This window comes from Pagrus major, chromosome 1 (genome assembly GCF_040436345.1).
Source record: "Pagrus major chromosome 1, Pma_NU_1.0".
Taxonomy (NCBI): Eukaryota; Metazoa; Chordata; class Actinopteri; order Spariformes; family Sparidae; genus Pagrus; species Pagrus major.
Window position 1 is genome coordinate 29,079,596 of NC_133215.1, and position 288,358 is coordinate 29,367,953.

General features: G+C 40.7%; 5 protein-coding genes across 7 annotated transcripts; 3 read left to right on the forward strand and 2 right to left on the reverse strand.

The window, feature by feature from the left end:
- Positions 1–12,538: 12,538 nt before the first annotated feature.
- LOC140993476 (neuronal acetylcholine receptor subunit non-alpha-3) lies at positions 12,539–19,514 on the forward strand. The gene is made up of 7 exons (XM_073462928.1): positions 12,539–12,603; positions 14,498–14,542; positions 16,041–16,150; positions 16,288–16,801; positions 18,288–18,478; positions 18,929–19,142; positions 19,383–19,514. Exons 2-7 carry the CDS (start codon positions 14,516–14,518, stop codon positions 19,512–19,514), a joined length of 1,188 nt encoding a protein of 395 aa, XP_073319029.1. The 5' UTR covers positions 12,539–12,603; positions 14,498–14,515.
- A 9,919-nt stretch (positions 19,515–29,433) lies between these two features.
- Positions 29,434–78,880, forward strand: LOC141000574 (neuronal acetylcholine receptor subunit alpha-7-like). The gene is made up of 10 exons (XM_073471347.1): positions 29,434–29,578; positions 42,487–42,626; positions 52,594–52,638; positions 57,316–57,425; positions 65,799–65,878; positions 66,848–67,015; positions 74,756–74,950; positions 75,521–75,607; positions 77,675–77,784; positions 78,281–78,880. Exons 1-10 carry the CDS (start codon positions 29,434–29,436, stop codon positions 78,878–78,880), a joined length of 1,680 nt encoding a protein of 559 aa, XP_073327448.1.
- An 11,084-nt stretch (positions 78,881–89,964) lies between these two features.
- Positions 89,965–147,197, reverse strand: dnah6 (dynein, axonemal, heavy chain 6). Its single transcript, XM_073471467.1, has 85 exons — positions 147,093–147,197; positions 146,893–146,983; positions 146,169–146,245; positions 145,674–145,853; positions 145,480–145,576; positions 145,159–145,235; positions 144,826–144,984; positions 144,331–144,543; positions 144,050–144,184; positions 143,853–143,952; positions 143,695–143,761; positions 142,918–143,083; positions 142,690–142,791; positions 142,490–142,597; positions 142,219–142,308; positions 142,012–142,132; positions 141,597–141,748; positions 141,163–141,315; positions 140,767–141,024; positions 140,485–140,613; positions 140,212–140,325; positions 139,960–140,103; positions 139,668–139,823; positions 139,372–139,422; positions 138,133–138,225; positions 137,917–138,036; positions 137,420–137,600; positions 137,201–137,297; positions 136,694–136,907; positions 135,802–135,966; positions 135,496–135,606; positions 135,204–135,329; positions 134,891–135,046; positions 134,354–134,515; positions 132,270–132,407; positions 131,623–131,790; positions 131,380–131,528; positions 129,353–129,460; positions 129,017–129,143; positions 127,592–127,804; positions 127,292–127,513; positions 127,025–127,147; positions 125,466–125,648; positions 124,687–124,830; positions 122,739–122,960; positions 121,509–121,656; positions 121,157–121,314; positions 119,241–119,372; positions 118,849–119,020; positions 117,994–118,140; positions 117,509–117,582; positions 117,257–117,411; positions 116,099–116,330; positions 115,815–115,967; positions 114,680–114,820; positions 113,889–114,131; positions 113,485–113,652; positions 113,101–113,321; positions 111,423–111,567; positions 111,001–111,117; positions 110,509–110,632; positions 110,084–110,280; positions 109,547–109,750; positions 108,341–108,466; positions 107,925–108,089; positions 107,187–107,254; positions 106,827–107,007; positions 106,425–106,604; positions 106,016–106,249; positions 103,577–103,712; positions 103,155–103,321; positions 102,119–102,309; positions 101,769–101,929; positions 100,995–101,083; positions 98,840–98,986; positions 98,566–98,704; positions 94,703–94,822; positions 94,462–94,583; positions 93,949–94,078; positions 93,617–93,744; positions 92,731–92,916; positions 91,792–91,864; positions 91,459–91,610; positions 90,292–90,514; positions 89,965–90,068 (listed from the first exon to the last, which is right to left on the reverse strand). Exons 1-85 carry the CDS (start codon positions 147,195–147,197, stop codon positions 89,965–89,967), a joined length of 12,420 nt encoding a protein of 4,139 aa, XP_073327568.1.
- Positions 147,198–147,816: 619 nt separating this feature from the next.
- sclt1 (sodium channel and clathrin linker 1) lies at positions 147,817–161,563 on the reverse strand. The gene is made up of 22 exons (XM_073473719.1): positions 161,519–161,563; positions 161,043–161,091; positions 159,669–159,736; positions 159,391–159,443; positions 159,185–159,257; positions 158,766–158,821; positions 158,336–158,471; positions 157,607–157,729; positions 157,324–157,389; positions 156,576–156,646; positions 154,775–154,865; positions 154,468–154,559; positions 153,977–154,154; positions 153,711–153,809; positions 152,373–152,444; positions 152,173–152,247; positions 151,887–152,029; positions 151,523–151,715; positions 149,827–150,023; positions 149,075–149,153; positions 148,285–148,380; positions 147,817–148,129 (listed from the first exon to the last, which is right to left on the reverse strand). Exons 2-22 carry the CDS (start codon positions 161,074–161,076, stop codon positions 148,070–148,072), a joined length of 2,055 nt encoding a protein of 684 aa, XP_073329820.1. The 5' UTR covers positions 161,077–161,091; positions 161,519–161,563; the 3' UTR covers positions 147,817–148,069.
- A 60-nt stretch (positions 161,564–161,623) lies between these two features.
- Positions 161,624–166,474, forward strand: c1h4orf33 (chromosome 1 C4orf33 homolog). 3 transcript variants are annotated; one of them, XM_073478511.1, is made up of 6 exons: positions 161,624–161,967; positions 162,320–162,513; positions 163,961–164,021; positions 164,118–164,169; positions 164,252–164,451; positions 165,450–166,474. In XM_073478511.1, exons 2-6 carry the CDS (start codon positions 162,333–162,335, stop codon positions 165,544–165,546), a joined length of 591 nt encoding a protein of 196 aa, XP_073334612.1. In that variant the 5' UTR covers positions 161,624–161,967; positions 162,320–162,332; the 3' UTR covers positions 165,547–166,474. The 3 variants fall into 3 exon arrangements, with proteins under 3 accessions (XP_073334612.1, XP_073334603.1, XP_073334620.1); XM_073478502.1 differs by having other exon boundaries at positions 161,649–162,240; XM_073478519.1 differs by having other exon boundaries at positions 161,705–161,790; positions 165,450–165,642.
- The last annotated feature ends 121,884 nt before the right edge of the window (positions 166,475–288,358 follow it).

Here is a 288,358-nt window from a genome sequence, read left to right on the forward strand (position 1 = left end):
TTTATCTTTCTCAGGTATGATTTTGCACTGAAGTGTCTGTTTTGCTAAATATTTTTCCACATCTATCGCTCTCCAGCCAGGCACCTGATCCGTGCTGTTTGTGTGAATAGGTGTGTGTGTGTGTGCAAACATACGTGTCGCTCTTTACTCTGACTCTTTCCTTTAGCACCACAGAACTTTGTAAGCACTTTCTCTTGGGAGTCTGACAACAGTGCAGCGTTTACAGTATATGTCGAGAGCATGTTTTCACACTCTTGCACATGCCTGTTCCTGCAATCCCTACAGAGTCGAGAGAAACAGGTGATTTCTGTTCTGTCCTTCAGATCTTTTCATTCTCTATTAACCTGCATTAAAATACACAACATGTGCATGGATTTGTTTGGATCTGAACAATTCTCTTTGAAATCCACAACTCTTTCTTAATGCAGCTGCGGTCCTCTTCTCTCTGATGTCTGTCTCCCGCCTTTTCGCTCTTTCTCTCTCACTCTTGGTCTCTGTCGGAAGATTTAGCTTAATTCCCCTGAGCGCTGCTCCTTGCGAGAGACACTGGCCAGTCAGCCATACTGGATCACTGCAGGTGGGAAAGGCTTTGCACCAGCCATGTTATAATATATACATAAAGATGATGGTATGAAAAGGAGGGACAGTGGAGGAGGGAACGATAAAGATGTGACATTGGTACCTACACAGATGACAGCAGCTGAAGTCCCTGCTATCGGCTCTTGCAGCAGGGATTCGTAGCCTGAATCGTGTCAGCTTTCTCTAAATCTCCTCGTGTGAGATTTAGCTGCTTATATGCTTATACCTTAATGCATAGATTCATTCCTAGAGTTATCATGCTAATGCACCTTAACACTATGCCTTACCGGTATGTCTACATTAGATTCATTCTCCTGTACGGAAGCTCAACTCTACAGGGGTAGTCCAGCTATTTTGTATGTCACTTCCTCAAAAAAAGCAATGAGGGAGGCTCAGGTAGCTAGCTGGCTATCTTAACTTGACTGTATTTTTTGCAATTTGACATATTTCATTGTTGCATTCCCTCTCTCTGAAAAGTCCAGCAGTGGCTCTTCCCTTTGATCCAAATGAATCCCAAATGGCCTCTCTTCTCTTTGCTCTCTAGGGTTTAAATGAAGTTGGTCCTCATAAAGATAGATGTACAGGAACACATGTGTACACAGCCACAGGCAAATGCTCCTATTTTAGCTGTAGTTCACTTTTTCTTTCACTGTCTGCATTGAAAAGGTCACCGAGCACACTCTGGATCCTGACTGTTAAATGGTGTTGGGAACAACCGCAGTTTGAATCGAGCATGGAGGCATTGTTGTTACTTTGTTTTTCCTCTCTCTCTCTCTCTCTGGTGTGTGTGTGTTTGGGCAGTCAGGTGAAGGCGCCTTTATGTTCTTGCAATAAGCCTCGGCCTGTTAAGGATAGCTGAAATGTCCACCAGCATAAGATGTCGCATTAGGTCACCATGCGTCCACATTCGTTGACAAAAAGACACTTGTTCAATGCAAGAAATGATCAGGGAAAAAATACAATTACTCCTTTCCTCCTCAAAAGGACAGAAATTTGAGATTCTGTAAAATTGTTCACCCAGAAATTAAGATCCAAACAGTCCAAACAACAGATCTTGGGGCTTCTGGAGATTTGGATGATGCCAGACAACTTGTATGAAGCCATTTTATGTTTGTTTGTTTTCCTTGTTTTGGGTTTTTTTTTTACATTTAAAAACAAGTCCCCATTTACTTCAGCTGTTAAGCAGAATGCTGTTTTGCTGTGAAGCTACAAAAATGTTTTGTGGACTAACTAACTGAAAAACAAAACTTCCCCCGACTTTCCACAGGCATGGAAGGTGAGTACAATGACTGAATTTTCATTCTGGGGTAAACTTACTCTTTAAAACCTATTGTGAGGCAGAAGAAAGAAAGAAAGAAAGAAAGAAAGAAAGAAAGAAAGAAAGAAAGAAAGACCTCCTATCTTCTGCAGAACACTCTGCGGTTGAGACAATTCTCTCAAAAACATGGGGCTTTTCACATTTCTCTTATAATTAAAGCACAGATTGCTCTCCAGACTTCCCCTCAGCTCTGATGACCTTAATGTGAACTCATTTTCTTAATTAACATGGATTGAAAGTGGAATGAGACTAATTACTGAAGTAGTCTGCAATTTAAAGACCATCCAGAATCTCCATTTACCTCCAGCGCTGGATAACTAGCATAAGGCTTGCTGGAGCACTCTGGCTGTCAGTTTGTGTGCACTGACACAGAAGTGGCAGAGTTTGTTTGGGTGTTAGATAAGCGGGAAGGTTGTGCCTACTTGAAAGATGTGCGCGTGTGTGTATGTGTGTGTCTCCGTCCATGTGTGTTTGTGTGTGAGACAGATAGGCTGGGTTCCCCCGTGGGCAAGTCTTGGCAATCGCAGAGCAGTGATCAGGTGCCTGAGTAAGACAGCATTTAATGAGATACTCGAAGCCAACCGACAGCCAAGTGGCAGATTTTCAAGCACGTGACCTGCGTGTGTGCAGCAAATCAGGGTGTGTGCATGTCGATTATGAATGGACTGTCAAATCCCGTGCATTTGTTTGTTGTGTTTGCGCGTGGGTGCAGAATGATTCACCTTGCAGTTCTTCTTCCAGCTGCTGTTTGCTCCAAATTAATTACGAGACGTAGAGAGAGGGAGGGAGTCCATCTCCTTGTCGAGCTCGCCGTGACTTCTTTACGAGTCAACTAACTGCTTTTTTGATTGCTTGAATAAATGACACAAAGCAAATGAATCCAAGCTCTCTGCTCTGCTCCCTGTCAGATGGTCTGGCTTGTTTGGACGTCGGCCCCTCCATAAATCACTCCCATTCTTCACATTCTGTCTTTTACACAGTGACATAATGAATTTTATATCACATGTGAGGGAAATAAACACGCTGAGCCTGTTGTGAAGCCTGATTATATTCATGTAGCTCCTATTTTCTCTCCATATTAACTCCAAGCAGAGGTTAACTGAACTGGAGGAGATGCATATCAGAGTATGGAAACTCTCTGTGCGATCAATAACTAGATCGCCTCATCCGCTCGGCTTGTACAGCAGGTAATTAGATAGATAGTGCTACAGTAAGTGCTCATATTTGCCACTTTACCTTTTAGCAGTGAAAGGCGAGAGGTTTGGAATAACAACATACATAACATAGTAGCCCAAGCACCTCCAGTCTCCACTGGAATCAGGCTCTAATCGGGGTCCGGGATGCTCTCGTACATAATGGGCTCTAATCAGATTCAGTGTCAGGATGTGATGTGGCAGGGTGGATCGTTCAGTCATCTGGGATCTGTTTTCCCTCTGGTCTCTTTACATCATTCAGTTTTGCTTGAGTCATTCTCTGTGCTTACGGCCTCACCCATAGTCTCCTGTGACAGTAAAGAGATGATGGTATGGCGTGACGTGGCATGTATAAGTTTGTGTGTATCTGAATGAGAGAAGCATCAAATTGCCCTCCCCGTTGATTTACGATAATGTGCAGGCTCACCGCCTATAAAACAATGTGATGGGCTTCTGAGAAGAAACTTACAGGTCACTGCTTCCCGAAAGATGATCTTAAGCCGTTTATCATCGACTAAAGTGCTTCACGACATCTCCAAGTGTTACTCATAAAGTAAATTGCTCGGCCTTGTTGTTCCGCGCAATCCTTCGCTCCTTACTGCACGTGACCTTTGGTGGAGTAACTTGAGTTGAAGCCTTGATGAAGTCATGTTGATGATTGATGTCGGTAATGTTAAGGAGTGAAGAGTCAAGAGTTACCGTCTCTGATTTATAGAACAGGTTCACATTTTTCAAGGCTGTCTTAAGTGATACTCATATGCCAGTTTGTACACTGAAGGAGTTTTTGTCTGCTGTCTGCTTTGTTTGTCCACAAAGAGATTCCACTCTTTAAGTATGGGCAAGGTTGACAAAAATCCACAGTCCTCATTCTGTGCAAAAGTGTATTTCAAGTTTAAGCAAAAGCTTAAACAGTATAAGTTTATTATAAGTCAGCGTTAGACAAATAAAGTGGGTATCTTTAAAAGTCACCTCCTCTTTGTTTAAAGCTTAGCAAGTCCAGACTGTCTGTTCAAACACAAATAAAGAATACCACACTGTAACTTGAGAAGACACCAACCTCATTTGTGTAAATATTAGACTCAGAAATTAAGAACGGTGTGGACCCAATTCAATCTCCTTATGACCAGGAACTATTACAGCAAGTCATTTCTTTTTCATTGTACAAAAAGGTGTGTGAGTATTGCACTAAGATACACTTGAAAAAACGTAAACCTATTTTTAAATCAAACGTGTCAGTTGCAATCAAAACTTAAGAAAGTACCTCCTGCACACTGGACTCAGCTCTGTATTTAAGTACTTTGCCAGTGTTTCGCTCCATCAGGCTCATTCTCCCACTTGCAGAAACTGTTTTAACGCACAGTGTATGATATCTGCCACTAGGGGGCTCTCAATCAAAACAAAACAAAAGACTTAGAACTTACGATAACCTGGATGACTGAGAACCTTCATCAACAAAACAAAAGTAGCGTGGGATCATGGGGGTTGTTGTTTTCATTGTTAAAGCAAAATTATGTAATTTTTTTACTTTAAAATAAATGCTTCAAACAGGGTGAATGGTGTCTCTGTCACTTGTTTCTGCACTATGTAACTTCAGTGAGAGGGTAGGATCACAGCTTTACATACATGCTTACTCCAACATACAAGTTTTCAACATAACATTGTTATTACGTAATGAGTTTTATCTGACAAGTTGTTACAGACCTGGGATTTGTATTTACAGCAGTGGCATTGCACTCAGAAACTGTGGGGGGCGCCAAATCGCACAAAATGCCAATTTCTACATAAGAACACCATTGCTGATGAATATATCTATCTACGTGACTGAGGTAGAAATGTTAACGGACAATGTAATGTATTAAAGCTTTATTCACGTTACATTTAGTTACGTCCATGACTTCCTCCCTCACCCTCTGACGTATCTGATGTTTACTTGAACGTTATAGCACTGGGTGAAGAAATGAAACGCACCGTTACCTTGAACAAAAATATGGATTTCTCTGAGTTCAAGCATCGTTGGAAACATTTAGGATCATGTAAGTACACCACTCAACAAAATATATACTTTTAGATATTTTAAGGCAGAAATGTTACATATTGTATCTTTAACAGTAGCTGAACAAGTCTTCAATCTGTTGATCTTCAGTGGTTTACGAGTCATCCTACTATAGTTATGACGAAGTATAGTTCTCACCACCTCTGACCAATGACGCAAAGTCAGAAGTGCCACACACCTGAAACTTTGAACTGCCTTTTAACCTGGTGTATTACTCTTTTAAGAAATACCTAATAGTAGGCTATTAGTCCTTTCTTTGCTTTTGATTCATTTGCATCACCCGCATTAGAGCAGCATTCAGATTACTGTGAAATGTTTAAATATGAGGCATTGTTTCATATTGTTTGACACCAAAACTGAATATATGTATTAATCTGAGTTTGTATTTTGACCTTTATCAGACCTTTATTTGACCTCTATCTATCTATCTATCTATCTATCTATCTATCTATCTATCTATCTATCTATCTATCTGTTTGTTTGTGTATGTATTTATTTATTCCTCTCTGGATGGGGACCGCGTCTGTCCTCCCTTCATCTCCATCCTCTGACGGGCCAGCCCTCCTCCGTCCCGCCCTCAGCCCGGCTCCGCTCCGGCAGCGTCCATCTCTGCACCGGGACACACACACGGAAAGCGGCAGCAGGGAATCGGAACAGGCGACACAACGGGAGGAATCAAAAGAGGGACGAGAGAACTGAAGCTGCCGCTGCCTCACATCGTGTTATACAAAGCCACCAACACGCGTCCGTCCTTCATTATTTAGACTGGACACCACAGCGGTGACACTCCGGAGGTCCCACTCGGCTGCTGAAGTGATGCGCGGACAGTAAAATGAGCTGATCCTCGCTGTGGACACATCCAGTCGGTGTTGTTGAGGACCGGAGGGAGCATGAAGTTTGCGGTTGCGGTGTTGTGGTTCTCCCTGGCTCTCGGGAAGGCTACTATGCAAGGTAAGACTGAGAAAACACAATCTGTGTTTAAACTGTTGACGCTGTTGACCTGACAGGAAGCGTCCTATCTGTCCACTGAAACGACTCCAGGTCCAGGAACAGTTGCGCCCTGGAGAGGATTTGGGATCTCGTTGCGCGATTAAAGCGCAGCATCCCACCACGGTGCAGCCTCATCCATCTATAACACACTAATTGGTGCTTCTTAATGAGGAAGGAGCTTTACATATATATTGTGTAATTCATATATTAATGCGCTTCAACCCGTGGAGGAGGCAGCAGGACAACACGATGGGGTCAGGCGAGAGGAGCACGGTCATGATTTATTAAGGAACGGGAGCGCAGCGCCCCCTTGGGATTCCTGACCGAGAGTGAGTGAGTGAGACGCTACAGGAGGACAATGTGAGGGGGGACAATGAGGACATGGACATTAATGAGGAAAGAATTCCCTTACATAATAATACAACTGTAAATCCTTTGTCTCACAGGGTTTCTTATGACAAGTAAAGGATGAGATATTGTGTCAGCTAGAAAAGCAAACACTTACACCTACTGTGTGTGTGTGTGTGTGTGTGTGTGTGTGTGTGTGTGTGTGTGTGTGTTGATTCAGCTGACTGGAATGCATATACACCACTCTAATCTTAAAATGGAGTGGCTCTTGGCAGCACATGCTCTAAATCTTGCTTGCTGTAATTTATGCTGCATGTGTGCGTGTGTGTGTGTGTGTGTGTGCGCGCGCTAGTGTGAAAGAGTAAAAGGGAGAAGGAGAGAGATCAGATGAAAAGTTGACTAGAAATGATTAATCTGCCTTCAGTAGGGACGGGCAATATATCGATATCATATCGATATATTAGATTTTGGATATCGTTACATCGTGATGTGGTAGATATAATAGTCATCCCTTCAATATTGCCACAATATCCATATCGAGGTATTTGGTCAAGATTATTTTGGTATTTGATTTTGTCACCAGTCGCAGCATTTATGAAGTACTTTTGCAGAGATTAATATCATATATCAAGAAAGCCTAAAAATATCCTGATAGTATTCTAAGCTGTATCGCTCGGCCTTAGCCTTCAGCGACCAATTAGCTGTCCCAGTGTCAGTCCACAATAAAGCTCAAGAGGAATCACACTTTAAACCGACACTGAGCTTCCTGTAAAGAAGGTTTAATTAATGCCACCCAGTGGAAGCAGGTCTGCATGCTGCATCATGCTTGAATTTGTTCACCCAAATGACAAGAAAACACCATATTTTGTCACTTTTTTCTAGTGTAAAGCTGCACAATTAATCAAATATTTTATCGGAATATGAGCAATACCCAAATTTCAGAAGTTGCAATGTTTATGACAAAGGTAAATGTGTTAGCATTGTAAAGAAGTACTGTAGTGCTGCAGAGATGCCCTGGCCTACAAAACTGGCTCTCCAGATGTAAGTAGACATGTTTGCTTGGTCACATCATCATAATTTTATCATTTTTTTCCGTTAAAATGAAAATTGTGACGCTGAAATGACCATTCCCAGTAATTGTGAATCATTTTGCAGTTGCAATATCTCTCAAAATAATTGCAAAAGGTTTTCTTTTTGCCATATCATGCAGCCTTACTCTGGTGCCATGCAGATAACTTTGGTTTTATCTGTCCAGGTTTTCAGATCTGCTGCCACCTGAAAAGAAATGAACGGAATTTCATTTGTGGAGGTCAAAGCTTTCAAAATTTACCTTAAAAATTCAACTGCAACCAGATCTGTTACTCCAGATAATTCACATACCCTCGCTGACAACTGTTTCCACAAGTACTGTTACTTCAATGGAAATGAGTTCCAGTGAAAACAGCTCATAACACAACTCTAATATTGCACACGTGTGGTCACCTCTGGTCATGTGATGTTAAGTGTCTTTGGCATCCAGTGACTACGTGCAAACCAACATGTGTTGGCGTGCACGCTCACATACAGTAACCTCACGGGCATTATGACTAATGAAGTTAACCAAAGTGAAAAGTCTTGGCTACCCTAGAGGTACCTGTCTTGTTGCATCATGGGTAAACAAGCTGGTAAACCTTGCTTCCTTCTCTCTATATTCTGGACTGAAAATATTCCTCTTTACCAGAGACCTGGAAGCGCCTCATTATAAACCAGTGACAGCTGCGTGGAGAAAAGACAAAAAGTTAAACTATCTTTCATTTGCACTACAGTGTGTAAAGACAAAATTGGATTCCCCTCCGTTTCCCTATCATCCCTTCACCCCTCTCAGTGGTACATCCCGATGTGGTTCCATAGTGAACAGATGGCGGCAGTGACAAGGTGATCATACCACTGTGTCGCCCATGGGGTGTTTCAGATTGAGAAGGAGGCAGGGTGTTTGTTTGAACACTGGGTCACCCTGGTGTCTATATCAATCATCAGGAAAGTCTTACACACACACACACACACATGAACACACACACACACACAAACAGTGTATGCACACACTAATGCATCATAATTTCCCCACGGAGAGTCAACCCCACCCCCCCTGCCATCAGACAGTGCGTTCTAATCAATACTCTCCCCTTCACCTCTGCTCAATCAACCACACACGCGCGCAGACACACTCAGATTCAATCAGCCCCTGTCTGAGGGAGGACGTGGTCTCTTTGAGGAATCCATCCCTGCGGTGTTTGACTTGTTGGGCTCCTACGTTTTCTGTTGATGACGATCTTGAGACAGATTTGCTTCCTGCAGAGATGGTAGATGGGATTCAGCTGACTGAGTGTACCGACTCCCTGCTTCAAGCCTTTACAAACTGAGAGCTTTACGGGGGCTCTGATGCAATGGGAGGTAATCTGTCTGAGTGTGAACACGCCGCCTGCTTTGACTTCAGTTTTCAGCACGCCCAACAGGAAGCAGGTGGAGGCAGAAGACAGGAAATATACTTATTTGTGTCACACACCCTAAAGTAATTTAAAGCAATGTTAGCAGTTTCTCATGATAAAATGTAGACATTGTTGATTTTATACGTAGGAGAAACTATAAAACAAAAACCAGTGATGAATTAATCCGTTAACAAGCCGCTTATCCAAAGTCTGATACAGCTTACTCCTCTGTGCCATAGAGCGCCATTGTTTCTTAATGAACAACATTCATAATTCATTCATGTTTGAGTAACATTTGCTGAAAACTATAGTGCCCAGCTGTTTACTGAATTACTGATTCTCTTTTTTTCCTCGTTGAAACACACAGGCAGTGGAAAATATGGAAAGTATCGAGAGACGGACTAAGACATTGTTGCTCTTGGTCTCTTCATAGGATTTCAATCAGGAGAGACTTATAATGAGTGAACAAGTATTTATTGACATGTGCTCAATAAAGATGAGAAATGTGAATCGTCTTTGGTGATTGGACTCCTTCACAAAGTCTCGTATTTTAAGGGATAAATGGAGCTGTGCTTTGTTTAGGATACTCACCTGGTGGAGTCGAACAACTCAGATCTGGATGGATTTGAAGGAGATCAGGCTTCTGAGCTCAGACCTTGGGTGCTGGAGGTGAAAGGGGTGGAGGGTTGGGACGGTTTGCACTGAAATGACAATTTGCAGCAGAGAAGAGAACAGTTTTAAAGTTTGGCAGCAGCCAAGGAGAGAGCTTGAGAGGATCGTGGCATAAACTGGGTGGAGTAAACACCCGAAGTCAGCTGACTACGACAGAAACAGGCGAAGAGGGGGAACGACACAGCAGCTTTCTGCTGGAAAAACAAAAAATATGCCACACTGGACCTTGCATTGACGGGCAGGAGGTGGAGCGAGTGTTCAGCTTCAAGAACCTACTGTAGATGTACAGAATCCACCCCAGAAAAAAAATCTCCTCTAACTACAGAAGCACAATACACAACAGTAATTTGTGTAGCATGTCGGATTAGAGGGTTTGCACACTGTAGAACCTTGTGTAAAGTAGTTGAAATGGGAATTTTTTTTCTTCTCCCCTCTATCTGTTTTGCTGTCTGTTCTCATTCTCCTTGCCCCAGTTAACTTCTCCTTCTGCACCAACCTCTACCCTGCCCCCTCGCTCTGTCTCTCTCAGACACCGCGGGGAATTGCTCCGGGTCACTCTGTCTCACTCTTTCCTTATCAGCTCTCTCCATTCCTCTGCTCCATCCCTCTTGTTTGAGTGGCTGTTGATTCGAACTTCTCTTTCCTGTCTATCAGCCTCGGCCTCTTACGCGAGGCTAATATTGGCGGTGCCAAACACGGTCCTCTTATGCAGTCCAACGCTCGGAGCTCGGAGCTGATAGAGCCACTAAAGTACAGTGGGAGTCTCTGTTGTGCAGCTCAAGTACAAATACCACAAAATGCTCTGAGCGTCCAGCAAATGCTGCTGTCATCTGCATCTTTTAGACTGAGTTACAAAGTGTAACAGGGAAGAGGTTCAGTGTCTCGCTTGAGGACAATTCGAGGGGACATATAGCTCTTGGTGAGCACCCTGGCTGTCAGTACAATCAAGTATGCAAACTTTAAGTCTCATAACTGTCTGACTACAAGACTAAAACATTCATTCTTACTAAATACAGCATGTCCCTCTGTCCATTGAGCGATTGTGTACTTTCAACTGAACCAAACTGAATTACAAACCATAATGTGGGTTTTTTTTCTACAACCGTAAAACATCAGAGTGTGTTTACTGTAATTGTCTACCAAAGAGACCTGATATCTCCCCGCTGTCTGCACTTGAACCACGGCTGGTGAAGTGAAAGCCCTGTTCCTTCACTGCACTGTCTCCTGCTCAGTGTGAGCGTCACTCTTTAACTGACTATTATGTCTTGTGCCTGGCTGCACAAAGCGCTCTGAGCTCAGCTCGTCTCCCCTGGCAATTGTTCTGTCTGAGGTGATCATGTCAGCATGATCATTTTGCCAGCCTTGGGAGCTTAGATGCATTTGCTCGGCCATGACCAGCTGTCAGTCCATGGCTGATGGTGTGTGTGTGTGTGTGTGTGTGTGTGTGTGTGTGTGTGTGTCTGGCTCTTAGGCCTTGACTTAATTTTTCTTTCCACTTGCTGTTGAGACTCTTGAGAGGTGGCTCACTTTGTTCATGTATGACAGTGTCTTTGCATGGTCTCGCGAGAGGGTTTTACACATATGTCTGTGCATATGAAAGTGACATGCAACTATTTTATTCACATTTGAGTTTGTTTAAATCAAATAATTTACTTTATAAAATGTCTGAAAAAAATCCAGGCTATAGCAGCATGAATCCAGGCATGTTAATCAGTCAATCCACTCAAAAACCATTGGATGGATTGTCACCATTTTGTACAGATATTCACAACAGATGAACCCTCATGACCTTTTTGATCCTCATCAGCTGTATGCTGTGCTTAGTGCTAATTAACAAATGTTAGCATGCTAACACACTTAACTCAAATGTGGAACATGGTAAAGATGACACCCACTGAACATCATCATGCTGCAAGCCCCACAGTGTCCATACAGCCTGCATACGCTCTTGAGAGCAGCACGTTAGCAGAGCAGTATGGTGAGGCGGGGAGGCCATAATCATGTGAAACTGACATCTGAAGTCAGAAAAACCAGCAAGATAACTTCACAGATGAACGCCACTTTTATGATGTTTAAAGTGTAAATGTTCACTAGAAGTAAAAAGCTAATGGTAGGCTATAAAGGAACTATATTGTGGTTGCATGACTTCACCAACACCAAGCTTCCTACTACACTATACTATAAAAACTTTACTACAAACTGATCAACCACAAGTTGTAAAGTTAGAGTTAGAATAGTTTGCAACTAATGCAGCCTGTAAAGAATTTGTTTCATCGAAGAAAATGTGAAAATCTCTTAAGCTAGCTGTTAACCACAGACATTATTTAAGGCATCTCACTGGAACACATTAAATAAAAAACTATTGACTTTGAGATGAAGGAAAAGGAAGTGCAAAAATGCTGGAAAACCTATTTCCAGGTTGTATGACTCATTTTATTGTGTGTAGGCCACCTGTGTTTTTACAGCACTCACACAACAAATCCAACAACAATCACTGTTGTTACACACGTGCAAACATGACCCAAAGCCCTTAAAGCCTATTTTCTTCCATTTCACAACAGCTGTGTAGACAGCTGCATTGATTAAAGAGAAGAATATCTGTTCCAGCGGCTGCCAGATGACTGAAAAACAAGGCTGAAACGTCTTCTGTGTAGACACGCATCTCTTCCTTTATCAAAAATTAATGTATCGATTATCAAAATTGTTGACAAAATATATCAGCTTACTGATAATCAACTAACTTATTTCACATTCACAGCCGTGCTCTGATAAACACCTCCACACTTCCTCTGTCTTTTGTCTTCATCACGTCTTTCTTCTCTGGCTCCTTCAGCTCAAGAAGACTTTGTGTCGCTGGCCGAGATGGAGGATTCTTTGTTGAGGAACCTGTTCAGGGGTTACCAGAAGTGGGTGCGGCCCGTCCAGCACGCCAATGACACCATCACTGTACGCTTTGGACTCAAGATCTCACAGCTGGTTGACGTGGTGAGGAAACAACACGCAGACACACAAACACATAAGAGCCACTTAAACAAATTGGTCCCTCTGGGTTGTGTTTGTGAAACCTTGTGAAATTGCTCTTAGTAATTTTCTTTGTTTTCAACTCCAAGGTCACAGTTTGTGCTATTGTGGTTTCTCTTATTGTGTCAGATGGGAGGATCTCAGATTGATATAAAATGAGCATAAATAAGTACGTTATTCAACAGATTTTGATTGGAACAACTGCATCTCATTGGTATGCAGCTGGCGAGCTTACTCTGCATTTTTAGTTACATTGACAGAGGGAGAGCAGCTGAAGGAAAATCAATAGAATCAGTCTGGCCTTTTAAAGGTCAATCAGAAATGAGATGTTGCCCAAGCCCATAAATTCACCATTTAGAAACAAAATAAAATAAAGTACTGAGGACGTGACTTAGTATCCTCAATGTTAGCTCCGTCTCTCTCCTTGCCATACATTATGCATTATATTAATATGATACAGATGAATTTATTTTAAACTGTCTCTGCAGTTCCTGAGCGCCCTTGAGCAAACCAGACATAGAGGCTGAAATGCTTCCAGGAGACAAACCCAGCACACAGTCTTAAGCTATGTGTACCTGTTAAGGAAGCACTGTGCAGAAATTAAAATAGCTTTACGTAACATGGTTAATAAAATCCTGTTAGAGTCTTCTGAGGATCAGAGGGAGGAAAGAAAGGAAAGGAGGGGAGGACGTTAGACTCAACATCGCAGCGATGCATGAGGGAACAGAAAGAAGTCAATGAGGATTTTGTAGTGTTCAGAGTTGGCTCATTATCTGTTTAGGACGGGGCAGAAGGTCTTTATTTTTTGTTAGGAAGAAATATTAAAAGGTAAGCAGAGCAGAGGAACATATGTGCAAACACAGAGAGTCACAGATGGAAGTGGTTGGCTATTGAGGGAGTTCAACAGAGGAACTACAGCACAGAAGCTACGCTGAGGACAGGAGTGTGAGGATAAACAAGGAGGAAGGTAAGGAGCCGAGGGGATTTAAAGAGTTGAAGGCAGGAAGAGAAGAAAGGTGAAGGGAGAGGTCCAAAGTGGTCTTTCACAGCAGCAGAGGAAGTAATGAGGCCATCAGGCTGAGAGGAACCACATCACATTTATTATTTACGCGAGGACACACGCACACGGACAGACACACATACACAAGTTGCCTCCACAATTCCACAGAGGACCACATTTTGACTACATCAGCATTTGATGTTTGCACTTCTGAAATAACATTTAGAAGGGTGCCATCTTGTGGTGTTCTGAATAAAACACCTACTTCAGCTCAATTTCTGGTCCAAGAGGATGGGTGTACAATTAGGTTTGCCTCAGCGCTTCTCGAAAAGCTACAAACCACAAAATCCATTCCATAGATTTTCTGTTTTCTCTAGTTTCGCTTTCCGTTGAGGCTACTCCTGCACAGAAACTCTGGCTTCAACAAATTCATTACTGTCTTTCTCCTGCTCCTCCTCCTCCTCACACCTTCTTTCACCCACCCTCCATGCTTCCCCTCTTTTGTTTTCTGCAGTATACATCAGTACTCATTTTCAGCAAATGAGGCAGCACTATCTGTGTTAGTATTGCCAACAGTACCTTCTCTCGCTCATTAAATGGTAAAGACGTACCTCGAAACAAGGCACTTAACCCTCGAGATGTTCCACTGTGCTTTCTTAGTGGCGAGCAGCAGAAGCAATTAACCCACTTTGAAAAAAGATCTTCCTTTCTAACTAGGTTTAAGTACTTTCTTTCATCTCACTCAATTTTTTGTCTTGTGGTTTGCTCCTCACCACCTCATTATCCTCTCTTATTGTTCACAGTAAGTCCCACTAAGATGTATAAATAGTGAACAAAACCTCTTCTGTCTTCCTGCAGGATGAAAAGAACCAGCTGATGACTACAAATGTCTGGCTCTGGCAGGTAACACTTGATGCCTCTCTATACAAATACTGGATCTTTAAACTGTGAGGTGCTATTTTCATCTGTGAACTCTTCAAGTACTTAATGACCGCAATGGAGATCAGCTCATTTTAACACAGTTTGATTAATTGGCTGCAATTTGCTTCTGTAGCCTGAATGAAATGTTCAATGTCACGCATTGTGGTGTACTACTGTATTCAAGTGGCGCTTACAAATCTAATATGAGTATTTTCCAATATACACATATTTTATTAAGTGCAATATGAAGACGCTATACAGTATTATCTGTGGAAGCATTTATCTACTGAGAGTATGTTCAATGCTAGATGACTGCAGTACGGAAACACAGTGAACACCTTCCAAGCGTATTTTCTAGTGACTGTAAAATGTATCGTTGATCATTATGAATAACATGTTCGCTGAAGCAATATGTACAAGTACATACTATTACTATAAAGTACTATTTGCATTTGTTTGGCTTCCTCTTAATGTTTTCAGTTGTGCTCAGTGGCTACTTGCAGTATTGCAGCGAAAAATTCTCCTGCGGCCCAGAACAGTCAAAACTGTTGACAGTACATTTGAACTGCAAACAAGGTCACTTATGACTCATTCTATTATTCATTTTTGATCCATGAAGGTTTTATAGTTTGTTTTTTTTGTAAAACTTTCCTCAAGCTGAGAAGTGATTTTACAAGTCTCTGATGTCACAATGTAAAGTGTATTTAACGGTAAATCTAAGGGCTGAGTGGGAGAAACAACACTGTGTATATTCAGTGGGCCTCATAACCAGGAAGTAAACCTGGAAACTAGAAAACTTTTTTGGCATATGCACCAGGCGAGCAATTCTTATTGGACTGAATGGGGCCATCTTTTTGGGTTCACTTTCTAGTTCTATTATATCAATGCTATAAAACCTTATTTAATAATTCCCATGATTTATTATAAATGTATTAGATTATCGTTAATTTCACATGTTAGTCGAAGAAATTGAACATTTTAGATGAATAATGTTCTCTGGCAAAAATAAAGAAATTATTTTGCAGAAACTTAGTAAAAGTGAAGGCAACATCAAAATAAATACAGTTCAGTTCAGTTCAGTTCATTTTCTTGACCGCTTTATCCGTGAGGGTCGCGGAGATGTTACCGCTTTATCCCCCCCTTTCAGGGGGTTGCGGGGGTTACTGGGGCCAAATCCAGTTTTCATATGGGCGGAGGCCAAAATAAATACACATTCTGTGAAAATAAAGAATTTTACATATTAATCAATTAATCTTGAAGTTCAAAGGCGATTACATGGAATCAAAGACAGACAAAGTTGGGACCACTATACAGTGTTAAACCTAGTTTCCATTGCCTTTGTACAGTCAGCTGTCGGGTGCTGTCCATGGTGCTGAAATGCAGAAGATGCAGCTGAAGGCTTTCATATAGCGGTCTAAAATGTAGGCTTAATGTATCAGATTGTATAACTCATCATGCATTGTTATTTATTCATTTAAAGGAGTGGGTTGATGTGAAGCTGAAGTGGAACCCAGATGACTATGGAGGCATTACCTCCATCAGAGTGCCTTCAGAGACGATATGGCTGCCTGACATCGTCCTGTATGAGAAGTGAGTTATGCAGCACTCTGCACACATCAGCAGCACATTGTGAGGCACTGCTTGTTAACTCTGCTGCATATTTCACATCTTACACCCACTGGTCTGTATGACTTTTTCATCATCCTTTCTTTCTCATCTTCTCCCAGCGCGGACGGTCGTTTTGAGGGTTCCCTGATGACCAAAGCCATTGTGCGGTGGGATGGCACCATCACATGGACTCCACCTGCCAGCTACAAGTCCTCCTGCACCATGGATGTCACCTTCTTCCCCTTCGACCGACAGAACTGCTCCATGAAGTTCGGCTCCTGGACCTACGATGGAAACATGGTGGACCTGGTCCTGGTGGATCACTATGTGGACCGTAAGGACTTCTTCGATAACGGAGAGTGGGAGATCCTCAATGCCACAGGAGTAAAGGGAAGCAGGAGGGACGGGGTGTACTGGTACCCGTTTGTCACCTACTCCTTCATCCTCAAGAGACTGCCCTTGTTCTACACCCTGTTTCTCATCATCCCATGCCTCGGCCTCTCCTTTCTGACTGTGCTGGTGTTTTATTTGCCATCTGACGAAGGAGAGAAACTGTCACTTTCCACATCAGTGCTGGTGTCGCTCACTGTGTTCCTCCTGGTCATAGAAGAAATCATCCCTTCATCCTCAAAGGTGGGTTTCCTCAGGGGGTTTACATCAAACCCTATGTTCACTTTGAGCTTTCCACTGGGCTGTATTTTTACATCCATCCAGCTTTTTTTCTCTGAGTTCAGATATCCTAATTGTAATCTTAATTGCAGCATGTCCTAATTAACACAGATCACAGCCACAGCCCTCTCAATTACCTGCAGCTTAAACTGCATGTCAACTCAATTAACGAGCTATCGACTTCAGATACATCTCAGCCCAACACAGAACTCTACAGGAAAACAGAGCCTAAAAAGACACAAAAAGACAAAATACCTTCCCCTTTACTGTTCACTTTACTATTCCATTTTATCTTATACTTCCTATAAATTTATACTTTATGTAAAAGTATCAAATTATCTCGCAATTCAATGTAAAAACTCCTGAACAGGCAACAGAGACTAACAAAACTTCAAATCTAGTGCCAACACAAAGTGGTTCACAGTAAAATACCTCAACAAATATTTGATGGATGGCCTTGAAGTTTAGAATAGATATTTAGTTTCCCCAGAGGATAAAGTCTAATGACTTCGGTGATCCTCTGATTTTTCATCTAGTGCCACCAGATGGTCAAAGCCTTCACTCATTCAGAAAAATAGCTTGGCACAGAGATTTGTCATTCAGACACTCAAGGTGATTAACCATATTGTGTTTGGTGATCCTCTGACTTTTCCTGTAGTGTCACCATGAAGTTGAATGTTTTGTTTGCAAGTGAAATAACTTGACTATGATCGGATGGATCGCTGTGAAAGTTTTACTGCAGATATTTATTCAAGGTCTCCACAGGATAATTTCAAATCATTTCGGTAGTACCATAACTTTTCATTAAGTGAGGGGACTAACAGGCTAAACTAAGAATCTGGTGAATACCACCTGTACACATCAGCATGTAACAGCGTCATTCTCAGCATGTTATCAATAAGTTTCCTGGGAAGGTTACTGGAGAAACAATTATGTGTGATACTGCCAGTGCTCAGCGGAGCTAGCGTAAGTAACAAAGTATCATAATTTGATTACCATCCTGTTACCATGGAAAACACTTCCTAAGGGAATATGCACAATGGAAAATGCGCCCATAAATCAAGTTACCATGGAGGCTAGGAATAAGGTGTATAGTATGATGATGTTGGCCTATGCCAAAAAACAAACTGCTACAAAATCAATCCAGATTTGTAACATCATAATTATATAATATACATTAATACTTTTAAAGGGGCAGTGTCACAGGAGACATCATACTGGGCTGTACAGGCTGAGTACTGCTCATGAAGAGCAACCTGAACTTGTTGGAGTGCCCCTTTAAGAAGCAGATGTTGTGTTGTTTTATCTTTTTTGATGTGCTAAATCAACTCATCCTCCTCATAAATTCCCAATAAATGTTCTCATCGGTACATCCTGTGTAAGTAGCAAGTAGCAAACAATAGAGTGAGCTGTTGAGCAGACTCAGTCACCATTACATTTCTGTCTCCAGGTGATCCCACTGATCGGAGAATACCTGCTCTTCATCATGATCTTCGTCACTTTCTCCATCATCGTCACCGTCTTTGTCATTAACGTCCACCACCGTTCCTCTGCTACTTACCACCCCATGGCCCCCTGGGTAAAGAGCCTCTTCCTTCAGAGACTGCCCAGACTTCTGTGTATGAGGGGACACACTGACAGGTAATACAGGATCAACTATCGTTAAAGGAATGGTTCGACATTTTGGGGAAAATGCTTCTTTGCTTTCTTTGTGAGAGGTAGAGGAGAAGATTAGCTTAGCAATAAAAGAGCTAGCCAGCTAGCTAAGCAGTCGCCAGGCAATTAGCTGAGACCCCAGGAAGTTACTGATCCTGGCCAAGAAATAGTCTGATATATAACCCTTGTGAAATGTTGAATTGATGGCTTTACACTCGCTGTTTCCAGTCTTTATGCTAAGCTATGCTAACCGTCTCCTGGTGGTAGCTTCATATTTAATGTACAGCCATGAGAGTGATATCGATCTTCTTATGTAACTGCAAAAAAACAAATAAGAACATTTCCCAAAATGTAAAACTATTTCATAAAAAAATCTGCTAGCACACATTAGAAGACACATGTGAAATGTATAAAATGTATGTCCATTATCCTCAGATACCACTTTCCAGATATGGAGATGCGCAGCCCGGAGCTGAAGCCCCGCAGAGGTGCGGGGAGGAGGGGGGTTCCCGGCCACAGTGGCCAGCAGAGAGGCCCCCTCGCAGGGAAGGAGGACGAGAACCAAGCCTGGCTGGCCATGCTGGAGAAAGCCACAAATTCAGTCCGCTACATCAGCCGTCACATCAAAAAGGAGCACTTCATACGAGAGGTGTGGGGGTGGGCAGCCTGAGGGAAGGCGTGGGATCAAAGTCTTTGCATGCATGTGTATTACATTCTCTTTTAAACTTTGTCTTATATTCTCTGTAACTGCTTTAAAAATGACACAAAAAAGTTCTGGAGCTCTGAATGAGGGATGTTATCACATGTTATGTGACAGAAGTGCTCGAGGCTCACCTGTGCACCTTTCTCTTTTGTTCTGTCCCTGTCTATCCCTCTCTGTCTCACTCAGGTTGTTCAAGACTGGAAGTTCGTGGCTCAGGTGTTGGACAGGATTTTCCTGTGGGCCTTCCTCACAGTGTCAATACTGGGAACTGTCTTAATCTTCACCCCCGCTCTGCAGATGTACCTCAGCACACCTTGACGAACACACAGATACAAACTTGTGCATACCCTCCAACAGCTCAGTCTTGTTTTCCAGTATGTCTTCGACTATGATTTATTGATAACACTCAACAAAACATTCACACTGTATATTTCTACTGCAGAATCAAACTTTTACCTCCCTACAGTATGGTTTACACCTGCAGCCTGTAATGACTACTGGAAACTGTAATGTTCGAGATGCAACTTGTCATTCATGTGCATGCACAGCAGTGCAAAGGAGTGAGAGCAATAAGCAGGTTAAAGTAGCGCGTATGATTTGAATATCCATGTTTGTGTAACTTTAACTTTGTGATTATACATGCACACAACATGCACAATGAATAATGAGTTGTTTTGTGTGTCACATGCACCATGTTGTCGAGCCAGCTGTTCTCTACTGTCAGTGCTGTAATTATGACGATAAATAAAATAAATCTGATGTACGAAATACATTTTTCAATCCTGTTTTTTAGATTCTCTTGGAGACAAAAATGAGGAAACGACCCTGGGGCCCCGAGACTCTTAGAGAAGCAGAGGACTGCAGGTTGACAAATGGCAATTTGTTTGTGTTAATTTGATTAACTGCAAATTAGTTTGGTAATATCGCTTGCACCACAAAAGCATCAGAAAGTGAAGTAATAGGGACCTTAAAGGTGCAATATGTAAGAATAACAAAACAAATAGGGGCCAGCAAATCACCAGAGTAACCTCTAACTGCAGCTAACTACAGCTAGAGATGTGGACTGTGAGCTTAGTGACAAGAGGACTGTTGGTGTTACGCGGGCCAGGGCTAGCTGGTTAGCATGCTTACTTCAGTAGATATCTCTGCAACACAATGCATCGACATAATAACGTCAAAACCATAATTTCTTCACACTCTGTTGATAATTATAGCTAATTTCCGGATATTTTCAACTTAAATTCTTACACGTTGCACCTTGAAGGTGGTCATGGTCCCATTTTGTAGAGGATAGTGTTTGTGCATGGTGCATATTCCTGCTTAACTTCACTACTTGCTAATTACTAAGTAAGCACAATGAGATCACAGTCCCACAAAGACACTAGGAGAAACAGGGTCAATAGGGTCCTAATAGGGACCTAATTTTTGCAACCTCTGGGGTTCCTAAAGGGTTAATCCGGCCCTTTTCCTGAGAATAAGAGCTGTGAACTACAGCAGCCATTCCCACACTTCAGAATGACACGGACCATTTTGAAATCGAAAAATGGTTTGAGACCAACCCAAACTTTTAATTTGCACTGCTGGTTGAAGGTTAAGGTTGGTAGGTCGCAAACATATTAATGTGAAACGGACTTTAACACAACACCAGATTTAAAGTAAATCAGATAACCTTTTTACATGTACATATGTTATTTATAATATCTTTTGGCATATATTGAACATTAAAGAGGTTTTTTAATTTATTGTAAACTGTCATGACCCACCACAGGCCACAGTACCTTACTGAGCTACAGTACAGACCAGAGCAAAGCTGCCCAAAATGGGGCCCGCACACCTAAGTTGGCCCTATGGAAGGTTCAATTTGGCCCACGAAAAATAAATATATATAAAAATGTATTTAAAAAATACTATAATGATTATACAATTGTTTTTCTGGTGAGTTGAAAATCCTCTTTATTATATACATCCTTTATCATGAATTATTTTTCATAATCTGAGCATGGCAGACAGAGTGACACAGGAAGTCAGTCAATTAAGAGAACTTGGGACCTTTGTACCATTTTGCATCTGAATAATACAACACAATGATGTTTCCTTTTGGCCCGTTGCCCACCCTCAAGTTTCAGTTTCGGCCCTCCAAGGAAAAACGTTTGAGCACCCCTGGACAAGAGAAGACCATCTGCAGTGGACCAGTTAGGTTGTGTTTATGGCTGTAATGACACAGCATCACCACTAAATGGCAGCAAACATCATTTTTGCCACAAAGAATGCTGGTCCTGTTTCATTACTTGCTTCACAGAAATAGTGATGTGATTAAAAACTATATCGAATAAGATATATGAGCACACAAATAAAGAATTAACCAGATAGAGACTGATGATGTGTTAATATGCCATGGTATAGATATTTAGTCAGTTTGTGACTATCTTCTAACACTACTCATCTCCAATCACAGCATCAACCAGGATGAACAGCTGCGTGGGAGGCTACAACAGAGCAATGAAAACATACAGGAAAGGGGATCAGTGGAATTTAACCCTGTACAATGAGATTCAGTATGACGGATAATATCTCTATGAAGCTGATAATATCCGATGTTTGTTGATTTAAGGTCATAGAGCATTATACTGTACCATTACTGTGCCTTTATACTGTACTGATCAGCTATACTCAAGCTTCCCTGAGTTGCTAAAGGGCACATCCTCAGCAGTAAGTACAAGAGGAGACAGTGGTTCATTCAATCCCACGCACTTGTTTGCCCATCTGGCTGAGTTCACTCTCCGAACTTTCCGGTTATTAGCTGCTGTAACTTTCAGGCCTTCAGGCTTTTGTCACCCAGCAAATATTGTTACAAGTGGCTGTCCCCAGTGATATCATAGCGTTTTGCGCTTTGGCCTAGTTTTCGGAGACATGAGTTTGTTCTCTGACTTATTAAAAATGGCTGGCATGCTTAAGTGAAAGCCTCTCCCCTGTTTCCCCTGCACTTGAACAGTCTGACCTCAGCCCAGTCTTCTATTATTCACAGCTACAGATCTGACTCAGGCAGACAGGTGTGTGTGGTGTGTGTGTGTTTGTCCATATGTCTGTGCGTTCAGGTCAGACAGAATGAGAGTGCACAAGGAGGGTGTGTGACACTGACAGACAGTGACAGAGCATGGTGTGAACCCCTCAGGACGACGCATAAATAAACAAGCTTTTAGGTCTTTGGATGGAGAAAAATCTGTGACCGGATGTAAGACACCAAAAATATTTTGAAGGGAAATCCTCTTTCCACCAAAAACATATTTCATGTACTTGCGTTCTCTGTGGAAAATTCATAATTTAATACTGCTAGAGGAGCAAAAATGAAATCTATATTAAACTTAATAGAGCTGCTACCAAAAGCTCACATAAAACCACAACAAGAATCATGTTATTAAACTATATGAGAAATAGTATTCTAATAGCGAGTGCTGCACTTGTTCATCAAAAAGTGAAAACTCAGTCATTATCTACTCACCTTTTTCATGTCAATGGAAAGTCTGGTGAAGTTTGGAAGTCCAAAAAATACTGAAACATGAATAAATGACTGAAAAAAAAAAAACTAAAATGGCTTCATACAGCTCGTCCAACATAATCAAAGTCTCCATATCTAAGAAAACCCAAATTGATGAGGAAAGACGCTGTTTACACCCTTAACGTGTTGTGGAGCTTGTGCAGATGGGGTGCACGCTAACACATTTAGCTTAGCAGCTCAAGAGACGATTGCGGCTTAAAAAAATTGTGTAAAAAATGTTTTTTTCAAATCAATTTGGGATCTTCAGGCTTCCGGAGACTTGAATCGTGAGAGAAGAGCTGTATGGAGCAATTTTATATTTTTTGTCATATGTTTATTGACTTTTGAGAGTGAGTACATAATAACTAAATTTTAATTCTTGGGTGAACTTTTCCTTTAGGCCAAATATTAACATCACTGTGCTAACATGCTCACAATGGTAATACTAACATACTAATATTTAGCTGGTTCACTTTCTAAGTTGAGAGTGTTAGCAACATTGGCTTATTAGCACAGAACAAAAGGTGCAGCTGATGCAGGCTGATGGGAGTATCTTTTGTTTTTACAGGTCATAAACGAAAGCATCGGGGAAATTCAAAATGTAACTGCAGTCTTACAGTTCATCCTGAAAGGAACATGAATTACATATCATAATATTACATATAAACCTCATGGTGGTGCAAGAGGAAAGGATTCATCCTCTTGGGACCATGGATGTCTGTACAAACTGTTCTCACAATCCTTCTAGTAGTTGTTGAGATAATTCAGTCCAGACCACAGTGTTGGAACAACATTACTATCCCTAGAGCTGCTAGCATGGCTTATAATAAAACCAGCAAGTAGTTATTAGATGTAAAGTGAACTGCATATATACTGTACATCTGGGGGCCTGAGCCAGTTATACTCTGCATGGAGTCTACAGACATTATTTTTATATTCATAGAGATTCCAGCTCAGTTGTAGTATTTGCCTCATGCCACAGGGCAATCTGATCCATCTGAGTGAACATTCTTCACTAACCTCAATCCTGTACGGCCTGACCTGCATTCACGTGTCAGCTATAGTGATTTAAAGTCATGGCATTGCTTGACAGAGACACAGGCTTGAAATACACAATAAAACCTCATGCTGGAAAACATTCAGAGAGTCTATAGTTTTGCCTTTGTTTAGTATTGACTTGGAAAGAGCATACTTTATTTTCTGTGACACTAATGTACAGCTCCAGCGGCAATAAACAAGACAAGATTGAAACGGTGATCACGGGAGAACTGTGGAGAATTTCATGGTATATGGAAAGACTCAATTTTCTGCTTCACATCTGTTATCACTACTGTGAATTGAAGCTCATCTGGACTGAAAGACTGAAACACATTCTCCACAAGGTCAGTCTCACATACATTCTTAATGAAGCAAGTCCAGGCTGTACATCTTAGGAGAATTACAGGGTAGGGTCCTGCCTCTGTGGCTGCAAGCAGCTTGAGGGGAAAGCTGATCATGAATCCAATTACTGATGGAAGAACCAGGGACCAAAGCAATAAGATGGCAGTAACACACCTGTGTTATTCGTTATAACATCACATATACAAACTGTGTGTGCTTAGGTGTGTGTGTGTGTGGCCCTTGTCACTTCCTGACTACATGACTCAGACAGCCAGAAGCACCACAGCGCTGTGAAAAGGTCAGTGTAGGTGCTTCAAAACATGCTCTGTTACTCACCTCGGCTTCCACATCCGAAGGTGTGATCCTGCCTTTTAAAGAAAGACTATCCTGCCAACATGACCTTTACCTCTAACATCACCTGAGAAGACAGTCAACAGTGTGAATGTTGTGACACGTGTTTGTAGGCTAATGTCTCTTTGTTTTTTGCTGACTTAGGCCAGAGAAAGGAAAGTGAGGACATGTATAGAGAAGCCAGAGAGGCAAAAGAAGAGGTTTCTGAGGAGGCATTAGCTCTTATGGGACTGTTAAAGAGGTACACTGACTGTGATAATGGCTGTGGATTTGAATACAAGACTACAGTGCAGTGCACAAAAGCCTGTATAAATAAATGTAACTGTCCCGTATGACCCAAAAGTCATTCTGGTAATAGTCAGAGTCACCCATATGAATAGTACTTGAGTCAAAGTCTCAAAGGTACAATTAAGTTAAATGTACATATGTATGTACATAGTGTATACTCTGGGTCGACTGATTATCAGCCTGGCTAATAACAGTAACAATAGCAAAATACTTTTATTTGAAAATGTGTTACCTTGGCTCTGATGCAGCCTGTAAAATGTAAAGTAACTAAAGTTTAAATAAATGTAGAAGAGTAAAAAGTACAGTATTTGTCCAAAATGTAGTTGAGTGGAAGTATAAAGTAGCAGAAAATGGAGATACTCAAGTACAAGTACCTCAGAATTGTACTTAAGTACAGTACCTGAGTAAAAGTACTTCCATCACTGATCTATCTACAGTACAAATGGTAAAGGTCACATTAACATTTTCCGCAATTACCAATAAACTTACATTTAAATACGGACAAAGGTTAATTATAAAGTCAAAGGTGTCATAAAGACGGAATAATAAATAAAAAGAAAGGAGACATTAAAAAGTACTGTAAATCACTACCTTATAGCATAAAAACGGGCAAATGAGATGCAATGAAGTAGCAAATCAGTCCATGTGATATATTACATTTTAATTTTACAGTATATGCTGATCACATTTTTTATTAATGAACAGTAATAGTCACTTATGCTCTCACCATTCTCATCAGCCACATGTCAAGCTAAAGAATTTGTTCCTAGAGAAAAACTGATAAATGCAATGTAGGCTATGTTACCTGCCCAGCACTACACTGCAGATAGACAAAGATAGCAACAACATAGTAGAGCATTTAGCTGCTAAAGAGCAGGAATCATTTCCTCATCAGCATGTGCAGAGCGACTGTAAAAGGAAAGAGAACATTTAACTTAGATATACCGGGCCGGAGACACAACTCCAAATGAATTCTGACAGCGCTGCATGTCTGCTGAATGTAAATTAACAACTGTTTGCTAAGCCATTTACTATATCTACTTTAAAATGTAGCAGTCTGGCAATGTTATATTAAGAGCTTGCTGTACTTGTATGTAATTATTGTATGTAATCCTGAGGACTGAGGACTGCTGTAAGTAGAATTGTTTTTCACTTTTTCACTGTTTTTATTCTTAATTAAATGCTAATACTACGTTCCTGTAGTAGTGGAGGCTGCACTTTCAGGACTGCAGTTTCAGAACCCTGGTTTAATACTTTTTGTTATAGTTTTAAAGGTTTATTCCACCCAAATAATACTTTCTGACTCATTATTTATAATGCTAACGCAGCTGCAGCACACTGTCATAAGACTTAACTAACGTTTTGCAAACTTATTGTACACTTTGTCAAGCCGACGTTAACTTTCCTGTCCAGTTCAAGACAACAGATTTGTTAATAACGTCAAACAAGTAAAACTTTATTCACATTCTTTTGGCCTGTACCAACTCAGTACTGCTCTTTAGCTGCTAAATGCTCCACTACGTTCACCTGCCTGCAGCTGACTGTGTCTGTCTGCTGTTAGATGCTGAGCAGATAGTGTACAGTGGATTACAGGAGATTTGTTCGCTGCTGCCTGATGAAAACACACTACGATGTTGGTGAGAGCGAAACAAAGCAGTAGCAAAGGTGTGGGCGAGACCGCTAAACAATGAACTGAATCTCACTATAAAGCTCTTTAAAGCTGGAGATTCAGGTAATGATTCTTTTTTCACATTATCATTTGGTTTAAAATCAATTTGGGGGTTATTGCATTCAAGTTATTTCTCTTCCTCTACATGTATAGTATAGTACAGTGTGGGGAAGCGTGCTGAGACGTATGTAATGGCATAAACCTCAGAATAAATCACATGTCCAGCCCTATGCTTGATGATCATGCTTGTGATGTTTTTTATATGTTTATGATATTTATGGCCTGGGCTTGGGGCTACTATGCCACACAGTGTTGTGTGTGTTAAAGGGCAGAGGGGTCTCTTTGAGTAAGAGGAGAGAACACACACATACAGTACAGCCCTGCACTGTAAATAAACAGGTGGACACACAGAAAAGGGGCATAAAAACACACATCACACAAATACACATAGCACCACTCCAACCCCTGCAGGCCCAGCCAAGAGGACATTTATTTAATGTGAGCTGATGGCAGTCCAGATACATGTGCAACACTGTGTCCGGACTGAAGCCAGAGGGAGACAGAAAGACAAGGAGGGGAGGCGGTGAGAGGTGGGAGGTGGGGGTTTACACATCGAGGCTGAAGCGAATGGGAGAGCGATAGTGATAGATAGCGAGAGCTGGAGAGGCGCTGCAGGCACTCTCGTAATGGTCTGAGGACATCACTGCATCTAATGCTCACGGGCAGAGCTGCATGAGTACAGAACAGAGAGGTGGAAGAAAAGAAGCAGAGGGGGGAGAAGAGAGATGGAAGGCAGAGAGAGGACAAAAAGGAGGATCAACAGGGAATGAGTGGCAGATGGGTAGAGGGTACAAGAAAAGAGAGTCAATAAAGGGGTGACGAAGAGGAAGACTTAAAGGGTGAAGAACATTAAGGGTGATGTAAGGAAGACAGGGGGCAGCACACATGATCAGGAAACAGATCATCAGCATCACAACTTGAAGCATCTCCATGCAAGCTAATGAGGCCACACACTGACTCCTACACACACCTGCACACACACGATAATACTCCATCTCTTGTCATGGCGCAGTAAGGTGTGCTGCCCCGAAGATGTTTTCCTTCCCGCTGACAGCACCACACTGAAGCTCGGGCAGTCTCATTAGAGGTAATTATGTCATGCAATATGCTATAACAACTGGCCACATGCACCAAAATCCACCATGTTGGACGGCTGCCACGCTGATTAAAGAGGCATTCAGTGGTGCACGCTAACATGAACTTCATTCATCATCTGCGCTGCTGCGGCGCAGAAAAGCATGTTACTCAAAATAGCAATGTGTAATGCCCTTGTTATGAAATGTACAGTATACCAGCTAAGATCATGAGTGCAGATTTCCAAGGCGTTTAAAACTGAGCAGGAAAATGTACTGAGAATGAAGCAGCGTATGTACCAAATGAGAAAGTAAATGGGCCGCAAAAATGCAAAATCTTTAAGGCTTGGCCTCAATTTTAAAAGGGTAACTGGGCTGTTATCGCATAGGACACAATGATAATGAGCAGATGGGGCTGGGATCAGTGCCAATTAATCAACAGTTTCTTCGCCACATGCTGAGATTTATGAATTTCACAATCAAACTGTGGTGTATAACGTGCTCTCGTACCATGAGAGAGATGAGTCATGGGCGCCTGAGCAGGCTGGACGAACTATTCGCCTATGTTGAGTGAGCGTGCACTTTTTATTGAAATGAATGAGCCTCCATGTTGGGATACATGATCTATTCTCTAACACATCTGCAAACCTGCCTCACCTTTCATTTACTCCCATTTCTAATTGTCCTTAAAGGGGCAGCTCCCTTTGCCCATTTTTTTTTTCCAAGTGTTTTTTCTACTCTTGGCCTGTTTGGTAGTATACGCTGTCACCGGGAGCGCTGGAATCGGCAGCTTTACCTGTTCCGCCATTGCCGGTAAACACGATGATCCTGCTCTCTGCGCGTCCCGAGCAGGCAGGACCGTCCCTTTAAGGAATTCTCTCTCCTGATTGGATAAAGTGGGTAGGGATACCAGAAAATGTCTTTTCTCTTTTGAGCAGGAGGAGGGGAGACATGGGCTACTGACCAAACACTCTATGACAGTGAAAACTGTTGGAATACAGAGCTATTTAACACTTATTTTAATTAGAAAATAACAACAACAAATCGCCCACAGGCTTGAAGGTCTCATTTTTCACATCATGTTACAATCCACTCACATATGGCAAATAAAAACATGTAAATTGCGACAAATTAGAGCCCCTTTAAATACTCGAAACAATTCCTTACAGAAGTTTTATGTAGTCCTGTTTGTCCACTCCAAGTAATCATCGTATGGTTACTGTCAATTTGTTGTTTTATAAATTCATCCTGCTCCTACACCAACCTTCAAACATGTTTCTATTTGCTGGCAGATAATAAAAGTTAGAAGACATCCAGAGGAGAGAGTTGAGGATGACACAGGTGATGCCTTGTGGGTGTAAGAAAGAGAATGTCAGGTGTGATGAAGCCAAAGAACAATGAAAAGAGGGGGGGAGAAGGGGCATTACAAGGAAAAACATTACTTTCAAAAGAGGACAAGGTTGTTGACAGAGAGGAAGGAGGTGCAGAAGGATTATATTTGGGTGGTGCACTTGCACTGAATGTGTGCACTTTTCTATAAAATAAAAGTCTTTATTGTTGCTTGGTTGCGTTAGACTCTTCCTCCCCGCTTGTAGGAGGAAAGAGTACCAAGTGATTGGTTGGGAGGGAGATCATGTTCACTCCTGCAAAATAGCGCAGAACACCACCATAATCCTGATGATTAAGTGCGCTATTGAACATGCCCCAAACAAACCTGAGACCAATTGTAATCACACATTTACATGGGTGGAAGAAAAGTTTTCCAAAGTCAGGGGGAGGGGTCGTGTCGCCCTCTGTTGGAGATGCCTGTGTGCGTAAAGATCGCGCGTGTTCCTCTTTGCTTGAATCATCACCCATAAAGCAGATGAGGATGATGAGAGGATGAGTCCGAAGTGTCTGGAGGGGACACACGCTGACGAAGTTGACGACATTGGAGCAGGAGGAGAGGCCAGCGGACAGGTGGCTGTCATCACCGGTGCGCACGGAGACGACAGGAAACACGCAGAGGACAGGCTGGAGACGTTTGGTATAAAAACACAACTGAGCGCAGAGAGAGGGGGCATCCAAAGTGACTTTTGAGGCGACAGTCGAGTCAAACACAAGGAGACATCAAGGAGAAAGAGGAGAGAGTGTGTGTGTGTGTGTGAGAGAGAGAGAGAGAGAGAGAGAGAGAGAGAGAGAGAGAGAGAGAGCGCAGCAGCGGCAGCACCAGCAGTCTGACAAAGCCGCACTCCCTCCAACTTTGACATCCCCAGCGGGCTACAGAGGGAGTTCTGCTCCGCCGCTGACATGGAGCCTCGGAAGTGTACTGGATCTGTACTGATAGGAGTTTACCTGTTGGCGACGTTCTGCTGTCAAGGTGGGTCACTGATGGAGCTGTCAGTTTTGTTTTCTGTCCGTCAAAAGATGCAGGGACCCGAAGAAGAAGACGCTGCTCGGCACTTTTTATTTTATATTTCCGTCATTTGAGCGTCATTGAGAGAAACATTTGTCAGAGGGATGAGAGCTGCTGTTAAGGCACACTTCGGCTTAGTTCGGCTGTTGAGTGCGCATCTGGCGTGACAGAAACATCTGTGTCTAACTGTCAAAGGCGTGTTCAGGAGTTTATTAAGAAAAACGTTCATTAAGAATAACTTACAGGAGAGCTCAAATCGTTTGACTACATGTATAATAGTTTCTATATGTGTTATATTATGTGCTGATTCACAACTAAATGTGTCAGTGTGTGTTGCCGTGCGCACACGCCAGTGAGCCTTCTTTAATAGCCCGACAACATCTGGCTGAGAATAAGGAGGGCGTCCCGGCGGGGATGCTTGAAGCCCATTGGGGCCGCTCATCCCTTCAGTGTAATCTGCAGCTAAAGGATTGTAAGATGCGTGACTGCAGTGGACCAGAGCTAGTGGACCCTCAGAGGAGGTTAAACCTCTGTAATGTGTCTGAATCCCTGGTTTACCGATTCTGTTTTTTTTTTTTTTTTTGTTTTTTTTATATATATATATACATGTTATACTTATGCAATCATGTTGGAACCTTCTTCTTGCTCCGTCAGACTGATTGAAGTAGAGACATAGAGAAAAAGTGAGAAGATTCCGATAGAGAGACACATAACACAGCCCAGGAGATGTGAACCAACACTCTCTGAAATAGATGAATTAGAGTAAATGATGTTTAATGGCACAGAGCTTTTGATTCTTCATCTATGAGCTCCAACATGCTCACAGGTGAAGGTAAAAAGTGAAGAGCATCCTCATATATTCTCCCAACAGGTTGTAGAGACTTGTGTTGAGGAATAACACACACACACAGACTGGACACTAGGTTCAGTTCTACACTGTGATTACAAAGGTGGGTGCTCTGCGTGTGGTGTGATGGCTACGGTACAAGCTGTAGTTGTTCCCACCTGACAACATGGTGATGCCCCGCTGCCAAACAAAATTCAAGAGCACTTTCACACACACCAAAATGAAATCAGACATTCCTCATGAGATCCCTTATCATGTAAACATCTTTCAACCTTCCAAGTAAATGTCTTCCTCTTTTATCTCTCAGTGAAGGCTATCACTCTTGAGGAGTGATGTGGCGTCTCCACTACACACTGGTAACCAGGTCAGCATTGCAGGGAGGACTAGCTGACATTTCCCCTGATGTTCACATAATTAGCTGTTTGTGTTATTATGTCCACCAACTGTTCCAGACACAGTCCTTCTGATGTGTCAGATGTAGTCCAGACACAGCCTTGTCACTGCCCACTGATCAGGCTTGTCACAGATGTTTTCAACAGTGCTATTTGCTATTGAGAGTTCTGACCCTGAGACAAACTCTGAAATAGTTGGCTATGATACTCTTACTGTACAACAGCCTCAGTAAGATTGATTAAAGAACCTTTTAAATAAGCTTTGTGACATTTTGTATTGTCCTTAATCAAGCTCCATTAGCCAGTGTTAAAGATGTAATATGCAAGAATTCTGCAGAAGATGTCTAAAAATGACCATCGTTATATATTTTGTTGAGTTGTGTACTTACATTATCCCAACTGTTTCCAACGATGTTCAAACCCAGAGAAATCCACAAGTTTACTTAAGGTAATGATGCGATTCAGTTGGTCGCCTGTCACTACTTCTGGGATAGGGAAGTCTGCAAACAAGACTAAATTTAACGTGATTAAAAGTTTAACCCATGACCTCATCTGTGAACATTTGTGTCTGAGTCAGTTCAGATAGATTTTCATCAGCAATAGTGGTTGTTAAGTGGTGTATACAACACCTGAGAAGCAAGTTTGACTATGGCATCATTTGTGTTTATTTGCCCCAGACAGTCAGATTACTACATTAGCTGTAAACTAGTAAGCAACAGCACAAACCACATGTGTGTGTCTGTGTGTTTAAATTCAGGTCAGCTCTTACTGAATTCAGCACTCACCAGAGACTCTGCTTCTCTCTTCTTGCCCCCTCTCTTCTCTGTAATGTCATTCCTGTTGTAGAGTACATTTTACCCTCTAGCGTCATCAGGCAGTCAACATTACATAACATAAACACCCGACAATGGCAGTCACATCCGCGGACCGCTGCTGCAGTCAGGTTGATAAACGGGAGTTAATCCGAAGGGTAAAAAGTGATTTCTGAGCTCTGATTCCATCTATAGACTGCTCCGAACCAGAGCAGAGTCCGATGTGACTACGGGTGTTTATTCCCCCAGAAGGTCTGTCTCTACACACGACTATTTCCCCCAGAGCTATCCAGCCCTGAGCAGCTCATCATTGTTTTGGTTTCTGTTGGACTGCTACTTTACTGTTTTTGTTCAGTCTTGCCAATTGCATTCAGACGTAGCAGGCAGACTAAGTTAGCGTCCAGCTGATGATCATAATCAAACAGTTCGCAGCTAAACAGCCAAAACAGAGCTAAAGGGGGAAGTGAATGTTGGATTTACATTCACTAGGTGGGCAGAAAAATGTCTCCAAATGAATGATAATTCTACTCTGTGTCTGCTGGATGTGTCAGTAGGCAAGTGCATGCTAACAGGTTTGACATCACAACTTTAATACATGATAATGTGTGTTGTGTTTCCAGCCTGTCACACTGCCCACTAGTGGCTGTAAAATCTATTAATGCAGGTTTGAGGAAACAAGATAATAGAAATAATGCTGCACCTCAGCATAAAAATACAGCACATTTGTAAATGTGAAACAAATACAGAATGCAACCAGGAAACCTTGCATAATGCATGAGACTACTCTGCATTTAAGAAACATGTCTGTGTGTACTCTTGAGTCGCAGGAAAAAGCTCCTTGAAATGTATTTGCATAAGCTAACGAAGTGACCTTGTTTGATATTCCTGAGAAAAATACGTTGACCAGGTCAGATTCTGTTCTACTGTCTTTTTTGCTTTTCAGATTTTGGATATGTATTGATCTTGTACAGATACCTGTGGACCAGCTGCTTTAATGTGATTCGATTTTAAACTTGTCCAAGTCTCCTCGATGTTCAGAGCGCCTGAGGCTGATCAATATTTAATCTGTCTCTGTGGTGGGATAGTCCTTGTGAGTGTTGTCATGTTCTTGAGTTGAACTGTATTTAGTTTCTGGTAAATTCCTTCATCAGACGGCAGCAAAGAGTCTAACAGGTGCCTGCTGGTACTCTTCTATTGCTATGCGTTTCTCGAAGTGAGAAACTCATTTTCATCGCCTTCGCTCAAATGCTCATGGTGACAATGCTCCATCGCGCCTTTTGTTTATTGCTATTTATTGCTGTTCAATATGAATACTGTCTGTAAACTAAACTGCCTCGTGGGGACTTGAAAGACTCTTCTCTGGCACTGCTCTACTGTCCTCAAATGTCTCTCTTAGTGTGAAGTCAATATTGCCGTGGGCAACAAGCTGTTAGGGGTTTGCCTTCAGGCCCTTGAAAGCTCTTATATGGGTCACGATAAGATGGGAAAAGCCCAGGTTACGATTATGCTTAGGGATGTAAAAGTTTAGTGTCCTACAGCTGCTCTCTACTGTACTCCAACAATTTCATAAACATGGCCTGCAGTGAAGCTGTGACTGAGCCATGTTACATTTTATGACTTCAGATTATGCAAGATGTGTTTATGCCGTGGTCAGCCAAACAAGATAGTTCAGGTGTGGTCTCATTTAATGTTGCATGTCAGTTTCTGTTAATGCTCTAGAACTTAAAAGTAGTGTGTCCCCTCCGAGTTGCAGTGAAGCAGGAGTTGTTGGTGTTTGTGATATGAAGCTTGGTAACATTGGTAACATTGGTGTTTCCTTTCTGGGGGCTGCTGGTAGAGTGTTTCTTTCAATGGTGCTGTTGTTATTAGCATTTTTTCTGCTTAGCTTCCTCAGTATAGCCAGCTGGCTAACTTTGCTTTGAGACTCTGCGGCCGAGCCCAGCTTAGTTACGGGCATGAGGTGGGTAGACAATGACTCACCAGGCAGGAATGTGAGAGTTGATCGGACTGCTACCTTCCCAGGTGACAGAGGAAGGCTTTCTTTCTTGGCTGGGTGGGACAGTCAGAGGTAGCTGTCAGAGCAATCCCATTGTCCATATGGTTTCATATGCCAGTTTGGCGGACACAACCCAACCAATATGACTGAAAAATCAAACAAATTTCCTTTAGCTGGTTGGGAATGGTTGTGTTTCAGTAACTAGGCTTCTTTCAGCTCGCCTTAGCTTCAGCTGTTTGTCCATGTTGGATTAAAAGTGGGGTTAGGCAGAGTCAGGCACTGCTAGGATGGGGACGGTAGGAGCCACCACACTGAGCTTCACAAAACCTGACGTCACAGAGGCTACGTCCATGTTTTTGCACAGTCTATGTCTATTTTTGGAGACTGACTATGCCCTCTAGTCCACCATTTTGTGACTCACTAAATTAAACATGATTTGAGATTGCCATTACAAAATTGTATCATTATTCCCCAATTGCAGTCGGTCAAATAGATCCACCAATCAAAAAATGCGTGTTTTGAATTTCCCTGAATGGGAGATTTGAGTTGGATTCATACCTGGGAATACTGCATGTCAAACCTGTGGCAGGCTTTGTCTCAGTGATTTGTTACACCTGTGAGTGTCATTGTCTGTGACAGGAAAAATGAGCACACCATGGACACCAGGTCTGTAAAAATGATTTTGAAGGCAGCGAGTACTTTCAAGGGTGAACGACTCATAAAGTGAATTGCCTGTGTGTCTACGGCTGCGTCCTCCCAGCAATAAAAGAAACCCTTTTTATTTCTGTACATGATAACTGAGCTTTAATGATTGAGGATCGAATGAGGCCCCCAGTGGGCTCTGAAATGGAAATATGAGAGGTCAGTAATGCGATGAGGGAGATATATGGTAGCTATTTGAAATTGATAGATGCCTTCAGGCTACATCAGGGATCTGTCTGCATTGGTATGTTCAGTGTATCTATTGGGAGTGTGGCTCATGCAGCAAATCAGTGAGTGCTCGGTTTATTGCTGAAAATTGAAAAAAAAACAAGCAACAGTTACAATATGGGAGAAGCAAAAGAGGATAGAAGAGGAATACAACATGGAATGTGGGTAATAAACAAATATTGAGCTGAGCAATCACATTATTCAAACTGTATGAGAGTGATGCTGCAGCCAGTGGCCAAGAATTGCAATACTGTGTACAAGCAGTGATGATAGATATCAAGATCAAGATATCATGTTTTAAAACCGCACAAGCAGACATTTGCAACTGAAATGCACTGCAGACCCCATACATCCATCATCTATAGCCGATAACCTTTGGAGGGTGTGTGGGGGGGGGGCATCCCAGCTGACATTGAGCCAGAGGCGGGTTACACCCCGGGCAGGTTGCCAGTTCATCACAGGGCAGACACAGAGAAACAAACCATTCATGCTCAAATTCTTTCTGCAGATCCCAAATGATGCACTTGGTTGCCTTCCAGAGTTTGACATGCATTGCTGAATGTGGTTGAAAAATACAACTTCCTGTGTTGTCTGTGTTGCGTTTCAGTAGAGCTGCAAACATTAGTCGATAAGCGATAGACAGAAAATTAACCAATTGAGTCATTTTTCAGAAATAAATGTCAGACATTTCATTGTCTCTGTCCTACATTTTAGTAAACTGAATACTTTTGCTTTTTGTTGGATGGATAGAAGAATATGTTTGATCAGAACACCTAAAGCGCTGGGACATCATGATGGACATTTTTTCTGTTTTCTGACCCCACCACATGATTAATAAAAAAAATACTGTTAGATTATTTGATAATAACCTGCCAATCATTGCCTTCACTGAAACAGAATTCGAGCGAATTCAGTGACACTGAACACAACATCTGGTCTAATGTACGTTTCAGATGCAGATGTCTCCATGTAGGGTCAGAGAAAATGTTGTGACCACCTATTTAAACCATTTGCACTGATTAAAAAAAAAGCAGTGTCAGCCTTCATCTGCAGCGTTTCACCTCTTGCTCAACTGGAAATGTTCATTGTCATGTTTTTGTAATCGGGCTGTGAGCATTATGTTGATTTCCAGCACAGTCGTGCCTTTACAGCTGCCCTTGACAACCACAGCCTCTTGAACATCGTCCTTTAGAGCGATTAAGATAAAATAGAAGTTTATATGAGGAGTTTAATTCACACGTTACAGCATTACAAGAAAGAGTCTAAAGTGGAAGGAAACCTATAAAGAGCTACAGAATTTAAAATGAATAAATTAAACAAAATAACTAATTAGCCAAAGACGTTCCAGAGCTAAATATTTATACTCCAGTTGTACAACACCACAGGCCATACTGACCTGGTAAGAGTTAATGGCGACAAGGCAGAAGAGTGTTTTCTAAATCGACTGTGAGCATGCAGGAGTGGAGAATTTTGTTTATTGATCCATAAGATGCTGCTGCACACACACACACACACACACACACACACACACACTGCAAACACATCAAAAGACTCAAGGGAGAGACGGTGTGAGGGCAGGAGCGTGCAGACAGACTGCAGTAGCTGCCATCAGGCCCACACAACTTAATGAGACAGTAATCCGGTCTTCCTTAAAACCGTTGTGACCTCCTTTCACGTGGTAGGTCACACTGTCAGCCAAGTACAGTGCACTGGGGAGGTAAACTGATGCTGAACAAGAGACGAGCTACTTGCTCTTATCCCTCACAACAATCTTGTAACAGCACTTGTTCTTGCAGCCTTTCATGACAACAGAGGCTTTTTCTTTATGCGTTTCAATGAACCATTTAGTCATCTGTGCATCTGTCTGTCGCTCCATTCATGCGTATACTCATTCATATCTGTCATACAACAGAATTAAATGTATAAAACTAGCAAGGACAGGTGGGTGTATTTGTAAAGCACCAGCGAGGTGCTACAAAGTGCTTTACATAGACATAAAAGACTTTCATTTGTTTTGTCTGTCAATGACTGTAACAAAAACAGGGTTAGGAAATGTCTCTTCTTTGTAAAACCAGAAAGAAAACAAAAGATAAAAATGCTTTCTCCATTTCTACTTGCAGGCTTGTGCAGAAAAACTATTTATAACACTATTTGTAAAAAAAAAATGAATAAAAGAAAAATACAAAATAAATAGTATAGTACAATATAGTATTTTTTATCGGGGCACATAGGGCGAACCTTGGAGCCCGAAATTATTTGTACCTTTTTCAACACCTTTGATTAATAAGTTGTAGTCAGTTATGACAGATTGTGACAATTTGCCTCAGCTGCAGGACTTGTTTTCACAAAGTGAGGGGTTGGTCCCTGGATTTTCACTGTCATTTTTAAAACAGTCATTGTTTTTTTTTTAATCTTAGAGACATGTCATTTTACATGGCTTGACCTTTCAAAACAAAAACATGCTCAGTAAGTGTTTATTGATCCACATACAACTATGTTATTTAAAAAAAACATTGAGTTTAATATGAAATGCGAAAAACCCAAAAAATAAAAGGTGAATATTTACATAGGTCAAATAAAATACTAGTGATACTGATCCACAGATTTCCATCTTAACCAGATAAATATCAGTTCTATTTAATTTTCAGTCCAGACTAAACCTGCCATCAGTACGTATTCATAATAAAAACTAATTAATAATCTTTAATGATCCCCTCCAATGAAAATCAAGTTTTTTACCTTGTTAACCTGTCCAAATGGTGTTTTTTATATTATACAAGACATGTCATGAGCTAAATAACCAGTCAACAACATCGCTGAGCATTTCTGCTCTAGAACTGCAGTTTATCAATGACAGTCAAAAGAAAAACTTGCATACTTAATGAGGCAAAGTTGTAGATTTACATCCAAGCCATTTTAAAGGCACGTAGGTATTTTTTCCATAGAAAAAAACTCCAAATATGTTATTGTGAGGAATAGAGATGAATTTTCAGGGGTTTTAAAGTCTGTTTTCGCCTCTGATCACAACACTGATGGGTGTGGTCAGTTGTGTGCTCTGTTGCACCTGTAGCCATACCCGACAGTGATGTCATGGAGTACTGACACACCCTAAAGTGTGCTTCTACATCACTACAGCAACCACTGGAGGTTTAACAGATACATGTCTTTCACAGTTTGTTAAGCTAAATTTAGAAGTTTCAGAGTTTGATTTGCTGATGTCTGAGGCACTGACTGTCCGATCTTTCCACCTGAATTGTAAAGAAAGGACCTACCAGAATATGATTCTGTACATGCAAAGCAATGCAGTGGCATGACCTTGATAAGTCTGCAAACGGCGCATTAAAAGGAGACATACTGAGAGAGTAATGAGTAAGAAAGACATTACATAACTGGTAAACTGCTGACATGGAGCATCACATATGGGACACTGTGCAGCTCTCACAAACCTGTCCTGATGCAAACCAGCGCCCAGTCTAATAACTAGTTCAGTCTACAGGACCTACAGGACCTGTTAGCAGTTCAGTCTGTCTGAGGAGGAGCTTTTATGATGTGTGTCTCTCTGCCCTTTTGGGATTCACAGATAAAATGGAAGCACTGGTCACAGTGTCATTAAATTCACCCCCCGGTCACCGTCGTCTGCCTCCACCACCCCAACCATTACATTCTGTAACACCAACCTTGCTGATACCCAAAAAACAAGAAAATGAGAGAGCAGCTCTCTCCTGCCCCGCCGGACGAGACTGACAAGGCCAGCGAGGTCACAGAAAGTTTGCCTCATCGGTAAAAATAACTTTTCTGTTTACTACTGCATTTGCGCCCCATGTGCAAGGTCTGTGTCCTCACTGCAGCTGCCCAGAGTTCAAATCCGACCTGTGCCCCTTTGCTGCATGTCATTCCCCTCTCTCTCATCTTATTTCCTGTCACTGTCAAGCTGTCCTGTCAAATAAAGCCATGAAAGGCCAAAACAAAAAAAAAGAAAAGAAAAGAAACAGCTTGTGGCAGTTAGGGAGAGACTTGCTGCACATAATAACTGCTGATTATAGCAGCTAATAGCAACGGATATGCATTACGCCCTCCCCATGGAGCTAGCGGTCTGCTGACTGTACCCAGATTGGCAGCTCCCAGTGAACACAGGCAGGCTGGGATGGAACACAGCACAGCCTCTGAGAAGACGGAGGCCGGTTTGACAGTACTGGGTTTGGCTCGCTCTTTGGCTGAGGGGCTGTGTGCTTAGTGCAACTGAGTTATCAAGCTGCTGAGGAGCAGGCTTTAACCGCGTAGGGCTTTAAAAACAAGCAATATATTCTTAAAATCAATTCTAAAACTAACTGGTAACTAGTGAAGGTCAACAAGAATTTGGGGTTATGTGCTCACTTCTGCTAGAACAAGTTAAAATCTGAGCAGCAGCATTTTGAATTAACTGAAGCCTATGAATGTTTCCTTTACTGATACCAGAGAACAGTGCATTACAGTAGATGAGTCTTGAGGTTATGAACTTCATGGGACGTTTTAGTTAAACTTGGGGCTATTTATTCATCAAATGCAAAGCACTTTGAATTACCTCATTGTGAAAGGTGCAGACAAATTGACCTGTTTTGCCTTACTGGAGTAGGAATTACTGGTGGTGTGTGTGTTTCTCTGCTGGAATCCTGGAAACCAAATCATTCAGAAGTTATTGTACTCGACTGTACCGTCTTCTGTCTTATGGGCAGGAGGTAACGACTGTCACTACTTAAAAGACATGAAAAATGACTGTAGAAAACAGATGCATCAGTTGCAAACAATGGAAATACTCAGCTAGGAAATAGAGGGATTGACTTAACTAAATGTACTGTAGTATATGAGCCGCAGTATATCCCAGGTTGCCATCCATTCACAGTTATGTTCATTTATACAGTGGCTCGGTGACAGGGTTCCTCACTGTTGAGCTCAACTCTGTTCAGCTTGTTTTCACTCAGCTCGCTTCACTCCATCGACCCTCGACACTTTTGCTGGCTGCCACTCTCACCCATTACGCAGATTCCCCGTCACGCCAAGATTTAGGGGTGCCTCAGCCGACACTTGCCAACACCCTCACACCCAAACACACAGCGAGCCGTCTTTGTTTATTTTTGCCTCATTAGCTAATTAGTCATCCACTCAGTCACTGTGGGCGCGCTCGCGTCTTGGCTGTCACTCGGTAATTGCTGAAATATGTTGAGACAACATCTAATTTGGACAAGGGTCGCTGGGGAGACGCAGGCTGAGACCTTTTCAGTTCTGGCTGAGATGAGACACTGAAGGATGAGGGAATCTGGAGGTTTTGTAAATGTTGTGCTGGTGGCGACCTTGACATGAGACTAACAGCCACTGTGTTTGGAATTGTTATGTGATTATGGCGTCCAAATGATTCTGATGGACATGAAAATGAGACGATCTTGATGCACCCAATATTTCAAAAAATAAAATGTTCTCCTTTAAGTCCTCCTCTTTGACATTTATAAGCATCATATGTGCTTATAACATTATGGCTATAAACGCATGTGAGGACATTTTCATCAGTCTGTCCAGACCCCAACCTCCACTCGTAGGAGCCTACAGGAGAAGTAAAAGTTTTAATAAATACATTTATAAATACTGACATTTGCCTACAGCTACATTATAATGGGTTTATAATGCTGGATTGTATTGACATGATTGTAAATAAGATGGCGGGAGGTCTTTTCCCATATGGACGTGAAAAGGAGTATCTAAGGTTAAGTGTAAGGCGACAGGTGGTTACATCTTGAGACTTAAAGCTGCAGTTTGGACCACTGCCTCCATAGCTTGGATTGAAATATTGCAAACAGCACAGGACAATGTAGCATGCTGTCACAGACAGATTTGTAGTGTCAGTCAGTGCCATATTGGCAGGACATGATGTTGGTACCATCCAAAACTGTTAAATTACTGTTGGAAAATAAATCTGTGTTGTTATCAGGCAGCACTTGGGTTAGGGTTTGGTTGGCTGGAACTCAGTGGCCTCCCCCTAACCCACCCTCCTCTCTATTACTAGAGCCACTAGAGGGCTTCATCACTAGAATGTAAACAAGTTTAACAGCTGCAACAACTGACACTGTTTTTCTTGTCTCTGTTCAGTCTCTAATTATGAGGTAAGCTACATGTAGAGGAGTTAAACTGACTGCAAACAACAGCAAACAAATTCATTAAAATATTGTACAGAGCCATAGTTTTGTGTAACTTTTTTCCTGTGCATGTAATTCAAGGAGCAAATAAATAACTAAAATAAATTACGTTTATTACCGTACAATTTTCTCCTTCCTTTTATGAGATAGACTCTCCTGAGACTCTCCTATATGCATGGTGGTTAAGGAGACCAATATTTTTTTGATCTCATTTGAATTACACACAGCATAATTTTGAAAGTCTAGAAAGTAATATTTGGTTGTGAAAGTAGTAAAATACCATTTAGTTTTGTGTAAAACCGCCCAGTGAACTACACCATCTTGCATTATATATGTCACCAACACCAACACGGCCGTCACCTCGGGATAGAAAAAGTATTAAAAAAGATTCAAATCGCAACCAAGTCCATGTCTGGGCATGTTGACAGCTGCTGTTACAGGAAAGGAGAGTTAGTCAGTTTTGTGAGCTAGCTTACTGTATATACAGGACCGGCTTACAAGGTTTTGGTTATGGGTTTCGGGGAACATTAAACAAAACCACATCACTTATGTGACTGGTGGGTGTTTAGTCTTTCTAATGACATATTTTCACTTATACTTCATTAGTTTTGTGACAAACTACGACTTTCTCGAGTAGAAAAACTATTGACAAACATCATATATGTAATTCATGGCACAATTCAGACAGGATGAAAACATTATTTTTCTTTCTCCATGTTTTTCTCTGAAATAATGTTCCATGCTGGTCCACCGGAAGGGGAGGGACTTGGCCTCTCTACGCTAACACCTACCTTCATGACTCACTGGGTTTTCCTTTGCATCAGGGACTGAGCTATAATATCCATTCCTGTTAAAGATGGATGCCTCAATGTTCAATAACCCTCCTGATGAGGCCTAATGAACACAGGAGAGACAAAATGAAGGCACAGTCAACGCAATTATAAGTTCACTGAGTTAATGATGTGCTCATTACGTCCAGCATATTGTGACTTAATCAGGATTCCTTGAGGGATTTGGCGCGGTGTGAACAATGTTGGAAATAATTGCAATAATAACTTTGATTAGATTACAGACATTAATATGAGTGGGAGAATATTCTGAGTATGTTTTATTGAAGTAGTGGGTTGATGAGTCTTTGGAAGATGTAAAGAGTAAAATTTTAAAATGTCACCTCCTGCGTTATCTTCCTTTCTCACCTGTTCTTTCCTCTTCCCTTTTACTCCTCGAACTCTACTATCTATCATTATTTTACTTTTTCTCTGCTCTCTTACACCCCAAACGACTTCTATTGTTTCTCATTTTCCTCTCTTTCATCCTTCACTTTGTCTCACTGATGCCTTTCCTCTCCCTCTGTCCTTCCTTATTTGCTCAATTTCCTCGTCCATCCTCTTCCTCCAGGCTGTCATGGCGGTGTGTACCAGAGGAAGCTGTACCGCGACCTCATGGTAAACTACAATCGGCTGGAAAGACCCGTCCAAAACGACTCTGCACCCATCGTGGTGGAACTCGGCCTCACGCTGCTACAAATCATCGACGTGGTGAGTGTGCGAGCCTGTTTGTGTCTTGGCAATGTACGGTGTAGAGTCTGTTTGAAGGTAGAGAGAAAATGTGAGTGTGTTGTGAAATTTATTTTGGAAATCAACACAGAGCGCGAGAGAGAAAGTTATGCTGAATGCTCTTCGTCAAACTTTTTGCACTTGGGACTTTTTCCAGGGTTTTTTGTTTTGTTTATGTTTAAGGTATTCCATCTGCTTTATCGACAGTGACTGTGGTGCATACTAATTCATATACTTGCGCTTGTTGCACTTTATCTTCCTCTGAAAACTGTTATTCCAACCAGTGGAGCCCAGCCCCCAACCCAGTGAGAATATTCACCTTTGAAAGAGCAAGTTCTTTGTTTCACCCCCTCGATCCTTTTTCATTTGGTGGCACTACAGGCCTTTCTTTCCGTTCTTTCATCCAACAAGAAAATTCAGTCTCAGTGTTGAGATATGCTCTGTCATATATTTTCCCCTCTCCTTCTTAGCTGCTCCTCACTCTCCCTCCCCCTTAGACATTTTTTTTTCCCATTCTGATCACAACTACGGTTATTATGTGTCATCTTTAAAGTAATAGTTTAACATCTTGGGAAATGTGCTTATTTGCTTTCCTGCTGACAGTTAGATGAGAGCCTGAATACCACTTTCACATCAGCATTGTTTTTCTCAATTGCTATCTACAGTAAATGCCGTCTTGTTTTTTCTCAATAGACGTGATGTTGAGTTGTCCCTGGAACAACTCTCCTCACACACAATTTCAATGAAGCTCACACACAACGATACAAACATCTAAGTCCTGGATCCAATTCAAGCCGTCGAAGGTCAACATGATCTCAATCCCAACTCCTCAAATACGACTGCTTGGTCAGTGGCCTTAAACTACAACCTATGACTCTCTCCAAGGGCTCCGTGGTCAAGTTAGGCACAAAACTACTTGCAAAGTTCAGTTAGATTTTCAAAATAAAGCTTGCTGACACACAGTCACGTTGTCAAATGGTTGCAGTTTGGTTAGGTTTAGGCACAAAAAGTACTTGGTTAGGTTTCTGTAAACATCCTGCTTTGTGTTTAATAACATTCAATCAGGTGACTTAGTTAACTCATGTTACATAATTTATGCAAGTTGTATTACTTGTGCAACATTACTTAAAAACAAATCAATGTTGTCACTTGGTCACACATGGTTTGTGAACCCCAGTCCTCTAGGGGAAGTCCTGTGTACAACCCACCCAACCACCACCTGACTTGGACTTACAAGGCGAGAGGGAAGCTTCCAAAAATGATGCTATCGGGGTAACTAGCGTCAAACTTAGAAGCGTAGGGCTTCTGACCGGGCTGCTGTAATAGTGAGAAGTGAGAAAGGGCTGCAAAAACATAGGCAATGTGACCTGCAAGGATTAATTCAGAAATAGTTTACAGAAATAATTTGTAGCCTAATACTTAAAAATAAAAAGTAAAATCACACCACTGACTAACCAGATAAACTTTCAAGAGAAATTCAAAACACCAGTCTTGACAGAGATCGTTTTTGTTGTAAACCCCCATTTTCAAAAATACCTGTATACGTGTAGACAGAGCCTAAATGAGCACATGGTGCAGCCAGTGATAGGCTATATTTGTGTGGAGTGTTTTTCACAAAAAGTCCACATATGTACCACTCGCATGCTGCTCTCATGCCTGGTGTCGCCAGTTTCATTGATTACAGTGGAAGCGTTGTGTTGCAGCAGCTGCTCTGTGAATGCGCTGCCATACGTTAAGTGTTAACTGTAGCCAGCCTGTTAGACTCCGGGAAGTCACCCAGCCAAGAAATAATAGAGGCCATAAAACCACAACATGGCATTTTTACACTTTGTTGTTGTACATGTTAAAATGAGAATCAGTGAGCGAGAAGAAACTAGTCCTTTAAACACTATCTGTACACTCACAAAACTAAACACAACCAGCTATCACAGTTTTTTTTTTTTTGCTTTTTATTTTCATGTATGCCTATAACATCTGAAGTGGTTTCTCAAGAGAAGAGCTTTGCTCAAAAGATCAGTTTTTATGTGTGTGTCCTGTTTTAGATCCACAAACACACACACAGAAACACACATAAACACACATAAACACAAAGAGACCCCATTTAGATTAATGGGGCCACAATCCTTCCTTCACTCTTTTTCACGTCAAACTTCTAGCTCCTAAATTGACACTTCTGTGGTTTGGGCAGATTTTCTGTCACATCTCATTTGATGTATTATTCTTTGTGCTTCATCGTGTGTTTCCTCCTGCTCCCTAACGCATGCACCTTTCCTCTCTCAACCCACACATAACCCCGCTGCCTGTTCGCCCCACCACACAGCCGAAGCACTCATCCAAAAAACCCAAGCCGACACCCCGTCACATCCCTGAGCCAGCCCTGTCACAAGACGTGCATGCAGTCTTCTCATGATAACTACATGTTGGTAAGAGCTGTACGCTCTTATGTGTCTTATTCTATTATTAATATAGGCAACTTTTCTACAGCACATATAGTATGAGAAAACATTTGAATGTATTCTGAGAGCTTGCAAACAGCAGACTGGAGACGGTCGAGAGGCGAAGCAATCCCCTGAGAGAACATATGGTGCTTTGAACACAACGTGACGAGATGATTTAGTTTTTTTTTCTGAAGGACGTTTCAATATAATAATAATTTGGTGTTGATTGAAAATGTGCTTTGATTATCGTAGTAGTGTCATTTGTTGAAAAGTTATTGCATGTTTTCATATATATATATAATATGTGTGTGTGTGTGTGTGTGTGTGTTTGTGTATATGGTTGTTAACTACATTGTTAGTTTACTCAATACATTATGGATAAGCTGGCAAGATCGTGTAAATTAATGCTTACTGGGCAGTTGTAAATAATGTAAAGCAGGTTGTGTGTGTGTGTGTGTGTGTGTGTGTGTGTATGTGTGTGTAATGTGGCCTTTGATTCGTCCATCTGCTCCTGGGCAACTGTCTAACCAGGAAACTGGGGCAGGTCGATGTCCACAAACTGGGTTCATCACCATGAATAATGACAGATACACAGACAGACGGGCAGACGTGGACAGGACTGGTCACCATCCACTATGTAAAGGGACACCATGTTCCTTATGTTGCTTACAAAGAAACCAATACATTTCAGTACTTAGATACTGTACTTAAGTACAAATCTGAGGTATGTGTGCTGTACTTTAGTATTTATATTTCATGATACTTAATGTAACTACTCCTTTATAATTCAGAGGGGAAAATTGCAATTTTTGCTCCATTTATTTCACACCAACTACCAACTATGCGATTAGTGGATGACCCTCTGAACCTCCTGCTCATCAGCCACCCAATTACTTAGACACTTAGACACTTTCACTTAATCTAAGGTAGTATTGATGCTTTTACTTAAAGCAATAGTTCGACCTTTTAGGAAATACTTTTATTTGCTCTCACATGGAGAGGATTAAAGGAGAACAAGGATAAGAAAATGAAAATTTAGTCATTTTCTACTCACCCCCATGCTGATGGAAGGTTGGATGCAGCTTCGTAGTCCACAAAACATTTCTTCACAGGAGCTTCTCAGCAAAACAGTGTTGCAGCATTCTCCTAAACAACTGAAGTAGATGGGGACTTGTTTTAAAATGCAAAAAAACAACTGAAAAAAACACATAAAATGGCTCCACACAGCATATGTCCTGTGGGATCGAAGTCGAAGTCGAATTAATTTGAAAAGATGTCATTTAAACCCTCTTTTAAAGCTTAAATCTTCACTGTAGCTCTATGCTAGAAGAATTAGTGTGAACCTGATGTGGGTGGATGAGCAACAAGGGTGTAACTATTGTCTTTTCAAATTAATTTGGGATCTGGGCTTCGGGAGACCTGGATTACAACAGACAAGCTGTATTTTATGGTTTCTCCATCTATTCCAGTTGTTTAAAGTGAAACTCTCGCCAAAATGCAACCTAGCTTTTTTTGTGAACGTACCCGAGTCAAACCTTCGTGTAAAAGCATAATTACGACGAAAAAGCCACTTTTAAGATTTACCATAGTTTCGTTTTCGGGCCCAAATCATTTTCAATTGCGTGCTAGGGGCAGCTGTATGGTAGCATCAAAATCGCTATTTTTAAAACACTAAGAAGACTCGACACAACATGAAACTTTGCTCGTAGCATCACCAGGGTCTCTACACATGAACACGAGCATTGAGAACATTGTTTGTATACAGAGTTTACTAAAAAGAAGGTTTTTGAACAACTCACGCTAGCAGTAGCAGTAGCCGTCCTGCCAGTCGAGATGCGTAGATCCCCGAGTGTGGCGTAACATGGAGCTTTCCACCTTCACTTTCCTCCATGGTACGCCGCACTCGGGGATCGACTGGCAGGATGGACAAAAAAAAGCCTAGGTTGCATTTTGGCGAGAGTTACACTTTAAGAGAATGCTGCAATGCTGATTTGCTGTGAAGCTCCAGAAATGTTTTGTCGACTATGAGCTTTCCATCTGCATGGGGGTGAGTAGATAATGGGTGAGTTTCTTGCCAGTCAGTTGATTATATTTTGTGAAATTATAATGAAACATTTGTTCAATCAATCAATCAAAAAAAAAAAAATCATCCCCTTTGAAGGATAATTTCCAGTAACTTCCTGGACGCTAATTTAATGGCAATTGCTCAGAGCCATAAAATAGTTCTGCTAATTTTAAATTGAACTTTTTATGAATTCAACAAATGAGATATAATGTGTTAATTAGTGAGCTTTAGAGGTGCTTGTGGGTGGATTCCTTTACCTTTGGACAGACCAAGGCTGGCTCTTTCCCTGTTTCCAGTCGTTATGCTATGCTAAATTATCCAGCAGCTGGGCCTATTTCATAGATAATGGACAAATACAAGAGTGACGTCAATCTCATCGCAAGCCTGATTCAGAAAGGACTGTTACACTGCAGGGGAGCTGGGAATGACATTAATGAAATTTCAGGATTTGGTCTGTGGACATGGACCTTCCATAGGACCGCCTGTAGCTGACATTACAACAGCATATTTGATGAGCTCACAGTGTCTTGCTTAAACTTGTTTTCCCATTATCCTACGGGCTTCCAATTAGGCCTACATGTGGGTGTTACTGTGTTTCTGTCTATTGTATAAGCAAAATAATTGTTTTTCACACTAGGCTAAAAAATGTATCTATGTAATAGCACAGCGAGACACCTACATTGTAAGCCCATCCTCTTGCCGCTGTCTTTTTATATATGATTCTCCTCTCTGCCTTTAGTTCAGTCATGGTGCTCTTTTGCACGCCCCCTTCACCTCTCCGCCACAGCCCAGTCTTTGCACATTCAGCAGCTTGGTCATTTCATCAGCCTGTCGGTCTCGGCAGAGTCATCAGCCACCACCGTCACCACCAGTGTCTGGGTTTCATCTTGGTGATGCTCAGGGCAGATGTCCCTTGATTACAAAACTCTCCCTGTAGAGTCTCAGCACCAAGTACTTTCTAACAAGACTATCACATATCATCTGCTGTAATTATCATCATCTTTACTTCATCCACTTGTCTCTCCTGATTGAAATGAGGCTTAACTCACCACTAGAAAATGACTAAGCGAATTTCCCAAAATGTTGGCTCTAAGGATCTTAAAACTTCCTGAACCACTTCCAAGGTTATATTTTGTGCATTAAGAGTAAAAAAGACATCCAAATGAAAGAAACAGTCAACCTGAGTCTCTGTTGGCATGGTGATTATAATGTAACTTTCATAAGTGCTCCTGGTCAAGAGCCACTTGGTCAGAAACATTCTTCTTAATAAATGCTCCGCCACACAACATTGTTTTCCACTTGTGTTCACATTTGATTCTATCAACCCTGACACAGAAAGTTTATTCAGATTATATTTGAGAGACACTTCTCGTTGCGCCCCTGCTAAAGCAGGCTGTGTTGCATCCTTTGTGCACACACTACGTTGTGGTGGAGCAGAAATCTGAGCGTATCTGTTGAACCATTCAAACACAAAGGCATCTGGTTCATCTGTCATCTCAAAATGCCCCTTTAAAGCTCTATTTTTTCAGGAAACTGATGAAAATCCGAAGTGAAGCCAAGCGCAAGAAACACAATAGAGGATTTTGAGATACGCTTCATGATTTCTTTTCTTCACTGTTTGTTGATTCAGTATCTTTGAAACACTGATCCCCTGATCTGGATCGAATGAAATGATGTAGAAAGTTATCCTGTCGTTCCCCACTGGGGATAAACCTGGATAAATCCCACAGATGAAAAACCACCTCTGGAACAATATACATGGAGATTTACAGTAAAAGACCAATTCATATACTGTATATATATATATATATATATATATATATATATATATATATATATATATATATATATATATATATATATATATTTGTGTCCTTGACAATATGATGTCGGATGACTTGCAATAAAACACAGTTAAGGAGCTTTCAGTCAATGCAAGTGCCCATCACTCCCTTGCCAGTCTGTCTGCAACCAATCTGAGCAGATTTATGAGGAGATTAGTGTTTATAGTGGGTGTGACGGGGCTGATACTGCCCATAGCAGCTGAGTGAAATTCCACAAAACACCACAAAAGAGAGGTCAGGCAAATAATAGAGCGAAAACACAGCAACCTCAACGCCAAAGCCAAATCTCCACAGTTGCGAGCTTGATCACAAACACTTACACTGAAAGGACAGAGAAATGCTGCTTTGTGAGGAACACAATGGGTGGCTGTTCTATTTCAGCAGCGGAGAAAGGAGGCTGTTTATATGAGGGACGGATCAGAAAGGACAGGTGGAGATAAGATTGGAGAGCGAAGGGAGTTAGGGAGGAGGTGAGGAGGCGGGGACGAGACAAAGGAGCTGCGATTGTGTGAGAATCGATTTTCACTACAAGGAGAAGTAAGAGCAGCGAGTTTGCTTTGCTCGTCGTTCATGACAACAAGTTTAAGCACTTTTTGAAGTTCGTCATACAGTTGTATGTCTGTTGCATCACTGTCAATGTCAGAAAATCCTTTGTCAGAGGAGGATGGAGGGAAACCTGACAACTTTAAAGGTCATGAACACCCCAGCCTTTATAAGTTGATGAGCTAAGCTGATTTCAGCGATGGTGATCTGATATCAGGCTGGATTTCTCAGTCCTAAATCCAGCTTTTAATTATCTGGAGCAACAAGTCATTAAACTCACAAGTGGGTCCATCATTTGTTTATATTGTGCAAGCGAGCACACATCCTGCAGTTTCACGCTATTCCACTGGTCAACGGCTAGCAGCAATAATATGCTGACAATGCAAATGAAACCATTTGGGACATTTAGAGGGGAAGTTACTCTTCGGTGGAACAGATAACAGCTCACTGACATCTGCTTATTGATAAAAAGGTCAGAAACTAATGTTTTAATTTTAAGTAATGTTTTTATTGTTATCAGCTTATCTTGTACTTTTTTTGTGTAAAAAATCATAATCTGAAAAGTACTAGTTACTTTTCAGATTATGATTTTGCTGCTGTCAAATAAAGGTAATGGATATAAAAGTAGTGCAACAGAAGTAGAAAATTAGCATAAAATGGAAATAAAGTACAAAAAACTCAAAATAACGTAATTTCACAGGACTTGAGTGAATGTACTAAGTTACTTTCTATCTCTGGAGCTCACGGATACACACAAAGCTGGGACGCTGTGTAAAACAGAAATGAAACAGAATGTAATAGGTAATTCGTTTTGACATAATTGAAAACTGTACAAAGACAATATATATTAATGTTTCACTTCATCAAATTCGAGTGGGAAACAGGTTCACTGGTTACAGGTGAGAGCATCATGAAAGGTGCAGTTGTTCAGCACTAAGGACTGGATGAGGTTCTTTGTGAAGCACATTATTGTATAGAGGATGTAACTGCTGGGGCTCGGGAACACTTCATAAAGCTGTTGTTTGTAAACACAGTGTGTTTGCTAATGACTGCATTCTGTTTTCATTAACGCACAGCCTCCCGGCCTCTTTTTCGGAATCTGGTTTGTAGGTTCATCATGTTTAATGACCACTACTTTCTTCAGAGGCACAGACAGAGCAGCGCCCCTCTTACTACGCTTTGATGAACAGGGTTAATCAAATGTAGTACGTGGTACTGAGACATCACCCAGATCTTTTAGTCTTTGACAGATATAGGTTTGGTTGAATAACTATCACAATCGAAACACTAAAGAATTAAACACCAAGGTAATCAAATCAAGTCCATGCTTTTACAAAAATGAAACGATCCACATTTACACAGATTTATCAGACTGATAGTAAGATGGCTATTGAGTTTTCACTTTTGCATTGAAGTTTATATGCAAGCATATGAAGAAGATGGACTTAAAGCACACACACATCTCAGCATAATGCAATGCAGTCCAACAGAACCAGGAAACCTCTGTAGAATAATTCAATAACAACTGAACATTATAAATGCAGGGAAGGAAGGACTGAGTTAGTGCAGGTATGTTGAGTTAGTATTGAAATAGGTGCACCTAATAAGCTGTCAGACGGGTTTCCAGTCTCTGATCATGCAGCCTTTTGTTGTTGTTTGTTGCTGTTATAAATCACTTTAATGGACATTAACAAACAAAACTCTCCATGTGTGGTTTTAAAACTGAGGTAGCTGTGTAAAAATAAGATCATCAGACTATAATCCCTCACTCTGTTTAGGTGCGATATGGTTTTGCTCAAGAGAGGCTTATGCACTACAATCTCATTAAATGCTGAAAGCAGTGTACACTGTGATAACTTCAGGAACACCTTTTCTCTTCAAAAACCTTTCAAAAGACAAAACAAGGCAATTTTGTTAAGTTTTATCCCATTAACTACAAATCGTGCATACTGCTAAGCATTTTGAAAAAGCACCGATAGGGACTGTGAAACCAGCAACTCAGTTAAGGTCAAATCTAAACACTCCTCTGTGAACAAGTTTCATTTTCCAGCTTCCACTTCTAAAAATGTCCCTTGGAGAGGCAGGAGGAAACAAGTGAGAACAGTATGGAGCTGTGCGATAAGAAAGAATGTTATACAGTGGATTACGTCTGCTGGGATGAGAAATAGAGAGGAATTAAAGTGAGCAAATTGATTTCATGATTTCAAAACATTAAAGGAAAACTTTTCAAAGGGTTGAACCAGCGGCACAGTTTCAGTCATGGGTAGAAGATAAAGTGATAAATCTCATAAATGATTCTATGGAAGTATAAAATCTGTGAATAAACAGAGGACAGAAGACGCTGCTGTGACCGGCTAACACTGTCAAGCAGTTTACGCTTTCTTCAGGAGTGGGAGGGAGGTAATAAGTGAGCCACACAGCGTACCAGCGTGGAACAAGGAGACAAACTTGTCGCCGTCATGTAAGATTCTGCAAAACAGAAGTCCTCTAGTCTCTATTTATGACCTTGTTCTATCTTTTTCTCTCCGGTGTGCCATGAATTATCTCAGCGTCTGTTTGTTCTGCTTTCCTCTCTGTCAATCAAGATTCATCTCACTCTTTCCCTATTTTCTCTCTCTGACTATCTGACCATGAACTGACCCTTGCAAAACGAAACTGAAGAGCTGCATCATTTATGCACAGGGTCACTGTCTATTCCCTGCTCAAACTGCTGTTTACCCTTATTTTTCATTCGATTCCTTATTATCTATGATTTCATCCTTGATTAAAATGGCAAAACACGACTTCTGTTGCATTACAAGGATCCCATACAAGAGGGGAAAAAAAGCTGTAGTGCATCATTGTCATTCGGTGAGCATGCCGGCTCTGAGTCATCAGGGTTGCGATTTGACTTCATTGCTGATCCGTCTCATAATCTCATCTCATGTTTACCAGACATGCGGCGTTTATTTTTTTATTTCCTCGCACCCTGCGGAATAATTTCATTCACTATCTGTCTACAGTCGCATCTACTCGCTGCTGATTGCTCTCTCTCTCTCTCTCTTCCTGTTCCCCTCCAGGATGAAAAGAACCAAGTGTTGATCACAAACGCCTGGCTGCAGCTGGTATGTCTCCTCTCCAAGCACATTTTGTGTGATCACTGCATAATTGTCATTAAGTATATTTTTGGAAAGTGCGCGTGTTGTTCGTGTCCTATGGGCTCACATCTTCGGAGCCACAAAGTATGATTTGAGCTGCAACCAAAAACCTTTTGCGTTGAACAGAAAGAAGAAAGGAGTGTTTACATTTCAGTGACTGTTCTGGGCCTCATGTGACAGCAGGGAATATAAGCTTGAAGTTTATGCTCAACAGTAGTGTCAAATGGCTTCAATAGATTAAAAGGCAGTCACATTAGGTTGTGTCAAAAATATAGGGATATAATATGTATTGTCAGCATTAGGGTATGTAACAGGAGGATGAGGATAAAAATATCTTATTAAGCCAGCAACTCATGTTCTCAAAGACATTATCTCAAGACAATTCTCGGCCTAACTGGAGGCTGCACTGGATTTCTTATACGCATCTTTATGCCTGTAAGCTTTCCATTCTAGCCCAATGATTACGCCGCACATTAACAACTTGAAAGTGATTCATTTTTAAACAAATGGTCCTCATTTCAGGGTGGAGGGCACAGTGGGCTCATGTGCAACCATTGATTTTGCTGGCTGAGAGGCAACTGATGCTTCCCGATTTTAAAAGCAGCAGCTAGCTAGCTAATTAAGCTAACAATAGCGCCATGAGCTGATTGACATGTTTTAAGAACTCTTTTAAAGGTGTCTAATTTGCACTTGATGACCACTTAAATGATAATGTGCTAAAAGAGGCAAGGCTCCATGTTCAGGGAAGTCAGCATCCTCACCAGACTAAATAAATCTTCATTGTTCTGGTATTGCTGTATAGAGCTAGTTAGCGCTATAAGCAGGATAAAGAAAAATATGAGATGAGACTGTACTTTTGTTCTAACCTGACCCTGTCTGGCTGCTTAGCCAACAAAAAGTATGTTTTAATGAGGACTAACGAGGATGTTTTTGGCAAATGTAATGCTCTACATCTTTTTGACCTTGGCTGGTTTGGGTGGAGTTGTACATTTTGTGGACAGACGGACAAAGTTGCTAATGTTAGCCTCAACTCTGAAAGCATCAAGGACTTAAATGGCCGTAAATGGGGTTATTTTCTTTACATAATCTTTAAGCCCACACTTTAAAGGTCCTATATTATGCTAGTTCTCAGGCTCATACTCTTATTTTGTGTTTTTCTCATACTGTCCATTGCTCTAGCTCCTCTCTTAACACACCGTTTTAGTGCCTGTGCTTTTAAGAAAAGCCCGGTCTGCTCTGATAGGTCAGCTCTGTTAGGCCTGAGCAGGCACCACCCACAGGCATCAGCTGTGCTGTGTTGTTTTCGCAACAACTGTCACACTAAGCCCAAGGCTGAGGGCGGTGACTGTATGGTTGTGACATCACATTCTCAGTGAAGTGCTGATGGCTCGTTTAAAGGCAAAGTTTCTGAAAACGAGTATTTTGATACTTCCACAGTATTTACAGTGTATAGTACCTACACCTTCTCTATACTCATTAAGGACATGTAAATCTAACTTTCCACAATATGGGACCTTTAATACAGTAAGTTGATGATATGCTAACTCTTGGACTTTGAAGTAACTCTCAGTTACTACTGTAGATACTAAGCTAATTAGCCAAACATGCTAATAATTAAAACTTGTGTTAGAACAGATAAATACACTGTTTAATCCATTACCTAAACTGCTTTAGTGTTTTTGGTTTTGGAAAGGCTGAACATGCCAAATTCTTTAAATACACAGTGTTAACTCTTAATCCACGCACACCGCTCATATCCCATTATAGAAAGCTGAAACTGAGTCAGTGGTAGAGGGAATATGCATTACAATGCTCAGGAAACTGTTACATCGAGCCGGTCAGGTAGGTACAACAGCCTCATTATCACCAAAGCCTCAGTCAGAACAGCCCATTAAGGATTTCAGCATACACTTAGTCAGGTTGAGTTGGCTGCTGACTGGCTTACAAGGTATGAATGAATCAATTATTCAGGAAGCTACCTCTTTAATACTGGCATCCACTTTGGTGTAATGGCTTACGGGACTTTGCAGACGCAGCAGATTTTGAAGGAGACTTGAGAAGTAGGCTACATTAACTAGCTCACAGACAGTCAGACAGTGAACGGTCAGGTTCACCCCCCCACTGCAGCATGGAGGATTTTAGGATTACAGGTTTATCAGGCAATGAATGTCCCACATCTGAATGGATTGGATTTTATGTGAGAATAATCAGCTTGAGATTTCTAAGAGCTGGGTGTTACCTCTGTGTACCCCTCTACAGCCAGCTCTTACGGGTGATGAAAGACGACCTTTTAATGGGTCAGTTCGCCCTAATTTCCAAAAAAATGTTTCTGTGGAACCGTGTTGCCATGAATCGATAATCCACGCATCATAGTGTCAACATTTCTCACTGGAATTGTTTTCTACCAAAGAAAATATAACACCTGTTCACTGTGAGCTCTGTGGATTATCCAGAGTAAACAGGACTGGAGCTTCACAGCAAAACAGCATTACAGCATTCTCCTAAACAACTAAAATAGATGGGGGCTTGTTTTAAAACAGAAAAAAAGACTGAAAAAAAATGTAATGGATCCACACAGCTTGTCTACAGTAATCTAAGTCTCCAGAAGCTCCAAGATCCCAAATTGATTAGGATTATTTACACCCTTGACAGACTGTAGGACTTGTCACCCATTCCAGATAGGGTGCATGCTAGCTTAGCATCTACAGTGAAGATTTTGTCTGAAGAAGGGGGTAAATACTTTCTTTTCAAATCAATTTGGGATCTTGAGTCTTACAGAGACTTGGATTACACCTGAGGAGCTGTTTTAGAGCCATTTTCTATTTTTTTACGCTGTTTTTTTAATGTTTTGAATCAAGTCCCCATCAACAACAAGTGTTTAGGAGAATGCTGCAACACTGTCAGCATGGAAGCGAGCAGATAATGACAGAATTTACATTTTTTGGTGTATTTATCCTTTAAAATCAAAGACGGCCTAAATAAGAGTTATTATTATCATTTAAGAATTTACATGTTGTTACATGGAAAAATAGAAAAACCTATCACTATAACTATAAATAATGTATGCACATGATATATATGTATGTATGTACATATGTAAGTATATATAAGCATATTTGCATCCTACTCCCTAAAATGTATCATCCTCAGTCTTGCATTCACAGAATAATTTTCACACCCTCCTAATAAGAACCGAGTTGTCTCAAATTAGTGACGCTTTCTTAAATTTCTCTTATGTAACTCCAAAACCTATTCTTAGACAGCTGTTACCTTACGTTGCCTAGTGTCCTCCTCATCTGTTCCTGACAGACTACAAAGTTACCGAGCTGTAATTTGTTCTGTTGGCTGTTAGTTGTGCTTTCCCAGCCAGCGAACATGAAAAGAAGACTTTCAAGCACCAAACCGCCAAGGCCCACAGATGACAAGTGTAGTGATTAAGTCATTAGCTGCGTGAGTGGAGACATATGTCAGCAGGCCCTCTTTAGATGGATGGCATCTCTTAGTGGTGATGGTGTAAAAGACACTTTTATGCACAGTAACCCAACCCCAAAGGATGATTGTAGGTTGTAATCATTATTTAGATTGACAGAGGTACAAATGCACAAGTAGATTTGTCTGTGCACAGACACATACATCAGTTCTAAGAGCACATCCATGCAAACACAATACACATTGCATACTTTTTATGTGCACATATACACGCACACAGACACACACACATACATATATATAGGCACAAACAGATGTGCCCGGTGTACTGTGGCCACATTAGTAACGGGACTGTGTTTGCTCCATAGAGAATGTGCCCTGCAGCTACAACATCTGAGTGCCTACATCTATATGTGACTTCTATATATGTCTGTATACTACACACACATACACACACACATTGAAAAACACAACAGTAACAAACAAATCAATGTGCTTACATGCCACCTATTTGAATGACCATTCCACAGATCTAACATCTTCCAGCTACTTATTGTAAGCCGTGAAAAGAGGCACAGAGGCAGCACACAACACACACAGGCTCTCAGTTCTTTGAAACGCTTTGATGCCCTTTGCTGAATATGGACCAGTTCAAATGGGAGAGCAGGAGTCAGTGCCAACAACTGTTGCCTTGGCAAGGCTTCACTGCCAGGCTCCATTATCAGAGCTAGAGACAAAGCGTAAGAGACAACAGTAAAGATGCGATGTTTGACTCTTAATGGTTTGAGGTCGATCAAAGAGAGTTCTGACGCAGTTTGGTTTTGCATTGCTGTGTAACATATTGTTATGTTATATATTTTAGGAAAGAAGCTATGACGCACAGAGGATACATGTATTTTTGTGGCATTGTACCAACACCATTGAAGCTGTGAAATGCCTGAAACTGTCAGAGCTGTAAACATATGCTGTCCCTGCCACACACGATATAATCAACAACGAAGGTATCAAAGTGGCTCGCCTGGCTGAGATACAAACCAAAAACCGATTAGTGTAAAGAGCCTTAAATGTGGCATTCATCCCATTTTAGTTAAACCTCAGTCGTTTGTCCTCAACTGTTCTGCCATTTGCACACTTGTTTTGTCCTCATTTATATGTCTTCCCTCATCTATTGCATTATATATCAACTCCTTTCACTCTCGTTGTTGTTTGTTTCAGTATTGGACAGACATTTACCTGTCATGGAACCCAGAGAGCTACCCCGGGGTTCAGAACCTGCGCTTCCCTTCCAACCTGGTATGGGTACCAGATATCCTCCTCTACAACAGGTAGGGCATATAAACAATCCTTTGCTCTTTTCAGCGGCCAAGTCTCGTCTCATTTTATATCCTCTCTACGCCAATCGATGCGTTCTTTCACCAGCTACTTGTTGGTTGATTTTAAGATATATTATTCATTACATCTAGTTTTTCACTTTTCAACAATCCTGAGATTACCAGTTGTGGTATTGATAGTCTTTTTTCTCTTCAGTCCTCAGGCAAATAACCTGTCGACAGGCAGGAGCAATAAAAACACATTAAGGTCAAGGAATAAACCGTTTATAGCAATTGGTTATGCAGTTAGATCTGGCAAAAAAGAGGCTCTCCACTTTGGGTTTGCTCACAAAGAATCCAAGAGACAACACGGATTCTGCTGGAAGAAATAATGCAGCCCTACCAAACATAAATTAATGTCAAATCTTAGTTAAAGCTAGGTTTAGTAAGATATTGTAGAAGCATATATCCCGTCAACAATCAGTAAATCAAATTCTCTGACAAATAATATCTGTGGCAGTTCCATTACATTCAGCCCGGATGAAAAGAGTTGACAAGCTAACTGTCTGTCTGCATGCTAACACACTAGCTAATCAGCGGTGGGTATTAAAAATAGCTGTGTTCGTTGTTTACATTCATTATGATAGGTGTTTTCTTACATATGAGTGAGACATGATACAGTTGGATATGTTAGCAAAAAGCACACATCTACAGCAGCAAGACAAACTGTCACATCGGGTAGCCTTTTTGACTGAAGTACATTTTGCTTTGTGTTTGTAGGATTGTGGCCTTTAAGTGAACTGTTTTTTTTTAAGTGAGTTGTTTATTTATGCATTTATTAGACTTAAAATGCTAAGAGAGCTTGTGGATCGTAGCGATCTTTTGTGGTTGGGTACTTTCAAAATATAGTTTACTCTTCTGGTTTTCTGATGCCGCATAAATGAAGGCGTTAATGCCAATCAGCTACTGCAAGCACTACTTCCTGCTATGCTTCCTTAGTAATACAAAAAGGTTGCAAGCTAGTTCAGAGAGTTATATAAGATATTTTATAAAGTCATGTCAGTATTGGTATATTAATTTTAATGTAGTGTTTAATCTCTATTCCACAGACTGTGAGAATCCCTCCACTTTTGTCCTGACAGAGTGATTTATTATCTCACCGTACTGCACTTAAAATCACAGAGTAGTTCTACTCTTATAAAATAGAATGGTTATTTAATAAAGTACATTGACATAAAAGAAGGAATGATGAAAGGAAGCTATAATGATGAGACCTCACTTTTGCGTACATCAGTGCCTACTGGCCACTGCCATGAGCAGCACAGTGGTTAATTCGACATTGCTCTGGCTGTTTCATTCCATTTTGCATACTCTCTTCATTTTATCTATTTTTTCTTTTTTTTCCCTCTCTTAATACCAATTTGTTTTCTGTAATGCATGGACAGATATTCAAGATTGTCTGGGCTGTGTTTACCCAAAAACACAGTGGGAGAAAATATTCCCCAGATGAAATTTCACTCTTGGTTACAGCCTTGATTAATGAGATGATTGAGCAGATTCCCGCTGGGAGGACATAAACCATAAATCCCAGGGGTCTTTGCATCTGTTGCCTGCAATGGGCAGTGGGAATTAGACTGCTTATAACATGGTGCCTAGTGGTTGGGAATGTCAACAGATACACTACTGTGAAACACAAATAGTACGCCCAACTAGAGAAGAATAGACAGAATTTAATCTCATATATTACATTTGTGTAGTGTACCTTTATTCATCATCATAACATATAAAACTCTCATATCAAACTCCACAGGTCTTATTGGAAACAGTCATCTGGCTGACTTCATTTCTTTTCATAGCTTTGCCAAAGAATGGGACTTTCATGGTTCCAAAGAAAGAATCTCTCCTGTGAGCAGCTCATTGGTTTCTTTTATTCATAGGTCAGTCTAACTGAACCTCTTTTCTATTCAACCTGTGCAGCCATTTTGGCTTTTTTGCTTCTTGGATGGAGATGAGGCTCTTGTGGCTGCACAAAGAAATTAGGTTGCTATGTGTTTCTGAGATTGATATTCAAAATGTGGTCTAGACCTGCTCGGTTTTGGAGAATGGTCCTTGGAATCAATACAGACTTGATCATTTTCCAGTGCCCATTGTGTTTCATGCTTTTGTGAACATTAGATGAATACGTGTGGCACCAATTTGGTCCCCAAACACAAGCCAGTTTTAGACGTAAATTGCTGACAGCTGCCTACTCGGTAAACATCCAGAACATTTACCTTCTTGTTTAACAGCTGTGACATACTGAAAAATATACAGCCCATGTACGGTGCATACGTGCAATCACATGACTTCATCTAGCACATGCAAATGGTACAGGTCTTCAAAAGGACAATAGGAGGGAAGGACTGGCAAAATTGGAAATATAAAATATGTTTACGTACCTCTCACAGAAATTCTGTGTTTGGTCTTGAAGTTCTTTTGGCTCTGGAGGATTCCATTATTTATTTCCGGGCCTGCAACACCAAGATAAATTCGTACGTTAGATAAAACGCTGTATGTGGAGAAAAAAAAAACAGATGCTCTAAGTCTGTTATCTGGTTATTGCTATAGGAAGCATTTTATACACTTCCACAAGCAAACAAAGTGATGGAGGAGAATCCTTGCTTGAATGAGGAACCTCCCTTATACATACATAAATCATATTAATGTGTGAGGGAATACCACTTGAGGAAATAACAAAGCGGTGTTTGTCTGGTGAGTAAAACTGCTTTTTTTATAGCGCTGCTGACTATAAAAGATACCGTGGGGAGTTTGTGATTGTTGCCCATTATTTTACTGTCTTGCTCCAAGAGAGGGCATTTAACAGGGGACTAAGATGCTTTTAATGCATCAGTCGTTCTCAGGCCACCTTAGAATCACATGATCTTTTCCCTCACACACACACACACACACACACACCGAACACACTTAAAGAATCACACTTATAATGGGGGAAAGACAACGCGATACAAGGCAGAGGTGAGGTTGATTGATGGCGCTGGCTTTCCAGCTCTACCTTCAAGGTGATTGAGGATTCTTTTATGGCTCGAGCTGCATATGTGTGTGTGTGTGTGTGTGTGTGTGTGTGTGTGTGTGTGTGTGTGTCTACGTGTGCATGAGAGACGAAGAGGGAGAAGGGAGAGGTTTGGCTATCTAACAGGGATGATACAGAACATTAAGCAGCTTACGGTGGGGATCAGCGATCACTAACGATAACGACAATATAGTCCTGACACAGAACCAGATTGAAAGTGACATTCGGTATGCATACAGTGTAAATCAGGAGTAAAATCATTCATTTCTATTTTTATGCAGCAAGAAATGAGATTAAAATTTTGAGATTTTGAGATAAGATGAACTTTTACTGATCCCCATCTGGAAATTAGGTCATCGCATGAACAATACTCCAGCAGGGACAATAACAGAAAGTGTAAGAAATATAAAAATTGCATATAAAGAAAAAAAAATCAACCATGAAACAATGACAAGTCAAGCAGAACCCAGCAATTGTGAGCTTTTAAATATGGCCAAGTTGTATTGTCCTCTGAGACTGGGCTTCATAAAAGCATTGGCTCTTTTGATTTCACCCGAGGGATTACCAGGAAAACCTCTCTAAGAATCACCCTTTGAGAGATGTGATGTCGTTTAAATATGGTGATAACGACTTTGAAAGCATTCATACCGTTGTATTTGGTTGCTCACAAGAAAAGTGACAGAAATTGTTGTGACAAGAATGGAAAAAGAGAATTTGAGTGAGAAGTCCAAACTCTAGGTCCTTTCTCACGTCTGCACAGCTCTACGCTCTACACAGAAATTTAAGTAAATTGTCAGACACAGTCACTCTAATTCTAATGCCAGAGACACATGCTGCGGTGGGGGTTCAATGCTATTTGACCAGACAACCATCTGAATATGCAGGCACCTTAAAGCCAAGAGACAACAGACAATCACCACTCTCTGGATTTTGGCATATAATGAGACTTCAAACTCATGGATCTGTGAGTCAAACTCGACTTCCTGGATCGTATTTCATGTCTCCCTGGTACCTGAAGCAGCACATGCAGTGCTGTTTTTGATCTCGGGGTCTTGCTTTAAACAAAGTGCTTGTCAGATTGTCAGACACTATTTCAAACATGGAGTGCGTGGCTGCATTCAACATTTTTTGTAACTCTGAAACTGACAGTTTGACAAGCATAGCCACTTCATGCAGCAGTTTGGGTGGTGTGTGTGAAAGTCTTCATTCTTTGCACACCTACGTGCCTTACTTTTTGTGTACAACTCTCCGAGGAGAGACTTACTGAGAGAGCCATTGTCTGTGCTTATTCCCCTTTGTACATGCATCTTGTTCTGCTCGAAGAGTAAAACCACGTGAACATGTTTGTTTCAAGCGTACCTTGCCGTACCTGCCTTAACCTTTGGTTCAAGCTACCTTGCCTGGGGTCCCCTCCATGAGCAAAGTCTGGGAGGGAACCTTGCAGTTAAAGCATGTAAAGTTTAGTGTAGAGGCCTGGTGCTCTGTCTTTCATGAGGCAGGGGAAGTTGGGGTCCCTGGTGTGCTGACCTCTATCTACAAAAACTGTCTCTGGGGACATGAATTGTCTGCGCCCTGGTGGGAAAGAAGCAGCAGGTAGTGCAGGAGGTGGAGAGGTACCAAAGGTCACAGGCTTCTCGCTGAGTGCTTCAATGTTGGAGTTTTCTCCGAGAGAACAGGAGGGTTGACTCTTTGTGACTGGGTGTTTTGGAGAGGAAGGCTTTAACTGTTGTTTATGCTTAAGCAGCAAACAGCAGTACAAAGTACATTATCTGAACTTGGAGCCTTTGGACGGGGTTCAGAAGAAGATGCTGCCTGGGGACTTATCACCAGGCTTTTTTTGATCATAGGGTGGTTCATACAACAACACCTTAGGCCAGAGATCAATGACTGACTTTGATGTTATTGCATTCACAGAGAATGTGCATAGTTATGCATTTTCCTGTATCCGTGGGTTGCAGAGAGTCTGTTTCTTCAGGCCTCAGTAGGGTAGTCTCTCCAAGTTAGCCAAGGCTGTTTAGACATGGAGACTCTCTGACTGGTGGAGGATCTAAGAGTTAGACAGCTGTATGTTTTGTATGTCAGCACAGGAAGTCCTAATCCCATTCCAGATAAATAATATAGGAACCATTTGTGCCATCCCTGACATGATGACTTGAATATTTCACCATCTATAGACACTTGGGAAGCTGGGACGCCAAGGGACTTGGGACTGAGTTTTCTGCTTTCATTGTGTTTTCTATGTAAATAATGTAAGCCACCTTGCTGCTGAGCTGCTTTCTTTACATGTGCAGATGGTTTCACTTGTGAATCTAGACAGCACAATGTTGTCTTTCTTTACCTTAGCAGCATGTCTCGATGGTGACGCTTTATCATATACTGCAACAGTGTTTTCACAGGCATGAAGAGTCATTCGAGCCAGTGGACATTGAAGCAATATGTTCTATGAGAGGAAGGATTATTTTCAGAAAATGTTATTCCTCGATTGTTCCTAGGTTTAGCAGGTTATTTAGCAAGTAAATGGCAAGCCATTTTCTCAAATGTGTCTTTTGGTCTTTCAGTCAGTGGTTCACATCGAAGAAAAAAGTGATTAAATTGTGAAGGAATCCCATCGGGGGCAAAAGGACTCCATTGGGATTCAACACCCTCATCATGGCCTTATCTTTTCCACATGACATATGACCTTTTTGAAACATGTTCTACTTACCTACTGATGTGATTAAGATGTGATTCAGAGTAAGCACCAAGAAGTCTCCTGTAACACGAATGTCTACCTGTCCTATATGTTATGTATGGTTTGATATATCCATATTTCGGTAAGGTTCAGTTCTTAACAATTTATTCCTCATCCGGATATTTACTGAATCTTATTTTAAAACACCCTCTTTCATTATAAAAATGTCCTGCATTAGTAGTTTGATAGATGGTTTAAATAACCAGAAACTGAGGGTCAGTTTTTAAATGTTGATGCTACCCAGATAATGTGCCTGTTAGGTAGATGTATTCCAAACACCATTACAAGGCTAAATGCTAATTTAGCTCATTTATTCTTGTAGTGGATAAGAGCGATTGCTGCTGTTCCGATGTATTCTCACAGCCTCTTAGTTTTTCCACCCTCTGCTAAGTAAAACAAGTGATTAGATTTAGATTATTGATGGAGCAGTTATAAATCTGCATTGGGTAAAGCCTTGTCTTTTTAAATGCCTCCTGGGCTCAGTCCCAGTGCACTTTGCTCAAATTTATGTTCTACCTGTCCAACAAAAAGCCTTCAAGAGGAGTTTAGGCATGCTCCTCACTTTCTCCTGCTGCTTCCAGTCTCATACTGTAAGTGGTAGAAATGTACTTATGTAGAATAAAAGATGATGGTATGAGTCAGGCTGTTCTGTATGGCTTTGGACTGGATTGTTCACAATGAGGTGCATTCAGTGTTTCTCATTCAGTGTTTCTATGGTGTTTCTATGGTGTCACAGCATACACAGATGAATGAATATTATAATAGTTATGAATACATAAATATTCTATGTTGCCATCAAATGAAGCTTTTTACTGTTTAATTACTCCTGTCAGGGAGATTATGTTTTTAGTCCCCTATGGTCTATTTGTTTGTTTTTGTCTGCCGTGCCAGCAGCACTGTAAAGCCTGATTTAAGGAAGGGTGCTAAATGCTTTGTATGTGTCACTTGACAGATATTAGTGTTTCCTTTCATGTCACACATAACCCAGTCGCCAGATTAATGTTCGCAATGTACGTTTTTTTTGCAAAACTACTGATATGTTAAACTGTACATTTTACATATTACAACTTTGTGTATTTTCACGTGTAAGTTTCAATTTCATGTTAAGTTCCGTGCTTATGCTCAGGTTAGGTTTAGGCGCAGGTATTTGTAGCCAAAACATGATCTTTTATTAACCCTAGCCAACTGGTTTTACACTTCATTAGGGTTAGGCAAAGATCATGCTTTGACGAAACAAGCTCAGCTGGAGGTGTCCTTAGGTCGTTAAAAACACCTAGCTTTGTTGCCACAAACACAGATGGAGATGTCCTGACTTCCCATCACAAATATACGGCTTTTGGCACCATAAAAGGGATGTCATGCTTACAAATGTTGAAACACTGTCTTGAACTGGAGTCACTGGCTTGCAACTGCACTAGCCTCCCCTCCTCAAGACATGAAAGTCAGGTCATAAACATGCAATGTCTATGTTATGTGACATGTTTTTCTGAAATGTCAATACGATATGTAGCCTATTATACATACATATGTGAACGCATCAGTGGTTTGCACGTTAACTAGCAACATTTTATCCTTGGGACTGGGCTGTTGTGCACCTGGAGGATTTTGTTATGTGGTGGAACTTTCATATTTTATTTTAGAGTGTAAGCACACTAATATTTGCTAATGAGCACTTAACACAAAGTACAGCTGAGGTTGCTAAAATGTCACAAGTTTTGACCTGATGATGACACCAGAGGAAACGTTAGAGATCAACAGAGTCATTAAGATTCCATGAGCACGACTCAGTTGAAATATTGTACAATTTATTTTTGCACAAAGCCCTAAAACCCCCCGATAGCATTTAGGACTGTCACTGTGTATTTTATTGCACATTCAGTTTAAAATGTCTAACCTGACATTTCATGTTTTTATAACATTAAAAGCAGAGGGCTGTGTAGCCTTGGCGGAGGGATGTGTTCAGTGAGTGCTTTTTAGTTAACAATACTACACAATTGAATGCATTTCTTGGGGTCTTTTAGAAATCTGTCCACTCTTGTTAAAGATTTTTAATATTTTATGTTGCTGACAAGCTTCTCTTTACTTTGTATTGATCAAAACAGAGTCCCCAACATTTGTTGTTACAGTCTAAGCATGACTGTTCCCTGTCCTTGGGTACCCTGTAAGAAAATTGTTGTCACGTTCCTGGAATGATTTTTATTCTTGTGTGAAATATGTATTTTTCTGATTATATAGTTTAATTTTTGAGCGTACCTAATCCCTGTCTGTTTGAAGGACGTCATGATGGCCGACAATCATGTTTGTTGAAGATGATCAGTAAAATTAAACACCGTCTGTCTGGATCGACACTAATCCCGCTGGTCTCTACCTCTCTGTCACCTTCACTCTCACTTTCTCTTTGTTGTCTGGGTTTCTCTTTGTACCTGACTTTACCTTTGTGCTCTGGACCAACTTCATAACCCCTGGTCCTTTTATTCACCTTTCTGGCTTTTTTCCTCTTCTAAAGATCAGTCCCCTTGTTTCGGGGGCTTCCCTCTTTAAATGCTCCATTGCTGTTCTTACGTTATCCACTCTTTTCCCCTTGCAGTGCTGATGAGAGGTTTGATGCTACCTTCCATACAAATGTGCTAGTAAATGCTTCAGGATCCTGCCAGTACATCCCACCAGGTAAGACATTCACTGTGTTACAAATACGTCACTTATAACTTAAATTCAATTTCATTTTGTCAACAAAGTCTTATTACTGCATAACCATTATAAATGGTTGTTCTGAATGTATCCTCACCATCTTTAGCATCTTGTCACAATAAAACTGTTGAGATCGTCATCATGGTCTTCAGAAAGATCATTAGCTTGATCACTGTCATCAACACCCAACTCGCTAACTAAAACTTCCACCTCACTCATGGTTTTGGTGATTTGCAGGTATAAAGACATCTTTGTGTCAAAGTATAAAAATAAAGAAAAAGTAAATTAATTGTTTTTCAGACACCATAGTTTCAATACTGTTTCAATTACATTACAATGTGGGATCTGCCACAGGTTGAAAACTATTGAAACAACAGTTGAATTTGACCTTTACATCTGAAAGCTGTTACTTGTCAGCCAAGAGCTTCTTCCCAGAAATCACCAAAGCATGCTGATTACTACAGCCTGCTTTAATAATGGAAATTCTGTTCATTTACTCGTCATTATTATGACTCTGTACTCTGTTTTCCTAAAAATGACATTTTTTAGTGACTGAAAACTAAAAATTTAAAAAAATAAGGCATTTTGGTTCATAATGTTACATTAAAGCAACATTATCTAGAAATTAGCACAGCCCCACAGTTTTTGAGTGCAACGACACTGTTGAAAACACAAATCCCAGGCCTCAGACGTAACTACAAACTAAACTCAAACAAAACTCATGACATCATAACAATGTTATGTCTTGAAAACCTTGTATCTCGAATTAAACATGTATGTGATGCTGTGATCCTTCCCTCTCACTGAAGCAAAATGAATCAGGGAAATTACTGACATGAAATAAGACCTTCCACCTCAACATGTTTTTGTGTAGCATTCTAGCATCAGATGGGCCATTAAAAACCTTGTTCAGTGCCAGAAGTAAGTCTCCCCAACACTTTTCTCCAGGCATCCTGAAGAGTACCTGCTACATTGATGTGCGGTGGTTCCCATTCGATGTGCAGAAGTGTGACCTGAAGTTTGGCTCCTGGACCCACAACGGCTGGCTGCTGGACCTCCAGATGATGGACGTGGACATCTCCACCTACATACCCAACGGGGAATGGGATCTTGTAGGTAAGAAGAACCAACAAACAAATACACATTCAGTGAGTAAAACAAAATACATGACATGACCCTCCTCCAGTTTCTGTCTGCTTATAAAAAAACAAACATATTTTCTTACATTGCTTTTCTCAAAATGTGTCTGTTTTCTGACTGATTTAGAACAAATGTATTACATGCTAAGTGGGGAGAGCTTTGTGCAACAGGTATATCACAGTAAATGCCACCACAGTGTTGTCAATCAGAGAATAATTTGATGATCATGTGGTACGGATGAATCAGAATTAGAATCTGGATCAACTTAATAACGGAGTGCAAAAATAAATACTGAGTGTGCACGGTGCCATAAGCGGGATAAAGACTCTGTGTGAGAGCTGAAGTGAAGATTGACTGAAATCTCTCCCAATATTTGAGAGATATATTTGAGCAGCACACTGTGAATTCCTTCAGGGACTCTGACAGACTGAGACAGACAGACTTTCAATATTAGCTCGGCCCTTCATGTCATATTTCAGGGAGTTAGACAGCCAGTCGGCATTATACAGCTCTGACAGCAGGTGTTTTAGCGATGTCGACTTTCTTGTAAGATGCAATTCTCACTGACATGTTTCTGTCCATCAGTCATCGTTATAGAGCTACAGATAGCCTGGAGCAGCATCCACACAGTTTCCTCTGGCTGATGAATTCTTCAACACACCAAACTTGCATATTTATTTGTTTTAAAGATATTTGTTTTCAGGTTGATAAAGCCCTTTAGATAGTTATTACCTGATAAGCCATATCGATTCAAGACTTGTGTGGGAATTATGAGACAAAAGGTTAATTAGCTGCTATGGTTTAGAGGAAATTACTCTGTTGATATGCATCACCTCGTATGATTGAGGTGGGCAGTTCTTTTTAGAGGGACTTTTGGTACAGATATCAAAAAGGGAGGCCCAAAATGTAAGATACACTGATTTATGCTAATGCTTAGCTTAGCTTAGCTTAGCATAAACACTGGAAACAGGGGGAAAGGTTAATGAATACAATATGTCTCATTCGTTAGATCCATACAAACAATAAATTGTGTATGGGGCTAGCCGCAGTAACTTCCTGTTTTTGCTGGTTGCCTGGCAACCGCATGATGATAACAATTTTACAGGTTCCTTGCGGTGTCCGAGAACCTATACAAGATGGAAAGGACATTACATTATCAAATTTTACATTGGTACCAGACTTTGGTGCCAGCTCTATTGTAGTCTATGAGAGATTCATGAACAAGCAGACTTAAACCCAACATATCTACGTCATATAACCTTTGATGAATAAAGAAGAAGAAGAAGAAGAAGAAATGCTTTTAAAAAATCAGCAATCAGTAATATCTAAGTATCTAAGTAACTCTGGTGAATTGGCAGAAAACTCCTCCATTTCTCCCCTCTCAGTTTAACAGGTTATCAATCTTAGTGATGGAGGCATTGGTTTAATTTAGCTTGTGCTTCATGTGTTTTCAATGTGCATTTTGTTTGATTTGTGTGTTCATTCAATGATTTATTAGCATGCTAGTTACTTTGATCGCATGCTAGATTTATAACGATTTGAAGCGTCTGATTGAGGTCAGTCACAGATTAACATGAATAAACTAGCTAAACTGTGATTATACAATAAACTAAACTGGCTTTAAGCCATTAGCTAAGTCACATAGGCCTAAAACAGTTTTTGATACGGTGACCAGGCGTTAGGTATTCGCCAAGTGTGATTTAGTCCCAACAGAGATCACTTCATTCATAATTACGATGCATTATTTCCTGCTGGTTTAGTTCTTTGTTGAAAGTTTTTCTTCAAGTTTCTGATTGCCATCAAGTGTAAATCTTTTGTTGTTTTATAGCTAAAGGTTAGTTTAAAGCATATTTAATAATCAGAGTTTAGGTTTGAATATGTGATATTCCCATAACATCAGCTATTATCAGCCCCATCAATCAATGAAAAGCTACGGAAGCCCTAAAGGGCCATGCATTCATACATTTTATTTCCTCTGTTTTCGCGTGATAACGAGTTAATTTCATTTGTTTTCTCGAGATCTCGAGTTATTATCTCGAAATAACAACTGCCGTTTTCCCGAGATAACGGGATAATTTTCTCGAGATCTCGAGATAACAAAACTTTGTTTTCTCGAGATAATGATATAATTAATTTGAGATCTTGAGAAAACAAAACAATAGTGTAGTATATTAAATCATTGCAGGAAACATCATTCAGTGTAGCAATGTCAGAGGAGCGGGAGCAAATCGATCACCGTCACATATCTTTTCAATTAAGGCCTGACACAGGCTGAAATAGCATTATGCCTTGCATTACAGATAATATACACATTAGTGTGCGTAATCTAAAAAGACGGTTAGCAAGGCTTCAGCTATATCAGCGGCACAATCTAAGTGAGCCTGATGTCGTCGTTAACTACATAGCTGACCAGCTACGAGGTCCCGGGCGTCTCCATAATCTCAGGCCTATCATATCACAGTCATTATCTCGAGATCTCGAATTAATTATCTCGTTATCTCGGGAAAACAAAGTTTCGTTATCTCGAGATCTCAAGAAAATTATCTCGTTATCTCGGGAAAACAAGGTTTCGTTATCTCGAGATCTCAAATTAATTATCTCGTTATCTCGGGAAAACAAAGTTTCGTTATCTCGAGATCTCAAGAAAATTATCTCGTTATCTCGGGAAAACAAAGTTTCGTTATCTCGAGATCTCAAGATCTCAAGAAAATTATCTCGTTATCTCGGGAAAACAAGGTTTCGTTATCTCGAGATCGCAAGAAAATTATCTCGTTATCTCGGGAAAACAAAGTTTCGTTATCTCGAGATCTCAAGAAAATTATCTTGTTATCTCGGGAAAACAAAGTTTCGTTATCTCGAGATCTCAAGAAAATTATCTCGTTATCCCGGGAAAACGGCAGTTGTTATTCCGAGATAATAACTCGAGATCTCGAGAAAACAAATTAAATTTACTTGTTATCTCAGGAAAACGGAGGAAATAAAATGTATGAATGCATGGCCCTTTAGGGCTTCCGTAAAAAGCAGCTTCTGGATTGCAGTTTTAATACTAATTTCAAGGGACACTTCACTTGCAACTTATTTTATTTACAATGATGAGCCTTTTTACTTGACTCAAGTTTAGCTATGTAACGAATATCTTTCACGCTTGGATACTATTTGGCAACAGCAAATAAACTAATGCGGCCAATTGGAAAAATCATTCATTAGCGTATTCTCTGAAGTGTGTTCTTTGGACAGAGTCAGGCTCGCGGTTTCACACTGTTTCCAGTCTTTATGCTAAGCTGAGCTAACCATCTCCTGGCTCAAGCTTAATATTTACCACACGGCATGAGATTTGCATCCATTTACGCATCTAACTATTGGCAAGAAAGCAAATAAGCATATTTGTGTGTCAAACTACACCATTACCATTACAGCTTTACAAATCCAGGATTTTCCTCCATTTTGGTGGCTCAGTTCATTCTTACTTGTGTCTGTTACATTGTGTCTTTCTCAGTTTGAGTTTCTCCAACTCTGTCTACACAACGTCCTTAGTTTTGTCTGTCTCTTCCTAAGAGACAAAGGTGAAGTGAAACGGTCAAGTTTAAGAAAAGATAATGAAGATAATAAAGCATACTGATTCTTTCTCTCAGTTTTTTTCTTTCTTTCCTTCTCCTCTCATTCCTTTTTCACTTTTTTTTCTCCCCTCTGACTATCCATGTGGAAATGAGGAACACACTTCATCTCTAGCCCAAGTTGGGGTGTTAATCAGAGGCCAACAGAATAATTCACATTCACATACACAAACACACTTTCAGAAGTGAGCTGTGAGTGGACCCAGCTGGCTGGGGGAATGGAGGAGGGGGCCATGGGTGTGTGTGGTGACAGCTGGCCCAGGGATGGTTCACTTAACTTGGGCACAGCCAGGCGGCAAGCCGGCCAAGAACACACACTGTCCTGGTGCCTCGGAACATACCCATGCCAGCGCGCACACACACACACACACACACACACACACACTCACGCGTGCGCGCACACACACACACACACACACACACACACACACACACACACACACACACACACACTCAAAGGATCTGGTGGATGCATCTGCAGGTCTGCAATCCATCAAATTAATAAATGGCTAACAAAGGCTATTTCTCTTCTGCCTCGAGGTGACAAAGTTTAAATGAAATGAAATTGAATCCGTGCAATTAATTTAAAGTGAGTTTCTGTTGGGATGAACAGTTTCCACGCACTCACACGCACACAAACACACACACACACACACACACAAACACCAAAATGAGTTGCATATTGTGAATATGTTACTGATTTTGCTGTAGCAGGATCTCATTCACACTGAACATTTAAAGGTATGAATGGTTGATACAGCTGTACAATGATGCTTGAGCCATAATCAAATTCAGGACACTTGTTACTCTCCCTCCCTCTCTCTCACACACACATCTACACACACAGACGGACAGAGTTCCCAGATTTTTAGATCCAGGGGAAAAGCGAACACTACCTGTAGTTCACTTTGAAATAATCGTGCATATGAAATCTGTCACACATCTGGCTGAACAATAGCTCTCATACACACAGATACACACCAGTTTGTTGGACTTATTTGACTCTGACTAGTCCAAGGTGATTGCTTCCTGTTGTTGATCTAATGTACAAGGCAGATTAGTTGCGTGAATGTGAGTATGCCAACCAGACAGATAAGACCACGGGATAAGCACCAGTGATTAATAACTGATTTCAGATTGTTTTTGGAGGTGTAGTGGGGTCATTTGAAGTTCATACAAAATTTCAAAGATTTTAATGTAGTGAAAGCCTGTACTGTAGCACAGAAGGTTTTTGTAGTAGTTTGATACGCGTACATATAGATATGGACTATTCCCCCTGCCTGACCAAGCTCATACATACAACACTGAGGTGTACAGTAAAAAAAGCTCATGTGCATTTGGGTATTTAAACAGAAATGGTTATATAACCAGTGTTTAGTCATTGCGTTGCTATTATTTGCCACAAATTTCTCTGCTTTTTCTGGAATTGCCTTTTTCTCATCTCTGGCAGCTATCCAAGGAAGGGGATCAGTTGAATTACCTCTCCTAAGTTCTCTTCCATTTTCTCTCAAGTCCTAAGTTTCCTTGTCCTAGAGGGCTTGGCTTTTGAGGCTCCAATCTACAAATTGAAAATGAAAAAGAAATCTGGGGGTGTGAAGTGGAGTGAGCATAAAACTCTGTATTCATCTCTGCTTGAAGTAAGCAGCCTGAGGCAACATTAAAGGAGCAGTGTGGATCTACTGGCAGAAACAGAATATCATATTAATAATTCTGTTGTCATTAGTGTTTAATCGTCTGAGCCGAAAACTGCTGTGTTTTCGTTACCTTGGAGTGAGTCTTTATATCCGCAGAGGGAGCGGGTCCTCTTCAAGCCCCCAGGAAGTGCATGAGGCTTTAAAGCCAATTCTCCATAAGCTTACATTGTGGAAGAAGTGGCAGTAAAATGGTGGATGAACTTTTTTTGAGCATCACAACCCCTGCTAAATGACTCATTTGACTATCATAATATGATCCATTCAACCCAATAAAATTTGGAAGGTCAAGAAGAGCTGCAAGATTTAATAAGTTTCTCCCCATTTATCTGAGCCACAGGCTAAACCGGATGTTAGCCGGCTTGGCTAACATCTCTGGTGCACAAAATACTGAAGTTCTGGTTGATTTTATACCGGCCTCAAGCACCACTGAGCAGCTTTCATAGGAATGAATGAGGCTCTGCCTCTGACACTATAACTAGTTCTCATTATACGTCCATGGTCCTCTTCCACAGAGACCACCATGTTGCACTGCCATGTTTCTATGGTTGCACAGAACGGACAAACCAAACACTGGCTTTAGAGGAAGCCTTTTCTTTTTCTTGCATTTTTACAGTAACAGCCAGCGTAGGAGAGGGTGAGCCAAGGGTTATTTCATTTGTTGAAATCTGCAACCTCATCGATAGTTAAATCTGCAGTGTTGCATTGAGGTTATGGTTCTGGCTGCATCGATCTTGATTCTTCTTTAAAAAACTTTTTGAGTCGGACAATTATACAAGAGTGTAATGCTGAATTGGTGGAGTACTTTTTTAAAACAATACTTACATCAATACTCGCAATCCTCATCTGAAGTATGCATTGGTTGCTGTATTTGTTCCAGCTGTCTCCACTGGCTGTAAAGAGATCCCTTCTGAAGGCTTTAGCAGACTGAGTTTCACAACAAATCAAGTGGGTATCTTCTAAAGGTACAGACCATTTAGTACCAAATTCCCTCTTTGTGCTCCCACGGACTGTGTTTCCTTGCTGAGTCACAGCAGAGTGACAGTAACACAAAGAGGGGACTTTATACTAAACCAAACCCCATCACTTACAGTGTAATTGCTTTAAGAAGGGAATGTCTTCACAGCAAATATGAACAAAAGGAACAAATACAGCCTACAATAACTTGTTCAATGTTTATATGGGCATGTCAGTATTGAACTAAGAGACTGGAAAAAATATGAACCTGCCTTTTCACCGCTGTATATTGGACTTTAATCCCTGCTCTGGTCTTATAATTTACTATGATCATCTCATTTTAATGCTCTAATGTTTTATCCCATTTTTTTTACTATATTAACACAACTTGTAAGTCACCTTGAGCTGCCGCTCAATTTGAGATATGCTCTATAGATAAATGGCCTTGCTTTGCATCAGGAACTGTTGCTGATGTTCAGCTGTAAAATCTATAATCACACTAGATGTGATATTGGACTTTTATGCATAAACTTGACCTGCCTCATCTGCGAATCACCTTGCTGGTTTCACTGAGAAGACGCCTCAGAGTTTAGGAGCAATTACCAGTTGGTCAGCGACTCCAAACACTTAACTCTGAACCTCTTTCTGTCTGTTAAGGTCACAAACCACATTAAGCTGTCCTTTATAGTGATTTTGGATCAGCTAAAATAAGTTGTTGTTGAAACAGTGTTGGGGAGATTATTGTTTTATATAAAAGATTACACTATGACATCATTGTATTATGTATGTACAGGATTCATTAAGGCAGGAGTCCATTTGCTGTTTTTCAGCAACAAGCTGCTTCCAACATGTTGAATATGTTTTATGGCAAAATCCTAATCTTCTGTGCTTGGTCTAGAATTTACCTTCAGACACAAGAGATGTGGATTTAGTGGCATACTTGAATGCTTTGGGATTGACTGATATTAAATCTGTAACATACTGCCCTGTATATGATGAACCGTGTTTTATGTAAATGGAACCAGTAAAAATGTTATTAAAATGATTGATAACTGATCCCCCCTGCCGAGCACGCTTACTTTACAGTGGCATCGACACTGAAGGCAGTAGTCACAGCTGCACATTAACAGCTTATTTTACAAGGTCTCATTCAGAATCAGAATCAGAAATCCTTTATTTGTCCCGCAAATGGGGAAATTCCTTAGTCACAGCAGCCAAAGGACAGTATCACACTTAAACAATAATAAAAAGTAAAAAATAAACAATATAATAGAGATAAGAAATAGAATTAACTCGTATATACATAGTATTTACAATATGAACTTGGTATTTACAATATGACATAGTATTTATTATAACTCAGGCAAGCAGAACTGAGGACTGGACCTTCATTTAATCCTTCCGTGTATTTGACCTCTAACTGACACCTTCTCACCTCTTAATTTCTCCCGCAGGTGTTCCGGCTAAGCGTAATGAGCTGTACTACGACTGCTGTAAAGAGCCCTACCCCGACGTGACGTTCACGGTCACCATGCGCCGCAGGACACTCTACTACGGCCTCAACCTGCTCATCCCCTGCGTGCTCATCTCTGGTCTGGCCCTGCTGGTCTTCCTGCTCCCCGCTGACTCCGGAGAGAAGATCTCACTGGGTACACGGCAGGACACACACATCAACACATCCCTGCGCACACACACTCCCCACACTCTCACACTAACACAGAGGGACAATGACTCATGATTATAATATACATGCAGACAAAAATGTATCTCTCTCCTCCGCCTTGGTGATCTCAGCCCACCAGGACCCCACGCCATTGCTAACTCATTTATTTGGCATTGCTCTATGCTAATTCTGACATTCTAGCTGTGAATTAGCATTTGTGTTGGATTTTATTCATTAGCAGATGAATAAAAGCTCCATTATAAACATAGAAAAGATAATCACCTGGACCTGAAAATGCCAGCTTGTTTCAAAATGCCATTCAGCGAGACAAGGTCAGAGTAAATATACAACAGCGAGTATTCCCTCGAGGGTGAGAAAAGAGAGCGAATAGTCGAAAATAAATCCACAGCTGTTTTTTCCACCTATTTTGAAGCGACCATCTGCATTTATCTTGAGTAGTCTCAAGTCACCATGTAAGAGAAAACTACACGGTGATGAAAGGATGTATCCTCTGTGTTCCTGCTCATCTCTCTGTCTACTGTCTTTCTCCATGCAGGCATCACAGTGCTGCTGTCGCTAACAGTGTTCATGTTACTGGTAGCAGAGATCATGCCTGCCACTTCAGACTCTGTTCCTTTGATCGGTAAGACAGTTTAATGCTCTAATTATCACTCATTTTGATTCACCTTCAAACACAAGCTTTTGACACCTAGATGTTCTGTTCAGCAAGATCATCTCCACAGATCAACACCACTTTTGTGATTTTAGGAGCGTAAATGAAACGCCAGAAGTAAAAAGCTAACGGTAGGCTATAGATGAACTAGCCTACACTGTGCGGTCGCATACATCTTGCTACACTGTAGCATACACACTTTAATATAAATTGATCATTCTGCAAGTTGTGAAGTTAGAGTTAGAATAGTTTGCAACTAAAGTCGGCCTAAGGAGTTGATGAGTGTCTGTGTTTAGCATGATGACGTTAAATGTCCCCGACAACTTCTGTAGGCTCATTTAGCCACCCCAGTCTTGTATAGATTAACCAAACAAGATTTAACGTGTTAACAAGTGAGCTTTAGAGGTGCCGGTTGGTGGTGGTTGTTTTTTTTTACCTTCACACAGAGGCAGGCTAGCTGTTTACTGCTGTTTTATGCTAAGCTAAACTCCTGGATCCAGCTTCATACTGAATAGATATCTGTGAAGGTGCGTTCAGACAGAAACGGAAACATCATCCACTAAATTTCATAGCTGACCAGGTTTTTGAAATCTGTATTGATTCTCCCAAAAACAGCTAATATATCTAATGTGCAGACTTTAGCGATAAGCTAGCTCGAAACAGACATAGTGTCTGTGGGAGTGTTTGTGTAGCCTAACTTATTTTAGTTCTTTATGTTATTTCCCTCCAGTCCATCTCCTTTTTCTTCCGTTTTCTTCTCGTCTCAGTAGCCTAGATTTATGAAGAATAAAAAAGCCCCGGGACAGGCACACATTTTTCAAGCTGTCACATTTTCATTTGCTTTGATACAATTGTTCCGCCAGGTACAAAAAAATCCCTCATTTTCTGTTCGAACACATCCAGACAGTGGTATTGATCTTCTAGCCTAACTTTTCGGCAAGAAAAGTTAATAGGCGCATTTTCCAAATTGTTGAACTATGCCTTTAAGATACTACATATATTGCAGAAGGGGAAAGGTTCTATGTTAAAACCCATCATTTAAAATGTTTTTCTTTTAAAAAGTTATACTTCACTTTTTTCTCCCCAACGTGCACCAGACTCTGACCTTCATTAGGAAGCTGTCAGCACATTGTGGACAGGCTACAAGGTGCTACAGTACGGTGAGGTATAGGTGGGAAAAAAAAGACTTACTGATGAGATATTCCCACCTCATATTCACACTGGAGGCAGTCTGCTGGAAAAGTTTCAGTCTTCACACAGACTCACTGATATGTTGTGGCTGAGACGGGAAGGGGCCGGGTGTGGGAGGCTGCTGATGCAGGATGTGAAGAATACCCTCTGTGTAGGAGACGAGCACAGTTGCATTGTGTGAGGTCACACTGATACAGACCAGAAGAGACGAGGCAGCCGGCCATGAGATGGGAGGGGAGGCTGCAGACAGAGATGCTGCTGGCTATCATTTGGCAGCTCAGTCATGTAAAACAAAGCCATTAGCAAACTCGCGTTTATTGGAGTACACATATTAACACATTGCAGCTGGAGCAGAACTGATAGACAAAATGAAATGCTCCTCACCTTTCACTCTGACAAGTTTACACATAGCTCCAATTATACTTTGACTTTCTTTCAGAGAGGTCGCTGACATCACGGCTGGATCAGAATAAAAAAATGACATCTTTCCATTCCAGAGGGGAATATATCTCATGTTTGTGTGTATTAGGGTGTGTTTTGACAGGGTAGGGTTGAATTTCAGTGCCTGCCAGCTGTGTATGTGTTTTATTTGGTCTGTAAAAAATGTTAGTCATCCTCCGACCAGCCCCTGTGGCGCTCTGACCTTAGGCTTGTTGACAGGCGTAGACTCTCCACTGACTAACCAGCCAACTGAATGACTTGGCAACATTTCTGCAAAGTCATCGTGCTTCTTCTTGTACTGCATGATGAGCATTTCATTCAAAGCTCACAAGTAACTTTCAGAAAACAGGCTGAGAATTTCGATACACTGTATGAATTGCTCTTTATCCCTATGTACTTTTTCAGCTCAGTACTTTGCAAGTACCATGATGATTGTGGGCCTGTCTGTGGTGGTGACCGTCCTCGTGCTGCAGTTCCACCACCATGACCCCCACGGTGGGAAGATGCCTAAATGGGTAGGTTAACATTTTGAAACCCAGTAACTATCACTACAACCTTAAAAACAGAGGTTAGCATTAGACAGTGCATTATTTTGAAATAACCACGTGACCTTTACATATTTGTACACTCAACTATAGATCATTTGTAAGAAAAGGCCGGAATTCTAAGGTAGTTCCAAAAGTAAGGAAGAGACTCCGAGTATTAATTCAAGGTCGGCATTTCTTACGTATTGCACCTTTGTGGTTTTATTTGATTTCAAGGTTGACAAAGCTTTTGATTAAATGTGAATCTAAACCCCACGCTTAGGTCAAAAACACAAAAGCAGCTTCAAGCCTTACAATATTTTCTGTAAGCCCATGGCACATTGTGTACCAAAATGAAGCACAGGAAAAAGTAAAAGTTATTTTTTCTTCATATTTCAGTCTCTCTGTATTTTCACTCTACCGTCCATATATTGATGTATAACTCACCATCGTCAATCTCTCCACCTTATCACATCTCTTCATCCAGGTCCGAGTCATCCTACTCAACTGGTGCGCCTGGTTTCTCCGCATGAAGAAACCCGGAGAGGAAAACAAAACAGCTGTGAGCTCCAGTACCCCTGCAAGCTACAAGTACTCCACCCACCCTCCTCCTCACCACACCAGCACCAACAGCATCCAGATGAGCACCATACCGGGGCAGGCGTCTACGCAGTCGACCACAACCAACGGGAGCATGAACCTGTACTTCGGCTACCACTCGATGGGCACAGACAACCCTGCTTTCCCACCGAGCACTGATTCAGGTGTGGTGGTGTGCGGCGGTGGCGGCAGTGGAGGCCACCCCAACGGCTCCTCCCAACACGAAATTCTCTCAGAACACACGCGGACTTTGCTGCTGGAGCAGGTTCCGGAAATTTCCCGGATCCTGGAGGAAGTGCAATACATCGCCAGGCGCTTCCGGGATCAGGACGAGGGAGAGGCGATCTGCAGCGAGTGGAAGTTTGCAGCGGCGGTGGTGGATCGGTTATGCCTGGTGGCCTTCTCGCTCTTCTCCATCATCTGCACCTTCACCATCCTCATGTCAGCCCCCAACTTCATCGAAGCTGTTTCCAAAGACTTCACATAAGGCCGATCTCTTCCCTCTCTGAGAGGTGATAGAGAGACAAAGCTAGTCCTGATAAGATTCGAACTGTGCCACACGAGCCTCCCTGCCACAACTATGTGAAGCCTCACAAGTTATTTGAAAAGCGTTGTTACATTTACGGTACATCAAACCAAACCTTTCCCTCTATCTTCACACATCTCTTACCAGTACATGGTTGTTTAGGGTTGATGTGATTTTTCCCTTTCAAAGTGGCTCTCCTAGATGACACCATACATACAATATGCCACGTAGGAGGTTGAGGCTACATGCGGTAGTTGATGATGTAGAAACTCACACTAATGCACTTTTCATCTGTATCCCTGCTGACATCCTTTCCCTGCCACCCCTTGGTCTTCACGTCTCATCAGAATATACCGTTAACACTCTTTCCCTTCCAGCTCTTTCATATCTGCCACTTTTGTCTGCTCTCTTTCACTTCCTGTCCCCACTGTAGCACTTCCCATCTTCGTCTTGATGTCTTCAGCAGTTACAGTCAATAGAGTTCAATTAACAGTTGTTGTCAAATAGTTCTTTTTTTTTCAGGCCTCTATTCTAGTAATGTTAGTTTTGTATTTTGTAAATAAAACTACATCTTACTTTATTAATGTGGTGAAGTTGAGATTAAATCTTTTTATTAAATTGGTGGAATTACTGAGAGCCACCGACATGTTAACTCACAGCACTGTACATTACACTTCTTGATTCATCTGCTGGTAATTGTCTAGATTACTCTTATTAGTTGTTTTTGTATATAAAATGACAGAAAATAATGAAAAATTAGTCCCTGGTGACGTATTCCCATTGCTTGTTTTATCCGAACATTTCAAAAATCAAAGATATTCAATTTGCTCTTGATCCTTACATTTAAGCAGCAGGAAAATGTGAATGTTTGTAAGACTATATTCACACAGTGGCCATTTTCTTCTGGCGTCACGCACAGGATGGGAAGCTTGAATGCTGGGGCGATGTTATGCTGCCGTGTTCTTGGTTGCAAGTTGTATGAAAATCTGACAAATTGTTGCCATTTCACAGATTCTTGATTGATCAACAACTGAAAAGAGGATGAATAGTAAAAATCTGGAGGGATTTCAGGCCTCATATCAAGGTAAAAGAACATATTTGATAACCCGTTAGCTAATATTAGCATTCGACCACTTCCTAGCTAACACCGTTGGATTACATCCACCGTGTTTCACTTCCAGGCTTAAATAAATGTGACCAAGATGTGCTTTGATTTTAGAATTTATTCACACCTTTTCTATTGTATCGTGACACCATCAAACAGTAATTAGCTATGAAGTGGTTGAAAGCTAACATTAGCCAATGTGTAACATTAACTAAGCAGTTATCAAATATCTTGAAATGTGGCCCAAAATCCTTCTGGATTATCATTTTTTTCAGTTCCTGATCAATCAGGAAGCTGTAAAATGATATCAATTTGTCAGATTCTCTATGTTTATAGGATTATCCTGAAGGAACTCAGCTGTACAACATTTGAACTTCCCACCCAGAGCGTGATGTTGGAGGAAAATGGTTGCTGTGTAAATACAGTCTATTAACTTCCTCTCCATCGACTATTCCATTTATCGACAGCTCATTTCAGCTCTACTCTGTTTCCTCGCCCTTCTTTTGTTGCCACCGATCTTCTCATTTCTTTCTTTCACAGCTTCAGGTTCAATACCCATAAATGTGAACAGAGACAGTTTCACCATTACCACTGAAAGTCATACTTTTATGGTGACTTCACTTTTGAAGACAGTTTAATAAGTACATGAAGTGATTTCAGAAGGCATATCCCAACTTTGCCTCCTCCCTTGTGTTAAAGAGTGTATTTAGTGTGGCGCACTCTTGCTACAGTATGTGTAAATCTCTCACAATGCATTTATCTTTTGAGAGTTATTCAATGTCATCAGACTAATGTGCTGGTTACACAATGTGTTGCTGTATTAAGAGAAAGACTCACAATGAAGATCACAGCAAGTAGTGACTGAAAGACAATATTTGTTTTTGTGAGGGATTGTCAAATTTATTCTGAAGGGACATCGCCCCAGTAGAGATGTATTTGGTACTTATCTTTTGTAGCGCAGAGAGCTTTGTGTTTTTACTCTCTAATACTCAGCGAAAGGCAAACACTTTCTTCTCTAATCTCTAGCAACAACATGCAACAGGGATTAGTGGGTGACCTTATGTAACAGATTTGTGTTAAACCTCGTCTCCTCTCAACACCCGAGCGTCCCCTCTGATCCCCTGCAACCTCGGTGGGGAGAAGGCGCATGTGAATTCCCCCTTTGACACACACAGCTGAGCTCGCAGACTCCTGCAACTTAGCACTCGGCCATTTTAAGTGGAATTTTAGGCGGAACCGAGAAAGAATGGAATCAACGATATCCGGCTCGCTGTGTGACTGCTGCAGAAATAGTCCCTGAAATGGAATTCATGCTGTTAGATTTAATCAACGGGCCGAGTACAGACAGATAGCAGCCACCAGCTGACAAGCTTCACTCTGTGACTCCAAGACTGTACAACATTTAAATGTCATATCCACGTGGACTAGCTGGAAAAGGTGATGTCAATCTTGGCTGAAATGCACATGCAGTACTCTTTCACTTTTATTCCAGTGTTTTTAGATTCAAAGGTACAAATATGTAAGAATTAGCCACCTGTCAAATGTATTGTCAAAACAAAAGTGTGACCACTAAATGCTGCTCACTGTGGCTGCCCCTCGCTATTTAGCTCAGTTAGCTGTGCAGCTCGTGGTTCGGACTGGCGGCACACGGACCAGGGGAGTGTAGTGTTTACACGGCTAGCACAAGAACTTTGGAACAGGATAGCTGGATAACTTCAGTAGATATCTCTGCTTCACAATACATATCTTACAAATAATCTTTACACTCTAACCAGGAATGTGATATTTATTTTTGTTTAAATATTGCAAATTGGTAAAGTGTTTTTATTCTAAAAATGTAATGTAACTGTTTTAGAGACACCATTGTTGTAACACTAAAGGAAGAATTCAACATTTTGGGTTTCTGGTCCAGAGTTAGACCAGAAGATTGAAACCACTCCTGTCTGCAAAGTAAAACAGAATCTACAGCAGGGAACAGTAATGAACAAAATGTTTTGTTTTTACACTTATGGATTACACAAAGGTTACATAAAGTGTTAATCTGTGATCTTTAGTTCAGTATAGCTACAGTCAGCTAGTTAGATTAGCACAAAGACTGGAAACAGAAGGAAACAATATGCAGATGGATACCAGTCTCATGCTTGAACGATAATTATGAAGCAGCAACTGTTAGCTCAGCCTAGCTTAGCATAAAATAAATCGAGTAAAGAACCAAAGGAATAATTAGTGAGATTTAGTGGATTTTGTTTCCTTTAGACAGAGCCAAGCCAGTTGTTACCCCCGATTCCAGTATTTATGCTAAGCTAAGCTAACTGGTTGCTAACCGTAGCTACATATTTTTAATGGACAAACATAAGAGTGGTGTCAATTTTCTCGTCTAACTTTCGGCAAGAAAGCTAATAATCATATTAACCAAAATGTTGTTCTGCTAATGTTGGTCCATATGTCATCCCACATTGTGTAGATTGTAATTTGAAAGGATTACTGCAGGTAAAGACTGAAAGGTGAACACTGATGATCAGAGAGAACCAAATGTTTGTTTTTTTATCCAAGGGAAACCGTGCTTGGTTTGTTTTTTTGCCTGACAAAGTTCATGTGGACAGAAGTGGGAAGAGGGTCTTAGCTGCTGTAAGCAGGATGTGTAACAGATCGAGGAATAATTTAAGACCATGATCACTGACTCATCTTGGAGAATATGAACAGTGGAGAGTCATGAGTCATTCCTCACATGAGACGGGGGAATGAGAAGTGTCATCAACATATAGTAACTTGGACTGACAACTGATGACAGCCAATTATGTAGATACTTTGTGAGATAACCTGACCCATTTCTATTGTTACTCACTCATGCTGATGTTTATGGCACAGAAAGAGTTCATAGTGTGTCGAATGAATGAATGACTGATGGGACCTCTCAGATGAGAATGTGCTGCAATTTTGAAAAGAGAGTTAGGTGTTCAGCGTGAAAGACATTCTGCATTTCACAGGTCAAAGCTGTACTGAAGCTAAAACCACATTACTGGTTTCCTAATAGCAGAGCAAATGTGAAATTCTGTTGACTGATATTGAGATGTACTTGTAAAATGAGGGTGTGACTGTTTGCTTTGCCATGCTATCACCAGCTTTCTTTTATTATCACCAGTGTTGTATATTCGTCAACTTGAGTGTCTTTTTCTTTGTGGTCTGTGCCTCTCTGCTCAGTATGACTCATTCTCCTTTGAAGGATGTACATAACGGCTCACTGTACATGACTATTTTGAGAAAAAAATAAAGGAGAAATGTGTTATTTACTGGCATTTGAGCGGCTGGCATGCTACCCTTTACTAAAAAATACACTTAAAAATGCTTTCACTCACCAAAGTTGTCAGACGAGCCTTGTTCCTTTCTTGAAGTGACTGGGTTAGAGGGTTGCTGATGTCAATTAACTGGAAGGACAGTATAAATCACAGTATGTTATTGCCATAATATTGTTTACATACAGTGTAGTAATAGGATATGTGATATTTCACAGCTTAGAAAATAAAGTAGTTTTACGTTTGGGAAATATTCTTGAGGCTTTGCCTTCTGTCCAACAGTCAGGATGAGAATATGGATCCCATTTTACATTTCTCTGTAGTAAAAACAGAGCTGGAGCAGCAGCTGGTTAGCTTAGCTTAGCACAAAGACTGGAAACAGCTAGCCTACTAGGTACCAAATGCACCTTTTGTTTAACATTCCCATGTGTTTAATACGTACAAAAACAAGAGTGTACCTCTAAAGTGATACTCAAAGAATATACTGGTGATTATAGATTCAGTTTTAGACAGAGCCCAGCTAGCTGCTCCCTGTTTCCAGTCTTAACTAAGCTAAGCTAACTGTCTTTTGGCTCCATATTCATACTGCATGGACAACCATGAATGCACCAGAGGCTAAAAATGAAATGTATCTTGAAGAAAATTATTCCAGAATCATAATGTATAATTTTACAGAACACTTATTCAATTTTTTAAAGCAAGCTAATGTAGCTATAAGGACTTTGGTGTGACGCATGAAAAGGGGCGTCCATATGCCCATGACTCTGACAATATTTTTTGTGCATTATAAACTCAACTCAAACACATTGTACCTTAGTGAGAAAGTTCAAGCTCCACCTGCAAGTCTCTTCAAATCAGTGTCTAGCGGTGTGAAGGACAGAGAGTAGACCTTATTCACGTGGCGGCCATTTTCCTCCAACATCACGCTCAGCGTTGGAGACTTGAACGCTGGGATAATGTAATGCTGCTGTGTTCCAGGCTGCAAGTCGCATGAACGTAAGTAATCTGACAAGCGAATGAAAAGATGATGGATAGTGAAAATCTGGAGGCACATTCAGCCATATTTAAAGGTAAAACAACATGTGATAACTCATTAGCTGTTATTAGCATTCAACAACCTCCTAGCTAACATTAACGTTTGATTACATCCTGTGTGTTTCACTTCCAGGTTGAGACAAATGTCTCCAAGATGTGTGTTGATATTTCTGAATAAATGTACACCTTTCCTAACTGTAACGCATCAAAACAGTATTGTATCAAACAGTAACATTAGCTAGAATGTGGTGAATGCGGCAGCATGACATTAAGAACTTCTTACCCCGATGTCAAAGGAAAATGGCTGCCGTGTGAATATGGTCCATGACAGCTGTATGCGAATCACGTTCATCACCAAGCATGATTGGCTGGAAAGAAGTCACATGTGACGTTGGTGCCATATGTTGCTATCCCGATCATGTCAGGACATGAGACAGCCTAGACTGAAACCATCTACTAATATAATCGTCAGGAAATGGTCACGTTATCGTACATTAAGGCAATTTTGGCAAAATTATCCTACAAATATGATCATTATTGCACATCTGCCAACGATCTTCTCGTATAACTGTCACTGAGAAAGCAAATATTTCCTAAAATGTCTACTATTCATAACTATTTCTTTAAATCTGAAATCTCCAGGAAAAGCTCCTAATGTAATAGTTTTCTGAACACTGACTAGTTCAGTGTAAGCTGACAGTGTGACAGAGATGTCACAACTGAGCCCAGCATCTGTTGATTTATGAAACCAGGCAGCTCTCAGTATTGATCGTTTTTATGTTATTTGCCTTTTTTTTGGAATTGACAAACAAGAACTGACACGTTTTCTATTTTTCAGCACTTTCTCAGTTATTGGGAACTATTCATGTGATTCTAGCTCAATATTTACATCTCACACACTAAATCCAAACGTTCAGGGGGTTCTGTCAAGGGGACAGTATTTATAAATGGTTTGTGAGTGTTGTCGCCTCATAATTTGCTTTTTCAGTCAAGTCACGTGGCATGTGGAGGTATAGTGGTGTTAAAAGTTTTCGGACAAGTTTTCAGACTTTCGTTTCAAGTCTCTCTGCAGCCAGAGCTGATAGGTTAACATGAGCTCAGATCAGTAAACATGTAAGAGTGAGTCTTCAGACAGTAAGGCTCAGCAACATTTCTCATTCCCCAGCAGGAAATAAATGATTGAGATAGACCAAGTCAGGAGGGATCCAATCTCCTTACAGTCTGCGATATTAGTTTGGACATTTGGCAGGACACAACACACACACCTGCACACACACACACACACACACACACACACACACACACGCACACACACACAAACCAAATGCTGCTCAGCAGAGTGACGACATGTTCAAATTGGTCAAATCTAATCTCAGGCTTCACTACATGCAGACAGACAGCTGTTGCTGGCTGGACCTGCACAACACTGCGTCACCCCACGCACACACACACCAACGCACAAACATTTTATTTGCCAGCCCTCCCTTCAGACTGTCCCACTGTTCCCTTTTCCTGGTCTTGAGAAGGAGCAGACCACGTGGGGTAAGTGGGGGGTTGAGTTATTCAGTCCTGGTGAATAATGTTTTCACTCTTCGGTGGCATTGTTGGTACCAGGTCAGCTGGAACAGATCTCTGTGGACTTTGTTCAGTTTCTGTAAAGACCACACACCTGCCCCTCCTGTGAGATCTATATGGCTGTTTGCTTTGTAGAATAATCGCCCGCACGCACACACACACCCTTCTGGTGTTCAGGTGGGGACTCGCCGATCACCTTACACTTGATATGCATGGATGAGGCTTCTTTACAGTCACAGCCTCAGATAGTGTTCATTCTGACCTTTAACTTCATTTTAAGTTTTATATAAGTGACTCTGTCCTGGTTTCCCCCTCATCCCCCTTCAAATCGCCTACTGGTTATTATCAATCCAGGGCATAGATGAGAAGATATATACCTCATGTTTGTATGCTAAATATTAAGGTAGGCCACAACCACCAACAGAGCTTATAATCTTAGCCTAGTTTAGCTTAACATAAATAGACTAGACCTTCTCTAAATTGAGAAACGGCGAGCTAGCTCTGTCTAAAAGTAACAAAATCTGCCTAATAGCACCACTTACACTCAGTAATTCACATTTTTTCTCAGTTTGTGTTATCCGTAGAAAAGAGGGAGTGTAAAAACAACAATACATGTATGTGTTTTACAGTGGATTACGATTGGCTACCTGTAAACTGGTTCTTTCAGCCTGTCCATATAGGTTGACAAATGAATCAGGTCATTACGACCCATTTTTACACTCGTTGGGCAGCGATCTTTAGCAGCTGTAGTAGTTATTAAAGCTTTAAGAGGGGAAGTGAGGAGAAGCAGTATAAAGAGCGAAAAACTCCATATAGGGAGGTTGTCAGGGATGGTGGACAGATTAAACAAGGACAGGACTTTAATTCAGGACACTGCTGTTCATGCCGCTGCTAAGCTGCAACGGTCATATTGTTTTGGGAACGGTGACAATCGACCTATTCAGTTGATTAGACATGACTGTGTTGGTTTCTAAGCGGCTGCAGCTGTATTAAAACGACACATTTTATGAGGGATATGTACTTTACTATTAAAGTTAAAAGTCTCATTTGCTTTATGCTAAGCTAAGTTAACCAGGTTCTGGCTGTAGCTTAATTTTAAGCGTATGAACACAAGAGTCAATTTTGTTATCTAACTCTCGGCAAGAAAATAAAATAAGTGTATTTCCCAAAATGTTGAAGTATTCCTTTAAATCTGTCAAAGCAGTCAGGGTACTATCTGAGTGGACGGCCAAAAACCTGAAAGTCACTGCTGCAACTTTTAATGAAATCAATCAGTTAAATAAGCCGTGTGACCTAGACAGTCTAGTTTGATAAACACGGAGTAATCACACATTTCCTGCTCAGCTCGAATGACTGTTGTCAACATCATTAAACCGAATTACAAATCACTCCAGTGAGAGTACAAGGCTGACCCACTGCCAATTGGTGCTTTTCATCATTACAAACATGTCGATTAATTGTCAAATAGACGTGGTAACAGCTGTCCTGATTGCCCTACAGCTGTTTTCATCAGCTGTGTACACATTCTTTATCATTTTTAATTTCTGCTCCTCCTTCTTTCTTTACCCCTTTAAATAAAACACCCCCGTTTTTCTTTGGACCCATCTGTTTTTGCGACATGAAGCATGTCCCCTTCCCTCTGACTTAATCCACGGGGATGAAAGTGTGTGTGTGTGGTGATAAAACATTGTTAATCTGGTTTCAGAGTGAGTGGGGCATGTAATCTTATTAACTCCTTCAATCCTTTTCCTCCCTCTTCATTCTGACTTTTATCCTAATAACGGTACAGTACATTCACAGTTATTCATAGTTCATAATCTTGGCTCATAAAAGGATTGATCGGGAGAAAGGAGGTTAATAAAGGAGGTTAGGAGGTCAGTGAATGTTGCTGTTGATCCAAGAGCTGCACAAAATCATGCATGTGTGAAGCAATTTGTGCACTCATTGTGTATGCACTAGTTGGAACGAACTGCACCAAATTAAAACTGGAATGAAAAATAGATCATTGTGCACTTTCCAAATGTAGGAAACACAGGAGGGACATTTTTCAGAGCAGAAACTGCCTTCCAGGTGCAGGAAGTAGTCTGATTTCACTATCCGTGATTAAATCTGTATGAAGGTGAGATTAATAAACAGAAAGGTTTGACATGTCCTGATGATTTGTACTTAAACGCCCCCATAAAGCCAGACAACTCATCACCATTTACAGCTTTAGGGAAGCCTTTGCATGCCATGTAATGCAATTGTCTGTGCTAAAGATCCCAACCTTTGCACAAAAATAGACGTTAGCCCAATAACCAAAGTGCATAGTGGTCTGCACAGTTGGGACAGTTGAAGGACAGAGGAGGGATCACAGAAATATGACAGATATTGGAAAAGTGAGAGTGATTGATGAACAGAGTGTAAAACTGAGGGCAAAGGGGAAATCAGGTAGAAGCTCGAATCATTTTTTCGTCCTCTTTCAGCTGATGGATGCAGTGAAAAAGCCTAATGATGTCTCTAACACATTTAACTAAATTATCAATGTTATAATATGAATAGTGTGCCTACCCATTACACTATGTTATGATTGACTCTATAAAGTGCCCAAAGAACTTGCTAAATTCTTATCATTATACAGAAATTGCTATCCATACATACAAAGTGCTTAAAGCTACTAGGTCCTCACAATGCAGACACCTCACGTTGTCTCAAGTTTCAAATTTAAAGAGTTTTAAGAATTTCTCCTTTATTATTTTTATTACAGACTCTAGACCATCTTTATTTACAGTGATGCATTTTCAGTTCATGAAATGGAGATTTTTAAAGATCATTCCTACTCTGCATCATTTCAAATAATGACTTCTTCTTAAATGAAATATTTTGACTTCTTATTTGTTAAATCTAGCAGAAATGAACATTGCAATTGTGTTTTGATAACAATTGGTTATTGTTTGATATCACTATTGATTTTTGATGACCGTTTCATTTCAGAATACAACAATTGAATGTAACAATGCTTAAAATCCAATTATAAACATACAGGTATTATGAGTATCTGATTAATTTAGTCTATGATACATTACCTAAATCAATACAATTATTTCAAGTATTTCAGCAGATTCTAACTGTTGATATGGCTTTATAAGTTATCTCTCTTCATCAAAGTGAGCATGAGCTACTGAGGTTTTTTTCTTTTCCTTTCTGTTCCAGGCTGATGTTAAATATAATGTTTATACGCCCTGTCCTGCTTGCCGTTAGCGGACCAGTAAGGTGTGGAGGAGGCAGGGTGTGTGGTGTGTGTTTGTGACAGAGACAGAGATTGAGTGTGTCTGCACATTGCCCCAGTGCTGCAGTGGGTGTACCTAATGTGTTTGAAGAGCCATATTTTATGTGTTAGCACTGCATGCCCTAAGTGACACAAATAGGCTGCTGATGTGTGTGGGGGCTGTGGCGGAAACATTTCATCATTCGATGATCATCACTCCTTCTCTTGTCTCAACTCATCGCTCTTAGCTATGCTGTTTTTTCCCTCGGTGAACCATTAACATCCATGTGTCTGGCCACCCATCTCTGTTCATCCATATACTGTAACTATTCTGTCGTCCATCCCTCCGTGTCTTCTCTCCCTGAGGCTACACGTGTACTGTAAATTTCAGTAAGCCCATTCTTCCAGTGACTTGCCGCTCAGCAGTATTGGAGCTGTCCAGTATGGGAGTCTAGTATATGGTGTTTACGGCAAAGAGACGGTGTGTCACATCTTCAAAGATCTGGATGTACTGCACTGCTGTCATCGAGTGTCAGCAGGATGAGACTTTGTTGCTACATAAACTTGATATTAACCTCAAGTGTCCAGAGGAAACAGATCAGTCAGCGTTAGTTTTGAAGTGTTTATTACACTGTATGTGAAGGAAGTGCACTTTCAGCATAAATCATGTATGTGAAAATCTTTATAAATAATTCCACAAAAGCTTCAACATTAACATTAACTTTAGGTGGTGCACAGAACTGTGCATTTTAGTTACAGTTAAAATTCATTTTTGTCCTTTAATAAAGACTTAATCATCCAACTGGCACAGGAGAGCGGAGCCTTTTGATATCCAGTAGTCGCTGGGTCGCTTGGAGGGGAGCATTACTGTCACAACAAAATTAGCTGAGTGACCTGGAGGGAGACAAAAATGAGGGGTGAGAGAAAAGTCCAGTCAGATCCACTATCCATTAGACTGGGCACCAAAAATACTTATCGAGGTGTACTTCCATGCTAAAGTGCCCTTGAGCAAAACAATAAATCCCTGCTTACTCGTGCAGTATAAATTTGCCTTCAAATATAAAAAAAGTGTGAACCAGTATGTAAGTGAGGGTCTTAGTATGAAACCAGTATGTACCGGTGGTGGACAGAGTCCCGGCTCTGGCTGATGTCTTGTACAGAGGAGCCTGGTAGAGGTCAGGCTCAGGCACGTAGTTCTGCATTGGCTCAAAGTGCACCACTGGCAGCATGGCGTTCATCACTCCAGGTAAAGCATCCTCAATCACCATCCTGTCATCGTCCCAGCGACAGGCATCCAGGAAGATACCGTGCACGAGCACGCCGTCCTCCGGCTCTGGTAACTGTTGTATCCACAAATGAGATGGAGATGGTGAAGATATATAGACTTATATATGTATGTTGCATAGTATGATTTAACATTCAACATTGCTTGACCTTCACTGCTCGCTTTGGAAGCTGGGTTACCAACAGAAACATAAAATGTATGTGTTTGTATAAGCTCTATGCACAAATTTGACCAAGGCTTTATTTCATTTTCATCAGCTGGGAGTTGTAGAAGGGTTGTCACAATGGTTTAATGATTTATGAGGTAATTCAGGAAAGAGGGGTCACATCACATGTGGACAGACTGGGTTTGATGTCCAATGCTAAAACATTATGAAACCTTTTAAGTTAAACATGCTTGTAAAAAAAACAAAAAATAAAAAGCTTCTTTCATCTGTTGCCGGGACATTGATGAGAAGATATATGCCACTCATATCAATGTTCAACAAAAATTTGAAGCTATTGCCAAAAGACAGTTAGCTTAGCTTAGCACACAGACTGGAAACAGTAGGAAACAGCTAGCCAGGCTCTGACCAAAGGTGACAAAATGCACCTTTTGTTTAATATTCCCATTTGTTTAATACGTACAAAAACAAGAGTGTAAATACAGACTTAAGTTAGTTTTAGTTTCTAGAAAAGAACACATACTAAATAACTGCGTAAAGACAGTGGTTAACTGACTTAATGACAGGTAGATAGATGGTTCTGTCCTGACACAAAATACTGACGCAAATACTTCCGACTATACAAAGTCTTTGTGGGCAACCATCAGGAAACAAGTTCGTAAAAAAACTTTAGTTGAGCAGACTATCTACTATTGTTAGAAGACACCATTACAGTGTTTGCTTGTTGTCTAGTCTTGTTTAATATTTCCCCCATAGACATATATGATGTCTGCTGTCTTGATGTTAGCTGCAACAATCATGGATGCATCCTGGGGCTGCCCATGTTTGACACATACCTCCTCGTCCATGTCCAGTTTAGTGTTGTTGGGCTGAGTGCGTAGAGCATCACAGACTGCTACTTGGTCTCTGTACATCGGCACCATGTTGAAGCGGAAGTCAAGCTCATCGATGGGCAAACTGTAGCGCCTGGCATGATTCTGAAGCACCCCTACAGGCCAGCAGGTAGAGGAGAACATGGGCAGTGTTGAGCAGTTAAAACTCACAGCACTTTTATGTTTACTCATAAGATTCATTAGAGTGTTCACCATACTGTAGCAGCTTTGAAATTTGTCTTGGTGCTACGGTTCATTAAAAAACATGGAAGATATTTTGGTGCTGCAGTGTTTTACCAGTGAGAAAGCCTTGAGGGAAGAAGAATCCTGAGATCCAGAAAGATTTGGGCTGACCACGTGTGATCCAATTCTAGCAAGACAGAGAGAAAAAGAGAGAGCGAGAGAGAGAAAGGGAGGGAGGTGTAATTAGATGTGTGTTTGAATAACTTTTTCATGCATTGTGTTCAGTGCATTACAGCATCTTTTTACTTATGGGACCTGAAAGTGACTCAGTGACTACGCTTGGACTGGGACAGTGAGGTAAACTCTCTTCTGAGGTAGTGAACATGTGCAGTCTGACTCAGTGACTATTCATCACTTTGTGTGTTAATGCAACTCTCGCCTGTTTGTCCCTTTTGTCTGTGTGTGTGTGTGTGTGTGTGTGTGTGTGTGTGTGTGTGTGTGTGTGTGTGTGTGAGAGAGACAGAGTGAGTTTAAGTGATTGTGCAACACACTTGTTCAGACCAGTCTTACGGAAGAGCAGCTTAAGTCAGGGGAGATGAACCAAGTGCTAGTGAGGGTGTACAGGGAGAGTGTAAGAGAGAGAAGTGGTCTGTGCCTCTGGGAAGAACACAGAAGGTTCATGTGTTATTAGTGTGTTTTGACTTGATGAGAAAAAACACACACACACACACACACACACACACACACACACACACACACAATCAAAAACACACAAAAATATAAGTGCATGTGCGCACACACACACACAAGCAAAGCAGTGTGCATAGTGAGATTTCTCTGTCGTGTACGTGAGAGTCAGTGATACAAAAAGAGACTTGAGCCAGAAGAAGGAAGTGAATCCAATTATCATATCTTTAGATTCATTTACATGCTTGTCCGTTATCTTTATGGAGTCAAAGTATTTTAGAACAAACTATAAACACAACTCAATGTTAGCAGTGCCTAAGATGCACATATGTGTGTATGTGTTTTTTTTTCCTTTTTCAGGCAAACCTGGAAAAAGGAGGTCCTCAGGGCCAGGTCTCTGACCCAGGAGGCCAGGGGTTTGAGGGAAGGGTAGGCAGAGTTTGACCAGTGGGTGGGAACGTGGTTGTTCAGCAGGCTCGTGTATATACAGTCCATCTCCTCTGACATCAACGCCAGACCTGCAATGGACTTCTGCAGAGTGATGAGAGACATCTGGGAAACAAACAAGTACCATACATCACAATGAGGTGGTGGAAAGGACAAAGAAAATCTCATTAATTGCTGTTTATTTCTGATATATACGATATATTGTATATTTTTTCATACGTAATTTTGAATGTGTTTTAATCTGGTAATTTAACAGTTTTAAACATTTTCATGCATCTAAGTAAAACACCTCTATTGGAGTTTAGAAATATCTATAGCTGACAGGATATAAACTTTGACCAAAGGTTTTTATAGTTAACTAAAAGTAAACATAAAACTAAAACTAGGTGCGAAAAAACAGTTAACTGACATGAAAAATAAAAAAGACAACTGATGAAAACAATATTGTAGTAAAACTAAAATAAAATAAAAATAGGCAGGAAATGTCTTCAGTTTTAGTCTTTGTCAATTTGGATGAATTTGTCAACACAACACGCATGAGCGTGCATTTGTGTATATGTTTAATGAGATGTCTGACCATGTGTGACAATGAGTCAATTGCCTTCACAAAGTGTTGTGTTTGCATTGTAATGTATCCAATCTGAACTTCTTAAATCAAGGCCTTGACAAATTTTCAAAAACACATACGGGAACTACTAAAAACTAAATTAAAACGCAACATATTTAAGAATTAAAAACTAAACTATTAAAAATACAAAACTATGATAACTCTGGTGTGATTATGGATGCTAGCAATGTGCATCACCCTGAGCACTTTCAGCAGGTTGTTGAATCGGTCTGTCTCTTGGCTCAACACAGTTTTCAGGGAGTTAAGGCGGCTGTTTTCATCTTGGACAAACAGAGTTTCCACTGCCTCATCCATGTCCAGATGTTCTGCACACACACGTACACGTACAGGTGGACAAGCAGGGAGGCATATCAGAAAGACGGGTAGGCAGATAGACAAGATGGACATGTGTGAACACTGTGTTAGATAATGATACACATTCTCTAGAATGACCGAAATGTATTTTTGTCTTTGCATGTTTACTTTGTTTGTTTAGGTTTGCATGTGTATATGTGTGTGTGTATGTGTACCAGGTAGCTTGGCTAGGATGGAATCAGCGAGCTCGCAGACTATGTCATCATTGCTTTTAGCTCCATGACGGGCTGATGAGCGAGGATTAACATCCAGTATGGTGCTGATTAGAGTCATGGTTTCTTGGCGCTGTGGAGGCAAACACATACACACATACACACACAATGTAGCATCTTTGTTTATTTACTGTTTATTTACTTTGCAGTTGCACTCTCACGCTCTATGAATAGAAAATGCTTTTATAACAGTCCATAAACTGTGTGAGCAGCTCCGGATAAAATTATGAAGAAGCCCGTAAATAATGACATTTACAAGATAAAATGAGCTATTGAACACACTACCCTTTTACAAAACAAATACATAAAAGGGAAAACAATTAATAAACAAATACGTTTAGAACACCTGCTCCTATGATTCTATCGTGAAAAGTCTGACAGGAAGACAAGAAAGAAAAATGGGGACATAGAGAGTTTTTGCAGATTTTTTTAGAGGACACTACAATTGTTCCTCACCTGGAAGGCCAGGTTGGCATTTTCATGCATGCCGAAGATCTCTGGACCATCTGTGATTGGAAGACTCTCAATATATTTCTCATATTGCTCGAGCTCATCTGTTTCTGGCGCACAGTAGATACCTTCAACACACAGGTGATAAAACCATTTATCCAAAGAAAATATAGAGTATATGAGCATGCACTGAGACAAATGGCCTTTTGCACACACTCACAAACACACAGCTTGAGATTGAAAATACCTGAGGAGGAGAAGGTGTAGCCAGGCTCCAGGGTTTGGGGAGAGAAGAAGCCTTTGAGGATTGTCCTGAGACAGCGTTGGTCCCAGATATCTGTCACTCTGCCTCCATATGTGATCTCACCTGGGGAGATGGACACAAAACCGCATGATGTTATCAGTGTGCATCTGTGTTTCTTCGTAACTGTCAAAAGTCCATTGAGAATCAGCACAATAAAACACTTAGCCTAAAGCAAACAGTATGAATAATACATTAAATGTTTACGACATTTGACTGTGAATGAATCAAGTAAACTTTCTCAGGAGGAAGCAACCTTGAGGAAATACTTGAGAGAACAGTTTGAAAAAAAAAAAAGAGAGTGAAGTACTTGATGTTTGGCACTTAAAGTTACAGTATATACAGTACTCCCTCCTCCTCAGCTGGGCAGGTCCACACTGCACCATGTCACTCTACTTGAACCACAGGCGTTCAAAAATGAGTTTCAAGAAAAAGAACAAACAAAACAAAAGAAGCAGAAGTAGAAAGCCAAACTCAGGTAGAAGTTAAATATCAATACAAACTTTGAAAATGTGCATCGGGCAGCTTTAAACACCCCATTACTTGTGCTTTCAAGATAACTGAAGGGGGTGACAAGAGTTATATAAGAAGGCTTCAAGTATGCTTCTTATGTGGAAAAACTGACATGAAATAGAAACCTGAGACACCGTCCGGTATTCAGAGAATTTCTTTGCCTGTAAGAGTCAATCTATAAAGACATAAAATGACATATGTAGCTACATCATTGAGCCTCGGAGCTTCACACAGACATCTGTCTTTGTCACATGTTGATGAGAAAGAGGAGAGTTGGGGGGATAAATAAGAAGAGCACTACAGAGGCACTGGACAGTCCCCATAGGAAATATTAAGTTGACAAAACAGACTAAAGGCAGGGTTTCCACACCTTTTTAAACATCAGATTCAAGGACTTTTAAAGGACTCTCCAGGCCCAATTTCCTCAAATTCAAGGACTAAACACAGCACAGTTTGTGACATGGAGAAGGACAGGAAGGTTAATTACTGTTTCAACACTGAAAAGATTTATAATGAGAACTGACAGGCTTTAGAGAGGCTCACAGACAATGATTACAAAGAGAGAGAGGCTTGGAATGTGTGAACACTTCTCAAATGTGCAGCTGTATTACAGTGGTGGCAGATAACTGTAGGACACACATGCAGACGGCGGGACATAGCCCATTATCTACTGTCTTAATTTATATTTTTGCACAAAATATATAAATTCAGAGCTTTTGAGCTTTATTTTTCCTCTCATATTCAGAAACCTTCAAGGATTTTAAGGATCATTGGAAACCCTTTATGAGTTAAAACACACAGCTACACAGTGTGGTAAAAGACATAAATAATAGTGGGATACCAGTCACACATTTTCATTTTGCAGTGTCAGGAGTGTCTCCAGTTCTTCAACATCTTATGTATCAATACACAGCACAGAGAAGCAATGACATGAAGACAGACAAGAGGAAAGGGAATTGTGAAAAGACAAGTACATGTGGAAGGTAAATATAACAGAGGAGCAAAAAGGAAGACGGAACTTAAATTATGTTTAACATTTACAAATCCAAACTTACTGTAAAGACACAGTTATGTAAGACACTAAGGAATGGAGGGAACAATCAGACAAATCTCTGCTGAAGCCTTTAGTAAGCTGCAGGCGTGGAAAAGCTGGCAGAGATTTTTTTTTTCTTCTTTCTTTTGCACCAGAAGAGAGGAACAGCTCCTTCTAAAATGAGGAAAAGCAATATCATGCTTGGTTTGAGCCCAAATTCTTTCCCTCAAAGAGTGTGCAGCTCTGGCACACAAGGACTGTTAGAATTAAGGATTAAACTAATAACACCGTAGTGTGATAACAACAATGAGAGACATCAATTTGATGGCGGAGTGGTGCGCTCTACTGAGACTGAACATAATCATCTGAAAGTGTAATTGAAAACCAGATTAGGGAAACAAATGAACTTTAGAGATATGATGAGTATTGTTAATGTAAGGGATCCCTCCCTCTCCTTCTGAGGAACTTTGAAGATGTCTATTATGGAATTGATATAATCAAATTCAATTCCTGTGTCCATATGTGTGCCCGGAGTGTATTATATAATAGAAAAGTTCAAATAAAAAATTATAACTCTTTTGGCTGTTAAGTTTACCCTCTTAAGTTTAACACTGCTATAGTATGGTGGTAAAAAAAAACAACTGTTATGTGAATTGTGGCATTTTCTAAACCATGGATGCCTGTAGAGGGGCCTGCGGGCCAAAGTTTGCCTGCCGTGAGGTTCATTTTAGCCTGCCAGATGTTTCTAGTGAAAAATAAAATACATATATAATTTAAATAGCTGTTTATGCTATTTTATTTTATGAATGTAAAAATACTTTTTAAAATTGTAAGTTGCTGAATTATTAATCATTCTTCCAAATATGAGTACTTCAGGTAGAGTGACACTTTCTGCAGGAAGTCAATTTAAGGGAACTTGGGATCCTTTTACCATTTTGCATCTTAACAGTACAATACAATAGGTGCTTGCTTTGGGCCTGTCGCCCACCAGTTATTTGTAATTTGTTTTGGGTCTCCCTATGGAAAATGTTCAGGCACCCCTGTTCTGCACAGTGCTGTGTTCCAATTTGAAGTTTTAAATGAAAATTAAATGGAAATTTAAATTTCTGTTTAAATGATTTATGCACAATTTCTGAGAATATGACAACTTCTTTTATTTTTTCAAAAACGTGCCATAGATATACACTCAGTGTCCACAGTATCCAGTTTATTAGGTACACTTAGCCAAAATAAATGCAGTCTAATACTGCAGACGTGCAATAAAGGTTATTAATTTGCCGCGCCAGCTGGCTTGTTATACAGAACCATCTGTGAAGTTGTCGTTGGAAACTGTTTGGAAAAGTGCAGGCACCTTCAAAAGACACTTGGCAGGTGATTGGCAAACTACAGGCTAACTTCCACCAGTCAGATCAATTAGTAGAGCGCTTGTATCTGCGGTTCAGACACAAGTGCATAGTTTGAAGCATGGTGGATTCCTGAGATCAGGTGAGCTTGCAAATCCAACTATCTTACAAGGTAAGAAGGTTATAATGTCAACATTATGGTCATTTTGGAGGCTGCAGTCTGTGGTGGTACTGAATTGTGTTATACTGCGAGGTGTTTCAAATAATCAGTCTAGCACCATTGATATAAATGAGATGGACACTCCCGTATACCATGATAAACGCTGGGCTAAATGGAAACCATTTTATACGACAGGACATCTTAGCCACAACATTTTGATTTCGTATCTGCTGTCTTTTATATGGAGAAAGAGCTTTGCTGTGCATGGGACCATCTGCTCTTTTATTGTTATTTCTATAAACACAAAGCAGAGAGGAAGACAGCAGCGAGTTCACTGAGTGAAAGTTAAACAAACACAGGATCACAGCTGCAGGACAGAATTAAATCATATTAAAGAAATGCCCTGCTTTCCCCATTCCCCACATGATGCTGAAAAAATGTGTTGTTGACGAAACAACAGTGTGCTGTCTGTGCCACACACTGGCAACACAACAAACATGCCAGCTTTAGTGACAGAAAGAGACGGTTTCAAACCACGCTTCATGCTTGTTTACAGCCAGACATTCTGAGGTTTCATGTAATGCTTTGTTGTGATGTTGTGTTTCAGAGCAAAATTAATGTGTATACAAATATAGAAAATGTGACTGGATGAGTAAACCTCACATTCACAGTGCCAAATATATCAACCTGTGCTGTACATGTTTGCCTGTACACATTTACAGTAGATAGACGTGTTAAGGCTGTGTGTAAGCTTCCCTACCAGTGGTGTAGATGAGGGCGTCCCAAGGGATGGTGCCATCTTTGCAGTAAAGGTTGAGGTTGAGCAGAGCACACTCCCTGTCGCTGTCGTTAAACTCATAGCAGATGTTCCAGCCCAGTGGACCAAACTTCTTCCGCTCCTAAAACACATGCAAAACAAGACATAAACAAAGATACACAAACACATTCAACAGCATCTAAGAGAGTGAAACATGCATAGGTACACAAAGCATTAATGATCAATGATATGTGATGTTTTAGAGACAGTGTGTAACCTGTATGATTGCATGGAAGAAACAGATTCCAAAGACCATCTTCCTCCAATTGCGCCCCAGAACGTGGTCCTCAAAGAAACTGCTGGATATTTCTGTGAAAGCTTGTCGCATGTTGGATCGCAGGCCTTTAGGAGGCTCATTAACCACCTGGCAAAACAACATAGAGGCACACAGGGCTCGATGGCTGTCACTTAGAAGACCACAGTGAGTTCTGATCAGACTGCCAAAAATCAGACTATTCCTCTTTGTTGTGCACGCAGTCAGTAAGCCTAGTTATGATACCTGTTGCTCTCATGGAAACCTGTGCATGATTCCCACTCATCAGGTCTGTTTTGTTGCTAATCCTAAATGCTGGAAAACCATGATCCTGCAGATCTAAAGTCAAATCAGACTATTTATCAATGATATTCAAGCAGCTAATCTTTTATAGCTAAGTGACAGGACAGTTAAGATTAGATATTTAATCAATAACATCAAACAATGCTTACTGGAGATAGACCTAAAAATAGAGTTTCTATCGTTATTTGTGAGAGAGAGAGAAGATTAGTTAAATCAGTAAGAAAACCCCAGTGCAGATGTGCGCACATCCATCTGTGAATATATCTTACACTGATATTTTTCTTCTCAAGAACACTGAGGAAGATTATTCCTAATGCCTGTTGGACCTAACATACCTAAGGAAGTATTCACAATGTATTTTTCTAACTACTGGGAGCTCAGACTAAACTATATGGTGTGTTCATACTGTTAAGAAATTGATCAAACTGCTACTGATAAAAATCAGGTGTCACAAGTAGTTCTGGTGTCAAGATAGTAAAAATTACAAAGCTGGCCGCAAGGCTGTCACCCTTGAGGCCAGCTTTGTAATTTTTCATTTATCATATAACAAAGTTTCCCAATACAAGATCTAAAAATTGTCTTTATGGTTTGAATTTTGCTGCATGTTTCCTATTAAATGGCTTCGACTCTTCTTCGACTGGCATCATGGCAAATTTTTTAAACTTCATCTTCAGTTACCGAAAAGCAATATTCTCAAATATGAAGTAATAAGATGGTAAAAGAGTCACACCATTAAATCTTTAACAAATGGCAAAGGACAAAGGCTGAATGAAAGCAGCAGCCGTTTTTAGCACTGTTTGTGAGTCGGCTTGGTCATTGTTCTCTAAACTATCTAGAAGTTTTCACAAAAACTAAAATGATTTGTGAAAGGTTGAGAATTGGGACTGACGTGAGTATATTCCTTATTGTTCTGATATGTTGCTATTATTTCAAGTTTTTCTGACACTCTGGTATTCTGCCAGATAATGTGCAGTATACACAGATCCCAAATATTTAAACATCCTGATTTGTGCCAACATCCACTATTAAAAATTTAAGAGAGCTCAGAGACTTTGGAGCAACAACGAGCAGCTGTTTGACGGTTGTTTAATACTGAATAGGCTCAGTGAGAGCTGAATATACAAGTTACGAGTGTGACTTATGTCAGTTTTCCTTACATTGCCCATCAAATTATAAACATTCAGTCCTCAAATACACTACATACTGTAGTTAAATCATTTTCTTTTCTAGGCTCATTTTACAACAACACAGCCTGACATTACTGACTACTGAAACACAGTTTACACTGATAGTGTGACATTTCCTTTTTAGGAGAAGGTAACAGTTCGGCCTTTTGTTCAGCTAATTACAAAGCACGCACAATGTCACACAACTTTCCAATAAAAGGAATGCAAATTCTCATCCATTTGGTCTTTTATCCAAAAGTTTATCTTTGCAATTAATGAGCTTTCTTTATCCTATCGCTACAATACAGAACAGTGTTGAAATGAATTATTAATAGCTGTTTGTACAGTGGGAAACTTATCAACTGTAAGTTTCCCACAAAAGTCTAAAAAGTTATAATGGGTATGTAAATGTAGAATATTTACTTTTCCAGGCATGTGAGTGTAAATACTCTTCATGAAAAAGAATGATGAGGAGCCATGTAAACCTGCAGAAGGTGTACTGGAGAAAATGCAGGTTTGTTCATGCTGAGAACATTTGTCGCCGGAGCAATCTTTGACATGCAATCTTCAAATGAAATGAACTGAACTAGTGAGATTATACAGTGGCACAGCATGTGTGTGTGTGTGTGGGGGGGGGGGGGTGTGTGTACCTTGACAGAGTTCTGGAGCACTGTAACAGGAAATACTTTGGTAGGCATGGAACTGAGAAACAAGCGGAAATTCTGGTGGATTGATGTGTCTGTACAGGAACATAGAGGAACATTACTCAGAGCCATAAACAAAAGAAGAAAAAAAAGTTAATGAATTTCTTTCGACTACTCAGAAAAACATACATTAAAGTATTTTTTCCACTGATACAAATGCTGTGAGAAAACGGGGAAACAACAGCACGAACATCATAACATCATTTAGTCATTTGTGTCCCCAGCAGCTTGGTTATGTCGTGCTGTGGGCACATAGCAGCATGCTTGATAGTGTCTTCTGTATTTTCTTAGTGAATTCCTTTTTTTTTTCAATTTGAGATCAGCTCTCACATTAGACCTGTGCAGCACAAGTCAAACAAGGTTAGCAGATCTTGAGTTAGCAAACTTTTGGAAGAACAACTTTCTTTCCCGCTAGAGATAGATTTTTTTATTTTCTTATCTAAAAATATAAAAACACAAAAAAATAACAAGTAGTTGAATACTAATACAATATTTAGTGAAGTTATGTTCCTGACAAATTACATATTTTTATTCTGTGGTGCATCATGTATGCAGCCATGCATGAAAATCCTACAACTGAAACAGAAAAACTCTTTCATTCTTATTTCCATGAGCAACAGTACAAAATGTAATCTAGAATGGGTCGTCTGAAATAGGTGTCATGATGCTGTGTCCTTGTGTGATCATGTGTGTAGTTACATGGAAGTGTTTAGGTAATACCTGGCTCAGTGAAGGTCTTGATGAGCTCCTCCATGGCTAACATCCAGGAGACAGCCAGATGACAGTTCTGCAGGAACACCCATTTGCCACTCTTCAGGGCTTCATGGATCATCTTCTCTGCTATCGGCCCCTGGCCTTGACCCAATGAGATGGACTCAACTCTGAGAGACAGGGGCAGATGGAAATACCCCAGTGGTTATGTGTGAACAAGTGTATATAGTGATCATTATGCCTCCTCTTCTCTCTCTACATCCAGACATGCTTGCCTGTTTTGCCACACATATTCACCTCTATTCTGTCACACAACCGCAACCTTATGTCACCTAGCCTTTCCGTCTATCTTGTTTTACCTGTCAAGACAACCTCTTTCTTTTGCAAAGCGCTGAAAGGCCCCCATAGGGTCAGATCCTGTGCTGAGAATGAAGATCAGTGGTGTGGACGGGGACATATCTTTATAGAGGTTCGGCAGGTCAACTGGAGGGTTTTCCACAAAATGCTTCCCCAGGTTGACAATCACAAACTCTGTTGCTGCCACCACCACCTGGACAAGTGAGGGAGCAAGTAAATCAAAGAATAACCGGACAAAGAGGACAAGTAGAAGTTAAAACAGTAGTAAAGAGAGAGCCATATGTGTATGAGAGGATGTGACAGATGAAAACAGAGACGGCATCAGTGCAAGAAAAGCAAATAAAAAATGGGTCAACATAAGATGTATATTTGACGTTATAACCAGGGAGACTGAGGACAACTGACATTATTGGGACATATACAGAATTAATATAAGATAGTTAAACAAGATGTTTTTGGACGGGACATCACTGACAAGACTGGAAGCTTTATTTTCTCGGATCCAGTTGCTGGGATGTCTGGTTTTTACCAAAGCCCTGAGAGGCAAGTGAGATTCTGGTGGAATATTGTGAATTTGATAAAAGAAAAAAAGGTACTAATTTCTGGCCTATTCAGGGTTTTATTGGACAGGACAGCTAGTAATGTGACAGGTAACAGAAATGTGAGAGAGGTGGAATGACACATTCAAACCCTGGGCTGCTGTGGCGAGGAAACAGCCTCTGTACATGGTACATGATTTTTTTTGTTTTCGTCAGGATCATTTTTCTAAGTGGTTGTTTTTTAATACGTATTTTAGCTAAGAGGCTGAAGAGCACCACTACCCACTTGGACAGAAGAACGTTTTGGCAGGGTCTTGCTTAGGGCTGCAGGCCAGCACAATTGTAAATTAGCCTAATCGGCCAAATCTTTACTGGGTTTAAAAATTGAAGATCGATGATTCCTCTCATTTTAGATAACCTCTGTGAACTTGTAGACCTGAAAACAAACAAACTCCAAATCCTTGATAAATATCTTTCTATAGACGTCATCAAGGCTCACCTTCTCTTCCATGAAACTCTTGATGAGGATAAGCTTCTGGAAGGACCCCAACTTCTCATTCCAGTAGCCTTTGATCTGCTGATTCGCCTCTTTGGATTCCCCGAGAGGTGGCAACTCTGACACATAGCCTTCCCAGTCCTTGGGATTAATAGATGCTTGAAAATGTCCTAAAGGAGAGGCGACTGTCATTTAATGCTACACCAATCTTCATAAGCAGTTTTACAAGACCATTGTTCAGTACTCCATATATGGATTTGTACACTAGAAGGTAGAAAATGATAGAAGAATGAATAGAGTATCTAAGCCTGACAGTGAAAAATGTTTTATAACTGGGTCAAATGTATATTCAGCAGAAACATGACGCACTATATATACTGATTCTTGCCAAATTAGTTAGAATAAAAACAGTAGGTTTAGGTCACCTAGTTTGATGTGGATATGCGTTCTGGTGATTTCCTTGGAGATGTCCTTGAAGCAGGGCAGTGTGTCCTCCAGCTCACAACACGTCTGCCAGTAAAAATCACTTAGCCATGGCACATCTGGCCGTTCTGCATAGTCCTGGGAGATGGAGAAATTAAAAAGGAGACAGTTAGGAGATGGTAAAAAGATGGAGGACAGACCTTGAGTAGAGAGACAGTAAAGCGAATGTCAATAAAACTGTGTAGAGAGGATGATTCAAAACATCAAAATAAGGACGGTAGACATAAGAGATAAGAGACGGTGATGGGCATGAAAATGCAAAAACAATTTGAAATGCATTCAAAATCAGCAAGAGAAGCGTAGATGATGGATGCATTGAAGGTGCGACGCAAAAGACAGGATACAGAAGCACAGAGGTGAAGGAGAGGAGAGGAAGGGCAGCATTAGCATGAGGATCACGGGGGCTGACAGGCAGCACCACCAGCCTAACTATTGCCATATAAATCAGAGCCAAATGGTGGGTGAACACAGGAATATACCCCTGGGTGCCGCCAACTGATCTGTATTGTGGTCTCAAAACCATCTGAACTTGTCAATAAAACCAGAGCTTAATCTCTAAGGACCTTTTATCCATTGCTCTGTACTATAGTTTTCCTTCTTTATTGGATGAACCATTGGTGCCTCAGTTGCACACCCATCTACACCTCTGGGGTTTGAGAAGGAAGATAACAATCATCATGAAATATATAGAGTGAAGGAGATAGAAAAGACAGAGAGAATTAAAATGTTCAAAGAAATCCAATCCAGAAAATTAAGAAAGTTGGACTATATTGAGGTAATTGGAGGCTGAGTTCAGTTGACCTCATTTAGCCTCTCTGAACGTGTCAGGACAGGCCTTGTATCTGACTTGAGGTACTCAGGCTTTTGCACTGATTGTTGAAGGCCTATTAGCATGCTACATACAGGTTGTATGGACAGCTGAGAAACAGAGATACTCTCATTTTCTTATCTCTCCTTCGCAGAAATATTTATTTTGTCAACCTCTCCACACTTTCTTTTGTCTCTCGCTCACTATGTGTGTTTCCATCAGTGTCAGTAGTTCCTCAGCTGGCCAAGAGAGAGAGAGAGAGCCTGATGACTACTTTGTGACAAAGGTTTTTTTTCTATCAACTCAATCCAAACACAAGAGGGGGAAAGAATGAAGACACTGCCTACAGGCCAACCTGGGGGGATTTTGGAAGGGGAAAATAAAATGACACCTTGTTTATCTGCTGTTAAGAGGATCCAGCCAACACACTGTAACTAATTTCTCTATTTTTGTCAAATTAAAAGAATAACGGGAAGCCAAAAAAGGTGGGTTTTTTCATTTAGAACTAATGACACAGTTAAAAATAGGCTGTTATCGCTCCATTCCTGCAGGCGATTAAGCCTCATACCTTACAATTTGTTCTGGCTTCAGTTATCCAATCACCTTACTGACAGTTGGCCCGCCTGGTACATTCAAATTCTGAATAGCTGAACTGACGTAGCTTTTCACAACGACTGTTGCACCAACTGCTGTATATGTAAATTCAACACAGTGGGGAAGTTACACTATAACCAAGTAAAAATGGATGTCATTAATACAGCGTGTAGAGCTAAGATTAACATTAAATGAGTTGTTTCCTGTTTATTTATTATGTTTCTCTGTCATCTGTTATTGCCTGTCTTCACCTGTTTTATTAGTTGACAGTTGAACTGTCACAGATGAACTGACAACAAGAGGGGCAGTACACATGGACTAAATACACAAGGACCAATTAACTAATGAAACACAGGATAACGCAGGCAGGAAAAAGGCAGGAAAAGACAAAGATAGGAAGTGGAAAGCTCAACATGACACATGATAGAGAAACCTTCAAAATAAACAGGAAACAACAAAACTTAAACCCAAAACGATAAAAATATGTATGTCTTACAACTTATGTAAGATACTGTAGTTCACAAATGATATAATACATTGTAGTTTGCTCCCTAATACACTAAGTGAAACAATGTTTTGACAACAGTTGACTTGTGAAGTTCTAGCATAATTACCGATGATGAAACTGAACAAAGTGGTGGGTTAAGTGTTTAACTAAGGCCTGGATTATACTCCCAAATGGACTCATACATGGACAGCTGCAGTCACTACTGACACATAGTACTGTAGTTCTGTTTATACTACTTTCTGGAGTTTGTTTGGAGGATGCCCTCCACACATGCGCAGATGTATTCCTGTAGCTTGTTGTAGCGGACTGACAGCGCAAACAAGCAGTCAGAACAAATTGCTGGTATGCCGATGTCCGAAGACACTAAGAATTTGATTTTACACTAAAACTTATGTTCAACTGTTGGCAAGATTTTTATCTGACACTGGCAAATCATAAACAGGAATTTTCTTCCTTGATTTCCTACCTCACCTTTTCCAACAAGGAACCTCCTCTCAGGAAGTGCTGCCACTCAGCATCAGAGATTTCGCCCCGCTGCCTCATGACCTCCACACACAACATGAAGCTGCAGCTAAGCTTGTGCTGTTTGAAGAGACCACGGGACACATTGATGTAGGAGTTGAACAGGATCTGGTCCAGCAAGATCTGGAGGCGCTCCTCTAACACACTGCTCTTCTCTGACGTCTCAATGGTGGAGTTAAAGAGCTGAGGGTGGAGATGGTAAAGAACAGGAAGAATTGGACTGTAAGATGTTTAACAGCAAGAAAATAATTATATTCCCCGGGGGCTGGACATCTTTTCATAATGTGTTCCTAAAAAATCTTAAGAAAGTAAAATGTAGAATTGTCTGTGCCTTGTAAAATAAAGCCTGGTTACTCACCTGTTTCAAATACTTAAGGGAGAACTGGTACATTGGATTCAATTCAGAGAGACTGGCGATGACAAAGTACAAGACTGAGCCTTGGGTGGCCACGGGTCGGTAGCACTCCCTTGCAGAGTTGATCATCATCTCGGTGGCCTCTGCCTCTTCCAGACGATGCTTTATGGTTTCTGATGTGACCTGAGGAATCATTACACCAGGGAGGAAAAGGCAAAAAAAAGAAAGAGAGGAATAGAAACAAAATAAGAACAGAAGAGAGGTGGCAGAGAAAAGGAAGGAACAGCAGAGGACATAAGTGGAAATGATCTTCATAGATGTTGACAGCGTATGTCAAATTCATTATCCTAACTGTAAAGAACAAGACAAAACAACCACATGACCTTTGCATGATTTTACAGGCACCTTTGACTCCTGGAGAGTCTGAATGAGCTCCTTGTTGTCAAGTATATTCCCCTCAGAGGTGAAAAGAAGTTTCAGGATGCGATCTTCAATATCTTTTAGCTGGTTGCGATCGGCATTGATGCGCACAATCAGCTCGTTCCTTTGCACCTCAAGATGTGGACTCTCCAGACGCACCACATCACTGAGGAGAGGAGGAGGGAAGGCAGGAGGGTCAAGGCAGAAATAAATCAAATACAAATATCACTAGATAAAAAAGACTGAAAAAATGGTGAGACAGACTTATGTAGTGGATTGTTAATGTGTAATATGTGGTTTGGGAAGGATGGGATATCTGTTTTTCATGTGTGACTATTTATGTACCTAAGCAGTTGGTCCTCCAGGCCAGTCTTGGTCACAGTGAAGTTGATGATTGTAACTTTGATACACACCTGAAGGGGAAGAGGAACACACATTTTAAACTGCTGATGCATTTCCATCACCAATCATTCAAACAGCCAGCGATCCTGCATGTGCCCTTAACACTCATTTAAAACAATTTTAACTTTAATCTTTAATGTGTCAGCCGATGACACACAAACAGGCTTTATAGATGTCAGCCTAAAGGCTTCATGCTGTCTAAGTCACTGCCTTTATGCACTGCTGGTTTGAACTGAACACTGGATCAAAGCTTGTGTTCACATGATGTTGTTGCTTTTCTTGGCTGGTGTTGAATTAAAAAGCCACAACAAAGTCAGTGAGCTGGTAGGTTATTGCATCTCTCACAATGCCTGCAAACTGACCATAGTCTATGCCATTACAGGAGGCCAAGCACTGATTGATGTACCAGGCTCTTTGCTACCGTGGCAGATGGGCACAAATGTTCCTTTGTGTCACTGTTCCTTATATTCCACAAAAAATGTGTTGTTCACAATCCTATAAACATCTGGTTGTCATGGCTGGAAAGTGTTTGGGATTTCTTCTCAAAAACCTTGAGGCAACCAGCAGGGTTGTGTTGGTGTTTATTCCAAGACTCCATAGAGAACTGGCATTGCCTCTCTGATGCACAACTGCGGATGCCAGATGAACCTAATCTGGATATTGTGTGTGTGCTGTCCTTACCTCTGGTAGGTAGTGTGGATTGGCCATCTTGGTGGTCATATAGAGCCTGAAGTTTTCGTCATATTCAATATCTGAGTCTCCGAGGCGGATTAATGTCCGTCCACCAGCCACAAATGTCTGCTTAAGCAGGATAGGCTCCAGAGCTGGATCGAGGGTCTCCTTTAACTAAACACACAGAATACAAGAGGCAGGAACACTCACACACATATGGTTATAAACAAGACTGTTCAATAAAGGTCTCATTGTGCAATCTATGTCCAATCAATGGAAGTAAATGGGAAGCTCAGTTAAATGCCAAAATTGTGAACTATACAGATCAAAATAACGTGTACCTCGACCAAACTGCTTGGAATAATGTACCATTTATCACTTGCTTTACGCTCAAACATGTTTCAGTGTTTTTAATGTCTTCCTACCTCCTCTAGCAGTACTGGCATGCCCATACTTATGGCATTTTCTAGGGTACGGAGAAAGTTCGGTTCTGTCAGCTTGATCACCTGGAGGCAATGCTTGGCCTCCTTTGAGCGGATCCATCGGTTGGCCTGGGGGACAGAAATAACCTTTAGGGCTGTACTGAATGTTGTAAGCTTCGATTGAGGTTTTTGGAATGAAGCTTCAAATGTGAGTCATTATATTTAATGATGTCATCACCATAAACAAAATCCTCAATATGAATAAAATGATTCATTGGATTAAATTGAGCACCGGGTGCCAAGCGAATTCAGACCCACAATATGATCTTTTTTGTTGATGTAATGGTTTAAGTAATTTACTATGAAAGTGTAAGAGCTGAAATAGTTTTTTTGTTTCTACGACTCAACAATCAACTATCATGCAAAAAAAAAGGTACACATCATTTAAATGTGGATTTAGAATTTGAATGTCATTGTCTTGAATGAAGCTTAGAACTAATTGGCACAGCCCTAAAAGATGGCCTGCACATGTATATGATAAGAACAAATTTTAGCACTTGACATGATAAAGGTAGACTGTAGCCATCAAAGTGCAGCAGGCACTGAAGTCTTCACAAATAACTTTTCAGAGTTCCTGTCCAACCCTTATCTGCATCCCTCTGTCTACGAAAAGCAAGAGAGAGCAGCTTTAGAAAAAGAACAACTGACAGATTTTCAGGGATGGAGGAGAAAAAAAGGCTGAAACATGACAGGAGAGAAAATTGGACTTGTCAGTGGTCAAGACGACACAGAACAGTCAGCTAAAAGGAGGCCTAAAAACTGAAGCTGGACAATTATTCATCCTGTACATGTTTGGAGTTCTGAGAGAGCTGGTTTGTGTTCTCTCTATGAGGGGAAGCTGGGAACTCGGTGTGTGTCCTGGGGCAGAGGCTGGTCTGTGACTTTGTCTCTGACCATGTCTGACAGGTAGTTCTATTCTGAGAGTTGTTTTCTATCCTTTATAATGGTACCACAACCATGTAGTCAATGTTTTAAATTACATGGAAGCTAAAAAGACAAGGAATTTGTCAAAAAAAAATATTATCCACTCGGGTTTCTTAACTCAGCGTGAATACAACTATATAACTGATTAATCACAACTAACAACAAATCAATCCACGTCTGAAACACACTGAATGAATGTTGCTATAATGCCAGTTTCTAGTTCACCTGGTCCTGTGGGTCGATCATAAGAGGCCAGCGGCGGCCCTCGGTCACCAGGATCCCGTTCTCGGTAGAGAAGGTGTCACCAGGCAGATCCTCTGTGTTCCACTGGTGGATGACAAATGGGTCACCCAGAATGTTGATCAGGCTGAAGCTGGAGCTGATGGGGATGTTCAGTTCCTGACACTGAATTATCCACTGGTCAGTTAGCTGGTGAAAGGGGCCACATTTTATGTTTAAATGATGATTAGTTTGAGGAGTTTTTAAAACCTCTTCTGTTTTTGTATTTTGCAAATTTTATAATGTTTGCTCTTCTTTATCAATTTCTTATCACTGATTTTATTGTTGTTCTACTGTGTTTTAATAATAAAAAAACAGATTCAGTTCAGAGATATTACCATATATACATTCTGTTATGGGAATTACCTCTCAAAGAAATACAAGCCACAATAAGGTTTAGTTTTTTTTCATATGGATGCTGCAGTGTAAAGAGGCATAGCTCACTGTATAGCAACAAGGTCTAAGACGCTACACTGTACCTACCAGCTGCCTGTAGTAGGAAGTGAATGCTCCATAGTAGGCCACACAAGCAGCTGCAATGAATACATTCCCCACAATGTTGATGATCCCTTGCTCAAACAAGGCAACACTTTCTTCCCAGCGAACTTGCTCATCACCTAGAGCAGAAGTTAGCTTCCCCGCCCTGGTCAACCGAGCCTGCGTCAGAGCCATGGTGTTATCTTTGAGGAAAGAGAGGGGTCACAAAGTAAGAGAAAGAAAAAGAATATCAGTAAGGTAGACTTTTTTTCTTCAAATCCAATGGGTAATAAAGCTTCCTTCAATACTGAAAGAGATGAATGACATTTTAAAACAACAGGGATTAAATCATATAAAATATGCAATGGCTGGGCAGTTTAAAACCCAGGTTGAGTAATAAATGGTAAAATATAAAGGGAATGGCCCTTTACCCAACTCCTCCTTCTCATTTAAGCTGCTGTCAAACTGCTCCTGTAGGACCATGATCTGTCTCTCCATCTCCTGAAGCTTCTCTTGCTTCTCCCTCAGGGTGGCCATGGTGACGTCCAGCTCCTCCTGCATGGGTTGGAATAGAAGGAAAAAAAATACAGAGGAAAATTAATCATTTAGATAATTTTAGTCCATTTTTTCTTCTCATTATTTGCTGCAATGTATGCAGGGCAATCCTGAGTGGCGCTGACAGTGCATAGTGAATGGATTGAATAGACTTGACAAACAGGTCTACACATTTTTTGGACACTTAGACTTTAGACACAAGCTTTTTAAGATAATTTTCAACCACATTTTAAGAGGTCATATTATGCTTTTTGGGGTTTTGCCTTTCCTCTATTGTGTTATGTAGCATTTTTGTGCATGTAAAAGGTCTGCAAAGTGAAAAAGATCAAAATCTGTATGCATACAGCACTCTGCTGCATGTTACTAACTTGTGCCTTGGCCAGTTCTTCTCTCATGGGGCCCACTTCTTTGAGGGCTCTAGAGTAAAGGTCCATGGCTCTGACCCACATGCACATAGATCTGCAGGCTTTGGATACCTTCTCCACCTAAACCCAACAGCACAAAAAAGAATTACATTAAGTCCCAGATATCGAAACATACTGTGTTACGCTCCACAATATATTAATTTATATATATACAATTTATGGTAACCAGTAACATACAGTACATATGACCATACTGTCATAATCCAAACTTAAGCAATTATTTTCCTGTTTTCGTCCCAGCTCTGGTACTTTGAAAACTGTCAACGTGTTTGAACTACAATTTCCCCACAATGTGTTTACTCTGAACCCTGCACCAAAGGATCTGACTGACATATCAGAGTGTTCAACATGAAATCCAAACAGACCTTCTCAGGTATGAAATCAGGGTTGTTGATGTATTTCTGCAGTTTCAACAGGATCTGAGGCTTGATATTGTCCTTGTCATAGTCTGTCAGGCGCCTGAGGAAATTGGCATCTTCAAGTAATTGCTTGGCCCCAGGCCAGTCCGATCTGTGTGGAGAAAGGGATGTTGATGGGGAGATGTGGAAAAAAAGGGGGCCAAACAAAATGGCTAATAATGATTAATAGTGTTTATATATGGCTTAATTCATATTGGCACAAAGTATAAATTTCCAGTTTGACTTTCTACCAATTATACAAGCACTTATAAATAACCAAGGCACATTGTAATATAAACTTCTGCATGTCATGATACTGTGATTATAATCTAGGAATTACACTTTGACATGCAATGCTTACAAATCACATTCAACAGAAAGACTCACATCACAACACAGTGCAAGAAAAACAAACAAGTCTGATATAAAAACAGATATATATACATGTTCATATTCATGTGACTTGACATCATAGTACCATATGCAGCGGTGACATGGGTGCACCCACATAAATGAATAAATAAATAATTGGCCTAAATAATTAAATAAAATGGAATCTTTGTGTGTGTAAGCTATGTGTATGTTAATACTGCACGATGAATTCCAAGTAATAGTATTCATATGTGTAGGTATGTTTTGCTTAGGTATTATTATAGGTTGTGGTATTATACACATGAGCAACATAGCGTTATGTTGTGGCCAATGTGTATGTGAATACTGCCCCCTCGAGTGCCCCCTACGACAACAGTAGCCTACATCATGGAAATTACTAAAGCAAAAGCAAAGAAGTGTTTTTGTGAACATCATCACCTTGGTGGTTTTCACGTAACTAGGGTACCCACAGACAAATACATAAGTTGGCGCCTTTGCATTGTACTAGCAGTGTGTGTTAGTTCCACATAGTACTAGTGTACAGGAGGTGAAGCAGTGCGTGTTAAAAGGTTAAAGTAGACAGGATATTAGGCAGGACTGGATTTAGTGCAGCAATGCAGTAGATTACTGCTTGATGAAATTTAAGGTGACAGAAGGATGAGTCATGAGATGGTAGGGTAATCTCTCTGGATGCTGACTACAAAATATATGGGATTAAAAAACTAGGCCTAAATCTCACACATTTGGCAGAGTGACAATTGCGATTATAATGAAGATCACTGTTAAAATGTGCCACAGTGATTAAAATGATTGATGAGTGCGATAAATGGGACACAGACATGGTGTGAATACATTTTCCTGTTTGGTACACTTGATTTTTTGTAGTCACTTATCCTAGACTGAAATTGGATTAGGTTCGCTCACCAGCAATTAATTTGGATCTGACAGAATTAGAAAGTGTTTACAGATGACCATTTGCCACTGGTGTTGAATTAAATCAGTTGTGCTGAACAAATGATGTACTGTCCTGTCTGTTCGCCATGCTCTTATACTTGTTTATGCTTTAAATTGCTTCTGCCATCCCTATTTTTTTTCTGAAATAGATTATTAGGATGTGACATAATTAGTGAGAAGTAGGCTAGTAATAATGGAATATAAGATGAGGAGAGAGGGGCACTCTTATGTGACAACAGAGGCAGAGACATGTCTTCAATCAAAAATCTTTGAGGAAGGGAAGTCTGTTTTTTTTAGAGTGGGAGAGAAGCACACTGACTTGGAGTTGAGCAGGATGCAGACAGCCTCCATGACAGTCATGACCAGGTCTGGGGGTTTGGTGAGCGCCTTGATCTCAGAGATGTCAGCCTTGTTGAGAGAATTAAGGGCCTGATTGGCGTCCTCCAGGGCTGTCAGAGCCTCATCCAGGTCCCTCAAGGCCTGGGTGTGTTCAGCTTTGACCTTGGCCAAAGCCTCATCCTCTTGCACTACTTCACGCACCTGTGGCAAGGATTCATTTTTTGTTTGATACACACATATACTAGAGCAACGACAGAAGGGTATCAGGCTTTTTCAGCACTTTAAGGAGACAATAGACACAACTTTTGAAAGTTTTGTGTTAATCTCTTGTCTATCTCTCCCTCTCTCATATGTACACACGGACCTTGCCAGTGCTCTCCAGGTCTATGGCCAGTTTCTCCCTGAGGGCATCAACATCATTGGATTTTTGTTGCAGGACTGGCTCCTGAGCAGACAGGTCCACTTTCATTTTGTCCACAAGCTCATCGGTCTCCAGCAGTTTGGTCAGACCGTTCTTCACACGATCCCTGGCCTAGACATAAACACCCCCCCATACAGGGATATATTATGCATATTTTGCATGCAGGCATAATCTACAAAATTCAAGACAATGTGCATGACAGTGCAACATCCACAAAGAAGCTGATCATCGAGAAAAATTCTCTGTCCTCTGTAAAAATGTAAGGTAAAGATTCACCATCAATTCCACAACTGACAACTAATCACTTGTGCTGATAACTGCTCATGCATTTTGATGGTTGGACTCACAAGCGCTTGGTGCTGCCTCTTATCCTCCAGCATGGACAGGTATAGGTCGATGAGCTCCAGGTAGGAGGTAGGGGTAGTGTAGTAACGCCGTCTCAGCTCTGAGTAGAAGCGCTCAGCCATGTCAGTGACACTAACATGTATCTCCACGCACATGGCTAAGATGTTCTTTTTCAGCTCCTCGCTCCCAAAGTCCACATTCTGGAAGAAGGCCTGTGAGACAGAGAGCAGGGCCTCACGAGGCCACTGGGCAAGAGAGGAGAGAGTGAGATAAGGTTTCAACGGGGGTGAGGATATTCAGTTTTTATTTGAGCTTTTATTTATTTGTGCAGTGATTCCATAGTACAGCAATAGAAAGACAAAACGCAATAATAAAGACATTAAATGAAGATGAAAATTACAAGCTTCCTGTACAAAAGCAGGTGAAGTGAATGGTTGGTAAAAGAGAGGAGACTTGTGAAACAAGATAAGTGCAATAAGAAGAAAGAAGAAGGGAAAAATGATGTCAGAGTGGAGAAGAATTTACATTTTGGGTGTAGCTGCCAGGACCAGCAGCATGGTGTTAATGTTAGACTGAAAGTAGAATGGTGCTGTAGACTGGTTCAAGACAGTGATACATCCTAAAACATGTAGATAATACCTGTAACATGTTTGAACCAGTAATAATAATCGTTTTTAGATTTTATGGCTTTCTATGTATAATTGCAAAATCATCTAGTTTCACAATCCCAAACCAAGTAAATACACACATATGATTAGGTATATTCAGAAAAATGAGAGCTATCTCAGCATACCTGCACAAACCAATCGATGGTGCAGCAGTTGACCAGTGAGGGAAACATACGACAGCGGGACCTGAAGGCATCGCCCACGGGACTCATACACAGCACAATGTGCAGCTTCTCCCATACACGAGAGATGAAATACTGAAACACCTGAAGGCCACACACACACATGCAGAGATACCATAATTGCTGGAGGCACAGTCTCAGCAGCAGGTAACATTAAAGGCTGATATTTTCTTACAGCTCTCTTGGGGCTGAAGACTTTGATGGGTAACACTGTGTATGTGTGATGTTTTTGAAAGTTTTTAAATATCCTCTTTTAGCAACAGACAGTGCTCAGTCTTTGTTTTGACTGCAGCGTTTGATACAGATAATCCCTTTTTTTCATCTTTTAATCTTTTAAAAAAAACTAGGTTCCAATATCTGGGATTGTTTTTTACTGTTTTAGTCAAATCTCTCTTGAATGTACTTTGTGTTACTGGTGTGTGTGAGCGATTGTCTGGCACATAACCTCCCATAAAACCACAACGTCAATTTTTACACTTTGTTTTTTGTACGGATGAAACTAATATGATATGACAGTCTAGCTCTTTCCCCCTTTTTCCAATCTTTATGCTGAGCAAAGCTAAGCACCTGCTGGAGGCTGCTTCACATTTACTGCAGACATGAGATTCTGATCAAACATATCAACTAACTCTTAGCAAGAAAGTGAATAAATGTATTTCCTCAAATGTCAAATCATTCCTTTAATCACATTTCTTACCTCTGGGTAAACCACTATCCTTTCTGGCACCCATTGGAATCCATTTGAAAAACACCCACACTTGTTAGGTTAAAATTGTAATGACATTCACAGGTCTGTGCTCTTTACACACATCTTGATTCATCATCTTCCAACACCACAACTCACTGAGCTTGGTATCATCGTCTCTAAGATTAAATCAATTCTACATGCAACTGTGTAGAAATCGGTTTATATGAGCTATGTTCATTTTGGTAACTTTCTAACTCAATCATTTGCTCGGATCATCTTCACGGCGTACTTGCATTCATCTGCTTGCTGGCACATGTTATAGATCTACAAACTGGGCTACATTTTAACTGCCTGAATGATTTTACAGCAAGTGTTTGTTTCTATGCAAACCTCGTCCTTGTTCTCCTCACTGATTCCTGCCTCTTTGGCTTTCGGCCGGGTGGCAGCTAGTACTTGCTCCAGTTCATCTTTCTCAAAAAGGTTGGGCACCTCGCCAGAGTTCAGCATGTTGTTGATATCCTCTAAAAACTCCTCCACCACAATCTACAACAGGAAAGACAAAGTGGAGAGTAGAATTGGATGCGCAAGACAAAAAACCTATCTGTAGGCACCCAAACAATCTGCAGGCATTGAATGTTTATTATCTTTATGTCAACCAAGTCCTTCCATCATACCTGAGTGTCCGTAAAGAGGAACACCATATCTTTTCCCTCCACACCAGCCATCTTGTAGAGCCTCCTCAGGTCCTCTTGGAAGCTGTCATAGTTGTAGCCTCGACTCAGTTTGATCTCAAAGCAATAGTAACCGCTCATATGGGCTGCTAACCGAGTGAGTGACTGCTTGCCTGTACCTCCTACCCCAACTAGCAGGGCATTGCCTCTCTCATGGCGAATTATACGGGCAATCCTAGAAGAAAATAAATAAAATCACTGTCATCACTTGTAGAGAAAAGGCAGGTCTGCTGTGGTTATAAAGATATATAGAGGTCACAGGTTCCATGGAAGTGTTCTTTCAGGGGGCTTTGAGCAAGACCCTGCAGCTCTACCTTCTAACTTTATTCTGTTCTTGTTCATTTTATAGTTCTATTGTTAAAGCTACCATGTTACACCCATTTTGAGGTTCATACTTTTATTTAGGGCGTCTACTAAAATAAGTTCAAGTGCTTTAATGTTCAAAAAACTGTCCCTGTCTGTAACCTTTGTTTCAGTGCCTGTTTCTTTCCATTTCGAAAGGCCTATTCTGCTCTGATTGGTCAGCTCTCACAGGCCTGAGCAAGCATTCGCCAACTGTGCTTCTGCATCAACTCTGCCAGTGTTTTTGCAACCAGGGCGATGCTGGGGGCGTGGCTGAAGGTACTGACTGTGTAGTTGTGACATCACTACCTTACAGAAGCCCTGACAGCTCGTTTAAAAGCATGTTTCTGAATACGGGCTGACTGGAAATTCTGACTGGAAATCTCACTTTCTACAATATGGGACTCATTTGTGTGATGGTGCATGTCTTGATATAACAGAACTCATAAACATAACAAGAGTCTTATACACAAATCATTTCTCTCTTGACAGTCACTTCATTATCAGCAATAATCAAATCTCTTTTAAACACTAAACTTTGAGAGCAGGTTTTCCAGAGATAAATTTGAACACTTCAAATGTCTTTCTAGATATTTCTTTTGAACAAGCACCATACCGACTCTTTTGTGACTTCTTCCTTGGTGTGATTTTCATCTCACAGTTTGGACCACCTACAGCTACAATCCATTAACCACCAACTAAGAAGTCACCCGACAAGGAAATCTGTCAATTCAGCTGTGCATGTTTGCACGTACACACCTGGAGACATGCTCTATGGCATCCTGGAAGAAAACCAGCTTGGTCTCCTTGGAGAAGGTCATGTTGTAATCATTGAGGTAGTCCTGGAGAACAGCCTGAACCTTATCCATGTCTGTCAGATCCTCATACAGACGGTCAGCTTTCTCTGCACCCACCTACAAGTGAAAGTTGTAAGGTACTCAGTGTAAACAGAGAAATCAAATGTTTTCTGAACTTAACAAGCATTTTCAATAGGAGAAGTTAGAATCTGACCTTGATGAAGTCACCAAATATGATGGGCTGAGTCACAAAGTATGAGGGCTCCAAGTCAATGCTAAAATATTTGCCTGGAAGAAAGAGAGAGACAGGGTCAAAAAGAGGGGTATTCTTCAACTTGGAAAGATACAAAATACAACCCCGATTTAATACAAAGTAAGGACACTGTTTAAAATGTAAACAATTAACTGAATGCAATGATTTTTAAATCCTTTTTTGACTTATATTCGATTCAATATAGTGCAAAGACAAGACATTTCATGTTAAAACTAATAAACAGTCTTGTTTTTTTGTAAATATTTACTCATTATGAATTCACAAAATCCCAAGCGAGAGGCAAGCAAGAATAAAGAAAGGATAACTCATAAACAACAGGAGCGAAAAGATATTGAGAAGAACCACAGCTTCGGAATCAGGATTGTAACTGTAAAATGTGTAGAGTGACACTTTTATTATGAGGGTCTTTGTGACCGAGTTCTTACTGGCCATCTCGCAGACGATGGTGTTGAAATAGGTTTTATCTTGGTTGTTGATGAGTCGGTCGTGGAACACCCGCTGACACTCATGGCAGAAGAGACGGAAGATCTGGTTCTTGTCTCTCACTTGACTCGACTCACACTGTAGTATACCTGGTCATCAAGAGAGGAAAGATGAATGTAAAGGATAAAAAGGGATAAAAAGGGAGCTCATAAAATGAGAAAGAAAATGCAAACAGCCTAAATCAGATTCATATAAAAACAACTACTAAGGCCACATATGCAGGGAAACAAAACAGAAGATGCCATGTGATGCCAGCAATATCAGAAAATGACATGAGTGGGTGTTAGTTATTACCCCTCACCAACAATGTGTATTGCTAAAGGGAACTTTGTGTTTGGGTAATGCACTCCAGCTCTGTTGAACAAGTAGTGGGTAGAAAGCAGTCGCAGAAGTCACTTCAGCTCATCTTCGTGCTGTAATGATGCCTGCTGGGTAAAGGAAGCGATGGGGATAGAGGAAAGGAGGCAGAGGGGATGATGTTGCAGACGATTTGGGGGCATGAGGCTTAGACAGAGCTTTGTTGAAGTTGAAGAGATGCATCACGGCTGTGCCTCACGCTGAGGAGGTGCCAAGATTTAGACACTGTCTGTATCTGTCAGTTTCTTACAGCAAAGTTAAAGTTTATTAGAGGAAAAGAGAGGGTGTATATGCTTTATTCCTGAGTGAGTCCGTACTTAACATTAAAAAGCGTTTTTAGTGATGCAGTCAATAACCAATCCACTGATCAGGTCAATTTCCATGGGTGTCCAATGTGAGCATGTCTGTGTGTGCAAACAGCATGCGTGCTCAAGTCTCACCTTGGACACACTTGAAGAAGTCCCAGAGATTGAATACATAGTGGAACTTAGCTGGAGTGGGCAGCAGATCTACACTCAAGCGGTTGTAAATCCCCACAGCTGCATCCACAATCTGACGGGCACAGCCCTTCACCTCCTGGGAAAACTCTCGAAGGAAACCTCTCAGGATGGCCTGGATGAGGATTGGGAGGGAAAAGAGATCAGAGCAGGCAGGAAAGGAGGGATTAAAATAAATAATAATAATAATGAGGTGAAATGGAGGAATGAGAAAGAGCGACGAAGCTTGAAGAGAACACAAACATAATGCATTCTGGCAACATTATAATATTTCTGAATCAGTTAAGAACATTTTTGTGTGTAGTATGTGTGTCTGTGTATGTGTGCTTCCTCACACTGAAGATTTGCTTGAGGCTCTGTACTGAGGGTGTGGGAAGACACAGCATGCTAAAGTGGCGGATGAATCGGGGGGTCACCGGATTGCGCCCTCCGCCTGGTGGAGCACATGCAGCGGCAATGGTCATTTCCTTGAGGGCAGGAAGAAAGGAAGAAGAGTAGATTATTTTCCCTAAATTAATCATTTTATATATATTCAGTATGCCCAGCACAATTTTCCAGAGCCACAAGTGTCATCTTCAGGATGCTTGTTTTTTCCAACAGTACAAAACCCAAAGCTATTTAATTCATAATCACAACAGTTTGAAACACAACTGAAGCCATTAAATGACTATCAGAACTTTTGTTGATTAATTGTCTTACAATCTACTGATCAGTTGATTGACTAATTGTTTCAGCACTATTTAATATTTATTTTCATGCACAGGATAGCAGGTGTTTAGCATTTAGATGGATGACATTCCCAACATGAAAAGATCAGAGGAAATATTTAGGAAATATCAAATATTTTTGCCTTCTTGCAAAGTGAAAGCAAAAAAGTTATGTTTCAGTTTAGTTTGTTTCTCTTGCATAGCCACAAGAATATTCTCTTTATTTAAAAGATGTCAAGTACAGAAATATAATTTAAACGTAAAACCTCCCTCATCCAATCTGATCTGTTACAAAAAGAGTATTTCTTCTGCTTTGACGGCAGACATTCCACCATCTGGAAAGCTGTAGATAGCTCAGAAACTATATTAGCATTTCTGTCGATTTTAAAAAATCAATAAGGGCAATATGTGTTATATTGTCTCCTGAGGGAAACAAGTAAGACACATGTTGCCAGTCAAAGTAATAACATTCTCCATATGACCAGGTGATAGAGGGATGGAGCATAAGAGGGAGAAACAGAAATGGTCAGAATGCCTGCCAAGGCAGGTGGGTGTAAAATACAGTCCATGCTGATTCTGGCTTTGGTCAGTATGACCATATTGAATCCTGAACTTGATATATGTCATGACTAAAACCGTCCACCTAAAATATAATCCTTTATTCTGTGTGTTTGTGTTTGCATGTGTATGACCTTGTCTGTCTGTGGTGCAGTGCATTATCACACAAGATTCTGAATGATTGCTTATGTGCAACTTCAAGATCATGCATACACACATACACACTCAACTATATTGTACTGTAAGACATCACATGTAGTATAAAGTGCAATCAGTTTTGTGAGTGTGTTAGAGTGAGTGTGTGCGAGTGTGTGGGGTTGCAGAGTGCAAGTTAAATTTAAAAAATGTATATATTAGTAAAGAATAGAAAACATCGGTCCACTATACAGTATTACCACACTTACAGATGCCAACACAGAGGCACGCAAGATGAATGGGTTTCTTATACAAACGGACAAAATTCATTAAAAGTACAACTAGGGAACAAATTAAGTTGATGCTGACTGTGTTAAAACAAAAACCAAAGAGCTATATCTACACTTTTTTACTTAACAGAAAACCAATTCAATAATAAAAGGCCCTCTGACATTTTGGGAAATACGGTTGTTTGCCAACTCACCCAGTGCTTAATGAGAACATCGATATAATTTCCATCTCAGTGTGTTCAAGTAAAGCACCTGGACAGTTTAGTCTGGCTTAACATAAAAACTGGAAACATTAGAAACAGAAAAGGAGTATTGTGGCTTAATGAGCACTTAGACTATAGATTGGAGGTACACTGGTCCTACAACAGCTGAGCAATGTTCCTTTAAATGCTCAATCGAAGATCCTCTACATGTAGACTCATAAAAGCGATGGCCACATGGAACTGTAACAGCCATGAGCTGAACTCCATGCAGCCAGATGTCAGATGTATGCACATACATAACCATTAAGGTCAAATGCATCTTTATAATTTAGCTCATATTATTTGAATACATTTATACCTTGATCTCGTTCCAGAAGAACTTGTTCCTGTCATAGAAGCCAGAAAAGTCCTGGAACTGACGCAGTAGTTCTATCGGAGGCTGAGAGCCATAACTGTCCAGCTTAGGCATGTTCAGGTCATCCACAAACACCACTAACTTCTTGTTTCCAGGAGCACCTACAGGCAGGGAAAAGGAATACTGTATGAACATGGATTGTTAAAACAGAATAGTGAAGGATAACTGTATGACCAGCTAGATAAAGGAATGGCTAGATGAACAATCTCAATCAAGGACAATACCAGTTATTACACAGCTATTCTACACTGCAATATATAAATGACTGTGTATTCAACCAACTGCAAGCCAATACCCAAAACATTTTTTCTCTTCTTCTCCAGTTTGGACTCAATGATCTCCTGTGTGCATGCAGAGGAGGTCTGAGCAGAGAAGTTGATGTAGACTGGAAGGTATCCTGCCTTTTTCTGGATGCTGCTGAGAAGGCCTCGAGCCGCCACTGACTGTGTTGACAGACAATAACACGGACACATTTACATTTTGTATAAGTTTGACCTGTAACAACTAAAGTTTTATGTTTCTATAACCCTCTTGAATTTGTTCTTAACCAAACTTTGAGGATCTAATAGTTTAACACAAGAAAACATTCCTATAGTAGGAACTGAGCACCAAAGTTAAACTGTGATTCATTATTGGGGTATTTCTAATGGATTTGGCAATTATCTCAACAACCAATGTATGTCATATATTTTAGTTTAGTTTATGTGAGTAGGTGCTGTAATCATATATGATTAGATGTATTGATGATTTTTTTTTGTATAGTCTCATCTGTGGGAAAGATTTCCAGTAGCACTGAATGAAACTGAGGCACAAATATTTTATTTAATGTATTTTCCCTGTCAAATTGATTTAAGAAGTTTATATTTCAGGGTTTCCATTGAGGTTTGTTCTATGATTTCTTTGTTTTCTGTACATTATTTGCTGTTAAATCTAACACTTAACAACTTAACTTTTCACTAACAAGCCACTGAAGAAAATAGTTTATAATGTTAGATAAAGTGGGATATACTGCAATTCATTTTCAGTTGGATGTTATTTGTACACAAAAGCTCTGTCCAGTAACAGAGCACTTTATTTCAAAGCTTGTTAGAGTAGAGGTGAGAGAAGGTCTAGTAACCTGATGCTGTTTTGGTGAAAATGTAAGAGTTAGGCCTATTTAATCGTCAATGTTTTATCATGAACATACAAATGTATGTGTATTCTGTCAATTAGAAAGAAAATCAGAATTGGCAGGTCAGACTTTTACAAACAAAATCGTAATCGGACAAGAAAATTGCAACCGGTGCACATCTAGCATCCACAAAATGTTTCCAAACTCAAAGACAAAGAAGCATGTCTCAATCTTAACACAAGCAGCGGGTCCTGGCTAACCAGTGCAAAAAGCAATGAAAGGAACTTGCTCTTACAGTGGTACTGTCAGTATTCACTGAAACACCATTTGTGATTTTCCTCTATACAACCAAGATGCCCCTTTAGTGTCTTCTTACACATACAATATGTCACAGTGTTGCTACTGTTTCCTTACCTTTCCCACTCCAGTGCCGCCAGTGAAGAGTACTGAACGTCGCACAGATAGCAGTTTCTCCATTAGATAGCCATAACGGACAGTGTCTGTGGTGTGGACCAGCATCTCAAAAAAGGGCTGCTCCCTGTTGTATGTGAAGAAAGGTATTTTCTTCTCCCATGGCTCCAGGGACTTGTCGTTAAAGTTAATGTACACATTCCACAGGTTTTCATACTTCGGGAGCTAAAAGGCCCAGATGAATGCACATTAATCGACATGTATGACAATACACACAGAACTGGATAAATATAGTGTAACACATTCACAAAAATGCCTATATTGTGTCTATATTAAACTGTACGTATGTCATTAGCTATAAAACCTCCCTAGAGATAACGCATTAAAGAAACTATGACTACTCTGTTGTCCATTACTGTTGCTGATTATAGTGTCTGTTATGTCGTACTTTGGATGTTTCCCTGTGGCATGTGCATTTTTCTCTGCTACACTTGGCAGGGAGACAAATTTAATTTTGCTTTTCATTTATTCTGTAGAAACACATAAAGCAGGGAACTTTTGCCCATGGTCTTAAACGAAAAAAGTTGAGTACTCATATTCTTCAACTACCTTATTGAATCTCCAGGTAATATACTTCTGACATGCCACTATTTCTTCGCAAAGACACTTTATTTTGCTGTTTTGGTCATGTGTCCATTGGACGTTGCCGTAAACTAATGACATCTCTGTGGCGAAGCTGAGCCATTGTCTCTATTTTGATAGCTGTTTGCTTTTTATGTGACCTTTTACCACAAGCCGAGAGAAGTAGAAAACAGGTCAGTTTCAGCCCCACTTTCTATATTACTGTCTGCTGTTTATAGAGTTCATTAGTAGAAGGTAGGTCAGCTCAATTTATATAAATTATTAACATCAAAATACCCTCTGGTCACAATGAACAGACTGTTCAACCAAATTCTATGGTTCACATGTGTGGAAACCAGGCACACACATACACACACTAGTTACACCACTAGTATGTGTGCAGTTTATTCCCTCAAGCTTCACAGCTGGGTGCTGGCGTCATCTCAGGGTAAGCACACACAAACCTACACAAACAGTTATCTGATATAAAAAACATTAAAATTCAAGTTCAGCTCCACAGACAGATGAACAGATGTGGATGTGGGATGTTCCAGATGATGCTCTGCAGCCGTCAAGAATATTTTACTTACATGCTAACTCCACCGTCAGGTGAGTGAATCACTCTCCTGCCCTAGTGTGTTCTGTCTCTGTCAGTAAGACATCCCCTCAATCATCAGCCACTACTGCCAGCCAGGACAAACCTCTCAAACAATTAACTTTCCATTTCCTGTGAGGCTGAAAGACTGAGGGATTCATAATAGCAGCATCCACCTTCCATTATCTTTTTCTCTGCATCTCTTATTCACTCTTTACAAATAAAAATTATTCCCTCCATTCTATAATGTCCAATTGTTAATCCTGCAAGGGTGGCATGTTATAATAATGGTATGCAATGGGCTTACATAACCTTTTTGTGCAAAGCTGATTCTTGCAATCTGATTTACCTTATGTTCCTTGTAAACCCACTGAAGGAATTAGTAAAATGTACAATATGGATACACTTTCTTTATGTCTTTATTGCACACGAGTTACTGATATTACAGAGAAGAACCCTGTTTCAGATTAGCTGTGCTACAGCAAGATATATCCAGTGCCAAGAGTATTTTGATGTTATACTGTATATAATATGAGCTCATCTTCAGGCCTTTTCACATATTCCATTCCAATAACAGCAAGTGCTTTGGTAAATGGATTTGACTCTGAGGAATACAGATCAGGGTAGTGACTGTATGTCAATCTGTTATGCACATACAGCCGAGTGAAATAAAAAACCTCTATCCTGTCCTTCTATCTCTGTATGTATCTGTGTGTGTGCATATGTAGTATATACCTTTGCATCCCCGTTGTCTTCAAACTGCTCCCTAATGAAGGTGTCAAAAGCATCCCAGTGAGAACTGGTCAAGTTGCCGCCTACCGCCCACAGGTAGCAAAATATGAAGGTCTGACATAATACACTGTTGAGATGCTTAGAATCCTGACACCAACACACACACAAACACAAGAGATAGATTAAATAATGCCAGGATAAACTGTAGTTCAAAATCAAACACACACGTGACCTACAATGTGCTCTTGTCAATTTGTAACATTTTTAACATATTCAGCCTGCTAAGGGTCTGTTTCTTTGATCTTCTTTCTTTGAGCTAGCTGTCCAAAACTAGTCATCTAAAACAAATAGTCCTCCACTAGAAATTATGGTTTCTTTCTAGTGGAGGAAATTCTGGAAGGTCACCTTCAGCTAAATGCTTCCAACTGCACTCTTTCACAATACTGTGTGGGAGGACAATCTCTTAGTTTCTATATAAATGCAGGGATGGTCAATCAATAATATGAAAGGGTGGCCTTCACAACACACATAGAGGGAGTGTGACTTTAGTCTCTTCTCAGGACGTAAACGGTTATTTGTTGCTCCATTAATGGTCCAAATGTCATATATAGACCCTTAAGCACAGAATGTGCCTCAGCAATTTGTCGCCTACAACTTTTAGAATTAAGTGCTGAGTAATTGTGTAAAACCTCATCATGCGCACTAATAGATCAGTCTGTGTGACACCATTAACAGAACTCTACCTCTACTAAAGTGACAGTTAAATCTTGTGATTATTATACCATCTTGAGGTCTGGCCCTTCTTCGCCCAGCAGCAGTGCCTCTAGCAGGGAGCAAAGTGTGGTGACTTTACTGATGTCCACCTGAGGAATTGCCTGGGTGCCATGCTTCAACACAAACTGAAGACCCTTCTCCACATACTGCTCAAACAGCTCCAGCAGGTATGATCGCACGGCATCTGGGAGCTTGAGACAAAACATGGAGCGATGGAAGAAAGAGTGTCACAGAGAGATCAATGTGGGCAGTGGAGGGTGATGTTATAAAGTGATCTTTAAGAGACATGTATCCGAATCACTGAAGCAACCTTGTTAGTTGACATTTTGGGAAAAACATTTATTCACTTCCTTGCCTGGAGGTGGATGAGAAGAATAATACCACTAAAAAGCAAACTTACTTTGCTACTCGTTTCCGGTCTTTATGCTAAGCTAAGCTATCTGTCTGGCTGTAGCTTCATATCTAATGGAGAGACGTGAGGGTGGTATCAAATCTTCTTATCTAGCTTGAAGACAGAAATGGAATAAGCTTATTTCCCAGAATGTTAAACTATTCCTTGAACAAGGAGAGTGTTAGACAGAGAATTAGTGTGGGCAATGTTCTCCCTGTCCCCAAAAGATACAGAGAGACGGACTCCCTCAGTTAAAATAGCTCAGTGGGAATCAATACAAAATTAATTATACACTCTAACAACTACACAATTGTTCTGAAAGTGTAATCAAAGTTACCTCAAACAAGCAGAATGCAACAATTAAACTAAGAAAAGAAAGTCCCTTCTGGATGGTCTGTTAAAAAATGGACTTGGTTAGCTTAAAGGAGAGGTTGAAATACTCAAATACGGGGGATGAATGTGCAGAGAAAACAGGAGAAGGGAGTAACAAGAAAAGCAACAAACAAATGCACTGTTAGCAAACAGATTAGCCTCAGACATTTAGACTCTGTGAGAAATACACAACAAGAGAGGGAGAGAGAGAGTTCTAAAAGTTGAGGGGAGAGATGACCCACTCTCACTGCTGTGTTATGTCACCCTAAGCAGCTCAGGGCTAATGTTGCAAGCTATAACCTTTGATGTGATGTGCTGTCATCAACGTTTTTGCTGATGCTGAAGTTCTCCTGCTTGTAATGCCTGAAAAGGGCACATTACCTATCGTGTACCAGTGCACAAACAGTCAGGAACACACAGTCACAGCTTCACAGACAGAGAATACAAGAGCAACGATGGCAGGTGAAGGATGAAACATTAGTACTCAGTGATATAACAGAAAAGTATAAAGAGTATTTCATGTTTAGATGATAGCCACAGCTTGGGCTGTGATCACGGTTGCAGAGCTATGACCTGAGTAAATACCTGATAAACTTAATGTACCTTATATATTTCTGTATGTACTAACACTGACCTGTCAGATGAAAATGTACTTACGCAAACGTAATACTACTTTACAAGCACTCAATACTAAGCGCAAATCCTCTGTTACATGAGCATGCTTTCAGCCACTTTCAAATGGTTTTACAATTCCAAATATTGTTCTAAGAGATCTGTGAATGACACAGATAAAGTTTGTACAACCTTGTCTCCTAGACCGTTGATCCATGTCTGGACATAGGGCATCCACTTGAGCTCATCTGGGTCAATATATACCATCCCACAGCGACTGACTGTGGCTGGAGATGCTACAGCCAAATCCTGGACCTGAAAAAAACAGTTAATGAATGAGAACAAATGAGCTGAACTCAGAGCTCAAAATACTATAGAACCATGTTATAAAACACTAAAGAAGAGAGCATCACCCTTATTCTAGACAAATATTAAAGTTTCTCTGTGTTCAGCTCTTACCTCAAACATCATATGTATGGATGGCGTAAGTTTGATCCTCTCGCTGTTAGCCAGACAGAGCATCTTATTGTCGTCCAGCACTGTGTTCATGTTCTCAATCCACAGGGCATCAACTGGCCCGTCGCAGATCACCCACTTGTGGTCTTCACTGGTGTCGCTGACTGCATGACGGACACTCAGCGCCATCAGTCCATCACGCCACTCCAGTGTCAATGTGTTAACCTGAGCAGTTGAGGTAAATAAAATAAATCAATGTAGAGAGAGAAGCGAAGAAACTGTTCCTTCTCTTGTGTACAGTACCTCTCCGTAGAGCTCTCCCACTGTGACAGACTTTGGGTTGAGAACATAGGTCTTGACAGGTTGAAAGAAGGAGTTGTTTTCTTTGTGCTCTGTGCGATGGAGGGTCTCCAGTGTGTCTGCTAGGATGGTGTAAATAGTGGTCTTACCCCCACCTGTAGGCCCTACCAACATGACACCATGACGCACTAGCATGGTCTCATACAGCTGGATCACCTGAATGTATAAAAAGAAGTGGAAAAGAGAGGAAGTTACAAGTTAGGTACAATATCATAGTAAGACAAACACAAAGCATCCTCATTTTATTCACCTCCATTATACTGTGTTGACTGTAGAATTTTAAAGAAACCTCAAAGCAAGAACAACTAAACTGTCTGTGGGGTAGATACCACTAGAGATGCATTTTTATAAGTTGGGTGGACCAACCCTTTAAAAAGCAAGGCTAGCAATACTCTACAATCTCTATTATTGTCAAAGAATATGATGAAACTACAAACAACAATGAATTGATCCTATTAAAAAAGTATTGCCTGCATAGTCATAGCATGATGTAGCTAATTCCCCTGTGCCATCGACCTCCAATGTCCAAAAACCATTATAGAACATTAATGACATGGTTAATCAACCACATTTATGCAGTAAAGCACTTTTATCAATAGTGCTTTACAATTAGCATCTCATTTATCCATTTACACACACTCCTTATGAGCTATTGGGTTAAGTGTCTCACCCTAGGATTTTTCAACATGTAGACTGAAGAAACAGGAGAACGAACCGCCAACCCTATGATTAGTGGACAATCTGTTCTACCTGCTAACATGTAATGTATGTAATGTATTTTATGACATTGTGATTACATAATCGCAAGAGTTTATTTTGAGTTAGTCTCACATACACTGTTGCAGACAGTTATAAATTAATATGTGCACAAAAGCACCAAATGTGTATTATTTCATAGCTGAAAACTGTTCCCCACTGACGCAAAGTATACTCTTATAACTTTTGTCTACAGTGCCCAGATGTTATAAAAAATCTAATTGTTTTACCCTAATAACTCCTGTCTACAGTGCCCAGATGTTTTATGAAGTGAATTTGTTTTACCCAAATAACTCTTTTTGACAGTGCCCAGATGTTTTAGGAAATTAATTTGTTTTTTAAATATGAAGATTTACATCTTCAGCAGGAGTGAATGGACTTGGGGGGTGAGTGCCACAGCCAGGGCAGGGAAGTCAAAAAGTACTGAGGGATGGGCTAACACATTGTTGGTTTTGTCCTTTCATGGAATTTGTTAAAGTGAAGAAAGATAAATAGTAATGCTAGCCTTGTCTTCAAAGTGCATGCAAAGTGTTTTACATAGGTAAAATATTAAGAATGGAATAATTCAATAAATTCACAATAATAAGGAAACATCACTTTTCCCCCTTGTACCTTCTTGGTCATGCTAGCCAGAGGCTGCAGGTTTCTCTTAACCAGAGACTTCACGATGGTGGAGTGCAGCACACCGTAGTCATGCTCGGGGAAACACACACCGGGGAAGAGATCTGATAGGATACCACTGGAGGACGTCGGTAAAATGCATACACACATACAGTAAACACATAAACACAGAATGGAAATAATTGTTTTTACATGTAACAACATAAAAAAAACAACTTTTTTTCATTGTATCTTGTCTTAGTAGTGTGATGTAATAATTTCATGTTTTTTCCAGCCTGTGTGCATTTGGAAGCACCGTAAGTAAGATGCTTCTCTATCTAGGCTTACCCAAACAGCACAGCATCATCAACGAGGAACTTTGGCAGGTTGGAGTCTCTCAAGGCTCTGATAAGAACCACATCCTCACTGAGGTATGGGTGAGCTCTCTTCAGAGACCTAAAAACACAAAAAAAAACTCAAACTCAATCATTGCTTACAAATTATATGTAGTTCTTGAAAACCTTGTTATTCATCAAGCATTTTCTTCAAAGCAGGTTATCTGTCAAAGAGCCAGTATAAAGTTTTATTTTGTAGTTAAATCCTGTCCATGTCTTGTTGTGACTTTCAAGTTCCTGTCTTTGTCTCTTTCCTGCCTGTCCACCTGTGTTTTAATTGTTAATCATTCCTGTGTATTTATGCCTGTATTTTAGCCTCACCCTTTGTCTGTTCATCTGTTTTCATTCAGTTTCCCAACGTCAATCATGCATCTTCTGCATTCTCTGTTCGCAAGTCGTTGTTTTGTGCTACGTGTTCCTGCCTTTAATCCCAGTGCTTCTATGGTTTATACTTTATTAGGTTTTTTGTACTTCATTAGTTCTCAAATTTTCCCCTGCTTGCTTCTTCTGTTTTTTCTGTCTGCTAGTTATGTTCTTTGGATTACAGCTTACTTTATTAAAGCTAGCTTTTTGTTTCTTTGCCTGCCTGCATTGGTGTTCTTGCATTTGGGTCCTCATTGCCAAACTTAACAACCAGTGCATGTTTAAATACTTATTTAATACATTATGCAATGACCTACACAATATGAAAGGCTATATTTAATTGGTAGCAATGATACAGGACTGCACAGTAATCTTTGGTTAACAGTTTACCTGTTGTTATCAAATGCCTTGATTATTTACTTAATTTGAAACTTAAATTCAATTACTTCAAAAGTTACACCAGAGGCCTCTTGTCTGAAAAAGTTGGTGCATTCCTTGATATAAATATTAACAATAAGGGAAGAGTAATGTTATAATGAGCAAATTAATTTGTGCAAATTGGACTCATTACAAATACAGATGTAATAAGGATAATAAGCAGCCAAAATTAGCTGATAATTCAATATTACACAACCTGATCTCCACAATGGGCTGGCTCCACTCGATTATAAAAAAACAAAGTAAAAAACATTAGAGACATTAGAGTAGGAGATAATGAATGTGTGCTTCGTGTGGAACGAGCAGACTCAGAGGAGTAATATCTCGGCAAAGACAGACAATGAATCACAAGCCAATTACAACAGTTCCCAGAGCTTCGGCTAATAACCAACAGGCCAAAACATGACTTTCACTATATCTGGTCTCAAATCATCTATTCAAATCTGTTTATGCACCCCTGTAGACCAGGAACAACTGTGTTTTGTCTCCAAATCTCTCTTTAGTCTACCTAATGTTGTTACTCATCTTTCCATGTGTCCCAGTGCTCATTCATTTGAGGTTTGATATCCATTTGACTGAGTGAAGGAACTGCATACAGGTGACACAGTGAAACTCGTGTTTAAAGGTCCAGTGTGTAGGACTTAGGGGGTTCTATGGCAGAAATGAATATAACATTAATATTTAATGTATAATTACCTGAAAATAAAAATCATTGTGTTTTCTTTACCTTGGAATGAGCCTTTTATATCTACAGAGGGAGCGGGTCCTCTTCCACAGATTCCGCCACGTTGCACTATTTCTACAGTAGCCCAGAACGGACAAACCAAACACCTGCTCTAGAGAGGCCCTTTCACATTTTTTGTGTTTTTAACAGCCATTGTATGGGAGGATAAGACAAGGGGTTTGTTGGTCTTAATCTGCAACCACAGTGCTTGATGCCACTAAATTCTAAATACTAGACCTTTAAGTAAAGAAGAGCCAATTTTCTTTTATCAACCATAGGCTCTTATCCTCCTCTTATCCTTAACCTGAGTGATAAGTGATACCATGTTTGTATGAGACATTAACAATCTCTCACAGCACTTTTTGTACATGGATGCTAAATGCACTGAGGTTATTCATGCATGTATGTAGCAAGTCACAATTCTATAACTGAACAGACGTGTGTGTTGCTCTGACCCAGCCATGACCAGGACAGACTTGACGGCTCTCATGCCAAAATCATAGTGGTCCTGCTGGGACAGCTGCTCCGAGCACAGCTTGTACATCTGGGTAATTTTCCTTGCTAAGGTCTGACTGGACTCGAATCCCTCTGAGTACAAAATCACCTGGGGGGAGGGAGACAAACACGAGAATAATAAGTCCTTATGTAGAGAAAACAAGCAAGCACATATATCAACACACATGCAGACAGTCTGTTACCTCAGCAATGAGTTCATAGTTTGGCACCATCATGGCTATGGGTCTAAAGAGAGCTTTAAGGTTGTCGGGTAGCTCCGTTCTTCCAGCATAGACGGGGTTCATGGTGATGAACGCAGCACATGTCATCACCAGCTTGATCTCCTGGCCTTCAAATCGAAATCTTGACAGCTGCATAACACAAAGTGGAGTCATGCTCTTCATGTATGTGTGTAGCCGGACTTATGGACCTAATTCGTTTCTAATGTATGTATTCTGTTCTGGCTCCTAGCCTGATGGTCTCTCTGTATCTCCTCTATGGAAAATACAGTAATGTGACAATAGTTTAGTGGCTGGTATTCAGTTGAACTTGAAGTGTATTACATTTGGTCAAAGATATGTGCATCATGTGTCTGCAACATGCAACATGAGCGTTTATGTATTGTGTGATTTCCTATGGAATTCAAGGCCAATTATCTATGTAAAGCAAATTACAGGTGTTTTTGTAAAACTCACAGAGAACATATAGAGCTTAAGAGTTTCCTCAATACATTACTAAACATGTATATAAAACAGATGAGAAGCAAGAAAATAATTTTACAGTGACAAAGTCTGATAGCAGACATCACATTGGTCCAGTGGAATTAGTACAGCAATGTGTGCGAGTGTACCTTAGCAGCTTTGGCGTTGCGTATGGTGATGAGCTGCTGAGCGATGACAGACAACACTTCAATGTCGATGTGGTTAAAGTTGTCGAAACAACACCAAGCACCCGACTGAGCAAGCCCACTAAAGAAGCGCCCCATTATCTAGAGGAGAGAAGTATGACTGATTAAACAAAAGACTGACATTTGTGTATAATATATAAAGGTTTGGGTTGTCATTTCTATTTTTAAGTATTGTTTCATAAAGTGGGAACACTGAGGCCACGGGAGACTGTCACTAGCCCCTTTTAGATAGAAAATGCGCCACATTTGCAGCCAGGTAAAGGCTACAATCTGCCGCCTTGTTTATGTGAAATGGAGGTGTAATATTCCTCCTTTGCAAAAAAGCCGCCACTGGCGTAAACATGTGACGTGACGTGAAGCACGAAGTTGGGCGTGAACAGTGACGTAAAACAACTGCTTTTTCTCCCGGCGAAAGCCACGTCGGCTAAGCTCCTCGCGGACCTTTTCGTACAAAATACCATCTTTCACAGTCCCCGTGATCTGGTTGTTAATGATTCTCTCGGCTGTGATGGTTAGCATCTCGCGGATCTCAGCGACTTTCCAGTTGCTCATCTTGATGTCCGCGGATGAAGTGATGAACTGACTGCTGTGATCAGCTGTTTCCTGCTTTTAAAACTCCTGGCTTTGGGTCGCACAACAGTGCACACGTCATCGACACCTCCGCCCATGTCACGCAATTGCCGGCACATCGACGCCTTGGATTTACATAGCAATGGAGGCAGCAAAAAGTGTACCCTCCAAGGCATCATATTGGCAGACCAAAACAGACCCCCAATATGCCGCGCTTCCATCCATGTTTACCAGTGAAGACGATGTACATCTTTAAAGCTGCAGGGAGTATCAGCTAATTTAATTATGTGGTGTTACTTGCACCACTTCTGTGGGTAACACAAAAAACACTGTTTAAAGTTATTAGTATCTCATGGACGATTAAATAGTACAGTTAAATGTTGCTCAGCCACAGTGGAGGAGAGCTGAACAAAGCGTTAACACATAAAACGCACAGAGTACTGTGAGTCTAGCCTGGCTAAATCAAAGCCCTGTCTAACTCTAATACACAGGTGTCTGCTTCCAATAACTAACTACAGCAGACATGGAGAAAATGGCTTTCCTGCTGTCTGTCAGTTTGTGCTTTAAGCTGTACTGACTCCAACACCGCTGCACTGCAGCACAAAATACTGTTTAACATTTAATTGAAATGTGGAGTTTGTCTCAAGGTTAAAGGCCCAATCTGAAGTTTGGAGGCTTAGAAAATACATATATTTTCTTATATACATAAAATATTGGTTATAACTTATTACTGAAATAACAGCATTGTGTTTGTTTGTCACCTGAAAAAAATGAACGAAAACTAAATAATTGAGTATAAAGTATAAACTAATAGAAACAATTAATAAATGATATGATAAGACCTGTTCCTCAACATCAGGGTTCAAACTCTGTGTTTTGAATTCCGATGAGTCATCCCTTTTATTTATATTTGGATAACAAACAGGGCATTTGGCTAGATTTGTAATACAATAAAAAACACACTAAAATAACACATTTCAGGTCATTATCAGCCAGATGATACCTATTATCATACTAACATAAAACAGCTATGGGGCAGGAAAGACTTAATGAAAAATTGGATAAAGGATCAAATCTGGCTTAAGACAATATCTTGGTAGCACACAACTACTGTAAAAAAGGTTCGGTACTGTGTCTGTGTGCTTTAACTGGCACAGGACAGATGGCTTGACTCCTTTAGCAATAGTGCCATCTAATGGAGACACTTAGTAGGTACAGTCAGAGTGAGACAGTGCCTTCTAGAGCTAATTCATTTGGAATGAACAGATGCAGTGGGAGTGAAAGTTTTTCAGAATGAGTCCTGACTCACATGTATGTATAGAGGTTTCCATGAGAAAAGAAGTTCAAACAAACAGGCAGAAGCAACAAACAGGAAAAAGTAACAACATCTGTAATAGAGAAGCACACTGCAGTTAAAATGTGGGATGATTAGATAAATACAGTTTGTCATGGCTGACCTTGTAGTCAAGTCCATCAGAGCAGTTGAAGACCACACACTGTATGGCAAGGGCCTTAGCCAAGTCCTTGATGGTCTCTGTTTTGCCCGTCCCTGTTGGCCCAGTTGGAGCTCCTCCTAGGTCTAACTGGAGAGCCCCCATCAGACATAGATAGCAACGGTCCTGCAGATCAGGAGGGGGTGAAAGATACAACTGTGACTGTTTGAATGACGATAAGAGGTAAGGTTAACTTTTTTTGCTCCTAGCTACTACAGGACATGGATTCTATGGGCTACATTATTAGCTCATTATAGTGATATGGTAGCTTTAGTTTTGGTGGTCTGTGCATTTGCAAGTTGTCTGTAAGAGAAACGTAATATCAACGAAGCACTGCCGCTGGTGGAAGCTCATCTAAATAAGGGTACAACATGTGTTCCCACTTTGATTCCTCTGTAGTTGCGTTCAACATAAAGCATAAAAAGGTTTCTGTGTTTCACAGGAGTTGGCATTAATCAGACATAAATGTATGTCGTCTATCAATGTGTGTTAATGTGTTACCGTGAGTGGTGTGATAACCAGTCTAGGACAGGCTCCCAGGTATTCACAGCCATAAATGTAAGTAGACAGAGCCATTGTGGCGACACAGTTGTCCAGGTCCAGGTCCCAGTAGTAGCGGAGCTGTTTCTGCCACTCAAAGTTAGACCTGGTGTCCACCTGGAAAAGAGGGCTGAAGTTACTTTTTGGATCACCTGAAAGTCCCCAATCAATACCTGGAACAATCGTACCAAGCCAAGAACAAACAAAGATATAAACTGCTTGATGGTGTTTGTGCGTGTTCATACTATTGCACACACTGCACTATTGTGTATACCTTCTGGCTGACTAGATCTGTGACAATGTCTCTAGCATGGACATCTACGGTGATGAGAGAAGTGATGATATTACGGTGTAAAGTAGGCAGCTGTCCTCGTACCAATGCTGCCAGAGCATTCAGCCTCTGGAATACACACACACAAGCACAAACACACATAACCACACAAACATAATTGGGTTATAAAGTCAAAAGTTAAAATAAAAAATTTAAAATACTTGGGCAAGCACAAGTGTAGATTTGATTTCAAATCTAATTTCTAACCAGACAATTAGTAATTAGTGTGATTTACATCAAAGTTAGTTTGTTCAAATTCCTGCAGGGCAGCAAAGTGATCGTGGTCTCCCTCCAGGCAGGCTTCCATGTCCCTGCACCACATCATCTGAGAGATGGTCAGCACCACCTGGTGGACAAACACACAAACTGAAGTTAAGTCCCTGTATGAAAATAAAAAAGACTTGATGATGATATCTTGCCATTTTCCTGTGCAAAGCCAAAGTGTGTGACCCAAAACAAACAAAAACACACAGGTAAGGTATCAAAAAAATCGGAAGAACACTGGTCCCTTTGATGTACATGTGTGTGCGTGTATGTATACCTGCGATGGATGTCCAGCCACCACCCACTCCTCTCTCGGCTTCACCTGGTAGTCTGCGATGGCGGCCTTGCTGAGGTGTCGCAGTGAGGAGAACATCGCCTCCTCCACCTTGCAAAGCCAATCCTCCACATTGCCTTGTGCCTTCAGACCTTTAGTGAAACCCACCTGCATTTACACACAGAAGGACAAGATCAGTTATAGGTAAGGACATCATTATACATGTCGTCATTAAGGGTTCGTATGAATCCTCTGTGTCAATTCTCACAGCCTTTTTTTTCTTCTTTTTTTTCTTTTTATGATCAAAGTGATAATCAGCGACTCCTTACAGTCATTGCTGACAAGCCCTTTGTCCGATACAGTGGATGACTGAGCAATCCCTGCCAGCAAGGTTGCCACTGCTTTCAAAAAGTTTTCATCATCCTTGTCGCAAAATTTGAGATCCCAAAACCAATTACACCACAATGATTGCTATGGTACAATTTACAATTTGAGGAGAGACTAGATACAGACCAGGAAGCAGCCACAAACAGAGGACGACACCAATCATTTCTCAAGTAGCTGTTATCAAAGTTTAAAAAAAACAAAAATACAAATCAGATTTTTGGCATGTCCAATTTTTTTTCCTTATATGATGCTCAAATCAAATCTAATCAAATCAAAATATTTTTTTCTGCATAACTTCAGAACCTGCTTTATTCTAATTCTAATTTACAGTCGATAAGTAAGAGAAGATGTTTGTATACTTTATATAGTAAGCATGGTAGCATGTGAGTGTATTCTTTTACCTACTCACTCACTCTCTCTCTCTCGTTCTTAGCAAGGTTTTAAACAAGAGAACAACAGGTATAAATAAAACGGCGAGCATGATGACCGAAGGTCACTCCAACCTGACCTTCTCTCCCTCAGGAGAAACCATGCTCAGGATGTCTTTGCTGTAGATCGCCTCCTGTTCTCCAGCATCCTGCCCTGAAGACTGTTTGGGCCTCAAAGCAAACTCCAGCCATGTAATTGCGTCAAAGCACTTCCTGAGGTGGGGTTGCACAGCCTGGGGGTTTCTTGTCTGGCCCAGGATCTTTAGCAGCTCATCATTGGATAAGAAGTAGAACCTGCGAGGGATGGATCAAGGACGAATATGTTCATCTTAAAACTTCAAAATCGGCATCTACATCACAGTTTGTCACTCAGTGCTCACAGGAAAGAGATGTTTAGAGTGACAACTAACAACCTGTCAAGGGGGAAAATGCAGAGCAGTAAAATATGTATATCTGATATTTTAAGACTAGATCGTGCTCAGAAAAAACACCAACCGAGGAAGGAAATGTGAAAAAAAGCAAAAAGTTTGGGATGATAAAAAAGAAGATGAATTATCAATATGTAACAAACATACGTAGGTGTATACCTGGGGAAGATGACTCTCTTGGACTCAAGGTAGGTTTCCAGTCTCTTCTGTATCTCATCCAAAAGAGTGTTGTTCTGCTGAAAAGTCTCCAACAGAACTGTGCAGGATAAAATGTGTTCACCTGAGTGAGTGCATGTGTGTATCTGTCTGCCTGTCTCTGCATATATGTATGTCTTCTCATCTATTTTTCAATTCAATCAATGCTGTATGACTACCTACCAGGCTGTGTGGCTGCTTTAAGGGCATTGGACATCTTTTTGACCATTGCCATAATCTCCTTCCAGGACTTGTCCACCTTAAGAAACATCTTGGACTCAGCAGGCAGCAGCCTCTTGATGTCTGGGGCCAAGAAGATACCCTCTAGATATAGCCAGTTTCTTTGGCAGGTGAGCCACTCGTCCTGCAGAAGAGGGTAGAGAGAGAAGAGAGAGAAGAAAGAAATAGAGGAGAGGGAGGGAGGACAGTAGAGACAATGTGAGTGGCAGGAGACTTTAAGGGAATGGATAATTAGTCTTTCCTGACATTAGCCAAAATACAGAAGTCAAGAAACATTATAAACCATAATTTCTTTATGCAAGTAATCTAGATTCTTGTTTGCAGCCACTAGGGAGAGCTACTGTGTAACATTTGAGGCCTAATCCAAAGTCCAAATCTGCATTTAGCATGAAAAGATCATGATGAAAGATCACTCTATCCTATCATTCTCTTAGCTTTACCAGTGTTTGGTTGAAGAGGGTCAGCTGGCTCAGCAATTTGTCTACCCTGAACTTGATGGGAGCTACGTAGCGAGAAGATGCCACCATGCCAACATCGATAATGCTGTCATCCAGGAGTACCTTCAAATATGGAAAAGCACACAGTCACATATACTCAAACACAACTAGTGTGTGACAACAGACAGCATGCGAGACAGGTGTACTGCGTGTTGCCACCTGGATGTCATCTGTGCCTCCTAAGATGAAGACGTCTTTGGAGTCACCGTGAGACAGCACAGTGAACTCTGTGGTCTTCCACACATCCTCCACCTGCAGGGCTCATTGAGAGGGCAGAGGTTAAACACTATTCCAGTAAAATTGTTTGTGTGCGTCGTCTTTCAGATTTTCAGGTTTCTGATTCTCAAATGTATATACAGTATATATGACAGTTAATTGAATATCCTGAGGTTTTGTACTGATTTGGACAAAAAAGTTAATTGAACCCTGGGCATGGAGAAATGAATGCTTATTCCCTTTCTTGTTAGTTAGATGAGAAGATCAATATCACTGTCATGCCTGTGCAGTAAATATGAAGACATACAGTACATTGTACCGCATATACAGACAGGGGACGATTGACTTAGCAGAGCATAACATAGACAGCCTGGCAATGGCTGGACACCTATTGGCACCTCTAAAGCTCACTCATTAACATGATATCTCATGTTTGTTTATTCTGTAGCCTTTATGCTAAGCTAACCGTCTCCCAGTTGTAGCTTCATATTTAACAGACAAACATGAGATTCGTATCAGTCTTCTTATCTGACTATTGACCAGAAAGCAATAAGCATGTTTCAAAAAAAGTCATACTATTCTTTTAAGGACAAAACATATACTCATTGATCTCTGGCAGCTTATTTGTGGTGCCATATATCCGTTCACTCTTTGTAGCTCTCCTCCTGGGAAAAAACATTAGCTTCCTCCAGAGAGAAGCCTGTCTGGGCTCTCCTCTTCATTAGAAAACTGTCAGTCTGCTATGTCAGGGAGGCCATTGCTTTTTACAGTGGATCAGAGGCACTGAGTTTAACTGGCGATAATTAATGCCAGCCTCAATTATATCAGCTAATAATGTATCACTCCAGTCCAACCATGCTGCAACCATCAGTGCATCTCATATAACACTAAAAGTTAACACACCACACCCACTGCACTTTGCACAAAAATAGGGATTCAGCTTGACATGATAATAGGAAGCATCTTAACAAGTGTAGAAAATAGCCGACATCTCTGTATGTGTAATTATTCAGTCGCACAGTATGAGTCCACAAATTGGCCTATGCGGGCACAAAATGGCACGGATAAAGCAATTAATAATCAACAGGCAGGAAGATTGTACACTTTGACTGCAGTTTCTCCAGTAGATATAGATAGAAATATCATGTACATGTATTCACAGACAGTTCCCTTTCAACGCACCTTTGTAATAATGGTCTCTTGTGATGCCTCTCCTGAAGCCTGTCGTGACACCTAAAAGTCAAGAATTAGGTTAGTCCCATTTATCCAGGTCGGATGTAAAGATATTAAGTATAAGCAGCATGTGTACTTTTATAGTCTTCTTGTATTTTGTGTAACAAAGATTAGTTTAGATGTTATACAAACTTACCCTTTTACCGGCTTAATAGTTATCACTAAGTGAGGTGTCACAAGTCTAGCAAGAGAAGCTCATTTTGTAGCTCATTATGTAACAGTACATTATCTACAGTATGTGTTACCTCCTGTATCTCCATTCCATAGCAGAAGACGTTGATCTCCTCCAAAACAGCCATAGTCAGCTCCTCCACATTCAGGGAGGTCCCCACAACAGACTCCAGAGTCTGCCAGTGCTCTGGTTTCATACATGGGTTACGCAGATCAGTAATCACAGGTAGCTGGAGGAAAAGACATGAATATGATTTAGATAGAGCCACATAGCAGTCGTCAGGAACCAGCTCGCTAAATCACTTGCATTTCATATAGACATTTGTGATAATTTTGTTATTAATGCCATATGCTACACACACCCACCCTCTGCTTTGTGACCTCCACCTTTTCCTTAAGACTTGGTAGTACATTATTACGAGGCAAGCCTTTCTCCAGCTGGTTGACGTATTCGCCGTATTTAATGACCTGTGAGCTCAACTGCTCTAGGTCCAGTTGCTCGAGTGTGCTCTGGGGATGGGGCAAACGTGGAAGGACACAGTCAAGCTTAGCAGAGAGGGAAATCTGTTTACATGTGTCTGTACATGATACTGATGCAATACATTAGGGCAACCTCACCTGCCTCCATCCATCTTGTAAAGAGTCCCATTCCTCCAGAGAGTCCCACAGCAGCTGCGTCAGCCTACACTGTGCAGTCAAATCCACCAGGGTGGAAAACTCGGTCACCTCCATCTTTATTTATCAGGAAGAAGGGGGAAACTAATTTGGGTTGGGTTGCCAACTTTCTTCTTTAGACCCAGATCTCCCACACAAAATTTTGACTTGACTGCGACATGCTTTTTGCTAGACTCATTTTATAATTGATTGAAATGATGTTAAGAATTACAGCACCTCGAATTTCTTCTGGTAGGATGTGTAGGTGGAGGCCTGGGCTAGAAGCTCATCTACAGAAATCTGGATCTCCCCCAGCAGCAGACGCACTTTGGAGGGATCTGCATTGATGTCTAGGATTTGTGTACCCTACACATGAAAACACAGAAGGCAAACAAGTACAAATGGAGCAAAGAAGTATACAAAGAAACACCTTGAGCATAAAAAAAACTGCCAAACTACATATTTTATCCAAATCTCAGATCCTTTTAATGTTGATTTACTTGCATTAGTTGATACAACCTCTCCACGTACCTTCACCCTCACTTTCCAGACCTCACAGTTTAGCTCCTTTATGTCTTTGTGCAGGGAGCTGCAGAACTTGTCCATGAGGGATCTGCTCTGGTATGCCGCCTCATCAATGAGATTATACAACGACTTAATGGAGAGTTCCAAGGCGCCAATAACATAGAGCTCTTCAAGTGGCGTGGGGCCTGAGTATGTGTTAATCAGATTGTACATCTGAGAAACTATCTCCTGTTGCTTCTCGATCCCCCTCATCTGGTGAGAGGAGGAAAAGAAAGAGGTAGAATACAGTGTGGAAGAACAGCGTCAGACAGGAAGAGGTAGAGAGGAGACTGGGTTGATGACTTAATACTTTAAAAAATTACTTTGCTGTATTAGTGTGTATGTCTTTACCTGCTCCCGTGCCTCATCCAGGGATGAGAAGAAGTTGGCTAACCCGACTGTCGTGGAGGGACTGGACTCTAGTTCAAACCGGGCTTCAAAAACCTCAGCAGTGACAGCATCAAGCTTCCTCTTCGCCAGCTTAATGAGCATCTCGTTGATGAACTGGGGCAGAGAGTCAAAGTGGAACAATGATTCCTACATATCTTTAACATTTTTGCTGTAGTGTTAATTCAATATTTGGTTGTATTAGAAAATATTTCTACCAAATATACAGTATATCACACACTGAGGCCCTGGACATTGCTTGTATTTTCATATCAGTGGTGTTTAATTGACACAGAGTGGCCTTACTGCCCTCTTGTTTAAAGCACTTTGTCACCAAGAAGAGTTGTGTAATAGCAGTAATAGAGTGTGTGTATGTATATACTGTAGCTAGTCCTCACCTCCTGACAGCGGAGAGGAGAAGATGCAAGATTCTTTTTAAGCTGTGTTTTGTCCACAAGCAGTAAGCCCAGATGTCTCTTCTGTTGGATGGCTAAGGCCTCCTTATGCTCGCTTTGGTATAACTCCAGCGCTTTTCCAAAAAAGGACACATCTGTGGGACGAAGAAGTCAACATTCAGACATCAGTCTGCAAGAACCATGTTATTTTGCATGCTTTACTCCTGAACTTAAACTTGTGTATGTTTGCTCACTGAATGTCTTTCAGGTTTTAATTTCTCTTAAGTTTTTTTCTCTTGTAGGAGATGGACAGGTATGCAAATAGTTTGTGTGCCACAACTGCAGAGCACTATGCTCAACTGAAGTGCTCTTTGCATTATGAGTGGGCGATATGTAACGCTGATGTATGGTACATCACCATGATCTTGTTGCCACATCAAATCCAGATCCAGACTCTCGTTCTCTTTATAGAACAGCAGAAAACGCTCAAACATGTGTGAGTACACTTTCGCTGCATCAAAGGCAAACTGGAGTGATTCCTACGAGGAAATAAAATGTAAGACACATACATATGCAGTACTGTACAACCTTCAGAGACAGAAACCTACGCAGAGTAAAATCTGACCTTGATCTCTTGGGTGAGACTTTGAAGGTGGCCATCATTGTCTATAATGGATTCCAAACAGGGGCCTTCCTTATATTGAATTTCCAATTTCTAAAAGTTAAACACACACACACACAAACACACACACGCATACACACACAGACTATATCACAGATCAGTTACCAGGTAAATCAGTATCTCATTATTTGTATCATATCAACAGCATTAACATGTTACCCTGATTATGCACAACAGGCCTGTCAGGTCGAGGTGGTGATTTTGTTTGTATTACCTTGTCCTTTTTGGGCTCTGTCAGTGAACCAAAATCAGGATCTGCAGTAAGTGTATTAACCGACATCACTGTCTTCTCAAACAGCCCAATGATCTCCGCAATGGTCTCCTGCAGAAATTCACAAGGAATATACTGTAGATTGGTACTAAAGGGGTGAAAAACCTAACATGAAACAGTTCATATCAATACTGAAAACGCACCTGAAAGTTCTCCTCAGAGGGTTGGTAAGTTAAAGCATTTGTGTCCAGCATCAGCTCAGTCACAAACATAGGTTGGACACGGGGAGTATCTGACCTGACAGACTAGTAAAGACACACACACACCAACCAAAATTCAACACTGGTCAGTGTCCACTTGCAAATCTCACATTTTGTTGATACAGTAATGACTGTGGTTTCATTGTTAATAACACTGAAACAATAGCATACCTTCGTATCCATCTCAGCCTCAGAGTGCTGGCTCCAGCTCTGAATAATGGCATGGCTGGGCGTTTGACGTACCTGCTCCTGGAGCACAGCCAGCAGTTTGGCCACTGCATTCACAACCAAGATGTGCAAGGTGTTCACGACTAAATAATCAACAAGACAGATGAAGCTGGGGAGGTGAGAGACAGAGAAGGGTTGGACTTGGTTCATGTGACAGATGTGCCAGATTAATGATGTCATAGGCCTTTTTCACAGCAGACATTCTACCTTGTCAGATTACTGTAGGAGAAGAACAGGTGTTACTAATAACATTAATGATGCCTCTGTTGTATACATGTGTTACAGGGAGTCATGACAGCTAAGTGGAATTCAGCCATCATTAATTTAATTACTCACACCTGTGTTTTCTGACTGTGAGATGTAAAAAAGAAAAACAGCGGGTATGTCTGGGGCACATTTCAAGACAAATCTCTTAAACATCAAATGCAGTCTGTGCACTCATTGCTTACATGACCGACACTTAACAGAATTGTTTATTAAGCTGTTAATTAGACTAAAAAAAGATTTTGGAACATCGGGAACTCTACACTCACACACATCTCCCAGCTGACCGGCAAGAGCTATTGATCAGTCAGTGTCGTGAGGCAGTGTGTATATGTGTTCAACAGGAGTGGGTATTGGGTAATGCCAGCCAGATGAACTAGTATACCCATTATAGGATATAATCCTACTTTACCAACCCTAGCTTTAAAGGGAAACATATGCACTAAAATTACCCACCAGGTGAGGCGGTTAGAGAGAAAGGTCCCCTTGATCTCCGCAAGCATTTTCCTGTTCTTTTGATCATCTGTGACAAACAGACAGGGCAGATAGGGCCTTTAACATTGTGGTCTATGTATGTACATTCCGGTGTCTCTATATGGTCAGTGTGTACGCACTTGGGTTATCAGATTTGGTTTCGTCTGACCAGTAGTTGCGACAGGCACAAAGTGTCACTTCCTTTACCAGCTCTCGAAACTTCTCCAAGTCAGTCACGACCTGACATAATGAACAAAATACGGCAATGAGCACATATGTACACAATGTATGTATATACACTTTAAACATGAGAAGCAAATTTTGTGCACAATTGTACCTCTTGTAGTTGTTTGAGCTGTATGTCCTGGAATTCCTGCAGTGTGTATGTGTGATTTTTCTCAATGTGACCCAAGACTCTGTCACTGATTTGGTCACACATTTTCCTGATGTCCATCAGTGCAGGACTTAGGGACTGTATGACATATACAAATGTTAATCATAACTGTTAAAGATTGTTCTGGTCAGTGAGTGGATTTATAGTGTATGGTATTCATTAAGACATTCTTCAGACAGATTGAGAGAAATTCCAGACCTCAATTTATACACACAGTCACAAACCTGATTGGCGATAAATAAATGGATTCGGAGCGACTCCCTGGCTAGATGAATCTTCTTGGCGCAAACTTTTTTGCGCCAGACGTAGAAGGGTTTCCACATCTTGAAGCGGGCAAAGAAGGGGATGCGAATCAGCTTGCAGTGGTAGTTGTTCTCCTCTTCCCCACTCTCAAGGAAAAAGGGCTGTCTGGGGAGACTATGTGTCGTCACCACATTCTTGAATGACTGAGAAGTGATGAGGAGACACAAGCAAAGAAGAATTTTCTCCTACAAGTTGCTCATTTAAAGTCAGTAAACAATGAATTGGTGCTTTAATAGAGGATCTGTCAACACCAGTTGTTTAGACTGACAAAGGAATAGGTAGCCTGGTAGCTTGACACATTTGCCAGAGCCTTACTGGTGCTCTCCAGTTTTAGCATTTACAAAATAATTTCATCGTAGGGACATCGTCCGTCATGCACTGTAGACATCTTTTCCGAAAACATGTCTGCCACTGACCTCGTTCGTGGATTGCAGAGGAGGTAGGCTGACAGGCAACTTTTGACAACGTCTGTGTGGCTGCTCTGTGTGTTGAGATGGAGGCGACTGAGTCTTCTCATGGGCTTTTAAGTGGTTGACACTAGGTTGTTTCCATATTACTCGTCTCTTGAGTCCAGCCTAGATTAGGGAAAGAATCTGACATCTACAAAAGTCCCATATCTATATAACTGTAATTACTTTAAGACTGACCCAAGGATAACTAATATAAGTGTTATGGAAAGTACTAGATTGGGTGAACAGTACATAACATTTCATATTGTCTCAGTTTGATCTCAGTTTGCAAAGTCTCACCTGTGGGTCCCGCACATGGACTGGGGGTCTCGGTAAGATGGTGGAGCTCTGTACTTCGGGGGCCGTAGGCTGATGCTCTGGGACAGTATGGCAAGTGGAATAGTAACATTTAAATAAGAGTCGACTAACCAAAGCTAATAGGATTTGCACTTATCCCACTTAACTTCTTCCTATTTTTTGTCTTCAGAACGAGCAATAAGATACATCTACTGTGTACTTCACTCATTCATCTCAACCTTAGTTTTCTAACAAACACTGAATCACTGTTCTTAAACAGTGAAATCACTCATCCATCACTGATTATCAAATAGTCATCCTTACTGTACTCATATACTTCAACTTTGTCCAGGTGTCCACCACTCTTAATTGAAACTGGCCATCTGGGGAGACTAGGTGTTGACATCACATTCTGTGACAACTGAGAAGTGATGAGGAGACACAAGCAAAGATTAATTAAGATTAAAGACAACTTTTACGCAATGCTTATCTTTTTCTCAAACATGTCTGGCACTGACCTCGGTCGTGGATTGCATACGAGGTAAGGTGACAGGCAACTGCTGAAGAAGCCTGCATGGCTGCTCTTCGTGGTGAGATGGAGGCGAATGAGTGTACCAGCCAGGAAAATAAAGCCGCTCACGGGTTTTTAAGTGGTTGAGACTGGGTTCCTTCCGTAATACTTGTCTCTTGAAAACAGCCTAGGTTAAAGGGAAGAAGCTGTCAGTTGTCACAGTTGTGGTCAAAAGTTTACATACACTTGTAAAGAACGTGTACAGTATATCATGGCAGTCTTGAGTTCCAATGATTTCTACAACTCTCATTTTTCTGTGATGGAATGAATGGCACACATAATACTTTGTCACAAAAAACATTAATGAGGTCGACCACCACTGTATCAACATAATTGTAATTAGTTTATGACTGAGTCAAGTATAATATATATAAATATAATGGAACGTACTAGATTGTACAGTAGATTGTATGTCATATTGTCTCAGTGTGCAAAGTCTCACCAGTGGGTCCAGCACATTAATTGGAGGTCTTGGTGAGATGGTGGAGCTCTGTACTTCAGGGGCTGTGGGCTGACGCTCTGGGACAGTATGGCAAGTGGAATAGTGACATTCAATTATAAAAGTCTACTACTCAAAGCTCTTTTGCACTCATCCCACTAAACTTGTTCTTATGTTTTGTCTTCAGAAATGAGCAATAAGCATCATCTACTGTGTACTTAACTCATTCATCTCAACCTTTGTTTTTTAAGATCAGGCATCATCACTGTTCACACCAAATCATTTGTATACAGCTCTTCAAACAGGATCCTTCCTCCATTCTTTCATTTACAGTATTTCTACTTTCGCCAATTTCATTATTATACCACTCGAAATAACGATAAACTCAGGCTTCCTATCTGTTGAGCATCTCAACTGCAGCTTGGTTTAAAGAGGTTCAGTGATATGGGATGCTTTGCCACCTCATATTTTAAATTAAGCACCTGCACAATCAAAGAAAGCTGTTCTTTGTGTATTTGTATATTTCTGTCTGATAAGGTATGCAATCTTACTTTTTTGTCATCTTACTCCCATCATTTTAATTATCGTATTTCTCTTTCTCTTTTTTAAATGGACCAATGTAGTCTTTGCACCAGGGTGCCCAAATCCAGTCCCCCTGTTAGGGTTTGTATGAAGTAACTAGCACTTCTCCATGATACCTATAGGACCCTGTTTTAGCTATGCCTACCTCTGGACTCTGTTTCCAAGCTTTGTCCAGAGTGACTCGGCAGGGAGTCCCCCGGGGGTGCACAGGCCATGGCAGGCTCGCTTCGCAGGCTCTGGGGCAGTGACAGAAACAGTTAGCTAGCACCCGGCCAACATATGGGCTAAATGTGCGCGGCACATACCTGTATGGGTCCCAGCTGGGTTTGTGCATGGTGGCCTCACCTGAGTATGTGGCATGTGTGGGCTCGATGGGCAAACCCTGATGGTGCCACCATGAAACCCGCGGACAACTAACGTCCTTGGCGGACAAACCCACTTGGGACCCATATGTGCGGTTCACGTTTATCCCATTCGGACTAAGTTATTCGGACAAATTAGGAAAACATTAGAGAACTTAGATATGTACACATATAACTTAGCTACACCACTACAGTTCCGAATATTAAGCGAAAAGCAATACTGGAAGAGGTAAACATTTGCTCTTTAAGTTAGCGAGCATTAACGTTATAAGTTAAAGTTAGCTAACGGGTTTCAAACGGGTTCAATTAGCAAACTTTTTCAACCAACAGCTAGCTTTAGTTCTGTGAAGATAAGGCGTGGTCTTCAATAGGTAACGTTATTCATACATGCCTACCGTATCAAATATTCCCGTCTGAAATATTTCTCATATACCTTCGCTATTTTGCTGTATAAAACTGTTTTAAGCCGATGTATTGTTAGGTTACTGACAGAGCGCTGAGGTTTACGGTTTCCTAGCAACAAAGTTGTCTCCCAGCATGCAACGCAGCCAAACAACGGCACGTTGCTGGTTTTGTGTTTCACCCACAGCTGTATGACCCTGACAGTTCACAAACACACATTCAAGACCCAAAACCTTGGATTCCCAATACATTTCTATAGAATATGTAACCTATTTTTATTTATATACACACAATAAAGACCAGGATCTCATTTGAAGATGTTTATTGTGTAGTAATATAACAAAGTTTATGTATAATTCTGCACAAAATATCTCATTAAATCCTTATAAATACAATTCAACAGAAAACATTTGGTACAATAGTGTAGAAAACTGGAACATGTTTTTCAATGAATCACCAAAGCACTGAAATTGTTATTATCAATATTTTGGCCCAGAGTGACATGTTTGTCACACTCATTACACACGCTACATTATTTTTCCTACAGCACAGGGACAGTTATGCAGTCGCTTGATCAACCAAGGCTGTTTTCCTTCGCTGTGATGTCAACATAGTCAGCTGTAAGCAAAGAAAAGAAAAAACAGAGCACAAACAGATAAATAAAAGTATTCAAGTATTCATTCGCATCCCTATTATTTCACTGTATTCAAGATAAATCACTCACACCATGTGAAGGTCGCCACACAGAGAACACATAATGTAATCACGCATACCTGTTGCGTAGCAGTGGTTGCCCTTTGTTCAGCTTGTGTCAGTCGTCTCTGGAGACGACTCGTCTTCTCTTGATACTCTGCTAGCTGCCTCTCGTACTGCACAAATACACATAAACATGTCAATTTGTTACATGGAGTCAAAAAAGAAAAGTCACCTCGATGTGGGCAATTATCACTATGCTATACCACGTACATACTTTTTTTCTGACTGTTGTTATGAGACATGAGCTCTGCACATATAAGTATGTAAAAATCGTGAGCGAATTGTCTCCTTTGCGACAGAACAAACACAGCTCGTTTCATTTCATTCCACATTCTTCTAACCTAAAACTGCGGCCATCATTCGCATCCCTGTTATTTCACTGTTTATGCAGCTAAATTATGCTTATCTCACATTTATGCTGTAAATGTAAGCTAAGCATATTCTGTTGAAGTCGACAGGATGGACTACATTAAGTTATACTTTTCCCAGCTGTCTTTGTCACACTGCTTGTTGCTGATGTTGCAGGTATCTCTTCAAATGCCTCCTGCTTCTTGTCTGTTTGTAGCTGCTTGTCTGGTCATACTTGTACAAAGGAGGCTTGACATTTGCAGAGGCTAACAGCAGCTGATCAGGCCTGAACAGCAAAGGGCAGCTCTTTCACTCAGGTAGAAAACAGTGTCTTACAGTGCAAGACAAACATCTCCAGAATTGTTTAAGAATTGCTCTGTGTCATATCCCTTTAACTCTTTTGTACTGGAAATCAAGCTGCAGGGTTGTGTGTGTGTTTGTGTGTGTGTTCGTGCAAACCTCGGCAACAGTATTATGGTCAGTTTCAAGCCGCATCTCTAGCTCGTGTGAACGCTGCTTCTGCCGATTCAGCTCTGCTCTGAAACAGACATAAAAATAAAGAACTAAAGCATTCCTCATACAGACAAAAACATTTAGAAAGCCCCATCTTCAAGTGCTTCGTGTTCAATATTTCCAACACATCTCAGCGTAGTACAGCTGTCGCTGAGGGCAACAACTTAAAGTGGCAAGTCAATTTTTGTCTCAAATGTTATCGAAATCTTTGGCGCTGCACTTTTGCTGTTGCTTCATCTTAAATCCAGTGTTTGTGATAAAACTGATGCAATAAAAACATCAGTCCTTGGGCAGTATCAGAAGTATCACATGGAGGAGTTTTTTTTATTTCATAAAAACGCTGTTTGTATTGGACTTAAGAGAATGGTATTAAATATTAACTGATGTATCTCATCTTATTTTAAAGTGGACCACACTGGGATCAGAACAGTGTTGTTTTAGCAGTCTGTCAGTTACAGAAAGTGTTTGCTCAGTCTGCTTGCTCTTCTGAGCACCACATTACTTCACATTTATCTACACAAGGAAAATATCCAGTAAAGTCACAGTGGCAGATGTTGTTAAAGTAGGCAAATTTTATATTTATGTCTCCTACCATTTTTTAAAATGGCAAACTTTTGATCCCGAGGCACATTTCTCGGAGCATATTTCCTTTTTTCCTTTCTTCAGTAATTTTTAAATCTACCTCAGCCAGTTCTTACTTTATGCCTGTGATTTTAGTCTCGAAGGACTGAATCAGATTCTTGGCCTCTTCTTTCCAGCGCTGGGTTCTTTTCTGCTGCGCTGTAACGAGGCTCGTCATTTCAGCACTGGAGCTTCTCATGCATTCCTCCAGCTCCCGCACCTGTGCGTTCAGTCCCTGCTCCTTCAGGCTGTACTCCTGCTCCATCTGTGACACCTGGGGGGGTAGAGATAGTGGAGGGAGGGGTTGGGTACATGAGGTCGCCTGCTGGTCTTAAATTAATTTCAATAGATGAAGATTTCCATGCCCTATCTTGTCACTAAACTCACTAAAATGAATGCAAAAAATGTCATAATTTAATATTTTTTTCACTTTATAGAAAGCAAGATAAGCATGTCTTTTATTCTCCGTCTTTGTTTTTTACTTCTGCCAACTATCCCATCACCTTCTATACAAGTTTATAAAAATTCTCTCAGTGAAAGCTTTCCAAGTGTTAATCCAAGTGGTTGTTTGGCAAACACTTCAGATCAGCGGGCTAAGTAAATTTGTTTATTTTTTCTGTCCCCAATGCTTTCATGTTTTCTCCCACGCTTCATAAGGAGGCACTCCACAGATTTTACACATGAAGGTTAATTTACTCATCGTGAGCACTACAACTGAGCCGGGGGGGGGGGGGGGGGGGACTTTAGCACAATGTCACCTGTGGCTTTAAAAGTGAGCTTTCTAGGCCCTGCCCACACGTTCACGGGTATTTCTTAAAACATAGCTTTTCCGATGCACATTCAATTCTACATTTGGAGAAAACCTTCAAGGGGGAAATATTGGAGTATACTGGAGTATTTGAGTTTGTACATTGATGGAATTGGTGTTTGTCTTTATTTAGACAGACACAAACAAACTGTACAGTACAATACAGTAATGGGAAAGAGATACAAAAGTAGCTGCTGTTTTAATAAAATACAGCATTATCCAGGAGGATTCTGCCTTGGTACCAGCCCTAGTACCTGTAGCATAGAACAGAATCTACAAGTAAAAGTCAGGACATAAAGACAAAGTTAAAGTAAAAATTGCTCACAGTATTTTCTGCAACTAAGCAACCAACCACAGAGTATACGATCCCCTTCCTGTTTACAACTGCTAGTTTTGGTGAAGAAATGTTCATCAGAGGAGAAAGATCTTCATTGGCTGACTGAAGCCCGGTGGCTGCAGTGATGCCCTGACTTTTCCTCTACCACCATCTTGAGGTTGCCATTTGTGGTCTCTACATATCTTGGATGGATTGCCATGAACTTTGGCGCACACACTGATGTTCCGCCCAGGGTGATTTGTTATGACTTTGGTGATCCTGACTTTTGTTCTAGTCAAAATTTTAATTTGTCCTATGGATTATGATCAAATATCTGCAAACCTAATGACGTATCAGTAAGCTCAGCTGTTTTAGTGCTAATTAGCAAATGTAAGCATGCAAAGACACTAAACTGACTTTTATGGTTTCTCAATAGGCCCAACATTATGAAAGAACTATACTAAATCGCTTTCTTCTACTCCCCTTCTGCCGTCTTCCCTTTTCTTCCATCCTAGCTAATAATCTAATGGGCCTGCACTCTTAAACAGTTTAACTTCCTGCCCTACAGAGCCACATGCCTTTTCTGGCAGTTCTTATAGAGAGCACCTATTCCCTCATGTCCTTCCTTTTCTGTTGATCATTCAGTTACCTGTTGTTTGGCATTCTTTTGGGCCAGCAGTGTAGCTTTGCGCAGCTCATCCATCTCCCTGCGGAGCTGCAGGTTCTCCTGCTGCAGCTGGAGCCGCTCGTCACTGACGCTGACACAGTCGTCCCGGGCTGAAGCCAGAGAGCTCTGCAGCCGCCGCACTTCCTCCTGGCACCGTGACAGCTCCTCACTGTAGCTATACATGGAAAGGAAGGGGTAAGAGAGTCGAAGAAAAGGACAAATTGTTATTTTTATACAACCATGATTTATTGGCAGTAAATGAACATGATGGGAGAAGGAATGGAATAAAAGTGGAGAGCTCAATTTCCTGCCAAAGAGTAAACCTACAATGCTAAATTACACTTACTCCATCTCCATCTTTTTAAGTTTGTTCTGGGTACTTTGCAAAGTGAGGCTCATGTCGTCCTTCATTCTCTCTGCATCCAGACACCTCTGGTGAAGAGCATCAATCTTCCTAAACTCCGGCTCTGCCCTGCCCTCCTTATACACCTGAAACAAAAACACCACAGGCAGCATTGAAACAATCATTGCCTGAGCTCATTTATACAACCATGTAATCAAACACTATCAGAACTCTGGAGCTAGCTTTAGCAGCTCCTTCCTTGCAGTTTCACTGATCCTTTCACAGATACCTTCTCCAGCTCCTCCTCTACAGCTTTTCTCTCCCGCCGAGACCTTTCAATCTGAGACTCTTTATCTGCACACTCCTGGAGAGAGGTGGCAGGAGAGAACAGTGTCAGAAAGACAGAAAACATACAAGTAGACAGAGACTGAAAAAAGAAAGGATTTAGTGTAACGTGTTTTTTTTTTCCTTAATGGGCCAGGTTCTTACCAGCTGCAGTGCAGACAGCTCTTCGGCCATGCGGTGGATTTGAACGTTGCACTGCTTGCGCACATTATCCACCTGTGGGAAAATGAAGTCACACAGTTCCAAAATGGGCAATGACTACTGGGATCTGGGTAGTACAGTAATGACATTAATTATTTTAAGGCTTTTGAAAGTACCCTGCTTGGCCAGGAGTTTTTGACCACTAGTAGTGCTATGGTGCAGTGTTGTTAAGAGTGGGCCTCATTTTGTTTGTTCTCATGCACACGCGTTTCCATCCTCATAAAACATTTGCAGAGCCGACTGGAAGAATATTAAACCTTCACCGTTAGCATACATGTTCGCTTGCCAGCACTCTGCGTTTGTTTTGCTTTGAAGCTCCAGAAATATTTTGTGGACTACGAAACTTCACCCGACTTTCCATCAGCATGGGGGTGAGGAGATAATGACTCAATTTTCATTTTTGGGAGAACGTATCCTTTAAGTCCTGAGGTAAGTCTGAGGTCTGATTGCCAATGTAAGCAGTTTTGGGATTAATTCTTCATTACACATACTTATCTCAACACTGAATGGCTTTAAGTGAAGATGAGAGAGCGAGAGAGACAGAGAGAGAGAGAGAAGGAGAGAGAGAAGGAGAGAGAGAGAGAGAGAGAGAGAGAGAGAGAAGATTAGAGTGAAAAAACTGCTTCACTTTGGCTGCAGTGTTTAACCTACACCTCTGACATCCATGAGAAAATTACCTGGAAGGGAAAAAGTCAAAGGCAGAGGCCCATAATTTACAGAAAGTCTAACAAATCAACAGTTACTCTGTAAAATACCATCATTTGTTGAAGGCCAGCCAGAGACTAAGATGACAGCCAGCAGTGCGGTCATACTTAGCATCATTAACGGGATTAAACAGTTGAAGGACTTGATGAAGACGACCCATTAATTGAGCATTAATCACCATGTGCCCGACTGAGGTTAGGCGGGGGAAAGAGCAGTGCTTTGCTTTTGGCTAAGTACATCAGTAAAGTTGGAGGTTGCCCTGCCATGTAAGGCTAATTATAAACCTAGAAATTCTGTGGTTTCCTTAGTTTTTTTACAGATATTAATTTCTTTGAGAATTTAAGTATACAGAGCTGGCACCAATTATCTGGACAGCATCCAGTGCTTTAAGTAATGGTGTGATACATTCAGTAACTTAAAAGCAGATTTTAGTCACACACGGAGCAAATTACATGGAGGGCATTTAGTAGAATAAGCTGTGATGCTAAGATATTTTGTAGACATTTTGTAGAGTTTCAGTGCTGTACCAATTTCTGCAGAAACTGCCCAGCAGTTCCTGCTCAGTGAGCCATTCACCTCTTTTCTTGTGCGGACTGCGGCATCCTGGATTAACTGTTTGATGGCCTCCTTTGTCTTCTCCAGCTCTTCTGCCTTCTGTTTCTCTCTTAACAGGGCCTGAAGGGAGAGGGTACGGACAGGCACGCATTTCAGTGGGCAGAGGGATGAAGGGACACTTGTCAGGAGGATAGTGCAGCTCAACAGATTGAGGAGAAAGCTCCGCCAGTGAGAAGAAAAAATAAATTAAAAAAACGGGACAGAGAAATAAAGGAAGACAAGGTCACCTTATCTTTCTGCAGTGCAGCCTCCTCGGCCACCTGAACACTCTCTCTCACTTTAGCCAGGGCCTCATACTTCTCCTCTTCTAGAGTGGTGCAACGCGACTGGAGTTCCCCCACTTTTCTCTCCCACACAGTTTGCTCTCTACGAACTGCCTCTGCCTCCTGAGATGCAGCTTTTAGTCTGGCAAAGGAGAAAAAAAGAGTGAGTACCAGGAGGGGGAAAGACAGGGAACTGCTGCTTGGCTCTCTGTAATTCTGATGTATAATTCTATGACTTCCCAAAAGAGTCAAACATTCCACTGCTCAACTACTGTTTTGTCTGAATATTGGTTAATGTTGCTGGGCTACTTATTTAATGTCATTTTGAAAATCAGAATGTGGTATGATCATGTCTAGAGACACATTTTTAAAACGTGGTAAAAGTTCCACGATGCTGCATACATCTCTCAAATGACTGAAACGTTAAAAGAGTGAAAAGGTGAAGGCGTGTTCACCTCGTCTCTAGCTGGCTCAAGGCCGCCTGAAGCTGTTGGAGCCGTCTGTCTGCTGCATCCTCTCGGCCCTGAGCCTCTGCCACATCCTCCTCCTTAACACACAAACACACGTTGCTTTCAATCTTAATTAATTGGTTTTGGCTCATTTGATTTCTAAAGAGTCCAAAACAATGACAAAATGAGACTACTACAGCCAAACAGACATAAGACACAAGTTCTCTACTGCCTTCCCCACTCACAGTAGATGGAAAACCATTTTTTTTCTGCAATATAATTTTTATATGACGCATTTTTTATCTTCTCTCACCCGTCTCTGCATTTGGTCCTGGACATTCTGCAGCAGTTTGGTCATCTCATCTACTTTGGCTGTGGCTGTCCTCAACTCAGCCTTGGCCTGCCTACAGCAGGAAGACAGAGAAAACAATAGTGAGAGTACATACTGTAACAGCATAGAGACATGACTGCCATCTTTAATTATGAGATTAAAAGAGCACTATGTAGTTTTGGAGAAAGAATTCAAACAGAATTGTGATACTTAAAAAATGAATGAGGTAATAGTACAAACTCAGAAATATTTCTTTTTTCCATTACTGAATAAACAAGTTGCTCTCAGGGTCCGCCATATACAAACAAAGTAAAAAAGTATGAAATTGTGTTGTCCTTGAAGGTCAGTTTTTTTATTCATTATTAAGTCAAGAAAACAAAGAGTTTGTTTATTTAGGCATGAAAAGAAAATCTGCAAATGAAGATCTTTCTCTTCTGATTAAAATTTCTTCCCCAAAACAACATAGTTCACTTAAAAAAAAATAATTTGACAGTTTTGGTAATACAATTATTCGCTTTCCTGCAGAGTGTTAGATGAGAACATTGATATCACTCTGATCTACATATAGTAAATATGAAGCTAGCACTAGATGCTGGCTAGCTTAGCGTAGCATAAAGACTATAAAACAGGCAGCAGCAGCTACCCTGGCTTTGTCAAAAAGACCAAAATCCATCTACCAGCACACCTAAAGATCACTTCTACACTTCAGTTAACTTGTGAGTTTTGGGTGTTCACACATGGATTTTGTTACTGTTATAAAGAGCCAGGCTAGCTGTTTTTAGCCGCTGTAGTTACTGTACAGAGTGGTATTGATCTTCTCATTCTCAACCTCCACTAACTCTCAGCAAGACACAGAATAAACATTATTTCCCCAAATGTGGAACTATTCCTCCAACTTGGATGCAAAAGTTAGATTAGAGGTAGAAGCTAACCACAATTTATGTTTTTACAAATGTATTTTAGACACACATTTCACCTTTCAACATGGGATTGAACTTGGTCACAATAAACTAATTGTGCATCCTGCATCTACATTTTATGTAATGTGATGACCCGTGTATCATTAGCCCCATTCACACTGCCCTTTCAGTGCGGAAAAGCCTTTGTCGTCCTGTCTGTCCTACCGTCTCTTCGGCACATTTCTGCCCGGAAAACAGCGCCTGTCCCCGGCAGCAGAGCCAGGCGGCTCCGGCAGTTGAATGGCGGTGATTATGTGACGCGATTCAGAGCAAAAAACTTTAACTCATCATGTCTTTGTCTCCTTCCACTATTGTGTTGTTGTAGATACTGTCTCTGGCAACTTGTATTGAAAATAATCACCGCCCTCTTGACCGAGACTTCAGTGAACTTTCCCCCCAGAAAACAGCCTCCCCCCCTGAGTCAGAGTCCACTGTTTACTGATGCCGATTATGTAATTATGTAATTTAGAGCAAAAAACGTAACTTTGTCACTTTCCACAATGCATGGTTGGTCAGGATCTCAGTCACAACACATTATAACTGCATCTATATGATTATAAACAGTCGGCGGATACATGTTTAGATTAACAGGTGGAAACCGGGGGAGACATATAAGCGTGTTGTAAGAAATGACACACTGGAGCAGCCTTAAACCAGTGCTGCTTGGTTCAGTGTGAACAAAAAAAACGGCGTAAAGGTGGGCCTTTTGTCGCGGCGATAATGCAGGGTCTCTGTGTGAAAAGGGCTATAGTAGGGTTCAGAGAAAGTTTACAGAGCAAGACCTCTGGCAGCAGCAACTGTGTATCTCCAAGGTATTTAGTCACCTGAGCTGGCAGTGTAGCTCCTCCATCTCCGTGCTCTGCTCTGTCATTGTCTTCAGGAACTGCTGGTTCGTCTGTGTGTGGCAAGAGAGACAAGACTTCCATTTATGTGGCATGACTCCAAACACACACACCACAAACTTGACCCAGAAATCAACTTTTCTCTCAAAACTTTTGTGTCCTTTTAGAACAAATTTGCGAGTCCCTGTCAGTCACTCATGGCTACAAAGACCATCGTCTCACTTACAGTGAATGAAAAAGGCTGTTTGTATTATAAGTCAGAGAGGGGAAAGCCCAAGGCTTGCCCTCTCATTAAAAATGCATCAGATGGATATAGTATTACTCTCTCCTCACACAATGTAGTGTGTCCCAAGTAAACACTAGGCGCGCATGTGTATGTTTGAGTGCATGGGTTTGTATGCGAATAAATAGACGCACAATACACTGAACGCCTTAATCTCAAAGTGAGGTAGAGCCTTAGTCAGATTACTGTCCAAATGGAGTCTAAACTGACTGGGTGTTCTGAAAAAAGAAAATGCTAAGGTAGTAAGAGGATTACCAAGCGAGCTGACACACTATAATACAACCCCCACAGTTGTGGCTGACTACCAGAGTGATTTAGAAACCGATTCACTTAGTTACAAGATTAATTATTAGAGCAGGGTTAATTCCGGAGAATTGCACAGCATTTCGATCCCATGGCTAATTAGGAGGCAATAATTTAACGCGCTTTTAATTAAGCGTCACTTACCGATTCCAGTTTCTGATTGGCCACTTGAAGTTTGTGTGTGTGCTGCTGGAACTGAACAAGCTGATCCTGTGATTGGAAAAACAAAAAAAAGAGAGGCATTCAATAAAACGTTAACTGCTTGTAATTACCTCACGCTTATAATAAGCATTAACTGAGGCCAAAATGCTCTAATTGACCTCAGTTCCATCATGCTGGCTCCATCTTGTGGTGAGAGGCTGATGTGCTATTAATGGGCTAAAAACCTACTGACTCTGCATATTAATGTGGGAATACTGAAGTGAACCTTGAGCTGCTGTCTCTGTGCATTGTGGATCTGTCCATCAGAGATGGTCTTCTGGTAGGCCTGCTGGAGGCGGTCCAGCTCCTGGGCTGCTGTCTGCCACAGCTCCATGGCCTGCGCCCGCTCCTAAGCAAATACACATTATAATACACACATGCGTTCATGCAAATTACGATGTATTTATTACCTGCTGAGACAGTGGCTTTTTTACTTTGTGAGTCTGTGGTGTGTGTATCATTATGGCAAAATGTGGTCCTGGAGACACCTACTGTAGCAAGAACTAACAGAGAAACAAGTTTTTACCAGGTGATTACAGTTGTGTCTCTGTCTGTGGACAGATTTAGTCAGCACAACAGCGTCACAATTGTGTAAGATGCAGTCACAAAGCTTTACAGGTTTGTAGTTGAGATCAAATTGGAAGCAGAGTTCAAAGATGTGTTACTGGGTAGTCATGGGTCAGACCTTGAACATGCCTGACCTAGTGTAGAACAGCCACGAGCTGTGTGGACAGCAGCTGCAATCCCAAATTGTCTTATGTGCGTCACCACAGAAATCAAGGAGGTTCTGTTCAGTTGACTGAAAGATCATCTTACTCCCAAGAAAACAGCAAACAAGTGCATTTCCCACTGGAAAATTCCTTTAGTTTAGACAATATAAGGTCACAGAACAACACATTATATGTATAGCATAAACACTTAAATGTAAATGTGGACTTATAAACATTATACAGACCTGTTCAGACAGCTGGACCTGTTCTTGGAGGTTTTTGGTGAATGCTTCCTCCTCCACTGTGCTGCCCTCCCCTCCTGAAGGCACAGGCAGGGCATGAAGCTGCTTCTCAACAGACTCCCTCAGCTCTGCATGCAACCTGGCAAAGGCGGGGGTTGATATTGAAGGGGTAACTTATGAAAATGATAAATTGCAGATAGTTTTTGATTTTAAATGAAATACCACAAGCTAAATTACAGTGATGAAAGCACACTTTATTCACTGTAGAGTAAAAGCTCAAGAGGCCTCTATAATGAAAACTTAAAATAACATATACTTCTCTACTACTACTACTCACCTTATATTTGGTAAAACATGCAGCTATAATCTAAGTCACTCAATGTATAATCAATCAATCAATCAATTCGACATGACACTGGTGGATTTTTCCTACCTTTCGTTCTCCTTGACAACCCTCTCCAACTTCACTTTGACGTCTGTCATCTGCGCCTGTTGATTTAACAAGTAGATCAAAACTGTGTGTTGTTAATTAGTCACGACATCAGACTGCAATAAAATCTAAGTCCGGACTTGTATATTCAAAAAGAAACCCGACTAAAAAATGCTAAAAGATCAGTATCCTTTGAAGAAAGTCATCAACAATATGATACTCATCAAAAGAAACCCAGATCAAGAGATCTCTCCGCTCTAAGCCTCACTTTGGCATATTTCAAGAGCTTAAATTTATACATCCCATTACTTAACTTTATATCTACAGTACATATAATATTCTACCATAGATGAAGTCAAGATATTTAATATTTTTTTGAGTATTTCATTTCACTGTACAAACTGAATTCATATCTTTTTCACCTGGTATCTCTGCAGCTGCTCGGTCATTTCATCCATGTGCCGATCATACTCTGCTATCAGAGGAGCCATTATACTGTAACACAGATAAACAATGATGTTACTTAGAATGTAAAAATATTGACTCTCAGGGTACACGAATCAGCAGAAGTTTGTTTATCCCATACTGTGTTGACTGTCATACAAGGGAGAATTTCATTGCGCCTGACCTTCTGTCAGAGATCCACGGTGCAGGAGACTCTGCCCGTCTTGCCTCTTCAACCTGATGAAAGTAAGAGATACAGCGGTGAGGGTTGGCATTATGGGGTGTCCAGTTATAGGTAACTTTACTCAATACTCTTATTTAACAAAAACAATGTAAGTACGGTGCATCTTGTTGAATTATTTCCGAGTCAAATGGATAAAAAACGGTTACTTAATAAAGATACCAAATATTGAATTTCATCTTCCACAGTTTAAAGCTTTTTTTCCCCAGATGTCTTTGTACCTGAGATGATGTGGATTGACTGTGGTGCCCATACTGATACTGGCTGAGAGCCGAGTTTAACCTGTGGACTGAAAATAAACACACACATATGCAGTCAAGCACACATACTCCTGTAGCTCCACTATTCAGAGTTTGCCAGGTTTTTGCAAATTTTCACAAATGAGGTCCTAGTTTAAAATAGTACCACCCACCAAATACTTAAAGCATAAAGTATCTGGCCATTCAAGGACAGATCTAGCAATGGTTGGCTGTGTTTGTTGGCAGGTACACTGTACAGGGCAGCCATGAGTCAAGTTATAGCAGTTTTGCTGAGAGCAGTGAAAAACTTGGGCTAGAAGTTAGTTACAGTTCAGAGTTAGTCAGAGGAAGTCAGGGACACCTATATAAAAAGGCAGCAAAGATGAAAAAGCTGCAAAGTCATCATAATCATGAGAGAGACCAAGTATGTTATCATCAAGTCTTTCAGAGTAGGAAATCAGTCCTAAACAACCCAAACATGTGAGTGTGAACATTTAGTCCCACTTTAAGGCATTTCATCAAAAGGTTCCATATAGTTTGTGGTGGTGTTCTTGGATTTCTCACCATCATGAATAGAGCTGCACAATTAATCGAAATAACAGTGCAGTATCCACATCACAAGAAGCTACAATTTTTTGATAAAGATAAAATGTGATGCAATAATGATCATTCCCAGCAATCATGAATCATATCACAACCGATTATCTGTCCCAGATAACAGTATGATTTTTTACTTGTTTTTTACCATATTGTGCAACCCTTAACATGAATATCTTGGATAAGCAGTATCAGCAATTAGTCCTGGATGCATACTGTGGTGGCAAACTAGCCCAGGAACACATAAGCATCTCGACAATGGAAAGGAAGTGTTGCTTAAGCATTACGTCACTTCTTGTGCTGCTTGGACTGGGTACCATTTATGTGTATGTCATTAAGAGACTTTTTTTTAGCTTACAGAATATATACTATTGACCCTAATTAACATTTGGCTACCCAAAATCCTCTAATTTTCAGAATATATTTACAACTGTAGGACAGTCTCCTAAAAGTCCCAGTGAGATTCTTGATGACTAATGGCTCGGATCAAATGTGGTATTCATTTGATTTATTTTACTAAAGTAGAAGACATGGTTTGTAATATAGTGTGCGTTTAAGTGGCCATTATAACGTGATGATGGAGACGTGATGGTCTCATGTAGCTACGTTTGGTGCTGCCTCATTGATGCCATACGATCACAATGGCTCATTATAAATTTACAGCCTGGATGCAACTACTCAGCATTTGAAGGCTGGAGCAGGTTTTGAACTGGTCAACTTGCTGTTAGTGTGTCCTCCCTGAGTTTGTCCTGAACTTACCTTGATCTCGTAAAAACTCAACTTCTGCTTCCATGATGAAGGTGCAGTCCTGTTAAAAGCAAAACAGTGTGCGCTGTCACATTAAAAACGTCCACAGCTCAACATTAACGGTCGTTAAAACAAAAGCAGGTATGTGACGATTAAACCACTAACTCAGTCATGTCAACTGCTTTCGAGGTAACGTCTCGCTGCGAGAGTTTAGAAAGTATCTCTGAAAATTACAGGCATTCAGCTAACGACCTTAGAAAGCTGCTTAAGATCAGTTAGCTAGCACATCTTGTTGCCCAGTGATGCTAGCGTTAGCTAACACGGGCAGCTAAACAATCTCAGCTGAGATTAGCGAACCTAGCTAACTAAATCTTTTAACCTGATAGACAAATGTCCAACTCGCAACATAATTGATTTAAGAGAAAGGTGACTGTATTGCTTGACACGTAATATTCGGAAATACAACAATACAAGTGCGGAGTGTTTACTTTAATCTTCGGTTCCGCCGTCAGTTTTGAAGCAAACAAACAACAACCAATGGCAATGAAGATATGCACCACAGAAGTTGTTCCGTCTTCACAACGCGGAAATGAAAAGGGTTCCGCTTTATGTCAGGAGGCTTCAGTCGGATATATTTTGAAGGATTTGTCAATTCAAGAAATCCAGTCTTTAAGTATCAGTTTGAATATTATATGTGACATACTTCTGGTGGAAATAGTTTGTTTTTAGCCCGACGAGCTGCTCTGGTCCGTCAGTGAGTGTAGGTATAAAAATGCTGGATAGCTGGTCGAACTGGTCATATGATCTGCTAACTTACCAAAATAAGAGATTGGTTATTCTTACTTAGCAGAAAAATTCTGCTGGAAAATCATCTCATCTGGCTAGTTTCCCAGATTTTGAAATCAGGTCTTATCTGAAACCACAGCCTGGACACCAAGTAAGTTCAGCTGATAGGTAATAGTTCCAAGTTTCCCATATCAGGAAGTCAATTTGACTATCTTTATAAGTTATTGAGTAACAGAACTGCATTTGACGTTAACCTAATTTGATTACAAACTGCTGAAAAGACAGAACGTGGTATTTTAAGAACGGAAAGTACAGCTTGGGCACAGTTGAGAGTATTTTCACCTGTGAGTTTTGACAACATGGGGGCACCTCGAGGAATACAGTTAATGACACTTATCCACATTCTGCTATGCTGTGAATCTCTGTAAGTTTACAGTTTAGACTAGTGCAGTCCTGTGTCTCTAACATGGCAGATTGTAATTTTGATTTCATTTTTCTTTCAGTCCTCTTACCCAAATGCAGTATTTGATCCAGAACACCTGGGACAGCAATCCAGTAGATCATGACCCCATCAGGATCGTTTTCTCTCCTGGCCAAGGAGGGCTGAAGATAGAGATGTTTGGCCCCTTCTTCAATGACCCAGCGGCTCCTCCGGGGCCCCCGAGTCAGGCCTTCCCTGGACTCTGGGATTATGAAGGTGGGTGAGAATTTAGGAGCTGAGGCGATGCTGTATGGTGCTGCACCACAGGGGTTCTCTAGACATGTAGCAAGAACATCCAGGGTTTGAATGGCAAATCCATGATGCATCTGTGAAGAGTAAAGTCAATGCAAAAGTAATGCTAAATGAGACAAAATTATTTTGTAATGGGTCGCCAAATCGCACTTTCTACATAACGTTGCTTTAACCAAAAAAACCTTATAACTTGTTTTTTGAATGCATAGCTAATTAAAGGATTAGTTCAACAATTTGGGGAACATGCATATGCGCTTTCTTGTCAAGTTAGATGGGAAGATTTATATGACTCTCATATACCTTATGTCCATTCATTATGAAATTGCAGCCAGCAGTGAGCTTTGGAGCCAACTCCACTTACACATTATTCTGTATATCATTTGTTTGTTTAACAACGGAAGTGTAAAAATGACAAGTTTGTGGTTTCCGCTGGATCCCACTGATTTTCTCTCTAACATCTGCCCTCCTCTGCCTCTGATTAGTTGCCTTTGTAGGTTGGGTAGCTTTGGTTTAGGCATAAGGAGTGAGATTGGTGGGAGCTGTGATAAGAATATCAGGGTTGGCCAGTCAGACACAGAGTAGGTCCGGTCTTCAGCTTCATATTGAGCGGACAGATACAAAAGTGCTATTGATTTTCTCATCAAACTCTTACTATTCCTCTGACTGATTTTAATCAACCAACTACAGCATGTAATTATTCCAGTGACACACTCCAGACTCCATTGTGCCGATTCAAACTGAACTATATTAACTTCACAAAGGTCACATTTATGGCGGGTTGTAATAGATTGCATTGTATTGTACAGGTCTTGCTTTTATGGTGCCCAACCCTCAATAGTTGTACTGAATAAATCCTTGTTATTCCAGTCATGATTTCTCTATGATGCAATTTTAGACCACTCTAAAAGCCAAGATAAAATTATGAATGTAGTCCAATGAGGTTTGAGAGATGAGGGACTAGCTCTGTTTATGAGGCCATAATAGTAATTGCATTATCATTATTATGGTGACACAGCAATTAAACCCAGTGATGAGGTTGAGTAATAACAATCCTATCTAATTGACCTTAAGTAAGTTCGATTTCCGGTTAATGAGCCCCACATATTTGGCCTCATTAATGTTACTTATTAGAATGGAAAGCAACCCCATTATAATCTATGTAGATAATGAGCATGCGGCTAGGTTAGCGGGTGTGCTGGTCTTCATATCTCATTTCAAAGTTTATGTATTTTAAGGTATTTCACGTAATGTTGTTCAGCTGTAACTTCAAATAAACGGCTTAAATTATTGAATTAATTTCTTTTCTCTCTTGAATAGGTGCTGAGGAGGTTAATAACACCCTTTTAAGCAGTTTATTAATGCAAGACAAAAGGTTTTATCTTGATTAAATGATTTGTCTTCTCCTCTTCAGTTGTGGAATCCTTTTTCCTCGACAGTACTACAACAAATTACCTCGAGGTGGAGTTTTGTCCGTAAGTACAGAACTAAGCCGTTGTAACATTCATCTCTGTGAATGTATATTCGTAGACAATCTTAATACCATCATGCAAATTGTGTTTTCATTTCAGACACGGACAGCACCTGATATTATTGCTGTCAGGAGTTGGCCAAGCATTCCTGGTAGGTAGACATCAAGGGAGTTATTGAAGGGGGCATTTAGTTATTATTATTTCTTATTTTTGTCTTTGAATCTTCTCCCCAGCAACAACTCCCCATGGTGTTTAATGCCACGATCAAAGGGGACAGGTGGATGGGTGAGGCTCTCCTCCCCTGGTCGTACTTCCCTCCCAATATCAACAAGATGAACTCCTACGCCATCCATGGATCAGGAGAGAAGCGTACATATGAGGCTCTCTACCCCATCCCCAAGGAGGAGCTGGTGGAAGGCCAGAGTCCCAACTTGTGAGTATGCAGACCCCTTAGAGTACAGTTGTTCGAGGTCATGTAGGTCAACAGACCATATAGGCACTCCATCAATTTAATAAGTTGTGACCTGTGAAAGGCTCAAAGCAGCAGAAGAGGTCAAACAACCCTGACTTTAAATGCACAGTATGTAGGAATTTCAGTCAGAAACAGAAACAACAGTTTTGATGTTGCCAGGTCTATATATTGTGTTGCAAAGTTATCTACTGAAGTTAGCATGCTAACCAGCTAACCCCAGGCAAGTCCAGCTTCAAGCCTCCTGTGCTGGCGGTGTGAACGCCAACATTGTTTGCTCCGAGCTCCCAGTCCCGACCACTAGATGCACGGCTAACTGAGCTAACTTGCTAACGCCAGCTGCAGATAGCGGTTACTCTGGTGATGTGCAGCGCCGTGTTTATTTTATATATGAATTCAATAGGTAGTTAATCTTTTGACCTTGACGTCCTTAGTCTGGGTCAAGCTCCAAAAACACTGTGTCCTACATTTCACACAATGCAACACTATGGCTTCTTTCATTCAACCTCCCCTTACTGCTAAATATCTACATCTTTCAAACTCCACACCTCCGTATGTAACGTAGCTTTGTGTTGCAAATGTCAAGCCCCTGCCAGGATGACCCTAATGACATCATGAGGATTATTTTGATGACATCAGTTATTTACTTTACTCAAGAGACTTTCCTCCAGAGTCACAGAGACCATTTTGCAAATGTTTTGTACTACTGGTGATGTGTAAACTGATCATTGTGTGTGAAAATGGTGGAGTGCACCTTCATTTTTTTATTTTTTGCAGCCAGACTTGTAAATTAGAATCTGCAACACAGGCGTAATTGACTTGAAGTCTTTACAGACTAAACGCCAACTTGCACTTATATATATTAGCAAGCTGCTAGCAAACACCTGGCTCAGTAATTACATTTATATGTATATCTGAGAGTTTTTGCACTTCATTTATGATGTTCTCTCTCTGTCTCTTAGCCACCGCCTGGAGTATTTCAAAGATTTCCGCCTGCAAAGCATCATGGGAGAAGGTTGGGTCCAGCCAGGGTCTGATCTGTGGATAGGAAAGCCCTGAGCAGTTCAAAAATACTCTAATTTCTCTCTCTCTCTCTCTCTCTCTCTCTCTCTCTCTCTCTCTCTCGCACAGACACACACACACACACCACAGCGGCAGGGCAATGGTACAAACACTCATTGACGGGGAACAAAGGGCAATCAATCTTTATTAGTTAATGATGCCAAACGATATGACAAGAAATATGTTATCAGCTTGTCAGAGCGTATTAGCCTTCACACACATCTGTACGAGCACGCAGTCACACACACATCACAAGGCGCCGGACGTCACCCTAAACGGCCTTGGCAGAGTGTGACCTGCAGCAGTTATACTGTGGATGGTGGCGAGGAATGCTCACTTTGACATTCAGCTCCGGTGTAGCCTGTGAGTTTCCCTTCAGTGAGGTGAACCGCAGCAGGTTCTTTTGATTCTTTGCCCTGACTGTTAAGAGACACAAACAATCACACGCCACTGAAGTGAAAAATCTGGTTTTCAGAGATACAGGCCAGAGCTTTTGAATCACTGCTGTACTATAATTAGTTCCTTTGCCAACATTCCACTTCCTTTATGGACCTCTTTCAACAGCTAAATATGTTTACATATTGATTACATATTGCTGATGAAGCATGTTGTCATTTTTTTTCTCTGTGATTGTTTGAAAAATGTCACTTTCATTGTATTTCTGATGTGTGTGATAGTGTTTCAGTGTCATGGCCATTTATCAATGTAATGGTTCATCATTTCGAGAAATTAACATTTTAGCTCTATTGGTGCTGGTACGCTGATTTTGTTAGCTTTTGACTGATCCTGGCTAGCTCCTTCCTCCTGTTTGTAATCTTTGTGCTAAGATAAGCTGACAAACTTCTGGCTCTATCTCCACAGTTAGCATGCAGACATGAGAGGTATCAATCTTTTCACGAATAAGTGAATAAACCATTTTCCCAAAGTGTAGAACTATTCTGTTAAAGGTCCTATATTCTAGAAAGTGAGATTTTGTGTCTTTTTTGATTGTAAAGTGGGTGTAGATGCTATATAAATACTGTTCACGTATCAAAATGCTTAATCCACACAAACACTGTGCCTTTAAAGGTGTTATTCAGCCACTAAATGAGGCATTCCATCTCCCCCTAACTCCACTGACCTAATATCACATGATACCAACAGCACTATACTATTAGCTCACAAACATTTCAAAAATATTCATTTACAATCATAATAATGTTTTTAAAGAAAACATATACTATTCTGCACCTTCGTACAAGCTCTGTAGATGTTTGGGTATTTTTTTTTTATGAATTGTCTCCAAAAAAATGTTATCCATGTGACCTTTCAATGAGCCATCAGGACTTCTGTGAGGTTGTGATCCACGCCCCCCGCATAGCCTTGTTTGCAAAAACACTAGCAGAGCTGATGCGGAAACGCGGTGGGCAGTGCCAGCTCAGGCCTGTGAGAGCTGACGAATTAGAGCTGACCAGAATGGGCTTCTCAGGAGGTGGGCCTTAAAGAGACAGGCACTAAAACAAACGTTCAGACAGAGAATAGAGGCACTGAAGCAATGCACAGTATGAGAAAAATAATGTGTTTTTTAACATTAAAATATGGAAATTTTCCAGTAAACGCTCAAAATAAAAGTATGAACCTGAAAATGAGAATACTATGGGACCTTTAACTTGACTGATGTGGAATCTACAGTATGTCCTCTCGCTATGCCAAATGATTGACAAATAAAGTAGGTTGAAAGCTTTTCGGGCTATTGAATGACTCATCCTGACACTGCAGTTCATCCCCCTCACATATACATCAAAGTCCCCCTCACTTACTTTTCCACCTACTTTTTAGGAGTTGAGATCACAGGCCCTCTGATCCCCAACATACACCAGCACACACACACGATGATTGGGGGACACACAAATCTCTGTCTTCCTTGCATGACCCCACGAGACTTCCCACCTTGCCCCTGCCACAGCCCTTTGTAGAGCCCATGTATTTATCAGAGGCTCCACTCCGATCACCGGCTGGCAAACCGCTTCTCCTGACCAGGAGACGGGGGGGTGATTGATTTTCATGTTGGATGTGTTGCTCTTCGCTGTGGCAACCCAAAAGCCCATATTGAGCCCTATCAGTTTTAATTGGCGTCCTCGCCTTTGAAATGTGTGCAGTGATTAGGCCTGGAGAGCCCACTGCTTAAGCCCCCTCCTTATCATCGCCTGCGGTGCCTTGCCACCTCACTGCACACTATTCACATGCGCAAACACACACACACGGATTTGGCACACTGTAGTCCACCAGCATGTCTAATAAAATGTTGACCACAAAATATGTTTCTGGACACATTAGGACCAAAACAGGATCTTCATGAAACACTTTGATGAATGCACACGACCACGCACACACAGCTGTGCGCAGGCAGAGGATGTGTGTCCCCACTAAGACTTAAACCCAGCTCTCTCTAATTAGTGTGAAGAGATGAGAGAGGAGAGCAGAACAGGTAGCTGCCTCTTCTCTACCGCCAAAGCCCCGGCAGACGAGCAGACACAAGAGCCGTCCCATCCCCCTTGGAAAAAAAAGGCGACCAGCCTGCTCTAAAACATTCAGCACCAGCTTAAGGGTGATTCTGCATGTCAGAAACTTTCTGGTGATCACCCCAGACCTAGTTCCTTTTGCCTTTTTCAATTTTTTTTTTTTTTTTACAAGAGACGTGGGTCTCATTTCCTCAAGTTTAAAGAGTGTTTGAGGGTATGAATAAGGATAAAGTTGTGATGAAAAATAGAACGCGAGGGATAAAGGAGTGATCTTGGAACATGAAAAGAGCGAGAGATTGAAAAAGCGAAAACGGTAATGACTTTGCCTAGTTTTAGGGGTTCTGTGATAGAGACCCAAATGAAAGATTCATACTGCAGCTAATAAGATACCGGGACAATTCGTAGCCTTTGCAGGCTAGTGCCAAAAACAGTATCAGATTGTACCCAGTGATAAGACTTATCAACACGGTGCAGTACACAATCCAAGTGTGGCTGGCTTCCAGTATCGCATAAACAGAAGTTAAGTTTGGTCAGTGCTCATGAGGGACTCTATCTTTGCCTAATCACCAAAGTGCCATTTAAGCCTAAACTGTAGCCAACCTTATCCCCAGTTTATTCTTCACAAAACTAAACTATACATAAAATATGATAACACACCAACAGAGCATCCACTAGGGTTAAAGTGAATAGGCATATAATAAAGCCCTAATGGAGGCGAACATGGCATCCCAAGTGTTTCCCTGGACCAACTGAATGCTTATTAACTCTGTCTAATTATTGTCCAACAAGTCCATCATTATTGAGAGGGCTGCTAGGGGTGAAGGATTTGAAGAGTGGTGCTGGGCACAAAAAAGAGATGTGGACCTAAATGCTTCTGCAGTGTGTGTGTGTGTGTGTGTGTGTGTGTGTGTGTGTGTGTGTGTGTGTGTGAACCCATGATAACACAGGTGCTAATTGCAGTTGAAGCCTGCTAGTGTTGCGCGTACAAGGGTGGCATGGGTAGAATGCGGGATGAAGCTGTAAGAGGCTGGGGAGAGCAAAGGAGAGATGCAGAGCCAAGCGAATGCCAGGGACATTAATGAGGGCCAGACGAGTTTCTACTTCTCAATAACACTGCAGTGAAAGAGAGAGAGGGGAGAGAGAGGCAGAGAATGAGGGGAATAGAGAAGAGAAAAGAGGGACAGAGGGGTTTCATTACAGAAGAATGTCAGACAACCATTTGCAAACTTAGGCAAAGCGAGGGTCTTTGTTTTTCCCCTCACACATCCATGGATATGCAAACATTTCTCATGTCAACATGAAGACAAATTGCACACAGAAACACGCATGCAAACGGAAAGTATAATCTACTCCAGCCAGACTCGCCTTCATGTTTGTGAATCAGGGCTATTGCATTAACATTTTAGTTAGAGTTAATAATTAACAATTACTTCTGCTTTATATGCTCACATACGCACTGCACACACACACAGAGGAATATAAAGACAGGCACTGCTGCTCGATTTATATGTCACAAGAGGGAATGAGATTCATATGTTATCAGTGCATAAACATTAGAAACAAATGATATCAGTAAGAGGCGGAAAAGAAAAGTAAATTAAGCTTTCTTTGCTATCAAAACAGAATATAAATCATGAGTGTTTGCCTAATTGATTCCATTACATTCCCACCTGCCTGCCGACTCTCTCATCCATCCGTGTATTGTTTATCTTCATTTTAGGCTAGATGGATGAAAAGGGTTGTTATTGGATGTGAAGCCCGCTGAATTGCACCCTTTTTAGCGAGCACATTAATTGCCAAGTAGACGTGGCGCGCAAATATTATTAGAGAATATTTGTTCTTGCACAGTAAACCCACAAAAGAAGTGAACTCTTGATACAGAAGTTTGCTTGTTTGGGAGAAACGAGATGGTGAGATCTCTTTGTTTTCAATAGCAAATGGAGCGCATTACGCTTGAAGGTAATTTATGTGCAGCGCGATATTACTGGTTGTAAGTGAGCAAGTTCACTAACTCTTAATTGGGAAATAAATCACACCGTTGCTGTGGCAACCAACACTTAAAAGTGGTAATGGCAAAACGAGAGCATGCTGATAGCGTCTCAGCACATCGGAGTGGTGTGTGTGTGTGTGTGTGTCCACTCATATGTGTTTTTTCCCCCTCCAGCTCATTACCATAGAGCCTTGTTTGTATAGCTGCGGCTATGTACTGTACATGGCATGCCGTTTCATTCCATTAGCTCTTGTTTTGTCCTGTTGTTCTTACTGGAGGAGCTGCAGGCTTGCCCATTAAAAACCCTAACAAATGTTAAAATAACAATGTAGTTAATCGTGTATCGTGACCCAACAAAATAATTATGGCATTAGGTGTCACAGTCTACACATGTACAACTTCCACTTAGTCCATATTTGGGATCCTTTATCTACTTTTGCACTACTATTATTTCTATTTCCACGTTTAAAATATTTTCCTTTCTCACTTTCCAAGTCCTCTTCCCCTCCCTTCTTCTCCAGGGCCTGGTTCTCTGCTCTTCAGTCTCCTTCAGCTCATGAAATGGATGGAGGCAGAAAGGGCATTAGCCTAGATGAATGGATAGACTGGGCTAACACAATCTGGCCCACTTCAGCAGACAATTTAATATGGACTCGCCCACAGTGTGGTTACCCCGCCATGGCGCTGCACTAAATCTCACTTTGACTTGCTATGATAGATACAGAGTTGACGGATCAAAACAGCGTGTGTGTGTATGTATGTGTGTGTGTGTGTGTGTGTGTGTTTGCGTAGACATGATGGATACGACAGACGATCGACAGACGGGTGAGCTGTGAGAGGCAGCGGCGATAATTATAGTATTTATCTGGGTTAGGTGTCATGGCTGCCTATGCTGCATTATGAACCGATAAAAGGCTGAAATGTCTTTCAATGCATTCCATCAATTCAACACCTGCACCTCGATGTTTAAAGGGAGCAGACTGTACAGGAAAGAGATTAAGTGTGCAATTCAAGTATGTCTTCAAATGCAGAATGTAGGCTGTGGTGGCCTTATGGTGGTTATAGGAATTCATTTCAGTAGAATATAGCTCTGTACTGAGAATAGTATAAATTAAAACTGCAAGCAGTGATGAACGAGCTCCCTCGCACCCCCGCATGCGTCAGAGCGTGCGGCCTAGTTGCCAGACTTTGACCGTAAGACACACATCTGAATTTTCATTACACGTTAGGTTCAGGTATATCAGAGCACACCATGAAAATTCCATGTAATTCAATGATGATTGCCACAAAAGGCTTGCGTCCTGTTGCCAGTAGGTGGCACAATGACAATGCCTCCTAATTTGCAAGTAAATGTGTTTAGTCCACAGGCCTATTAATTATACCTGGACACAGCCATGGAGGCAAAGTCCCATTCATTTCAATCAAAGCTGCTCAGTGGCGCATGAAGCCAAAATGACTCTGTCTTCCACATAGCTTCTGCATTGTGGGGCCCAGAGAGCGTGCGCACTAGTGACTTCTGCCGACTGAGCTGGCTAACTTGACCAGTTTAGCGCCCGGCTAACTTGCATGGGGATAAAATAATTGAATCAAGCGGCTCTTCTAGGCTCTTTTTTCCTCTAGATTCTGACAGTGAAACGAGTCATTCTGCAGGGGTTGTGACGCTCCAAAAAATGTATCCACCGTTACAGACGCTTCATTCACCATGTTAGCTTATGGGGAAAAGTATTTTTGGGCCCCAGTGCATCACAAAATAGTGCAAATAGCCAAAAATGAGCACTAAATTCAAAATGGCCAACTTCCTGTTGAGTTTAGGTCATGGTGACAAGACACTTTTTAGTAAGTCTCAGTGTGCTTCACATGTTGACCAAATTTTATACAAGTAGGTGAAAGTAGTCTGCGGACTTCATTTTAGGGGCGCCAGCAAGCCATTTTGACCCACCCATAAAATGGGTGAAGATTCATGAGTTGTTGAGCATGCTAAAGCCCTTGAAAAAGCCATTAATTTGAGATAACAGCTCCTTGCATTTCAAGAGGACCCTTGCACCATTTGGTGCTCGGGCCCTAATTAAGAGGAAATCAACCAATATGAATACAGACTTATATTACTTTGAAAAAAGACCAGTGCTGGTATGTATACGGCAACATAATACTAAAGTATACATACAATTTTGGCTCCAAGTGTGCTGCCATTAATACTTCTACTAACAAACTAGCCTAATGTTAATTGTGTTTGATAATTAAACTGTTATTGGTTTAATTAGCTGCAGGCAAAGGAACAGGTAATACTAATTGGCTTAGATCAGAACAACCACTGCAACCCTGTTCTCCAGTAACAGCTTCTTATTAGCCAGGATAAGAGACAAATCAATGGTTTGAAAGTCACTGGATGATCAGTGCACAGCCATTCATCCCCACTAACTCAATTAATTCTACCACTATCATTAAGCAGATCAATCAACGCAAAAGAGCACATTTCCAAGTGACAGATTTACTAAGATGCACTAATTGCCCCTTATTACAGGAAAATAGCATTAATTTTAGAAATTACCTCATGTTGCTCTGATGACCATAAACAGCCAGCTCTCTTCCATAGTAACATACCAGGGTTATGAGATACAAATTTGTACTCACATGTGCTGCTGAACTTTGACATGCAATGGAGATATGCCAGCGCTACATCAGGGCAGAGAATTGATCTCCTGCAAGACTAAAAAAGACAGAAAATGTTGACTGATGATTTTAACAGCGAGGGGAGCAGCCAGTTCTAAAACAAGCTGAGGTGGTAGAGGCTCGGTACGTTGCAAAGTGGTAGGGAAAGTCTTAGAAATGAAAAGCCCATAAGGCTGCACAAAATTGTGACATAATGTGATGGGATGTACAGTTCATTTTCTCTCAACCTGTCTCGTCTACTTTAATGGCTTAATCAGTCTCTAAGGAAATTATTCTATGTGGTGCACATGTGCAGGTGGGCACGAGTGGGCATGTATGTATGTATACATGTGTAATTCAGGGGAAAAGGGCTGGGCTAAGACTGTTGTGACTTAATTATTACGACGATAAATGACTTAATATTACTCATATAATCTGAAATAATGTTTGATAGGCAAAACATGATGAATCTTGATGTCAGGATAATTCTACAGGCTTGTTTCAAAACAGTATTCATTACGTGAGCACAACCGACAAGCGAGCCAACCATCAGACTTATTTTTGATAATTTATTTTGAACCTTTGTGATCTTGGAAAATCATCACCAGGGGCTAAGCATTCAGAAATACATAATGTTGGTATGTGTTACAAAAGGACCCAAATGACACAGAGACAGGCAGGTTAAAAAACAAACGGCAAGTTTTATTGACAAAGCTGGAATCCAAAAATCAAGATGCAGACAATAAAAAGGCAGGCGACAAAAAGGCTGTCAACAAAAGCCAGGCTAAAGAGAATCTGAGAAAAAACTAAGGAGACAATACCAAGAAAACAAACCACAATGCCACAGGGAACAAAAGCTGGAACACAGAAGACATGCGAGAAGCAAACGCAGACAAAGGAAACGCAGACGAACCAACAAAGAGACAAGAAAAAACACATAAAACAGGGACTATTTAACAATTGAGAAACAGGTGAACAGGAAAAGAGGTGGGGAAAAGACAAAGACAGGAAGTGCAAAGCAGGAGAAGAGAGAACCTTCAAAAGAAAACAGGACATAACTACACTTAAAACCCCAAACCCTGACAAATGTTGTGTGTGTATATGAACAAGTCTGTGTCTGACACTGTCCGCTAGTCAATGAATGTATGCTTCTTTCTCTTAAGTAGTTTTCCCCTCACAAATTCTTGAATATGAAACTGTTCAGCTCGCCTTGAAGACAAGGCTGCATTAATCATGTCAGGGGGCAAAAGTTTGCTGTCGGGTACCTATCCATGCCACTCAGTTACATGATATTTTGCTATATCCATCCAGTTGGTGCGATATAAACCAAAATATAATATGGTTTTTGGGTAATCTCTCTTTTTTCGTTGACAGTTCAATGTAAAGATCAATACATCGACATGTACTGTAAAGATACTGTCAGAAGCTGGTTACCTTAGCTTAGCTTAGCTTAGCTTAGCTTAGCTTAGAAACTGGAAACTGGAAAAACAGCTGGCCTGGCTTTGGCCAAAAGTATTACAAGAGTTACATTGTGGACAGTACAAAAGACAAAAAGCTATCAGAGCTTAGGCCTATTAGCTGTGTTGCAACATCCATTTTTATTTAACCTCCTAGAAATTGTGGGAAATTTGATTGTCTCTTTAGTGATCAAACTAACAACATTGCTAAAGGACAGCTTGTTGGTTCAAAGAGCTTTTTTTCACCTGTTCAATCAAAGTTTTTATTGAACAAAATGATGCACCACCTCAAGAACAAAATACCAGGAGTGATTAAATGGTCCAGTACAGAGAAAATAGCAAGAAGCTCGGAGAGCTATTGTGACCGACCAGTGGCTAACATGTTAGCGTGGGTGTTACCATGCCAGCTCCAGAAGTTCACCAACTTGCCCTGCGAGCAGTCCCTACAGAATTGGTATATTTCACAAACACACACATGAATTTAGTGTTACCACTTTGTGTTGTGAAGGGCCTTGATGCTGGCTAGGATTTGTGAAGATGACCGCCACAAAGCTGCATAAATGGGAAGATTGATGATGAATCCCATGCCGAGAGCTGATGCAATGTATCGCTGGCATAAAGTGGGATTAGAGAGGGCTCCAAATATGATGTATACCAGTAAGGCGTTCTATTGCGCATTCAAGTTGGTAGTGTTGAAGAAAAGGGATCACCCACCTTTTTGATGGCACCTATGAATTGTGGTACTACTATGTACACACAGTATACTGGCCATATATTGTAGATATAAAGTAGATATATAGTTTGTCCCAAAGTCACATGCATATTTTTTATATTCAGTAGATTCTGGTGTATTACGTTATGTAGTCAACGTTGTGAGCAGAACAGTTTGGGCTTTCGGAGGCTATAAGTTTAGGAAAAGATCATGGCTTTGGTTAAATTGGGTGCATTATTGACAGAAGTTAAGTACCGATGTAGGTATGTAACTACTGCTATGTAACTACTACTATATGACATGTTTCAGGAAATACATTACCTGGTGTGAAGCGATCTTTTGCATACTTATTAAACATTGAGGAGTTATTTCCTTTGTAATCGAGCATCTTTGGTGTCATGGCCACAGCATTGTCCTCTTTTCTCTCTTGGGGTTTGAGGTGCACTTCAGGGAATATGAGAGGGGCAATCCAATCAGAGCACTTACGCACAGGGCAGGGTAGGTCATCCTACCTTGGCCTTTGTCTGACACCACTATTTTGCGTTACACTGTCTTCAAGAATCATGGACAGTTTAGCTGAGGGCTCTAGTATTCTTGAAATACAACCTTGATAACTAGAATAACTACTTCATGCAGCATCACAAAGCCTTAGTAAGGAATTAAAAGCTGTGAAACGGTCTTAAGATGAATAGAAACAACTCAGAAAGGCTTGCTCACCAATATAACCTCCTTCTATTGTGTTTGACAGTGATAGAAAAAAAGTTAAACTTGATTCCTTTTAAACTGGGTCATTGAGCCAGCCAAGAGAAGGATATGCTATAGATATTGCACAGTGCAATGTGTTAAGTGTATCAAACTGTGGACATGCAGCACATTCATCCTGCTGACATCATCCCCTTTGAACATAAACAAATGCCACTGTTGACCTCGTGTAGACATGTTAATTTTAATGCTTTTTTCTCTCCACTTGTGGTTGGCACACAGAACAGCAAGTACTTTCCGACTCGGAAAACTGACAAAGACGTGTTGTGTAAGTAGAAGGTCAATAATGTAGAGTGTTAATATTCAGCCTTGGCTTTACAGCTTTGAAAGGATTATAAGCAAGTTTCATCACATGAAAGTAGTGCCTCCTGGAGGGTTGGCATCTTTGATAAAAAGATGTGATCAGAATTTGATTGGAGTAGTACAAGCAGTGTAAGTGTAGCAAAGGGAGAGAGGATATACAAAGAGGTGGTACAGAATAATATAAAGTAAGAGAGTTGAAAGAGAGGAAGGGGAGAAAGCATAAACAGCACGGAGAGGGAAAAAAATGGGAAACAGATGAAAGCAACACAGAAACTCGTCTAAGAAAGAAATTGCGCGGGAGAGGGAAATAGAGGGCAAGCTTAAAGAGAAAGAGTGGAAGAGAGGATATAACCGCAAAAAGTAAAACTGGGATTCTGCTGGGAATGCGCAGGAGAGGGGAGGGGGTTGCAAAATGGAACTAAACGGACAGAACAGAGGGCAAATGAGAGGTTTTATTTCATTAATTTTATTATTTTTTAATCATTGCTGATGTTTTCTGGCTGGCAACCAGTCAAACTGCTCTGGTGATCAGAGGCAGCAAGGTGATGAGTGACGCAGATAAAACTTCTCCACTCGCTGCAGATAAGACAGAATTAGAATATCTTTTATTTTACCCTCTTCATGCTTCTTTTTCCTTTCTCCATCTCTTTTCCCCATCTCCTTTTGCGCTCTTTCCTGCCCCCTCTTTTTCACTTCTCTCTGAGCTCTCTCTCTCTCTCATTCTCCTCTTCCCATTTCTGCATCCTCTTCTCACTTTTTTATCTCGCTGATAAGGTTTCTATCTAGCTGCCAGTCAACTCCGAAGCCAAGCAGACACTGATAATGCTCTGACAACTCCTGCAACCGCAATTAACTAAAGATCTGTGTCGCCCCCTCGGAAGAAGAAAAAAAAAAGAATTCAGTCTGCATTTTCTCCCCTGTCCTTTTCTTCTCGCTCTAAGCCACCTTGTGAATATGTGATCAGAGTGTTGGCGCACGTGGAACTTGTGAACCTAACAGCACAGAAGCGGGATGAGCCAGTTTCACTCATCTGCTCTGTGTCGTGTCTCTCAGTGTTTCTGTGACGAGTCAGACTAGGGCAGCCCGGCTGATATCGGCTCCAAAAGTAGGTGCGTTTCATTTTGGTAGAGAGTGTGTGCGCCCCCCGTGACTCAGTGAGTGAGTGAGTGGTGAGTGAGTGAGTGGTGAGTGAGTGAATGAGGATAAACTGTCACAGCTGCTCTGCTCCTTTCCAGCATTACATGGGTAGCGTGTCAGCGACAGCTAATAGCTCATTCGCTGCTGCAAATTAAAACACAATCACCTAATAGGAGTACAGGGAGGGAGGCGGGATCTAACAGGATTTATGAGAAAATGAAAAGTGATTGGATGTGAAGTTTGAATTAGAGGAAAGCAGTCTGGTGTCAGACTCTATGAAGGTGACTGACTGGACTGGTGAGCGGCCCACTCTCAGTGGACCAGATCCCATCCAAAACCTGCCTGTCAAATTAGTGTGATAGGTAGGCCCCTCCCAACAGTTAGGCTGGGCAAGCAACCTGCCAGCCATTAATTACGCTGTAGTTTCAACGGCCTTACATGCCCTCTGCTGCTCTCCTTGTTGACGCAAGTCATCTGCTCATCTGCATGACTTTACATTTGTCCTGTAAGGTAAAATGCACCCTGAGATTAGCTCATTTTAAAGTGAGAGATGACACAATCTTCACCTTAAAAATAAAAAGGTGAAATCATAAGCAAATGTATGCACCCTTGCTCAATCTAATACAAACCGGTACTGTGCTGATAGAGCCTTACTTGGTCTGGTATGACCAACATGGTGGCTAATGGTAGCTAATATTGGAAGAATTTAGCTGTGTAAATTTTTTACACTTTAAACTGTAAGCTAATTCTGGTACGTATCAAATGGCAACTTTGGATAGTTTCTTTGGCTGGTTAGGCTATATATGTCAGTGACAAAATAATCCAACAACAACAACACTGGTGTAAAATTCAAGTATTTTAAAACGTCCTATTTGTAAGAAAGTTGATTTTTGAGTCTCATTCCCAACTACAAAAAAACTGATGCTTAAGGATGGCGGCCAACCTGACTCCCGAAGCGTCAGTATTTGCTGAGTTGGTAATGAAGAGACTCAAAAATCTCAAAAAAAACAGTTTTACAAATTGGACTAAATATGACACTTCAATGATCCTGCTGACGGCTGTTTTAAACTGGTTGACGATCCAGTTGACCGATCACATTTTTGTAGCTAGGTTTAAGAATGGTGATATACATTTCTTTCATAGCTAGCTATCTACCGAGCTTGTTGGGTGAGAAAAAATGTTTTTAAAAAAAGGCACCAAGTGAATGAAATTGTCGGACGTGTACAAGTTGTTGGACAAAAAGTCTACCTTTGAGTGGAAACAGATAACTTTTCAACTTTCCCTCGCTGCTGACGCAAAGATAGCATTAGCAACTACTACGGCTAGCAGCCTGGCTACTGTCGAAACTAAAAAAGAGTCCCAATTTGACCTGTGAACAGCAACCTTAGTGCTATAGAAAGGCAGAATTAAACACCCAGTATTAATAAGTCGGAAGGTTAGAAATAGCAATTCTGAGATCTGTGTATTTTTGTGAACAACTTCAGATTAGCTGCTCTTAGGAGCCATTTCATGTTGGAACGGAAACATCCCTTGCTCCTGCTCAGTTATTGGGCACATTACATGAATAAAACAGCAATTCAATCTATCAGGCTGTAAATGAGATGATATTTTGCCAAGGTCCAAGGTTGCTCACTAGAAAGTAGCCTAGTCCAAAATGAAATCCACCGCGTGACATGTTGAGTTTTGGGGGAGTTGTAATAGAAGAAAGACTTCGACACTGACACTCCGTCAAGGCTGTTCCGACTAAGGCATGAAGTGTCAATCTTGCAACCTTCATTTTTCTTTTCTTTACAACTGAAATGATTAATTCCTTTGTTTTTTTTATGTAAATATTCCTTCCTGGCCTTGATAGAGTGTTGTGCCTTTTGTGTGCTGGTTTGAATGAAGGCCACAACTGTCACTCATGAGCCAGGTAGATAATTAGCCATACTATTATGTGATTAGGTTTTATACCCACACACACACCTCATCTGTATCTGATGGAAAAAAAAGACTTTCTTTTTCAGGTACACAAAAAAATTAACACATCATTCAACATCATTTCTCTTTTCCACTCATCTGCCCGTCTGTCCATCCTTTCCACTGAGCCATCATCTGTCCCTTCATACATCTTCGTACAGCAGCGGGTGTCGAAGTCATCACCACCTCCAACCTCATCACTCACAGTACCCTCGTTGAGGTAATGATGCTGCTGAACACTGAGCACCGTACCAAACCTGCACAACAGTAAGTGCATCTAACTGTACTTGTACATCTTTCCATTTCACCCTTTTCCTCACTCTGTTATTATGTCCCCCACACAGCCCCTCACCTAAGTGCTCCCCCCTCCTGCCATTATCAAAGTCCTCCATGTATCTTGGAGACTGTGGCGACACCGCCATCGCTGCTGCCAGATGCGATTGCCTGCTTGGTAAGGAGCGCTCTACGTCAAGCTAAAGAGCTTTACAGTCCTCCCCAACCCCACCACACCCCTTCCCTGTCTCCCTGCTACTCTTTTCCTCTGTCACTCTCAATTCCCTGTCTCTCTTTGGAAGTCTCTTCTCCTTCTCCATGTGTCTCTCTCAAAAAGTAGCTGACATTGAGATCTTCCTGCCCTTTTTGTTCCTTCCTTTTTCCTCCGCTGCCCCCCAGTTCTCTTTAGTGTAATTACTGTGGCGGATACAGGCAGGTAGGGGAAGAGAGGGGCTATATTGAAGAGGAGAAGGACAATGAGGCGGGAGAAGGAGGAGAATTGAGGAGGAGTGCTTGGGAAGAGGAATAAGGGGGGAAAGCAGAGGGGTAATGTAATCTTATCACGGGAAGTGTGGTAATATATCACCTGCCACAGTTAATAAAATGTCACCACGCCATGGCTTTAGACAGGAAAGAAAGGTTAACTGGCGCTTCATATAAATGTACTTCAACAAGCACAAGTGGGGGAGATTAAGACTCTGTGCACACACACACACACACACACACACACACACACACATAGTGTGAGCAGCCATACGCACATAAAGGCAGGTAGGCTTGTAGGTAAAATAGACAGATGAGCACATAAAAACCAAGAAACGCTAACGGACAATTCCAGACACACACACACACACACAGATGTGCACGCAAACATATATGCCAGCGCGTAGGCTGCAACAAAATTTGCACATGTTTGAACACACACGCGTGTCTGCACGGTATATACACACTCAATTACTTGCACCCTTTGATGATAGTTGTAATCATGTGTGGTGGAAAATCTCATTTTCATAAAGTGAGTTTTTTCCCTCACCGTCACTTTTCTCCTCTTACTTCTGTCTCCACTCTCTCCTCTTTCATCGGTGCTTTCCTCCTCCCTCCCTCCCTCCGCTCCTCTCTTTCCCTTCCTTTCTTCTAGCTCCTCTCCATGCATATCTCCGCTCTTCATTCTCCACCTCCCTCTCGCCCTCACCCTCCACCTCCTCTCCTCCCTGTGGTCGGCTCATCCCTCTCTCCTACTCCTTCTTTTGCCCCAAGGATATCTTCCCTCCTACACGGCCTCGCCTCATCCCTCTCTCTCTCTCCATTTATTTATATCAATGAGCAAAAGTCATCCTTTCATCTTCCTCCAGATGAACAGACTCTGCTTGTGGAAGAGGACAGAAGAAAAGAGGAGCGGAACACAGAGGAACACAGTTTCTCTTAGTCCATAAATTCAGCTGTACCAAGCAGTGGGAATATTATATAAACTCTCCCTTGTAAGAGGAGATAATTCAATGTGTTTTGGCTGACTGGTAAAGGGATTTGTTTCACCCCAAACGCTCCAAACGCATATTAATACTGAATTGGAGAAATCAAGACTTTATTCCAGCATTTACACAATGGACTATTGAGAACAACAAACGTTTTAAAGCGTCAAATTCACCTCAGGCTCATACATTGGCCTTGAATCCACCAACCATGCAGACAAAAAAACATGTTTTGTGTGCACAAGCTGTGAACTGAAAAAAAAACGAAAGGAAAAAAAATAAGAAAACCAAAAAGCAATAGTGTTTGAAAAACCTGGTTGTTAGGATTGTTTGATGTTTGTGGTTTTGAAAGTTGTCTGCAAATCACAGTGTGATTATTCCGCAATCATGATCCACTTATAAAGTAATTATGGCGTGTATTACCAGAGCGACCAAGCTGGAGGTTTGGGAATAAAAGGGAAACATGTATATTGGTCTGGTTAATTTTTAATTAGGGGATACATATAGAGGAACAGTAGTATTGTTTTTTCGGAAACAGCACAAGCCGCTCAAGAAGGGCATCATAGCTTACTTATAAATTAAAGTAACATACTTACTGTGAAACCGATCAAATATGTAAAACTGCAGGCTAACTGAACTGGCTCAACTGTTGACTCAACGTTTATTACAATTCCGTCTGATTTTTGCCGTGCCACTGCAGATACAAAATGCCTCATTTGGGGCAATTAAAAATTGAACTGAACTCGATTTGAACTTAGCAGAAAAGCTCATGTTTCTCTGAATATATTGTTCACCACGATGTGTGTGCACAGAGACCAAAGGATACTGAAAGACAACATCCGACCCCGCAAAAGCCTGTTCACCCTGCTGCTGTCTGGCAAGCGATAAAGAGACATCCGCTGCCATACCACCAGACTATGGAGCAGCTTATGTCCTCAGGCTGCATGACCCCTTAACCCATCCTCCACACTCAAATATCAAAAATGGTTTTATTTTATGACTTATTATCAATCTATTTAATACAATTCCTGTTTCCTGTTTTAATAGGAATTAATGTTAATGTTGATATAAATGAATATATCCTTGATCAGAATATACATACATATATATGGTATGTTGAATAATCAATAAGAACAATGATAATAAAGCCAATGGATATGGATGTAAAACTTTATGTCATATGTTATTATATTCTGAACAATTTATTAATAATAACTTCATTAGAGTGAATAGAGATGCATGTTACTAAGAAGCATAACAACAGCATGCTTTGGTCTCTGATTACAGCTGATGATGAGCTGTTTATTTCATTTTATTTTTTTCTCTTTTAACAAAAACAAAACCAACTCAGGTGAGACAACCTTATGTGTTAGTAGCTGCAGGGGTTTAAAGGTCCCAGTTCATTCGTTAAATATAGCCTATTATTTATTGACTCTTTGTTCTGGGCATCATTTAAGCAAAAAAAATAAATAAATAAAAATAAATAAAAAATTGCCAATTCCTGAAATGTGGGAATGAGCTTGTAAATGGACAGGCTCAGACCTGCAGAAGGTAACACAATAATCAAGTGCTGGTGCCCGGATAAATCCAAGCCCTCTCTTTCCCAGACCAGTACAATAAAGCTTGTCTCTAACCAACAACTGATGACAGAAAATGCTGAGACAACACATTCTAGCTGTGTTGCTGGTGGGCGCTTCCAGGAGTAGTACTTGAAGTTAAACTAGATTGCACAATGAGCAGGTTAAGTATAGTGTGAAAGCAATAAAAACACAAGTTTATGCAATAGAGTTTGGATTGTATTGATGTGTAATCCTCACAACATATTATGGTGTATCTCCCTTATCATACAGATGTATGAACCTTATATTCAGACTGTAGTGTGATGTGAACAAGTGGATCATTGTACTCCTTGGATACCTTTTCTTGCTCCAGATCTACAGGGAATATACAGCAATTAGCCTACCATGTCTGAGGGGGTTTGGCAACTTTAACTACCCTGCGAGCAATTCAGAGCACATGCATAATGGTGGCTAACTTAATATGTAAATGAGCCTCTGCAATATTGGGTTATTATTACACATTTTTTTGCATGCAACATTTGCTTTGCCCCACTTTAGTATGTTAATGTACCCCATGAGTAATTCTTAAATACCTCATAATTACAAAATTGTTTTTCCATTAGCCCTATTAAGGCTATGTCATCACTCTATAATAAATTCACAAGTCCCTCATAAATACAAAATTGTTACCACTTTATTTTGACACCGCATACTTTGCTTCACTGTAGCATTATTTCATCTCGCAGTCATTTACCATTTCAAATGACTCACGTTGTAATGTCTGGGCTGTAGATAAAAGTCTCTGTGAAATGGAAAGATATTTATTTTATTTATCTTATAAGCGGCTGCATGGAACTATCATTTTTTATTGATTCTGGCGGCCCCTGTGGACACAAGCGGTATGAGCACCACCTCCCTGTGTCTACAGATCTTGATCTGGTAGCTAGCGTGTACATTTGTTCTGGAAGCGCAGACACACCTCTCTTTATAATCTTTTTTTAAACACAGCAGTTTGCAGGATGCATGCCGATGAGGTAATGTATTTATTTGTGGCTGTGCTATATTAATAACTGCAATATGACGATGGTGAAGCAAAGTAAACTTTGTTTTTGTGCCGTCCCACCAGACTACAGGGCAGCTTCTTACCTCAGGCTGTGAGGCTCCTCATATTATCCTCAGCACTCTGCCATAAGAAATATTTTTGTTTTATGACAATTTCACATGATAGATCCACACGACTTGGTTGTGGAGGTATAGAAGAAAGTAATTCAAGCAGCTTTTGTGCTGAATGTTACTGATTACTGAAGACATGTAGGGTTGCATTTGTTACAATAAAAGCTAAGTAATGCGTGCAAGGCATGAGATAAGACATTTTTCCCTATTCACAGACGCACATAGAGGACAGTACGTATGTTTAAAAGCATTACTGTGCTGCTTTCAAATAATCATAGGAATCACAGTATACAAACAAGTCCAACAGTTATTTCAAATATTTCTCCTGGAATGTGAAGGATGTATTTTCCTGAACAAACACACCATATAATCACAATGTCCTGTGTGTAAATGGGGCCTTGATCCACACCATGTCTGGTCTTACCTGTTTCCCTTGATTCTCATTACTCTGCCTGTCAAGCAAAAGAAAACAAAAGCCTCAGTCTCAGAAGTGCCTCCTCTTTTCTAGCGTTTGTTCAATCAGCCCTGTAAATGTTCCTGAACTTTAATCAACCTCCAGAGAGATGCCTTTACCCCCCTTAACTCCTTCTAATTAACGTTCGACTGTTTACTAATTTGTATTGCTCTTCTGCAGGTACCTGGCAAAGTCTCTCCACTACGCCCATTGTTCAGTCTTCAAATGTTAACAAGTTAAAACAGATCTGGAAGTGAGGTGAGATTATTTCACGTTGTTTTTTTTCAAATGCAAATGAACTCGCCAGAAGAATGTGCAAGAATCAGGTGCGAGCTGCCTCATTCTCGTTCTGTCACAAGCTGCTGACGCGTATTTCTAAAGAAACTGCAGTGGGAAAGAGTTAAGGATGATGTTTTTCTACCTATGTGTCACTTATGTCTCTATTTTTAATGTTCTTTCAGCCTATGTAGACACAAGTGAAGTGTATTTAACCAAGTCCTCCGCCGCAGCAGTGAGGATTCTTTTAAAGTGGATGGTGATCTTTTAAGTTTATCCCAGTGTACTTAGGGGGTTGCCTGAGGGTCTGTGTGTGTGAGACTGACTCGGTCAGGAGAGCTGCTGTCTGACACGTGTCTCTCCAATCAGCTCTCCTGCCGCGACTGACTCATCCTTTGTGACTCAGACGGTAAAAAAACCTCACGCTGTGACACCTGATGGCTCTGTTCTCAAATATAAAGCTCTGCTGGGACTTCTTAAGGAATCACACACACACACACACTGACACACACACCGGTGATAATGGAATAACAAGCTCCGTTTGGAGAGTTATTGCGTCAGACTCAGGTGAACGTGGAATGAGCCGGAACACCTTTAGTTTTCCATTAAGGGGGAGGCTGCGAGGGAGGGGAAGCTGCCTGGAATCAACGGCCTGTGTCAGGGGAAAAACCGCAGCGCGGGATGGAGAGAGCGAGACGGAGGGAGAGTGAAAGGATGATGATGTTATTGGTTAACTGCTGGGACTGTGATTAAATCCTCTTCATTGGGATCAGTCTCTCTTTGTCAGTTTCCCTCGGGGTCAGTCTCTCCACGCTCACATCACACATCTCCCGTCTCTTTCCGTGTGTCTTATCTCGAGACAAGTTCACAAAATCTGCCAAAGACATCCTCACTCACAGCTCCTATAATACAGCAGCATGGTCGGTGGCCTCCAAACCATGACGCAGTGTTATAGTCAGGACCACCTGAACCCTGTGTGGGAAATACGGGGGGGTCCGGGGGAGCTCGACACCCCCGATTAACCCATGAGAACAAAGTAAAAAAAACCCTCAAAAGCAAAATTTGAAGGGGGTCTCAAATTTTGTCAAAAAAATAAAATATTTTATTGTCACTAATGGTCACTAAAATGTTTTTAAGCTCACCATGTCCAGTATTCAGAATTCAAAACATTTATTCACAAATATGTTGTATTTGTTGCCAAGCGGAGCCAACCGGTCCTGCGCACGTATGCAAATTAGCCATGTGCGCCAAACAGAAGAAAGACGTAACATTGAGAAGTCTTACTGAAAATGGCTAGCAAGCTAAAGCTAAACCAGAGTGTATCACTCACACACTTTGGGTTCACATCCAAAAAGGCGGCACTCAGAGATGAAGAGGCACCGAAAGACGATGCCGGTGCAGCCAGCACAGTGGGCCCACTCGCTACCAGAACAGAGGGTCCTCTCCCACCCAGCGACTCCCCAGAAGAACAACGTGAAGTTGAGGCCGAGTGCTCCGAAGACGCAGCAGGTGCTGAGGTAGCGTTAGCTGCTACTGCTGCTAGCACAGGTGACCTGCCGGCTGGTTGGACAACGAAGCAGGTGGGCGAATGGAAAGACCGCAACCCTTGGCTTGACATTAAGGCAGGAACATTGGTGTTTAGTGTGTAGAAAAGCAAAAACGTTGCTACTCTCAGTAAAGGGACCGGGTTTACACGTCGCAGAAGAAGTTTTTAGCTGGATTAAAGCAGGACATCGCCTCTCTTCCTCCTGGAAACCAGGACGGCAACCACAAGAAGTCGAGGCAAGGCATCTTTGGTCTCTTCTAACTTAAGGTAAGAGGCTATTTTTTCAATCTTTGCAGTGACTGAATTGTGATGATAGAAGTGATTGTTGTGTATAAGATGAGTGTGTGCGACTGTGCGTGTGTCCTTTCCGGCTTCGGCATACTGCATGGTTATGTAGGCCTTGTGGTTGGTTGTGGCCGTGGTGCTGTTTGGCTTGCTGTAGGCTGTCTGTCTGTCAGCACCCTCCGTGGTGCTTTTTTCAGTTTGAGAGATGGCCTGTTTGCACGGTTAATGTGCTTTGTGTATGTGTTCAATGATACATCTGTCTGATCGTATTTGCTGTAGATGGATGGTTAAATAATGTCACACGATCGGTCATACTGCTCTCATTTGCAAGTGCACTGATTGCGTGCCAGTCTCCTATAGGCTATACCTGACATTCATTCAGTTGATTGCTCTTGTAAGTGCGCCAGATTGGTGCCAATTATTGTCGTGTCTGCATTGTAATGCACAACTTTGCCTCTCCTTGTTATAAAACAACGTGCATTCAAACAACTTTAGCCAATGCAACCTCCTATGTCAGTGTTGCTTTACAAAAACTATAGCATATCGGATTATCAAAAATTGTTAAGTGTGTGCGTGTGTGTTGTCATGTAGGCTATAGACTGATTGTCTTGGCCTGCATCCATGAAATACTGTAATGTTATAGGCCTACTGCATATTGAGAAAATTTAGATCGGTATTGCGCAACAATCGGAGATGGGGACCCCCCGAATATTGACGGGTATTTTGCACACTGACAGAGACCAAGTCCTGACCAGGACCAGAGTGTATCAAGAGACCAAGACTTGAGGGTTGAGACCAAGTCACTCCTTTTCCATGTTTTTCCATCAACCTGACACAAGATTCTTGCATTTTTTGTGCACAAATCAGGATTTCTGGATGACTCTTGTCTTCCCATAGAAACCAAGTAGAGTATGTAGCAAACAATGATTGAATACGGTGATATCCCTGCAGCTGTGGTCTTGATGGGTCTTAAATTCTAGAGTGGTCTTTGTATGAGACCAAGACGAGACGAGTAAAATGTGGTCGATTCCAAGACGGGACCCTCAAAAAGGCTGATCTCGAGTACTACAACACTAGGATGATGGTCTACCTACCCCACAAGCGTCAGGTTTGCATGTGCAGCGTCCGCAGTCAAGTTAGCAATAATACATATCATGCAACGTCCAGTTACAGCTGTACTTGGGGCTGCATCCGTCTCGATGTACATTTAACCTTTCTCTCTGCCTTCACTCCTTCTCCCTCTCTTTCTCCGTCTGTCTTCATTTTCATTGGCTTTGCAGTTACATCTCTGTCATGTTATCTCCTGAGGATCACATCAAAGCTTTATCGCAGCACTTCCGCCAAATTCTGCCCAAACCCTACACCACTGCGCCTGTGTGTGTGTGTGTGTGTGTGTGTGTGTGTGTGCACGTCAAACGAAATTAAGCTAAATCCTGCAGCGCAGATAAACGGTTATGTCTATACTGAGTAAAGGACGGGCCCTATATAAAGACTGCCCGTGATTTCATAAAACGACTTTTCAAACTGAGAAAATCAATATTAGTGATGATCATCATTAAAGTCTCCTCAACCAAAAGCACAGAAGTGTGTTTAGATTCAATATTCCGTCAAATCATGTAGAAAGAGAAAATTATTCATAATGCCATGCGGAATAAATGATTTAGAAATCTCCCTCAAATGTGTCAGTTTTGAAATAAATGGAAAAGCGAGAGAGCGGAGGCGCATCCTTCACAGACTTCACAGAAGTCTCTTGCATGGGAGTTTCACTTAGCAGTGTGCTCTGACTCTGTCTGATGCCTCTCTCTTTTCCCCCTGCTTCACACTTTCTTCACAGCTTGTCATTTGTTCCCCAATACCACCTTGCTCTCCAACCGAAAGGCGCATAATTACAATAATTCCAATCACTTTTGCTTTCACACCCTTTCTGCTTGCACAGGCAAAAAAAGCCTTATGACTTGTATGAATGCTGGAGAGATATATACATGCGTAAGAATCACATTATGTGTGCATGTTGGCCACACACCACGCTTGGCAACATGTTGACACGTTGAGAGTTCGTGCTCCGCCGGCTCACGAGCGGAGGCTAAAAATAAGATGCTAATTGGAGGACTGTTTGTTTGTTGAGACTAACATGGTAGCATCAGTCAGCTTAGCACAAGGACTAATTATGTTCTATGTTACTGTCTGAAAAATGGAAGAGAAGGAAAACACAAGGGAATTGAAGAACAGCAAGACAACAACAATGACCTGAGGGTGTAGGAGATGAATTTAGGGGATATGTATGTATGTATGGAACAGTGTTTTCAGCATCTAGTTCATCCTGGTTTATGCTTGTTTGGCTCACGTGGACACTAGATTGCATTTTTGACCACAGTAGGACACAGTAGACTCTTTGGGAAGGCTAGTGCTTGGCAAACACAGGGGGGGAGAATCTGGGGAATGTGATAATTCACATACTTTTTACAGTATTGTTTCATGTAGGCCTACAGTATCAGAGTTTTGTGCCAGAATCAGATCTGAGCAACTTCTTTTCCCCACACATTTTCTTGACTGCAAAGCCACCAGACCACAGTCACATTGGTGATGGAACAAATTCTGGGCTCTTGCCGTTGGAATGAAGATGGATTTATAACAACAGCACCTGTGATTTGATCTCCAGGTTGGCAGTTGTACAAAGTACCTGAGCAAGTGTTTAAAATGAATGCTTCATTATTTGTTGCTTTCACCTGGTCTGTGATCAGAATTCTGCAGGGGAGGACACTTGTCCAAAATTTTAAAGTTGATGATCGCAGTGAAAAGAGATAAAATTACTATTCCCACTTGGAAAATAACAGGTGACATTTAGACATGAGGAACATTGACTCTTCCATTCTGTGGAGCATTTTAGGGTTTTCCAGCACATTATTTTGGTTTTACAGCCTACAACTTTACTGTTTTGTTTCACTCTCACTATTCTTGTACACCTTGTTTCACATTACATTACCAAGCTGCACTCTGAAAAAGCTCAGAAATACCACTGTGCGCTACCTTCCCAGCACAAAACAACAATCCTATAAAGTTAGCAAATAGCAACAAACATACTGCGATGTAACATTAAAGGTTAAATATATGCGCAGGAGCCTACATAACAAAGTTGGTCTGGCCAAGTGATGGGCCACACAGCCACATACACTCAGCTCACATGAAGCAATGGATTAAGGTCCGCAGGGTATCCAGATCTGAACACGGGTGCCCATGACATGGGTTCAGCTACCTGTACGACTGCAGCTGGCCCAGAAAACAAGCTGTTGTTATGGGCACCAGATCTGGACCCTATGTGGCCCTCACTGGCCAAACCATCTTTGTTATGCAGGAGTTCTCTTCAAAATGTTTAAGAATTGAAACCAATCAGAAGTCAGTCAGCCAAGAAAAAAATAGATCACTGATCCCTTTTGGCCCTAAACAGCCTGATTAGAGCAAAGCTGCTTGACAGGACCTCCTCATGATCAAGGCTGTAATGAATATAAATGAGCAGGCACTCATATAGATACACGTATATTCACACTATTCTGCCCACACATGCAAACAAACATCGACACATACATGAGTCCATCGCATCATCATTGTTAAAGAGCGGCACACTCCACACTGGAGCTTTAATCGTGCCAGTGAGAAGTTGCCAGGTAAGACATCCTTTACACTGAGCCACGGTGATAACGAGATCCGTTGTAAAAGTGACAACAACATCAGAGAATACCGCCGCCTTCCAACGCCACTGCTTCCACCTGCAAATGAGGGAATGAGAGAATTAAAAGAGATTAAGGAATGACAAGCGCTCTCTAAAAAGGGAATGAGTCGCTCGTGGCCTTTTGCAGAGTGACTCCGAGCTGTACTGCGAAACCATTCTGTCACCTCCTGATAAGGACTGAGAGAAGCAGAGGGATGGAGACAAAGAGAGAAGGAAGGAAGAGAAACAAGGTAATGAAAAGAGAGGAGGTAGGTGTGAGAAAGACTGAAGGGGGGAGGGAGGGAGGACGGGAGGGGATTGGATGCCAAGTGTGTTTTTTTTCTTACTGTTTTCAGGCAGGTAAAATATACTTGGAAGAGAATCCAACTGCTGAAACTGTCAACCACTGAAATGGACTTCAGACTAGTGTTTGATTAAGCTTCCTCCCCTTGATCCACACAACTAGGTATAATCTCCGATGCCCTCCTGCTTCACCTCCACACACACACACCACACACCGAAAGCCTCCTAGCGCATTAGACAACACACACACAATTTCTCCCCCGGTATGGAAAAAAAAGTTGCCTAACCTTTCAGCATCTTTTCTCAGCTTATTAATATGCCTCATCGCTAAAAGGCAAGAAGGGAAAATGTCTCATTTAAATTTGGAGCGGCGATGAGATGGATGTGCGGTTCCATTAAAGGTACCCCTCGCTTCATGATATACACACTCACACTTTGCACGCACACACCTTGGCAGCGTTACACACAGCATTGCATGACTCAGTGATTAAAGGAATGGCTGTGAATCTCAATCTGAGCACGTTTTTACCAAGCCTGACATTTCAACTCCTTGCTACTCTCTAATCTTGTGTCTATCACACAGTGCTAAGTGGCTAGTGGAAAAGCTTATGTTTCTTTTTTAGCCAACTACAGTACCTTTTGAGCTTTTTTTTTTCTTCTTCATTTATTTGAGTTTTCTTCTAACTTCACTGTGCTTTGAGCTCCTTTTACCTCATCTCACCTTTTTGTATTTCGCTGCTATTTCCTGCTCTGCTCTAGTCTAGCTGCAATGTTGCTGTCATCTAACTTGTACATTTCTGGCCATCTTAATATTTGATATTCCCCTACTTTATTATTTAAACCAAGATTTGACTTGTCTTCAGGTACTGAACCATATAGCTAGAAAATATTATCAGGGCTAACAGTAGTACTAACTGACTTGCACTTCTTCTCTTTCAGTTTTAAAATGGCTTTCTCCTTTCTCCCCCTCTCTAGTGTCACCCACTGTAGAAGCAAGCACCCCTGTATATCCCTGCAAGCACTAGCTGGCTTGTACGTTTCTTTCTTTCTCCCTCCTTTTTTTAAGGTAGTGAAGCACCATAGATGTATAGTATGTAGTAGTATAGTATAGATGTGTAGTATATAGTGCATGTATACTCCACGTTGCTCACTGCTATTTATTGGAGAAATGCATCAACGTTGCCGCCATATTGGCACAAAGAAGCCGCAATTTTGTACTGATTTTAAGGTGGTTTGGTGTCTTACAAATGCCATTCATGTATTCATGATACATGATAGGCTACTTTTGTAAAATTAAAACTACGGATTTTCTATACCAAAAGACTTCACAAAATTATAAAATGACTTTTTAGAAATAAACACAAAATACAAATTCAGATATGTCACAGAATAAACAATCAAGTGAAACCCTAAAACTCCTAAATCCCTAAGTAATTTTGAGACCTAATTAATGAAAAAGACATAATTACAACAAACCTTAAAGTGAAGCTATTAAGTAAATGCCTGGCAGGCTTCACAATTCTGTTCTTAATTACATTTTAGTAAAATATTATTTTGCTCCTTTACAGTTTCAGTCCACATATAATGTGATAATGTAAAAAACAGTGTTTCCGCAGGGTTGTGTTGTACATTCTGATAAATTAATGACATTATTGTATGACCGAAAATAGATAACAGCAGAGAGCTGTTGTGCTTCACCCTTACCCGATCAAGAAGTTTAGAAACGGCTTAATTAGCTGACAGCTATAATCAGATGTGACTGAGCTACAGGGGTGCTGAAAAATCAAAAAACTATATAAAATGGGTTCAAACCTGAATACTTTGCCTTGAGGTCTTGCCTCAACTCACCTTTATAGTTTTCCTTCTTAAAACAGCTTGTTCCTCCCCTCTTTCCTCTTGTCTTTCCTCACTAGCTTCCATGTTCATGAAGTGTATCTTTGTGTGTGCCAACTCAATATATCACACTGCACATGCAGGATGTGCAGTGTGATATATTGAGTTGGTGTTACACCCGCTAGCCTCCATAAATGGGCCACTGACTCTACCAGGTGAACAATCAGGGTGGCTCCCCGCTTTTCAAATCAAAGTTTAACTTGCTTTCAGTTAGTGCAGCACTGCAATACAGAAAATGACACCACAATATTTTGACTGTCTCTGTTATTGACTGTCAGTTACAAAAAGATATGACTGTATCACAGGACCTGGTTTTGCAGCTATATAGCCTTAAAGTCGAGCACATTTCAGATAAGAACAATGTAGGCGCTGATACTCTGTATTCCTCGTTCTTAAAGAAATCAGCTTACATCTCTCTCTGCTGGCCTATTTCTTCCAGAACCCATTGACCAACCAATTAGTTTTTCTTGTCATTCTCTTGTTATACTAATGTGAGATAACAACACATTTTGAAGAGCATAGCCTGTGTCAGGACTCTCACGCTAATGTTCTGAGAGGTTCCCTGGAAAAATAGCTTTCTTTTCAGTGGGCAATCGACAGGTTCACAGCTTTAGTATCCAGGACAAAAAGCCACTTTTGCACATACTATACTTCACAGAATCATTAATGACCTCAGATCTGTTGAGTGCACTGCATTAGTGCTGCTTGACCTAAAAGCTGCATTCAAGCTACTGACCATGACATCCCTGTGACACTCTAATACACTGGTCTGCCATTTGTGGAACACCTTTAGATTGGTGTTTAGTGTTTTATTTGGCGCCCATTGTGCCTCAGGTTATTATGCTTTATCAGACTGACTAGTTACAAATGGTGTGCCACAAGGTTCAGTTCTGAAGCCACTTTTGTTCTATGTTTGTCCATGCTTGTTGACCATTGTTTACCGCCCCTGTCTCTATTTTCCGTAAAGGTCAATGACCTCATTAACCTGGCCACCGTAGCTGACTGAAAATTCTGCTGCCAGTGGTTTTGGATTTGAATAAATAAGTTTGATAATCACATTGAAAAAACATTTGTTATTCTATTACCCACATAGGAAGGTTTTAATTACTGCTAAATTATAGAAAATAATAACAGTGATTTGTGCATTTATTATGTCCTGAATAGGCAAGGTAGCTCTGCTGTCAGGGTGAGGAACTGCCATTATATAGAGCAACTCTGCAATAGCTGCTTGTCTATTTTTTTCTACCTGTTTGGCTTAATATTGTATGACCTCACAAACACTACTACATCTGGCACAAACAGAATCTATGTGTCAATGCTCTTGACCCAAAAGCAGCCAGTGCACAGCCTGAGATCCCTTTGCAGACCCCTATTGACTTTTCCCCAGTCCACAAGGAGGACTTACTGTAACCAGGCTTTTTTGCTGTGAAGACCAGCTGAGTCTGGGTTGCCCTGCCCGAGGAGATAAAGCTGCCAGACAGTTATAGTGTGCTTATACTCTATTTTATCTATTTTTGTCTTGTTTAAGGCCGTTCTCTGTAAGGCTTTTGCAATGTCTTTACAAAAGTGATACAGACAACATTATATATGCCTTAAGTGTTATTCTTTCTATTACTTCTTTTATTTGTTTATTCTGTAGGTAATTTATATTAATCTAAATTTGTTTTATCTGACAATGTTATCTTCATTGCTTTTTAAACAATACACCTGCTCTTCTCGAGCAACATTGTGAAAAATTATAGACTCCCAAAGGGACCCAAGATTAATCTGAGTGGTCAAAAAATTATAAGGGTATAATTATAAGAGCAAACAAAAAAAAACAACCCCCCAAAATGGTTAATTCTTTCCTATTTTTTCGCCAAAGAAGTTTCTTTGGGAAGAACTGTGTATTGTCGTTTTAATTATGGGGAAAATAGAGACAGCATTCTATTATTTCATTTAATTGTGTTGAGTTTAGCACCAGTCGTTCATTTCCTGGGGAATTAACTTCATTGTTCATTGAATATTTTCAATTATAGGTTCTGCTGCACACAAATTTCACATTTTTGCATATCCAGACCTACTGTGCCAGTAATTAACTCAAATTATTTGAATGAAAATTTACCAACTAGATCTCCACATTAAATGTTGGCAATGCGTGTTCCTGCAAACCACAGACATGATAAAAAACTTTACATTTCTTTAAGTAAAGCACCTCTACATTTCTTTGGGTTCAATTTTCAGTTTCAAATAACAACAACGCTATACTTATGCTCTGGTTAGGTTAAGGCACAAAATACACTTGGTTAGGAGAAGATCATGTTTTGGCTTAAAACATCTGTTATGATCGACACAAACACAGCTGGAAATATCCAGTGGTGTCACACTTACAAATGTTGAAATTGCAGCGTTCTCGTCTAGCTGTAACTCCACCACCTCCACCCTCCACCCAATGTAATGTCATGTAGTTTTAACGTGATATGACACATATTCTACAAACGTCAATATGGTACGTATGACACAAACAAATGTTTCCACATCAGTGGTTTAAAGAAATGTTAAATGCAGACACTTTAAATTCTGGTGACTGGGCTGAAATTTACCCCTGAACTCTTTCTCTTTGTTCCTGTAATTAGAACTTAAACACATAGCTCTTGTCAGAAAACACTGCTTTGAAATCATTTGGAAATTTTGAGACTAATTACAGATTTTTTGTAATTGACCTTTCTTGTGAAATCTTTGTTCTTTGGTTCCACCATTGCAGACTTCAATAAAAATCCTTCAAGTGTATCCATCTGAGTACGGAAAATGGGTAACGCAATAAAAAACATCATTAATAAATGGTAAATTTGTAGTTAATTAAATTTTACATAATAGTTACTAAGTGGCAACTGACGTTTATAATACTTTAAATTTTAAATGGAAATTAAATACTGTGTAGTTTGTCTACAAACATTATTGTTGCAACTGATGTTCACAGGCCTTCATGAGAGCATTTCATTGTTTATTAACAGTGAAAAAACTATCAACTAAAGTTTAATTAACTAAGGCTGGCTATTGTGGTTATTATAGTAAGTGTTACCTGACAATGCACTGCTAACAGCCCATACCCACACACAGGTCATAACTGCTGATGAGGGGTTATGAGTAGACATAGTTTCATGCTAGAGCCATAAACACTTGAACATTGTTTGTTGAACATCTCAACAATTGGACCATTATCAGCTTCAGAGTTCAGGTTGTATTCACTGTATGGAATGCAATGAGCTACACTTGTGCCCACTCCCATGATGCACGTAAGCTCATTCACACACATGCACTCAGGAAACACACACACACGGATACGCGCAGACTTGAAGCTGTCAGGTTTAACACACCAGTCTGAATACCAGCTGTCATCAGTTTTCTTGTCTCGTTGTGCCAGTCTCGTTTACGCTGTCCCCCACACCCTGTCACTCCTTGTATTCTTTTCATACACCCCCACCCGTATTCCTTGTATCTGCTGCTTTTTCTCACCTCTCCGAGTGTAAGGCAGGATCTGACATTGTTTAAGTGCGTTTGTGGGTTTGTTGACATCGCCGACATCGTCGTTGTGTAAATGTCACACCCACACAGCTCCATCAACAAGGTCTGCCCTGTAGTCAGCGAAAAAAGTTTTCAACTACCACAGCGCCGACTGAGGATTCAATAAACGGTGACAATTTACTATTGTATTCATGACAAAACATTGAACTCTGAATTACTGCGCTCAACCCCTTGTCCAAGAAACTGTCTTCAGCAGTAAAGAAGCAGAATAAACCCCATTAAGATGAAGTGTAGGGAGGTATTCTCAGAACTGCTTAACATTTTGAACTTGGAGATTATACAGACCATAATGTACTTGCAATAAGGTATGAAATAGGAAGGAAATCCAGCAGTACAATAGAACAAAAGTATATCCTTGGTCCTGTTCAGATAAAACTCACCCTTATTTTTTATAGAGCACAAAGTCTGGACAAGCACATAGCATATCATTCATACCATCCACTGCTTCAGGCAAAGAGGAGTAATAGTTTATTTGGCCTTCTCAGCCAGGAGCTGGATCCAACGAACATCTTCATTAACTGCTCTGGAGACATAACATTTGTGGCTTGCAACAAAATGTTCACAGAATGGATAATCCCTGTTTGAAAATCACACAGGTAAAAATCACAAGACCCCTTGTCGTCAATATTTCATCACCATGTAAAAGAAATTAAGCCTGTTCCAAACCTAAACTACATTTCTGCCCTTTATGTTGACAGTGCTTTAAATCCCCTCAATAAATATACATCTCTTAATTTGATGCAAAGAATCTGGCAAGTGTTTCGGTGGAGGGCAGTATCTCTGCTTCCTGTTTTATTCAATTATTTCTCGTTTGCAACTGATCCAAAAATCCTGATTTATTCAGCGGTGTGGTTTATCACAAGATCAAGGAACACATCATATCAAACCAAATTTATAATAATTGCGCTGGCTCCCAATCAACTCTAGGATCAGCTAATTATTTTAGCTTTATGCGCTATAAAGTGATGTAAAAAGGTTGCATTATGCCAACCAAATAAGAGTGTAAACTCTAAGATGTTCCAATAACACTTAAAATCAGAAAGTGAGGGAGGTGTGAGTGAAGCCCAGTATGTTCATGCCCACAATTTCTGAGAAGACGTCTAATCAGGCAGCATGAGTGCAAACACCAGTGTGGGTGGACTGTTTATATGTGAGAGCGTTAAGGGTTCAGTATGCTTCGATGGAACTAGATCGTACAAAGTGTCATCCAAAGATGTCTAAAGGCAAAAGTGTTTATACCTTTTTCGTCGAGAATACACAGAAAGGTGAAGGGTGAAAACCTGTAACAGAGAGTGAATCATACAAATGGGGATAACAGCAGACAGTTTTACAGTCACTTCTAAAATACATTAGTTACACTCGGTGTGACAGAAGTAGTTTTATGGAGAGTGGAGACGGACCCACTTTTCTTGCTTGATGGGTATATGTTATTTGTTGATTATTAAGATTATCTCAAAACATTACATGTTGTTTAAACTTCTTAAAGAGGTCAAAGTCAGACAGAATTACCATTTTAGAACATACAGTATAAAAGCTGTTCATCTAGAGCAGGGCTGTCCAAAGCAGAGCCCGTGGGCCAAAGTTGGCCTGCCATAAGGTTAAAATCGGCTTACCAGATGAAGTTAGCATGCTAACCAGCTAGCTCTGACCTGCCCTGGCCCAAAGCTCCCATGCAAACGGTGTAAGCACTACACGCTTATGGTAGCCACAGTTAGCAGCATTTAGTGATAACTCTGCTGAAACGCTGCCCCCTATTTGTTGTAATTTGAATTCTTTCTTCATTCTTACATACTGCATCTTTAAAGAGGTCATATTATGCCTTTTGGGGTTTTTGCCTTTCCTTTATTGTGTTATGTAGCATTTTTGTGCATGTAAAAGGTCTGCAAAGTGAAAAAGTCAAAGTCCACGCCAAAGTCCACAGAAAACACTGCTCCTGCACTGCCTGAAACGCCTGGTTTGGAGTCGAGCCTTTACTTCCGTAACTTATGTGTGTCACTATGTAACAAACGTTATATAAATATATATTTTTATATATTCATTATGAAATATATACACTCAGTCAGCAGACACACAGTTGCTACTGCTGTAGCAGCATTATTTTAGATCACACTACCTTGCTCGACATGACCCACCTTACTTCACTCTGTAGTTAAAACGGAGCGTTCAAGACACAGTGTGAAAAGGGGTGCTGCAGCAATTCACCATATGAGAAAAATAATGTGTTTTTCTGTAAACCTATTCTACTAGGACCCCCAAATAAAAGTAGGAACCTGAAAATTAGCATAATATGACCTCTTTAAATAATTATGATATAAATCTCTGTTTATGCTGTTTTTTTTCTTTTTTACATTTTTATTTTTTAAGAAAAAAATGCCCTTCCAATATGTAGTTTTGGCGCTCCAAAGGAGAGAGTTTGGGATGTACAAAACTACAGAATGCATAGTCTATACATAAAACTTATATTCAGAAGGCCTGCTGCTGACGGTGCAACTTTCATTTTGAACATATTTTTAAACCATTACAGGGTGTCTTGGTTCACAACACGGTCAAACCACGCTACAATGGAAGGGTGTATCTAACAGGTCTGACAACAGCAAAGGCAGAATGGTAAGTCTGAATGTCTCAAAGACATTGTTTACTTTCATGGCTGGATTATTTATTCAGAACGGAGCAGTTGGTAAACATGAGGGAGGGAGGGAGGAAAAGTTGAAGCTTTGTGGGTAAAATGTGTGTTTGCTGTATAGTACACTGTATGCATATGTAACCCAGGGAGGGAGATGTGGTGAAGGTGAAACAGGTGTGAAACTTTTTACCAGAAAGGGCAATGAAACACTTGTTTTGGCTTCAGTGTTGCTGTTGGTGAGAGTCATTGAGGCTCGTCTGCGTTAACCCTTCTTTTGTGTGGTTATCTCATAGTCTCAAAACAAGCCAATTAAGTGGGCTAGGTACTATCTATCAGGGGTGTTTATTTATTAAGGCTCAAAAAAACAATGTTTGTGGATCTGCAGTCTACCTACGAACAGTCAACAACATAATAACCGCTCCATCCCATGAGTACTAAGAGTAACATCTTTTATCCCCACTTCAATAAAAAATTTAAATGGTGGCAGATGAAATAAGGATGAAATTGATTGATGGTATTGCTTTATTTTTACTTATTTATAGATGCTTGACTATTTTCCCAGTTCTAGTGCCTTTATTTATTTATTTATTTATTTATTTATTTATTTATTTAACATCAATGCTTAGGTATACTGCACAGTGCACGTTGTTTTTTTCTTTTTGACCGTATGTTTTTATTGGGCTCTAATGATTCCCTTGCTACTGTATCGTCTCCCATCTGTATTTTTTATGGATGCGTGGAAGAGCAAAATTTCGGTGGGGTACACCCTGGATAAGTTGCCAGGTCATCACAGGGCCAACATAACAACAACCATTCATGCTCACATTAGTAACCGATTAACCTAACTTTAGCATATCTTTGGATTGTGGGAGGAAGCCGGAGTACCCGGAGAGAACCTGTGTCTGTGTGGGTTCTTTCCCAATGTGCAAACTCCACTCACCTTCTTGCTGTGGAGCAACAGCGCTAACCGCTGTGCCGCCGTGATGCCCATCTTATCTTAACTAAATAATTAATAATTGCAACGATTGATCCATCATATGTTATTTATCAGTGTTAAAGGCTAGACTAGGGTGCCTCCTTATCTGAAGGGCCACAACCATGATGAAGTCATGAAAAAGTCATGCTTAAAGGAGACCTAATATGCTGTTTCATTTTTTTCCTTTCGTTCAGTGTATTACATAGATTTATATGCATGTATAAGCTCTTGACAGTTAAAAAGGCCAAAGTACAAACAGAAGCTCCTCTCTCCCACAGAAAACACTGCACCTGAAACACCTCCTTTACTTTTAATTCCGTGACTTTGTGACATCACACCACATCACCATGTCGCATAATTGAATGCCTAGCTGCTTATTTAACACCTAAGAATTTATTTAGCACAGCTACTCTGTTGTTGTTTGCAGTGCTGGCTCAGGCATGTGCAAACTGTCCAATCAGAGCAGCCTGGATATTCAGGAGGGGGGGTCTTAAAGAGACAGGAGCTAACACAGAGTCAGAGGTGGAATACAGTGCTGCAGAACTGGACAGTATGAGAAATAAGCATGTACACATTTTCTAGTAGTAACCCAAAATAAGCCTATGAACCTGAAAATGAGCAAAATATGTGTCCTTTAAAGGGTAACTCCACCAATTTTACGCATTAAAATGTGTGTTTACAGGTCTTGTGGAGTACCACTGCATATGTAAAAAGAAAAAAAGGTAGTGTAAAGCCTTTTGTGGCTCCAGAGCTAGCTGCATCTAATCTGATAAATTGCCTCCAATGATGTCACACTATGTTGCATTGTGGGTAATGTGAGTTGCAGGTTTGGAAAAAGCAGTCCACTGGTCTCCTATAACACTGTTGGACAGTTTTAAGAACAAATGATCAAAATCGATACAGCAGAACCAGAGATATTTCCTTTTTATCCCCTACTTCTTCATTTGCAAAACCTGACGCCTACGATGCCCTCATGGCTTCATGCATGAATCTCCTCATAATTCACGGACCTTCACCGTAAAGTGTTATCACATCTCGTCTCACTAAATGCACAAATTCATGCTTGATTAAGCTCAAAAACGTGGAAATAAATTGATTTGAGAATTAATATGTAACCATAATCATATCATGTGAATTTGATTCAAACCAATTCTCAACCCACCATTAAAATTGTATCTTCAAGATGAGTTAATGTTGTACTTTTTATGCACTCACACTGCATGCTGAAAGAGGCTCAAGCACCCCTCAGAGTCACAAACCTCGAAAGGACAAGTGGCTGAAATGAATGAGTTGGATTGAATGGGCCTGTATTCTCTCTTTCATTGTTTATATATTTATACAAGCTCACATATATGGGAGCTATAAATTTTACTTGACTTGCTGATGCACAAAACACTTTCATTTGCTCACATACGCTTTGCCCTTGCTCCCCACACTCACTGCGGTACGGTGTGCTCACTTGTTATGGAAGAATTATCCTATCTTTATTCAAGAGCGTAGATTTTCAGTTTGAGAGCATGATTTCATTCCTTTTCAGTGACACAGCTCCTTCTCGTGCTCAGATTTATTGTCCTCACGCTCACATTTTGTGCTCGCACTGAGATGTTTGCTGCTTTCTTTCAAAATGTGTGCTTGAACTCAAAAATCACATGCTTGTGCTCACACATCTTCTTCTTGCACACAAAAATTTCGCTCGCATTCAAATATGTCCTGTGCTCGCTCAGATCTAAAGTCTGCGCGCTCAAACCTAATGTGCACGCACTCAGAACAAGCACCTCCTCTCAGGTTGAGGAGTCTGCTCAGACTCAAGGCTGTCCCTCCCTGCGCTCAAAATATTGTGTTTCACCAGCCAATAGGGAGACAGCTAGAGTGTGGACCAATCAAATGACGGATGCCGCCTTGGGTGCGTTCCTTCACACTTTTTTTGAGTGCTCCGTAGGGGCGGGTATATGGTTTGTTTGTAAAACTGCTTCTCTCAAAATACACCAATTTACCATATTAGCCAGCTGGGACGCCGGTTCGCATCCCGGCCGCCGCACTAGCCCTTTTCACACTCCCGTTTGCATGCGGAGATCTTGCGCCAATTCTCCGCATCCGCCTCTGTGTGAAAATTTCAGATGCGGCGAGGGGTGAAATTTCGCTGCGCCGAATACGGAGGTAGTATCAGAGGTAGTAGCCTATCAGAGGCGCAGTATTGGCGAACCGAACCAGTGTGAGGATGTGTCGATCTGATGCTGTTCACTGTCTGATAACTGAACAGGTCCATCACTCAACAAAATATAGAGAATGTCACCACGACGGTCAGCCCTCCCGACCGAGACTTCAGTGAACTTTCCCCCAGAAAACAGCCTCCCTCCCGCCAGTGAAAGAGTCAGACAGTCTCCTGTTTACTGATGGTGATTATGTAATTATGTAACTCAGAGCAAAACGTAGGATGTTTGGTGGGTCAGGATCTCAATCACAACACATTATAACAGCATCCATATGATTATAAACAGTCAGCGGGTACATGTTTAGATTAACAGGAGGACACCGGGGAACCCGTTGAAAAAAACACACACGTCATCTTCATGACGTGTACCGTCACGCCGGCGCCTGCTTTCTGTGTGAATTACTCTGGTTCGTCTTTTACGCCGGAGCTGCTCAGCTCTGTGTGAACAATCAACGGCGGAGAATTGGCGAGCCTCCGCTGCAGCGATAATGCGGCTTCTCTGTGTGGTTTAAAATGCAATATCTGGCAGTGTACTTAACCACTCGACTATCGTAACACTGCTACGCTGTTGTGAGTGTTTATACTATATAACATATCCGCTCTAAACTACGATAACTCTTTTTAGGATTACTTGAGATGAATTATACATATATATGCTGGCGTCTTAAATAGGTGACGATTCAAATAGCTGGCTAATATGGTAAATTGGTGTATTTTGAGAGAAGCAGTTTTACAAACAGACCATATACCCGCCCCTACGGAGCACTCAAAAAAAGTGCGAAGGAACGCACCCAAGGCGGCATCCGTCATTTGATTGGTCCACACTCTAGCTGTCCCCTATTGGCTGGTGAAACACAATATTTTGAGCGCAGGGAGGGACAGCCTTGAGTCTGAGCAGACTCCTCAACCTGAGAGGAGGTGCTTGTTCTGAGTGCGTGCACATTAGGTTTGAGCGTGCAGACTTTAGATCTGAGTGAGCACAGGACATATTTGAATCTGAGTGAAATTTTTGTGTGCAAGAAGAAGATGTGTGAGCACAAGCATGTGATTTTTGAGTTCAAGCACACATTTTGAAAGAAAGCAGCAAACATCTCAGTGCGAGCACAAAATGTGAGCGTGAGGAGAATAAATCTGAGCGCGAGAAGGAGCTGTGTCACTGAAAAGGAATGAAATCATGCTCTCAAACTGAAAATCTACGCTCTTGAATAAAGATAGGATAATTCTTCCATAACTTGTTTAGTTTTCTCTGCCAGTTTTTCTGTCAATCACACGCTTACTCTCTGCCCAAAACAGATTCATTAACTGATCATCCATTCTCTCAGTATGTTGGTCGGTGAATCAGCCTCCAACTTGCCTCTCCTCCTCCATCTGCCCCCCTCTCAGCTTCTCTTGTTTTTCCTTCTCGCGAGGACAACATGAGAGTTGTTGAACAGCCGCTTAACGCTGCTGAGTTTAGTCTACGCTGACGGACAGGCAAGAGTGGAAATGGTAGTAAAACAACTGCCTGGTTATTAATTACACACAGAGGGAGATGGATGCTCTGAAGGTGAAGATGTGTGTATGTGTGTCATTTTTGTTTTTGTGAGATAAGCGTACCTGGGTATCTTGGTTCAATATTGCATGTGCTGAGTGACAGTGCATTAGTGGGAGGTTTTAAAAGTGAATCTTAATTTGGGTCAGAACGCTCCGGGCAATTAAGGTGTGTACACAGTAGAAAAAGGGCAGATGAAAAAGTACAAACACCACAGATACACACTCAGACACACGCATGTGTGTTTAAACACATACACACACCCTAAAGAGAACACCAGGGACGCAAAACCTTTCACATCTCAGCGTGAGTGTGTCTCTGTTTATGTATCGATGAACACACCAGGCCACACACAAACACACACCATGGTGCTCGTCTCACAGCCCACAAGGAAACACACATGCTCATGTACTCACACAACCATGACTGTGAGTGTAATCACACCATCATTCAACCGTAGTAACTATTCTAGGTGACTGTGAGCCCCACCCCTTTAGCTACAGTACACGTTTAGACAAGTTTACAATAATAGCAATGACAGATTTATCAATTGAAATTCTTAATATTTTTTGATAGAATTAAGTGTTTAAATCCAAACAGTGGTAGACCCAAGAAGGCTTCTCCTTTCTTCTCAAGCTATTAGCCCTGTGAGTTGACGAACATTGTCTCCTGCTTACTTTTAAACGTTTCCAGAAGTCAGGCGTTTTTATACAAAGACCCCTTTAATTTGCACTCTATGGCTATATACATGATGTCGTGTCAAGACATAGAAATATAGGCTCCATACGGCGAAGAACAATGCTACTCCTTAGTTCTAGAATTGTGGTTAACAAAAACTGAGATTGGTTTGTAAATTGTTGATTTCACTTCTAAATTTTAACGCTGCGTTTGGCAAACGTACACAGCCTCGGGTAACACTGGCAGGGAAAAGTAGGCTACACAATTACCCAAATCCAATCCGACTTATTCCTAGCTCCCATGATACCTTGCGTAAATTATGGGTGCACGTCCAGTCACTTAACCAGAACCAGCGTTTTCCATGGCAACAGGACGCTAATCCTCATTCTGAGAGTGTTTGGTATCATTTGTTCATGAACATCTAGGTTAGCGACTTTGTAGAGTGAATACTACTAACACAAATATTATTGCTTAGCCCACTTAGCTAACACTTCCAAAGCCTTGAAAGTGCTAGTGCTAATACCTCAGCATTTTATTTTATTTACCTCAGTATTTTATTTTATTTTTTAACTACTTAAGCATTTAAATGTATATAGTACTTTATTGTTTTTTGTATATTGTATATAGTACTTTAGTTTCTATATTTGCCCTTGTATTTTGATTGTATTTGTACTTGAATGTACCCACTGCTATGATAACCTAATTTCCCCTCTGGGATTAATAAAGTTATCTATCTATCTACAGTATCTAATAATAGATAGCAGCTCGTTAGACAAACATGCTAACATTTGCAGCTTAGAGCAGACAAACACACTGTTTAAACCATTTCTTACACTTCTGCTCTTGTGTTTTTAGTTTTACCAAGACTAAAAAAAAAAGACGGCCTCCAAACTCTTTAGATGCAAATCATCTGTGCCATAGTTACAAACTATGATTGGACATCACTGTTTGGTTGAGCTGTTTGGCCTAGCTAATAGTCAATTGCGCAGCAGATGCAAACAATACTTACATAAACAAACTGAACAGGCAGGTTAGTGGGTGAGAGAGTGAGTGAGCCAGCCAGTAAATGAATGAGACTGAGAGTAAACAGGTAAATGAGTGAGTGAGCGAGCAGCCGACTAATCAAGTGAGTGACTGAGCAGGTAAGTGACTATGCATCTGACTGATTAAGCCACAGAGCACTTAAGCCTAGAAAGCAGCCGGGGCGTTTTATATGTTAATGTGTGCGAGAGGAAAGTTAGGAAAGAATGTGGTGTGAAAAGAAATGAGAAGGCATGCAGCGGCGACAAAAGGTGGAAGCTGGGCGGGGGAGGAATGAAGGAGGGATGGAGGGAGTGGGGGAGTGGATAAATGTGGGGGAGCAGAAGAAGAAGGGAGAATCATTGGAGTGTGTAGGAGGGATGGAGAGAAGGAGTCAGGGTGGCTGTGGAAGCTGGTGGTAATCAGAGGGCAGTGATGGGTGGTCAAGCTGTGCATATGTGGGAGTGTGTGTGTGTGTGTGTGTGTGTGTGTGTGTGTGTGTGTGAGCCCCACTGTGGTCAGGGCTCTGTGACAGACCGACAGTGAGTTCCTCTGCCCCCAGAGTGTGTCAGTCTGACTGTGCACAGCTGTGTGTGTAAGTTGTATTTTATGGTGGCTGAATGGATTTCCAGACACTTTTTCTTCTCTCCTGCTGATTTGCCCGGTGCCTCTACCGAGTTCCTGCACCTACCAGTGAGCAGAGGTATAAAGTTTGCATCAAACCTGAACTCACCTTTTTTTATAGAATATTTTACTTTTACAAATCCCGACAACCAATAAACACACCTGCTAAAACACTTCTCATTCCCCCCTTCACATACTGAAAACATGGATTATCCACTTTATAAAGCGACACAACTTTGTATTGACAATCATAATTCATAATTGCTTGCCATTCACTCATACAACCCGATCTGTGTCAGCTCCATTGTCATCTTCAAAAAAGATATACTTCTATGATAACGTATGCCACCATTGTTTATTTACACTGAGCAAAACAACAGCCGTGTACTGCCACCCCAGTGTGTGATTTTGGATAGCGAGCCAGCGTTGGTGGCGCTTTCTAAACAATGGCGTAACATGGCAATAACAATCATTTACACGGCCTGTTATGTGGCGGTTGATTTTGTCCTCTGCTCGGAGGGTAAGGAGCTCGAGGGAGCTTGTTGTCTCCCCAGTGTGCAGACGTTTTCAGATGCTGTTCTTTTTCTTTGAGTTAGCTGCTAACTGCTGCTAGCTGCCTTCTTAATCGTCAGCTTGCGGGGTTGTCAAAACGTTGCACCCCCGTCCTGTCTTGCCGCTGTGCCAGCTTGGCAATGATGTGGGTGTTGGCAATGAAAGATGATCCCAAAAGTCTAGTCTGAGTAACAGATTCATGCGGTTAAAGGCATGTCAAACACCAAAACACTGCATAACAGTTTGTAGTACTCCAAGACAGGATTTTAAAACTCCAAAAAGGTATCATGGTGGCAACTATTTTATCTTTCATTATGAAGCTTGGAAGGTAAACAATACAACAATACAACAACATACACCTGTTTGTTTATTTAAGTGATCTAGCAGAAATGTGTTTGCATGTATTTAACTGGCCAAGTAATCAAATCAAAGTTTCAACTACTACTCTACTACATATTTTTGTCAGAGCCTCCTTCAGTGACACCCTGTGCTGATGAACTTGCTCAATTCAAATGAACAAGGGGGCCACTTTTTTTTAAATGCTTGTCGGACTGAATGCGGCCTGTGCTAGAATTCCCTGGTAATAGCCAGATCGAGTTTCTGGTATTCAAGCCAAACCCTGATTTCCACTATTTGTGGTTGGGGATTGACTTTTTCTTTCTTTCTTTCTTTCTTTCTGTCTTTCTGTCTTTCTTTCTTTCTTTCTGTCTTTCTGTCTTTCTTTCTTTCTTTCTTTCTTTCTTTCTTTCTTTCTTTCTGGACAGAGTAACTCGATTTTCTCTGAAAGAAACTCAAATAAACGCTGTTGCAATGAACACAATAGATGAGAACTCAAGACTCGATTGGCATTACAGTGCAACAAAGCAACTGCACACTGTATACTCTGACTAAGAGAAGTGCATGCACATGACTGTTATGTAGATAATTGGTGTAGGCAGACAATTGATGAAATGTCTGTGTAAACTCGGGATTCGTGGTGAAAGCCTTTGTTGTGTTCTTTGACACGTGAGGAGGTTCAAATTGTGTAGCAACAAAGACCAGAAGTCCTTGGGGTGACTAATTTACTTGATGTGCTGGATGGAGCCTGGATTCTGTTGTTGAGACCAGATAAGTAAGAAGCGTGGTACACACCCCTCTCTGTGACCTTGTTTTGGTGAAGCACAACCAACGCAGACATCATTAAGACAACGGAGGCTGACCAAAGTGTTTTTATATTCATCACAATACAGGCTGACCTATAATTTCATAATTCTTAAAAGCATTTAAACTGGAAGACATTAATACTGACTTTTTATGTATTTTTTCTGTCTTGTTTTACTCTCGCCATATTACCCTTGAAAATTATATGTGATCAATCTCACCACAGGGTTTCTCAGCATAAGGGAACTTTTGCCTTCCTCTCTTTTGATTCTTGTAGATAACACCATATCTGAGTATCTGTTCCGGCTCTCTGAACTGTTTACTGCGTATTCTTGGGTGATAAAATGTGTGGGTCCCTGGAATTCATCTGCGTTCGTCTATGCACGCATACTTGGATGTGTGTGGGAGGGAGTGTGTGTGTGCATGTGTGTGTGTGTTCATGTATTTACTCTAGCTGCTCTCAGTTAAGTGTTTGTTCAAATCCCTTGATGGAGGCTTTGCAGTGATTAGCCATACATTTAAATATTCAAATCAAGCATTTTGCATGTTTTAGATTATGTTGTGAAGCAATATGCTGAATATGTGCTGTATATTTTCTTACCTTTGAGACTCAGTACAATAAGAAAGTTGATTTAAAGTGGGAGGGGGTTCAGGAACTATAAAAGGCATGGATGACTGTAATCAATATGTTCTGTGGATTGTTGTTGTACTGTTTCTACACTGGCTTAAATTATATCAAAATAAAATAAAGAAAAAAAAATATTTAAAAAAGTTGATTAAAGGTACAACATGTAAGAAATTTAGTCGAAAACATTCAAAAATGAACTGAAATTATCAACAGAATGTGAAGAAATAACTGTTTTGACATAATGGTGTCTATGTAATGTGTTAAACAGATATCTACTGAAATTAGCATGCTAACCAGCTAGCCCCGACCCGTCCTGGTCCCAAGCTCCTCTGCTAGCAGTGTAAAAAAACAAACACTTCCCTGGTGCACCGAGCTCCCAGTCTGGACTGCTAGCTGCACAGCTAACTCAGCTGACTAGCTAATGGTATATAGAGTTAGCAACAGTTAGCAGTTACCCCGGTGATATGCTGCCACCTTCTTTGTTTTAAGTATGCGTTCAACAGGACTCAAATTCCTACATATTGCACCTTTAAGATGAAAGCATAGATTGATTCAGTCAGTCTGGGTTTGGATGTTAAAGTGCTGGCGAGAAGCTCAGATATCCTCGAACTAGCGAGCTGCTGAAATCAATAAGATAGAAAACAATAAATGGTTATCAGTACTATGAATGTATGTGTTATTTATGATTTGCATTCATATATTCATTCCCGCTCTCTCATTACAAGCTGCTCCTTTCTATGAACATACACAACTGGAGAATGGTAACCCACAGTTCTCTCTGTCTCTCTGTGCTTTTTCTTGTGGCTCTCTGTCTGCTCGCTGTCTTCTGACTGGCTAAGCTTTGAGATCACCTTTCTGTGATCATTGTACTTACTACTGTGTGTGGGCGAGTGAGGGAGGGATGGAGACAAAGAGAGCGATAGCATATTTTCTTGTCTGCGTCTCTCCCTTCTTCCACTCTGCCACCACGCTGCTTTGATTTCTCCCCTTCTTTCCTCTCTTCTTCCACTTCTCTTCTTCACTTAAACCCTCGGCAGACACGGAGATACACACACAAACAGCTTCACAGTAACACGTACTGTGTGCGCACACAAACGGGGGTCCCAGTAGGATGGGGACACTGAGACACAAACCAGTAGAGCCCAGTGTGAGCCAAGTCATGGATCACTGGTAATCCCTACACTGGATCAGTGCCCCTGTGTGTGCTTGTGTCGACCAACGTGTGTGTTCGCTTGTGTGTGGCTCGCTGAACTTTTCCTCACGACTGCGAACACACACAGACACCTCCACTTCTCCTACACTTACGGACATAATAAGTATGAGTATCATCCACCTCCCTTGTTGACATTTGCTATTAGTTTAAATGCCAACATAAACATCTCTATTCCTTTTTATAGACACTTCCCAACACACAAACATGCGCGCACACACAAGCCATCACTCTGCTACTTTACATTCAAATCTTACCTTGGCTGGGCTTGTGATTAAATTCCTTGTCTCCGAGGAGAGCAGATGCTATTGTTTCCTCCCTTTGGCTGCCATGAACGGAATGAGACTTGAGATCCCCATTCTGGCTCAACCGCCTCGCAGTTGCACTGCATCTATGAGGCCCGACATGTAGTGGAATGAAACTACAGGATAATATATGGTTGCCATTACCCCGAGGCCTGCCAGCTTAACCTCTCTCATAGATCTCCCAGCAGAATCTCCTCTATGTAGTATTCAGAGTTAAAGCTTGTTCTCTCTAAGTTGACTTTTGTGGGTGCGGGCGCGTGACCGGCTCTCCGCTCTCATATTCCAGCCTTATTCACATATGTATGAGCATGTGGAAGTTATCTGTCCTGAGTTATGAGTAAAACAATTATTTTCCTCCCCCACTGTCCTGTAGGTGTAGTGCTAACGCTGGCCAACAGGTGGCACTGCAACTCTTTGTCTTCTCTGTGTCGGGAGCTGTCCGTGGTGTTGAATGTAAATCTCCCTGATCTGCTGTTGCAAAGGGAGAGGACGGGAGAAGAGAGGCAGAGAGAACGGAGGGGATTGAGAGAGAATGTACACAAGAAGAAAAGGTTGAGAGGAGAAGAAGAAAAGGAGAGAAGGATTTAAAGGGGGGAGAGGGGGGGAAATTAATGGTAAAGATGAAAAGGAAAACATGATGGGAGTGGGAGGCAGTGAGAAAGAGAGGAGACAGGGTTTTTTTTCAAATAAAAGGGTGATCACAATGCAAAGACAGTGAAGGAGAAAAATGCACAAATGAAGGCGGGAATATAAAGAAATTGCAGAGGTAGGAACACCGTCTGAATGGGAAAGAGCAATAAATCAGACGGAGCACAACACAGAGAGGAAAATAGGAGGAAGAGATGTAAAGTGAAAAAGGGAGGGATTATGCCATGCTCAATAAACAGGAGGCAGGTTAAACAGGAAACAAGTTTACCCTGTAGGCATTCAGCTGGGTTTTTATCAGCTGAGTGAGGCGAATGTGGTGGACACTGAGGGAGGATGACCAAATGGATGGAAAGACATGGAGAGAAGGGAAAAAAAAAAAAAAAGGTGATGAAAAAACTTAAAAGTGCTGATTATGATGATGACATGAATGAGAAAATACTGCAAGGTGGGGAAAATGGACCAAAAAAATCAAAGAAATCTGCCTGAATGCTGGCAACATACAGTATGTGCCTTCATGTTTGCGTGTGTTTGAGTCGATATCCCCACTTTCCTAGTGTGCATCTCTGTGTTTGTCACAGTGATAACAGTGTTTATGCGAACTTGAGAGGGAGGGGCAGAGGAACAGACGTAGACAGATGGGGCTAAGAGGGGTGGAAGACATTAAGTGTGTCGCGTCCGTCTGTGTGGGAGTGTGCGCGCTGATCATCCGCGCCTGTGTGTGCGAGCGTGCGCGCGTGTACTGATGATCTCTGATGTGGCGGCAGCGACGGTACAGTATGCATGACACAGATAGCAGGATTTATGCTCTCCACAAGACTACAGATGGTGACAGGGGAAGCCTCTGCCTCCCTCCGTACCCCCTGTATGACTCTCTTTCTGTCTGCTCCCACCCAATCTCCCGCTCACCAACCCTCTCCTCCGGCCCTTCTGTGTATATTTGCTCTGCTTTGTCATCCTTTGACAATGATCCAGTAATGGGATTGTCAAAGTCAAAAGTCGCTATCATCTGTGGCCTCTCTGTCTCTATAGACCATTCAGCAGTAGAAAAATGGTTTACTTACCGTGGTTTACCCTTTGCAGAGCAGTGATCTACGAGGATCTGTCAAAGGAACAATATATTTTCCATATGTGCATATAATTCTGTTTTTTCAACTTGTGCAGTAAATGTATTTTCTTGAGAACAAATAAAGTGTCGCTGTCGAGTACATTTTAATTCAAACAGTGTGCACTAAGAAATTGATAAAAAGTGACAAGACTATATAGCTGATACTGAACCTGCAATTACTGATTTTTTTTTTGACTACTGTTGGGCAACGGAAAATACAACAATGACATATAGTAGCCTGCTTAAAGGGAAAGTTCAACCCCAAATCAAAAGTACATATTTTTCCTCTTACTGGTTGTGACATTTGTCTATCCAGATTGTTTTGGTGTGAGTTGCTGAGCTCCGGAGATATCAGCCGTAGAGAGCTCTGCCTACTCTTAGAAATAATAGCCCCAGATGACACTTGGCTCCTGCCAAAAAAAAATACATTTGAAAAACTCAACAGCAGTGTGTTTTTCCAGAAATGATGACCCGGTTACTCCACCGACCTCGTGGTGGGCAGTTTCATGCAGGAACTAGTTTCTTTCGACCGAACTACACCCGTCGACCGTATCATCGCGCAGAAGGAATTTTGGGGGATGAACTGTCTGGCAAGGTTGTGAGCAAACAGCTTCTCATTCTCATTCTTCTGGAGTTCTTGGAGAATGTTAATCCAATATTTACTTTCTTGTGGCTTAATTTTTGGTCTCTACCAAAAGCTGATAAATACTTCACCATGTTATCCAGGAAGTCGCTAACTGTTCCTGTCTGCTGCTTGGTGCTGAAGTGTACCGTGGGATTTTAGAGCTTTTTTGTCTGAAAACAGCTGCCTGCTGCAGCTGAAAAGGACACTATGATGGCTGTGACAGGCATCCACAACAGTAAAGACGCTGGCTGGACAGCTAAACAAAGAGCTGAAAGCTGAAACTGTTGCACTTCAATAAAGTAGTGAGACTCACTAGAGTCAATTTGAAAAACAGTCAAAATCAAGGCAGCAGTTACCGAGATATCCAGATTTTTAGTCTCTGGTATGGGTCGAGCTCCACAAACTCTTCCTATTTTTCATCAGCCACCCTGCTGCCTCTTCAGCTTCCTTCAAACACCACACACCCAATTTATATCACAGGCTTCCTGTTAACAAAATATAAATCTCGAGGCCAAGCTGAGATAACCCTGATGACATCTTCAGGGCTATTTTCTCAGACTTTGAAAAGCTCCCCCAGAGCCACAGGAGACATTATTCAACGGTTTCCTCTGGGTGAGTTGTACTCATTATGACAAGTAAACTGAACTCCATGTGTAAAATTGGAAGAGTCCTCCCTTTAATAAAGCTGCTTAACACAAGCTTTGTTCTGGCAAGGCTCAACAGACAGCTTCTTGGGTAAGGGGCATCATCATTACATTGCAGGCAACTGGAATAGTGTTTACACGGGCTTCTGTGAGGCTTACAAGTCTCTATAGTTTTCAGCCTTTTATCTCAGCATCTCCTTGAAGTAAAAATTACATGAGCACAAAACCACTTAAAAAATGCATCTTTGTTATCAGAGAAGTAGGATGAGTTTTTGGATTAGGATGCACACTCGTGCAAAACAGTCAAGGATGACTTCATTTGACTTGCCCCGGATTTGTCACTGACATAGATGCTTCCTTTATATACTTACGGTGCTGAAGCACTGAACACACTGCTGACGCTGAACTGATGATGATAGCCTTAGTGTGGGATCAGTGTTGCAGCAGCTCCATTAAAGTCTCAGTATGCTTCACATGAACTAGGTCATACATAAACATATATGCTGTCCAACTGCATCTAAAAGAGAAGTGTCAGTGTAGCTTTTCCCAATGGCCACATTTGAAGGCGAGACAAACAACTCGCCATCATAGCCCCCTCCGGGCACTCTGTGACTAGCATGTGTCTTCGTGGTCTCAACATAATAAATTGCACAAATGGGGGCAACAAAAAAACCTTCCAACTGTCTCATCTGGACGGCATTGACTCGGTTCTACGCACAAAAAGAGATAGAAGTAGTTGCATGTAGAATGAAGGCAGTGTATGATGGTAGGTTTTATGGTTTCCAAAAACTGCCAATATTGCTGGACATAGTTCTCCTGATTCCGCCCAGAGAATCAAAGTTCGATGATCCAACAAACACAACATTTGTAGCATACTGAGGCCTTTATACCTGGCCACTCTCCACCAGTCCAACACCTTTCCCTTCCCACTCTGATGGAGAATAAAACAGGCTCCGTGCAGGTTGGCAATACTCAAGAGAACATTTTCTTGGCTTGCTCCTCTGCAGCATCATTGTATATCTTTGGAAAGAGTGTCCAACTTGTTGCCCTTGGCTAAGATTACTACACCCGAAAGTCCTTCCTCACCACTGTTTCACCACTAACTCTGTCTGTTATAGGTTGCCTGATGGCCATCTGCAGTGACGCACAAAGTCTTCATTGCCTTGGGACAAAATCTTGAGTGTTGGGAAGCATAAGGGGAAGGATCCTCTCTGCAGCCATGCTCCTCTTTTTAGCTTTACAGATTTCACCAAGGTGGAGGGAAGAACTGGCACTCACTACCAAGGGCATTACCCTACCATGTAATTATCTTGCTGTCTGCTCTACACTGGACTGCTGGACAGGAAAACTCAGCACAATAACACAAGTAGAATAGAATATTTTTTCTTGGGGAAAAAAAAGATCTTCCTCCCTCAATTTAGCTTTAGCTTCAATTAGCTCTATTTTTGATTACTACCAAAAGATGCTAAATGCTTCACCATGTTAACCAGCTAGCTGCTAATTGTGAATGTTTACTGTTTGGTGCTGAAGTGGGTTTTTAGAGCTCTGTGTCTGAAAACAGCTGCCTGCTGCAGCTGAAAATGACACCATGAGGTCTGTGAGAGGCACCAACAACAGCAATGTTGCTGCCTGTACAGCTGAACAATGAGCAGAAAGCTTACAAGCTCTGCTAAGCTGAGGGGAGCTGCAGATTCAGGTGATAATTGTCATCACTGCGTGTGTCTACTTTGCAGTCGTCACATGGTTTACACCTTGTCATTTGATACATTGTTATTATACAAATACCAAATATGGCTGCTTTAAGCTGATTGACTATGCAACTTAGTACTGCATTTTCGTCATGAGACTGTCACGAGACGTTCAAACGTTGTAAAAATCAAAGCGCCAGAGGCTGACATCCCAACTTTTAGTCTCCGTAATGGGTGAAGCTCCAGAAACTCTGTTCACATAATCCAAACGGATAGCATCTTTCATCAGCTACCCTGCTGCCTCTTAAATGGCCACTTCTGTTAAACACCACACATGCAATTTAAAACACAAGCTTCTTGTTAACTAAATTTAAATCTTAAGACCAAGCTGAGATAACACTTGTAAGAACAAAGAGGGATCCTTGTTGGATAGCAGAACTAAAGAGCAGGTCTTGGCTTGCTCTTGGTGGTGAGGGAGGTCTAAGGACTGTCATGAAGTTTACTGTTGAGTGAAATAGGGTTGAGCTTTCCCACAACTGGACCAGCTGCAGTGACGTACAAAGTTTCCACTGCCTCGACACAAGCTCTGAGTGTGGGAAGGCATCGTGGTGAGAAATGCTTTTGCATCAGTGCTCCTGTATATAGCTTTACAGATTTCACTAAAATGGAGGGGAGGGGGCCCCCCGGCAGCTCAGTTGGTAGAGCGCGTCCCATATACAGAGAGGCCCTGTCCTCGCTGCAAAGGGCCAGGGCTGAAGTCTGACCTGCGGCCATTTGCTGCGTGTCATCCCCCCACCCTCCCTCATCAAAAAAAAAATAATTGGACTGGCGCTCACTTACAAGGACATTCCCCTCCCATGTGATCATCAAGTTGCCTACGCTGTACGGGAAACACATCCTCATACTTGAAAACATATATCATTGTTCCGCAGTCTGGAATAGCCAGATCTATCTCCTCAGTACTGTGTCAGCGCTGAGGAAATTTCTCATTCTGGTATAGGGGGAAAAAACGCTCTTGCTTGTTTGCATGTCTTTAAAACTATCACAATCATCTCGGGCAGCTTTTAACCCAGGATGCAGCAATGGTTCCCCGTGCAAAATAATGTTGGCGGAAACTTGGCTTGCACATGTGGAGGTGAGCTCTGGCATTAGAATGGCTAAATCCCTGCAAAAGAAAAGGTAACAGCTGCTAGCTTGCTTATCTTCGTGCTGTCAGCGAACAGGTCAGAGTGAGAGTGACTCACAAGTTTCAGCGTGTAGGTTGCTGGCTTGGAGGTTGTTGTTGTTGTTTCATGTAGCGATTGGGATTTTGAACAGTACATGCAGATATAGGAAGGAAGGGGGGAATAGTTGCCTAATGACAGGCTGTATACCAACAGTCTGCATCTGGTAAGTCAGACTACTTTGGTCACAGTTTGGTAAGTTTTAAGCAAGAAAAGTACTTGGTTTGGACTTAAATAACTGATACTTATGTAAATTTGGTTACAAATGTCCTGACTTTACAAACGTACCTTAAGTTAGCTTCATGCGTGATGTAACTTAACCATGTTAGTAAGTGAAAATAATTCACTTCTGACTTTTGTTTCACTCTTGACATGACTGGCGTTCTCCTGGATCAAAGTCCTGATTTTGTTTGACCCAACTGTCCATCCCAGCGTCCTCCTTATGTTCCTTCTCCTTCAAGTGGCCCATTTGACAGTGTTACCCAACAACATGGCCTTGCTGGGTGTGTCCACACTGACCGTACAGAAACATACAGAATTCCTGTCCTGAAAGATGTGCAACGTCATGTATTTACACATGCGATGCATTTTTCAGTGCAGTCACCCTCCAGAAGAAATTGTACGTGATATGATCACAGGAAGAAGCAGTCTCATGAAGACAGCACTTGATGATGTATGATTCTTGACTTACATCCAAATGTCAGTACAGATGCAGAGACAAGTTGCTGAAGCCTTCCTGTTACAGCCTGTTGAATTGGCTTTGCCCATGATCACATAACTATATGCATAATTTGTGTGATTAACCCTTAACACTTGGAGTCTGTTTGAAACAGCCAAATATGCAAATGTTTGCAAAGCTGACAAAGCTAAAAATATCCTGATGTATCAGTGATCTGCATTGCATTGGAATTGGGATGGGGGTCTGCGGTCAAAGAATGTGTTTACTGTATATACTTCTTTCATGTTCTACTGCTTGTGTATCCTTATGTATTCCTTCCTCACTCGTCTGTAGTCCACTGGTTTATTCAGCCCTTGTCCATTCGTGTCTCTTATATTCTGTTTTTCTGTTCCTACTGCAAAGAGAATTACCTTTCTTCCTCACCTTTTTCTGTCTTTCTTTTTACCTTTTTCACACTCAAACACTGAAACACACACACACACACACAGACACACACACACACATACACACATACACACTGATTTGTTCTTTCTCTCTCAACCTCTGGTTGTGAGATCAATGCCTCCCCCAGGTAGGCTGAGTCTGAGTTATTCTGCTACACCGTGTGGGAGAGTTAAAAGGCAGACCAGTAGCATATTGAGTCAAATTTTATGTGCATCTCAATGGTCCTCGCATGTTTTCTGTATTTGAAAATCACTAAATGGGAGTCAGACTAGACCATTTCTCTTATCCTGCAAAGATCTGAGGCGAGGATTTAGTGCTGTGCTTTGGAAATGAAAATAGCACAAAGATTTAGACGAGAGGGGGTTGCAATGTGAAGAAGAAAATGATCAGCCTGCCTTGAAGCTAGCCATTCTAACTTAAATGAACATTTTTTACAGTGAATTAATATTGAATATGGGAAAGCGTAGAAATTTGTCATACTTTCAACAGGTTGTTGACTTTTTTCACTGATTTATATGTTTTCTTATTGACGTACTCTGCACAGCTGGTGTAATAAATCCCATGGTGCACCAAATTCCAGGTTTTACTTGACCACATGCTGAGTTAAGTGTATGGTAGTGCTCTTTTCCCTCTATTGTCACAGCCATGTCATTAGAGATACACAACACAGCAATAGAAGATGGCATACAACAAGAAAACACCAGCAGGAATGGCAAGGGTGTGTGTTAGGGTAAAGACATAAATGTGTTTGTATCAGCAGACAGAAAAAAGAGGATTGGGGTGAGGGCAATATTCCAGAAAGAAGGATTAGTGAGTTAACCAGATGTATTTAACCAAAATTCAGGAAAATCCTGGATTTTCTGTTCCAGGAACAGGGCTCACAGAAAAGCTCCCGATCCACAAGTCGAGATTACCTCCAGCCTGTGTCTGTTACAATGGCTGAAACTGAAAAGAACCACTTACACGCCACATGAGCTTGATTATAACGAGAGGTCAGGCTAGTTTTCAACCTTAGGTCTAATCCTCATCATTGGGAATTGATGTGATTTATCTTGATATTTGGGTACAACGGTCTTTTCATTATTCTAAATTAATGCACTATAGCCTTTATGTAAAATGAGTGGCACTGCCAACACCTGAGTGTAGTCCTTCAGTGCATCATCCTGTGTCCACTGGCTGAACTGTCCAATGTTAAGTAATGGTAAAATCATAAAAAAAAGGTGTGTGAACTGAGTTTATGTGCATTTGCTGCCTGATCATCGTACATCCCATTCATTATTCAACATACTACTTCAGGCTACGGCCGACCGTAAACATGGACTATCATTGATGTTCATATTGATCTGGGGATTGAGACATGGCCGCCTCGCTAGCTAATCTTGTTGTTAAACATGCCATCAAATTAGATGAACTGTTTGTCAGCCGTACATAATGCTATCGACTTTAAATCTTGCTAGCATAACGTTGGCTTTCTGGCTGACAGCTGAGCTGAACGGACTAGTTCATCTCCAGTTGTTAAGTCTTCTCCGAGGTTCCATTGCAAAAGAGCCTCATGAGTTGGTAATGGTTGTTCTGGGCATTAGTCAAACTCTCAGGTGTTGCCTGTGAAATAGATGGCTTGTGAAAATTTTAGATTTTGCTCGCGAAAACACCCTATATAACCTTAATATGTAATTAAGAGCCATAATTGTTTAGCATGGTGTAAGCGTGTTAATGCTCTTCGGGTGTCCATAATCAAGACATGACTCTGGCCTCATCCATTAATCCCGGGCATGATCCCTTACATTAACAATGGGTTTTATTTAAAATGACAAATAACTTGAGCGACGAGCTGAATGGAAAACAAAACAGAGCTGAAACAGAGTGAGTATTGTGCTTAGATTGACATGACCCTGAATAAATGTCAATGTAGCTCTGTTTGCTGAACGTGTAAATAAGCAGCTGCTTGCAAACAAGTTTGCCGTATTAGCTGAAAAGGTGATGACATGTCAGCGTTATGTTGTAACGAGAAGCCCTCCCAAGCACAATCCCAAGTGCTTGTGTGTTTACAGGATGTGTACAACATGGTGAATTCAGTTGTTTTAAATCCCCAGTGTTAAAGTTAAAAGACCTCCACCCTCCAGCACACACACACACACACACACACACACACACACACACACACACACACACACACACACACATACATACACACACACACACACACACACACACACCGGTGGTTATGCAGGTCCTGAGGTATTATCTCACTGTTCTTTCCGCAGAGCACAGAGCATTTATCAATCTCAGTTTCACTTCACACCCACACACTTTCACACCGGCTCAGTTGTCTTTTTTTCCCTGGTAATGCTGTGTGTAGACGTGTGCGTGCCTGTGTGTATTCATACCCACATAGTGACAATATTGTTTTATTACCAGGAGGGCGAGGCTCCTAATTTCCCTTGAACAAGGTCATATCCTGTCTAGCGCGAAACAGGAAACAAAGGCCATGCTCGTCGGGAGGAGACCTGGATCCCACTGCTGCAAATCACCGATGTCATGCCTTCTAAGTAGAGCCGGTCCCCTTCCTCTCTTTAGCGCTCATGAGCATACACATGCTTGAATGCATAATGCAAGCCGAGCTGAGATCTAACTCACAGCCATGCTGTTTTGCCTTGCTGTGACAGATAAATCCGAGTTGTGGTTTTGTGCGTCTGTGTGTGCATGCAGCGCCCACGGCACCTGTCAATCACCGCTGTCGTTTTTGAATGAGCTTCACTGGGAGATGAGGGCCTATTTGATTTGATCGCTGAGGGGAAGCATACGGCCTGTATCACTGTATCACACACACAGAGGGAAGAGAAAGTTGCTATTCCTGCGATACGTCAGATCCTCTTGAATGCACACACACCAGCAGCATGCATAAAGACCAACAAAGACCGAGGCAGACACAAAGACACATATGCACACATGTGCAGGGACTTGGCACGGTTCCTGGATATATTCTATTACGGCAATGCTCCGGTGCGTTCAAATGAACACTCTCCATCCTCATCATTTAGGCAGAAAGAGAGAGATATCAACCTAAAGTAGAGAAAGACATGAAGGCTTACGGCTGAAAGCATGAAAAAAGTTGAGTCCTGTGGAGGGAGAAAGAGGGGGAAGGAAGTCAGGGATGACAGTGTGAGGAAGGGAGACACACGGAGTGACAGACATGGAGAGAGTGTGTCTGGTCAGAGGGCTGGAGGCTTGTCTCCTGCTATGGAGAAAGTGCAGACAGAGTGTGGGCTAGCTTGGCCTGCTAACCTTGGAGTGCTAGTAATTGGCACTTAGCATTAAACAGCCCCTTTCCCTCTGGGATAATAAGACTCACGGAGAAAAGAAAGGGCTGTAAGCTTCGAAGGACTTAGAGGAGTTCATCACACACACAATTATTAGCTCTAGAGAAATGTATCTTAAAAATATAAATGGTCAGTATATCCAAATATATGTGATATATAATTGAATACACACACAACTATTTCAGATTTAAGCATTCACAAGCCAGTGAAATATGTTAAAACTTGTAGAAAAACTGAGTTGAAGGTTAGTACAGTGTTGGATGTCTTACTGCCCAGGCTTCGCCTCTATTCACACATTTGGAAAATCTCATTTTCTGCATTTTGAGCCTCCCAAAGCTCAGTTACACTTACGATTTCAGTCTGTATTCCGAAGCGAGGAGTCATGCACTTGGCTGTGGAAAGAGTAGAGCCACCTTCAAAAGGGTTGTTAATCATCCCAGTCTCACTCGGGGTCCAGATTCAGCCTGCTTTGATTCACCGCACCACGCTGTAATACTGTTCTTTTTGGGGCGGTCTCATGTTATACCAGTATTTGTAACAGATAGTATCCAGTGCTGTCTGAGTACTGCAGAACAGTAACTGAACACTCCAAAAAACATTAGGGCCTCAAGTATTTTAAACACATGTACATTTTCCATCTGATTTCATTAAATGAGTTAAAGTATCACATTTGATGCAAAGTTTTTCTATCACGTTAAGTCTAGGGATGTCAGTTTAAGGTAATTTTGCTTTCAAGAGCCCGACACCAATTAACTGCTAACTAATTACTGAGAAAGAAAAGAAAACACAAAATGAAGTGAAATACAAGAGGCACTTTCCTTTTAGTCTGATGGTCCAATTACTCGATGAGCTCCGTCGCACCACTCCATTCCCTGGTGAGGTTGTTTGACGTGTGCTGGACGGAGAGGTTCTGATTGAGGACCTCTCACATAAGTGGTTGACTCGTTTTGTTGCTATGCCAGCGCTGGAAAAAGGAGCACACTGGCACTGATGAAGTTACAGGTAGTTGTGAAGTTAACTTTGGTTTGTGAGAGCTGTCCAGCAGTCACTTGTCAGAGCTAACGTTAGCTTTTCTGCCCCGGCTATCTTGACTTTTAGCTCATCATTCTTCTTTTCAAAGTGCTTTTCCATATTAGATCCAAAAATCAATATTCCAGCTCACACCAGGGTACAGCCACAGTATCTGTGGTTGTTGCAGGCACATCCAATCGTCTCATTTGGCCCTTATGAAAGACTGGACAGGCTACTCATTGCACATGACTGGTAACTTCCACAACTCTAGGTGGATGCATTCCTAAAGTTATAAGTGAGCTGGTGGTACAAGAATGGTGGAGAAATGCAGCCAAAATTTCCCTTTTGACAGCAGTGAGTACTAACGGTAGCCATGTTTGTTTTTTATGTTCATTAGCACACAGCCCCTGAGCCAAAAAACGAGTGAGCAGCAGTGGCAGTGACAGACCTTCGTTCAGCTGCTAACCGAGTCCCACAAAGCACACAGCCTCTGAGCTTGATAAAAGAGCCGCTGCAGCTGCAACACACTCCTATAGCGGCTAACGTTAGCACAAAGCACACACCCGAAGCACACTGGGTAGCCCTTTTTGGATACATATGTTCTTGACGGTTATTTTCCTTGTGTTAACATGACTGTGGCATTTTGCCAACGGCTGAGTTGTTTTGCTTATGTATTTATTAGTCTAAAAAGCTGACAGAGCATGTTGAACATAGCGAACTAGCGACAAATACATCTCCCAGCTGGCCAGCAAGGGCTAGGGGGGCAGTTTGTGTAGTCGGTGCACGTTCATGTGTTTTGGAGTGGATCTGAAGGGAGGAAGTGGGATTTTTTCGGTTGGATACATTTACAGTTTAGCTTGCTTTAGCTGGTTTCTACAAACTTGCCAACCCCAGCTTTAAAGCATAATTATTCTCTTGAGTAAATGTGCGAAGGTTAAAGATAATACTAATAATGCTATTGAAATGTGAACAGTTCATCACTTTAAAGCTACATTAATGTTTTTTTTGGCCGTTTGGGGACAGCCGTTAACACAGCATTGTCATATTATCACCCTACGTTATCATCAACATATTGGCAAAAGTTGTTTATTTACACCTCCAGCATGGAGCAGCATTAGCATTTACTTTGAGTTTTGTGTCTGGCCCTCTGATGAATGCGCTGACAATATTCACTCTCCTTTTTGCTCTGTTTTGGTCACACCAACTCCTGAAAAAAAAAAACGTGGATCTTTAGCAGCTAGAAGCTCCACTGTGTTCACCAGTAGGTCGTTAATGTTGTCATCTGGGTGCTGGACAGGTGGGCCACATTGGGTTTATCAGAGCTTTTCTTGCTAAACAGCTGCCTGCTGCTGCTGATGGGAACTACACTAATAAGTACTGTGAGGCTGAACCAGAACAGTTTTGTTGCAGACCATAAAACCAAAACACTGACACTACGAGACACTCGTCGCGAAGAGCAACATCTGTCACATTTCAAAAAAATGATAATAAAATATTGATTAGTGCAGCTTCAACAAGGATAAATGGTTTTGTTCAAATTAATTGGCTACAGCTCTCACGGGTCTTGAACAAAGCCTGTCAACCTTAACATATTCGCTGTTGCTTTTCTCTTCTATCAACTGGTAAAAACATCAAATTACATGATGCTTTTTGTTTTTACCAGCAGAAAGACACGTTAGAATAAGTAAAAGACTGATAGAGAGAGCTAGAGGGAGAAAATCATTTATTTTATTGATTTAGACTTATTTTATAATTCAACCAGAAGCACTTAAACATTTCTGTGCTGCTCCATTTTTCCTGCGTCTGAATAGTAAATGACCTCAGCAAACTGGACTGATATATTAATTAAAATACAATATTAAGATTAAGATAACGTTTACTAATTATTTTACTCTGAAGTATAATGAAAAAGTATATTGTTTTGTAGCTCCTTTTGCTGAATTATTATGAACTATAACAACAATTCATTTATTCTGAAGCACTTGTTTTAGTAACCTTGAAAATAGTGGGCTGGTTTGCCACTTTGGGGCTGCTACCTCACTCGCGTATTAATGAGTGATGGTAGATTGTCAGACGTTTGGATGCAGCCATTGCTTGTATTGTACCAGACTGTTGTGGTGAAGAGGAGGCTGACTGAAGGAGAAGCACTTCAGTTTACCAGTTTAAGGTCCATCCTTCACTTATTTTCATGACATGTGGTTATGTTGAAACATGTGGTTAAGGCATGTGTTATATTTGTTTCTCTGATCCTGATTGTGTGATACAAACCAATTTAATATGTTTTTTATTTTTTTATTTCCCTTTTTTACACTTCTCTTTGACAAAACATGTACCATGTGCTTCTTCTGTGTTGTGTACAACTTAAAGCATTGGTAAGCTGAGTATACCGGTCAAATTTGTGAATGTAATTCTCCATTTACTTGTGTTTTGTTCAGTTACAGTGTGTCAAGCTCTCTTAGCTGCTGCACTGTGTATTATAAAAGTTGAAAGGAAACTGATTACAAAAAAAGGGTATTTTATTTAAGTTGTACGAGCTAAAAAGCTTTAACAAATTAAAATTATTAGTTTACTTGCTCATTTCGAGGTAATTGGTTTCCTCGATTTTTAAAAGTAACTGTCAGATTTTACAGTATACTTAAAGATTAACTGCATACATTTAAAGCAACATTATGTAGAAATTGGCATTTTGTGTGATTAGGCGCCATGTCGTAAATATAAATCACAGGTCTGTAATCATTTGTCAGAAGCAATGTAAGTGCTAACTACAAACAAAACTCACTACGTCATAAGAAGAAGAAGAATAATCTATCATACAATGTAGAACATAGTGAGACTGGTACTATAAAGTTACATAATGTTGCTTTAAAGACCAGAAGTTAGTGTAACAGCATGACTTCCAGCATGTAGCGGCTTTGCTCATTTACTTAATAGATTTAAGACTGAAGAGAAAAAGACACAGTACATTTAATTGCTCTTCAGATCAAATCAAATCGATGTAAATGGAAATTCTGAACCAACCAAATATTTCTAATTGCACCTTTTAAAAAAAACACTTTAAACTAATTAAACTTAGTACACAGTGTGCATATCTTAGCACTCCCCAGAGCTTGCTTCACAACACAGACTGAGAGACTGTAAGTGTGAACTATACAAAACACCTGATATGTACTTGGGTCAGGGGTGAGAAAAAAATGAGAGGAGGAAGTTTTTTTTAAAATTTCATTATGCGCTTCAAGAAAATAGTCGAAAGAGAATAAAGTTGAAATACAGTTTCTTCCATGCTTGTGTGGTTTTTCCTTCTGAACAGGTGCAGTTTTCAGCAAAATCTCCTCAAAAATACTGACAACTTCACTGTGTTAATGAGCTAAAAGAGAAATCATTTCTTTGTTATTAAAGCCGATTCTGAAGTACAGTTTCATCAGTTCATCTACACAAGGCATTTCGTCGAGGCAGTCATATGCACTGTTTGATGTAGTCTCAAAATGTCGACTTCAGTCTTGAAATGTCAAGTTTTTCTCTACATTTCGACTTTTTTTCTTGACATGCATAATGAAAAATAACTTCCACCTCATTTTGTTTTTTTTCTCAATGTTTTGTTTTTTTGTTTTTTTAAAAGAAAAGCATGTAGGCTACCTAATTTTTAGACTTGGATAAGGAGAAAGTAATCAGATCTGCATCCTGTTATGTACAATAGACTCTTACTATTCTCAACAGACCCACCAACATTTATTTTCTTGAAGAGTATGGCTGTGATCTTGAAGTCCAAGGGTGCCTCTCCTGGGTCTTTTCCGCTGCATCTCACATCAAAGTCGACTTTGTTTCATCATTATGATTTCATCATTATCATTTTACCCTAGTGGTGCTATTGGAGCCAACTGAGATGGTTTAATTGGACTTTGCTGGATATGTGTTAAACATTTTCTTGTGTTCTGGCCAGTGTTTAAGCACCTCAGGGAATGACTAAACTTACTCACTCAACAAGTAGAAAAAGACATATCTTTATTTACTGTTCTATTGCAGCTGCACAAGAAACCTCCGCCTCAATCCTGTCTGCATTTGAGACACATCTCACTCATTTTCTTTCCTTGTCTCATTTAATTTTTTGATTGGTATCCCAGTATTGTTATTCTTCTCATCACACAACATCCTCTTAAAATTGAGTGTTATCATCCTGTGTTGGGTGTTGTGGTAATCATTTCTGTGTTAAAAAACCCCCCACAGATGTTCCTTCTGTGGTGCTGTAAGAAGTGGATTCATTTTCAGGACGTGTTTTACCTGCTGAATCGGTGAAATTGTAATCAAGGTACTGTCAGCACATATGCATACAGAATAACCAGAAGTGTCTTACTTTTACTATGATCCAATTATACTCTTGTTGATACATTCCTTTAACAGTTACCATTTTTAGCTAATTTGCTTCATCAGGACTGCTATGGGTGTTGGTTGCTCAGATTTGATTAACAGTGTTGGTGAAATGAGCAAAGAAACACACAAACTGTCATCACAAGTTGATTCAAATGTTGCTAAATTCTGATTGGTTCATGAAAGAATGTGACATCACTTTTTCCAGCTGAGCCCTGCCCACTTCAAACCAGTGAGAAACACCATGACAAATAACAGGAATCTCTAAATTGAATCCAGAGCGGGAATGGCGGACCCTGCCACCAACAATGAAAACTACAAACAGAGAGGTAGCAACTGAATGTAAATACATTGAATGGCATCGCTGAAAAAATGAGATCAGAGATATCAAAAACAGGGTCTGACTGCATGGAAATCTGTCTGCTGTAAGTAAGAAGTTAAAAAACAAATGGGGGGCAGCATATCGCCAGAGTAACTGCTAACTGCTGCCAACTGTAGCTGCCACTAGTTAGCTCAGTTAACCATGCAGCTAGCGGTCCGGAGCGGGAGCTTAGGGCACTGTTGATGTTCAAACCACTAGCACAGGAGTTTTAGACTGGAGCGGGCCAAGGCTAGCTGGTTTGCATGCTAAACATGCTTTGCAATATAATATGTAGATGTGATAATGTTAAAGTTTTGAATGTTTTCAACCAAAACTCTTTAAATGATCCTTGCCTAGCAAAACATATATCTTCTAAAACATGTATAGTCCATTACCACTTGGGATGAGTGAGTAGACAGTTATGTGTATATAGTATATACTATGTGTGTCCATAATGGCCAGGATTTAAACTGGAGGTGTGTGGGCCTAATCCAAAGTTATCTGAAGCCTGAAACTGATGGGAGGTTGCTATTTTCAATTATTTATTAAAACAAATATTCATAGAAGAGATAACTGTTCATAGGTGATAGTTTTTTGGTCATTGATGATTTTCCTTCATCATGTGTATGGGTATTGACAGATTTTCCTCTGATGATACTTTTGCTCATAAAAAGTACATTATCTGTACCAGATACTTCAGCAGAGTGCCCATCCAAGCCTAATTACCGCAGTTCAAGTATTTGAAATTCAGAGAAGCTACTGGGAAGAATCCAAAATGATAATATTTACTATACTCCTTTCTGTTAAAATGTCATCTGTTCGGCCAATTTCACAGCTTATGGCACCCACAACAATCGGCCTGTCACATCACAAAGGCACATTGTTTGTAAAAACCCTGTTCTCTCTGTGACTGGACCGTTTGCATAATCAAGCCCACAGATCATTACCATGTGTGCCATATTACATTTCTGCCAAACCCCAATTAAGGTAGGATTACCTATGCATGGCCAGTTTTATCCTCATTTTGGATGTGGGCTGCATATCCATATGCAGCCCACAGTTAATTTGGACTTGAGTCGAACATGTACCTGTGTTTGCTTTTGCCATTGGAGCTGGCGTTTGTGTTGTGCAGACCGCATATTTACGATTACAATTCCCAGATTCCATTTATGACTAGTGGAAACTTTCAGTTACTGAAAGAGCAGTTAACTTAAAACTTTCCTCCCATTGCGGTCTCAGTGCAGGCATGTAATTGATTCCCATTAATTGCAGGTGCTGCCGCGAGTGAGCTGTGCAGAAAATTAGCACTGCATACACACTGTCCCCATCAGGAAATGTATCTCCGTATGATAGACAGTGAATGTGGAATAAGGATTTTAAGAAGATGAAGCGCTCAGTGCAAAACTCATTAAAAATAGTTAACAACTGACATTGCTTTATTAAACATATGCTTATAGTATGCACACACACACACACACACACACACACATCTAAAGACACACATTCACCCGGCACCACTCCAGGGACTTAATTATTGCCCCATATGAGCAGAGAGAAGCTATCTTATATTATTAACACAGTTTCATTTTCCTTCTAATATTCAAGAAAATCTTATTAAAGGAAAAAACCTCCTTTGCTGAAAACAGAGAGATCTTGTCACACAGTACAAGGTAAGAACCAGGTACGTTCTGAGTAATAATATAAACTCTCTGGATCCCTAACACTTTTGATGATGTTTACTGTATCACTGTTTCTTTTACATTTAGAGACACATTGCAATAAATGTGGGGGGAAAAAAACAAAACTTTGCAGAGACTGCCCTATTCTCTCATGACAGCATAGACTCCTCCTGACACCTGCTCATCTCGAGGAAACCTCTGGACGAGATTGCTCATCTCACCCTGGCACAAGTCCGGATCAAAGAACATCTTTCTAGGGTTCAAACAGGTCACCTGCCTCCTATTTTAAGGGACTCTCTTCGGACACTTTCTGAAGGAGGGTTGACATCACCTTGATGCAGTTCCTCCGAAACTCTCCGTGTGTGAGTTCTCCTCTCTTATTCTGTCTTTGAAGTTCCTGGCGGGGATAATGAGAATGACCTACATAACAAATAGTAAATCCATTTTATGCATCCTGATAATAATTTGAATGATACACTTGTTACGATCAAACAGGGTGAACCCAAAAGCAGAACCTGACTCAGGAATTGGTGGATAAAAGTTGGTTTATTGGACAAAGAAGAAGCCATGACAACACTACCTTCAGGGCTGATTCTGCACCCACGCTGACGTGCACATCCTCTGGATGGACACAGTTCTTTTTGTCAGCAGTACCAGTCTGACCAACTGGAGTGGACTGATGTCGTGGAGGACCTCCCTCTTGATGAACACACCATGAACAGGAAAACTAAAAATGTAACCCAAATAATTCCTGCCATATTGATTGGACAAAATATTGGGAGCACTGTTCATTGATCAGAAGTACAATTAATGGACACAAAATAGTCATAACCATAATAATAATAATAGTCATAGTCATAATAGTATATGACTAGAATAAAGTAACCGTCATCATCTCTGCCAAATCCTTTTCATGGGATGGAATCACTGGCTGTAGTCTGGTATGAGGTCAAGAAAGGACTAAAGGTCCTGGTGACAGACATTTAGAAGAAGAATTTCTTCTTTGGTGATCTTTGCCACCTCCATGGTGTCAAAAGATGATGTTCCTGAATTTGTTAGCTTCTTTGACATGACCCCATCCATGTATATGGTCAGCGAAGGCGACACCTGTAAGGCCTTCTCGAAAACTGGCAAGTTCTTAAGCTACCTGTAGCCACAGCATGGCACTGGAAGAGTGTGTGCATGGCCCTCAAAACCTTCTCCAGTTGCCACATGGTGAAGCTATCTTTGCAAGCATTATGTAAGGTGTGGAGGCAACAGCTTCCCACCACTGTCAGTCGAGCCCCCGACACTGCTCTGCCTTTTCTTGCTGCAGTAGCTACAAGAGTTTCCAACTGCCATTTGATTCATGAAGCATTTAACCATCAGAATAATTACAAAAACAGTCATGCTGGATCCAGATGGGACCCAGTAAGCATATAAAACCTGCCAAACAGCATATTTTTGTAATGGATGGAGGCCGACCCAGGTAAGGCATCAATAATGATAACATCAATTGACATATTTACGACTCAAAGCAAACTATTCACTGATGAGCCACAAGATTAAGACCACCGACTTAATATTGTGCTGATCTGAGATGCAGGGGCCTAATCCAATCTTACCAATGTAGGCTGTCATGTCAGAACTGCATGCAAGGAATAAGTCTCCTACTTCCTCTTCTGACTTGTAAGATTGGTGTTCATACTGTACCTCTGCTTTCAGTGAAGGCGTACGCCCGGATGTTTAGGAGATCTGTTGCTGCTGTCTCAGGTGCTGGAATTGGAGATAGGGGCGGAGGTGTGATGGCGATGAGGGTAGAACAGAACTGAGAAATACCTGGTGTTTGTTGGCAGGTTGACTTGGCAGTTTTTGGTTTCTCACTCTGGTATGTGAGATTCCACTTCCTTGATTCCTAGCGTGCCGAGTTTGGAACACTTCTTGCACAAAGAAGTGCCTTGTTTACATGGCCTGGTACCAGTTTTAGCCATGCCGCAAAATCTTGGTTGAATGGCAAATTTTCAGGGGATTTGCACTTGCTCATATTGTCCGGGATAAGTGACAGCCAGCTAGCAGACAGCGGAACTGCACTGAGTATCCCGACAGCAAACCAAGAATGAGCGTTGTTTGTTCTGCTATCCTCATCTGTGTAGTGTTAATGCAAGATTTGAAGGACTGCAGCATCAGAGAAAAATATTCATAAAATTTTACTTCCCTTGTTCCCTTAGCATTTTTAAGACTTTTGAAAGACGGACTTAAGACATTTTGATGCCAATTCAGGCCTTATTCTTAGATTACGGAATTAAAAACTGCTTTGTAAAGCGTTGTGTGGAACCCTGTTAAATAAAAATGTCTTTATTCCATGCTGGTGAAAGCATAGAGAGATGTGTTGTAATGATGAGGCCGGCAGGTTTGGCCTTTGAAGAAAAGATATTTATTAATATTAACAGCACTCATTCTACGTCTCCACCCTGACCTCCTATTCCACTATCACATTTTTTTACTTTTTTACCCTCACTGTCTGTCTCCCTTGTAAATCCCCCTTTCGTCTTTGTGGTGCCACTGGACATAGATATAAAGCACGGTCTTTTATGCCTTCACAACAAATGCAGCCGGAGATCTGAGGAGATCCTTTAAACTTCCTCCGCCTCATGACTGAACAATGATGACAGGCCTCAAAAGAAAAGGGGGATGCCTTTTTCTTATGTTCCCGAAGACAACTGAATATGTAATGAAATCCCATCCATCTTGATACATATCTGGATCTTGTGATTTCATATTCTGCATGTTTTTTCACGCCATTTCATTCAACATCTCACTTTAAAGCAACATGAAACGGCTACAACATCTACAGCACAAAAGCCTGCAGGAAACAGTAGTTATGCATTATTTATATTGTGAATTGTTCATGAAATGGCATCTCTTTTCATGTAAGGTGGGTTATTTACATCATATAGCATACACAATGACAGTGAGCCTCTGTACCCTCGTCACTAATTCTTACAGATTTTTTAATGTTGGTGTTACATTAAATATACAGTATTATTTATAGTGTCTTTTGTGAGTTACCTGAGGAGATTCATCTGACGAAGGTTCTGTACAGGAGTCACGGGAGGTCAATAAATCCAGCACAGAGTTACAGACAGCTTGTGACGTCTGACACACTGGTGCGTGATATGACTCACATAGCACTAATAATGCCAGTGCAGTTCATCAACTCTTCACTCACCCCATCAACTCTATATCAATCTGTAAAAAACACATCAGGCCACAAGAATCGAGAGAACACTCAGACCACACACACACCACCATGAGGGCTGCTCAGTCTTCTCAGCGCTTTTAAATGATGGAATTAAACAAATAAAATAAATTCTGCATCTAAATGCAGATCGGCATCAAAATATGCACAGCAGTAGACAACCATGTGCCAGATTTCTTTCATTCATTCACTCGCTGTATACTCCTACACCGATCTGTTTGTGGTGTAAAGGGCCTGCTGCAATGTGATGGGCTTGTTCTGTCTTCGAAATGTATGAATATGATTTATGTGAAACCTACACTGAATACATTTAGCGTAAATAGTGTAATATTTGTATGTATATTTATATTTTTCTGTTCACTGTTGTCATTCAAGAGAGTTCATGAGAAAATAGTTAAAAGTTGAAATTTTGCAATGTTATGTAATCAGTATAGTCCTAAATATCCCACAAAAATCCATTAAAGTCTGGGAACATCTGGGAAATATACCTCTTTATTCGCATGAATTAGGCTTGAATTGGCTTATTTAACTTTTTTGTTTTGTCAGTGCGATCTCAGTTGTGAGGCAACAGAGGAACTTTATGCTAATGGTCCCCAACCTAAGGGTGCAGTAGGTTGATTAAAGGGATAAGAAAGAAAGCATATTTCTGTTACAACATATTATGTTGACTCTTCCTCATCTCTAAATCCCCTTTCTAATGAAACAATCTAGGAAATCTATAATTTAAGGTGATGACCTGTGATGCAGGGTCATATGTCAACATTGCTTCATCTTAAAGGATCACAGGCCTATGCAGACATCCATGATCCTCTCAGGATGGATTATAATGACTTTTGTGACATCTTACAGGGGAATATTGGTATTTTTAAACCCAAGTCCTGCATTTACATGTTTCAGTGTGTCAAAAAGTTTTTTAAGATGTCCAGTGGATTGCCTCAGCTTGCAACCACAACATGACTGCAATGGCTGCAACATAATCCTTTGGGGCATTCAAGTTATGTCCACTAAAAGTCTTTTTTTTTTTTTTTTTTAACCACTGACAGGCTGAGGTTGTGAAGTGTCTGACAACATTATGGAAACAATTCCAATGGCGACAGAGCTTTTTGTTAAATAATAAACTCCTTTTGGTAACCAGAAACACAATCTCGTTCAAGAAGTAGTCCCACTCTGAAATCTCTTGTCGATGAGCTGTTGCACTTGTTGCCTCAACTAGATTTGTCAAAATCAGTTAGTCATCCAGGACTTGACATAAATTCTTACTTGCAGCTTGTCTAGCTAAACTCCAAACTCCTCTTTCCAAGTCTTTCCACCATCCTCTTCCTGTAAGAACTCACCTCTCGCAAGATTTGAGAGCGAGACTTCTGCATGAGCGAGACCTGTGTTTCTGGTAACAAAAGGGATCTTATTATTTCCTAAAAAGCTCTAACTCAGAATAGTTTAAATAACAACCTCAGACCGGCCAAAACAAGCACTTTTAGTGGACGTAACTTTGACAGTCGGAGCTGCCCCAAAGGACTGAGTTGTGGCTGCCAGGTGAGGCGATCTTTTGGTAAATATGAATTGTTTACACACCAAAACATTTAACTATACATACACAGTAAAGGCGCAGTTTTAAAGCTACGCAATTTCCCTTCATCATGATCAGGTCAAAATGTGTTGAATACTTTGGATTATAGCAAATTTCCTGCCAAACAAACCCCATTTATATCAGCCTCAGCTGCCATACCTTCTGTATGTTTGAGCTAATAAGCAAATGTTAGCATGCTAATAAACTAAACAAAGATGGTGAACATGGTAAGCATATATATATCTACTAAATATCAGCATTTACTGTAACCTTTGTCATTGTGAGTCTGTAGTCTTGCTAGCCATAAATATTTACCTCAAAGCTCCACACTGCCTAAAGGCTTTCAGTCTCTTTTATCGTAAACACACATTATTTGTGAGGTTCTATACAGATGCTGGTAAAAGCATGTAGGGAAAAAGCCCAGATTAATGTTGTTCAGTGCATGACACTGCCGACTGCCATTGTTGGAATTCAGGTCATTGCAAATTGCTTTTTCTCCCTCATTTGTGAGTGCCTGTTGGATGGCTGGTGCTTGTCCAAAGGAATGCTTACACAAAATTCGAATTGGTGCTTGTCCAGTTGCATCCTCACAAGCAAATTGTTCAGGGGTGGCAGTGCCTTGGCTGTCATACGGTTCCAGGAGAGTTCAATTGAAGTTCAATCAGCCTAGGATGATAGGGCCAATCCTTTACATGCAAATGGAATTAAAGTAGACATGCATATAATGCAAAAGACCTCAAAGATGTCACAAATAATGTGGTTACAGGGCGACAATGGCTGGTTGAACCAAATCTGTACAGCCATAACCAATGCAGGACCTAAATTTAAACAGAGCCTGCTTTCATTCTTCCAACACACTGTGTATAGAGAAGCCAGTTGTAATGTTAGTTATTTATGACAGAGGTATGTTCACTTGAACCAAAGTTAAATTTAACTTAGACTTTAAAAAAGTCCTTGAAGTCTTCCAAGTTTAGATTCCCTGTGTATAATTGGTGGACTCCAAAAATGATTTGTACTGATTCACTGGGGAGTTCGATATCTAGGGATGTGTGGTGAGTTTCTTTCCACCTTGAGGATCTGTCCACTTGAGTGAAGGGAATCCAGAGTAGAGGTGTAGTGGAGGGAAAGCCAGCGAGAGAAAGATATGACATAATCCAAACTGAGATTGGTTGCTGTGTGATATCTTGTTTCTCTGCTCCAGACTTAATCAATAGCTGCCAGTGAGTGAGAGGGAAGCTCTCTAGCGCTCTCTCTCTCGCACATACACACACACACACACATGCACACACACATACACTTGTCAGTGAGGAGGAAATGTTGAAGCTAATGAGAAAAGCTTTAAGACATCTTTCTAGCTGTCCTCTTCGGGGACACACGGACACACTGATCTACCTATTTCTCTTTTCAACGGAGCCAAACATCACAGAACTCAATATTTCCTTTTTACAAAGTGCTTGCTGTGTATTTACACTTCATAACCAGGCTGCCAACCGTGGAATTATTCACATCTAACACTAAAAAATATATCATAGTGTGTAATGGAAGCTTATACAACAGTGAGTTCAGTGCAGCTCCCATTTGGCAGGAGAAAAACAATTCACAGCCTTATTATTTGTAGCAGATTTCTCTATGTTAAAGAAGGGCTCAGCCAATAAAAACCTTCAGATACAGATCAGATTCAACAACTAGGAACTAGCAAAATGTGCCAGCAAACTCCCACATCACTGGAACAATAGAGACACAATGAGAATATGGTTAAGTCTCTGTTCGCAGTCAAAAATCACGTCAAAGGGAGTTTCAAATTTATTATTAATATTTAAATATCTTTGAAAAGAAGAAAAAAGAGAGCAGCATCAGAAATGTTCCTTTAGCTTTCAAACCTCTGAGTGGGTGGGCCGATGTGCGTGTTTGGCTGACTCAACTTGTGCTGCTAGTGTAACTTACAAGCGAATGAAAGACATCATTTTGTTAGCAGCGGCATCATGGGTGCATTTCTGGATACGGCACCACCCCTCAGCCTTGCTGCCAATTTGTCCCTGTGGCTGCTTGCGGTATCACGTAAAAAACTAGAATGACATTCGTTAGAGTGCATGCAAGGACCAATCGAGTAAGTGGCACAGACCTTCCATTTCATGTCAGAAAGACGCAAGTTTTCCTGGGGGTGGGCCTCGACAATTACTTTAATTTACCTACTGAAATGTTATTCAGTGATTTGGGTGAAACTGGATCATATTTTTTAGAGACAATGTTTTCTGGTTTTCTCCTGTGGTCAAATTGGCAGCTGTCGGTCTCGAGTGTTGCTGTGTGGCTGTGTTTGAAACGGCCCTCTTTTCACCAATTGGATGTCTTCACTTGGAGCTCAGGGTCGGACAGAATTGCCACTTTGACATGACGGGGGGAGTATTTCACATTGAGCGATAAAGCTATCGGCTACTATTAACGCCAATCAATATCTTCGACCATTCCCTCCCTACCTGACCCGTCCTCTTATCTGGATCTGCACCATAAGGTCATGGGGTCTTTTTGACAAACATTAATGTGCATTCGCAGTTGGTCGCACAATGCAAAGTAAACCCAAAAGCTGCGGGACTGTCATGCACAGAGCAGCGACAACAAAGTAACATTTGCTAGTTATGGAGACATGAACAAACTAGTAGCGATTGTTTTATGCTTGTTATCATACATTAAACGACAGGGAGTTCTCATTACATTACATTACTAACATTTGGCCCTGCCCCTCTATCCCAACAGGAATCAGGACGGATTACCGCTAGCCGTGAACACACAAAACTGAGGGGTAGGGTTACATGATAGGGGCAAGAGGTGTATTGGAATTGGAGTCTGTCTGCTCTTTAGTTGCTGTTTCATGCTGTGATGATTCTAGGCTTCATGCAACAGCAGTTTAAAACAAAACTATTTGACTGGCTTCCTGCAAAGAAATTGTCTTCCCACACATGAAGAAAAAAAGAATAACAGTCAGACTGCTGTATGCACAAACGGGGGATACCACCGTGAAACCAAAACAAAACAATTATAAACTAGATTTCTTTGCTAGAGCAGAAAAACATGCAGTTTAATTTCAGTTGGACTAAACCTTTTGATCATAATAATGCTGTTCTTTCGCTCTCTGTCATCTTAAATCACACAGATCTGTGGAACCCAAAAGCAGACTCAGGAGGGAGATGTGGGCTTTGCATCATCAGTATAGTTGGCAGTGAGGAGGCTGGCAGACCAGGCAAACAAATGAGAGGGGCAGGGAGAGTAGACAGGCTAGTCAGAAGACATACTATACGTAGGTTTGAACCCCTGGAGAGTGTTGCCGTCCTCTACATGTTAAGTGCTAATGATGGGCCACAACACTGTCTGACCGTCCAGAGAATGCTCTGCCAGTTCGGGAAGACACAGCAGGGACCGACGCCAGCTTCACTGCAGGAGAGATAAATAGACTACTGACGACCCAATTACCTGCAGCTGCGACTGCAGCAGCATGCCAGCTACAGCTGCATGCCAGCCCAGGCAGATGCACCACACCCCACTGCCACTGCCACATGTCATCAGTTGTCATCTTCTATGACAAATAGAAAACAATCTTTGATTAACACGGGACACAAAGAAAGCCTATTAAGTCAGATTCACAATTTTAAATTCGCTGTAGCTTTAAGAAATTCTGTCTCATGTGTTGGTGAATATATGAAAGCGCTGATTGCCAGGCCTCTTTCTAAAGCTGACAGATGCTACTAATTGGCATTGAACCAAAGAGAGTATTTGCCATGCAATTAAGTATAGCTGCAGTTACCCCAAGCTTCTTTTCAAGAAGCAGAGGCAGCAGTGTGGGTCAAAGAGCCATTACAGGGCTCATTTTTCAAAACCTTGATTTCTCATTAAAAATTCACAAAAAGGCAGGAGTGAAACGGGAGATGGATTCAGGGCGGCAACACAGGTCACAAGCAGCCTGTTACCACGGAGGCTGGTACATATGCACACAACCGCCAAGCAACATCAGGACAATACCAATGATGCCATATGCACATGCACACAAATATACTCTTACGGAATGCCTTTTCTAATTAATACCCTGCCCTCTCCACTGGGTTAGTACACTAATAAAAGCCAGATTTTAAGCAGTGTTTTTACTGAGGAATTTTTTAAGTCTTTTATAATACAATACTCACGTGCCAAGTGTATAAGAGCACATTTTTTAAAATATAATTACAAGTTATGAGTCTTCAGAATTTTCCAAAGGTACAGTTTAGTTAAGGTATTTCTTTGCTGAGCCACGGAAGAAGGATATGTGCTTCTGTTATGTTCTCAGGACAAAAAAACAGCAATAAACCCGCACTCAACTACGAGGACGTAGATAGCAACTTGATTTGGCTAACTTGGTTGTTTCCAGTGAAAAAGTGCAAAAAGCCCACAGTAATCTACCTGCCCTGTACCAAACAGCAAACTGACAATCAGTCAGTATTGGACACTATTAAACCAGAAACATGATTCGGTATAAATGTTGATGTAGCTCGATGTCTACTGCTGTCTACACAGCCACTGTTAGCTAACAGGTTTAATACATGATCTGTAAAATGCGACATGGTAATGCTGCCAAACAAACAGTTCAGTTCCTGCTATTTGTTATCCGAATGAAAATTGTCAAGAGAGCGGCAGGGATGACATATTTTTGTAGGCTAACCTGTTAGCATCGCCCTGGTTCCCCTGCCAAAAAGCCTGTTGGACATTGGGGTTTTTAATTATCGCAGAAAATAAGCTCAGTGGCGAACACAAGTTTTTGATACTTACATGTTTTGCACATTTTGATAATCTTCACAGATTAAAGGTGCGAAAATTAAGAATTGAACATGTCAAATTCAAAACAAAAATGGGACAGCATATTGCCAGTAATCACTAACTGTTGGTAACTGCAGCTGCCGTTAGCCAGTTAGCGGTTACACCCCGCCTTTCCGAAACCCCGCTGTTCCGAAAATAGACTTCCATTCTTCGTAATGCCGGGGTTTCCCATTTTTTCTAAAGACCCCGCTATTCCGAAAAGGCTATTGGGGAACCCCTGACCCTAACCCTATTGGGAAGTAATTGGAACTTGAAAGTCAGATTCGGAACAGCGGTGTTTTGGAGTGGGGGTGTTTCGGAATGGAAGGCCGTCCCCCCAGTTAGCTCAGTTAGCTCAGTTAGCTCAGTTAGCCATGCAGCTAGGATTCCGGACACTGAATTCGGAGAACTGGGGGTGTGTTGGTGTTCAAAACACTAGTACAGGAGCTTTAGACCACGATGGGTCGGGGCAAGTTGGTTAGCATGCTAACTTCAGTATATATGCCATACTATACGGACAGAAATTGATCATGTACAAGTTGTAAAGTTAGAGTTAGAAGAGTTTGCAACTAAAGTCTGCCTGTAAAGTCGAACTGGTGAGTAGACGAGTCTCCTTGTTCCACACGATTTAAGACATGTAAATGCATTATGATGCAGATGTGGGCTATTTACTGATGCATTTTATGTCGTAGAACAAGCTTGAAAGTGTCTCAAAAATGCTGATTTTGGAGTCACTCCTGTGGCGCCCTAGAGTTAGTTAGCACAGGCATTAAGCCTGGCCATCAGGTTACGTCACGTCCGTCGAAGGATGTGGGCCAAGATTGGAGATGGAGCTTTTGTCTCCCTAAAACACACAATTCGAATCTATACATAGCACAGTAACAGTGCACACACAGTGTCAGTGTCAATACAATTTAGGAGAAGAAACTGAATAATGTGGATGTGTGAAAATCATCCTTCACAATTTCACAGCTCTTTCTCTCACCTCTCTCTCTCTCTCTCTGTTTTTAGTCACATGTCTCTCTCTCTCTCTCACGCACACAGTGTTATCTTGATGTTCAATTGTTGCATTTACAGGCACATTACCTCTCTATTGACCTTCTCTTTCTATCAAATCAGTTTGTATCAGCTGGAGTCAAGTGCCAGTCATTTTCTGCATATCCTTCACATTCTGTGTATTTTAACCCCCCGCACCGTTCCTCCCGTGCAAAAAGTTTCCTTCTGTCTCTGAACTCTGTGTGTGCTGTTATTCATACGTTTCAGGGGAAAGTGAGTGAATGCATTCACTGACAGCTTGAGCTAAAATACTGTAATACTACTGTAGCGCTAGATTACATGTTTCTCGTGTGCACAGGTCGTGTAACGCTAGGCTGCTGGTCTCCTTCACCCATCTACGTTCTCTCCTGTCCTGTCAACATGTTGTTACTTTTAACCACTGTTTTTCTCATCTGTGTTGCCCTTCCTCTCAACCCCCCCTCAGTTCTCTCACTTGGGCTCTCTGCCGCTGCATTTTGAAAATTTTCCACGTTTAAAAACTATCTCGTTACCAGGGTCGCAGCTCAATAAAACACTGTGGCCTGCCTCCGCCTCTCCATACTAATCGACACGATTTAGCCCCCTGCTGTTTGATATTAGGCAAAGTCATTAGATTCACAGATTTTCTTGTATTTGCTCATGTCTAAATGTGTCACACAGTTTGGTGAGAGTAGTTCTTCGTTCATTTGTTGCTCACTCTCACACAGATATCCTCACATGTTCTTGCAGTGTTGGACGTTGACCTTGAGTGATATTTGAGAAAGGAGGGAGGGCGTTCCTTTAATATTCTTGAAAGCAAAGTGTACCCTCCTCATAGCTTCTTTATCCTTGAGGCGGACAGGTTTCTTTTCATCTTTTTTCCACTTGTCCTCCTCCGTCTTAGCCATGGGCTCCTTCTGAAAGCTCTTGTTAGTTCTCTCTGGTCCTCCACTCTCTACCACTTATTGTGCATAAACCTTTTTCAAGGTAAAGGTCCCTGTACTTCATGAAATAACACAGCGTGTGTGTGTTTTGTCTTTCATTCGGAGGGCCAAGTACAAAGTAGTAAAACCTTGTTTTTGTTTCTGTGTTGGCAGGGGTTAAATTGAAGGAGGGTAGTGGTTAGCAGGGGTACGGCTTTGGTTATTTAAAACTCCCCTCCAGTCAAATATGTGTGTTTCTTCTTGTTTCGACAGTGGGATATTCAAGCTTCACTGTGCAAAATGATGTATGTGCACAGTTTGACACTTGAAGGCTGAAATTGTGATGTGGAAACCTGAAGCCTCCAGCGCACAAACAATGAGAATGGACCATACCGTTAAGTAGGAGACATCTTCTGTCCAGCAGGTAAAATTATGAAAGAAAAGTACATTTATTCTAGAATTTTTAATGTAGCAGAAGGAACAAGTGCCATTTTCGGGATTTATTGTGGTAATGATACTTTTATCCCTGCAAAAAATGTCAGACACACTGGAGCATTTTTTGTATGTGTGGAGGAGAACTTGATTTATTTAAAAACACTGCAATAAAACTACTTGAAAATTATCCAAATTGGACCTGTTGTCCGAAAATATTTCTGAGTTTGCTGAAAACAATTTGCTCAGATTTTTTAAAAATAGAACTTAAAAGCTGTCTGTGTAGAAGTCAATAGGATATTGTAATGATTCTTAGCATGTAATTCTTACACAAACATGTTGTAGTGGAAGAAGAGGAAAGTAGGACAGATGTAGGCCTTTGTATTTCAACAAAGGAAATAATTAAATACATGTTTCCCCCCATTTTAAACCACTTCCACGGCCATTCAATTATAGATTTCTGAGTTTATGAGGTGCACTTGAATGCACCATGAAGTCCCTTCCGGTGCCCTTACACCTTGGGGTGGGGGCGTTGTAGGTTAAGGCTGCACAATATATTGTTTTAGCATTGACATCTCATTGGGCACGCACAACAGTGACATTGCAGACGAGCAATGTCAAACACTGTAAGGCAAAATAACTCGGCTCCTCCACATTTTAGGTATTTATTTTTGTGTTTTTGCAGCATTTAAGCCGAACGTTAACATTGCAGCCCTTCATAGATACTAACAATGTTGCCACTCTGACCTAACACTGCCTAACGTGACATCATGTGAATAGCCGAGCAGAAAACCAAAATACCTCGCATCCCTGGTGTAGGCCTGGGATTGTCCAGGGTTCAGCCATGGTTCAGCCCTGGACAACCTCAACCCAATTCAAAACCTGAATGTTGTGGATGTTACTCATAAAAAAAAAAAATACTCATAAAATTGAAAACTGGATACATAGTGTGGAGTGTCATCCCATGACTCAATGTTGTATTTGTATTTTACTTTATCCGTACAGAGAAAACATTCTTTTGACATCACTTTGACGTGTGCATGTCTTCTGTTCAGGTGCTTTCACTGATTGTTTTTGGAGCATGCTGCATTGGGCAGGTGACCTGACCCAGCTTTCATTTCACTGTGACATTCTCATCCAGATGTGACGTTTTCAATCTGAGGTTCTCCACTCTTCAAAGCATAACTGAAAAAGGATTCATAGTTTCAGGTGATTATCCTGTTAAAAGCTTAGCTGCCCGGATCATAAGCATAACAATACAACCAAAACACAACTCATGCCATGTATCAATACAAAACTTAGACACTTTATATGTTGTATATTTCACAAATATTTAATACTTGTCTTTATTTTCATAAAAACTGGGCCCAGTGTGTGACCCTGACCCGAGGAACCAACTGGTTCCAATGTTTTTTTTAGCAATCTCTGGCACAAGAATTTCCTTCAGGATTAATAAAGTTCTATCTTATCTTATGCTCGCCCTAGAGCCTACAACGGCCAATAAATATTGTGTAGACAACAGGCACTCACTCCCACTCTCTCTTTTTTCTACTCTCTCCTGCACCACTTATATGCCAACCTCCAGATAAAGGTGAACCCAAATGCAAAATAATCTCAGGAGGCAGCTGGTTGAAAAGAACAAAAGAAAAACTTTAATAACAAAATCCAAAAATCCAAAGTGCAAGGATCAAAAAGGCAGGCAGCAAAAAACACAAGGAGCAGACAGGGGCAAATCTGGGAACTAAAGAAGTAGAAAAATACAAAAACGAAGTCAAGTACAAACCACAGAAGCACCAGTTAGACAGGCAGGAACACAAGGAACACCCGACTGAAGGGCGGAAAACATAACAGACTGAGAGAGAGGGGAAGACAAGCACTTAAATACACAGGGACTGATAGCTAATTGGACACAGGTGAGCAGGGAAAAAGAGCCAAAAGACAAAACAGACAAAGAGAGGATGAAATCACAAGGACTCAATACACAGGAGGATAATCAGAGACAGGTGAGACTAATTAGGACAATTACAAGTGAGGGAAATCAGGACAAAGGGCAGGAAGTAACACAACATGACACATGAGGATGAGCCTTACAAAATAAAACAGGAAACAATAAACCAATAACTCCAACCATGACACGTGAATCATCATGTAGCCAATCAGATTTCAAATCCAACAATATATAGTTTATCTAAGTTTTCTGAGGCCTCAACATAGAAAGTTTATGTCTGTTTTCTTTGTGTAGGCTGTTTTGTGTGTACCTTCATGTTTACCGCACAAACATTACAGTGGTATCAATCTTCTCATCTTACACTCAGCAAGAAAGTAAATAGTGATATATTTCCCAAAATGTTCAAACTTTTTTCTGTTAAGCACCCTGTTATCAGCCTGGTTTGATTGATCGAGAAAAAGGAACACGCAGTTATAATTAGAAGAATATACTCCGGTTTGGCAACACAACATACTGATTGAATCTGTTCCTTTTTCTACTTCCAATCATTTAGCCTCCAAAAATCAATGCACTTGCAGACAATGGTGTGTAGCTGAGAAAATACACACCACGAAGTCCAATCTTCACCAAACAATTTTCGCATAATTGGTCATCAATTAATTAATTATTTACCGAATTTCGCTGGGAGCCAAGGCAATTTTTGGAGCATGTTCTGAGGGCTTATAGATTTGTTTGTGTGTGTACGTGTTTAATATGCATATTTGTGCGTCTGTCAGGAGGAAGCAGGGGGATGCAAAGGAGGAAGAAGAAATAAAGGATAACATCTGGTGTATCACATCTGCCCCAGGCCTGCTCACCATGGGGAATCATTAGAGGAATCACACGCGAACACTCACACTCACAAACACAAACACACACACACACACACACACACACACACACACACACACACACACAAGTCATTGACAGAGTCCTTCATAAGATATAAGATAATAAAATGTATAGATGGACGGATGGATGGACGGATGGGTGACAAATTTCACACATGCACACTCACAGACCAATATCATGCAGCCCTGCTGAGACTGATGTGTCGCTTTGCGCATTTCCATGCAGCCACGAGCTATACGATCAATATCAACCGCGCTGGCTTTGATGTACAAGCTCCCATTCCCTGCGACTCCCTCTCCGCTTTGTCTCACAATAATCTAGATGACTAGGAGACTGATAGAACATGGTCGGGTGTTTGTGTGCGTGCTGAGCGTTTTCTGTTCGCCTCTCTGTTTGAGTGTGCAGATGCGTGTTTGTGTAAATGTGTTTGTACTCTGAGCTGAGACATTTGCTCATTTGTGGTGTCACTGGCTGATTGCACAATGAGGCTGGAGTTCGGCAACATCAAAGGCTCTAGACAAAACCTAATGGAAGTCTTTTCATCACCGCTTATCATTGTTTTACTTAATTGCTTCATGACGGGGGGTTATGTGTGTTTACTATATGGACTGACATGGACATACATCACTGATAAATGACATCGTGCTTCCCTGTTTTTCTTTTCCAGACAAGCAGATGTAGGACACTCCTCCATCTGCAGACATTTGTAGACACACAGTCCTTGAGTGACCGTCGACAGAACTTGACGAGTCAGCCTCAGATAGGTCTATCTAGTCCTGCAACAAACCCATACACAGCAATTATGCAAAGGTATACAGATAAAATAGTGCATTACCAAAGCCCACAACAGTAGTGCATAAATATATGATGCAGTTCTGGCTTAATTAAGCTAAATTTAAAATATATGGTATGCATTATTGTCTGGAGATAATTTAGGTTTACACACCTTCTGACTGAGCTGCACATATATAAACAAAAGCGGTGCATTGAAATTCAAAGACAGTTATTAAAGCTAAGCCATATAACCAGAGCAATAGCAAACAATAAAGACCCTCTCAGCTAAGACAAACACACAAACACCGAATGAGAAAAGTTCACAAAGTCTGTATTATCTTACCCTGAACTAATAGGTGGATTTAATTGTGATAATGTTGGACTCTGTTCTGATCTTGTGTTACGAAACCTGATGATGAGTCAACATGCAACTAATACAAATCTCACCGGAGACTTTCTAATCTTTTGTAGAGCTTTGTGGAGTTTATGATTCATGATTGGCTAATCAGTGACTATTGAAATATCTTGATTGTTTAAATGATTTGCGCATGAGAACATGCATGAAAGAGGTCTCTTGCAGTGATAAACCCACAGAGATTAATCATCCAACACTACAGTCCTTTTGGAATAACTTTTAGCTCAACTTTTAACAGTACACTACCGACCCAGCAGGCAAACAAAGTTAGCAACTATGGTGAAGGCAGCGTTAAGCAGGTAAAGAGTCAGATATTTCCCTAAAAGTAAGTAGAGTTTTGGCCACCATTTCTACAAGCAGTCACAACCTTAGTAACTGTCTGACTATTTTGCCACGTCAAATTACGTTCTTGCGATGTCACCATGCTCCAAGATCTTAGCAGTTAGTTTGTACAATGTTAACTGCGGCAGAAAGGTACAAACGTTTGTTTCTGTGAAACTTCCCAAACTTGTGCTGTTATTGCTGTCATGGGTCTCTGGTCTCTAATTGGAGGAGCTTACCTGAGTGGTTCTACTTTGTGAGAACACTGAACTGTTTGTCACATTAGAGATTAGACATTATACTCAAATAACGCCTAGTCTAATTGTCAACTTTTGATCTTGAGGATATTGAACTTATTTATGTCTTACAGATTGGGAAAATCAGAAGTTTCAGACTGATAGAGCAAGTAAATAATTCCCTTTTTGCATTAAATGTTGTTCTCTTGTACTTGTCAAAAAATGTATAATGGACGTATCTTATTTGTTACTGTTGACAGACTGACAAACACCCCGTGTCATTAACTTTTATCCTGTAAAAATGTTTCCCTCCTTCTTCACTGCAGATTTCAGAAAATTAGACAAGCTCCATATCCGATATAGGGTCTGTATTGTCTTTGCATTAGGCCTGCACGATATGAGGAAAATCTGCGATGTGCGATAACACTGTTCAATATTGCGATGACGATATAACTTGCGATAAATAAACAAATATTGAAGTTTGCATATTATTAACTATACAGTTAATAATAGTGTTTCCGCATTAATAGGTACGCTGCTAACATAGACCCCAAACATTGAATAGCCAATGTCCACTGAATAAAGAATGAAATAAATTATTTCGAACATGCTTTTATTGAACAAACTGCACATGAATACCCAACCAATTAAGCAGAACATTAATCTAAATAAGACATTATAACTATATGAAATTAAAGTTTAATTTCCCCTGCTCCCTTTAAACTATTTTCTTGCAAACTCAACCAAAACGTCTCTTACCATGCAGAGTTGAAATAAATAAAAAATCCAGGGGGAAACAACTTAAATAATTTAATAAATATAAATTAAACATGGCACTTTAAATTAACTGTAATGTCTCTCATCACAATCATCGAGGCCCTTGACTCTGCCTAACAAGGTGCAGAGATCTATAGTATGAGGGACAAAACTGAAATAGAGTAGGGCCAGCCCACTAAATCAAGAGAAAATAAAACCAGGAAAAAATATCTACCCGTTAGGGCAAGTTACAACCTTAGTTATTCCCTTAACACAAGTTCTTGGCCAAGAAAACCAGCATGTTAACTTTGTTAGGTTGTTACCACATTCCCAGATGTGCTGATGTGCTCACACAGTACCTGTCATTGTAACACGTTGTAACAGTCAGTTATTTAATGTAGTGGCACTAGGTGGCGCCTCCTTTTGTTTAGTGGGTAATGTAACCTGTACGATGAAGAAGAGCAGGTGTACTTCCGCTCCTCATGAGAAAGGATACCGCTAACAGAGCGAAGACTTCCCTTTTTATTTTGTCTTTATTTTGTTGTGTGTTGGTAGAAGAACCTCGGCCTGTGTTCGTTTGCATGTATGCCTGTAACATTAGTGCCGTAGAGACCTGGCATGGTGTGGTCAGTGTTATGAATAAAAGTGCCGTGCGGAAACCCCCACATGTTGCCTGCCGTCTCTTGAGTAACCAGAGCAACCGCACTAAAGTGGACCATCACCTTCCCCTTCACCAGCCCACGTTACAACGTCGTCTCTCCTGAATCCAAAATAAGTTCATATAGCAGAAGTGCTGTTTCTTTTCACCACAAGGCCTTCGTTGACCATCTCCTCCCTCAGCCATCATAACCTGGCAATCACCACCAAACTGATGCCGATTAATTTTGTCAGGGTAGCTAACGGCTAGCTGGGGCTTCATCTGATTGGCCTTTGTAAACAGGGCTCCGTCTGATAGGCTAAATGTTAGCATGCTCATGGCGCATGTAAACAAAAAGATTTTTCTTATTCATCGCGTGTCAGGCAGTCTTTTGCGATGTGTTTATCGCACATGTTCATATCGTGATGACGATGAAAATTCAATTTATCGGGCAGCCCTACTTTGCATCCACTTATAATCACTTCGATTAGCATGATACATTTCGATCGTATCAACCTTCGAGGAAATTGTTGGAATCCTCCCCCTGCTGCCTTCATGCTGTGCCAACAGCATTTTTCAAAAAGATTTTTAACTGCATGGCATCAGATTTATTCTGGGAATAGTCATCCCTTCTCTACTACCCTGTTATTTACTACAGACCCTGACAGAGGAAAGGTATTAAACCACTCCTAAATAATGATTAGACATCTCACTAATGGACAACTACAGGCCGGTAACAAACCTCACATCTAAGTAAGTCAAATTAAATCCCTGAAAAGGTTGTTTTTGATGTTTTTTGTTTTTTTTTAAGGTTTTGATGTTTTCCAGTCAGGATTTCGACCACATCAAAGCGCACAGAGAGTGGAAAAGTTTTGGTTTTAGAGTCATTACATCTCACAGCTGCATTTGACAAGGTTGACCAAATATTATTACACAAACCAGAAAAATTGTCGGGAAAGGACAGGGACTGCAGTTGTACTTTGTGTCGATTGGTAATTACATAACTGATAGTACAAAAATGTCATGTCCCACGAGGCTCCATAATTGGGCCAGAGATGCCACAAATCTTTTTTTGTGTTCTGTCATTTGCTGTTTGCTTTGTCGGTCTGCTTAGAGCACTTCATAACCAGTGGCGTGGCGTGGGGAAAACTTCAGAGGAAGCCAAGTGAGACACAACCTCTAAGCTGTGTATGTTTTATGGGGGTGGGGGCAGAAAATCGTACGTTGCAATTTATATGTTGCTATTTCATGTAGTCGGATGAACTATTAGAGCGCCCAGCATCATTTTACCAGGACTTACACACACTTGTTATCTAACCGGCACTTTGAGCACCGACGCGCGTTCTCTCTCTCTCTCTCTCGCTCTCTCTCTCTCTCTCTCTCTCCCTCAGTCAGTCACTCACACGCACGCACGCGCACATGCGCGCACGCACGCACGCGCACACACACACACACACACACACACACACAACCAGCTACTTAATGCACAGCACACATTTGATATTGGAAAGATGCGAATTCATTCACACACTCAATCAGAAGCCGTTAAGTTTTACATCCACGTCAAACACGACTTGTACGCTCTATGTGAGATACACAAATGCTTTTCACTTTTCCTTATCGTTTATATATATGTAATAATAAATGTAAATGTTCATTATACAGCAACACAATAACCCAGTACCAGTGGCTATAAACAGCACACCTGACATGTGCATGTATTCAGACAGCCCAGCCCATCACGGCCGCTGTCCGTGGTGCTCATTTTCTCCACATAAACAACAACAATAAACAACAACTTCAGTGGACTCACATGCTGCTTAATCAAAGCAAGCAAGACGCAATAAGGACTATAATCACACAAAAAAAACATTGCTAATTGGGCAGTTCAGTAACTATTAAGCTGCGCAAAGAAAAAAAAAAGCATTTTGCTCACCCTATTTAAAGAGGAAGGCCATTCTCCTGTCTCTCAGGAGGAGATGACAGAGACACAACACAGAAGGATTATGTAAACTGTTAAAAAAGTGTTTTTATTAAATGACAGTTATACTCTGAAAAAAGTGAGGAAGCCTGGCTTCCCTTGGCCTCCGCAAGAAAACGCCACTGTTCATAACTATATCTAAAGCATTCAAAGCATGTACTTATTTGTACATATTATACTGATATTGTACTTGTTATTATCAGTCCTTTTATCTATTCCATACAGGATTTGCATTCATCAGTTTTTTTAAACTATAGTTCACTACAGTAACTAAACTACAGTTTACCCACCTCTGTATGTACCACACATCTAGTGTAATGGTCTAATTACAGTCTATTAAACCTGTAACGTTACGTGGTCAACAGTAAACATGCAACCAGCCTGTAGCTCATGTTAACGTGGTCTTTCTCTCAGTTTAATGTCAGCCAGCAGATGGTGGCAGCAGAACGTGGACTATTAAATTACCTGACCATTTTTACAGTCATGGCAAAGCTGGCACTATTTGAACAAGTGTGACAAGCAAACACTCATCTTTTCAAAATATTCAGCCAACGGCAATCTAATCAAGCAAGCTAATGTTAGATAGCTTGTCATGCTGAGCTAAACATGTTTGCTAACCGTCCATAGATGCTAACGTTAACTTTTATTTGGTCTTTTTGGCAAAAGGTGATGACAAACACCACCGCGGCCACGGTGTTGTTTTGAAGCGTGTTGCTGCTGCAGCACACGCCATCATCTGTGGCCGTGTGCTTCTGAAACGGGAGGGAGGGAATGACAGTCAGCTCGCCAGACTTAAAACAGAGATTGCACGCGAGTCCAAGTCGAGTCTCAAGTCTTTTGAGTAAGAGTTCAAGTCAACTCTCAAGTTTTTGTGTGTGGCAACTCAAGTGGGACTCGAGTCCACATGTCTGAATTGGGCCTCTTTTTTGTACAACAACAGCATATCTCACTATCGAACAAATCAGTGATTGGATGTGCCCAATATTTTTCAAGTCATACATGAAAACTGAAACTGTAATCACTGTATTCTGACCCAAAGAAGAGCCACCAGAAGTCAATGCTTAGCTTCAGTCACTAATTCTTGGAACAGTTATGGAATGCTGAATTGAATTTTAACATCAATCAAGACCATTATAAAATCAGCCTATCGCCTTAAGAATATGTTAAGAATCAAAGGGCTTATCTTCTCATTAGACATAGCCTACATAGATATTATGCCCTATTAGCAGGATTTAACAAAACGTGTCCATGCGTTTATCTTCAGTAGTATCTATCAACTACTGTAATGCTGTCTTTACAGGTCTGTTAAAAATTGGATCAGACAGCTGCAGCTGATTCAGAAGACACATGTCATATAAATGCTACTCTTGGTTTATAAAGGACTGAGTGATAGGGCGACATCACATTTCAGATCTGTAGCTGAGTTACGAGCTGAACTTTCAGCCCTTTCAGATCTTCTCGACAGGACTGTTTACTGGTCCGAGAGTCAAACCTGAACACTGAGAAGCTGCAAATCTTCATACCTGCTCCGACTATCAGTTCCTTGAAATCAAGGCTTAAGACTTTTCTGTTTGCCATCGCATTATATTAAGTTAAATTTGAGATTCTTATTCATACCCTGCACTGCACTGTAGCTCCATTACAATTTTTACTCTACTTTTTAATCTGTTTTATTATATTTGATTTTAATCTTCTATTTTGCTTAGTTTTAATCTTTATAAATCCTATTTTTGTGTGTCTTTTTACATTGCCTTGTGTGTCTTTTATATCTTGCCTTAATTCCTTTATGTCTGATGTACAGTGCTTTGAAATGCCACGGTGAAAGGTGCTGCACAAACAACTTTCTGTTGTATTTCTTTGATACGCACCACAGATCTCCGAGCTGGCGCAACTTAATCTGGAGGATCTGTTAATAACATACACTTTTAATCATTCGGTATTAATGATGATCTGTTCCGCTACCATTGCTTTTAATTGAATTATATAAGTCAGATCTTCTTTGTTGTGCTGCAAAAAATAAAACTGAATTGCTCTCTACCTTTGGGGTAGTCCAGCCTCCTCTGTGGGTGACGGATGCCATTCACGGATGTCTCACCGGTGACTGCTGCTATTCTGTCATTTTTAGATGACACTGAAGTGACATTCTGCCCCCCTCCTGTGGCACCAGTTTCTCTTTTGTGTGCTGCAATCTTTTATTTTTTTTGTCATCACCATCAGGCCAAGCCATTTTTCCTTCACCTTTTCCACAGTTCCTTCAAATGGGTGACAGTTTGTAACATTTTATCACTCCCTCCGCATACTGTGTCTTTGTATTTTTTATTTTTTTACTTGGACAAGACAGTTGTGAGGGCTGCAAAAACTGATTCAGCTGAACCTCATTCAGCAGGACCTCAACCTCATTGTTCTTGTTTTTGTCTGTAATTCCTCCTTCACTTATTAGTCCTATATTTAGAGATGTAGTCACCCATATGATTTGGATTTTTTGTTTATGTAAAGCAGAAAGATGTAAAACAGTTGGCATTTATAGACGGGACTCAAAGAAACAGCATGGGGAGATGCCTGTGCAGACAGTTTTTATGATCCTCTGTGGCTGTGTTCACAGTTTTTTTTATGTTTGCAGTTCTTCTCGTATACACTGCAGGCATCTAATATTATTAGACAGTTTGCATTAATTTACAGTAGGACATCTGGCATATGCCTAGTGTCTGGTATAATTTGATGGCAAACAGCAATTTGCTTGAATGTCATACATGCTCATGCTCCTAATACCCAGAATGATGGGACTTTATGTCTCTCATCTCCTGCCAACCCAATTGCCAGAATAAATGTTGGCAATGTATATTTCTGTAAACCACAGATATATATATATTTTTTTTATCTCTGTCCAGTTCAGGATAAAAAGGTTACAGTACTGTTACAACTTGCTGACTAATGTTAGCGAGCTGGAACCTTCTTTATTTTTTCCACACTCCGCTAATGTTGAAAAAAAGTATTCAGTGGTAGACTGGAGGATGTTTGAGCAGCAGGGGCGAAAAAATAAAAAGGGCACCAGTTGTATGCGGTGGGACACCATCACGCAGAGAGGACAGATTAGAGGGCACTTAATTAAATTTTTGACATATCCTGTCATGTTTTATAAACCATAGGGACATCCAAGAGGGTGCTTTTGGGACGTTTTATCAAACAATTGGGGCATCAAATCTCTCTCTTCGAGTGGCTTTCTTGGATTTTTATTTTACAATAGCACATTTTTACACAGAGATTATAGTACTTAGGTCTATTAGGCGCCTTATTTGATAGAAAGGTTATCGAAATGGCAATATAGCCAATGCACAGAGATTTGTGCTACAGAGATGCCCTGGCCTACAAATGATATTCATCAGATGTTTGTTTGGCATAGACCCCAGCAAAAATCATCATGGCCATGAACGGTGACTGGCTGATCAGAAGGTCCCAGAAAGAAGGTCCTGTAACCTGGGGCACTTTTGGAGAAAATGTATTTAATAGTCAATGTCTTTTAATGAACACACAATTGAATTTTCCTTTGAAGAAAGGTTACAAAAGTATTTTTATGTGCTGTTAATTCTTTGAAAGAAAGGAAATAGGACTTGGCCAAAATTAAAATTGCCAGGTCAGACTTTTACAAAACAGAACCAGCCAAGAAAATTTCCAATTATCTCTATTTGTGACTCATATCACGCAATATCTCTCAAAATAATCACAACATATATATTACTTGGGGGGATATTGTTCAGCCCTAGTAGGGACTCTACTCTCTTCCTGGTGGCTTTGTTGAGTCTTTGTTAGGATTATCACTGCTACCAGCTGCAGTATCTGAATTTCATGTGCAATTTGTACAATTTTAGCTCTAAAAGTAATTACACTGATTTCAACATTGTCTATCTTGACAGTGTGTTTTCTACTTCCTGCTGCGGGAACATTCTCCGTTGTTTGTAATTGTATCTATTATTCATCTTTCAAGGTAGTCAGTTTCATTTGTCATCAAAAAGCACAGGTGTAACTAATAACCAAATGATTAATTTAAGCCATAACAGTGAGCCGGCGTGTACAACACCAGGCTCTTAATTAAATAACTTGCAGCCATAATTAATGTTATTAGGCACACCTGTGTTAGACAAGTCAAAATGCTGGTACAGGTGTGCATATGTATATTTACATACCATGCCATCTTTCAGAGAACAAGCAGTTCTTGCACACAGAATTGAAAAACCGTTTGCTTGCTGTGAAAAATTAGGTCTCAGAGATTCTCTTTTCTTCACTGAATGATATTCAGGAATCAGTATCATTAAAATCCTTAAACCCAGTAGGTAATGTTGCTATTTGTTTTTTTAAGCGAGAGCTTATGATAGCGAATATTGTCTGAAAAAAAAAATACCGTAAATTATTTCTATTTCTGCAAGAGCGTGTGCCACGTTTTTCAGATGGTGGATATCTCATTTTGGAATGAAAACTCTACAGCACGAAGCCCACCATGTGTGACAGTCCCCCAGTGGGAACACTATGATGTTGTTTAAGAAGCTGCTTTCACACTATTGCAATGTTATTTGATCAGTGGAACAATTGGTGTTATTGGTGCACCTGTGCAAACCCTGTTTATTGTGATTATCATGTATCATGTCCAATTTATTTCTACTAATAGCATCTTTGAAAAAGATAAGGGGTCCTGCATAGTGCAATTATGATGAGAGCGCAGCATATCGCATTTGATGTTTATTTCACACAAAAAGCGTAATAGCATTCTATTTGAGAATTCTCCAATGTAAACTAAAACCCTGCAGAAAGATAAACAGAGATTGCACTTCAAAAAGACAGCAGTGGCAGGAAATGTCTGTGTATTCTCATATTCCTTTAGAAACAATAAACACCGCCTTTTAACTTTCAAACTCTCCATGGTGGCGTGGCATCGACTCACTCAGCTCGGGTGAAGCAAGGATCTTTGAAGGAGAGCGAGAGGAAGCGAAAGAGACAGTTTCTGAAAATAAACATTTCTCCTGAGATGCGCAGTGTTTTTGTGTGTATGTATCATTTTGATGACAACAATTCCTTTGACTCTATATCTGTGTGCGTTTATGTGTGTGCGCCTGCATTATACTGTGGCCATTTCATCAAATTGTACACCCCCACCAAACAGCAACCTTCTTGAAGTGCATGCCTGTATTTGTCTAGTATTAAAAACAACATGTTTTGCTCAATTTACTTCAATGTATTTATGTAAGTAGGTGTAATATTAGACTTTTATGGTTTGCTTTATAGAAACAAAACCTACTCAATGTACCACAGCTCACAAGTGTGAATAGCTATTATATCACTTAAAGGACGGAGAATGAAAAAATGGCCCCAGGCTTTTTCACTCAAACTGGTCCACCTGTTCAATGATGCACTATCACTCAATCATGCCATGACACACTCAACATAAACAACTCCTTGAAGTATTGCAAGGGATTGCATTAAAGAAAGTTGGACTCAAAAACCAGCCATTATAAATATTTTCTGAAGGTCATGATGGATACAGGCATGTATGAGTTATTAAAGCCTTCAACAAGTCAGTGCAAACATGTTGAACAGATGTCACCATTACAGACAAATAAGCATTTTAAAACATGGATTAAGGAAAAGCAATTATTATTGGCCAATGGTGGATTGGCCATCTGGAGTATTCCTGATGGGTGGCTTCACAATTGGGATGATTCGATGAAAAAAGCCACCTCTGCCTTTGATTTTTTTGTGTGGCTTGAACAAACATGCTGCAAGAATGAAAATACATAGTATGTTTTTTACTGAGAAAAATAATGATTTTTTCAACAGCTTCTTCTGATCAATTATGTAACCTAATGCTCCACTCTGCACCTATTTTCAACTGACAAAATGTCAGCAATGTATGTTTTCTGCAAACCATGGATATGTTGAAACTTTACATTTGTCAATGTTGCAACTTTACATTTCAATTTGATCTTGTGACACACTGTGCTTATGCTCTAGTAAGGTTTAGGCACAAACACCACTTGGTTAAAGTTATTAAAACATCATGTTTTGGCTTTAAATTTCTGCTCTGGTCACCATAACAATTGGCAGGAGATGTGCCAAGGTCTTGTTAAAAACGCCCTCTGGACACAGCTGGAGATGTTCCGAGGTCTCTTGACAAGTAGCCAGTGGTGTCACCCTAAGAAATATTGTAACGCTGGGGTCAAGAAATATCCAGTATTTTCACATTTTCACAAATGTTGAAACAGTCATGAACTGCAGTCACTGGCTTGGCAGCCTTCTGTCCTGTAACTCCACCACCATCCCCTCCACCTTTCAATATGAAAGTAATGTAAATGTGGTATGACATGTGTTGTAGAAATGCCAATGTTAATGGTATGTAGCCTATGACACGTACAAATGTGATCGTGTCAGTGGTTTGCAGAATCATTAACTGACAACATTGTAGCTGGTGGCTGGTTACAAAACTTGCTTCTTCAGTTTCTTACCAAGAGTCTGATGAAGAGATTGACACCACTCTCATGTGTGTGACTTAAGTAAGGAGCTAGAGCCAGAAGGTAATTATCTTAGCTTAGCATAAAGACTTGAAGGGGGAAAGAACTAGCCAGCTTAACTTCAAAGTTTTACAAATGAGACTATAAGTACCTCTAATGCCCAGAAATTAACATTTTGTATTCTTGTTTAATTTATACACAAACAAAATGTAAAACTGACGGTCTGTTGTGTCAGAGAAGGTTAGATGATGTAACTATTTCTTGAGTAGCGACAGTTTATCCATCTGCCCACCACTTCTGTGTACCATCTCTACTGTTTTCCTGGCAACCTCACAGTGACCACAACACTTCCAGGAAGTCAGTGCTGCCAGCTGTGAACTGCCAACAAAATGGAGCATGCAACTCTCTGTGAGTTTTCTTTGCATTGGTAGGCATATTTTGTGAGCTTTGAAGAGACCATGGCTAATTGTTTCTGCTTGCAATCGTTATGCTAAGCCGACCAAACTTCCTCCTGGCTCTATGGTTTGCAAAGTTACCAAAATGCTTCCCCCCTGCCATCACTCTCCATCCCCCTGAGATCACCACTAGGCTGATTGCTGTCCATGTCTGGATCCAGACATGAGAGGGTGTTTTAAGTGTTTTAACTGGCACAGCTCTACCAGCCGTTACCGCACTAGTGGCCCAGGAAACTCAGGCAATTGGCATGTGTTGTAAATCACTAACGTGACGCTACTCAGCCAATCAAATCGGCGTTAGGCATTGTGATTCAAGTCAGACAAATACACACAGGCAAGAGAAGAAATGACAACTGTCCGATTAAATGGACAGTGAGAGTTTTGAGAGAGCCAAGAATGGACTCTTACGTGCAGCTCAAAATCAGTAGGTCTTGTATCTGAGACCATGGTTTATTAAAAGCGGCAACCACTATGAGACAGCAAAGAGTTTTGAGCAAACATACAAATGTGAATTGAGGGCACAGGAAAATATCAGATATCAAATATTTAATATGATGTTCTGGACCTTTGCTCGAGGAAATGTTCTCTAACTTGACCATTGAGTTTTTATTACTTTTTCCCTCTCAATCCTGCTGTCAGTTCTATCTTGGATCAATAGTACTCTCTACAATAATCACCCACTACTTAAACCTACATAACTAAATGGCATTAGAGTGGTATCAATCTTCTTATCTAACTTTCAGGAACACAACAAGTAAGCTTATTTCCCAACATTTTAAACTATTTCTTTAACAATGTTTATGAAAAAAGATGGAATTTTAATACCAAAATAATCACATTTAAGGTTAGGTTAAACCACATTTCAGTACTTGTCATCTCCTGTACACCTGTGTACCCGGGGAGACATCCAACCACAACTGATGTGAAAGGTAGCACACTATAATGTGAACATGATATGCCACGATTGGTACAAATATCAACCTTTGGACGTGTCTGCGGTTTGCAGAAACTTTAAGTGCTAACCAACTGGACTGCCAAACAGCAGTCAATAAGTTGTTGACTTTGGTTTGGATGGTTTTTCATAGAGAATATAAAGAGCTAGATAGATAAGGTTGGTGGGAAGCTGGACAAAGTTTGATGGGGCCAAGAGGCATGGCTGAGATAGAGTGATGAATGAGAGAGACCCTGCATTCATGACTCAGGCGACATTAAAGACTTGCTTAAAGCGCCAGGTGACAGAATAAGTACATGACTTTGTTCCCTGGCAGAGTGAATCTGTGGTCAAGTAAACAACCTATTTTTTAAGATGTTTCCAGGCGCACAACTCGGACCATTTGAAGTATCTACTGTCTCTAACGATACTACTGCCACTTCTTAAACTCTGACTCCTGCTTTCATGTACAAAGTTCACCAAATGTTTTGAAGTCTGCATGACATGCCATCAAAGCATGTTTTTTGCCTTGGCACTGGCTGCCAATGCCTGTGCCGTTTTGTGCCTGTCCTTGACAGCATGCAGGTGTCAAAACAGAGGGACACACACACTCAAAGATAAGCGCGAACATCATCATACTGCCAGGAGTAGGAAAACGTTGGTCCAACTGTAAGAGAGCGAGGCACAGGGAGAGAGACAACAGAGAGAGGTTCAGTCGAGCTGAGGACAGGATGGAGTGCAGGTGACATCAGTAACCTCAGTAAAGGGACATCACAGGCCTCTCCTCTGTCACAAGCTGAAGAACAGAAAGAGTGAGACTGGGGAGGAAGAAAAGAGAGAACCTTTTCAAATGAATGGGCATGATAGGAAAACAAGGCAAGTCAGAGAGAGAGAGAGAGAGAGAGAGAGAGAGAACATGAGCCTTTCAACAGGAGAGTCTCTTTAATGTAGTAGGAACCATATTGGACTTGTTCAGGTGGGCTCACCTGCCCTTCGGTGGCACCCTGCATCACATATCTTCACAACCTCCTACACCCTGGATCTGCTTTTCATCATCTTCTCAAGCAGAGATGTGTCCCTGGCTTCAAAAAAAGAGAATGCACGCTGGTCGGAGAGGAAATTTATTTCTCAGTATACTACCTATCTGATAGTCTTTGTAACCATAGCAACAGTTGGCTGACTAAGAACCCTGCTTTTGTAACAGGTTGCACTGGCTTGGCTAAGGATAAGGCAGGATGCTTAAATTTCCATAGAGGTGGTGTTATGTTTATGCGTTTATACTGCAAGACTTTGAGACTATACTGAAGCTAGAAACACTCTGTTGTATAAAGTCATCCTTTAATGTTGAAGAGATGTCATTTACATACTATAACCTTGACTGTAAATAAGTCCTGGGTTTGTAACAATAGAAAAAATGAGGTTTAATTTAAATTGATTCAACATCAATATCAGTCTCAGCAAATTAAATGAATAGATCTCTTTTATTAGACACTGCTGTAGGACAATGTTTCAAGCAGGCCCTTGTATTGTTAATATTGTGTGTTCCACCAGAGTACCACTGAGGACACACACCAAGCTGAATGGAGCTTGGCTGTGAAGCGCTTTTGTCGTAGCGGTGGAATAAAGGTAATGGGACTTCTGCGTTCATTACATGCCATAACACACACAATCACCCCTTAGTGTTTATCAAATCACTGCACAAAGGAAGCACATCTGGCATGGCACAACCAAAACAGGGAGAGGCATTATTTTCCCCGGTCGCCATCCCCAGGTAACAATGGACCAACTGGAATAACTGTGGAAACAAAGAAGAAAGAAAAAGAAACCCACTGATGGAGGAGGCAAAGACGATGAAGAGGGGGAGCGATAGAAACCGAGGTAAAACGAGAGCGAACGGAGGAGAATTTTCTCAATGGAGACTTAATGATTGTGTCAAAGTCTGTTCCCCCGATGATATGTTTCCACATACCACCAGGACAAGAGATGGCAAAAAACAGCATTCCTTCTACTAAACCAGTAAGTAGGTAAGGTGACTAACTAACACCTAGTTAGTGAGTATGAGTCTTTGAATCTGTGGTTTTCACGTCTAATTACCGATGTTAGCAATGAGCTCAAAGCACTGTGGTACCTTCACAGCTCACAGAGTGCTAGCATGACTGTAGACTGTTATAGTACATGTCCACAGGGGCGTTTTTGGATGCGAGGTCTTGCACACCTTACAAGTATTGGACGCTTGACCAACACAGGCTATACCCTTGCAATTATTTCCTGGCTGTGCCTGACTGGGTGAACGCCACTCTTGGGGTGTCTACTCCGGGATTTTTCACTGAAATGTGTTTCTGAAGACATTTCAGGTGATAATCAAGCCATGTTGTTGCTGAATATTCTTCATTTTAACTTGACAACAGATAGTTAGTTCTTGGGGCATTTTACCAGGAGATTACTTCCTTTGAAATTGACACTTCTTCTGTCACAAAGAATTAACTTAAATAATAAAAATAAATAAATGTATGTCTTGTGATTAGTATTTTCAATGCATCACCAGCAATTTGAAGGTGAATCAATTTTAAAGTTTCTTGTGGAGAAGTGGGTGAAGAAAAGAAGTAATTGACCTTGTAAAGGAAAGGTTATTGCAATCCTTTGCAAATAAAGAAATTACTCAATAGCCTTACAAAAGTATGATGAAAGTGAAAGCTTGGCAGCATATTCTGGCCTCCTTTCTGCACTTCCTCTATGAAACTTTGGAAAAGATTAGCTGTATTCCAATTTAGGGAGGTCAATTAGGTCTGTTTCATTTCAAAAGCTCCGCCAAATGCTCCTGTGAAATATAGCGTGTCTTGGAACAATTTTGAAGATACAATTGGGGTATCTTTTAAATTTATTACAGTGCGAGATGTAAAACACATACACTCACATCTTGGCACTCATGCATGCACCCATTCATACAGAATGCTTACATACACAGACGAGACATCTTATTACAAGAAGGTCATGAAATCATTTCAAATAAATGTTCTGCTAGTCTTACAGTAAGGGCTGCTTTTGACACTTTAGAGGAAGGCATTCTGCTCAACTATGGACAGATTTACATCACATTCACCAGATCCGCAAATGTTTCTCTCGGGAATAACTAAAGGCATATATAAAACAACAGTGACGAGACTTGAGACTGAAGGCTACATAACCCACGTCCCCTTTTCTGACCAGGACTTTCTGTTGCAAATCTAGATGTAAGATCTGACCTCCATTTGACCTTTCAAAACTACTTCAAACATCGCCAGACTGACATCTGGTCCATGTTTTTATCTTATCAAGGCTGGACTCAGAGATGCTGGAAGTCAGTCACAGTTGCTGAGAGGTCAGTCGTTGTAATGACATCATGGTGAATCGTATGCCATAGTCATGTTTTATGTATTAATTTGAAGGGGCAGAATGACTTACATATGATATGTGATGTCTGATATTTACTAAGAACAATTTATTGCCATTGTATTAAAATGTTACAAATAACCAGTAACCAATACGGGCTAATTATTTGTCGTCCTAGGAGAAATTCCCCAGACCACCTTAGAAAACTTATTTTAAAGAGTTGACAGTTTAGGAGCAGGTTTATGAACTCTAGTAAATGCTGTCTATGAAAAATGCTTCATTATTGGGGCCTCCTTGTGGATTCGGCAAATGCTAGACATTAAGTCTAAAAAACATTTTGTCTGTTTGTCCTAGTGATGTACAAGTGGTCACTCAAGTTGTATGTCAAAATGCATAATGCCAGGTGTGCGCTGATATACGCCACTTGTGATCTGATCAACAAAGATGCATGTTACTGGCAGGTAAACAGCCGAATGATTTACAATACATGCAGCGCAGTTAGGATACAAACAGTTCACAGAGGGGAGGAGTTAACAGAGACGCCAGTCTGCAGTGTAGCTCATGCACTTGATTGATAAACCACATCATTGTAGAGAAACATTAGGCTTCATCATTAAATAAAGTTTTTATATTCTCATGCTCCCTCTTTGTCACTTGTGCAACTGAGCACTTTTTTATAATGCCTTGTTTTAGTGGGTGCTGTGGTCTCTTCAGCACCATACTTCGCGCATCCATGGCTGGATTCCTACATTGCACAATATCTTGGTATTGCTACGAGTCTGATGAAAATGAATGAAAATCCAATATTTATAACCGCGCTTCTACGATCCTAATGGTAGTGTGATAACACCAGCCTTTTATTTCCAACCTTCACACTTTCATCATTTAAGACCCTTGGCCCTTCGCATTCTTAAGACCAAGGTTAAATTCTTAAAGTAGATGAAAGCAGGCTTTTTGCTCCTTTTTCTTTAACAGTGACAGACAATTCCCCACCATCTATACAACCACAAAATGTGATACTTATAAATATCATATTTTTTGCAGGCAGAGATATAAGGGATGGCATACAGCCAAGGGCTCAGGATGTCATTGAATCTGGACTGCTTTGTTAACGACTCACCTTTAATACATGGTGTGAGCTCTACCAGGTGAGCTACGTGAATAGCTTCTAACAATTGTCATAATAATCAAACTAATAAATAAATAAATAACAGTAAGACAATTACGGGTGGAGTGGGTGAAGTTGAAGGCCAAAACAACGCCATTGTTGATCAGACAAAGACAAGGCCTGATGAGGAAGAGTGGGGTCTGATCGCTTGTGTTTGTGGTCCACAGCAGGGTCCACAAACACTAGCTGGCAAATACTCAGCAGGCAGATATTCACCGACACCCACACACACAAACTGAGTACATGAATAGGGGTCCTTTCTGCTGAGTAACAGGGGAGGTGGTGGCCACCCCACTGCCTCATTGATTTATCCAACAGCCTGCTCCTGTTTAAAGCCCAGCTGTCTCTGTCAACACACACATATAAACACATAGTATGTGGTCATGCACACACACACACACACACACTAATGTTCTCCCATACATGTGCTGTCATTTGCTGATATTCTGCCAACTGCTGCTTCTGTCACTCTACCCCATCGCTGCCGAGTTTGGCCTCACGCCAGAGGGGCAGCGAGTGCTCTGTGTGAGCATGTGTGCGTGTGTGTGTGCATGTGCATGTGGGGACAGGGAGATAAATCTGGAGCCTATTTGCTGTTAATATCTGCCGGGCATCATCTCCACTTCACGCTGACTCTGTTTATTATGGTTACACAAACACACACGGGCTCCACTGACCCATCATCTCCACTGATGGTCGTGTTGATGGCTCCAGTCTGAGGTGAACTCTCCTGACCATTCGCATCAGTGCGCCGCCAACAGTTTACTGCTGGGACATTTTTCACTAACGCTTTTGAGTCCTGGATAAAGGTCTTCTTCAGTCGTGAAGTGTGTTTTTTTTTTTTCTTTCATTAAGACAAGGCCTTAGATTTGTCCTCGGAGATGTTTGTGAGGGCCTGAGAAGCTGCAGAAACACCCTGCTTGCATCCGCCTACAGGGAATAAGCAATCAACAAATATTATGGAATATTATCATGTTAAATATGAAGGCCCGTGGCAATGGTAACCTACAGGAACATTTTCCTCTTCCATATTTAGATGCCAGGTTAGTCCTAATCGTGTTATGAGGATGTGAGATCGCCAAGGTTGCTCAATTATACATTCTCCCCTGCCTTTCATTCGTTCTGCCACCTCTTTTTCTCTTTCTTCACCTCTACCCCGTCACACAGATTATGCTCTTTCCCTCTATCCTCAGCGGAGATGGAGGAATCACACACTAAGCTTTGAACATGAAAGGCACAGCAGAAAAACAACAACAAGGACAACAGATCACTGCTTGTGTCTAAGTGTGTTTGTGGGTTTCTGCGCGCGTCGCCGCTTTTCCCTCTAACATGTGCATGTATGCATATTTAAGATGTCATTTGGATGTGTCTGACTGTGTTTGTAGGGGCTTTCATGCTTTGCTTTTTGCATTTACCTGTGTGTTCCTGCATGTCTGCGCTCATGTAGATGCGAACGCTTTCATGTGTGTTTGTGCAGGAGACCTTTTTAGCATGTGCGCAGGCAGCCTTTTGTCAGTCTTGTGTCGCATGGCAGTTATGAACTGCTGTCAAGTCATTAAAACTTCCGCTCGGCGCCAGTCTCAGTCCAAATCGCTACAAAACTTTTCGTGACGTGCCACAGTCATGTCCCTTAAAAGTTCATATCCAGAAGTTCAAAGCAAGTCCAAAGAGTTAGAATTGTTCTCTCAGTGTATAGAGAAAACATGCAGCTCACTTCTTTAATGTATTCTGCTCAGGGCCCTTGCCTACTCAAGCAGACCTAACCGCGGATAAAGCTCTGTGTGAATATGATTTTAGGGTAGGCTGGAGGTACACTGCTCACAATTTAATTTTGACAGTTTTAGTGCACAAAAGAGCAACCCAGCAAGAAGTTAGACAGAATAAAGCTTGCCATCAAATGACACTCAGTAGGCTGTCAGTTAAAATGAGCCGCTGGATGAAAGAGAACGGCAGATAAAGAATGCTGTGCACACAGTGAGTGCAGGTAAAACAGTATTCCTTTCGCATACAGACACAATCTGATGCGAGGAAGCCACAAGCCACCAGTACGAGACCAAACGTTTGTTTTGTCAAGAGATAAAACTGCATGGCCTCAGCTCACGCAGTCAGTCTGAACTACCTGCATCTGCTCCACATTTGACCACATGAGAGGCAGGAAGTACAAATACTTTGTTACTGTTCTTTAGTAGATGTTTCAGGTATCTGTTCTTTACTTGAGTATTTATGTATTTAAATATCACTTATTATCACTCACACACTTTCAAAACAGGCTCATTACTTTAATTTTAATGCACTTGAGGGGAATTGTCTATTATTTTTATTTTGCATCTTTGTGCCTTCTTACCAACATCACAAGATTGATTTCAACCCATCAGTGCATATCAGGCACAGCAGACATAGCGAGATGAAACAACATGAAAGACGTAACAAGACGGAATGGGACAGAAAAGGTGTGTTAGTGTTTCGTAGCTGCAGAGAGCCCGCAGCCCTCTGCCTGGATTATCTCATTTTATCTTTTTTTTTTGCTGCTTGGGACACTTTACCAACAAAATATGTCTGCAGTTGACGTCCTGGGAATAAGACTCAACAATCTGCTATCTTTCTGGTGCATTTACAAGGAGCTCAAACAAATCCTACTGATTCTACCTTGAAGTTTAATAACATTATATTAATATGAGGTTCAGTTAGCTTTACGCAGAAATGGCTGGTAGAAATGTCCTTCAGAGGGACACTTTTTACATACTTTGACTACATTTCAGAGCCTGTACTTTCATAATTTTCTTTTTCTTGGGTAAAGAAGATGAACCAGTACTTTTACTCTTTCTAGTCTTTTCTTACACAAGTATCTATACTTCTACTTGAGTAAAGAATGTGTCTATTTTTGCCATCTCTGCTGCACAGTAGCTTGCCAGCTGCGAGTGGACCGGCATTCTCTGTTCGCCGCATTTGTGTTTATGTGATATGTCTGCCCTTCAATTGACCCCATTTAAAGAGAGCAAAACCTTGTCTGAGAAGCTTCTCTTTGCTGTATCCTGTGCGGCATGGACACATTTTTTGTAAACAACGCTGACACTTGAAGTGAAAAAATCGATCAACCACTAGTTTCAATGGTCTCTTGTTAGTTATATATCGCAGCTCTTTCTCCCTCATCCTCAGCCTGCCTATAGAACAATTTTCTCTCTCATTTCCACCTCTCTTCTTGTGTAACACAGGATATAACCTGCTCTTGTGTGACTTGGCGATGATGTCTCGGTGTGAAGAAAAGAGAGTATATGAGCGGAGTACAAGGGGAAATATGGATTTATTGGTATTGGGGCGCGTCCTGCTGTCATCTCAGGACACGTTGTTGTCGTCAAGTGTAATGTATTACAGTGTTCAGGCGGGGCCAGTTTTAGTTTTACATGTAGCATCAATCATGGGGCCTGTCGTTCAGCTTTTAACACGCTTGCACACGAGGAACACACAGACACAAACGCACCGACACACACATCTCACACGCGCACCTTCACACACGAACACAGCTTTTAGAGTGAAAGCCAAGGCTAAAGAATGAATGCAGCAAACAACCATCCATCAGGCCTACAAAATAACAACAGAGGCGACACTGAGCTGATATGTATAAAAACCTGCAATATCTGCAATCCCTCTGAGTACACAGGCAGACAATCAGCGATCACTGGTAACACTGAGTCCTCTCCTTCTGCAGCTGAGCTTCACACACATGAAGTCTGGCTGTTGTGTTCAGCTTATAGGTCCCATGGGAAGTCAGGGCAGGTTTACTCTCGCTGATTTTATTGTGAAACTTTGATTGGCTAAGAGACACTTCATGCAGTCGACAGTACTCTGTTCTCTTTTTTGGCAAAATCATCTTCGGCATCATCAACTTCCCTCTTCATGTGCAACCAACCACACAATCTGCTTGGGCTCTTCTTTATCACTTGATTGCATCCGCAAAATATAAATTGACATGACTAAGTTCACTAAAAAATGAAAATGTAGTCATTATCTTTATATATAACCAAACAAAACCACATGGTGCTGGCACGTTAGCGATTTAAGCGCCCTTACAACATTGGGTTAGGCTGACTAGCCTCAACTCTGAAGGGGAGCACTAGTTAGTTTAGATTAATAACATTAGCACTGATTCCCACAAGACCTTTTCAGTCACATTATTTAATTTCCTGCTGAGGTATTATCTGTACTTGCTTGAGACTACAATGTCGTGTTTGTCCCACATTATACGTAAGGGGTCTGGCTAGAATTGCGCCGGCATTGGGCATCAGAGCTGGGTGAGTCGCGAACAGAATTGGGCTTAGCAACCTTGTTGGTGAACATGGCCTGACCAGGACCAAGCACAGCCTAAGAGATGGAAGGCAGTCAGTTTGACAAGAGCAAATAAGGTACAGAGGCGATTTACAGCAGTTTCAACCAGAATCAACCAGAGTCCAGAGATGATGAAGACGTGGCGGGTTCAGGCAGGGACGGGAGAGGCATTAAAACTTCCGTGAGAGAGGAGCAAGTGGCATCAGTTGGCACCCAACTCTGGAGGCCTGAGCTATAATATCGGATCTCCTCATGAGGTAGAGAGCTTTAATATGAGACAGGACAGGCTGGGGATAACTGGGGTCAACTGGTCAATATATCATTAAAATATCCAATGTTATTATCTATGAATAAAATGGAGACAGTTCTGGTTTGATGTATAATGGCCATGTTAATTGATGTACCATAGTAAACTAGGGTGCAGAGTGAGTGATAGAATTGAGTATTTAGTACTTTGCAACTTTGCAAACCATGTAAGAAGATTAAAGTTTAGACTACCATGACTCTGAGCAAAGCTATGGGATACTATGGAAAACTTGATTAAAAAAAAAGATCAAACGGTAAGGCAATGCAGTTTATTTCATGATCTATATGCACAAGACAGAGAAGACGGACAAGCAACACTACCACACTGACACACTAACAGACTCACTGCAACAGAGGCAAACCCATCAGATACACTAACAGACTATGACATGACAACCCCAACAGGCACACTGTGATAGACAGAGAACACAACTATATCACAGAAACACTTCAAACAGAACTGTCCAATCTGAACAGCCATTCAGTGGTCCTGGTAGTCTGGGTGGAATAAGAACAGAAGAGAACATGGGAAAAATGGAAACAGAGACAATGGTATATGTGAAATCCTCAACAACAACTTAAATAAATAAGATGATGACGACATTGGTAACTCCGTAATAAACGTATACCAGCCGAAGCTGTATATTTCTCAGAAGAATGTGCTGCCAATTGAAAAAGGAGGAATTACTAAGGGTGCAGTGAACCATTGTATCGTCTTGACCTGGGTGAATAAATGGAAATTCTCTTATCATGTTGTCATTAAAAAGGTTATTTCCATTTCTAGGAAATAGAAATTGTACCTCCTCCGTCTGTTCTTCTTCACTCTTCTTGCGTCTCACTTCTTACTCTCTTAACTTTTTCTTCTCCAAACTTCCTCCTCTTCTTGTCTTTTCCTTCTCTTTAGCTTTCCCCCATACACGTCTACACTCCCCTCGCTTTACTTCTTCATAAATACTTCTCTACATTCTTCTTTAACTCTTTTTACCCTGACTTTTTCCTTCTGACTCTCTCCAATCTTTATAAACTAATAGCACACTTTTAGATAAAATACTTTCGCCAACATATTCAGAGTGCATATGCATGCATAATAAATTGTCAGGCTCTGTAATCATATTTCTTGCCTGTACTCCTCTATATCCTTCAGTCTTCTTCCTATCCAGTCTTCCTCCTATCCTTCCTCTCCAATTTACCTGGCTCGAAAAAATGGTGATGTTGTGGATTCTCTTACTAGCTTCTGGTCCAGCTTTCCACGGCAGTTTACACTAAAACTAGTGTGAGCTAGTAGGAGGTAGAAGAAGAAGACGAGTGATACAAAGCTGCTATAGCTTTAATGGCCGAAACATGTAATCGAGGACATTTCCAGCTGAGTAAAGGCTATATCTTCAGAAAACAGGGATGTCTGGTCACCCTATCGGTACATCAGCCCAACTCTCAGATTAAATGTTGCCAATGCAATTTTCTGCGAACCACAGATATGTTGAAACTTTTTCTTTATGCTGAGAGTTTGTTTGGATTCAATTTTTAATTTTACCATGTCACATTGCTGTACTTACAGAAAAAATACATTGATTATGTGTCCATATGGAAATGGAAATTTAACATCTAAAAACACGATAAAATCACGTGTGAAATATGTGGAACAAATGTGCCTTGCTCAAGTGAAATGTGCTGTGCACATTTGCATGGTATAATATGTGAAGCCCATATAAATTCCCACATGATGGATGTATCCCTATGGGGATACATGCAAAAACTATGGTATTACATGTGAAACCTAGGGGAACACATGCAAAAACCCATGTAAAATCACATTGCCTCAGTGGGCTTTACAATCTGTACAGTGAACAACTCCTTAGCCTCGATTCGAGTAAGGAGAAACTCCCCAGAAAAAACGCTTGTGGCGGGGGATTTAACTTGATTTTAACCTATGGGATTATATGTGAAATCTGTGTAAATACCTATGGTAAACTATACAAATGTCCGTGTGAAGCCTATTACATGTGAAGTCCATGAAAACCCATTTTGCAACATGTGGTTACATGTGGAAACATGGCAAATTCATGTGCTTTTTGTGTTGGGGGGTACAAAAACCACTTGGTTAGGGTCAGGAAATGATCGTGTTTTGGCTTAAATTACCTGTTTTCATCGACACACACACGGCTGGAAATGTCCAGACTTTCTGTCAAAAATATTTGTTTTTTCTCGCCAGAAACGCAGCTGGAAATTGTACGGTGGACTCCTTAAAAATATCCAGTGGTGTGACACTTACAGATTTTGAAACGGTCTCAATTTGTCATTGCTGGCTTGTCAGCTTTCTTACCATCCCTTCTGCCTCCTGATATACTTGATATGACACATTTTGTATAAATGTCTATGGTATGTAGCCTATGACACATACAAATGTGAATGTTCTCAGTGGTTTGCAGCAACGTTAACTCCCAACATTTTAACCTGGCGAAAGAGCTGCTACTGAATATACAGTTAATTTTAAAGTGCCAAAATATTAAGGGAAAAAATGGTATTCTGTTTTCATACAAGTAAAATGAAATTCATGCAATTTAAACCAGGCTGAAACTTACATCTTGACATTTGCCCAATATGTGACACAAGCCTTCCTTAGCTGTAGAGGTGAGTGACAGGTGTTGCCTAACTGTTGCCCAATTATTCTACAGCACTGTGGTACATGAACTGCTTTGTCATCAGCCCTGGGAGTTCCGAAACAAGAATGGCAAAATGTGATATCCAGGTCCGTGTCCTGAACCAGACAGGCAGGTTTTGACTCAGAGCAGTGATTTGTTCCTCCTCTCTGGCTGAAGGTGAGCTTATCAGTGGAATTTGGCTCAAATAAAAACTTGCAGCCGAATATTTGAACAAATGCCTAAAACTGGCAAACTCACTAAGAGGTATCCAGTTATATTTCATAGCAGACTGAATTAATGAACACCCTTCAACCAATAATATCACACATTCTCCCACTATTTCCCAAGATGAAATGAAATGTATTCATTTTGGATAGAAAGAAAATACCACCTCTTCATCATTCAGAATGTAGATAATCCAGTCTGTAAAGGGGTTTGGAGAATGAGCCAGTGTTTTTCAATGCTAGATGCCTCACTTTGGAATAAATATCACTATGAAATAGAATGTAATTAAGTTGATAAAGTGAGGGGAATAAGTGAAAGCTCTTACTACTTATCAAGCACCACCAGCATCACAAGCACAAGCAATTATTTTTCACAGTTTCATTAAAATGTCCAACCAGCTATCCAAAAACAGCTGTCTACCACTGCCACACCGGCTGTGGAACAGCATCTTAGTAAAAATGTGGCTTTCTTTTTAACAGATGGTTTCAGTAGCACATTTATATAAAGGCTTTGCGATTTCAGTGTACTTTGAATCAAACCATGTTATCAAACCAAGGGGACCGACAGAAATGTAATAGGTTAAAAACTGAGTCTACCTGCTCCATTAAGGGGACATGACATACAGGGTAGCTGTTTGTTATTCACTCATTACTGGAAGCTGAGCCTCAACAATGAGACTCAGTACAAACTGCTCTTCTTTTAAACTTTTGGAACAATACACTCTCTACTTCTTTTACAATTTTATTTTGTTCACACCCAGAAGTCCATGAATACATTAATGCAAGAAAAAGTCCAAACAACCAGTGCAGGTTGCTTTGTTACATGAATAACTGTAATGCTATAATAGTTATTGACAATCGAGCCTCAATGTAAAGCAGGCTTCTGTCATTAATCAATATTGAATGTTCATCAATTCTAGATTACTTATTACACTACACATTGATTTGACAACAATTACAATAATTCATGGTTTATTCTATCTTCCATACAGAGGCTGACGGAAGGATAGAGGAGGAGTTTTTCATTTTAAAAGTTGATAGTGTAAACATAGCATCAGCCCTAAAACCAGTGAAATTGGTCTAATTGGGGCAGTTTGTGATCATTTTGGCTCCTTTTAAAACCATTAGGGGGGTTCCTTCCTGTGAAAGATATTAGAACAAGCATAATTGAGTTAATTACCACTAGGATATTGTTTATATTTACAATACAAATTCATATTATTATAGTTATGTGGTAAAAGGATTGTCAAAGCTTACATCTGTAAATACTTTTTATACTTAAAGTCCAATGTGTAGGATTTTGGGGCCCTATTGACAGAAATTGAATGTAATATAATTATGAATTATATTTAAAACACATTTGTTTTCATTAGTGTATAAACAAGAATTGTGTTTTTGTTACCTTAGACTGAGCCTTTTTTATCTACAGAGGGAGCGGGTCCCCTTCCACATTAGTCAGTAGCCCAGAATGGACAAACCAAACACAAGCCTGAGAGAGGGCCTTTAACATTTTAATATATTTTATTTTTTTTGCTTTTTTAGTGACCAGTAAGAGGTATTGGGTTGCTTACAATCTGCAACCTTACTTCTAGATGCCAGTAAATCCTATACACTAGACCTTAATGTAACAATAGTCAGAGAACTAGTGAAGATATTGTTTTTTTCTTTATCATAGCTATAGTTTCATGGCATCTAAACTTATGCTAATATTGCAGAAGACCGATGGCATCTTGTCTCATAATGTATGTTGATTGGTCTTCTTTCACTCTTTCAGCCATGTACATCACACAGCAATTCTGAGGTGTCAAATTTGCCATACTATCAGGCAAACCCAAGGTATGGCCAGAGCTCCAAATGTGTAACAGTTGTTACAGTGAAGCAAGAGAAAACTGTTTATTGAAAGCTGTCACTGTCCATTTTAGCAAAATATCATCATACCCCAGTTCATTTTTTTTATTTTTTATTGTCAACATGCCTATTACAGTGAGCTGGGTTGTGTTTTTTGAAGTAAAGCTATGTGGCAATGAAGATAGTATCCTCGCCAACCCCGCTTAGAGAACAGACTGGCAGCTACAATATTATTATACTATATTAATGAATCATTAGTTAATGATGATGATGACTTTCATTATGAATAGTTCCTAAATTAACTATGAACCAGCCGCTGCTTGGCACAAACTAGTGGCAACTCATTAATTACTAAAATGAAACATAATACTGTGTAGTTTCTAACTTGACTCATTAATTAGTAATTACTAACTACATTTATTTTTAAGGCGTCAGCATCACTAATGCTATATGATGACTTGAATATGACTTGGATTTGAATGTTAGTTAGTCAGGTACTTTTTTAATTCTGTGTCATGTAAATATCTGGCCCATCCCACATGGTATTACAAGACACCATCAAATTACAAATCATCTCCCAGTAATACATATAGTAGCAACAATAAATAAATAAATACAAATAAAAATAGAATAAAAAAATAACTCTTAGTAACTAATTGTCATAATCATGACATCAATTTGTGATCATGAAGTAATGAGGGAATACTTGGTACAGTTACTACTCAGTAAGATGTTTCATTTCACAAAATTTTAATTAGTATTTAATCAGTCTACTTGGTACCACTAAATATTGTCTCACTACTTGAAGGTGCACAAAAAGAATAACTAATGATTAAGTAATTAGTAATTAATGACTACTTGATTTGATTAGATGTGATTTGGATCTCTTTTAGGCCATTGGCTAATCTTCCTAGAGTATAAAAGTGACTACTTAGTACAATGTTTCACTTTATTTGAAGGTGCACAAAAGGAGTAGCACATCATTATTTACTGTATAGTCATAAAATCAGTTGTTCAGGAATTCCTCATTAATGTTTTATTAACTATCTGTATCATTCATCACTTACTTGTAACTTTGTGTACCTTATTGTAAAGTGTTAAAAAAAGTACTAAACCCAAAAATTTATCTAATCCATCTAAAAACAAACAAACAATAAAACAAAATAAAAGTGAAATTACAGCCTTTTTGATGACCTGATGGTGGTCGTTGGTATCCCCTTTAATTTCTTCGACATACAGAATGCTTGAAGGCCATGAGGGGGAGGACGACTGGCCATTAGCCACTCACTGCATTGCAGGAAGTGCCCGCTCAGTTTCATTTCTATACTGGCAGGAAGCACGATCCCATTAACTTTAGTTGAACTTAAGAGATTCCAAACCTTTTATGTAAAACACAAACACCCAGCTGCAGACACATACACACAGATAATCATCAAGCTTTGATTAAGCAATTTTCAATTTCACTAGGCAAATGTGATAAACTCCAAGCTTTTATATAAACATAGCTCTATCTTGTTGCTACTGATACTGGCAGAGAAAAAGTACTTTGTAGCCAGTATTTTGTCACAATCAGACCTTTAGCTAATTTACTGGTTGACTCATACAGGTGGTTTTGCCTCTTAATTAGCAGTCTCATGCTTGGGAATAAATAGCTTGCCTCCTTGTGCAATTTATTTGAGTCCTGGTGTTTAGTTTATTCCATGTCACTTATTCTGTGGAAATGTTTGTTTCTCCCTGCATTTTAGGTGATAATAGGGCTGAGTTGTGCCTGTGTGATTGACAGCTGGTAGACATGCTTCCTCAGACAGAGTTGTCCTGATGGGTTTCAAAATAAACAAACCTGGGCCAACCCACTGTTTTTAATGCAGAATTTGTGGGTATCAGCACAACATGGCGCTGGATTTTCCTCGCAGATCCCCATTCTATAATCACTATCAATGAATCTGGTCCATCCTCATTGAGCCTGATTGTCATCTCAGATGTCCAGCAACATCACTGCACACGAAGAACTCAGCATGTATTATTTGTCCATCTGCAATACAGATAATGGCTCTCTTTCTGACTTTTGTTGCACTTGTTGATGCCGAAACACAATTTTCTGTTCCAATTCTAATATCAAATTCAAGTACCACATTCAGGCTCAGCTAGCTGTCAACACATTCAGAGGATGTTCATGACATGAATGCAGGGTTTGATCATCTGGGAACTTTAACAATCTTTCACATTCAAGGTACTGCAGTCTGTTTTTTTGTATTATTTTCAGGCACTTCTCCTCAAGCTGTGCTCCCTTCAACAGTCATCAGTGAATTTGTGTCCTTGTTGTCACGAAAAGAAACCCAAAAGATTATTTTCAATAATTTTGTTCATTGAGCAGAATCAAATGAAAAACAGAATGTACCACTAGTGATTTTAATTTCTGGTACTGAAAATTATTCCCATTTAAGCAGAGGTCACCACCTTCTACTTTTCAGGCCTTCACACTGGTCTGCCCTTGTATCACTTTCTAAGATGCAGTAAAAGAGAAATTACCCATGGTTACTGCTGGGTAATTTGAGAGTCCAGTCTCTATTATGCTCTTAGACAAAAGGTTGAAGATAGGGCAGCTGAAAGTAGGAAGCTAAACAACACTGCCTTCAGTCTCTAGATTTCCCATCTGTTTTTGTAATATCAAGACTGTGGCTTTCACATAATTTTCCACTTTCTGATTTTTTCTTTTTGTCTAATCTTGTCTTCCAAAATACACAATCTGCACATGTCATCTGAGCTAAATAACAACTGGGCCCTACTTCACCAGAGCTGTTGGCACAGAACATGAAGGAAACATGTTAATTTTCTTTCTCGAAAACGTTTTGCCATTTACCTTCTATGCCACCACTTTAAAAAAAAAATGACAATCACAACCTGTGATGTCCTGAGATGCTCTGTGGAAGATAATCCTGTAGGGAATAAGTAACTCACTGATATATGATGGAACAAAACTGTAATGCCTCGTAAAATGTATATAAAGCAAATGGAATTCAGTCCTAAATTTTATAGGCAAATGTACAGTAAGTAATCTGGCTAGTGCTGGGGCGTATGAACAAAGGAAATGTCAAATTCACTTCGCCGGTAGAGAACACACCATAAAACAACCATCATGACTGATGAAAATCTATCTGATGTGACTTGGGCAGATATGTTCACTGGTGAGGTCATGTTTTAGTTTTATTCATGTCTCATTTCCTGACTTCCTTCGTCACTCTCTGACTCTCTCCCAGAAGTTATGGATTAGTACATCTCTACAATATGGCCAATGTAACAAAGGTCTAGTCATTTTAAGACATTTCAATGCAAAATTCTTACATACCATGTCTTTAAAAAAAAGAATACAGTGCATTACAATGGTCAAGACATGATGAAACAAAGCGACTGTTTAGAGTTGTTGGAAAGATATGATAAGAAAATGTACGTCTCAATGTTTGACTAGAAATCAGACCTAAAGCTCCACATCTGGGAACTTCAACACCAGTATAACATTTGAAAGGCCTGATACAGGGCTTTCACTTGTCTTCAAGTTCTTTAGATTTTATTGTACAAAACTATGAGACGTCCACACACTGACCTAATAGAAAAATGACCACATTGTCCCCATCCAGGCTTGGTGGACAATAACTATGAGTCCCAATAGTCCTCCAGGTATCACAGATGCATAACGCTGGACATCATCAGCATACAGAATTTATGTTAGTGGCAGTCTGGTAACTGCTATCGTCTAAGGGGGGGGGGAATATGCACATGGTAGAAGTAAGCCTGTCAAAAATGTATTTAACATTGTGAAAGGGTGTATTTTAACCCAATTCATGTTTTCTAATCCTAACTCTAACCTAACCAAGTATCTTTGTTGCCTAAACCTAACCAAACAGTGACAGAAAACTGAAAAGAAACTGAATATAATAAGTGAACAGTATAATAATCTGTTCTAAATGGGATAAAAACCTCAGTCTCCTGAGCCAGAGTCCTTTATTTAACTCCCTTGATGTTTCTTGCAACAAAATGATGGTCCTGGACCAACATTGATTATGATTATCTAGGAACAACACCAATAGAGAGATATCAGATAGACCATCTTCTGACTTGGAAACATCCAGTGGTGCCTTCATAAATTGTAAATAAATGGCTAGTTATTCTGGATCGTGTTAGGAATGGAACTGTACAACACACTCCTTGTTATTGCTGGGATATTTTTCTGTGCCTTTCTGTTTTAACAATTGAACAAGACAGACGGTCAGTCTTCTCTGCCTTTTAAGACCATGACAAAATTCAGCAGCAATAAGAAAGTAGTTACAAGTTGAAGCTTACTGCCTGGGATTTGTGTCAGTGACCATTAGTGTAAAACACGGTCCTCGTCAGGGGTGTGTGGTGAGTTGCGAAAACCTTCAAATTTAACAGTGGCTTGATCTGTATTTTAAATAGTCTAATCAATGATCTGTTGTCAGATTGAGGATGTTTTTTTGTCTGACTTTGCCCCTCAGCTCACCTGAAAAAGGAGTAAGGTGCTGTGGAGGTGAGCTATTTATTGGCAATTTTCTTTTCTGGCATTAGTCCTGGAACTAATTGGACTAAATAAATACACTGTGGACTAATTTGATTCAATTGTGTTCGGTGTCTGTCAATATGTCTGCCCTTCAATTGCTTCCCTGACTAAATTCATCTTGTTAGCTTGGTGTCTGTCTCTCCCCTTAGGTCAACTGACTGATGGAGACAGGCGGAAAAGGTGTTTTTAAAAATGCAGTAAAATGAGGTGGAATCAGGCATTCTTCGCACGCAGCGGCTGAAATGGAGACGCACTCCACCTCTCTTACGGACGAACAGACACCCAGACGCACGCTGATGTACACATGCTCCATTCACATGCATAAACACATGTGCACCCACACTCAGTCATGCAGAAATTGACTCCAATTAGTTGGCCGCTGGTGTCTCTCCTTCCCTCATCAGTGCAGGAGTGAGAGCCTCATCATTAAGAGAGCATGCTTAATGACGGAAGGCCTAACCCTTTCTGATGCAGGCAGTCTTTGATATTCCAGAGGTAATCCTACACACCTTCAATTTGCCTGCCCTATTACGCAGTCTTTGCCTTTTCTCCTTGTTATTTCATTCCTCATTTCTTTTAATATGCGTAGGCTTCATATGTGGACATGCAACTCAGATGAAAAAAAAAAGTCGTCCTGCCACTACTTGATAATGCACCCCTAATTTGATGAATTATTTAACATTTTTTTAGATATGGCAGCTTTACTTTGCCGGCTTTGTTGTCAGGAGATGAAATGACAAGATAATAAGCAAACGTGGACTTTGTAGATTGGAGCTTACAACCTTTTGAAATTTATTGTAATAAACGAATGAAAATGGTCTTTGTTGTTTGTGCGAAAATAGCTAATAATCCAGCTGTGCTGTCAAGTAGAACTGTCAGTTATCACACAAAACTTAAATATAATGAATGTCACTTAATATTCCTTAACACATAACACAAAACATAGTCATAAAACAACTACAGTCGTCCTCAAAATTATTCATACCCTTGCTAATTTTTGTGATTTTCTATTTTTGTGATGAAATGACTGCATTTTTTCAAGTTTGTTTATGAGGTATACGTGACCAACAAGTGAAAGAATGACAACAATACACAATTCAAGAAATTCTTAATTTCAGGGGCATTTTATTCATGGATTCCCAAAAAATGCCATGTTCAAAATTATTCATACCCCTGACAATATCTCAACAAAAATCTTTGTCCTGTGGTTATTTCAAAATGTTACAATGGAATAAATACCATTAACATTGTTGAACAAATGTTAAACACTGATTTAAAAAAATAGCATCTTTCCAGAAGAGTATAAATAGAGGAAAAGTGTTCTGGTCATTCTCAATTTCTGGTCATCATGGTCAAGAAGAAGGAGCTCAGTGAAGACCTACGTCAACGTCTTGTGCGTGCCCACAGTGAAGGAAAGGGTTACAAGGCCATTTCAAAGCAGTATGATGTCCCTGTGGCAACCGTCCAGAGCATAATTAACAAGTACAAGAAATTCAATACTGTTAAAAACCTCAGCGGGCGTGGCAGGAAGCGTAAGGTGTCCCCCAAACTTGCCAGGAAAATATGCCGAGAGGTCAACAACAACCCCCAGACCACAACCAAGGCCCTAATTGAAACGCTTGACCAGGCAGGGACAAAGGTCTCACGGTCCACCATTGAGCGAGTCTTGCACAGAGGAGGTCTCCATGGACATAGGCCTCGGAAGACGCCGCTGCTCAGGAGGAAACGTGCAGGCTCGCCTGGCCTTTGCTAGAGGTCATTTGAAGCAAGATCCCAGCTTTTGGTCAAACATCCTGTGGTCTGATGAGACCAAGTTGGAGTTATTTGGCCATATGGATGCTCAATATGTCTGGAGGAAGAAAGGCGAAAGCATATAAACCAAAGAACACTGTGCCCACAGTCAAGTACGGTGGTGGAAGCATAATGCTATGGGGATGCTTCTCTTCCAGTGGCACAGGGAACCTAGTCAAGGTCCAAGGAATAATGAAAAAGGAAGATTACATCAGGATCCTTGATGAAAACGTGAAGGAATCTGCTGAGAAACTACAGCTTGGCCACAACTGGACGTACCAGCAAGACAATGATCCCAAACACACTGCCAAGGTAGTGAAGAAATGGTTCAAGGACAATGATGTCAACGTCCTAGAATGGCCAAGTCAGAGTCCTGACCTGAATCCCATCGAGAACTTGTGGCATCACTTGAAGACCAGAGTGACGGCTAGGAAACCGACCAACCTGACCCTGCTTGAGGCTTTCGTAAAGGAGGAATGGGCAAACATCCCACAGGAGACATGCAGGAAGCTTGTGGACACATACAAGAATCGTCTCAAAGCAGTCATAAAAAACAAAGGCTATGCTATTGACTATTAAAGAAAGACATTGGACTAGGGTATGAATAATTTTGAACATGGCATTTTTTGGGAATCCTTGAATAAAATACCCCTGAAATGAAGAATTTCTTGAATTGTGTATTGTTGTCATTCTTTCACTTGTTGGTCACGTATACCTCATAAACAAACTTGAAAAAATGCAGTCATTTCATCACAAAAATAGAAAATCACAAAAATTAGCAAGGGTATGAATAATTTTGAGGACGACTGTATTTCTCCTGGGAATTACTTTGATATGGAGTTAGTTTGTGTTGCAAAAATACACATTTCATACTTAAAGGAGCAGCTCTCTGATATTTTTATAAACACAAATACAATAGCAAAAAAAACCAATGTGAAAACTTTGTGAAAGCTATCACCTCTTCCAGAGAATTATCACCTGAATCTCCGGCTCAGCTCTCCTTGAACAGTCTCCTCTTCACAGTTTCAGCTCATTGCTTGGCTCTCCTGCAACTTCACAGTGTTTGTTCACTCTCAACGCTCTCATAGTGTTATTTTCGGCCTCAGCAGGTAGCTTTTCCTGTCGCAAAAAGCTCTAACAAATTACTGTACATTACCAGCTCAGCACTAAACTGGTGAATACTAGCTGGTGAATATAACAGAGCATTTAGCAGCTAAAGAGAGAGATATTTCCCAAAGGAGTTAGGAGGAGGTAGAGACCAAAAACAGAGCTAAAAGGGAATGGAAATTGGATTGACATCTGCCAGGCTGACAGAAACATGACTCCAAATGAATGCTTGTAATTCTCAATAACTTCTGAATGTGTAAAATAAACACAGCTGATAGTGGACCTTTATACTAAGTTGTAAACTGAGGCATGAAAGCAAGGTTGTAACAGCGGTCCTCTAGTAGATTGGCAAGTGTATTAGACGCTTTGTTGTGAGAATGGGCTGGCATTGTATGTGAGATTGGTTCTTAAAATGAGAAATCCAGAATTTCCCTTAAATTAGAAAATCGTTTGAACTGATCTGGTCAATTGGACTTCCATCACCCTGAATAACACATGTTCAGAGATGGACTACGAAAAAAGTGTGGGACACACTGCGGGAAAGAGCTCAAAATTGTGCCTATTCATTCCCACATTGAAATTGATATTGTAATGTATGACAATAATTCATTTTGAGCCAGTATTAATCAGAGGTGAAACTGTCAATTTGTCTGGTTTTCACAAAGGTGTGTTGCCTTCCACGCCGTAATGAAATTGACTCTGTGTTTGGCCCAAAGAATGACAGGCTTGTTATGCCTACCTATTCAATATATTTCCATCTTTTTATTCTTCTTCTCAGAAGCGGACACGTGTTTGTGACCTGCAGCGCTTAAATAATGACGGAAAAAACATTACTATTCAACAGCATGCGCTATAAGGACACGTGGCGCAGGCAGGCACACATCCAAATACATGCACGTACACACAAACACACAGAGGACTGGTTCCACTTGACCTGGTATAGTGCTTTTTTCCAGTCTTTGTAACAACGGTTCAATTGAACACTCCTCTGCAATTTCCTCCTCTTTTTATACATCATATAATTAGGTCCAATTATTGTTAATAACTTTGGGCAAAAAGCCTTTGTTACCAAGGTCAGTATGGTCTGACAAAGCTTTAAAGCTGCCCTACCCTCATCTTACTCTCAGCACCATCCAGTTAATTACATCCAACATGCACGCATACGCTCTCTCTCCCATCTGTCGCTCTCTCTACCTCTCATGTGCACACATAAACCACGCACTGAAATCAGTGGATATTTAAAGGTCCTTTCCCACACACTCATGGTTGATAAGTTTGAAAGTGGAGTGTCGGACATGTACAACCATGGCAATGAATTAGCAACAGAAAAGTGCTGTCTCAGTGGGCTTCAAAGGGGTCAGATTTAGTATGAGGAGCAGCTACACATGCGAGGAACCACGGTCCTAAGTTACAAGTCTTCATTTGGGATTCACTGCTAATAAACTGAGTTTCCCGATATTCGCTGATGAATAAGGTGTGAAATTAACTTTCTATCATGTCTCGCTCAATCCGGTTTCACTTCAAAAATAAATGGCAGGAGTGTGTTCACTCGCAGTGAAGTTGGAAATTTGAAGAGCCAATCATTGAAACCGACATTCATGGTGGTGGCTTTCCATGGATGTATCCTCGACCTAAATGATAAACAATAAATCATAAGAAATCAAGGCTCTGCCTTTGCTTTGGAATACTGTGATTAAAGCCAACGCGGATCAAACACGTGCCACGCAAAGAAGCGCCTTACTCTCACCATGAAATATTAACATAAGAAGTTTGTCAAAGTTTGCATAAGTTGAAGAACTGCTTCTTGCTCCTAATTACAAAACTTTCCCACGGCAGCTCTGCCGTCCTACCTTTTTCTGGAGACGGGATCTGCAGGTATGTCAAACTAATTGAACAAACTGCAGTCTAACCTTTGTCACAGCTTTAACTCCTCTGCCTTATCGTCTCACCGTTAATGTTGCTCCACAGTCAGTCATGAGTCAGCCCTGGCGCTAAACGTCAAAGCTCTTGTAGCTTGAATATTAATTTTTAACCTATAAACTAATTTTCAGTAGGATTAGCAAAGTAATGACCTACCCCTGTGAAATCAGAGTGCCCTGTTTCAGACTACGACCACTGCTTCACTGAGCTGCTTAATGTGGCTGGAACACCATTTTCTGTTTCTATTGCAATTGCGGATTTCGGCTTTCAACAGAGGGCCACTAAGACCTTGAGAGTGAGTGGCAGCGAGGATGATTAACACAGCTATGGAGATGGTGAAGGAGACTTACACATGGATACACACAGGCTCCCTGCTATGGATCAAGACTGGATATGCTTAAATGTTCTTAAGGGATTTACATCCCATAATTGTAACTGCAGCAACGAGTTAGCAGCGTACATGACAGCAGTGTTGGTAGATTCACAGGAAACAAAGTAATGAGATCTACCTTTTGTAAAGGAGGCTGTAGCTGTTACATGCAGCCAAAGTACAACTTTCTACCTCAAACTCCTCTCAGATTAGGGGGAGATGTCAAATTGTGAGTCTATATTTCTTGTGTTGTGTTTGTAATTTCGAGGCGTAATGCTGCCATCGTTGTAACATTGTATTACTATTATCCCAAAACCAACAGTGAATTTATCTTACTAACAAGTTTTGTCTGACATACCAGCCTGATGTTTACAGGAGCTCATGCATCTGTGCTATTAAACAATGGTGTCCAAAAACTATTAAAAACACATTAAAGAGACAAACTGTCGCATTGTACTGACCTATTTCTTCATTATAAGGGAGACTGTGAGTGTAGTTCATTTTCAAATAAAACACTAGAGGGAAATAACTACACTTCATACATGCGTTAATGATGAATAGTGTTGCTCTTTATGTGTATGTAATAGTTTATGGATGATAATGGAACCCTATGGCATGGAGGCTTTGGCTACCCAGACAATACTTGTTAGTGGGATAAATTAAAGGTCCATTGTGTGAATTTAGGGGTTCTATCATGGGCGTTTGAAGCATTTAAAATGTGGGTGAGACAACAAGGTTCTGGGGGTTCTTTCCTATTAAGTTTTTAACAGAGTAGATATAATTTTACTGTATTCTGGTTCCTTTTAACAGGTGGACTGACCCTCTTATTTTGATAAACTAGCATGATTATATATTTGAGGATATGAAAAAGCCTTGAAGTATAGAAATGTGTATGATGATTAATTTATAGTAAATTTGTGGCACAGGGCCCTGATATATGCTGTTTATTGGCTAAAAATGTATTTGCTAACCTTTAACATAGCACATAACTTAAAATCCAACACATGGAACCAAACATCAAGATATCATCATCAACATCATCATGGTGAGAGTGTGTCAGATTGAGCTGTCTGGCATTCCAGCATCAATGGCCAGTTAATGTGAGCACCGTGTGTATCTGCATGTATGCTCTGTGTCTGTCAGTGTAATTTAGCAGTGAAAATGTGGTATGGAATTTCAAGGTTGCTCTGAACAGAGTGCTGAGTGAATAGACGAAACTGATAATTTGAAAGAGTGGGTATTATGGCTCTGACGCCCATGGGTTCTATCTGCGGAAATTTGTATATTATATTCATAATTATGAATAATAATTCAAACATAATTATGTTTTCAGTAGTGTATAATCACCTGAAACTAAGAATTGTTGTGTTTTATGACCTTACAATGAGCCTTTTATATATACAGGGGGAGTGGGTTCACCTTGTTGCACTGCCATGTTTCTACAGTAGCCCAGAACGGACAAACCCAATGCTGGCTCTAGAGAGAGCCTTCAGTGTTTTTCGGAGTAGAGGAGGGTGGGATGAGGGGTGTTCAGTTGGTTGAAATCTGCTACCACATGTGCTAGATTGTGCTTAATCTTACACACTTGACCTTTAAGGCCCAGTCACATTATAAAGTGGCACAGCCATTTGTGTGCATTTGAGCAATAATAATGAATTGATATTGATGTGACATTTCACAGTTTCCAATGAATGTGTGACTGAGCCTTTATGATTTAAGCGTGGGTGCTTGTAATCTTGCCAGCGAGGGCTGACAACTTTGGTAACTGTGGACAGCTTGCCGTCAACACCTTATGAAGTACTGCAGGCTTTTAGCAATTGAAAAGTCACAAGTCTAGCCAAGTTGGAATAGTTAGTTCAGCCAAAGCTATTCCGACAATAGCAGTATTTTGTTCACAAGGGGTGAGAACCAGAGGGGCGTAAGTGACATTTGAACAACTCTACAAGAGAGCCAAAACCAAAAAATGTCAATACTTGGTCCTGAACTGGTTTATTAAATTCATTATTTAATATTAAGAATTCATTAACATGTGAATGACAGTATTATTAACAAACAATATTTTGACATTTCCGTGTCACAACAAAAGTCAACAGTAAGTTATTTTAACATTATGTAACTTAAGTTACGTACATAATGTAGGTACGCTAGGTACACAGCGTAGTTATTTTATGCCAGACCATGATGTTTTATGAAACCTAACCAAGTACTTTTAGTGCCTCATCCTAACCAAACTGCGAGTGTACGGTGAAGGTCCAGTACACCTGTTGCTGGCAGGCTGCACCGGTCATGTTGTTTTGGTCATGGTGACATATGAAATTTTGGGAGTCACTGACATTCGACCTATTCAATCATTCAGGCATAAGTGTGTGTTGAATGTAAACCTGATGTGACACGTCATGTAGAAATGTCAGTATGGTATGTAGCCCATGACATAGAAATGTGAAAGTAACCGTTGTTTGCTGAAACATTAACTGCATGCCAACATTTTATTCTGTTGACTGGGTCAATTCTAGCCGGTGGACCTTGAATTTTAATTGTTTTGACAACATATAACTGTGAGTTAGCATATCTGAGGCCATTAACAGTATACTAACTAAAATTCTTTTGTGTGATTGTTGTGGCCCTGCTCTTGTGTATACACGTGTTGCCAAACAGTGTAAAGGCCTCAATGGCCTACGCAAACAAACGCATCCTTCGTCCTCAGACGTGCTTGTACACCCAGTCGGGGCCTCCGACAGGAGAACAAACACGACAACAGTGAAGAAACTGAGGCACAATAAACAGCAAATGAGTTTTCACGACAGCACTTACGATGGAAGATGGACAAAAGCAACAGAGAGCCACTACACCTAGCTGCTGCTTTTTCGATTTCCCGTATGTTTTATGATTTGTATTCACAACCAAATGCAAGCACTTGTGAATGTGTGTTTATCTTTCTGAAGTTGAGGCCTTCCCAAATGTTGATGTTAATAGTTGTTTTCAGAGGCTGAATGTCCCCCTCGGTGAATGTTATCTGTTTCTCTGGCTCGTTCTCTCTCCACTGGCGCAGTGCAGATTAGTTAGCTTCTACCAGTTGGTACAGTCTGGGGCTCCAAACGTTCACTTAATGAATTGGCAGTCATCTGTGTGTGTGTGTGTGTGTGCGTGTGCGTGTGTGTGTGTGTGCGTGTGCGTGTGTGTGTGGCTGAGAGAGAGAGAGAGCGCAAGAGCGAGGGAGGCCAGTGAGATGCTAAATTAATAGCAGTCATCTTTACATGCTTCCCTCTGCTAGCTAAGCTTGCTAATGAACAGACTTGGATGCCTGCGGTTAGTATCACACACAAATACACAAGACACACATACACACGCATTAATGCACACAGAAAGGTCTCAAAAAATGCCTGTGGATTTGATTATGACACCAAACACACACACGCGCGCACACACGCACACACACACACACACACACACACACACACACACACACACACACACTCAGACACAAAAAGCTGTAACACAAATGCAACTCCTTGACATGCTCCTAAAACACTTCCAGCATGCAGGGCAGTCTTTTGGTCTGTGTGGTTTGCTTCACCGCTCCAGCCTTGTTTATCTCTCTTCCCTTTTTCTTTCTGCAAGCTTAAAAGGAGTAGCTACACGCACACAAACACGACACACTCACACAGACACACACGGGAGTGCTGGGAGCATGAGGCAACCGCGACAGGTACCGAGGTGGTGATCAGTAGGGACAACTTCACACATTCCCATTCACACACACATTTGCCAGCACACAAATACACACCTACACAAATGCACATGCAGGCACAAAGTGTTAAGATAGGGCGAGGGGATGCCTCTGGGGTGCTACAGTTTCTGTAGAGGAGTGAAGGGACCCCCCAGCTGCTGCTTGCCATTTCCTCGCTGTCATCCCAACGGGCGGAGAGAGTGTGCACGCCCGTGAGTGTCTGTCTGTGTGTAGAAGCAAGATTGCGGAGCTTTCACAGTGGGGTGAAGCGCGCCAAGTTTGTGTGTATGTGTGTGTGCGTCGTCCCATTGGGTGAGACTGAAGCCAACTCCAGGAAATGGATTGGCATGGAAGGCCTCGCCAGGGATTCTGGGGTGAAGATGAAAGAGTTCTTTCACACACACAGAAACTCTCTCTCTCGCCTTCTCTCCTCCCTCTCTCTCTCTTTCTGCTTCAGGATGCACTCTTTATCTCCGCCACTTGGGCTTCGCTAACACATGTTCGCATGCAAACACAAGCCTGGGATATGCACAGCCACACACCCACGCACTAACGTCCACACAAACACAAACACACACGCGGACAAACCTGAAAAATATCATAAATTACAGTCTGTACCCTGTAATTATTATTTAAATGGTCTTGGGCATTCCACATTACATTTTCTTATATGATACTGAAGTCTATTGAGAGATCAGTGAGACTCATATTTCATTCCAGTACAGAAAAGAGCAATAAACACTGCAAAAACTCTTCTCGCCATGTGAGATGTTTGCACCTTGTACTTCTACATCACTGATTTAAGCATGAATACTAAAATTAGTTATTTACTATATTTTTCCACAGGCCAACAGTGAAACATTTTGGGAAATATGCTTTTTTAGCTTTCTTTCCTGGAGTAAGGTCAGAAGATAAACATCAATCTATTGTCTGTAGGTTTAAGTACAGAGCAAGAGTCAGGACCTGGTTAGCCTAGCTTAGCATAAAGACCAGAGACCCGGGAAAACAAAGGAAACACCGTGGCTCTGTCTAAGAACATGCCTACCATAACTTTACTAATTATGAGTTAAATGAATGTTTTTTTTTCAGCCAGCTATGTCAAAGGTGCCTTGTAGCATCTCCAAAGCCTCTACACATCCCATCTCAATTTAACACACATGGAAATAGAACAAGACATTCAGAGAAGGGCAATATTTCAAATGAATGTATTTTAAATACATATTGAATTACTTAGGTACTTACTAGGTATTTTGTAATTTTGTAATTTGGCTTGAAAGAAAACAATAAGATCTAGAAGAAGAAGTTGTTTGTTGGTTTGTCAACAGGATTACACAAAAACTACTGAACAGATATCCACAAAACTTGGACAGAGGATGGGTCTTGGCCTAGAATAGACCCAACTAACTTTTGGGCCTGATTTGGATAAAAAGAAGGAATCAAGGAATGTTTTCTCACTTTCTTTAACATTGTGAGATTTTTCAACATTTTTGTTTATTTCTCAGGGAATAATGTATGGATCCTGATGAAAAACAACTGTTGTATTTAGGTGGCTGCAGGCTATCTATGATTGAGTATAATTGCATGAGGATCCTACATCTGGCGAGCTTAAATTATGGTGAAGCAGTTATGGGTGGTTAAATGTTAGAGTGATACAGGGCTATTAAGCTTGATATTGGATTAGACTTGATTGAATTACAAGCCAGTGTAGGGCCTTGGCGGAGGTATGTTCTCTATTGAGTGCCATTCTAGTTTAATATTTCTTGGCTCAGTCTTCCTCTTCTACTTATTTTATCACTCTTGGAAAAGGCATCTGCTAAATGTCCAGTTTTATTGTCATTTATTGCATTTTGTCATAACAGTATTTTGTATTTTGATATATTTGATGAGCAAGTAATTTGTAACTAGGATTAGTAGCTGTAATGTACTGAGTTTCAAATGTTAACCCCTTGCGCTACTTGTCACTAATATTCGTAAGACATTAACATGATGAACAATGACAGACATGAAATATTAGCAAAGGTGTTTAATATAGCAAGTACAACTTGTTAATTACATAGCTTTGGAGCTGTTGATAGGCCTATTTTTAAAATTTGAATGAAGCTATCTTAGTTATACCCCCCAGCTTTCAGTATTTATGCTAAGCAATGCCAGGCCTGTGACTGCAACGCCTAACATGATCTGATATCAATTTTCTCATCCTACTCTCAGAGAGACTCCGAGTAAGCTCATCTCCCAAAGTGTTAAACTATTCAGTATTTAATCCAGTGTTAAGTTATTATGTATGCATGAACAACTATATTTGTATGCTGTAGTTTCAGAAAACCTTTGACACCCATGACATAATGCCACTGTTTGCAGCAGCACCTGTTCGGTTCTTGTACCAGACTAGAAGTTGCAATGATGAGATTGTAATTACATCAAATTTTGCTGCTAGAGAACATGCAATTAAGATGTCTGTATGGAGCTGGTGCAATCGAAAAAACATTAAAATCCTGATGGGAAAGGAATGTTTATGGATGTTTATCTTCTACAAAAGCAGGTGTGAGTATTTGGGAAAAGGGAGGGGCAGGGGGCACGGTAGTCAAAATCTTTTGGTGTAGTTCTCTTTTTTATTTTTTGCTCATCAAATTGACATGTTTTCATATAGCTGGATAGAGCTAAATGCATGTCAGCTACTGGGAAACATGCTGGGAGCAACACTCAGTCATGATATTTGTGTGTAGGCGTGTGCACGTGTGTTAGAAGCTAATGTGTGTTTGTATGTGTCGTGTTTTCTCCGTGATTGACATGTAAAAAGCCACTGATTATCTTTTAGATAATTACTGCTGTTGAGTGCGGAATGGTTTGGTGCTTTGATTGGGCGACTGTAGTGGAGAAGCATTCAACTGTAGTTTCCTTTTCTTCCTCTCCATTATGTCCCCGATTTTATTTTATCTCTTCCTCTGGTTCATATTTTTTCAGAGAACAAGCATTTGAATGTTTTTAGTATGCAAAAATGGTGGAAAAACAAAAAAACTTGTGTGAAACCTGTAATTGTGCTCCCAACATGCAACCAACAGCCACTTGATACAATCATTTTGACACATGAATATAACATGTTCAACCCCTGCTTCTTCTCTGCCAAATACATTTTTGAGAATACTTGTTTGCTGAATATATTATGTTCACTGGCAACCTTTTTGTATCTCCAAGGAAGTGTTACATGGAGGCTTTGAACCTCAGATACTCTCTAAGGAGGTGGTCAGGTAGATGTTAAGTGTACAAAGTAGAATAAGACTCTTTTGCCATGCTCAGACCGAACTTGACAAATTCGCATCTTGAATGGCATGAGTGACACACTGCGATTGAAGCGATGACGTGAAAAATCACGTCGAGCGGGCATTTGCGTGGGTTGAAAATATTGAACTCAAGCGAAATTTTTGCGTGACGCTGTGTCGCGAAAGCCTATCGCCGTTGGCATTCACACTAACGTCATGACGTTAACATTGCTGATGTCCAGACATTCATGAACAACAATGGAGGAGAGGATAATAATCAATATTCGTGGCCGTTTGTGGACACCCAGAGCTGTGCGATAACACATTTACTCGTACCAAGACAGGACAAATAATGAGTGAGTGAGAAGGTCAGGCTACGTAGCTAAGTTTTTGAAATATGTCTCAGCCCTGCACAGCATAGCTCTGATCGATCCAGACTCCATTCAGGGAACAAACATTTTTAAAGTTGTTTGCTTGACGTCTGGCTGACAGACCTGACGGAGCATCAGAGACAGCATTATGATGTTGCTATTTCGGCGTCCTTCTGATTCATTTACTGCATTCAGTACATAGAGAAATCTCTTTGTTTTGGGTTAATACTGACATGGTTCGCGGTTATTTTTATAAAAAACCAAACTTGCGCAACTAACGTGTCGCAAATATTTTCTTCGCGTTTGGTCTGAACACAGCATTACACTGATTCATGTATGGTCAGCTTTAGGCAACTAAAAAACTTGAATTAAGGTTGGGAAAAGATTTTGTTTTGGATCAGTTATTGAAGAAGTAAGCACATCCTGTTCTGTGTTTCAAGTCAGCGTTGACTTTTCAAATGTTGAACCATGTCCAATATCTACTAAAGCCATCATGCTAGGAATGATAATCATGTACAGTCAGTATAAACATATTCTCTCTTGTAAAATAAGTGGTTTATGAACATAGTTTTCAGCCATGCTACTGTGTTGTGTTCATGCTGGTCTGTTGGTCAAGCTAGAATTATATCTCAACGACTAATGGATGGTTAGCCATCATACATACATTCATGGTCTCCAGAAGATAAAGTTTATTGACTTTGATGATCCCTCGATATTTTGTCTCGCACAACCAAGAGGTTGACGTTTCTGTTTTTTAGTGAAAAGTCTCAACAAATTATGAATGGATAGCAATTTTAGCTTATTCGATACACATACCCATGGTGCCCAGAGGCTGAGTCATGCCGTCTTTGATGATCTGCTAGCTTTTTATCTAGCACCACCAGGAGGTCAAAGCTTTCTATTCCTGTCAGATTCAGCTTTATTCTGTGCTTAGTGCCTATTAGCAAGTGTTAGCATGCCAACCCGCTAAAAAGAGATAATGGACAGTGTAAACATTGTATGTACTAATCATCACCATGTTATGTTTGTGAGAATGTTTATGTTGATGTAAGAATTTATTTAAATGCACTGTTGCACACTCTTGCTCATTTGGTTTCATTCTGTGTTCCAACCTTCTTTCCCCTTTTTTTTTTTCTCCATTGTTTTCACGTTAACTTTGCTCTGGATCATTTTTAACACCTCCTCACCCTGCAAAATCTCTCATGCACTCTTGTCATTTCATGGCCTGTGCCACCCATACTCTGTAATCCCTCACTTCCTCAAATTCTTCCCTTAAATCACTGCTGCACCTGGCAACTCCTGCCCCCTCTACATGCACACGTACACACACAGACACACAAAGTCCATCTCTTGAGGCCAGGCTGGCAGAGGCAGAAACTAGTGCAGATGGCTTGTTTGGGGCCTGTGGCAGAAAGCGGTGAGAGATGCAACTGTTAGCAGGCAAGCCGGGGGAGCGTAACTGTTTATGTGTGTGTGTGTGTGTGTGTATGTGTGGATTTATGTATGTGTGGGGTGAGCCTACTATGCATATAATGTGTATAACAGAAAATGAAAAAGACTCACAACAGATGATGAAGACTTTTACACCTACACAATTTTCAAATGTTTTTAAGTGCTTGTGTAGAGCTCTTCAGACAAGGTTTGTGTGCATGTTGTTTACTTTCTGTGCGTGTAATATTAAGTGTACTCCTGTATGTTATGTCTTTGGTTATAAGACACAGGTGCCGTCTGTCTACTATTGCAAGGGTTTCATACTGTCATACCCTGATACCTTGTTTACTCTCTACTCTTTTGTTTGAAACAATGCTGTGGTACAGAACACAGCTCCGATACATGTTTAAGTCTGTTTAAAGCTGCTGTAAGCGTTGCAGACGTTTCAGCTAACTTCCTGTTCCATTTGCAGTTAGCATCCCCTTCCCTCATCTATACCTCACCACAGGAACGTGCGGTGGTCATTGTCAGACGTAGCAGCAAACAGGAGGATCCTGCTCTCTGCAAGTTCACGAGCAGACAGGAACGCCTCTTTGTTGAGTTCTCTGTCCTGATTGCCCGATTGGATAAAGGGGGCAGGGATACCAGAAAATGAATTGGGGGAGGTGAGACGTCGGTTACTGAACAAACACTCTATAACAGTGTTTACTATTGGAATATAGAGATATTTAACACTTATTTTTATAAAAATGTAGCACTTACAGCAGCTTTAAACTATGTCCTAATCTGATAATACACACTAATTCTAAGCAGGTGTTGAGTATGTAGTGCGTTCAAATAAAAAAAAGTGACTTACAAAAACTATACTCAATGAAGTCAGTATACACTATATATGTATATATATATATATATATATATATATATATATATATATATATATATATATATGTATATGTATATGTGTATATATATATATATATGTATATGTGTATATATGTGTGTATGTATGTATATATATATGTATATATATATATGTGTATATGTGTATATATGTGTGTGTGTATGTATGTATATATATATATATGTATGTATATATATATATATATGTATGTATATATATATATATATATATATATATATATATATATATATGTATATATGTATATGTATATATATATACATATATATATATATGTATATATATATATATATATATATATATGTATATATATATATATATATGTATATATATGTATATATATATATATATATATATATATATATATATATAT

What these genes read in the sequence shown, in the direction of transcription:
- LOC140993476 (XM_073462928.1), top strand. Translation starts at nt 14,516, where the DNA reads ATGACTACAAATGTCTGGCTCTGGCAG. An exon ending in ATGAGGGGACACACTGACAG is followed by an intron (nt 18,479 to 18,928) that starts GTAATACAGGAT and finishes CATTATCCTCAG; the next exon opens with ATACCACTTTCCAGATATGG. An exon ending in AGGAGCACTTCATACGAGAG is followed by an intron (nt 19,143 to 19,382) that starts GTGTGGGGGTGG and finishes TGTCTCACTCAG; the next exon opens with GTTGTTCAAGACTGGAAGTT.
- LOC141000574 (XM_073471347.1), top strand. Translation starts at nt 29,434, where the DNA reads ATGAGTCCGAAGTGTCTGGAGGGGACACACGCTGACGAAGTTGACGAC. An exon ending in CGGGGAATGGGATCTTGTAG is followed by an intron (nt 67,016 to 74,755) that starts GTAAGAAGAACC and finishes TTTCTCCCGCAG; the next exon opens with GTGTTCCGGCTAAGCGTAAT. An exon ending in CGGAGAGAAGATCTCACTGG is followed by an intron (nt 74,951 to 75,520) that starts GTACACGGCAGG and finishes TTCTCCATGCAG; the next exon opens with GCATCACAGTGCTGCTGTCG.
- dnah6 (XM_073471467.1), bottom strand. Translation starts at nt 147,197, where the DNA reads ATGGGTCCCAAGTGGGTTTGTCCGCCAAGGACGTTAGTTGTCCGCGGG. An exon ending in TACAAGATGGATGGAGGCAG is followed by an intron (nt 140,104 to 140,211) that starts GTGAGGTTGCCC and finishes CCCCATCCCCAG; the next exon opens with AGCACACTCGAGCAACTGGA. An exon ending in CCCTTAAGTATTTGAAACAG is followed by an intron (nt 106,250 to 106,424) that starts GTGAGTAACCAG and finishes CTCCACCCTCAG; the next exon opens with CTCTTTAACTCCACCATTGA.
- sclt1 (XM_073473719.1), bottom strand. Translation starts at nt 161,076, where the DNA reads ATGGAAGCAGAAGTTGAGTTTTTACGAGATCAAG. An exon ending in GTCAATCCACATCATCTCAG is followed by an intron (nt 159,444 to 159,668) that starts GTACAAAGACAT and finishes TACTTTCATCAG; the next exon opens with GTTGAAGAGGCAAGACGGGC. An exon ending in GTTGTCAAGGAGAACGAAAG is followed by an intron (nt 158,472 to 158,765) that starts GTAGGAAAAATC and finishes CGCCTTTGCCAG; the next exon opens with GTTGCATGCAGAGCTGAGGG.
- c1h4orf33 (XM_073478502.1), top strand. Translation starts at nt 162,176, where the DNA reads ATGGGGGCACCTCGAGGAATACAGTTAATGACACTTATCCACATTCTG. An exon ending in CTGCTATGCTGTGAATCTCT is followed by an intron (nt 162,241 to 162,319) that starts GTAAGTTTACAG and finishes TTTTTCTTTCAG; the next exon opens with TCCTCTTACCCAAATGCAGT. An exon ending in CTCGAGGTGGAGTTTTGTCC is followed by an intron (nt 164,022 to 164,117) that starts GTAAGTACAGAA and finishes TTTTCATTTCAG; the next exon opens with ACACGGACAGCACCTGATAT.